This window comes from Schistocerca americana, chromosome 7, assembly GCF_021461395.2.
Source record: "Schistocerca americana isolate TAMUIC-IGC-003095 chromosome 7, iqSchAmer2.1, whole genome shotgun sequence".
NCBI classification, from domain to species: domain Eukaryota; kingdom Metazoa; phylum Arthropoda; class Insecta; order Orthoptera; family Acrididae; genus Schistocerca; species Schistocerca americana.
The window spans coordinates 438,910,704-439,199,061 of NC_060125.1; the positions used below are offsets into that span (position 1 = coordinate 438,910,704).

Consider the following 288,358-nt stretch of genomic DNA (forward strand, 5'->3'; position numbering starts at 1 on the left):
ACGAAACAGATCTGTAAGTCCACGGTATTGGTGATAAGTTGAGAAAACCGTCCCGAAACACATGGCTACTAAACCCCACTGTTTCCTGCGCACGTACCCCGACATCAGTATGGAATATGATCACCACACACACGTACACACGGGTTGGCATACTCTGGATCAGGTGGTCGAGCAGCTGTTGGGGTATAGCCTCCTATTCTTGCACCAGTGCCTGTCGGAGCTCCTCAAGTGTCCCAGGGGTTTGAAGACGTGCAGCGATACGTCGACCGAGAGTACCCGAGACGTGGTCGATGGGGTTTAGGTCTGAAGAACAGGCAGACCACTCCATTCGCCTGCTATCTTCTGTTTCAAGGTATACATCCACGATGGCAACTCGGTGGGGCCGTGCGTTATCATCCATCAGGAGGAAAGTGGGACCCACCACACCTCTGAAAAGGCGGACATAATGGTGCATAATGGCGCAAAAATGACGTCCCGATATACCTGATCTGTTACAGTTCCTCTGTCAAAGACATGCAGGGGTTGAAACGGTACAGTAGTTTCCGCTCTAGAAGCAGCAGGTTTCGCTGCTCGCTCGCACCGGGAAATAGAAACAGAGGCGGCTCCGCAGCCAATTTCATTACACGACGCTGCCGGCCGCGGGTACAACAGAGTCCATGTGGACGGGTGGAAAGAAATGTGACAGGCTTCATAAGACGTATTTATATGTGTCATGTATTATGCATTTCTTGTACGTGAATTTGAATCTGCACATGAACTTTCCTAATCCTCCTCACACCTTTCCGTAAAGCGTGGCCAAATCTTTGTTGGGGAAGTAGTTCTGTAGTATAGTAGTGCCAACCTTACTCCTGGGTAGGGGATCAGAGAGACAGCACAGGCAGGTAAAAGTCAAGGACTTTCCAGTGTCACAAGATTTGGGGTGGAGAAGTTAGTCACGGCCAAGTGGTTCGACCACCCCCTCCATCGGGGCTCAGGAAGACCTCCGGGTGCCCGCCATATTCGAGGAGTGTTACAGAAGACGGTAAGTGAGCAGACATGCCCTCAGTGCGTCTGTCTCAATGTTCACGCATGGAAGAGAGGTATTTGAATATTTGTACTAATTCTTTTATTTCCAGCTTCGGATTGTGTAAGGAAATGAATGATCTCGTATATTTAGGAAATTTGACCCCCGCTGTGTTAATGTATCTGGTCCCCAGTTTGCCCGTTATCCTCCTCACATAGTGGATGTCCTATGTAAAATAGTGGGAGACGTTGGTGGCATACATTTGGCCAACGCAATCCCGTCTTGCCCGTAGAAATGTGCGTGCAGATTAGTATATAATATACCCGAGCTATAAGTTGTAAAATTGTAATATCTGTAAACCGAATCAATTGCTGCAATCGCTGTAAAGTCGAGTGATAATGTTTAAAATAAATAGGTAATCAACTGTCATCAATCTTTAACATACCTTAAAAAATCGCAAAAAAGTTAAGTTAAAGGAATTCACTTAAAATAAAAGATATACAATGCAGGGCCCCACACATCAGCGTGTGAGCCCACCAGCCCCTTGCCTAGTATCGTACAGAAAGGGCACGCTCTCTAGGTAGCGCTCTCAAGCTCCCCTCCCCAGTTATCCGTTGCGTAATTTTGATTCAGGGCTTGACGACATCAACTTTCATCTGGCGTCCCTAGGCAAGGAGGTAGACGGTAAACGTTCAGGGTGTACGTGCACCAATCATAATCCCACCACACACCATCAAACCACGACCTCCATAAAGGCCCCTTTCAAGGACATTAAGGGATTGGTATCTGGTTCCTGATTCACACCAGATGAAAACTCGGCAAGAATCACTGTTCAGACTATACCAGGACTCGTCCATGAATATAACCTGGGACCACTGTTCCAATGACCATGTACTGTGTTCTTGACAACAGGCTTTACAGGCTCTCCTGTGGCCAGGGGTCAGTGGAACGAGCCTTGCAGGTCTCCGGTCGAATAAACCATGTCTGTTCAGTCGTCTGTAGACCGTGTGTCTGGAGACAACTGTTCCAGTGGCTGCGGTAAGGTCCCGACCAAGGCTACCTGCAGTACTCCCTGCCGTCTGCAGGTGAGATACCGGTAGTCTTGTGGTGACGTACACTGTGGACGTCCAATACTGTAGCGCCTGAACACGTTTCCTGTCTGTTGGAATCTTTGCCACAATCTTGGGATCACACTTTGTGGCACACGGAGGGCTCGTGCAACGACCTGCTGTGTTTGACCAGCCTCCAGTATTTTACCCCTCATAACGTCATCAGTATGTGTTCTTTGAGCCATTTTCAGCACGCAGTCACCATTAGCACGCCTGAAAACGTCTGCACACTTAACTTGCTGCACCGTACTCTGACATGCACCAACACACCTCTGCGTATGTGGGCTGCTGCCCGTGCCACTGTGCGACGACCGCAGGTCAGATGCACCGCATGGTCATACCCCGAGGTGATTTAAACCCGCAAACCGCCCACCAGAGCGTTGTTTCACCATGTACCAGCATTATCCTCATTATGAACATGAGCGTAATTAGGGCACTGTGCCGTAAACTGTAAAAACGAAACCCTTATAAAATCTTTTTGTTGTCCGTCTGTCTCTCTGTCGGTCTGTCTGCCCGACTGTTAAGACGCCCTTTTTCTCCGGGTCGGGTAGATGTAGATCAAATTTAACTCACATATTAAGGTCTGTGGTCCCTTGGTAGCGTAAAAACGTTAAGCTTCCAAGTCAATTGAGTCAAAAGATACGGTCATTTATGTCACATATTTTGATAATCGAGAACTCACTCATCAAAACATATAGGACCGTTGATCTAGAATCACGAAATTTGGTAAGAAGCAAGGTTACACAGTACAAGTAAAGAAAAAAATCCGAAATTGTTTCTTCGTTATTACAAACCACGAAAAAATATTTATTATCATTTTTTATCCATCTGGCTATCTGTTACGACCCCTTTTTCTCTGGAGCGGGTTGTCATAACATGTTCAAATTTATGTAATATACTGAAGTCTATGATCCCTTAGTGGTGTCAAATATTTAACCTTCTAAGTCAACTCAGTCAAAAAATATATGTCACATATTTTGAAATTCGCTAACCCACTCATGCGTTGTTCTTGTAGATTTCGAATCATGAAATTCGGCAAGAAGTCAGGTTTCACAGTAGAGGTAAAGGAAAAAAATCAGGAAATTGTTAAACGGCAATTACAACACATAAAAATATCGAAAACAGGCAAAAAATGGTTGAGCTTCTCTATTTGCGGGATGGATGAACCACACAGGGTGTTAAAAAAGTGTCCAATAGTTTGAGAGGTGGAAGTACTCACAAAACAAGAAAGGAAATCTAGTAAACATGGACTCTAAAATGCACACTTTAAAAGCTATGGGCTCTTGTTCATTTTCGATATCATGAAAGAGTTCTCGTCTACTGCAAGCTCTTTCCTTTCAATATTTTGAGGGAAGGTAGTGTAGACCAAAACAAATAAAACAAGCTCCTGTAAACGAGGGCTCTAAATTTATAACTTAAGAGCTATGAATACTTGTTGCTCTTCGATACTGTGAAATATATCTATTCTGCTGAACAAATGTTCAAAGTTCTTAATGTATGCATTTTAGAGCCCATGTTTACTGGTCTTTCTTTCTTGTTTTGGTGAGTACTACCACCTCTCAAACTGTCGGACGCTTTTTTTAAGCATCCTGTATACGAGGGTTGGAACTTTAATAGTGGCAACTACTTATTCTATCTCTGTGCTGTTCATTTTGAAACACAACCTACGACCAGCTTAGAGCCAGAACGGATGGCACTTCCTGTAGCACCTGACCATCATTTTGCAAGACAATGCTCAAGCACATACAGTGCAAGCTGTTACTGATTTGTTGACTGATGGGGCTGCTAAGTGCTATACCACCTACTGCACTCCCCTGACTTCAGCCCTCGTGAGTTCACCTCGATTTCTAAATTGAAGGAAACACTTCACGGCATTCGCTTCAGAACTGCTACAAATTCGTCGGGCAATAGATCGAGCCGCTCGAACTGTTAATACAACTGGCACTGCTAAGAGTATCCTACGACTTCCACATCGCTGGCAAAGTGTTATACACAATGCTGGTGACTACTCTGAAGGTCAGTAAAACTTCGAAACACGTATATATTTTGTACGAGCTGTAAATAAATAATTGCCACTATTAAAGTTCCAACCCTCGTAATTAAGTTTGCACAGAAACCTCAGTGCGCGAGTCCTACTGGCACTTGGCCAGTTTTTGTTTTTTTTTTGTTTTTTTTTAATATATATATATATATATATATATATATATATATATATATATATATATATATATATTAATGGCAGTGAAGACATCTGGGTTATGGGCCTACTGTGGTAGTAGTGATGCTGGATGTGTTAGGTCAGGGTGTCTTGCAATTCAACAATGGTGCTGTAGCGGTGTGGTCGCAGGTGTAGGACCACGATTCGTAATGGAAACTGTACTCCACAACAATTACAGCAGCGAAGGTGGTACTGGGGAGGCGGTCAGTGCCTTCTGTGGTGTAGGTGGCCTTGGCTGGCAGCGTACTGGTGTCAGCTGCGGTTTGTCGGAAGGACAGAAGAACAGCGCGCTGTGTCTTCCCTCAGGCGATAGAGGAGGCCAGCGAGGTGGTGCTGTCAGCGCGCCTGCAGCGATGCTGAATCAGGAACGTAGCTGGGAGACGTTAGTCGGATGGACAGCGCACGGTCCGAGGCAGCTGCCCAGACCCGTTGCTCAGCACAAAGAGTAGCGGGCAGACGTGAACATACCACAGTCCCCAGTACCCACTAAAAAGACAGCCCACATTACACTTGTCTCTGCTGGAATATTGCTGAGCGGTATGGGATCCTTACCAGGTAGGATTGACGGAAGATATCGAAAAAGTGCAAAGAAGGGCAGCTCGTTTCGTATTATCGCGCAATAGGGACGAGTGTGTCACTGATAAGATACGCGAGTTGGGGTGGCAGTCACTGAAACAAAGACGGTTTTCTTTGCGGCGAGATCTATTGACGAAATTTCAATCATCAACTTTCTCTTCCGAATGCGTAAATATTTTGTTGACACCCACCTACGTAGGGAGAAATGATCGTCATAATAAAATAGGAGAAATCAGAGCTGGAACGGAAAGATTTAGGTGTTCCTTTTTCCCACGCGCCATTCGAGAGTGGAATGGTAGAGAAGTAGTACCGTTCAAATGGCTCTGAGCACTATGGGACTTAACTTCTGAAGTCATCAGTCCCCTAGAACTTAGAACTACTTAAAAATAACTAAACCTAAGGACATCACACACATTCATGCCCGAGGCAGGATTCGAACCTGCGGCCGTAGCAGGCACGCGGTTCCAGACTGGAGGTCCACAGCGGCCGGCTGCCTCTTAACCCATAACAGGCTGGAGGTGCTTGGTGTAATTGTTGGGCAATCGTGACATCATTTGCCCCCGATTTCTCGTCATGTCAGCATCCAGCAGCCCTGTTGGTGGTGTAATGTGAACTTCCCCCTTGAGAAGCTCCAGGTGACGACTTCTGCAGTATCAGCACCCTGAATGCGTGTTCTTGAGTACTGAATACGTCTTCTCGTGCAATTGCTCCTACTTACTTAGGTAACTCGCTAGACCCTCCTTATGAAGCCATTTCGCTGAGTCTGTCACAAGAGCCATTCGCATCACCAGATGGAATTGTGTTACAAGATCAGTAAGAGATTTATAAACTTTTACCAACTGCTACAGGCCAGGTGTGAATCGCATCAAATGATTGTATGCTAACTGCTGAGTGCAAGTCGACACAGATTTGTCTAAATAGGAAACTGACTGGCAAGGGGAAAACTGACTCGAAAGAATAACTGAATGTAAACTCATACACTTGACATCAGAAAAGCAATTAAATCACAGCAGCACGTGTAATATTAATGCTTAGAAAACACATAGCAAATAAATACAACACGCAATAAAATCATAAAAGTAAGATAAATACTTGTTACAAATCATTGATGAATGTTAACTGACTAAATTAATGTTCTGCCACTCGGATGAACTCATACCAAACATAATCTCTACCAAGCCCCGAAACATACTCTCCTCACAAAGACACAAAGACTGGATTTCCACATATAAAACACACGTCAAAATCGTAAAAGATTCAGTAACTTCGCGATGTGAATCGAAAAGATAAACACGCATGAACCATACGTTCGCTGTGAATGATTAACGACAACGTATTTCAAGTGTGCTCTTTCTGCACATCTTGCCGGCCATTGTGGACGAGCGGTTCTAGGCGCTTCAGTCCGAGACCCCGCTGCTACTACGGTCGCAGGTTCGAATCCTGCCTCGGGCATTGATGTGTGTGATGTCCTTAGGTTAGTTAGGTTTACGTAGTTCTAAGTCTAGGGGGCTGATGACCTCAGATATTAAGTCCCATAGTGCTCAGAACCATTTGCCATGACACCGCACAGCAAACATCAAACCACGCCGAAGACACCAAAACAAGCACGCGAGGACCCAAAGTGCTTATTGTAACTCAACTCGTGATCCAGTATTCCCAACGGGGGTTGGCGGTGGGAGGGGGGGGGGGGGGCTGTGACCCGATTGGTCGCTGTAGTCCGAACTCAAAGAATGCTTTCTGAGCGCCTCACGGACTGACCCAAAGATAACTTAGTTGTTTTGAATCGATAAACTAGGTACACAACTGCAGCTTTGCGCTAAACCTACAACTAAAACGTGAAAATATTGAACAGTGAAAGAAACAATCTAAATAATCAAAATTGCAAATATAACAGCCAGTTTTCCAAGCTGAATGAGTTGAATGTCCGAATGCGTCTGTGTGGTGTACGCCAATGGGACACAGCAGAACTTCCCATGCTTATAAACCTTTCTTGTCGTAAAGTGGCAATCCGTGCATGGTTCAAGCCTTAAATGGTGGTTCGAGACATGTTGACAGGCTCAACAGTGTGCGCAATCCGCATTGTCTCGTTCGAGGTTGAACACATAGTGTCTTCTACTGTACTGCGCTGAGAAGGGAGGTTTACATTTATCACGACTACACTGCTGTCCATACGCAGATACTTCCTGTGGCAGAAAGAGCTTTGAGAAAGAGGTTTCCTATCAAAAATGCACCAACCATGAAAGTCATAGGGATGGAGCAAAACATTTTTTGAGCAGTTTACTTCGTGAGAACGTGCATGACGCACTTTTAACACGAAACTATGTTGTTCACGTGAAGCAGTCATTCGAATAAGCCTTTTACAGGGTCACCATAATTATTTTTAAATCATAAAAAGCCCACTAGGCACTTTAGTGATTATTTTGCATTTAGTTCAGAGTGTAAATTTGTAGTGTGGGGATTCTCACAGCCAATCCAATCACGTCTTCCACGGCATCTAAAGCTTTTCAGAGACCACTATACAGGGAGGTTACGCGAGAATGCTTCAGATTCAAAAATGGTTCAAGTGGCTCTGAGCACTATGGGACTTAACATCCGAGGTCATCAGTCCCCTAGAACTTAAAACTACTTAAACCTAACTAACCTAAGGACACCACTCACATCCATGCCCGAGGCAGGATTCGAACCTGCGACCGTAGCAGTCGCGCGGCTCCAGACTGTAGCGCCTAGAACCGCTCGGCCACCCGCTCGGCAATGCTACAGACTTTCAGGGATGATGGAGAAGGGTAAATGTATCAATTTGATGTAAGGGACTCAGGTCTGGAAACCACCGCGTCGAAAGTCATCAGCGAAAATCGTTCCGATGCCTCTGAACCTCTGACTGTGGAAAACATGTGCCGGTACTGTTGTTGCTAAGATTGTAGGCTAGGCGACATTCAGAGGTGGTAATATGGACCAAACCAGTTTGGGAATCTTATGGGAATTAGGAGTGAGTTGCATGCTAAAAAGAGCGCGTATACATTCGCAAGCCAAAGTTTTTGAGAAATTTTTTAAAGGTGCTGCGGAAGGTAGAATGAGGCAGTTGGTACGCCACTTTTCAGTCAGTCTTTTACTAGGCAAGAGCACATTCGCCTCTTTTGTACTCAGATAGGAGCATTTTTCTGCTGGTGTTGAATACCAGACTCTTGAGATATTCCGGAAGACGGATCCTACATACGTTAAAGATAGGATTCATGTAATGAGTAACCCGCTGCTAGACTGCATGGCATTTCAATAACATATGTTATATGAATATTTGTAGGTGCACATACTTATGAGAAAAGAATCTAATCAAAATTTCACTAAAGCAAAGAAATATATGCATGTAATACGAACGTGCTGCTAATGGTAGCTAAAAATAGCGATGCATTCTATGCATGTTATAACAACGCCTTTTTCAATGTAATAGTTTTGGAGCGAATGTAAGGGCACACCGAAGCTGGCGGACCACACTGAAGCGAGCGCAACGAAGTGTAGTGCTAACACTTTTCAGAGTTTTTAAGACTACACACCACTATACCTCAATAGCTTTCAGAAAATGGTACTTCTGAACGGTGGTGATGGTCCTTCCAAGCAATGTATATTTTTAGTCCACGTATGGCAGACATTAGGGGGCAAGTTGCTTCAGATGATTTGTATAACCTTCTAAGAGTTCCAGTATTGTTGCCATCACTGAACACAACATCCGCCTACTTAGCTTTGTGGTGGCGCTGAACTTGAAGGTAAGCCGGTTCGAATCCTTGTGATGGATAAAATCTACGCTGCCAGTATTTGGTTGGCAAGGTGACGAGGGGTGGTGATGTAAAGTTCCTGATCATCAGACTTTTTGCAAAAGTCATGGATTAAATTCCAAATCTCTCCACAATGTCTCGTGAACCGAGGACTTGTGATAATGTTTTGGGGGTCATATAGCTCAGTGGACACTTTGGTGCTATTTGATAGCAGTAGACTATGTACCGACATCGAGTTTCAGCCTCTCCCTTTTCTCATCACTATCATACAATACAAACATTCCACCACAATATACACACATTCACACACTCACCCCATACAACAAATACACATAGGACACAACTCTTACTTATTCGCAAGGGAACTGACCTGTGTGCTCAGAGGCAGAAAATCCTTTCGGACTAGGTGGCTGAAACTACCTCTTGGGGTAACCAAGCTAACAATGCTATACAACTTCATTTTGTTTTTTACTGGACACAACAGCACGCAGACCGTCAAAAATAGAACTTCGTAAGTTCCTTACCTGACCTCTCGCCTGTGATATGCGCTAGTTTATAATCACATGTTATCAGTATGTTTGTCATTTCGGCAAAGGGGGAGAGGTGGTGGCACGAAGTTCTTGATCACTAGACTTTCCGTCAATATCCTGATTAAATGCCAAACCTCTCCGCAGTGTCTCGTGATCGGAGAAAGCAGATTTTTTTTCGTCAGTCTTCTGACTGGTTTGAGGTAGCACACCACAAGTTCGTCTCTTATACAAATCTCTTCATCTCAGAGTAGCACTTGGACCCAATATCCTCAATTATTTGTTGGATGTACTCCAATCTCTGTCTTCCTCTGCAGTTATTACCCCTGCGGCCCCATCTAGTGCCACGGAAGTTTTTTCTCTATGTCTTTACACATGTCCTATTATCCTGTCTCTTCTTCTTGCCAGTATTTTCCATATGCAATTTATTACTGCATAATAACCGTGTATGATGATACTAAAAATATACATTTCAGGGAAGGATAATGGCCACTGATCAGAAGTACCATGTCTTGAATTGGGTTAAAGTATTGTAGCGTGTAGTCCTGAAAGCTGTAAAGAGTGTTACGACTACATTGCGTTGTGCTCGCTTCAGTATGGTCCACTAGCTTCGACGTGCCCATCCACTGGCTCCTAAGCTTACTATCACATTAAAAAAGACGGTATGACACACATGAATAGAACTGATCAGTTTTTATAGCTAAAAATGCCAGCACGGTTTCATCATGTTATCAGTATGTATACAGTGTTATTACAAAAGTGTTAACATACAATGTTATTCTACAGCAATAAATAGCAAATGGGTAACACTGACGAAGAGAAAGGACAGGATGATAGGATATGTTTAAAGACATAGGAAAATGTTTCCATGGCACTAGAGGGGGCCATAGAGGGTAACAACTGTAGGGGAAGACAGAGATTGGAATACATCCAACAAATAATTGAGAACATTGGGTCCAAGTGCTACTCTGAGACGAAGAGGTTGGCACAGGAGAGGAATTCGTGGCTGGCCGCATCAAACCAGTCACAAGACTGATTTGGAAAAAAAATCACTTGGTGAGTAAAGCGTCTCGGACATATAGAGGCTTAAACGCTGCCGAGACATGTAACAGACGGAAGGTACGTAGTTCAGGTATGACGATGATGGACTTGCAAGACTGTAAATCTTTCTGAAACGGCTATGAAACCCTGAACGTGTGTAGAACGGAAATAATATAGTAATACACAAATTGGATTTGATTTCCCATCTTTAGCTACTTAAAAGTTTTCTTTTGCTACAAAGAACTCAAGTTTAAAGGCCTCCAACTCCTTTGTTTGCACCTGAGTACAAAACTGGTATGATTATGGTGAAAATGCCCTGAAAATATTCTACTATTCACAAAAAAATTTCGCTATGAATGAATAATAAAGCAATCTGACTGCTTTTTGACTAATATACCCAGAAAAAGGAAAGACTTTCATAGCACAATGAGTAATTTAAGAAGAGCCTGAACATGTATTTTAAGTGAAAGCAGCATTACGATCAACACAAAAAAAGGTTCAAATGGCTCTAAGCACTATGGGACTTAACGTCTGAGGTCATTAGTCCCCTAGAACTTAGAACTACTTAAACCTAACCAACCTAAGGACATCACACACATCCATGCTCGAGGCAGGATTCGAAGCTGCGACCGTAGCAGCAGCGCGGTTCCAGACTAAAGCGCCTAGAACCGCTCGGCCACAGCGGCCGCCACGATCAACACACTGTAACCTCCAAATACGATCTGAAAGTATATTTGTATGCTGCAGTGAGGATGTAAAAACTCGCTCTGTATGGTCTAACACCATTCATAATGAACGTGATTCACAAGAATCACTCTGAACACGACAGGATCAGCAGGATCTCAGCAGCACAAACCTACCTCATACACCCTGAAAATGTATATAAAGAATTGAAAATATTTTTGCTGATGGTAATGTATCTGAAAAACGATTCTGCTGAGGACAGAACGTGCCTATTAAGTTACGCTCGGATCAACTACTGATTTAAGTAAGAATACACGAGCGCACGGGAACAACCCAAAGATACATAATAGTTTCCAGAAATGGTTGTGGGTTCAAAATAATTGAAGAAGAATTAAAATAACTTCGCATTATTATTGAATAACTACGTGAGAAATTGTAGCAGGAAGGTTAGGTATGTCCTCTAACGGACCATGTGCAGTACAGTTCCACGAAGCATTTGAATCAGGACAAAAATGAACTCCACATAATCTTGAATTCACTGAGTAATATTAAATAAATGGGATTGTAATGTATGTCATGGCCTACATCAGAGATGCGATATTGATCCTTGAACGTGGAACAAAGTCTCTCGTTTTCAACAACGGATTAGCCTTGGGCACAAAGTCGTTACATCTATAAAGCTCAAAATCCTGCCAATGAAATATTACGCCGATGCACACTCGCAGGTAACGATCTCACCATAAATTCCTGTATGTTTCAGTATAGAAATGGCCATCGAAATGAAACATCAGACGACGTCGCCAAATTAGAGTGGGCAGGGCCCTCGTGAGGCATCTGGTCCCAACGACCCTGGAAACACGAGTGTGCTTTCCTGCCAGTCTAACGGGCACACTGCAAAGCTGTAGTGCACTCACGCCGAATTGCTCACTCAGTTACTCCTCCTCTGCTACTCCATACAGGTACACCTTCTCTATACAGCCAAATACTGTGGCATTCACAGCAGACGAATACTGTGCATAGCTTGTCTTTGCACCCCGCCAGCGACTGATCACTCGCGTAAAGATAAATGATCTGACAGATTTCTCTAACGGACGGCTTTCAAGCTTGACATTTGAACTGTATTAGATTCTAACTGGTGTCTTATGTAACTGCAGTAGACATTTTTAGAGCAGGTCTTGATGGAACAGCATTAAATTACATATATAAAAAAAAGTGCACGTGGGAGCAGGACTCGCGTTCTGAGGGTTTCGTACGAACTTAATTATGTTTGTAGATAATAATAATTTCTCATGGCTCAATGTCCTGGTGCAAATCTTTCTAAGGGACGCCACTTCGGCAACTTGCGTGTTCCTAACCTACCCCAGTTATCCAACCGGGGAAAGGCGACCTACAGTTTAACCGTGTTAAGGTGCTTTCTGCGTCTGTTTCCATGAAAATATCTGTAAAGCATTCGTTTCGGAACGATTGTGGCATGTAAGTTCTAAGAGGGGAAGAGAGAGCACTTTACCTCGAGGCGTCCTATGACGCTTATCCAACGTCAGCCCAGCGTTACTGAAATAACTCATCGATCGATTTATTCTTAAACTTGCTGACCCAAATGCAAACCTACGTTTAGATTCGGATTCCACGTTTAGATGGCTAGCAGGATACTCTACCGATTAAAACGAGAAGCTAGTAGAGACAGCATTTCTTGACTTCCGAAACACTTTTGACCACAATGTACTATAATATGGGGGTATCATACGTAATTCGTTTCTGGCGACTCTTCACATCGTTCAGAAATTCGTTTCTGGCGACTCTTCACATCGTTCAGAAGTGAAGGCCAGGTTAAAACTAAAACTGAAAAGTCTATGAATCGACCGAATTTCGATCCCACGACCTCTCACTTTCCACGCACGCGCTTTACAGCTTTTTTCTCGTCATTATTCTCGGGATTTGATCTAGGTAGTCGTCACATGATACCCCTTCAAACTGATCTTTGAATACTTCACTCAGACAAGTTTGTTTGCGTGGCCATCCTCTGCAGCAAGGATATAAATACTTGTTTTGTAGCAGCGCGGGATTAGCCGAGCGGTGTAAGGCGCTGCAGTCATGCACTGTGCGGCTGGTCCCGGCGGAGGTTCGAGTCCTCCCTCGGTGTGTGTGTTTGTCTTTGGGATAATTTAGGTTAAGTAGTGTGTAAGCTTAGGGACTGATGACATTAGCAGTTAAATCCCATAAGATTTCACACACATTTTTTTGGAACTTGTTTTGTAAATAAAACTGCCTTTTCCTGCTCCTACTTAATTTATCTATCCCAAACGCTTTTCGCCTTATCTTGTTCTGAGGCATCATCAGTGGGATATATAAGGATACAGTTTTGTTAGTTTTAGATTATGAAACAGTTCACGTCGCGATTTTTTTTTAAACTAATTACTTATGATTTTACTGAACTGCGCTTGCTCACATCTGGTCTGGAGGTCGCACTACTACTTTTATTAATGCTATATAAGCACAACTTTGCTTTCTGACCTTCTTCACACTGTTCATGTTTCTCATTTTTTCCTGTGGTGTACTATGTTCTTTTGCCAGTCGATATAACTACTTCTCCGGACAATGTTTTTCACAACGTAAACATTGCAACTCAATTACGTGTTTCCTCCTCTTTGGCATGTTTACCTACTTGTTGCCAACCTAACAAAGTACGAAGTATATGTTGAAGACTAACTTCTATTCATGATGTTTATACCATGTGTGTGTGTGTGTGTGTGTGTGTGTGTGTGTGTGTATGAGAGATAGAGATTTTTCTTTTTATTACAGAGGACACGCTGAGCTTCCGTGCCGGCGCTTCTAGACCATCTGGCCCGATAGATACATGTATTTCTATTTCATCTATGCGATTTGCTGAGCGAGTTTGGGACTATCAACATACGTGATGTACATGGTCGTACCTTTTGATTGCATCGACTTAGAAGCTTAAATTATTTACGCCGCCATGGAACCGTTCATCTTAATACAGGAGATAGGCAAAATTATGTGAACATGGTGGTAATGGGATAGTTGTGTTTGACGGTCAACAACACAGGTAAGGCACGTGCCGCGCTAGGCTGTGCGTGCTCAGCACGGTCTAGCCATCAGTGCAGGTTGCTTACGAGTAGTGCACACATTGTATTTGCATTCAGAAGCCGAGGCTGACGTTCAATGAAAGCCCTAACAGAGTTCCAAAGAGGGCAGATTGTGGGGGCCCGATTAGCTGGAGCATCAGTATCCAACACAGCCAAGTTATTGAATGTTTCAAGAGCAACTGTTCCAACAGTCTGGCAGCCTACACAAAACATGGAAAGATATCATCGTGTAAACGTAATGCTGGGCGCAAATCAAAACTAATGGCAGAGATCGTCATACGCTAATACGAATTGTCTCAAAACAACACAAAACTACGACGGCTAAAGTGACTGTAGAGCCCATATCTATCGACACCGTCCGCCGAGAACTCCATAAAGCGAATATTCGTGGACGAGCTGCTATAGCAGAACCATTAGTGACGACAACCAACGTAAAGAACCGTAAAACATGATGTCATTAGCATAAATCCTGGGCGGCTGATCAGTTGAAACACGTCAAATGGCCCAACGAGTCAACATTTTTGTTATTTCCAACATCGGGACAGTCCTGATTGCTTGATTCAAATGTTAAGCATGGAGGTGGAAGTGTGATGGTGTAGACAGCCACATCATGATATTCTGCTGGTCCCACCATTATTCTTAAAGGCGGTCTTACAGCCAATGATTATGTGAAAATTTTAGATGATCAGGTGCACCCAGTGATTCGAATGTTGTTCCCAACAATGATGCTATATTTGGGGACGATAATGCACCCATTCACAAAGCCAGGACAGTACAATCGTGGTATGAGGAGCATGGAACTGAACTGCAGCGTCTTCCCTGGCCAGCACAGGCCCTGGACTTGAACATTATCGAACCGTTGTGGACGGTATTGGAGCGCAGATTTTCGCCTCCCTCGTCACTACAGGTGTTAGAAGAGGTTCTGATCGAAGAGTGGCATAATATTCCACTGGAGACTATAAAATCATTATATGCCACTTTCCCAAGAAGAATCGCAGCTGTATTACAGGCAAATGGGGATCTAGCCCCTTATTAATAAACCATTTCCAAGTAAGTACAGGTCTTCATATTATTTTGTCTATTCCCTGTATGTGACCTAAATTTCAACTTGATACCTCTAGGGCCTTAACTGTCGGGCAGACAGACAGATAGACAACAGAGTGATCCCATAAGGGTTCTGTTTTTACCGACTGACGTACGGAGCCCTAAAAACAGCCGATTTTGATTGCATAATATTTTTATTTTTTTGAAAAACCTTTTCATACAGAACACTCTGGCAGTTTAAAACTGTGTACAGAACGATGACATGGACTCAGCGCCATGCCCATCTTGGGGAATGTTCTTACCACCCCAGCTATGCTCGCATCGACTCACGATCTGCCCTCACAGCTTCGATTCAGCCAGTACCTCTCCAAATTTCACAACTGTAAGACCATTGACCTACACACTATGGGATTTAACATCTGCGGTCATCAGTCCCCTAGAACTAAGAACTACTTAAACCTAACTAACCCAAGGACATCACACTCATCCATGTCCGAGGCAGGATTCGAACCTGCGGCCGTATCGGTAGCGCGGTTCCAGACTGAAGCGCCTAGAACCGCTCGGCCACACCGGCCGGCACTGACGTACACAGTGTGAACTTATGTGCCCATAGGTGAGGCCGATAATGCATGGCTGAGAGGTGGCATTCGATTCGAAACTAGTTATTTCGAATCCTAATGGTCGAAGAAGTTGTCATCGGAAAGAAATGACGAGTTGGAGGTCTGCTATCTGGTCAGAAGTATCCGAACAGCTAGTAATGAATACTGTTGCCACCTGTGATCGAAATTCGACCAACTAAGTCAGTGGACCTTATCTGTGATATAAAAAAAAAAGTGCCGTCTATCTTAAAGTGATAGTCTCCATGCAAAACTCTGAAATTTTAGCATCAGAAATGACCCATAGCAAATGCTGCATTGCATCTACGAGTACTCTTGGAATAATTCTTTGATTTCTCTGGAATTTTTTGATCTTTTAAGTGAAAAATTCATTTTGTGCAACTGGTGGCAAAATAACTTATGACAGCACAATGTGACTGCCGTTGTATCGCGTAAAGCAACATCAGATGCGAAATGATGGACTGTAAATTCATCAAACTGCAATTATAACTCTGAAAATTGTTTGAAATTACGTTCAGTGCACATTTAATTGTATCTTTAAAAACAAAGGATTACCATTATCAACGTTCCCATTATTCCTATTATTTTGTCCAAGCAAAAATTGTGTCTATCTCTTCGTCTTTCAGTTTGACTCGTTAGTGCTCTTCTTCGAGGCATAGCCTAAAACAAAATAGTTTCCGTGTAATAAGGACATACGTAGCTATTCAAAATGATGAAATTGAACATTAGGAACATTTCAGATTTTGTGTTCATGGTGGCAGCCAAACACAACGTTAGTTCTGTTTAGCGTTGGACAAAAGTAAGGAAGAAAACGACACTAAATAACGTTTGTTGTCCCCGACGACTTCTTTATGTTTCTCACCGCTGACAACATCAACTAAGTAGCAGTTGTGGCATTGTAGCTGCTCACTGTGAGTGTGTTACTGCAAATGAACCATCTGCAACATTTAAACGTGAGCGTCCCTAGAACGTGATTTCACGAAACGTTGTTGCTATCGTGTGATTTGTACCATAACAACTGATCGTTACTATGGTGAGTAGCAATGTAAGAACAGAAGAAAACTTATCTCTTTTCTCATGCGTGTATGTCTACTTCCTTTTACCTCTCTTAATGGCAACGTACACACATAGTTTTTATGCATATCTATGGCAAGGTACCTTTCGAATTTCATAAGTTTCACTGGCCTCCTTGTATAATTAATTTGAAAAATCAGTACTTCATTTTTTGATATTCACGTGTTAATATTCTGATCGTTAAATAAACCAGACACATTATCATTATAAATATCCACAAAAGTTGTCTGTCTAGCTCTGCGCTTTTCACGCCGACCTGTTAGCGTTCTTCTTCTAGTCATAGCATAAAGAAGAATAGTTTCCGTTTAATAAGTTATTCAAAATGAATTTAATAGTTATTCAAAATGAAGAAATTAAAAATTATGGACTTACGCAAAATTTTCTGGAAACGGCGGAAACGACCACAGGAAAGTAAGCGAAATAACGACGCCAATATACAACGTTATTTACAGACTTCGTTACTATGCTATCTTGATTTCCACTGCTGACAACATCATCGACCTAGAAGTTGTCACGTTGTAGCTGTCCGCACTGGTTGTGTTACCGCGAATGACCCAAATAGACATGACAGTCCCTAGAATGCGATTCCACGAAACGTTGTTACTTCCCTGTGACATTTCTACCATAGAACGCCAATATACAACGTTATTTACAGACTTCGTTACTATGCTATCTTGATTTCCACTGCTGACAACATCATCGACCTAGAAGTTGTCACGTTGTAGCTGTCCGCATTGGTTGTGTTACAGCGAATGACCCAAATAGACATGACAGTCCCTAGAATGCGATTCCACGAAACGTTGTTACTTCCCTGTGACATTTCTACCATAGAACCTGACTGGTACGCAGGCAGAAGTTAGCTGCACTCCATTTGTCGATATGCATTTGTTGGGGATTTTAACGCGTGATAGAGAAGGTATCATCACAGTTACGAATATAGAAACCTCTACTTGCTTTTACCACTCTTAACTATTACTTAAACGCATGATTTTGTCTTTTGGCGAAGTATCTTTCGCATTATGTAACACTCATTGGCCTCCGGGTACAATTAATATTCAAAATCGATATTTAAATTTTCGTGTTCACGTATTAATATTACGATTATCATGCTGAAGATGAAGAGAGAGAGAAAGTATATGAGGGTACTGAAAGTGTAATACAGTACGTAAAGGGAGATGAAAATCTAATAGTCATGGGGGACTGGCATGCAGTTTTGGGGGAAGGAGTAGAAGAAAAGGTTATTGGAGAATATGGGCTTGGGGCGAGAAATGAGAGAGGAGAAAGATTAATTGAGTTCTGTAATAAATGCCAGCTAGTAATAGCGAATACTCTGTTCAAGAATCACAAGTGGAGGAGGTATACCTGGAAAAGGCCGGGTGATGCGGGGAGATCTCAGTTAAATTACATCAGCGATTCGGAAATCAGATGCTGGATTGTAAGGCATACTCAGGGGCAGATATAGACACTGATTTCAATATAGTAAGCGAAGAGTAGACCGAAGCTTAAGAGATTAGTCAGGAAAAATCAATACCCAAAGAAGTGGGATACGGAAGTACTCAGGAATGACGAGGTACGCTTGAAGTTCTCTAAAGCTATAGATACAGTAATAAGGAATAGCTCAATACGCAGTACAGTTGATGAGGAATAGACAAATCTAAAAAGGGCAAACACAGAAGTTTGGGAAGAAAAACATAGGTACAAAGAAGGTAACCGCGAAGAAATCATAGGCAAAAGAAGAAATATTCCAGCTGATCGCTGAAAGAAAGAAGTACAAAAGTGTGCAGGTAAATTCAGGAATACAGAAATACAAGTCGCTGAGGAAGTGCAGTAAAGCTAAGACGAAATAACTGCATGAAAAATGTGAAGAAATCGAAAAAGAAATGATGGTCGGAAGGACTGACTCAGCATATTGGAAAGTCAAAATAACCTTCGGTGAAATTAAAAGCAAGGTGGTAACATTAAGAGTGTAACGGGAATTCCACTGTTGGATGGAAAGGAGAGATCGGAAAGGTGGAAAGGGTACATTGAAGGCGTCTATGATGGGTAGTGTTTGTCTGATGTGATAGAAGACGGAACAGGAGTCAATTTAGAAGAGATGGAGGATCCAGCGTTAGAATCAGAATTTAAGACAGCTTTGGAGGACTTAAGATCAAATAAGGTAGAAGGCATAGATAACATTCCATCAGAACTTCTAAAATCATTGAGGAAGTGAAACGAAAAGACTATTCAAGTTGGTGGGTAGAACATATGGGTCTGACGACATACCATCGGACTTTCGGGAAGACTGCAAGAGCCGACAAGCGCGAGAACTATCGCACAATCAGCTTAACAGCGCATACATCCAAGTTTCTGACGAGAATAATATATAGAGGAATGGAAAAGAAACCCGAGGATGTGTTAGATGAAGATCAGTTTGGCTTTGGGAAAGGTAAAGGCACTAGAGAGGCGATTCTGACGTTGCGAATGATAATGGAAGATAATGGAAGCAAGACTCAAGAACAATCAAGACATATTCATGGAATTTTTCGACCTGGAAAAGGCGTTAAGCAGTGTAAAATGGTGAAGGATGTTCGAAATTCTGAGAAAAATCGGGGTAAGCTATAGGGAGAGACGGGTAATACACGATAAGTACAAGAGCGAAGAGGGAGTAATAAGAGCGGACGACCAAGAACGAAGTGCTCGGATTAAAAAGAGTGTAAGACAGGGATGTAGTCCTTCGCCCCTACTGATCAATCTGTACATCGAAGAAACAATGATGGAAATAAACGAAAGGCTCAGGAGCGGAATTAAAATTCAAGGTGAAAGGATATCAGTGATACGATTCGCCTGATGTCACTGCTGTCCTGAATGAAAGTGAAGAAGAATTAAATGATCTGCTGGACGGAATGAACAGTCTAATGAGTACACAGTATGGTTTGAGAGTAAATAGAAGAAAGACGAAAGTAATGAGAAGTAGTAGAAATGAGAACAACAAGAAACTTAACATTAGGATTGATGGTTACGTAGTAGATGAAGTTAAGGAATTCTACTACCTAGGCAGCAGAGTAACCAATGACGGACGGAGCACGGAGAACATCAAAGCAGACTAGCACTGGCAAAAAAGGCATTCCTGGTCAAGGGAAGTCTGCTAGTATCAAACATAGGCCTTAATTTGAGGAAGAAATTTCTGAGAATGTACGTTTGGAGCACAGCACTGTATACTAGAGAAACATGGACTGTGGGAAAACCAGAACAGAAGAGAATCGAATCATTTGAGATGTGGTGCTACAGACGAATGTTGAAAATTAGGTGGACTGCTAAGATAAGGAATGAGGAGGTTCTGCGCAAAATCGAAGAGGAAAGGGATGTGTGGAAAACACTGACAATCAGAAGGGACAGGATGATAGGACAACTGCTAAGCCTTCATGGAATAACTTCCATGGTGCTAGAGGGAGTTGTAGGGGACAAAAACTGTAGAGGAAGACAGAAATTGGAATACATCCAGCAAATAACTGAGGACGTAGGTTGCAAGTGCTGCTCTGAGATTAAGGGGTTGGCCGCCCAGAACAGCTCGGCCACACCGGCCGGCGAAAATATTTGGAAGGCATTCGTTTCTAAACGACCGCCTTATGTAGATTCCAATTGGTGAAGACATAGCACTGAACCTTGTGGCGTCCTATGACGTTTACCCTACGTCAGCTCAGCCTTGCAGAAATAACTTATCGATTTATTCATAAAGTCGCCGACCCAAGCGACCATTTACGTTTCGACAGAGGCAGAATGCCATACCGGTTGAAACAGGAAACAAGTAGATAGAGTATTTCTTGATTTCCGAAAAGCATTTGACCACACAAACCCTTATTAACGGAAGTAAAATACCATAGCAAGCGACCACCTGGGAGTTAAATGGAGCCAGGTAAAAAAAAAAAAAAAAAAAAAAAAAAAAAAAAAAAAAAAAAAAAAAATTAAAATTAAAAAAAAACCTCAAGCAGAAAACTATTTTACAAGAGGTATTTCAAATAGTTATTATGTATTTCTTTCATAAGTAAGGTCTGAGTTCAAGCAAATCGAGAATACAAATGTTGCGCAATAATATACTGAGTTGACAGAAGTCATAGCATAGCGATATGCACATACGTAGATGGCAGTAGTATCGCGTCACAACGTATAAAAAGGCAGTGCATTGGCGGAGCTGTCATTGTACTCAAATGATTCATCTCAAAACGGTTCCGACGTGGTTATAGCCGCACTACCGGAATTAACAGACAGAGCGCGAAATGGTAGTTGGAGTTTGACGCATGGGACATTCCGTTCCGGAAATCGTTATGGAATTCAATATTCACAGTGTCAATAGTGTCCCAAGGATATCAGAGTCAGGCGTCATCTCTGACCACGGACAACGCAGTGGCCGACAGTCTTCACTTGACGACCGAGAGCAGCAGCTTCTGCATAGAGTTGTCAGTGCTGACAGACAAGCAACACTGTGTGAAATAACCGCATAAATCAGTGTGGGGCGTATGACGAACATATCTCTTAGGACAGTGCGGCGAAATCTGGCGTTAATGGGCAATGGCAGCAGACGACTGAAGCGAGTGCCTTTGCTAACACCACGACATCGCTTGCAGCGCCTCTCCTGGGCTTGTGACCCTGTGGGTTGGATCCTAGACGACTGGAAAACCGTGGCCTTGTCAGATGGGTCCCGATTTCAGTTGGTAAGAGCTGATGGTAGACCCCACGAAACACGGACCCAAGCTGTCAACAGCACACTGTGAAGCTGGTGGTGGCTCCATAATGGTGTGAACTGTGTTTCGATGGAATGGAATGGGTCCTCTGATCCAGCAGAACCGATTATTGGTTGGCATGGTTAGGTCTGGTTATTTGGAGACCATTTGCGTCCATTCATGAACTTCATGTTCCCAAATAACGATGGATTTTTTTATGGATGACAATGTGTCATATTACCAGGCCTCAGTTGTTTGGGACTGGTTTGAGGAACATTGTGGGTGAACCGAACGAATGATTTGGCCAACCAGATTGCTCAAAATAAATCCCATCGTACATTTATGGGACATAATCGAGAGGTCAGTTCGTGCACAAAATCCCTCGGCGGCAAGACTTCAGCAATTATGAACGGATATAGAGGCACTGTGGCTTTATATTTCTGCATGGGACTTCCAACGACTTGTTAAGTCCTTACCACGTCGAGTTGCCGCATTACGCAGGGCAAAAGGAGTCCGACACGAAATTAGGAGGTATCCTATGACTTTTGTCATCTCAGTGTAAAGTCAGTATCAATAAAACGTTATTTTTAAGGTCAGAACAGGTAGTGAGTCACTATGAAAAAACAGAATGGAATAAATGGGCTCATATAACTACGTAGAATATTTTCAGTCAATATGTAACACATGAATTATAGGTTAAAAATAGAAATGGGGAAATTATGTAAGCCTTGAGCTCACTCAGGTGGTTCCGGAAATTTTTGAAATTTGTGGTAAGGTCTTATGGGACCAAACAGCTGAGGTCATCGGTCCCTAAGCGTACACACTACTTAATCTAGCTTAAACTAACTTACGCTATGGACAACACGCACACCCATGCCCGAGGGAGGACTCGAACCTCCGACGGGGAGAGCCGCACGGACCGTGACAAGACGCCTGAGACCGCGCGGCTCAGGTGGCTATGCCACTACATAGATCAAGTAAAGCGTAGTATAACTTCAGTTAGTGAGAGAACAGACGAAACATTTTTATTAGTACATTTTCGCTTTAATATACATAAAGCATCTAAAGACTTAGCTGGCAGTTCAGTTAACTCTGTAAAGGCAGCAAATCAGAAGAGACAACAAATGACTGTAAATAAAATGAAATATGTTATTTCGTCCCTGCTAAATAATCAAGTAAAATACGAATCTGAGCCAAAGAAAAAGGCAGCAATGTATATAGTTTGATATTTAAATTGAGATTACTCAGGCTAGTTCCTAAAATAATGTATAAATAAAATTTAAACAAAACCACTCTCAAGGCTTAACTTAAAACAGAAAACAGCCAAATTATTGCTGAGCTGGTCAGCTAGGTGACCCAGGCTCGAACCTCGGTCCACCAGGAAGGCGACCAGCAGCAGATGACTGTCAGACAGCGGTTGACCCACATGTGGGAAAGCGCCAAGTCAGCAGCCTCCACACTTAGTACAGGCAGTGGCCTGCAGCTATTGAAGACATAATCAGGTGGAGGCAGTCTGCAATATCTCAGCCCGATGACTGACATGGGCCTCCTCTCAGTTAGCAGCTGCGATGACTGTTTAACGCCTGTCTGAATTAAGCAGTATATGAAAGCCTGGTCGACTAGCTTTTCTGGAACGGCATTGCTCCCGGCCTCTAACTTAAAAATGGTTCAAATGGTTCTAAGCACTATGAGGCTTAACATCTGAGGTCATCAGTCCCCTAGACTTAGAACTACTTAAACCTAACTAAGGACATCACACACATCCATGCCCGAGGTAGGATTCGAGCCTGCGATCGTAGCAGCAGCGTGGTTCCGGACTGAAGCGCCTAGAACCGCTCGGTCACAGCGGCCGGCTATATGTGAAACATCTTCCGGAAGAAAAATCCGAATTTCAGAAAACGTGTTTCGCTGTCCTCTTTATATGTTAAGGCCCGAAGCGGATTTGCTGATCTAGTAAGATGTGGCATCTGGAAAACAGTTTTCCAGTTTCTGATTGAATCAGTACAAGCGCTATTTCTCTTTAATCAAGTATTAGAGTTGTACAGCTTCATGCCCAGTCTCATATTTCCATGTATCATTCACTGTACAATTAAATCTCTCCGGCCATTTCAATCAAAAAATATTCATTACGAAACGTAACCTGAGAACCAAAGCACGTTTTGAAAAAGCTTGTGCGTTTACGTGGGAGCGAAAATCGATTGTGGAACTGAAAAACCAGCAGTTACAATGGGATTTCGAGATTCAATTTTGGAGTGTATACATGACCAACGAGAAGCGATATTGGGAAATCGGTTTACAGATTCAGGTTTTGGGAGCCTAATGTAAGTAGAGGTGAGTGTAAAGAACCCTTTGGTACAGCGAATAGCTCCGAATGTTCTTGCAGTTTACGCACTACGGCGCTGACCAAGCAAATCCAAGGGCTCAGCCATTTCACTTTACCCGTGATGTTTGCAGATATCCAGCAGCAGACGTAATACTAAGGCCGTATCCACCAAATCCGAGCGACGTGTTTCTCTGGCATGTAAATTGACAGATTAACACACTCTTCCGCTCAAAGTGATACTCAGTTCCGGCAGTTGTCTATAATGTCCATGTCCCACATGACTACAAGCACTGGCCCTTGGATTGCCATCCTCCAACTATCGATGGTAAATGACTGAGACCGAGTTCACGCGCACCGTCGTTAAATCGGCTCGGTAGGGACGCCACGCGCCCCCTGGTGGGACGCGAAGGAATCGTTGGCTTGGCTGCAGTGGCACAGAGGTAAAAACACGCTTTCGATACACACCGAAGCGACTCACGGCTCACGAAGTACTATCATACGAACCATCAAAAGCAATGTCCATGTCCCACATGACTACAAGCACTGGCCCTTGGATTGCCATCCTCCAACTATCGATGGTAAATGACTGAGACCGAGTTCACGCGCACCGTCGTTAAATCGGCTCGGTAGGGACGCCACGCGCCCCCTGGTGGGACGCGAAGGAATCGTTGGCTTGGCTGCAGTGGCACAGAGGTAAAAACACGCTTTCGATACACACCGAAGCGACTCACGGCTCACGAAGTACTATCATACGAACCATCAAAAGCAATTTCCGACTGGATTGAGGATTGCTTGGTAGGGATAGTAGTACCTCAGGTAGTGTGTCATCGACAGATACGTATCACAGGAGAAGCGTATTGGGACCCTTCATGTTTATGATGTACATCGATGGATTGGAGGGCAATATTAATAGTAAACTCTGAATTTTCGAAGATTATGCAGTTATCTGTAATGAAGTAATGTCTGAAAAAATTTACACATTATCCAGTCACTCTTTATAAGATCACAAATCGATGTAAGGACTGATAACTTAGTTTCAATATTCAGAAAATATTCCGAATGTTCATACAGTCTACCCATTACTGCGTATCACAATATCGATAAAACAGAAATGGAATGTTAACTCACACAAATACTGGCAGTACTGCCTGATTTATGATGGTACGCACCAGTATCCCGTGCCGATACCTGTGACGAAAAAAAAAAAACCAGAACCGGAGATTTTGAGATGTGGCGCGATAAAACATTTGCTGCACTTGAAGTAACGTAAAACTATGCCTACTTAGTGCACTTCGTTTTAAGCTGAACAAACGAGACACGGTAAAAACATATCCTGAGTATGTTTTTGACAATTATGAGAAGTTTGGTGGAAACAGTAAAAACAAAACAAAGTATCCCATTATTTTGTTTCCATTGACAACTATCATCAAGAGGACTCCAGTGTCATCTAGTGAATGTGAAAGAGATATAATTGCGTAGGCCTCCGCGGCCAGAGTCAGTCGACATAAAAGTTTTCTGAGTTTGGTACCGCGTTCTAGCTATGCAGTGTCCTTTATATTTTGTTGTTAGTGTTCACTGCGCATGCCATTACGTCATAATTTTAAAAAGGTAGTTAGTATATTGGTCACTTAAGGAAGAAGGAGAGGGAACTTTATTTTAATAGGTTATTGCGGTGGAAGGAGAACGTGACCTCTGTTGTCCATTGGCTCTTGTGTTATGTACCATGATTGGTGGCCACCGTCGAATGAGAAGTTGGCTGCTGTTTACCAACTGCTCGACGTCGGCCGCGCGGCGGCAGTTACTCGCCGGTAGTGCTCGTGCCTCGTGTTGACAGTGCGGTCTGTTGGGCTCTGATTGCTGGCAGCCAAGATGGGGCAAGCCTGAGTCCATCCTCCCTGTTCATGTTGTTAGGGTGTTTAAGTATTTCGGTAGCCTCTCTGATTTTGCGTTTCGTCATAATTGGCTGCTTGGCCAACACACAGGCTTCGCTGAATTTTTTTTCCGCAGTCGTGGTGATGTTCTGCCACTGCGGATTTGTTGTGTTGCCCTAGACGAATGTAACGCTCGTGCTCCGGAATGAGCGTTGCTATTGGCCTACTAGTCTCGCCGATGTATGCCTCTCCACATTCGCATTCCACCTTGTAAACGCCTGCAGTGTGTAATGCATCCAATTTGTCCTTGGTGGAGCCTAGCACGTCCTGGATCCTACGACCACTATAGAAGACAGGCTGCACCCCAACGCGGCGAAGGTGTTTGCCTATTCGGTCAGTAACGTTTTTCACATAGGGTAAGTGTACTGTTGGCTGCAGTTTGTCTATTTCCTGCTTTTCTTTCTTACTTGTGTTCGTCGACAGGGCTGTGTTTATCGACTTATGGCTGTAGCCATTGGCTAAAAACGTTGTGCGTAACCTTTTAAGCTCAGGTGCCATGTTTTGAGCATCACTAAGGCGCTGCGCACGGATTGCCAAAGAGCGGATGACAGAGTTCTTCTGCGCTGGGTGGTGGTAGGATTGGGCGTGCAGGTACCTGTCAGTATGTGTAGGCTTACGATATACTCTGTGTCCCAGTGTGCCTTCCGTTCTCCTGTACACTTCGACGTCTAGAAATGGGATAGCACCATTCTTTTCTACTTCCAGTGTGAACTGTATCTTCCCGTGCATACTGTTCAAATATTCGTGGAACTTGTGTAGCTCCGTTTCACCATGAGGCCATATAGCGAACGTGTCGTCCACGTATCTAAACCAGCAACGTGGTCGTAAAGGAGCTGAACCGAGGGCCGTTGCCTCAAAGGCTTCCATGAATATGTCGGCTGCCAGCGGAGATAGGGGAGACCCCATTGCTACGCCGTCTGTCTGCTCGTAGTATTTTCCTTGCCATTTGAAGTACGTTGAAGTCAGGCACAACTCAACCAGGTCGCATATGTCTGGCGGGACATGATCCTGAAGGATGTGGATAATCTACTAGCACGTTCGTAAATAGTGATTTCACGTCAATGCTGACCATGATGTCCGTAGGTAAAATTGTTTCTCCCTTTAGGCGTTCTATAAAGTGTGTCCAGTTCTTCACATAAGAGTCCGTCTTGCCAACTAGACGTCTTAGTTTGCAGGCTAGGTACTTTGCCAAATTGTAAGTAGGCGAATTGATCCCATTCACTATTGGCCTCAAAGGACAACTTTCCTTATTTATCTATGGAACACCGTAAATTCTAGGAGAGACTGGTACTCTGGGAATAAGACTTACGGACATCATGGTCAGCTTAAGTGACCAATAAACTAACTACCTTTTTAAAATTATGACATAATGGCATGCGCAGTGAACACTAACAACAAAATATAAAGCTAGAAATATATAGCTAGAACGCACCATTAGACCCAGAAGAAGGCCGCTGCAATCGTGGTCGAAACTTTGGCTTTTCTATAGCAGCAGTAGTTTTTTACATTATGACGCGGTACCAAACCCAGAAAACTTTTATGTCGAATGTGAAAGAGAGTCTTCTCTAATGAATCTGATCATTACTGACGTAGGGCCTCTCTGTTAACACAACTGTTCCTTCACTACGTTTTCTGAAATAGAATGGCAAGCAACTGACTCGTTTTGATCCTTCAAGGTAAGTAGAATCTTGCCTGCTTCTTGGACGGGACTCCGCTATGGCATGATCTCCAAAAATGTGATTCGTGGAAGTGTTAAGTGCTTCGCGAAAAACTATTATTTTTTTAAATTTTATTATGATTTTGTGTTACGATTTTAAAATTGAAGTTATTGCTGAATAAAATAAGTTCCTCTCTTTTTTTAAATTTTATTAACCTTCAAAATAAACAAGGTGTTCTATCAAAGTACCAGAATTCTCAAAGCGTTCCGTTGTAGGAAAAGTATGACACGAACAGCATGGAAAGAGAGAGAGGTGGGACGTACAACAATAATCTTTCAAAGCTTTAGACAGTTTTATAAACTTCATATATATCTCTTTTTCAGTACCTTATATACCAATTTTACGTGAGTTCACCTTTTTCGTAACAAACCGTAAACTAAGGAATACTATTTAATTTAAAAAAAAGTGTAATAAAAGGAAGTTGGTCCACATAGTAGTATTATTTTTTAACCAGTACAAATGTTGTATTCACACTTTTAAAATGTCCAGAAAAGCGTTGAAATAACGTTTCAAGAAGTTGAAATTTTAAAAACTCCCCCAGGAAGGTCGCAGTATCGGAATCTCTTTTTTTGCAAATCAATCACTGACTGAACGTAACAGATTGAAGGAACATAAACTGGATCCAACACGTAGGCTCAGTTGCAGGTAAAGCAAGCGTCAGACTTCGGTTCATTGGCAGAATATTGGGAAACGCAGTCCATCTGCAAAAGAGACTGTTTACAAAACACTCCTACGATTAATCCTTAAATTCTGCCCGAGCGTCCGGGAGCCATACCAAATAGGGCTATAGGGGATATTGAACGCATACAAAGAAGGGCAACAGGTTTGTTTGATTCATTCGAAAGCGTTATGGTGATGCTGAAAAACTTGATCTCGTAGACAAGCATTTATCCCGTGAAAACCAACTTACCAGTATTAGCTGAAGAATCTAGAAGTAACCTTGATCCCCTTTGATATCACTCCCGAAGGGAGTAGTCAAGATTGGACTAAGTGCCAGGCACAGAGGTATAGCCAGACATTCTTCCCGCACAACATGCCATGCACTCCACAGTGGTTTGCAGTGTGTGCCCACTGCCTAACAACGAAGTGAAGGATCCAGAAGGGAAAGAGGAAACGAAATGAAACTTGAGATTGAGAGCGTATGTCATATTGTTCCAGTGATTACAAACTCGAGTCGAAGTTACAAAGAACTTGGCAGCATCAGACCACTTATGAGTATGAGATTGCACCCCATCTGGTCTGGCTGCATGACTGATCCTGTTCAGAAGGCTGTGATAAAACCGTTGTATCCTCTCCTGAGGCAAGCTGGCCCACAGCTGTTGTAACTGGTCCTTAATATCCTGGATACTGGTTCTGGGATGGAGATGATGCCCGAGCTGATCCCACATATCTATCCAGGACATATCTGGGGATCTTAATGTCCAAGGGTATACACCGTTGACACAGGGACGCTTCATAGAGACAAGTGCCATGTGTGAGTGACCACTGTCTTTTTGACAAATGGCACCATGGAATTGTCACATGAGAGGTAACACATGAGGACGAAGGATGTCCATTACATACCACTGTGTAGTCTGTTAAACGCCAAGCTAATCCCGCAGGACAGGACAGATAGTATAAATTGTGGAAAGGGGCCAAAATAAGGGCGGTCAGCTACACTCCAACATACAACTTTTTTATTATTTGATCAAACATTACAAATCCCAATCTTTTTAAAAAAAAATAAAAAAAATAAAGATGCACAGCTTTAATCCTTGAGACTTAATTATCAGCTGAAGGCCACTTTAATTTAAAAACGGCTAAAGGCCAATAACTAAAAAGCAAGCGTTATCAGAAATTTAACAGGCAAGCCTTATCTTAAAACAGTTCTTTAGTAAGGCTGAAGTAAAAAAGTTAAATTCAAATCGGCTGAAGGCCTAACACTTAAAACGCCATAACATTAATTATTTTTTAATACCAAAGGCCTTACGTGAAACAGTTATTTAATTTAGGCTGATGGCCTTAAGAGCAAAAGAACTCTGATTTTTTTTAAAAAATCGGTTAGAAGCCATACAAGTACAAACAACAACAACAAATTTTTTAAAAATAGGGTAGTGCACCCAAGGGTGCTCAGATGTTCGAGGGTCGGTCTGTAATTCAAACACTAACGCTCGCTTAGGTGAGACAGGCAGTCGGGCCTACCATTCACGATCCGACGACAACCCAACCGACCGACAGTCAACGGACCCACCGACAGGATAACTTCCACTTCACCCGAACAGGGCACAACAGGGAGTTCAACGGAAACAACTTAGAAGACACTGGCGCCCACACCCAATCACACATTGAGCTGCCAAACTACACACCGTGCTGGACAGCAACAACAGGATGAGGAAACTACACTGCCTAAAATTTACGTCAACGGCCAGAGCAGGTAACCGGAACGTTAACGGCCACAAGGCAGAAGATTCCACTGGTGCACTTTAATTCAAATAACCAAATACAGTGAAATTCCACTGGAGGGTGGCTAGAATTTTCCAACTTGAAAACCATTTGTCGCTCGCAGGAATAGCCCAATAGCCGACAATGTACTCCAAACGACACACTGTGAACAGTCTTGACTTACTGGTAGGTTAATCAAAACTCAACTTTCGTGTCCAGGGTCGGTGAGCCACGGACCTCGTAGCAATGGGAACAGCGCCACACGCACCGACACCACGTAGAGACCACCAATGGGCCCAGCCAAACTACGCCCCACCGAGAATTCCTAGCTGGTCCACGCTAAACGACCGACTGCCCAGGCAGGAAACGGTGAAAGGATCAGGTACACGTCGGCCGATGAGACGACCAACCGAACGACCAACCAACGGTCGTCCCGCTCCAATCTCCCTCCATCAGACATTTCATGTGTGTCGCCAGCGGGCGGCGAGCACTGGCTGTCGGCGCCTCACCGGCGCTCCGTCCCCGACTTCACTGCTGCTGCGTCCCGACTGAACTTGCGCCGCGTGCCAACTCAAACACTGCCAGGTCCAAACTGCACTGCTGGCGCGTTCCAACTCTTTCGCCGACACACGACAAGCAGGAAGTAATAGCAATCCAGCAAAGATAACACAGCACGGCCTATATCGATAAGCACTGCTGCTTCCACTCACGGGCAGGCAAGGCAGCAACTCAGTGATACCAGTAATTGAAAATTAACATAACGAGGTAGCAGTATGGTAAAAACAGGGTGTTAAATAAGAGATGGCACAAACACGAGCCACGCACGGCTCAGTTCTCACAATCACGACCTGGAGCTATACCCAACAGGTCCCCAGATCGTGATGCAAGTAGTAACACAGCTCTGCCTTTCCAAAACACTGGAAAAAGTGGGACGTCTACCAAGGTCGCTACCATATTCGCCAAAGATGGCTATCTGGGCAGTTCAGAATCCTAGTCCATCGCTGAACACGGACGCAATTCGTCAGCAGTCCATGCTTCCCGATCACAACACCACTTCAAAAGCAACCGTTTGTGTTGTCGTGTTATGGCAAACCACGCAGGGGCAGTGCGAGGTGTATCGAGAAAGTAAGTTCCGATCGGTCGCGAAACGGAAACTACAGTGAAAATTCGATGTGTGGAGCAGTGTTTCTCGTATGTCGCTCAATCGCTTTAAGTTGTACTTTGCTGTTCTGAACGTACAGTGAGCACGTAGTCCGCAGCTCGTGGCCTTGCGGTAGCGTTCTCGCTTCCCGCGCACGAGGTCCTGGGTTCGATTCCCGGCAGGGCCAGGGATTTTCTCTGCCTCGTGATGACTGGGTGTTGCGTGTTCTTCATCATCATTGACTCGAAAGTCGCCGAAGTGGCGTCAACTAAAAAGGACTTGCAATACGGCAGCCGAACTTCCCCGCACGGGGCCTCCCGGCCAACAATGCCATAAGATCATTTCAGTGAGCGCGTAAAGATGCCCGAAAAATAATGTCTCTCGCCAAGTATGGGTGCCTGGCTAGAGATTTCGCTTAATTGTATGCAACCCCACAAAACGTAACTGTCACGCATTTCCTTCCTCACGACTATTTTCAGCCGCACAGAGCAGGGCAATGAAGAGGCTGCTGCGGCGTCTTCGTTGGGAAGTATTTGATCACCCACAATACAGTCCGGACGTAGGTCCTCTGATTTCGTCCCTGCTCACATGAACCACTGGCTCTAACAACGAGCTGCAGACCAGCGTAGAGAATTGCAGGCAGCTACCGTCTACAACGAGGGTACTGGAAAGTTGGCACAACGCTACGACAGATGTTTAAGCCGGAACGTCGACTATGCATGCATGTCCGAAGGAACATTGCAGTGTAATTCGGAATAACACAGGCACTGCAATGTCGTATTCATCCGCCGGCACCAGGCAAGCAGATTTCAAATAAAATTTCTCCCTGTAAGGGAATACACATAATGGATGTACAAGCACAGGTTCTAGGCACATGGTTGAGACATATGGAAGTTTGGATCTGACTGTGAGTCGTGCTTTGACAGACGCTTGAAAAGGCGATAAGTGAGAAATCCGTGTTCGAGTCCCGGTCGGTCCCAAATTTTCATTGTTGTCATTCTACAGTTGTCGATATTCGCAACTGCGAATACATTTCATGTATGTAGAGAAAGCTCTCAAAGGTGTAGCTAACTGTGAAACTTCCCCTTTGTATGTAAAGAATTACAGGGCTGGAAAAACTCTTACGTTATTCGATTTTCAAACAGCTGAGCAAAACTGAACGTACTCAGACAGTTCCCTCTTTACTTATTCTGATCATCACTAAACTGACACACAATATTTTTAGCGCAACGCAATCTTACTTTCAGTATTCCCTACAAAAGAATGGCCCTGACTAACAATAACCTATACCTTTTATGAATCACTTACCTCACTTCGTTACTCGAAAAACTGCAATACAGCGAGCGCCAATACTGCCAGCTAAATAAAAGATTCTAACTACTGAAGGCACTAACTACTGATAGGCATAGTTAGCAAATGAAAGAATTTGATAGAGAACAAACAACGAATTTACCTTAATAGTGTTCAAAAGTCATTATATACATCTACCACTGCTGGCATCTCACCTCCAACTCCTCAACGCTATGCGCTATTCACATCCAACTGCCCAACACTACACAAGCGAATATTCCAACAATGATTCCAATCAGCCACAGATTGCACACAGCGCAGTCAGCGATTTTCATGCAGAGAATTAAGTGACGTTTCCAACATTAAAACCTAAACAGCCTACTTACATAGCCCCCATGCTCCCCACAAATATTTTTACAAATTATTTTGGGCAATGGACAATACTGATATGATAAAATTTTTCATAATTACAATAACAAAGATATCAAATGCACACACTTATTGATACAATGTTGGTCAAAAGCAACAATCGTCCTCACGGTCCATAAAGACAGTCCTGATCATTCATCACAGTAAGAATGATAGTTTTATGCACAAGCCTGAGCAGTAAAGGAAAGTGACATGGAAGTAGTTGATTTCCATGCAGTTTTGAAGAAGTAGTGTTGTCCATTCAACGGAAAGACAGTGCTGACTCTTGACATGCAGACAGGTAATGGGCCACAACAGAGCAAACCCACATCAGAGTCAGTAGTGGTTTTGAAGAATATTGGTAGGTAGGTAATCGCAGAGCAGACCCACAGTATTTCTTGAAGAGATGATGGTATTAGTGCGCCACCGCAGATGCAGACACACTGTAGTCCTTGTAGAGATGGCTAGCAGCCATCCGTTGCGACTGTGCGTGTGCACAATCACCATCGAAGAGTCTTGTGGATAATATAGCAAGCCCATGAACCAGCACTTATGCACTCACAAAAAAAAAAAAAAATTTAAATGTATTTAGAACTAGCATTGCTATTAACCAGTCCCTTGCTGGAATATCGACACACATGCGAGCACTAACAGTCCCTTTCTTTTAACTTCTTACATATTGTGCATATACTATGACCAACAGAAATGTGTGCAGCGAAATGAAACCCTACTATATACTTAATTTGAAGACCTGGTGTTTAATTTTATAACATGAGAATACAATTACAAAGGTACAAAAAAATCGTTAAAATATATAATGATAACATTAGTGGTAATCCAGTTGTTACAAAAGAATAGAAATAAACATATACATCAGTGTTACAGGAATTATGACATAAGTAAATAAATACAAAATGAGAATATCTTTCGAAACATTAACTTCACACCTGATCATTAAAAACAGAACAGACTAAATAATGTCTAAACATCATTACAAAGTAAAGCGCAAATTATATTTGAGGGTAACGGTACACCACATCATAGTGAATGTAGCTTAGTATCGGAAAAATTCTACAACATAACTCTTATCAGATAAACACACAAAGACAGGAAGAACACAAATACACAAGAGTACACATACACATAGCGGAATAACACAAAAGGAAAGGACAGGGTTTGTTTTCATTGTGACATTTGGTACTGCAGTCCAACCTAAAACTTCATTCCATAGATCTTTCCTCTTATTTCAACCTTTTTTTCCGCAAAAGGTCCTATTTAAGCATGCTTTCTTTATTTTCCAGTATCTTATCTCATCATTTGTTTCCAAGAAAATTCTACCTAAACCTGTTGTCCCTAAACCCTACTTTTTTGCTCATATCCTCTTTCAAAATAATTATTCTTCATTGTACACTCCTTTTTTTGCCAAATCTTTTTCTCATAGCTCCTCAATGCATTTCTTCCAATTCATCACAACTCATTCTGTTATATAGCCTACCCCCTCTTAACTTAAATCTACTGAGCTTAGATGCATTAACTAAGGGATGAGGCAATGCAGCAGCACGAACATTAACAAACAAGAATGAGGAAAAAATGAGAAGTGGCAAAGCAAGCAGCAACAAATACAAATTAGCAAGTCAAATGCAACATTACAACTAATATGAGCCAATGTGCAGCAACAAGAAAAATAAATCAGTAGTAAAACTGGCTTAACAAAACGTAAAATTCAGTAGGACAACGCCTGACAAACAGCAGCAGCAAAAGCAACACTAGAGTGATGCATCACAATAACTTACTCTACCAAACAAGCTACCAAGTCGTTAAAAAAACTTATGAATGCAATTCATGTGAAGGGAAAAGTCTGTTTGTGCTCTTTTTTTTAAAGGAAGTAGATCATAAAATTAGTATTTAATGGATCTGTAGACAGAAAAGAGTTCCATTAGTACATCTATTAAATTTTATTCTAACCAATGCTGCAGCATAGCTCGCAGGAAGATATCAAACAAAATAGGCAAATATATATAAAGCAAGGTATGAAACATCATTCACTAGCCATATACATTTTATAAGGCAATAAAAGAATCTCTCAACTAGAAAGACAATAGTCATCATCTGGTGTGTAGAGGTAAAATACTTATCATGATTTCATAGGCATTTTAGTAAATATCAAAAATTACGAGCTCTAAAGTGTAATCATATGTTTTTGTGCATGAGCGTGCTGTATTTGCGATGCTTTCTACAAAGAAATGTCAATAACGAGGTTAATGGCCTCTTTTTTTGAACACATGTGCTTCTGAAAGGCACACACTAATGGCTTTTTTCCAGGCGACTTACACGCAGCTGGGTGCCCACAGCGCATTACATCAAGGTCACTTACCTTCTTTACTGAAATATTTATGACAGCAGTTTCCGCTACAGTGACAGTCTCATACAAAATAAAAACAATTTCACAGGTTGAAAATTTACACTAGAAGTGTGTAAAAACAAAATCTCATATAAAACAGTGTCGAAAAATTTCCGCCGGCATTGTGATACATTCACGCATGTACACATATTTCATAACTCTTAAAGTGTGATTCTTGGTTTCCAACAGCCTTTTCACAAATCAGAGCCCCTAACCCCTATTCATTATTCATATACATATAAACGCAATCACATTTCCCATATAGCATCATCTTATTGATCATAAACATATCTCAACACCATAATACACTTCATCGTCATAATAATCTCATCATACCACATCAATGACATCTCAAAATCGTCACAGCTTCTTTCAATAATTTCAAAACTTAAAAAAAACTCTGCTCGTTTCAATAGTGTCATATACCGCAAACATACTTCAAAAATCATGATCCCATGCCAAATACATCATTCAAAGCTCTCGTAGTATCACAGTGGTTCCGAAAAAATATGAACAGTTCAAAATGGCTCTGAGCACTACGGGACTTAACATCTGAGGTCATCAGTCCCCTAGAACTTGGAACTACTTAAACCTAACTAACCTAAGGACATCACACACATCCATGCCCGAGGCAGGATTCGAACCTGCGACCATAGCAGTCGAGCGGCTCTGGACTGCAGTGCCTAGAACCGCGTGGCCACCACGGTCGGCTATGAATAGTTCACAAAGTACAGACAAAATACAGTTTTGTAAGTGTGAATTCACTGATGTAGTAAAAAAAATGTTTGTCTCTCTTAAATGATCAGAGTTGTGTAATTCTGTGTTAGAGAAATATGGTACTGATGTGTAAAACTGAATAAGCAAATACCATATTAGCTAGGGCTCCTAGCATGTGCCACATGCTTAGTACACAAAGTAGGCATGTACCCCCTGAGGATTAATGTAATTATATCCTCAGGTGTTATAGATCACAACAACATAATGAAATTTCTCACCGAAAACCTTCTCTGTATCTCTATAATTCAAGAATCTTTCTAAAAACGTTCAAAGTACAAAGATTAATCACTCAAATGCGTTCCCTGTAGGGCTAAACTCGTGCATCTTGCTGTAAGATAATTTCTGTCATCACTTAATGGTAAAAATGTGCCAAGTGTCGTAATTATCGTCGTCCGTAAGCAAAGTTCTGTAGAAGTCAATGTACTTACCTCGTCGTAAACAAAAGTGAAATGCTATGTGTGTAGATATCGTAGTTATTACGCTGATTGCCATGATCGAGAAAGTACTGTACTGTAACGTATTGTTGTGCTACGGAAAACCGAGTGAGGTGGCGCAGTGGTTAGCACACTGGACTCGCATTCGGGAGGACGACGATTCAATCCCGCGTTTGACCATCCTGATTTAGGTTTTCCGTGATTTCCCTAGATCACTCCAGACAAATGCCGGGATGGTTCCTTTCAAAGGGCACGGCCGACTTCCTTCCCCATCCTTCCCTAATCCGAGCTTGTGCTCCGTCTCTAATGACCTCGTTGTCGACGGGACGTTAAACACCAATATCCTCCTCCTCCTCCTCCTCCTGCTACGGAAAAGGCTGTCTCATTGTAGCTATACCACAAACGTTACTACTAAAACATGTTTTACTTTCCAGAAGAATACAGAAAAACTGTGCACATATAAAACAGATACAGCGCAAAAGTCATAATATAAACTGTGTCAATCATTAATAGCGTCGTGGTATAATCGTGTAGCTGCCATACAAACCAAATACTACGTCATCTGTACTCTCTCAGAAAGTACAGGGTTATTACAAATGATTGAAGCGATTTCACAGCTCTACAATAACTTTATTATTTGAGATATTTTCACAATGCTTTGCACACACATACAAAAACACAAAAAGTTTTTTTAGGTATTCACAAATGTTTGATATGTGCCCCTTTAGTGATTCGGCAGACATCAAGCCGATAATCAAGTTCCTCCCACACTCGGCGCAGCATGTCCCCATCAATGAGTTCGAAAGCATCGTTGACGCGAGCTCGCAGTTCTGGCACGTTTCTTGGTAGAGGAGGTTTAAACACTGAATCTTTCACATAACCCCACAGAAAGAAATCGCATGGGGTTAAGTCGGGAGAGCGTGGAGGCCATGACATGATCATGATCTCCACCACGACCGATCCATCGGTTTTCCAATCTCCTGTTTAAGAAATGCCGAACATCATGATGGAAGTGCGGTGGAGCACCATCCTGTTGAAAGATGAAGTCGGCGCTGTCGGCCTCCAGTTGTGGCATGAACCAATTTTCCAGAATGTCCAGATACACGTGTCCTGTAACGTTTTTTTCGCAGAACTTTAAACCGTGAGATTGCACAAAACACGTTAACTTTTGGTGAATTGCGAATTTGCTGCACGAATGCGTGAGGATTCTCTACCGCCCAGATTCGCACATTGTGTCTGTTCACTTCACCATTAAGAAAAAATGTTGCTTCATCACTGAAAACAAGTTTTGCACTGAACGCATCCTCTTCCATGAGCTGTTGCAACCGCGCCGAAAATTCAAAGCGTTTGATTTTGTCATCGGGTGTCAGGGCTTCTAGCAATTGTAAACGGTAAGGCTTCTGCTTTAGCCTTTTCCGTAAGATTTTCCAAACCGTCGGCTGTGGTACGTTTAGCTCCCTGCTTGCTTTATTCGTCGACTTCCGCGGGCTACGCGTGAAACTTGCCCGCACGCGTTCAACCGTTTCTTCGCTCATAGCAGGCCGACCCGTTAATTTCCCCTTACAGAGGCATCCGGAAGCTTTAAACTGCGCATACCATCGCCGAATGGAGTTAGCAGTTGGTGGATCTTTGTTGAACTTCGTCCTGAAGTGTCGTTGCACTGTTATGACTGACTGATGTGAGTGCATTTCAAGCACGACATACGCTTTCTCGGCTCCTGTCGCCATTTTGTCTCACTGCGCTCTCGAGCGCTCTGGCGGCAGAAACCTGAAGTGCGGCTTCAGCCGAACAAAACTTTATGAGTTTTTCTACGTATCTGTAGTGTGTCGTGACCATTTGTCAATGAATGGAGCTACAGTGAATTTATGAAATCGCTTCAATCATTTGTAATAGCCCTGTATTTCAAATAAAGAATGTCTTTTCAAGTGAACCAAAATGTTGCATTAAAGTCTCATTAGCAGTAAATGTTTTAAGCAACTGAGGCTTACATGCTTAAAACATGTAAGCCTTATACTCGTTACATAATCGTGCAACTAACAAGCAAGATGTACACACAATAACACTGTGTCGTCTGTTCACTATAACAATGCAGTCGTAACTACTGTCTAGATATGTTCCCTAGGTTCTTGACTGGATAGTTAACTTCAAACACTGTTGCGTATTAACAGTTTCTAAGTGTGACAAAGTGTACTCGTAACGTGAAGTAGAAATCTTATAGCAACGACTAATTCAGAAAGCAAATTATCTCTTAATAAATGGTTTTACATGTGAAATGTGGTGTAATCCGTAAGTCTTCCTAGTACACAGAGTTTCAATTTCAACGCAATTATCATGTGGTATACGTTGGTAAAAAATACTGGAATTTTTCTCAAGGTTAGCTTATGCTATTTTTCTCAAGCCCAGTTGGCGCACGTGGCTGCCTGCTGTGCAAGTCATTGTCTGTTACCTCTTTGTTGTTGCACGTCGTTATTGGGATTTGGAGATCTAAATTCTACAATTTCGACTTGTCGAGAGGGTCCTGCTCTGTTTGAATCACGCCAGTTTTGGTTAAATTCTGGTCTGTTGTTAACATTATATTGTCTGTCGTCATGTCGGTAATTTCTGTAATTTCTTTCTTGTCGGTCCCGTGGTGGAGAATTTCTCCCTGAGTCGTAACTGCGCGGTGGGCTCTTGCGTCTGAAGTTATTCTGTCACCCTTGATAATGATAGTTCTGGTTCCCATATTATCTGTTTCTATGATTGTCATAGTCATTACCATGGAGAGGTGACCTTTCCCTGTAATTATTATTACTCTGCCAATGGTTGTCAAACGGGTGGTGTCTGTTTTGGTCATAATTTGCGTTGTAAGAATAGCCTTGTTATGTCCAGTTATTATTTCTATCATCACGAAATTGTAACGGATTGTTGTTTTCCGAGTTTCGCGTCCTGTGATTGTCAGTGTCAATTTCCAATTCTTGTAAGAGTCCCTGGAAAGCTTCAATGTCGTCTTTGCAACGTGCTGCCAAAATAATATGTCGTAAATGTTCAGGAAATTTAATGAATCAAATGTGAATAAGTTCTGATGGGCTGTACGGATTTGTCAAATACTGATTTTTGTGCAACATGCCTCCAAAATATTTTGCCAGACTGGGAAATTCAGTTTGTTCGAAGTGTTTCATCATTATGATGCAATGTTTTAGTCGATCTTGCGTAACTTGAGACAATTATGCTGAGAGGAAGGTATGATAAAATTCTCCTTCACTGTGACAATCGCGAATGATCGAAGGCATTCTTACAGCAGGTTCATTTTCCTATTAGCCACACATAAATTCCAATCTGTGCTCTAATGACCTGTTGGGAGGAAAACAATGAGAGAATTGATGAAGCCATGGTTGTGGAGGAATGTTGTTGCCAGAATTCTTAAATGTTTTGAATTTACATGTAGTAATGAACAGTTTATAGTCAAAATCACCATGTCGGCGAGTCGCATATCGGCCATTGTTTCGTCGTGTCGGTGGTTCCATCTCAAAATTTGGTGCACCTTGCCAATTTCTTACATAATTTCCAAAATTCCTTGTGTTATTATTTTGTGGCTTTTCCGTATTTCTAAGTTCCTCTTCCCATGTTGTAGCGCAAGTCTCCTCAGAAATATGTAATTCTTGTGTTACCTGTGTCAACTGATCTTGTACCTTCCGCATTTCTCTTTTGTACTGTGTATTAATTTTATTCAGATTTTGTTTCAGTTTCTTAATTTGTTCATACTCTTCTGTGTTAGTGAAGGCTACCGGTCTTGTGTCATTCAGATCATCATCTACCTTCGTAGATAAGTTAGTGAACTGATCCGAAAGATCGGCTACTTTCCCCGATAATGAACTCATTTCCTCCGTATGTTTTTCTGAACCAAGTTTTAGAGTATCTGCTATGTCCTTTAAGTTTTCCTGAGTTTTTGCAAGTTGCGTAACCGAATCAGTAGATGCAACTGAGTCAGTTTTAGCCCACAAGGTGCCGTGATTTTCATGAACAATAGTTTGCTGTTCTTTTATAGCTGCTTCGTGATTCTGCAATGCATTTTCATGACGCAAAAAAATAGTTTGAAAATGGTCACAAATCTGTGTTTTTACTTCATTACAAACTTTTTGACATTTCGATTCGATTTTAAGAAATTCAGCATTTAAACCTTCACCTGTTTGTTCAAGCGTGGCGTCTAACTTTTGGAGATTATGTTCCATTGTGTCTAATTTTTGAATATTTTGTTCCATTGTGTCTAACTTTTGAAGCCTTTGTTCCATTTGCTTTTGATTTTGTTTCATTTGTTGCAATAACTGCAATAACAATGTATTAGAGTCTGGAATGTGTTCCTCTGTGCCTTTCGGCAGTGCATTTGCACCGGGAACATTCACATTTTCAAAAACGGAAAAATGTATCTTGACTTGATTGAGAAAAGTGTTTTGATGCAAAACCTGAATCTAAAGTATTTCCAAGATTTTGTCCCGTCATTTTCTATTCCTGAGGTGAGCTATTGCCGACCGATCGATCGACAATACTACCCGTTCACTAGCCGTTTCACTGTCTACGCCAATATTTACCGCCTGGCCAATTTCCCTGTGCACAATTACGAAATTACTACTTTCAATGTCTACACTCCTGGAAATTGAAATAAGAACACCGTGAATTCATTGTCCCAGGAAGGGGAAACTTTATTGACACATTCCTGGGGTCAGATACATCACATGATCACACTGACAGAACCACAGGCACAGACACAGGCAACAGAGCATGCACAATGATGGCACTAGTACAGTGTATATCCACCTTTCGCAGCAATGCAGGCTGCTATTCTCCCATGGAGACGATCGTAGAGATGCTGGATGTAGTCCTGTGGAACGGCTTGCCATGCCATTTCCACCTGGCGCCTCAGTTGGACCAGCGTTCGTGCTGGACGTGCAGACCACGTGAGACGACGCTTCATCCAGTCCCAAACATGCTCAATGGGGGACAGATCCGGAGATCTTGCTGGCCAGGGTAGTTGACTTACACCTTCTAGAGCACGTTGGGTGGCACGGGATACATGCGGACGTGCATTGTCCTGTTGGAACAGCAAGTTCCCTTGCCGGTCTAGGAATGGTAGAACGATGGGTTCGATGACGGTTTGGATGTACCGTGCACTATTCAGTGTCCCCTCGACGATCACCAGTGGTGTACGGCCAGTGTAGGAGATCGCTCCCCACACCATTATGCCGGGTGTTGGCCCTGTGTGCCTCGGTCGTATGCAGTCCTGATTGTGGCGCTCACCTGCACGGCGCCAAACACGCATACGACCATCATTGGCACCAAGGCAGAAGCGACTCTCATCGCTGAAGACGACACGTCTCCATTCGTCCCTCCATTCACGCCTGTCGCGACACCACTGGAGGCGGGCTGCACGATGTTGGGGCGTGAGCGGAAGACGGCCTAACGGTGTGCGGGACCGTAGCCCAGCTTCATGGAGACGGTTGCGAATGGTCCTCGCCGATACCCCAGGAGCAACAGTGTCCCTAATTTGCTGGGAAGTGGCGGTGCGGTCCCCTACGGCACTGCGTAGGATCCTACGGTCTTGGCGTGCATCCGTGCGTCGCTGCGGTCCGGTCCCAGGTCGACGGGCACGTGCACCTTCCGCCGACCACTGGCGACAACATCGATGTACTGTGGAGACCTCACGCCCCACGTGTTGAGCAATTCGGCGGTACGTCCACCCGGCCTCCCGCATGCCCACTATACGCCCTCGCTCAAAGTCCGTCAACTGCACATACGGTTCACGTCCACGCTGTCGCGGCATGCTACCAGTGTTAAAGACAGCAATGGAGCTCCGTATGCCACGGCAAACTGGCTGACACTGACGGCGGCGGTGCACAAATGCTGCGCAGCTAGCGCCATTCGACGGGCAACACCGCGGTTCCTGGTGTGTCCGCTGTGCCGTGCGTGTGATCATTGCTTGTACAGCCCTCTCGCAGTGTCCGGAGCAAGTATGGTGGGTCTGACACACCGGTGTCAATGTGTTCTTTTTTCCATTTCCAGGAGTATATTAATTCATTACAGTGCTAATAAGAGTCGTGTGAAGTTAGCACCCCTTTTTCGAGAAATGTACATTTTTTTCAGAGTTCTTGATAGATATGGCATAGTTCTAGAGTTCTTTGTACAAAATTTCAATAGTTCTGCAGAATTTAGCGAAGAGAACAACAATATTCGAAAAAATTTTCGTATCGAAAACGTTCATTGGCAATTTCCGCAAAATGTAAATAAGTACAAGAGTTCTGAGCACAGTTCTGAATAGAGCTCCAAGAGTTCTTTCGAAAATCCAAGTAACATTTTTTTGTGCAGCTAATAGTTTACGAGATAATTGCATTTTAATGAGAAAATCTTTTCACTTACTGTGAAGTTGGCACCCTTTTTTTCAGAAATATATATTTTTTTCAGAGTTCTTGATAGATATGGCATAGTTCTAGAGTTCTTTGTACAAAATTTCAATAGTTCTGCAGAATTTAGGGAAGAAAACAACAAAATTCGAAAAAATTTTCGTATCGAAAACATTTTTTGTCAATTTTCGTAAAAATTAAACTTGTACAACAGTTCTGAGGACAGTTCTGAACAGAACCCCAAGAGCTCTATCGAAAATCCCAACAACATTTTTCTATGGCGATAATGGTTTGAGATAAATTGATTTAATATGGGGGACACTTTCTTTACGGAAAATATAAATATATTCGTACAACAGTTCTGATGACAGTTCTGGACACCACGTGAAGAGTTCTATCGAAAATCCTAGTGAAATTTTTTTGTGCAGGTAATAGTTTAAGAGGTAATTGCAACTTAATTAAGAATTCCATAAGAGCTCCTACTGTGAAGCTGGCACCCTTTTTTTCACAAATGTATACTTTTTTCAGATTTCTTGATAGATATGCCATAGTTCTAGAGTTCTTTGTACAAATTTTCAATAGTTCTGCAGAATTTAGCGACGAAAACAATATTCGAAAAAATTTTCGTATCGAAAATATTCTTCGTCAATTTTCGCAAATTGTAAATAAGTACAACAGTTCTGAGCACAGTTCTGAACAGAACTCCAAGAGTTCTATCGAAAACCAAGTAACATTTTTTTGCGCAGCTAATAGTTTACGAGATAATTGCAATTTAAAGAGAAAATCTTTTCACTTACTGTGAAGTTGGCACCCTTTTTTTCACAAATGTATACTTTTTTCAGATTTCTTGATAGATATGCCGTAGTTCTAGAGTTCTTTGTACAAAATTTCAATAGTTCTGCAGAATTTAACGAAGAAAGCAACAATACTCGAAAAAAATTTCGTATAGCAAACATTCGTTATTAATTTTCGCAAAAAGTAAATTCGGACAACAGTTCTGAGGGCAGTTCTGAACAGAACCCCAATAGTTCTATAGAATATCATAATTACAATTTTTTGTGCAGCTAACACGTTACGATATAATTGCAATTTAATTAGGGAACCTCTTCACTTACTGTGAAGTTGGAATCCTTTTCTTCAGAAATATATATATATTTTCAGAGTTCTTGATAGAAATGTCATAGTTCTAGAGTTATTTGTACAAAATTTGAATAGTCCTGCATAATTTAGCGAAAAAAACAACAATACTCGAAAAATTTTTCGTATCGAATACATTCTTTGTCAATTTTCGCAAAAAGTAAATTCGTACAACAGTTCTGAACAGAACACCAAGAGCTCTATCGAAAATCCTAATAACATCTTTTTGTGGCGATGATAGTTTATACGGTAACTGCTTTGATGTTAGACTCACTTTCTCCACAGAAAAAGTAAATTCGTTCAACAGTTTTGATGAACAGTTCTGGTTAACACGTCAAGACTTCTATCTATAATCATAATAACATTTTTTGTGGTTGTAATAGTTTGTATGGCAATTGATTAATTGTGGGGCACTCTTACTCAAAAAAAAAAATTATGTCTGTTCGTATGCTCTGATGCCAGCTCTGGATAGCATTGTAAGAGTTCTATCGAAAAAACTAGTAACATATTCTGTGCAGGTAATTGTTTACGTAGTAACTGCCATTATTAAGGAATGCTTATGAGCATTTCCCGTGAAGTTTGAACCCCTTTTACGATAAATATAAATTTTTTTCACAGTTCTTGATATATATGCAATAGTTCTATATTTCCCTGCTCAAAACACGAATAGTTCTACAGAATTTCGGGAAGAAAACAATAACACGGCAAAATTTTGGTATGGTAAAAAATTATTTGTCAGTTTGGAAAAAATAAATTTGTATAACAGTTCTGTTGGCAGTTCTGGATAGCACCGGAAGAGTTGCATTGAAAATGATAAGAACATTTTTGTGGCGATAATAGTTTATACAATAATTGTTTTAATCTGATACTCACATTATCTAATATAGCAAAATTCGTAGAATAGTTCTGATGACAGTTCTGAATATCACCCACAGAGTTCTACCAAAAACTATAATAACATTATTTGTGACGATGACATTATATGAGATAATTAATGTGGGACTCACTTTTGTCATGTAAAAGTAATAAATTCGTACAAAAGATCTGATGGCATTTCTTAATACGACCCTAAGAGTTCTACCGACAACTGTAATAACATTTTTTGTGGGGATAACAGTTAATGAGATAATAGCATTTTCGAGAGACCCACTTGGTCTACATTATAATAAATTGGCACAACCCTTTTGCTGCCAGTTCTGGATAGCACCGAAAGAGTTCTTTTAAAAACCCTCATAACATTTTTATGGTGCCAGTAGATTATGAAATAGATTGTGTGTTCACTCTGCAGTGGGTGTGCGCCGATGTGAAACTTACTGGCAGATAAAAACTGTGTCCCGGACCGGGTCTCTAACCCCAGGCTGTGACCAAAGAATATCGTCACAATATCCTTTCGTCCAGGAGTGCTTCTTCTGCAATTTTCGTAGGACAACTTCTACGAAATTGGGAACGCAGGAGATGAAGTACTGCTGGAAGTACAGCTATGAGTACGATCGTAAATTCTCACTTTTATTTTGGAAAACCGAAAATCGAAAACCGGATGTATATTCTACTAAATACAAAAAGTCTAAATGTTCAGCACTATACAAATGCCAGTACACCTTCTTAAGACTGACTGTAGTAACTGTAGGTGGAAGAGTGGGATGTGCACGCTTAGATGATTCAAGGAGAGAAGGCTCGTCAGTGCAAAACAAACAGATGGCTGAGAGAGCAGATACATTCACACGCGCCACTAACCAGATGGTGTCACACCTGTCGAGAATCGCACCAGAGGTACAATGAGCTGTGGTGGAGTGCTGTTGGCGTGGTTACTATGCAACTTACTTGATGGGCATCAATACACCGTTATATTAATGTACAATACTTGAGAAACAATGTCATTCACACACTCCGAGTTCCTTATCACTCAGTACTAGACTAAATTACCGGCCTGGTGATAAGCAGCCTATGTACCTCACCGACTACACATCTTCGTGTTATAAGAAAAAAAAGAGAAAAATACCAAGGGACACAAAATATGAATCCGGATAAACCGGAAATCCGGATTATTGAGGACCAAATAAACGAGGTTCTTATTTACAAATTTCGAACTTCTTATTAACTTCAATACTGTATCCCCTCAACATTATAACACCTCTATCAGTCATGTATTGAATTAGGATTTAAACATACTACTTAGTTCGTTTGTACGATATATTCAGTAAATATACTTACATTTCTATACATTGTAAAGACTTTTAACTCTCGCTGTAGTGTAACTCATCAAACTTCCACACTTCCTTTCTAACTAGAACAAATGTTTGCAACAATATTAACGACATCAATTTCAAATTTATTCGTTACACACAGCACATGTTTTTATGTATCCTAGCGGCTGGTGATGTTGCAATATAACTTTCATCCATGAGGGTCCTGGGCATATTTTTAGCTATTAGTGGGTCCTGGATGTCATGAGAGTTCAAAACAATTACTGTTTTACGTGATAAAATTCATCTGGTTCTTCCTGATTCTAAAAATATACACTTCATGTGTGCCTTTCATTGTTGTATGTATGATTCAGTATCGACGCTAATGCTCTCTTGATGAGATATGAGCCGATTGCTCGTTTTTATCCACTGTGCCCTTTCGTATTTCATTTCAGCGATTAGTTTATTTGTTTATCAACGTAGTAAGTAGTACAAAGCTAATCCAGAATGTAAACTGCACTTAAATTCTGTTTGAACAGTTTAATAGTCAGTGTCCGCTGTCTGAACGTCAAATATCAGATTAATACACTGCGCCTGGTTGCGTTATTTTATAGGAATTTTATTATTTTAAGTGGGAAGTACTAGATAATGTTGAAGAAATTCGAAGCATATTGTTCGAAGAGCATAATATTATTCGAAATTTACCTGTAGCAATAGGTGCAGCCAAAGCAGCATTTGTGATGCTGTAATTACCTCATAGATAACGATATTTGTCTATTGTAGTTTTGTATTCCAATGAGAATTTTGAGAGCATCAAAGCCTCATTTCAGCGTGAGAGAGGGGTAAAATCAATAGATGATATTGAATTGAAAGCCTTCATCAGTCTCTTGTTTTTACTTGTTGTTAACAAAAGTAACAGATAAAGCCTGGAAGATCTGTGTGGAGCTGATGGTGATGGCATTGAAAAATTTCACCTCGCAAACGAACATAAAACGTTTCAAGTTTATTCTGGAGAGACTTAGATTTTACAGTCGCGCTATTCGTGATGAAATTAGACAAGCTAACAGCTATTCGGGAAATATTTATTGTGTTTGTACGCAACTACCACAAATCTTACACCCTTGGAGAAAATGTTACAGTAGGCAAGAAGCTGGAAGGATTCTGTGGAAGGTACAGTTTTCGCCAATATGTATCAATCAAAACAAACGAGTATGGATTCTTAAGTGTGGATTCTTAAGTATTTTACCTGTACAATTTGGAAATATACGCTGTGTTGCAACCAGAAGGATTTACCAACTGAGCAATAAACAATTTGATGTTGTTCTGTGACTGTGTAAACCTATATATCAGTCAGGTCGAAATGTGAAAGCGGACAACTGGTTTACTAGTACTGGAATGATAATAGAGCTATGAAGGGAGAGTTTTTCTTTTGTTGGCATGATGAAGAAAAACAAGTGTGGAGATTTCTCTAGAGTTTGCTATCAGTAAAAGAAGGGCTGCCCACATTTCCTTTTTTGACTTCCACAAGACTGAACTCTAGTTTCCTCCGTACCTAAAAGGGGAAGTGAGTGATCCAGGCATCACGTTTGCATGAAGATAATTCGATAGATGCTGACATTGTAGATAAACGGAAGCCATCCACCGTAAATTTTAAAATAGCGTTAAGTGTGGTATTTTCACAGCGGATAAGCCGAATGCTTTGTACAACGCTGCAAGAAATGTGCGCCGCTGGTCAATGGTTGTATTTTTGTAATGATCAGTACAGTTGGAATCTATGAACAAGTGATTTATTGTAGCAACAGGAAGAATTGTATCAAAAGGAAAGGGTTCCTGAATCAGCTTTGTTATACAATTTGTTTTCTTCGCTAAATTCTGCATAACTATTGAAATTTTGTACCGAGAACTCTATAACTATGACTTATCTATCAAGAACTCTGAAAAAAATATATATTTCTGAAAAAAAGGGTGCCAGCTTCACAGTAGGAGCTCTTATGGGGTTCTTAATTAAGTTGCGATTACCTCTTAAACTATTACCTGCACTAAAAAATTCTACTAGGAATTTCGCTAGAACTCTTCACGTGGTGTCCAGAACTGTCATCAGAACTGTTGTACGAATATATTTATATTTTCTGTAGAGAAAGTGTGTCCCACATTAAATCAATTTATCACAAACTATTATCGCCATAGAAAAATGTTATTAGGATTTTCGATAGAGCTCTTGGCGTTCTGTTCAGAACTGTCCTCAGAACTGTTGTACCAGTTTAATTTTTGCGAAAATTGACAAAAAATGATTTCGATAGAAAAATTTTGTCGAGTATTGTTGTTTTCTTCCCTAAATTCTGCAGAACTATTGAAATTTTGTACAAAGAACTCTAGAACTATGGCATACCTGTCAAGAACTGTGAAAGAAATAAACATTTCTGAAGAAAAGGGTGCCAACTTCACAGTAAATGAAAAGACTTTCTCCTTAAATTGCAATTATTTCGTAAACTATTAGCTGCACAAAAAAATGTTAATTGGGTTTTCGATAGAACTTTTGGAGTTCTGTTCAGAACTGTGCTCAGAACTGTTGTACTTATTTACAATTTGCGAAAATAGACGAAGAATGTTTTCGATACGAAAATTTTTTCGGATATTGTTTACGTCGCTAAATTTTGCAGAACTATTGAAATTTTGTACAAAGAACTCTAGAACTATGACATATCTATCAAGAAATCTGAAAAAAGTATACATTTGTGAAAAAAATGGTGCCAATTTCACAGTAAGTGAAAAGATTTTCTCCTTAAATTGCAATTATCTCGCAAACTATTAGCTGCACAAAAAAATGTTAATAGGGTTTTCGATAGAACTCTTGGAGTTCTGTTCAGAACTGTGCTCAGAACTGTTGTACTTATTTACAATTTGCGAAAATTGACGAAGAATGTCTTCGATACGAAATTTTTTTCGAATATTGTTTTCGTCGCTAAATTTTGCAGAACTATTGAAATTTTGTACAAAGAACTCTAGAACTATGGCATATCTATCAAGAAATCTGAAAAAAGTATACATTTGTGAAAAAAAGGGTGCCAACTTCACAGTAAGTGAAAAGTTTTTCCCATTAAAATGCAATTATCTCGTAAACCATTAGCTGCACAAAAAAATGTTACTTGGATTTTCGAAAGAACTCTTGGGGCTCTGTTCTGAACTGTGTTCTGAACTCTTGTACTTATTTACATTTTGCGGAAATTGCCAAAGAACGTTTTCGATACGAAAATTTTTTCGAATTTTGTTGTTTTCTTCGCTAAATTCTGCAGAACTATTGAAATTTTGTACAAAGAACTCTAGAACTATGCCATATCTATCAAGAACTCTGAAAAAAATATATATTTCTGAAAAAAAGGGTGCCAACTTCACAGTAAGTGAAAAGATTTTCTCATTAAAATGCAATTATCTCGTAAACTATTAGCTGCACAAAAAAATGTTACTTGGATTTTCGAAAGAACTCTTGGAGCTCTATTCAGAACAGTGCTCAGAACTCTTGTACTTATTTACATTTTGCGGAAATTGCCAAAGAACGTTTTCGATACGAAAATTTTTTCGAATATTGTTGTTTTCTTCGCTAAATTCTGCAGAACTATTGAAATTTTGTACAAAGAACTCTAGAACTATGCCATATCTATCAAGAACTCTGAAAAAAATGTATATTTCTCGAAATAGGGGTGCTAACTTCACACGACTGCTAATAAGCTACGCTCGTCGTGACTATCATTTCTTAATTTACTTTGGAACCTAGTGATACGTTTTTCACACACCATAATTAACACGTATTTCACACGATAACACAGAAAAGCACAATTTGAAGAGCAAAAATAAGAAAACACATTAACATAGCACTGAAAATAATATCTAATTAATAGCAAGCACAGCTGCGAAATATTTGGTGCAAATCTACATGCGTGACACAACTGTTTTCTGTACAACAATGAAAAGCTACAACTACAATGGAAATTCTCTCTACAGTTATGTGCTAGCAATAAACAATAACTACAGTAATTACTCAAACTACAAGAAAAAATCAGAAGATTCTGGGCGGTATCCTTGGCTAAGGGTCGACATATGAAACTTCCCCTTTGTATGTAAAGAATGACAGTGCTGGAAAAACTCTCACATTATTTGATTTTTCAAACAGCTGAGCAAAACTGAACGTACTCAGACAGTTCTCTCTTTACTTATTCTGATCATCACTAAACTGACACACAATATTTTTAACGCAACGCAATCTTACTTTCAATAACCCCTACACAATAATGGCCCTGACTAACAATAACCTATACCTTTTATGAATCACTTACCTCACTTCATTACTCGAACTACTGCATTACAGCGAGCGTCAATACTGCCAGCTAAATAAAAGATTCTAACTACTGAAGGCAGTAACTACTGATACGCATAGTTAGCAAATGAAAGAATTTGATAGAGAACAAACAATGAATTTACCTTAATTCTAACACCACTTGTAATAGGATGACCGGAGCGGGTGACGTGGTCGGGGTTGTAGGGCTTGGCTGGGTAGAAGAAGGTGGCTGTTTTTAGCAGTCTTCCTCTTTATTGTTGGTTCTTCCAATACATTTTCCGGTAGCTCAGCCCCACCGCTTGTGTCGTGGTGGAGACGTGCTGATGCACGCAGCCCGGCGAATGTGACGCCATGCTCAGTCAACGGCTGTGCAGGCGGAAGGAGGTTAGCAGCATGAGGTCCAGCCTACCTCGCCTCCTGCAGACACTGCAGCTAGTGACGACGCCGGGAGTCGCCGGTGCAGCAGCGGGCAACGCCCTCCGCCGGCTGGTCCTCGGGGACAGCATCACTGATGACGACGACGTAACAGCTACCGATCGCCCAATCGTTCAAACTGATGCCAACACCACCTCTAAATAGCGCAGACCACTGCTGAAGCCGCCTATTATGCGGCGCCATGTTTATTAGAATGTTCTCGATGAGTTGGCTAACACAACCGCACCAAACTCAGCCCGCGCCTGCATAATTCTGCTAATGCTGCGTTCTGGCTGTTGATGGCTGCCGCGCACGTACACACATACTGACGCATGTTGCAAAACAGTGTCACCTGCATAACGCGCCGGCCAGCCTTCATCCGCTGTCTGCTGTGTAGCAGGCGCATCCGGCACTGAAACATACTAAATCACAATTTCCAAACAGATTTCATAAAAATAACCCCTTGTCCTCTCCAGCTCATTGTAACCTCTCAAAACTCTGGCATCTCTCTCCCCACATCCACCACTGCTGCCGGCTCACCTCTAACTGCCCAACGCTGCATGCTGTTCACATCCAACTGCCCAACACTACACAAGCGAATATTCCAACAATGAATCCAACCAGCCACAGACTGCAAACAGCGCAGTCAGCGTTTTTCATACCGGGGACTACGTGGCGTTACCAACATAAAAACCTAAACAGCCTACTTACAATTGTTGCAAATGAAACATTTCTGATTTTCACTGTGGTTTCCATGTCATGACCGATCGCAACATACTTTCTGGACAACTCTCATAACTCACTAGTCCGGCTGTCACTTGTCTCCAACTACATGTGCGTGATGACACAAAACGTTGCGAGGTGCCGGGGCTAGCAGTGTATTTAACACTAAATTCTTCTAGAATCTACATATGTAAATGATGCTCTAAGCCCCCCCTATTCTAACTCCAACTTTTGCTGTTGCACAAGGATTAAAAAAAATACGCGAACTGACTGTAATCAACCCTGCCAGTGGAGTAGAAGAGTTTGGCACCTGCAATAATTTAATTTGATAAATAAGTTAAATAAACGAAGGTTTCATTAACATAGTGAGGAATGATAGGGTTGCTCTATCGATTAACAAAATGAAAGTTCTGTCCAAAATAACAATATGATTTATTAAGACTAAACACAAAATAATAAACAAAAACACATGAAACATTTACAATACATCGAATTGGCTCAAATTGGATACTCAAACAAATGCTGTGAATGTGAAGTTGTCCCTAAACTAGATTGTGTGGATTATGACGAAGTGGTATGTGGAGCCAATTCCTTGCAACTCAAATCTTAAGAGAAAACACGTAGCCAACCCAACATTAATTGCTGCTACCCAAGACAGAACAAAGTTAGAAAAAGACGAACAGGCGCGCTCTGCTGAGCTCTGATTATCACCTAGGAAAATCCCTGTCTGCCGGTGCTGCGGACATACCTTACCAATCTGTCTTCTTAACTGCAAGAACACGATTTCGCGTACCGGAGGCGATGACTGGTTGCTTCTACGTCCTCGACCGAAAGGCGAGAGCCGACTACCTAGAGCACCCGTACAGGCCAAACACACAACATTCCCGCCCCCACGACAGTGGCCGTGGTTAAACGTTCCAATCAGCAACTCGAAAACCGGTGGAAAATTCCACTCTATTGCCAGAGCACTACCTTTCCACCAATGAAGATTCTTGGCGCCAATTTCTGCGCTGATTTTGCTATATCACGGAGCGATATGCACTGAGCAAGCCAATCACAGTTACTATTTTGCAGGAAGCACGGGAATTTTCCCGCCACAACTGCCTGGGTACACAAGTCATTCCCATGCCTCGCTGGTAGCCCATCAGAAAGTGTTTTCGCTAAGTTTCTGCGAAGTAACGGAACCTCTAGCCCAGCCCCTACTTCAGACCCCTCCGGGCGTGTCTTTTGACAATGTCGGCGTCTGCAAAGCATTTACTCGACTTCCTCACACCCGTCAGCTTAACCCTTTCCAGATCAGCAGAGCCCGCCTGTCACCGGACCACCCGGGTGACGAGAGACGCTGCGTGGGAAGTCCGCGTGTGAAGAAATAGCGACTTTTCACTGCATGCAATTAGAGACGAAAATCGTAAGATAGAAATATGAGAGGGGGCTCATGCCACCTCTCATAGCCCCTACGCCATTTTAGATTGTAATTGGTGAGCGGTTGGCTCACTTAGGAGCAAGGTAGTGAGTCAATCGCCCAAGAACAATCTCGCAAACTGGCTGCACATGCCGCACTCTATAAAGAAAATCACTGCAACTGAAAAATGCAGCTCATAGAGGGAGGATTATTTATGATGTAGCCAACTTCACCTTCTTAATATGGAACATTAACACTCACATCACACATTCATACCCAGGGAGCCCCTTCCAAACACCGATTCACACAGACATTCACTCTCTAAATATGGCCCGGGCATGTGAGCCAAATATGGAGCAATTTATTCTTTACAATCAGAGTTGGAGTGCTCCGCAATTAAATGCCCAAGATGTTACAACAATTTTAATCATTAAACTAACCTGAACCCACTCACACATGATACTATTTAAGTTAACAATCTCTTTGTGAGCTTTCAGAATCTAATTACAACCTCCGATTCATTCTGTCTCCCTGCAGCAAGAATAACCTTTACAAAATGTTCCCTGAACTGATGGTCCATTCACAATGACAGTGGTGGTATCTGCTTCAGTTTATGGGGACTTCAGGCACACTGTTTGCATACACACAACAATAAATACAAAATACAAAGAAAACATGGTGTGGAGAACAATACAGTAATTTGTAATAAGAATTACAGTGTAAAACACAAACACATACAAGGTATAACATATATTACAAAAACAACACTAGAGAAAGAAATTTAAGAAAAAAAACAAGGTTCATGGGGCATCAAGTTGTGCGTGCACATTGCACAAAGTTCACGACTCTGCGAGAATGAGGCACTAAATCACATTGTTAGAAATATTCGAAGCACTTCACAAATTCCACAGTACTGACATCACATAGGGCTAAACGTTGGGTGTTGTTGCTACGTTGTTGCAACGGCAATAGGGTGTGCTGGAGCATCTGCAGTACTCTCTTGAGATTGCACCAAGACCCACGCATATCATCTCGGCAGTACGGTAGGAAGACACAGTGATAGGCTCTCCTCACGTCGATTAATTGTCTCTGAGGTCTACTTGTTGGGATACATCACTAGTCTAGGTCTCTTCTCTCGCTGGACAGTACTTTACGTTTCCCAATATTGCAGTCCGACGAGGGATGATGGCATGTGGAGTGACTCCACAAGTGTGTGAGGTCATCCATACAGGATCGAACCAGGAGCGACGATTGCTACAACTGCTCTCTAATAGAGAGGAGAAGTTAGAAATGAGACCATTCATTTGTTAGTGTGGCACGATACTGCTTTGTGTATGCAGATCGGCCAATGCTAGTGAGTTGTAAAAACCCAAACAGGTGAGTATATAGTGTCCCTTTCTGTCCTGAGGCACATGAGGCGCAGGCTCTGACACGATATGTGATCTTCTTCGTGTACTCACGACAACGTGGTCTGCCTCAGGGAATCCCTCCAAACGGCTGCCGCGTCCGGAGAGCTAGCAGGCTGTCGCGTATGGGTCACGTGTCAGTGTCAACGGCCAGCCTCACTTTCGCTTGTGGCCCGGCGAGGGCTGTCTGCCGCCTAATCCCTCAGGTATACGGCCCAGTGACTGTCAGCTTGTAGGACCGGATGCTCTCGCGCCCTTCACGTCAGGTGGCGCGCTGACGCTCTCTTCTTGCAGGTAGCCGATGACCTCTTGTTTTTGCTCCGGCTGGCCTCTGCATTGCCACGATCCCCGTCATCTGCACAATTCTTACAAAAATCTTATGCCTAACTTTTCCCCATGACCTTCTATGTTATAATAAATTTACATAACGATACATTGATGGTTTGTCATTTCAGACACTCTAATTTTAATTTTATAGTTATTTATCTGTAGCTATCATTATAACAAAATCTTGGTGTATCTAATCTAGACATGGAAATAATTTATTTTGATATTTGTGTAGAGACCGATCTCAGTATTGTACATGGTGTGTGATAACTGATGCTATGTAATGGATGAACAACTAAATGTGCGGGCCCGCACCAATATTACTATTACTTATATAGGTCGACAGTAGACATGCTCAAGAATTAACTACCATATGCCAACGACCTACATTCTATGTCTTCTGAATAAATTAGGTTATTACGCAGGCTGAAGTTTTACTGAGCTATAAAGAACATGCAACTATTCTACGTTCGCTCGCCGGTCGTCCCTCCATCTCGGGTCTGTGATTTGATGACCTGAAAAATAACATCCCAACAGGCGCGCGCCAAACATTCCTACTTGTGGTAGAAAACCCCAATAATATTAATCTAGTTATTGTTAAATCCTGCAGTTTAACTTATCCTAGTATATCGTACCATTTATTTATTTATTTATTTATTTATTTTTGTTCACCTTATACGATACTCTTACATAATTCCTGTTGCGCTGAGATGTCTCGCTGCTCGCCACTATTGACGACGACAGAGATGTGCGCGCCGTACGACATGGCCTCTGAGTTCTCACTACGCCTCACTGAATCTCCAGAGACTGGGTTAGCCATGGCTATACAAGACAATAAATTTATAGTTGCAACTTCCTTCTCTATGTGATGCGGTTTTCGCGATCAAAGCACACCTTTCCAGAGGCAATGTAATATGACCAAGCCAGGACTGGTTCCTGTTGCGGACTCAGTCGCCCAACACACGCCAGCTACACAGTATGTCACGAATATCCAAGTATAAGTCCCTGGTTATTCATCTGTGACAGTCACGAGCAGCACGCTAAATCCCCAACCAGCACATTGGCATGGTAGGCTTTATGCCCGCATTTCTATCGTCTAGGGCACCATTGGAGTCAAACGCTCACAGGTTCACCTCGACTTGCAAGACAACGATGCTGGCGCAGCTCTGCAAAAACTATACTGCCCATATTCATCCTCGAAATCACGCAATATACCACAATCTTGCAGTGCACTGACGCGTGCCTGCAAGCATTGGTACGAACGTCTCACGAACTGGTTGTGGCCGCTATGGAGCGTATCACGACTTCTCAGAACGCTTCTAAGAGCACGTTCTTGTATGCGCCCGTTTGTGCGACATCTCGTCACTCATCTTTATCCCTTTACATGGACACCAGATAGGAAAGGACAAAAACATTGCTCATGGAAAGGTAGTGCCTCTTATCGCAACGACAGAGGAGATCGCGAACATAAACAAAAAAAAGTTAACAGCAGTAAATTCTTATGCGAGAAAACGCAGCGTGTTAATACTTTAACAATCTTAATCTATTAATGCAACGATTATTGTTCCCCGAAGAAAGGTTCATATATTTGCCTATTCTACTATGTACACCACTTAAACTACTATTATTCCACGAACTTCTTTGTGTGAGAGAATTGGTGGAGTCCTATGGACTAGCGTCAATCCGTTCTTAGACTCCCCCTCCTCTGACGTGCATTAGGATTTGGAGGTCTAATTTCAATCTCCTGGTTCTCCTGTTGTCCTTGATTTCGCTCTCTCCAATTACGGTCGCTTTGCCGTTCGTCATTCCTCCTGTCCCAGATTGCTTGTCTAGATTGACCCTGTTCCCTGACGTTCTGGTTTCCGTGTCTCTGGTTTCCATAACCTTGAATAGCGTAACCTTGATTTCCGTAACCCTGGTTTCCTAACTGACCAGTGCGATTATGCGATCTTTTGTCGTCTTCCCTTGCTGGCCCGTGGTATTTGTTACTTTGCCTCTTCTTCCTGTCCTTTGCGTCTTGTTTATCAAAGACTACTTCGAGTTCGCGCAGTAGACTCTTAAATGCATCTATGTCAGATCCACACTTCCCGACAAGTGTCTGTTGATACCTAACTGGCAATTTGGAAAAGCAAAATTTTATGATTTCTCCGTTGCTATATGGACTATCTAAAAACTGATTCTTCTTGAGTAAATCATCAAAAAATTTGGTTGCGCTCCTATGCCCGGACACTTTCAGTTCAGGACAAAATATTATTTCCTCTTTAATCCTGTCTTGCGTTTCCTTTGACCAGTAGGTCCGCAGGAATGCACCAACAAATTCCTGATAAGTCCGACACGTCGCTGCCACGCCCCGCATCTTTTCCGCGGCTTGGCCTTCGATGTGTCCACACATGAATTCTAATTTGGCCTGGGTTGGCCATGACGACGGTAATGAATTTGTAAATTGCATCACCCAGCTCTTCGGATGCATCGACCCTCCATTATCTTTGAATTTCTGGAGTTTTAGTATCGACAGGAAGTGATTGTGATCAAAATTCTGTCCGATCCTCGCACTGGTGTTGTCACTCGTTTCCGATACTTGCACGTCTGCTGAGTGTCCTGATCTATCTTGCTGATAACTGTGATGTGCTACGTCTGTATCACAGTGGAAGTGGCATTCAGCATTCACTCTTCTAAGTGGGCTGCAGTTATTGGAGCTATTACTCGCTGTTTCTGCGTGTGCATTGTTCGTTCCGCACGCTGTCACTGGGCTAGAGCACGGCGGGCTTTTCCTCTGAGACACAATCCTGTGTACTCCATCATTAGTATCCGAACGCACAGTGCTCGTGTGCCCGTTTCGCTCTAGTTTTGCTATCCGACTCTCTACTTCTTTCATTCGTTTCGTGATGTTCGTAACCGCAATATTACCTTAAGTCTTTAAGGCCGCTAGGGATTATGAGTGGACTTGTGCCGCACGTCGCAAGCGCCCTGCGAGTTGAGAAGTTACTCTTGCGATTTTCATTGCCCCTGTTGCTGCAGTTTTGGCTAGGCCTGCTACTTTTTGTGCTACCATTGACATTTGTTTTGCTTCTCCACATTCTTTCTTGATTGTTAATAATTCCCCACGAATTTCCCCTATATGCGAAATTATTGCCTCCGTGTCCTTCTTACGCTGTTCGTCAGCTTCTTCTTTCTCCTTCTTGCGTTGTTCGTCAGCTTCTTCTTTCATTGAACGTAGGAAGCTCAGTATTCGGTTTATGTCATCTTTTTGATCCTCGTCACCTATGGGCGATGTAACTCTGGACACCAGGGCGCTAGAGCTCTGACGTGACCGAGCTGGCCCCTGTCTGCTCTCGTTCGTTTGATTATAAACTTCTGCTACCGTCTCGACCTGTGTGCCTGTCTCTGTTTCATCCTCTACCTCACTATCATAATCACGGCGGCGACGTTCCTCTAAGATCGCGTCCAAATCACCTTCCTTCCTCATCAACGACCCTGTCGTCCTGTCCTGCTAAAAATGTGCCCATCTCATTTCCAAACCTATCCCCGACAGTAAACTGCCCCTTATTCATTATGCAATCCTCTTTTGTTTTAACTTCGCTCGATAATAGTCGTGCCTTACTTCTCGTGATCATTCATGAAAAACAATTTTATCTAAAATGCACAATAAAAATAATCTACTCCATATATTCTTCGACATAGACACAAAATTTCAACAACGCCGTTCCAACGCTGTCATTACATGCACAGAAACTGCACACAAACCCGACAAAGTGTGAAGTGGTACGGACACCACATCAAAGAAACATATAAAACAATGAACAAACAAACAAATATATATACTGAAAACAACATGCGCCGCTACTTAAAACTAATCACGGAACTACAAGAAAAACAAGTTGGGTATTACTCACTAAAAAAAATAGAGAAAAAAAATTGAATGTTCCTACTAAGAATCCTGTTAGCTTATCAGTGATTCACAGGAAAGATCCGAGGCTAAGGATCGCCATTTTATGCGAGGTGCCGGGGCTAGCAGTGTATTTAACACTAAATTCTTCTAGAATCTACATATGTAAATGATGCTCTAAGCCCCCCCTATTCTAACTCCGACTTTTGCTGTTGCACAAGGATTAAAAAAATACGCGAACTGACTCTAATCAACCCTGCCAGTGGAGTAGAAGAGAGTTTGGCACCTGCAATAATTTAATTTGATAAATAAGTTAAATAAAGGAAGGTTTCATTAACATAGTGAGGAATGATAGGGTTGCTCTACCGATTAACAAAATGAAAGTTCTGTCCAAAATAACAATATGATTTATTAAGACTAAACACAAAATAATAAACAAAAACACATGAAACATTTACAATACATCGAATTGGCTCAAATTGGATACTCAAACAAATGCTGTGAATGTGAAGTTGTCCCTAAACTAGATTGTGAGGATTATGACGAAGTGGTATGTGGAGCCAATTCCTTGCAACTCAAATCTTAAGAGAAAACACATAGCCAACCCAACATTAATTGCTGCTACCCAAGACAGAACAAAGTTAGAAAAAGACGAACAGGCGCGCTCTGCTGAGCTCTGATTATCACCTAGGAAAATCCCTATCTGCCGGTGCTGCGGACATACCTTACCAATCTGTCTTCTTAACTGCAAGAACACGATTTCGCATACCGGAGGCGATGGCTGGTTGCTTCGACGTCCTCGACCGAAAGGCGAGAGCCGACTACCTACAGCACCCGTACAGGCCAAACACACAACATTCCTGCCCCCACGACAGTGGCCGTGGTTAAACGTTCCAATCAGCAACTCGAAAACCGGCGGAAAATTCCACTCTATTGCTGGAGCACTACCATTCCACCAATGGAGATTCTTGGCGCCAATTTCTGCGCTGATTTTGCTACGTCACGGAGCTATGCCCTGAGCAAGCCAATCACAGTTACTATTTTGCAGAAAGCACGGGAATTTTCCCGCCACAACTGCCTGGGTACACAAGTCATTCCCACGCCTCACTGGTAGCCCGCCAGAAAGTGTTTTCGCTAAGTTTCTGCGAAGTAACGGAACCTCTAGCCCAGCTGCTACTTCAGACCCTTCCGGGCGTGTCTTTTGACAATGTCGGCGTCTGCAAAGCATTGACTCGACTTCCTCACACCCGTCGGCTTAACCCTTTCCAGATCAGCGAGCCCGCATGTCACCGGACCACCCGGGTGACGAGAGATGCTGCGTGGGAAGTCCGCGTGTGAAGAAATAGCGACTTTTCAGTGCATGCAATTAGAGAGGAAAATCGTAAGATAGAAATATGACAGGGGGCTCATGCCACCTCTCAACGTTGCGTGCAGTCCACTACTTGTTCTCGGATGGTGGACGCGGATGTAAAGGTCGCTACGATGTGCTTGGTGCACAATGTGACCGGGTCAACTGAATATATGAAAACTGCACCCACTGAAATGTGTACCCAGCCAGAAATGTGGGAAATTTGCACCCAGTATATGTGGAAACTACCTGCTCACTATGACACAACCCACATGCACCCAGAATCCTCACTCACCCCCTTCCTACGCCCGCAATGGGGCGCTGTGCAGTCCTGTCCCAGCCTAGTCGACACCGCCATGCAAATGATCAGCAATGTAAACATAACATCCGACTGCCGGAAGAAGACCTAGAGTGCCACAAATCGCCTACACAACTGTAGCAGCACCACCGTTTAGGATAGGGAAAGTTAGTTTTGTGCAATATTCTGAGCACAAGTTTCAGCCAGTTGCAGGCTGCATTCCAGTGAGTTACACATACCAACATTGTGAACTAGAATAGAGGCCACAGGGCCGTCAAATTGCTGAAAAAGTATAGGTAGCGGTTGTATGTCGCAAATCACAGGCATAATGGGCCCACTGGCCGACCTAGCATGTTATGAGTACATGATGCGAAGCAGTGAGTATGGCAAAACAGAGGTGCACAGCCATGTATAAATAGGTGTGGGTTTCTAACGACATTATTTTCAAGTGTGGCAGCTCTCCTTGACAGCGGGGCATGTCATACCACCAGCTACACTCAGCAGCAGCAGCAGTGTTCTAGTCCACTGTGGGTGGATGGTTCGACCCTCTGAGGCCAATGCAGGGTCTGTAGCCAGCCAGTGGGGGCCCACTCCACAGCTCGCTACCGCAGGCAATCATCCTGGCTTCCAACACACGACAGAGGCACCCTGGGGTGAGGGCCGCAGATTTGGGCTCCGAATCGCAGGCAGTTGTTGTCGCCGCGATCTTAGCCACACTAAGCACACAGCTGGCTGCCTGCGGCTCACACCAAGCAGCACTGAGTCATCAGGGTCACAGACTGCTGAGTCAACTGCTGGCACCCTGACGATGCCGCAACTCCACTGCCGGACAAGGCCAACTGACAGCAGTGCTTGCACAGGTTGCTGAGGCAGCCATTCTGCACCAAGCCGTTTAGCAGGCAACAAAGAGGTGTCCTCAGCATTGCAGGGCCCAGTGACACAGATCGAAAGGAACGGGGTCACTGTAGTTGGAAACAACAAATCACTTGGAAAGCTGGGACGAGTCTTAATACACTGCCTTCAACCTCTTACTGCTACATTTGGTGTTGCTGTTACATTTGGTGGCAGAAGTTGCCACTACACAACGTTATATGATATTCTCTCTTAAATACACATATGACACTTGTTCTACTTGTTTAACGTTTTTATCCTGCTTTTCCTTCTTCTATAATGCATATTGTGTCCTAATGCGAAAAATCGTTAACCATTATCACCTTAAAATTTTGTTTCTTTTTCTGTTACGTAAGTTACGATGTTACATAAGTTGTTGTGAGTACTCTGTTCTGTTGAAGTGTATCTTCTTAAAATATAAATTTGTAATGCTCATGCATGTTCCACTTCGCAATAACTATTATAATATGCAGATTTATTATCCTTGGGAGCCTATGTTGTTGATGTGGTGGTGGTGGTGCTCTTCAGTCCGAAGACTGGTTTGCTGAAGCTGTCTATGCTACTCTATTCTTTGCAAGCCTCTTCATCTCAGCTGCAGCCTACATCGCTTAGGATCTGGTAACTGTATTCGTCTCTTGTTCTCCCTCTGCGATTTTTTATTCCCCATGCTGCCCTTCAGTACAAAACTGATGATCTCTTGATGTGTCTGAATGTGTCCTGTCGACAAATCCTTTCTTTTAGTCAAGTTGTGCTGCAAATTTCTTTTATGTTCAGTTGTATTCAGCTGTTAACGTCCTCCTCATAAGTTATGCGATTCACCCATTTAATCTTCAGTAGTCTTCTGTAGCACCACATTTCGGAAACTTCTATTGTCTTCTTATCTAAACTGTTTGTCATCTATGTTTCACTTCCTTCATGACTACATTCCAGACAAACACCTTCAGAAAATATTTGCTAACTTTTAAACCTATATTCGATGGCAACAAATTTCTCTTCTTCGGAAATGGTTTCCTTGCCATTGCCAGTCTACATTTCATGTCCTCTCTACTTCGGTCGTCATTAATTGTTACAGCCCAAACATAAAAACTCATTTACTACTTTAAGTATCTCATTTCCTAATCTAATTCCCTCAGTATCACATGATTTAATTCGACTACATTCCATTATTCTCGTTTTGCTTTTTCTGACGTACATCTTATATCCTCTTTTCAAAACACTGCACATTCCGTTCAACTGTTCTTCCAAATCCTTTGCTGTTTCTGACAGAGTTACGACGTCTTTGGCAAACTCCAAATTTTTTATTCCTTCTCCTTGAACTGTTCAGAGCTCCTTGGTATAGATTCATAACTACTGTTACATGCTTGCCATCGCCGCAGGAACAGCTGACCATGTCGTTTTTCCGCAATTTTCCACTGCATCAGTGAACCCGTAGAAGAGATGCATATCGGCCGATTCTTCATCATTAAACATAGAAATGCTGTTTATATCACTGTTAACGTACAACTACCACTGCCCGAAAGAGAAACTCGAGACTGGGCCGAGCAGTAGTGAATGCATGTTAGAGGGACAAAAGTAGACCTTACTCTTGTCAACACCAAATACAGTGAGTCAATGGAACAAGTTTGTTTCGAAAGGCGACACAGGCAGCAACGCATGTTATGTACATGACATCTACATCTAGATATATACTCCGCTAGCCACCAAGCGGTATGTGACGGAGGGCACAATACCCGCCAAAGTCATATTTCCCCACCTCCGTTCCACTCGCGGATCGCGCGAGGGAAAAACGATTGTCTGAACGCCTCAGTACGAGCTCTAATTTCCCTTATCTTTGAATGATGATCATTACGCGATCTGAAAGTTGGTGGTAATAATAGATGCTCTACATCCTTGGTGAAGATTGGATTTCGGAATTTAGTGAGCAGCTCCTTCTGTTTAGCGCGTCGTCTATCTGCAAGTGTGTCCCACTTCAAACTTTCTATGAGATTTGTAACGCTCTCGCGATGGGTAAGTGTACCAGTCACGAATCTTGTCGCTCTTCTTTGGACCTTCTCAATCTCTTGAATCAGACCCAACTGGTAAGGGTCCCATACAGACGAACGATAAGACTGGACGAACTAACGTATTGTAAGCTATTTCCTTTGTTGAAGGACGGCATCGCTTCAGGATTCTACCAATAAACCGCAATCTAGAGTTCGCCTTACCCGTTACTTGTGTAATCTGATCATTCCATTTGAGATCATTTAGAATAGTCACACCCAGATACTTGACTGATGTTACCGCTTCCAAAGACTGATCACTTATTTTGGACTCATACATTAATGGGGATTTTCGCCTCGTTATATGCAGTAGGTTACACATACTAATATTGAGAGATAACTACCAGTCATTACACCACGCATTTATTTTCTGCAAATCCTCATTGATTTGTTCACAACTTTCTTGTGATACTACTTTCCTGTAGACTACAGCATCATCAGCAAACAGTCTAAGGCCACTGTCAATACCATCAACCAGATCGTTTATGTAAATCGTAAAAAGCAGAGAACCTATTAAGCTGCCCTGTGGCACACCTGAAGTTACTCTTGATTCTGTTGAAGTTACCCTGTTCAGGGCGACATACTGCTCCCTGTCTGTTAGAAAACTTTCTATCCAACCGCATATGTCGTTGGATAGACCGTAAGCGCGCACTTTCTGTAGCAAGCGACCGTGTGGAACTGAGTCGAACGCCTTTCGAAAGTCGAGAAATATGGCATCAACCTGGGAGCCAGTATCTAGAGCCTGTTGTATATCATGCACAAAGAGGGCCAGCTGTGTCTCGCATGACCGCTGTTTCCTAAAACCGTGCTGGTTTCTGGAGATGAGCTTCTCATAGTCTAGAAATGTCGTTATGTCTGAACACAAAATATGTTCCATGATTCTACAACAAATCGATGTTAGTGAAATTGGCCGGTAATTATGTGCATCCGATTTTCTACCCTTTTTATAGATTGCTATGACCTGGGCCTTCTTCCAGTCCCGTGGAACTTTCCGCCGTTCCAATGATCTCTGATAGACGATGGATAAGAATGATGCTATATTTGTAGCGTAGTCAACATAAAATCTTACGGGGATACCGTCTTGGCCAGATGCCTTTCTGGCGTCTAAGGATCTTAACTGTTTTACAATCCCAGATACACTAAACACTATGTCAGCCATCCTTTCGTTTGTTCGATAATTGAAATGGGGAATGGTGCTGCAGTCCTCTATCGTAAACGAGTTTTTGAAAGCTAGGTTTAGAATTTCGGCCTTCTGTTTATCATCATCAGTTACATTACCGGTACTGTCGCCAAGAGAAGGTATTGATTTATTTGTAGTGTTCATAGATTTTACTTACGACCAAAATCTTTTGGGGTTATTTTTAGAATCTGCAGATAAAATATTGCTTTCAAATTCGTTAAAAGAGTCTCTCATTCTCCTTCTGACAGCTGCTTTCACTTCGCATAATTTCTGTTTGTCAGCGGGCCAGTGACTACGTTTAAAACATGTACCATATGCATGTAAGGCGTCCGGGTTTAATAATTATATTATATCAACAAAAGGCAATTGCTGTTAATCTCTTGAACTGAAAACTAACAAAACGATCTGTACCAATATGGACAATGGCCTGGAACAAACAAATTAAAGTGAAACACATTTTGGAGACGAAACGAGCAGGTGGTTAATCATATCGTAAAAACCCCATTTAGCAAGAGAACGGCGAGCTTCAGCGCAGAAAGGGATAAGGCCGGAACAATACATTATTCCTTTTAACGTAAATACGGCCGGGACCGAGGGTAAGTGGCTGCACGTCATTAAAAGGGGCAGGCTGTGACCCAGCCATACTTGGCGACACAGACGCGACACGGGGGGAAGATCCCCATTACATAAAAGCGTTTTGAGACCTTAAGGCTCTACTGTCTCTCTCATATCGCGGCGAACCACAAAAGTGTGTGGAAATAAGCCGAGGGTGTTGAAAGCTTTGCTTTCTGCAAAGGGAGGACGATATGCGTAACGTATGGTGGCGACAGATAGCAAAGCGGTAGTTAATTATTCCTACGGGAATTTTTCGGGCAAAGAAATTGTGCACATTGCACTAACCCATAGCGAATGTGGAATAGCCATTATTTCGACTAGGGGAAGATTAACGTTCTACAGAAGCAGGAAAGTTGCGACTGAGTGAATTTAGTCAAGGCCAGAGTAGAGAATTAGCGTTTCAGATCCAGCATGGACACAACGCCATTGCAGATGCCGCTTGGTAAAGCACCATTGCGCATTAGGCGACGGTAAACGTTGAGTCTAGATTTTGCTCATTCAAACTTGCGTACGCTTTGACCATTTGATATCAAAAGCTACCTACCTCCCATTGAGTACATGAGAGTTTTTTCATTGGTTCAAAAAGCAAATTTATTCTTTCCTGTGATAAAAATTTTCATGTGTAGAGATAACAATTTTAATAATCGTCATTTCAATACGTCTAAGAATTAATTATTTTGTTACTGAGTGTCAAAAGTAATTGAACACGATTGTTGCTGATCACTTGACCCCTGAAAGCAACAGTTGTAAGTTATATGTAGAATAAAAAAGGGAATAGCTGAGTTGTCTTTCTAGATTAGACCCCAAACTTTCACTTTTATTAATTCATGCATCCTAGGTACATGACAGCATCATTTCAAATGATTTTTGTTACGATCTGCACCTGATATTAGCTGCCTTAGACGGCCAGGGTCATAGTCATTTAGAATGTCTGTTTGACACCCTGGGCTTGAGAAGACAGTTCAAATGTTTTGTCCGTTTGTGCGCTAAGTGGTAAGCTAAGTTTGCACACATCAGTACACTCACTGTGCAGATACAAAGGTCGGAAGTATGAGACATGCTGTTCAATGGGTATAGACCACATTTTATTTTAAAGTATGCTTTGTTGAAGGAAGACATACAATTTTTAAAATCCGTATTTGTAATACCGTTTTAATGTGTCCCATTGTGTTTTTGTAACTGCTCATGGGTAAAAACTTATTGTTGTGTCCGACAGAGAATAAAAGAAATTATAATCACTAGCTATTGTGAAAATTTAGGCATTACAGTTCTTGTTCGAGTACCTCCAGTCCTCTTCAGCAGCATACCACGTATGGGACCTTGGCTTTGGCTTTTCTATCTGCTAGGCAAGTCGCTTAGTTGGGAAGGTGGAGATTATTGTACCCTTCCTCACCCTATTGTGCGTGCAAATTTCGATGGGTTCAGTCTAGAGGACACCGGTCGACTGGGGCCTTGACGTGTTTAAAAGTAGTGAAAAAAAATCTAGATCGTGATGGTTATTTTATTTAAAGTGGTCGTTTTCGGCCTAGTCGTAGGCTATCTTCAGGGTAGCACCATCAGCTTAAGCTGACATCCAGAACAGAAACCGCTCACTTTCAGCGACAGAGCTCTGCTGGCTGTTCAGCACGTCAGCTTCAGCTGATGGTGCTACACTGAAGATGGTCTAAGAATTGGTCGAAAACGGCAACTTTAAATAAAATAACCGTCGCTATCTAGACTGTTTCTTCACCAATTTTATATAGCTTTCAAGTTCGCTGTTTCTCAAAAGTTTTACCAGAAATCTTGACGTGTATGTCTGCTCTCAAGTTCTTATGCACTCCAACAACGGGCTACTGTCGCCTCCAAATGCTGCAGAGATCTGGATATTGTACGATTCAACCAGCCGACCAAATAAGGATACACAATGTGGTCCCTTTCAAACTCTGACACGTCCTGATAACGCTGCCTCACACGAGTTCGCGACGCTACCGTGTTCTTCACAGATATCACTCGACTTCTGACACTGTTCATCCCCAACTGATATTCTACCAGGCCTTGTAACAACACTAAACAATAGGAATGCACTCTGGGGGCCGTTCTATCTGCCACAGAGAATTGTAAGACTAATCATTTTCATACCGGTCGATGATGTGCATCTGAACGAAGCTACATTGACGTCCCACTATGTTTTCTGAGTGCAGGCAGTGTATACCGAAGCAGCTGCAGGAAATAGAGACTTACAGACATCTTTCCTTCGCTGGCTACGCGAATGGGATACGACAGAAAATCACTAGCGTTGTTACGTAATGCCCTCAGCCAGGCATTTTACAGTGGCTTTCGTCGCATACACCATACGTCAGAGGTAAAGTGGCATAAATGCAGATCCCGCTGTTCCGACTTACACTGAAGCGCCAGAGAAACTGGTATAGGTATGCGTATTCAAACACTGTTCAGAGATATGTAAACAGATGGAATACGGCGCTGCTGTCGACAACGCCTATACAGACAACAAGTGTCTGGGGCAGCTGTTAGATAGGTTACCGCTGGTACAATGGCAAGTTATCAAGATTTAAGCGAGGCTGAACGTGGTGTTACAGGCGGCCCACGAGCGATGGAACGCAACATCTCCGAGGAAGCGATGAAATGGGGATTTTCCCGTCCGAAAATTTCACGAGTGTGCCGTGAATGTCAGGAATCCGGTAAAACATCAAATCTCCGACATCGCTAAGGCCGGAAAAATATCCTGCAAGAACGGGACCAACGACGACTGAAGAGAATCGTCCAACGTGACAGAAGCGCAACCCTCCCGCAGATTGCTCCAGATTTCGGTGCTGGGCCATCAACAACTGCCAGCGTCTGAACATTCAAAGAAAAATCGGCGGTATGGGCTTTCGTAGCTGAAAGCCCACTCGTGTACCCTTGATGGGTTCGCGACACAAAGCTTGACGCCTCACCTGGCCCATCAACACCGATGTTGGACTGTTGATGGCTGGAAACATGTTGCCTGGTCGGACGAGTCTCGTTTTTCAAATTGTATCGAGCGGATGGACGTGTGTATGGAGACAACCTCCTGAATCCATGGACCCTGCATGTCAGTGGGGACTGTTCAGGCTGGTAGAGGCTCTGTAAAGGTGTGGGGCGTGTGCAGTTGGAGTGATATGGGACCCCTGCTACGTCTAGATACGACTCTGACAAGTAACACATACGTAAGCATTCGGTCTGATCACCTGCATCCATTCATGTCCATTGTGCATTCTGACGGACTTGCGAAATTCCAGCTGGACAATGTGACGCCCCACACGTCCATAATTGCTACAGAGTGGCTCCAGGAACACTTTTCTGAGTTTAAATAGTTCCACTGGCCACCAAACTCACCAGACATGAACATTATTTACCATATCTGGGATGCCTTGCAACGTGCTTTTGAGAAGAGATCTCCATCCCCTCGTACTCTTATGGATTTATGGACAGCCCTGCAGAATTCATGGTGTCAGTTCCCTCCAGCACTAGTTCAGACATTAGTCGAGTCCATGCCACGTCGTGTTGCGGCACTTCCGCGTGCTCGCGGGTGCCCTACACGACGTTTAGGGAAGTGTACCAGCTTCTTTATCTTTACTTATGAAATAAGGATGGCAGCCGGTGGCCTCTCCCATCGCTGATGTAGGCAGTTTTAAATGGGCATACGCCCTTTTAACGTTTGATAAAGCTGGAGTGTCAGCGTTCTTCTTCCTCAACTGAAGCACGGTCTTCAGTTAAAACTTGCGGAAATTAGCCTCTCAGGTAGAGATACGAGGTGTGATCAAAGGTAACGGGAATTTTTTAATTTCGTTGGCTTTATACATCTGATTTTCAAAACTATTTTATCTTGTCGGCAAACATGTTCCGAAGGTATGTTTGCATTTTCAGCTGTTTCCAAGATTTAATTTCTTGTTGACAGCCGAAAAGGTTATACGTGTTTTTTTACTTTCGAAAAAAATGGATCAAAGGACTTGCATTGAATTTGTTTGAAAAGTGGTATAAAGTGCAGCATCACATTCGAAATGTTGATGTGGCTTTTAGCGAATCTACTATTAGTAGGACAAGAGTTTACGAGTAGTGTAACGTTTCAAAGCGGGTCGTCAAGACGTTCAAGACGACGACCATCGTGGATGCCCTAGCACATTAGTTGCTGAACACATTGAGGAAGAGGTAAAGAAAATTGTTGTGGAAAATCGCCGGATCACCATCAGAATGGTTGCTGATGATATCTGCATATCCGTGGCCCACGCCAAGCAGAATCTGGAATGCTTTGGGCATGAAACGTGTAGCAGCAAAGTTTGTTCCGAAATTGTTGAATTTTGACCAGATAAAACGTCGATTAGACATCGTTCATGAATTGCGGAACGAACACGACAACGATCCAGAAGCTCTAAAGAAAGTTGTAAGAGGTGACGAAACATGGGTATGACGTCGAAATTAATGTTGCCCCAGCCACTGTATTCACCGGACATGGCCCCCTGCGACTTCTTTCTGTTCCCGAGGTTAAAGAGAACAATGAGAGGACGTCGTTTTGCCACCATTTTTGAGAAGCACAGAATCACTCAGTGAGCGAACACTGTAACGAGAACAGAATTCCAGAATTGCTTCCAGGATTGGAAAAAGCGCCGGCACAAATGTATTACATCTGAGGGGGATTACTTAAAAAGGACAAAGTTAATGTTGATGAATAAAGAAAGAGTCTTTAAGAAAAATAAAATTTCTCGTTACCTTTTGATCACAATTCGTATGTAGATGCTACCTGGCGGGGAGAGAGCAATGAACCTTACGGCGTTCTGGGACGATTACCCAACCTCAGCTCCGCCTTGCTGAAATAACCTGTGGATTTCTGTGTAATTCCCGAGTGCACATTTAACGTTCAGATGGAGGCAGGGTACAATGCCGGTTGAAACCCGGAGGCAGCGAGCGTGCAGTAGTGGCGCGGTCCGCCGGTGGTTGGTGCGTGCCCTTCGGCGTGGGTGCCGTTTCCAGCGTTGCGCAGTCCCCGGCCGCCGGCTCCCCCTGTCTCACGGTCGCACCCTCCGCGTGTTCGCGGCCCGCGCCAGTCGATACAGCCGCCGTCGGCGTCCTCTGCGCAGCGTCACTGCGCAGCGCGGTCACGTGGGCTGCCCCCACCGCCTGCCGTCCGGGCTCTGCCCTGCTCCCGCCGAGGCGCGGCGTCTCCGTGCCCGCCAGTTATGTTCTGGCGTAAGGTCTGAGAGGTGGTGAGTGAATGTTGATGGGACTGGCTGGTGGGCCGGAGTATCCTTTGTGTTGAAGAGGGAGTGCACACTCGCTGGCGAGAGAACTGACACGGTTTCTGATCGGGCCACAAGTCTTACCAACAGCTGCTGTCTCACTCTCGGGATCTGTTGGATGGCGTCTTTGAGGTAAGTCCCAACCGGTGTCGCATCTGTCAGGTACCCTTACAGTCTACAGAGGCGAGTTTGACGGTGCGTTGCCGGCTCGCGGCGGAGCAGTTGGACTTATGGCGGGACCGACGAACAAAGGAGCCTGCCAGGATGTAGCAGTATATCTCGTTATCGAATCCTCCTACCGGTACCTGTGAAGCCGGCAATTAGTGCGACCGGCGGTGAGCCTCGGGGGTGTTAAGCGCGTCCGCGGGAACCTTCTGGAGGCCCAGCTTCCTTTGTTCTGGCGGCGTGGCGGCGCGTCGGCAGACAAAGAACGCGTTGGGCCCGCCCAAAGCTGGCGGGCGGGAAAAGCGGCCAGCGGCAGTCCTAGACACCACCGGCGGGTCGGCCGGTCTGCCTGCCTTTGTTTACAGGTTGCTCTCTTTTTTTTTTTTTTCCTTCCCCGGTCTTGATAGATAAGTCGCCGCTTATCACACTGCGCGCGTTCCCCGGTATTGTTGCGTAGTATCGATTATTTACTCCGTTCATTTAACATTTGCTCTGTCGATCTGCACACATCGAACGAGTGCTTTCGTAAAGAGTAATATTGATGAACATCTCAAAATGAGAAGTGAAAGATTTTTCTCCTCTGCTGTATTGGACGTGTTAAATAATCACACAGGTTAGTTTTGTGATGATATTTGACATTTGTATAAATCACGAGAGCCGGTTTTTGAAATCACACGTAGCTGTATAAACTCACATTTGCTTTGACTAAAAGCGAAATAATGTTTTTCGGGATAAAGTACATCTGCATATCTGTTCGGATCCTCATTCACAGTACTTTCCGTGTGTCTACTTCAGGTAGCTACCCCGTCTATAACGGTATATAGTAAGTCTGTTGAACATACTGTTTAGAGGCAAGGGCGCATTAAATGTCTGTAAAAAGCGCGTAGTTCGTGGTACAGTCGGAATCGAGATAAGTAAAAGTATTCCTCCACCTTAATTAGTGACGAAAGACTGACAATTTCTCTACTCTGATTCATGCTGTGCCCTCATCGCGCATGCTTGCGCAATAACTTTCATCGTTGTGTATCTGCTGTTCAACACACTTGTCATATAGATGCTGTAGTGTTGATAGTCATTAAGACTGCATTTGCTTCTGCTTCCATGTGTAGAATAGGAAATATGTATCAATGTTTTGACCTTTTTACGTACGTAGTAAGGGTTGAACGAAGGACTTGTACAACAGGTGGCCTGCGAAAGCAGGCAGAGAACCCCGTCTTCGGTTATTTTGAACAGCTCATAGTTATCAGAATGGTTTTCACATTAATCTAGTGACGTAATTTTGAAGCAAGATCAAAAATTCCCCTCAGATGTTCTTGATATTCCAGTACGTTTATATTTGAAAAAGCTGTTACCAAGCTCCCAGTAAATATGTTACAAACACGCCTGGTAGAAAAACTGAACGTTCCTTCGTGAATAGCCGTTTAGCAGTTTATTCCCGACGGGCTTAAGTGTTCTTTGACCGGACTTACATGTGCCATTTTTTCGTTTATTTAGCGGGTACGCAACGTCATGCTGCCCAATGTTGCCCGTGAATTTTTTCCAAACACCTGGCATAGCAGACCCGCTTGTTCGTGCGATCGAGCGTTTGTTTACTCGTGTGATGGTTGTTCCTCAAATGGCCAGTTCGCGAGGAGTATTTTGGTAATGGTAGGTGATGTTACAGCATTTTCAATGTTACTGAAGTGTGTTGTGGAACTGTCACCGTGCCGAGAGGGGTGGAGGGGGTTTCTAGAATAGTCACACTGGTCGGATAGTAGCCGGAGAGAGATTCAGCAGCTGATTTAGTTATAAAATGCCCTGTACTAACTTTATTTTGTGAGCAAACTGAGGACGCAGCCATTTTCTTGATTCTGCTTACACGCCGGAGTAAAAAATAGAAAAGCACCAGTAATTTATGTTAAAATAGTACAGGCACTCGTACCAGCGGTCTTAATTTTGCATGGCCCAAGTGTAATGCATCAAATGGATGATCCCCGGACCACATCGCACAGATTTTGCGCTGACTTTTTTTTATTAGTCTAGTTGTCAACATTAATTTAAGTGTTTACGTATAATATCACTATGGGTGACCACTAGTGGCAGTCCCGGGAGCAATCAACTACAAAGAGCTGCGTAGTGGCAAACTTATGCCTACATAGTTAATGTAAGAGAGGTGTACATGACGTACAGCAAAGTATCGTCACTCTGTTTGTTTGAGTGTGTGTGTGTGTGTGTGTGTGTGTGTGTGTGTGTAGATTTTCTGAATCTACCATTCAGTAACGGGTAGTGCATTACGTATGGAGGCGGCCATAGAGCGGGCTACGCTGTAGATATGTCATCACAGGTGTTTTATTTCGTGTTCACTCTTTGACTACAGTTGCGGTAATTCACAGGTAAATTAGTGCCTTATTACCTGATACAACCATCGGACTGCACCACATACATCGTACCGCAACCAATATTTCGAATGTGGTACTGTTATTCAAAGTCTGTTACCTATCGAAACAAGATTTTCCTATTTTCTTTAAAATCACCATGGTCTGAAAACTCGTTTAGGTTTTTAAGGAAGCCAGAAACTGCCTCTAGGCAGTTGCTGTATGCTCATTTCTGCTTCTACTTCTTTGTATTGTAAACAAAGGAAGTTAAGAGAAGTCCCAGGAGTAAACATAAACAGTGCAGCTAATGGGATGAAAGTTTGGAGTATGCAACCATGAGCCAACATTTTGTGTAATGTGTACGTGGTAATACAACAAATGCAAGATAGGCAAATTCAATGCAGGTGATTGCGAAATGCAGAAGACAGAAACGTCTTGATGTTGAGAGGATTAAAATTAGAGAATTAACCAAACAAATGCTTTTCGTCAGTGTAGCTCATTTCGCGGTTTCCTTTGATAAGTGACTAAATTACATGGCAGCTTTTGATGGTGTGGGTGCACAAATTTGAGTGCATCTTCAGCCGAACACTGTTGCCAAGTTCTTTTAATCGTGAAAGCGTTCTGTGCAGCGTCTTCATATCGCTCGAATGTGTGCCGAGCCAAGGTTACACACTTGAATGAGTATGGAAGATGCGGTTCGGTTGAAGGGAAAGACAACTGATGTAAGTAGGTATTGGAACGTTAATAAAATTAGGGGGCAAGCCTTAGGTCGTCGTAGAACTCTTGAATTGTTAATCTGAACAAATTAGTGCGTTACCACTGTCTGCGCGCAAATTTCCGCCATGCAACCACAAAGGAACGCTGATTGTGAGTAGAATCCACAGATTGCGTTCTTACCCACTGGCGTTCTGCGGCGTAGTTTCACGCCTTCGTTTGTGACGTTTTCTCCTTCCTTCCGGTCGCATCGTGTTTCAGTATTGCGCAACAACTAACAAGGGCCTCTCAACGCGCCCTTAAGAAACGGAGTCGCAAGTGCTGTTCGTAGCTGTCAGACTACTTTACTGTTAAGTTTGCTCTGTGGAAAACACGCTACGTAGTGTGACCTTCAGTTTGTTATAGAGTTGAGTGTTTTTATTTGTACTGATAGTCGCAGTTTCACCACCTGATCTTTGTGATCCTTCTAGCTTACAGTGAAAGTTCATTACTATTTTCTAAAAATTTGACGTACTTTGTTGCAGATAGTTCACGTATTTATGTGCGGTTTGGTATTTTCCAGAAAATAACATCCATTCCTCCTGTGAACATTTGGCAGTGTAATGTCATGCTACTGGTAATTTGCTGCGATAAGGGTTGTCATCAAAGAATGTCACGGGAGGGTTCGCTAATGTTTTTGGTTATTAAGATGTAAAATTTACGTCGCTGATACATACGATTTTGGAGTGCTTGTACTTCTAGGAACACAATGTTTATTAACAGGGTTCCAGAATGCATATTTTTAAACACGTCATACTGAGTAAAGAGTAACAAAGAATTTAGAGATATCATTCGCCAGTCTTATTTTGTTGTTGCTAATAGTCATGGTTGTCGCCGGGAAGAGAAGCTTCAGTATCGTTGGCAGCCAGGATGCGGACAGCACTGCTTCTGATGTGTAACTTCCGTCGACGTTCTTTGGTTACATTGCTGCAGCAACTGTTAATTGTTGACACATGGTGACGCTACCAGTCAATTTGTTCGTTGGCATGTGATTCATATGAAGAGTTTGGTTAAATGTCTTTAGTTCATCTCGCAGTGAAACGCACAATTAACCTACGTACGTTTGATACCACCACTTTGGTAAGGATGTGTTGTAGGTGCAACGTAATCTTCTCGCCATATATCTAAAGGTATTAAATTACTCTACATTTACTTTCTAGCAAGTTATACTAAACATGTATCAGAAAAGTCAAAGACCGTTGTAAAATTACTCCCCTTTGAAAGTCTCAGGTTTACTGACTGTTTAAACATGTCTGTCCTGGATATTTATTTGATGTCGTGAAGACTGTCGCACGTGGTGGTTGTAATGCTCGAAAACATTATGTGGTAAGAGATTGGATGATAATTACTGATTAACCTGTATAGAGCATTCAAGAGCCTAGTTTGGAATGTTTGGCACTGCGTTGTAGGCAATTCAGTATAAATTGTTTAAAGGTGCGGTGTGGAAAGTTTTTAATCATTAAAGTCGGTTTGCAGGATATACTAGAAATATTTATTCTGATACTGAACATTAATATTATCCTCAGTTCAGTATTTTATTAACATCGATTTATTTCTGTGTAAAATTTCAAAAGTTTGATAGGAGTTAACGTCTTCATTTAACAGAAGTTGGGTATTTTCTTCCAGAATAGTTGAAGATTGCTTTTATCAGATTTATTCCATAGTTTACATATACACCATGATTTAACAATATCGTGTTGTGATTTCGTTGGGAGACTCGCATCGTCATGATAATTATGTAATGAAACATTTCCTATGAATTTTAAATCGAAAGTTTAATTTTGAAGAGTATATGTGGAATGATACGAACTGAGATGTCATTGCGAAGATGCATCTGTTGCAACTGGGTAGCTTCTCTTCAGTAATGTCAAGCGTCGCCGTTTTATGTGATAAAGCAGTGTTTGTCTACTTTGAAAGCGAAGCGTGTGAAAGCAGCAATGCAAACCATCATCCGTATCACCATGTTGTAGAATGGTAATGTCTCACTTTTTGTGATTTAAATTTACGTATGTCCATACATTTAGTTGTCAAAGGTAAAGGAACCAATAATGCTATGTGAACAGTGGTATTTCTAATTAAATTGTTCTAATTTTTTCTGCTCGTAACTTTAAAAAAAAAATAGCCACACAGACGGCATAACGATAACATGAGCCGAGGTGGAGCTCCACACTTTTCGTGATTGTGTAGCAAATACACAGATGGAAATTAGCTTCTGCCGAGGAACTCGTTAGGTTTGTCAGCGATTGAACCCTAAAACTGACTTTGTAGGTAATGGAAATAACACCTGCAGTGAAGCGTTCGTATCTTTCGTTATTTTGTTTGTATTAAATCCGAATACTTTTCCAGCGCCGTTGTCTTTATTTACATTGGCCTTAGTGATGTGTGAATAGAGAATTGAAGCTATGTCAGGATTATATATAATTCTCGGACGAGGAGGATGCGTTTGTCTAGTGAGACAAAGGAAAAACGCTGGTTTGGGATCGTGTTGCATAATTTTTCGCTGGGTTTTCAATATCTATCTTCTCGTGTCGTGTGCGCATATTTAAGCCAAATCGAATAGGCTAATGACAGTAGTTGTTCAGAGCCCAATGACTATAGCTGTTTACAGGGCAGTTACCATAGCAACAGCCAATGTAAGAACGAATTTGGTCATACTGCCCTATACTGTTCATTATTGCCTATCTGTCTGCACTGCTCCTGGTACAAATCTGTTGCAGACGATGATAGCCAGTAACATCTGATTGTTGTGATTCGCTTTCGTTGTTTCTCTGCGCAGCATGTTTTGAGTGACAGAATATGTAAAAACTGTGTGCGATACCGCAGAGAAGGCTATTGTGACCTTTCGAAGGGGATTCAGTAGTCTACGTTAATAGAGAATCATGTGAATGAATTTGGTGAGAAACCAATACAGCTGTAGCTATCTCAGCCATATTCCGCGCGCAAGAAATAGTGAACTGACATCACTTTTTTACTTATTCAACTGTACTCGGCCAGTCACTTTTTCAGTCGAGCTTGACTCCTGAATCCCTCGTACTTCTTCAGTTTACTTTTGTAAAAAAACATACCTGGGGTCAGTGGCCATTTCGTGACAGATGAAAAATGACACTGAGCTTGCGACAAGGCAGGAGTTAAACTTGCTTTGTGACAATGTTTCCTCCTAAAATTTCCTACACTATATAGAAACAATGTTCTACCATGGGGTATGCGGGAATAGCATCGGATCTCGGTCTGGCGCGAATGTTTAAAGTCTCTGAACGGTTGTAGATTCGTTTCACATTGATACATTCATGTAGTATAAATTTAATTAAATTTCTCTCGAAGTTGATGGCTGCAGGGGTCTGTGCTTGTGGTCTAGTAATGAGGCATCAAAGATAGCAGTCCAAAGTTTGCTAGAGAAGTAGCTACTTTTATGTGAAAATATAGTTCATGGAGAGACTATCAACGAAATATAATCGTAGAAAAAGAATTAATCACTCTTAGCCAGGAGGGAGTTTACAAATAAGTAATAGGGTCCTTGCTACGAAGAAATAACAGAACTTATTTGTGACATCACTCTAGGCCAAGGGTTTTCCACTAACAGAACACTTTAAGAATCCCTGTACTTTCTAGAACACTATGTTTGTTGAAGGTTAATATAGTTTTTAAAAAGTGAGACATCCCTTATTCAAGAATTACTTCAATTTTAAACCTTAACCAATAACACAGATATCAGAACAAATGTTTAAAAAAACATCGGGAAAAGCCATGTTGTTAAGTTTTACTCGGAGCATGTAACCCCGTATTAGGCAAATGTCAAGGAAGGGTTGCGGCAGGAAATGACTAAACCAAATATTGGAGATATTGTTGATATAGACCTAACTGTGCTGTGGTGTTAACAGTGGATCGCTGCAGCCACCGATAACGGGAATGATCTGACGTGACAGGCTGCTTCAACAAACCAAATAGACTTCCTCTGCAAGTCTTATTTCGCTGGCTGTATCTAGGTACCTGTTTTCTGTAATTTTTATCGCGAGACCCCTGATCGTGCAAGGCAAACTTTCTCCCGCTTTCGTGCTGTTTGTCATTATCTATAAAATGACATTTTCTGACAATGTTGTCCAGTAATAACCTCTTACTTTCATAGTTACTTTTTGTGGAGAGTTTACTCAAACAAACGTGGTAAAATCTCTGTATGTCCATCTTTCAGAGATGGTTGCGGGACTCGGCTGTTGGCTACAGATGTCAAATCAAACACATTAGAGTCGTCTAATTTGCAAACTTATTTTATTTGGCTATCAGTTTCGACGGATTACTACGCCAGGGTCAGGGGCCTGAAGATGGAGTAGTCAAACGCCGAAACTGGTAACCAAATAAAATAAGTTTGGAAATTAGACGGCTGAAAGGTGTTTGATTTGACATCCTGAAACGTGTCAGTCTGTCGTGTGGTCGATTTGGGGAAGGGACCAGACAGCGAGGTCATCGGTCCCATCGTATTAGGGAAGGATGGGGAAGGAAGTCGGCCGTGCCCTTTCAAAGGAACCATCCCGGCATTTGGCTGAAGCGATTTAGGGAAATCAGGGAAAACCCAAATCAGGATGGCTGGACGCGAATTTGAATTATCGTCCTCCCGAATGCTAGTCCAGTGTGAGCCACCTCGCTCTGTGGGAAGTCTGTGAACCCCTGTGGAATTGCGTAAGTTCGCTCTTAAGAGAAATTTTTTTTTTCTTCCTTTGGCTAAAATGCCTCATACAGCATATTAGGTTAATGTTCATATTATGCATCCAACCTCTGTAAATTACCTGTAAGTGAATTACATATATACAGCCGCGCAAGTGGCACAATAGTAGCGAAGTACGACCATCACACCTAGATTGTAAGATGAAATTTCAGGTAGTAATACGTAGTAAAAGGAAATGTTAGACGACACCCTTCTGTCAATATGTAACCACGATATAAAATGTCAGGAGTTAAATTTGAAGATAAACAAATTTTGTCATTGAAACATTTCCTTTGTTACGTAAAATTTATCTTTATGGTGGTAGATAGGAATTGCAAAATTGTGCCAGTAAAATAAAAATAAACTTGTAAATGGCCAACCTGTAGCCCTATTTACATATGAATGTAAGATGAGTTGTTCCATAGCATTAAGATTAATCATGAAAATGATATCTACATGAAACTAATCACAAGTTAATTCCCGAGTTACCTCTATGGAATATGCTTAAGTAATGATGGTTAGTGTGAATAAGGCAATACGAAATTGAGATAAGTAAACAAAATTTTCTTTCTTAGCTGTATAGAAACAAGTAATTTAGAGCTTGTAAGCAAAGCAAAATTCGTAGAACATAGTTACGAATGACTTCAGTTGGAACCATCACATAAATAATGCAGGGAAGATAACATTTCATTGACAGAACGCGTAGGTGCAAAAAATCGGGGTCGTTTTAAGACATCGTAAAAATTCCAAAAAAGGGCGGCTCCGTTTTTATCACGAAATAGTGCGTATACGATTAGTGTTGGCAGAGCAGTAATCAAAATTTTTTATTGTGACAACATTTTCACGAAATTCAGTCTGCTTTCTTCTGTAAACGCCAAGGTATTTCGTTGCTTCCTAATTGCGTTGAAACGACGACAGTGATTAATCACAGGTCGCCTGGAAAGATTTGTATATTAATTATTCCCACGTGCTATTAGTGGAGCGGTAGGGATAATTTGAAAAATGTGGTCTTGAACGCTCTGCCAAGTACAAAAGTGTCAAATGCGTAGTAATCATGTGCCAGACGTAATTCTGAAGACAGAGGGTGATTATCCAGCTGGCTTTGTCTAACATGTTAATATGAAAAAATAGGTTGCTTAAAATATAATCTTGCCTCCTAATATACCCAGATGACTGTATGTTCAATAGGGAAACAAAATAAAACAATGAAATAGTGCCACTGACAGGATTATAATAACGGTGATGAATTGTTCCATAAATTGCGAGTAGAGCAATTTCATATTCAGCCATGAAAAGCAAACTATCTGCGTTCTGGTCCTCTAATATTGACTACAAGACCATTTTTATATCAGTGTAAGGTAATAACTGACCAGTGTCCAGAAGTCATTGAAGGAAGGAGACTGTACTTTGAGAACTGAAGATGTTAGCAGTGCACAGAATACGGTCATGACATTCGGCACAAAATATCAGTGCTCATCACGTCGGTCATAAGTATCAAACATTTTAAAATTGTAAATTAGGTACAGTACTTTTGGTTGGCCTACAGTTAACCCTTTGGTGGATTGGATTTACCTTTTCTCCCGGAACTGCTTCACTCTTTGCCTTCTCTTCAGCTCATTTGAAATAGTACCATCTTCTCGTGTATGCTCCACAAGTTACTGTCGTTATTTTCTGTCCTGTCAGAATTCCTGGCTAATTGGTCGATGTGTACTTCTGTTTCCCATCCACTTAACTCCTTTCGGTCTCTTCGAACCCATCTTCCACCTCTTTTAGGGCGCAGTATTTCTTTCTCCAGTTTGGAACCATGTGTGCATAGTGTTAGGTCTCAGTCGCATTTAGTTCGCATTGCTCACTGTAACTATTTAGTATCTATAGGCTTTGCTTCCGTTGACTTATTTTTGTGATAACAAGGAAGACCAAACTTCATCTTCACCTTCTCTATTACCGACCGACTGCTTTCGTTTGTTCGAGTTATCTCGCGGGTATTTAAATTTGGCCACATTTTGCACGTTGCTATCTTGTGTGTTCTAGTCCTCAGTGGTATTCAGTTTTTTGTATTGAAGGTGATCCTTAGTTTTACTGTTCTGGATATCTTACTCAAATATATTTCATGATTTAAACATATATTACGTGTGTTTATACACATATTTTACCCCTATGTCGAGCGAATTTCACCCTGCAGTTTTTCATGTTGCATCCTCTGAACCGAGGGTAGTGCGATGACATTTTACTGTTACATTTAGTGGCGCACGTAAATACTGTCCGAAACTAGGCGCGAGTGCAGTTACTAGTAAAGAAGCATGAAAACGACGTGAAGCAACGCTAAAAAGTATTAAGCGATAAACTTAACTTTCATCATTTTATTGGGGGACTGTCCGCTAGAAACTTTCGTAGAGGTTTCGAGTTTAGTAAAGGTTTTGCCAGTCGCTAAGTGCTCATATTGCCCAATAGTGCAAGAATTTAAAGTACGGGTATGTGTGCGTCCTGGGCTACTCTGCTTTTTCATCCTTAACTCAGATCTTTTCGTAAGTAAGTAGTTGTTATCGTCACAACGAATCTTTTCAGTGGGCGAGTGATGTATGAAGTTGAATTGAAGTCGGTCCAGTGACTTAGGAGAAGATATGGGACTTACATGCATACTAGGTGTGAGGAAAAATAACGAATTTTTTTCTTAAACGATCTATCGTTATTGAACATCAACTTTGCCACTTTCACTGTAATCCCCCTCAGGTATACACTAGTCAGCGCTTTTTCCAATCGTGGAAGCATTTCTGGAATTCACCTTCCATTGTGGTGTTCGGCTCGTTCAGTGATTGTTTCTCAAAAATGTGGCAAAACGACGCCCTTTCATGGTCCTCCAGCCTCGGGAATAGAAAGTCACACGGCGAATATGGTGGCAGAGGCAACATAACGGTTTAATATTTTTTTTTTTTTTGCTTAAAAATCACGAACAAGCATTGAGTGTGAGACCTTTATCGGGGTGCAATTTCCACGAGTCGTTTTTCCACAATCCTGATAGGGTTCGGACTGCTTCACGGAAACGGCACAAATCTTCCAGATAGTATTCCTTATTGACTCTACGACCATAAGGGAGGAACTCAAGATGCACTATCCCATTGTAATTTAAGGAAAGACTGAGAAGAACCTTCACATGTGATCGAACTTGCCTAGTTTTTTCGTTGTTGGCTCATCAGGTAGTTCACATTGGGACGATTGGGCCTTAGTTTAGACGTCATACCCGTACAACCATGTTCAGTCACGTGTTATAATCTTTAGAAGTTCTGAATCGTTGTCGACTTCATTTAGCAATTCCGAAGGAAAGTCTACGCGACGAAATCCAACAATTTCGGAACAAACCTTGCCGGTACACGTTTCATGCTCAAAATATCTGAAAAAAATTGCTCGGCGTGAGCCAAAGGATATGCCGACATCATCGGCATCCTCTGATAGTGATTCGGCGATTTTCCATAGTCATTATCTTCACTTCTTCCACATTGTTGTCAGTAACTGATGTTCTGTAATCCGTTCATCATAAGAATAAGCCTAATGTAAACACTGCGCTACGTATTCTTCCGGGTTTGCTGGCACCTCATTGGATTTCTGTTTCGCGTGGGACTGCAGCCAGGCTGTCTAGAGTACTGTCAAGTACGATAATAAGGGTGCGTTTTGAGCTGTGCGTTACGCGCACATCGACTTTGCGATAATACGGGACGCCTACACACGTAAGAAGACTATGGGAGGAGCAATACAGGTTCGAATGTCATTTAATTTTTAAGCAGAATGAAATAATACACTGCAAATCTGCCACAATACGCTCCTTAGACGAAAACCGCAACACGTCATCGTTTTTAGCTAATATACCATTGTAACTGAAATTAAGAACGATGAAAATTCCTGACTCAAGCACAGGGTAATTTTCCTGCATGAGCTGTGTGTAACGTAAGAGTATTGAAGGATTTAAGCATATAGTTAAATATTGAAGCCAGTGAAGGTATTACTTAGTCAGTCGTCTGGTAATCGCTTAGCTGCTTCCTTTTCCGAATCCGAGAAATACATTTCAGTTCTGGGAGTGTTACCTGCCACGTAGATAACGAACCTTTCAACAACATAATCCACGAAGCTAACCAGGCGCAGCATTCTCTTTTATGACGAGCCATCCCGCCAGCGTTCTGCAGTGACGCGTGAAAAAGCTGCGTGCTTTAGTTCCAGTACGACTCGCAGCTTAACTTTAACCGTTTTGTTGCTACTCGGGCCAAATCCCGCAGCTTGGCTCCAGATGGAGGCGATTCTAGAAGTCGATTGGGGGGGGGGGGGGGGGGGGGACCGGAATATCTCTTAACAGAAAGGAAAGTAGGAGTCTTCCATCGACTTCTGGTTCACATGCCAATACGCTACCGACTGCACTACACATTAGACGTGAGTTTGTTAATATCCGCATTGCGTACAACTCGGGAAAACTTCGAAGCCCATTATCTCCATAAATTAATGAAAAACCTTAAGAACAGCGTATTTATCGGCACTTTTTAACCATGTTCCACGCGTGTGTTTGACTACAGAACAGAAAGCATCCTCAACCATTTTCATAATACGCATTAACAGCGCGACAATCAAGAGCACAACGCTGCAGAGGCTGTGACTACACGATTTTTGAAATAAAAACTACATAGCTAAAGCGTGATTAAGAAAAACGTTGATGGCTATACATTTGAATATCTTAGTTTCATTTAACGTAACTTAGTAATACGATATATCAAAAGTCGGACCTACTTCCAGGAGCGTAAAAACACGTGTATACTTGTGCTACGGCTTTTGTGACCAATCACGGAGTTTTGGTTGTTTACATTGGGTTTATTCTTATGAACGGATATAGGACGTCCAGAACGGTGTTGTCAACGCCTTATTGACCCTCTCTGAAACGTACTTGTTGTTATCACTCGTAAACTCTTGTCTTACTCATAGTAGTTCCGTCAAGTCAGTCAACATTACGAATGTGGTGCTGCTCCTTATTCCATTTTTCAGGCAAAATGTAATGAAAGTTCTTGGATACATATTTTTCGGAAGTAAAAATTCATCGATCGCTGGAAAACACGTATAACGTTTTTGCCTATCAACAATAAATATTCAAAACAGCTGATAATGCAAACATACGTCAGGAACGTGTGTACAAAAAAGGTAAAAAAATTGAAAATCGGCTGTATAAATTCCTGTTACTTTTTGATCACACGCCGTGTATGTACTTATATGCATGCATACATCCATATACATACATATTTTTACAGTCTACATCTACATTCTGCAAACCGGCGCGAGGTGCAGGTCAAAGGTTACGTCCCATTGTACCTGTTATTAGGATTTCTTCCTGTTCCATTCGCTTATGGGGCGCGACAAGAATGATTGTTAGAATACCTCTGTACGTGAAGTAATTAGTCTTATCCTCACGATCCCTAAGTGAGCGATACGTAAAAGGTTGTAATATATTCCTAAAGTAATCATTTAAAGCTCATCTTGAAATTTATTTAATGGTCTTTCTCCGGATAGTTTACCACGTCTTTCTTAGAGTCCCAGTTCAGTTCCTTCAGTATCTATGACACTGGCACGGATTGAACAAACCTGTGACCATTTGTGCTGCCCTTCTCTGTATACGTTAAATACCCCCGTTTGTCCTATCTGTACGGATGCCAAACAATATAACAGTATTCTAGGATCCCACGATGGATTTGTAAGCGCTTGTTTTGTAAACTGATTGCACTTCCTCAGTATTCTACCAACAAACCTAAGTTTATCACCTGCTTTACCCACGACTGTGAGAGTTGGCAGATTCCAACAGTAACTCATTGAATTATAGTAATAGGATATTACGGTATTTCGTTTTGTAAAGTTTAAAATGAAGTACCGATTTTTTATAGGCCACGCCCAAGGTAGGTGGTGAAAACACTGGCAATTAATATGGTACGGACAAGAATCCTTCATCGGCCAGCATAGCAACCAGCTTTTAAGCGGAAAAAAATGCTGCCCTGGTCGGGCGGGCGGAGAAACTAGACATGCCGTGGCGTGGCGTGCGTTGCGGCGGTGTCGTGTGGAGGGGGCACGGCCCAGTTGCTGCAGAGGAGCCGTGGGCAGCCGCCGCCTGAAAGTGAAAGCGGCGGGACCGGTTTGGCGGGCAGGCCGCGCGAAAGGCCAGCCCGCATCCCACAGGCATCTGTGTGTCTGCTCCGCTCCACCCCGGCCTGCACGCGCGCAGACTCTCAGCTGTCTCTCTATGCAGCTGCTCGCTGCTCTGCAGGCGCGCGGTCCGCCACCGAACCGTAGTTTTCCGTGGAGCGAATGAGAGCGAACACAAGAGGACGAGCACTCAGGTGACAGTTTGCTACGAGTTGCCCGTACCTATGAACGAGCGTCCTCCCTAGACCGAACAGAAGCGAGCACAGGAATCGACGCATGCAAACATTAAGAACACCTCTGAACTAAATCTTCTGGTAATACCGATGTGACTACCGTCTGCACTAGACTCAACGTGCAATAACCACTCAGGCGGCAGAACTAGCAGTGGAGGGCTAATGGAGCGTGTGGGAGGGGAAGCTGCAGAAACATTTCAGGCTTTGTCGTAATGCAGAAAGTGATTTATCTGACATCCAGAACATCGTGATTACTGGCTTTCGAATAAAGAGTGGATGCATTTCCGAAAGTTGGTGAACTGTTAGTGTGCCGCCCTGGTTAAAGTACCGGTTGATTCAAAAAAGATTATTTCAGTTGTTCATTACAAACTAAAAAAATAATTAAATTGCGCATCTCACTGGATGGAGGAAAGCTCAAAGGTTTGATATAACTTGGCTGTTTGTAACAAGCCGACTACAGGATAAGAAGAATCAAAATATTTGTTGGAATTTGCGCGAAGCAGTTCGCTGTGAAAGTGCAAGGTGCATCGCTCTGTCTACCCCGCATGAATCCGCCACTCTACAGGCAGAGCATATGACTGGTGTACAAAATTTTTGGAAATGTGCAAAGGGAAGAGACTTGGACGGCCACGCACGTCTGATGAAAATGTCGAGCGTTCAGAGAGGAGTCGACACGGAGCTCTCGGAAGCCCACAGGACGGGCTGGCCAGGAACTTAAACTTTCTAAACAGTGATGTTACGTATGTAAAGTTGGGATAAATTCAATATTTTTGATACTCCCTTACACACAAAGGTATTCTCTCATTATGTGTGGCCCAAAAATGCTCTTTCTCCAAAGTGGCCCATGTAAGCTAAAAGGTTGTGGACCCATGATTAATCACATAAAGGAAATGCCTGAATGAATGTAAGATTTTGGGGGGGTCACAGAATCTTGGCGTCGTCGAACATGATTCACCGAAACTGAAAGTGTTCCGTAATGTTACTGTTTACAAAATTTGTAAACCTTTAGTTTTTATGGGAAAACGGACAGGAATGTCATTCATGGACAGGTCGCAAACTTGATTGTTTCCTCAACGAAGATTCCAGTGATTTCATATTTATCATGACTGTGCCCCGTCTTTCTCCTTGATGTGCGACGTTATCTTACCACCAACCATTCCACAACGTTTGATTGGAAGAGTTGGACAAGCTCTTGTGCATTTTTCTTGGCCTCAAAGGTCACCAGCCTTCATACCTTGAGATTTTTTCTATGAGAGTACATAAGACAGAACTTTGTCCTTCCTATGGCAGCTGCTCATAAAGAGCTGAGAAATCGAATAGTTGAAGCAAGCTAGTTCATAAAAAGGGATCTGTTGATACGTGTGGAATAAAATGGATTAACGTTTCGATGTTTACCGAGCAACGTATGCTGCTCTCTTTGAGTGCACTGTAAAAAGTGTCTATGCGAACATAAAACTCCGAACCTTCTGCTGTCTAGTTGCATGCCCAGTGTTTAAATTTTTCACAGCTTGTCTTTAATACACAACTGAAACGTTCCGTCTTTCTGAATCACCGTGTATACCACGCATGGCAAAATGGCGCTACCCATAACTGACGCAGAGGCATCTGTGGTGCACCACGGGCCATAGGTGACTTGGGTAAACGACGGCTGTGGAAATGTGTATAAGCGAATAAAGTAAATCTGTTGAGCAGCCGACCGCTCAAATGAACCAAGGGGCTACCAACGCTGTGCTCCGTTCGACGAACGTTGCTGCGTATGAGCCCCCGCAACAGGCGCCCGGTTGTTGCATCCATGTGACTCCAGTTCATCGGCAACTAAGGCTGCAATTTGCACCCCGGAACCACAACTGGAAGTTCACTGAGTGGCAATATAGGCGATCTCGGATGAATCACGCTTTGATGTTCCGTCGTACGGATGACACAACCAGCAACAGTCGTCGAAAAGGTCAAAGCTGGGGAGGGAGCGTTATGGTCTGGATAATATTTTCGTGACACCCCCTGGGTGATACTGTCATTCTGGAAGGCACAGTGGATTAACGTATGCATTTATCCTTAGGGTGGCCATGTTTCATCCCTACTTGCAGATTGTTTTCCGCACGGTACCAGCAGGGCAGTGCAACGTGTCCCACAGCTCGCAGTATACGTGCGTAGTTTGAAGAGCAAGAGGATGACATTACCATACACTCCTGGCCACCAAACTCCCCGGATTCAAACCCAGTCGAGCATCTGTGGGACCACCCCCATTGGGCTGTTCGCACCATGACTCCACATATCGGTCTGTACCTCCCAGAACACCATGGACTCTTCCTACACATCTCGTACCGGTCCGTGCTGAAAGATACTTTTCATGTGTGGTCGCATTGATGTGACTAGACGGTCTAACGTTAGTTGGCCGTCTTACAAGGGAACCTCCCCATCGCACCCCCCTCAGATTTAGTTATAAGTTGGCACAGTGGATAGACCTTGAAAAAATGAACACAGATCAATCGAGAAAACAGGAAGAAGTTGTGTGGAACTATGAAAAAAATAAGCAAAATATACAAACTAAGTAGTCTATGCGCAAGATAGGCAACATAAAGGATAATGTGAGCTCAGGAGCGCCGTGGTCCCGTAGTTAGCGTGAGCAGCCGCGGAACGAGAGGTCCTTTGTTCAAGTCTTCCCTCAAGTGAAAAGTTTAATTTTTTATTCTCAGACAATTATCTGTCCGTCCGTCCGATGCGAGATAACTGCGCCGTAGTATGGAGACGCTACACCTAAACAAACATCGAAACACATGTCAGTCGACTACAGCGCACAAACTCTTATGTTTTCATCACTTTTTTGGGAGTGATCATCACATCCACTAGAAAACCTAAATCGGGCAAGGTAGAGGAATCATTTTACCCATTCGCCAAATGTACAAGTTAGGTGGGTCGAGAAAATATTCCTGTCATGTGACGCACATGCCGTCACCAGTGTCGTATAGAATATATCAGACGTGTTTTCCTGTGAAGGAATCGGTTGACCTATGACCTTGCGATCAAATCTTTTCGGTTCCCATTGGAGTGGCACGTCCTTCCGTCTACTAATCGCACGGTTTTGCGGTGCGGTCGCAAAACACACACTAAACTTATTACAGTGAACAGAGGCGTCAATGAACGAACGGACAGATCATAAATTTGCGAAAATAAAGTAAATTTTTCATTTGAGGGAAGACTTGAATCAAGGACCTCTCGTACCGCAGCTGCTCACCTTAAACACATGCCCACGGCGCTCCTGAGCTCGCATTATCCTGGATGTTGCCTATCTTACGCACGGACTACTCAGTTTGTATATTTTGCTTATTTTTTTCATAGTCCCAAACAACTTCTTCCTGTTTTCTCGATTGATCTGTGTTCAGTTTTTCAAGGCCTATCCACTGTGCCAACATATAACTAAATGTGAGGGGGGTGCGATGGGGAGGTTCGCTTGTTAGAACCAGCGTTTCCAACCAGTGTGACTGTCCTCAGTATTTTGTTTTTTAATCAGTTGTTTCTCGTACATACACTGGATAGCGCAGCGTTCATCTGAGCAGTTAATACCAGTTACTGGTTGTCACATCTCTGATTCTGACGTCGCCACCGGTGTTGTGAAGATCACTCAAGTTTTAGTAGTCTTCCAATTGGATACCCATTTCCTGTAAATCGTCTATGACGTAGACGTTTTCGGTTTTGAGTCAAAGAAATTGCAAGTGCGTATCCCACTGGGTATCACCAACCTTCTTTTTGACGTGGTAGTCTTCCAACAAAGAATGGTTTGGCGCTAGTATATCTGTACAAGCCTCGTGTCCGAAGAGCTGTTTCGTTGCAACGTACAGCCATTTCAACTTCCTTACTGTGTTAATCCTGCAATCTCCCTCTATAATTTATATCCCCTACATTTCCCTCCATTACGAAACAGAAGATTCCTCGAAGCCTGAGGATGTGTCCTATCGACCGAATCCTTTCGCTAAAGTAGCGCCATGATTTTTTTCCTCCCCAGTTTGATTCGGTTTAGTACATTATCGCTAGTTACTCGTTCTACTCACCTAGTCTCACGCATTCTTCTGTAGCATCACGTTTCAAAAGCTTCTGTTTTCTTTCCCGAATTGCTTAAATTTATATTTGGTGCAATAAATTCGTCCTTTTCATAAATGCTATTCGTGCTATGACCAGTCTGCGTTTTATATCCTCCACTTCGTCTATGACCTACTCTTTTGCTGCGCAAATCTACTTTTAGTGTTTTATTTCCTAATCAAATATTTAGCTTCATCTGTTTTACTCGGAATCATTCTTTACCCTTGTCTTAATTTTGTTGATCGTCCTATGACCTATTTGCAAGACACCGTCCATTCCATTCAACTGCCCTTTAAATTACGTTAGTATCTGACTGAATTATTCATCAGCAGACCGCGATTTTTCCCCCCACTGAAGAATTCCTTCTAAAATTCCCCATTTTCCCTTTACATATCCGTAAAATTGATACACTGAAATGAATGTGAGACATGTGTGTACTGCCTTTACAATACGGTATCCACCATTAACAAAAACTACGTATGCTGTTCGTTGCACGACTTCGCAAATCTCAGTTAAGAAGGCACTGTAACTTCACACAGTTAAGTTTTTGGCATGTTGATATCGCGATGAAGGTCTTTGATAAACAATTAAAGCGAGGTAATTTTAACTAGACTCCAGATAGGGCACTGTCCTTTTAACCACCGACATCTTTTAAGTGGCGATCCTCCACACTGCTCCCAGCCGTGGACGGTGAGACTCCTTTTACTTCAGTGCCCCTATTTTAATCCGCTACGCGCTCGTTAACAGCTGTCGCCTGATACATCTTCCCTTCTAGCAGATGACACGCGCTCAGCCGATCGCGTCCTAGAGTTTGTGTCAGTGAGATGGCATTGGTCATTTGAACCTCTTTTGGGTACCACAACCGCCCCCCCCCCCCTTCAATAGTAGTTTTTTAAGATTTCCTTCCGTTTTTAGTTTCCCTCCTTTTTGAATTTAACTCCCATTGCTGGTGATTTAACATACGGTTTCTTACCCTTCCCTGAGCCACAGAATGGGCGCGTATGGCTGTAGCAGTTTTGCGCCCTAAAACCATAAAAAAAGCCCGTGTTGCAGATCTGTGCTTCACAAATTTAATATTTCGAAGTAAATAACGTATTGAAATCACAGTAGACGAACTTATTGAGTTGGTTGCTCGCCCGGGTGTGAACCAGGCTTAATGCGCTCCGTTCGTTCAGGGAATAAGCTGTTTAAATTCTGCACCATACGGAACAGCTGAAAGTTTCCCGTAGTTTTTATACCCAGAAACGTTCAGGGCGCCTGTTCTAGTCGTAACTGCTGCAGGAGTAGCAATCACATCTACATAATTACCAAACAGTCCACTTTATAGCACATAGCGAAGGGTGCCTCGCACTGTTACGACCTTACTTTACTGGCCCCTTTCGCAAATGGCACGCGAGAGAAGTTTGTATATCTCTGTACTCACCTTAATCTCTCATCTTATTCGCCTGGCCCTTGCACTAGATTTTAATAATCGCGGTAGTATCATTTGTGTTCGGCAATAGTGTTTCTTCTGAAAATCCCCCGAACGTCTCCGCAGTACTGTCGTAGTGACTAAGCCTGTCAAATCTATGAATATGCCTCATAATTTTTCTGTAAGCTGGGCCGTGAGGATAATCAGCAATCCAACGGTGCTAAAGTCGTCAGTCTCACGTGGTATAAATAATCTTAGTCCCGAACGTACAGCTTTCATTCGAATCGTTCATGTTAGTTGGAAACCTTTTCTTAGTAACGGTTACGTTGAATGTCAGTTAATGCTAACTGGTTGAAGCATTTGTAATACTTTCGAATAACAGAAAAGTCACTTGCAGTTTTTCTTCAGTATCCTATCCCATAACATGAAAAACGAAGGGAACATACGGCATAACGCTTTTACCGGTGAACCCGAGCCACTAATTTCAAAGGGTCAGATTTGACGTTTGTTTTGAGAAGCATCTGGCTAAACTGTTAAAGCTTCATTAAGGTTTTGTTACTTCACCTCTGTGGATTTCATTCATTATCAAAATGGGCGCCATTGTCGTACAACTTGGTAGCAACTCCTAGCGCACTGCCGTACACTGGCAAAGTTTCCCAGGCGGATGTTGCGTCGCACTGGTGATAAAAATACGTCGTAATCCTTAACGTCATTTAGGTGTCACTCCTTACTCTTGAATAACTCATAGCGATTGAAGTTTTAGTGTTGTGTATGGAGCTATATAAAAAGTTGTTGAATTGTCAAGTTACTAGTCAGCTTTAATTTTTTTAGTTTAAAACTCGATGCACATACTAGTGGTTAGTGTTATCATTCATTTTGTAGGCCTGTTTTGTCACTTACCAGTGGTGACCGTTAGGTATCGTCGTGTAGTCAAACAACGAACGAAGTCTGGCAACAAGGCTCGCTCCCCGCTGAGGACCCCCAATGGCTTGCCACAAATTTTTCTCTGTCCCGTTAGCCCCCGCGGGAATGCTTTAACCTTGGCGTTCACAGCCGCCCTATTATTGAAAACGTCCCTTCTACCATCTCCTATAGATTTCCACGCGCCTTGAGGACGCGAAGTCAGTTGATTTCGAGCGGGCGCACTTGGTCTGTTTCGTTACGTGTGAGTGACGGTTCTAATGAGGCCGGTAAATATTTTCATTTTCTCATATTGTCACTCACTCTTCCTCCACCCAACGCATACACGCGCGACTCCTGCGTATTCACTATTCAGTAATAAAGTTTTCACTTGTTCATCTTACAGGTGCTATGATGGAGTATTTCGTATCTTTGTAGAGTTACGAAATGCAGCAGGTGGTTTTGTGCGTTTGTCGTTTCTGCCTCGGCTAGCTTAGATATTGTTTGTCGTGTACTAACTTTTGTGCACTGGATCAGATTAAACTGCAATTCTAGCTGTGTGAAGCACAGATGATTGTGTTCATTTCATTGTAGTGGGAGTGTAGTTACTGAAACCTGTTTAATGTACACTTACAAACGATTAGAGGTGATTAATGTATTGCTGATTTGAGTGAAGTTACTTGATTTTTTGTTTATGGTTGCCGAATATAAACAGAAGTTTGTCGACAGTTTTGACTAATTGTTAGTCATTAAGGAAGTAATATGCGAAAATGGATTCAGCTATGGAAGTGTTTAAAATTCAGCAGATATTTATACTCCTTTCACGTTTTTCTTCGTTCCTATGCTCTGCTACACACTAAACAGTGGTGATTGTGTCTGGTAGCTGCCGGTAACAAGCTAATTCGATCTATGTGACAAGGCCTAGAGGTTATTAGTTACTCCCTAACAGGATTGAAAAAGACGCTAGGCGGAGTTATTCATACTTTTAAAAAAACTTTGCCGTAGCACATAAATTTTTGTGTACTGTTTTAAAAATTAGATATTCATTGTATCTCCAGCAAATTAATAAACATTAATGATAAACCCCAGATTTTCAATCTCTCTAATTGCTTCCTTGTGGAACATTCATTCTGTCACAATTCCTCGCATAACTAGAACCTGTCTATTCTAATTATATGGGAATATTATTGCAAACATCACGACTGGTTCTTACGGCATAATGCACGTGTGGAACCAAGAAAAATTCTAAAAGATAGCGAGACATTGTCGTAGCAGCGGGGGAGGGGGGACGACACGTAGTTTTATCTCTCTCTCTCTCTCTCTCTCTCTGTGTCTGTGTCTGTGTCTGTGTGTGTGTGTGTGTGTGTGTGTGTGTGTGTGTGTGTGTGTGTGTGTGAGGGGGAGGCTATAAGCAAACTTAATACTGAATCAGTGCATGGTGTACTAACCTCAAGGTCAACATGTTGGTTTCTGCCATTCGTGCTTTTATAATTTTTTGCTGCATAGTGCTTTACCACAGGGAATAGATAACTGAATACTGTTTTAATGGAATTTACGTACATGTTTCCTTCGTCGATGGGGTTGAACGTTATCTGTCGTTTTCAAAGCTCCTAACAAGTCTTTTGATGGGTTCCGCGGTTGATTGAACAAAGCGTGACTTCATAGTTCAAATTTTGCCTCTTGCGGCTGGGTTTCTCTCGACGCGTAGCTGAGTAGTAAACAAAATCTGCTACGGTCCATTTCAGCGAGAAATGACGCGTGGTGTTGGCGATAGCAGGCGCCGCTGTAGGAGCTAAGTATTAGGTGCCAGCGATTAACGGCCTGGTCTGTCCCACAGACTGAAATATGTAGTGCTGCGCCAAGGAAGTACTTAGTTCAGTCACATAAGCATGGATGTTAACTGATATTGGTGAGTGTTGAAATACTCCCCCCGCAGTGAAATTGGCGCATTTGTCTGCAACGGGACGCAGCCTTCCCCTGCGAGGCGAACATCATTCAGGATAGAGTTAAAAGCCTCCGAAAAATCTGTTAAGTCTGGCTGTAAGTATTCGTGCTTGGTTTGTAAGATAATGGTCGTTGAGCTTTTTCGTAGCGCATGGAATGTCAGTATAATTCATTGGTCATTGCAGGTAACCTCAACTGGCAAAGAACTAATCCGGTAACAGTGTTAAAACATTCGTGGATTATGTTTTCAGTTGTAGTTAATTCGGTAGGATATTCACTATCGAATACGAATACTTTTCCTTGCATTTCTGTGTAACTTGCACATTAAGTGTGAATCACCAACTAAAATATCTTTATCGACTGTCTACATAACATGGAAATTAATAGTTCTCCTTTGAACCGACATAATAGTAATCACTCTTACTTAGAGGTGTTACATTGTTTGGAGGTAGTAAAAAGTGTTTAACTTTTTGAGAATCTGTATACATTGTTAGTCTAGCTTTTTATTGTCAGTAGTATTGGAAGGAGTTAATTATTGTCTTAAGTAGCCAGTTGAAAACAATAATTAAAACAGAATTGATCTATTCATTAAGAACAATTATTCGTGTTAGTTATTTGGCTGACAAATTTGTTACAGTGGAAAGTCAAACCGTTGTGTTGTAAGCAATGATTGCCCCGAATTTGGTATTTATGTTGACACAGTACACTGCGAATTACTGAGCCATTTCAATCGCATTGTATTGCTTTGGCGAAATTTCAATATACCGCATAGCCGATTGTCGCGAGAACTAAGCTTGTTTGGATTGCTGTCACTTCAGTACCAAGCACTGTCTCTACTGTGCAATTCTGTTTCAGCAATCATTATACACTAGCTTCCATTCGGTATCTACAACGTTCTAATGCATACGCTTTGTTCTTGTTTCTGATATTATGTAGCTTGCGTTCATTCGTGCGCACTGGAACCACCGCCGTAGAAGATATGAGGCGCCGCACATACATTCATAGCGACATATTTCTCGGCTGTCTGGCATTTGCTTAAATAACTGAAAACGTAATTGCGGTAATTATATTGCTACCTGAAATCATTTTCTTTGAAGCACTAATATCTTAAAAGATAAAAATAGCAAGACACGAATTGTGCACAACGAAGCATTCGAAAAAAGAATAAAGCTTTTGGTGTGCATCCCAGGCTCAACCAGCATTGTAACACCTTTGGAAAATGTTTCTAAATATGGTTTCTTTCAGCACAGATTGGGTATCTTTATGCTGAGAATGTGTAAATATAGTAAGCTAATTAGATATTGAGTGCTGCGGAAGAAATAAGTTGTTTAGAGCAAAATACGAGCGATTCGTATACAAAGTTTGGAAAGTAGGCAAAGGAATGTGGTGTCCTAGAAGGTAAAATGCCTCATTGATAAACCTGCTTAGCGCTCGATTCTGCGATGGCGTTTGCCTCGAGGGTATCTGATTTGTAACCTGGTGCAGAGAGGAATTTTCATCGTGACTTTGGCCAGCAAAGATGAGATACGGTTGCATACAGCGTCCTAGGTTAATTTACAAGCGTCTCTGCAGTGTTAAACCATGAGGGTTTACAGCAAAGTTAATGGTTAAACATACTCGTACTACGCAAGAGCTGTGTCCAGTACTGGGGAACAGGCATGGGCGTCTGGGTGTTCTATAGAGTTGTTTCAATTTTATGCACAATATTTCCACGACCGACCCAGCTGCGCCCTCTTCTTCGGGTGCTGAGAGTTTAGCTACTGTGCACCCGCTGCCTGCAATCCAACAAGACATTGAAACTATTGTTGGTCTCACGCAGCTGTTTGTAGTACAGTGTTTTATTCCAGACTCTCAGTACGCCCCTTGACGCTCTTTCGTTTTTCAGAGCCGGGACTGATATTCCGTGAAACGCAAATTCTCCCGTCTTGCAACTCTGGTAGATGTGATGGCCCGCGGGATTTTAATAAATTGAAAGCCGGCCCCCAGACATTATTTTAAACAGAAACCGCCGATCATCTGTATTAGATCTTTTAAATCTTTATTTCGATGGATTTCTTAATTATGCTGTCCCAGAAACTGTTTGCACCATAGTACTGCTGTCGTCGTATTTCATTTCACGATTACATTCGAGGCAGTGTTCGGCGGCAGCTGATTTGCTTGGTTGTTTTAGTCGGCTATGTGTCTGATGTTTACTTCAATCTCTCCTCGATTGTTCTGAAAGTGTGCCCCTCACAAGCCAAGCTATATTCGCACGCTGTGTGATACACACCTGGCATTCGGATACTTAGATTAACATTGTAAAGAATACTTTTGGTCTTAGTTGAAGAGAGCGAAATACACTGGATGTTTCCTTATTAGTCCACCCATCGCCCCGCGTATTGGGTCAGCATCAGGTAGATAGCCATTATTGGCTCCTCTTCCGCGGTCCGTTTAAAACGTCTTTCTTAGGCCTTCTTAATTTTGATTGCGTCGCCCTTTCAGTTTTATGATCGTAACACTGTTCATAAGTGTTGTAATACTTCGGCGAGACTGTCTGAAAATGGACCAGAGTCTGTGGCACCAAATTTCTTTGTGATAGGTGATGACGGCGACTTGAGCCTTCCAGACATTGGCAAACGTGCGTCGATTTTCTAAATCAGCCGTGCCCAATTACACCTAAGACTAGTGTTGCGTAGGACTGCACATTCAAATAATCAAATCGAATGGGCGATGCAATCAAAGTAACATTTGAGAAAGAGGTTGAGATTGGGACCGAGGAAGAGAAGCCAAAACAGCGTATTCAACCATATGCTGGCTCAGTTCCCGGAGAGATCGGTAGACTCCTAAGTAAACATGGCACCCAGTGTATTTTGCTCCCTTTAACTAAAATTGAAGTATTATTTGTAATTTTAAAGATAATACAGAACTCCGAAGATCGTGTGTATCGCGTTCCGTGCGAATTGTAGCATGCCTTTTGTGGGACACTTCATAACAATCGAAGGAGGATGCAAAACTTTGGCGACATACCCAGTGAAAACAACCAAGCAAATCTGCCTTGAATATAATCATGAAATAAAATACAAGGGTCCAGTATGTTGGTGCAAACGCAGTTCTGGGACAATATGATTAAGGACTCTCTCGAAATAAATATCAGAAAACTAATTGACTAGGACGGCTATTTCAATTTTTATAACGCGTGTGGTAGAGCGACTGGTTGTAAAATTCCTGAGCATTTATAAGTTGGGACAAATGCCCTGGATAAATCCATGGGCAAATGGCCAAAATTCATAAATATCCTTACATTTGTGCATTTTAAGATAAATTTACAAGCAGCGCTTACAAAAAATATAAAGCTGATATTTTGCTACCGTGTGTTGGAAAAGGATTCTGCAACTCGATTCTTTATTAAATCTTTGTTAGTGTTGTCATTTTATTATCACACCAGTGCTGTCACGCGAAAGCACATACAGAAAGAAGAAGAATAGAAATTAGTCTCTCAAATGCCGTTACAACTGACAACAAAGCATTTTTGTTTTTTCTTAAAACAGTTGTAACATTTGAAGAATAAGATTTTCATCAAGAAACACAAGTAAGCTGCTTAATGCATTCAGTAATAATTTTGCCATCAGTAATGAATCTTCAATAATACTCAGATTTGACACGGAATATAAAGTGTGTTACATTACAAAACAAATTTTTATACCAGCGCATCACTGACCATCTGTTCAAAGTGGCGCAGCGCGCGCGATTTTGTGTGCGTGTAAGAGAGGGAGAGAGAGGGGGGGGGGGGATGAGTAGTAAAAAGAAATAAATAAGACATATAATATAAGCAGCTGTTAGCAACACCTAGCATTCCTTGGTACCGGAAGTTGGAATACTAGTAAAAGAAAAAGCTTCTGTTCTTTCCTTTTAATAAGGTAGTTAATGTTTCAGCCCACATTTTGGACATTTTCAGCTGATTCGGCCAGGTTTCTTGGAAAATGCCAGTTTATAAATGTCCTTCCCAAATCACTAGGTGAGGCATTCATTTACCAATCTCGCTGGCCCTCATATTCACCATAGTTGGAAAACTGAGGGAATTTGCGTTTCACGGAGTATCAGTGCCGGCTCTGAAAAACAGGACGACATCAAAAGGACGTAGTGGGCGCCGGAAATCGAACTGGCTTTATAAATAGCGGCTTGCGACCAACAATAGTTACTTGTCTGCTTAAAGTCCAGAAAGCGAGTACGCTTACCACAGAACTAGCAGCACCTGAAGATGACGACAGTGTCTGTCGTTGAAATATTATGCTTAAAATAGAAACAACTCGGCAGGACACCCGGGAGCACATCGTTAATCACGCTGAGAAAACGTGATCCCTCACACGCGGCTTGTTGTTCGAAAACGTTATGTTCATGGTATACGCAGGAGGTAAATATAATTGCTGTCTTCACACATCCATATAGGACTGCCTTATGTCATAATCTTTTAGCGTCGGTGTGTCATGGGTTGTCAGGTCCTCCTACAGCGACCGAAAAAATCTTTCACATGAAAATATCTGGATTCTTTCACCAGCTGTCGCAGAATAGCACAGCAGGTATTACAGGCTCAGATAAAAAAGTGTAATTCACTTATTTTCTCCCACGACGCGTTTGGAGAGTTTATATTCTCATTTTCAAGTGGAAAACAGCGATATGTTGTTACATGGGTACCAGCTGAATGAAGTTAGTTATTTATGGTTTAATTTTGCTACAAAAATTATAACGGGCACATGCCACTAAGATTATACATTTGAAATGGTGATGGAGTTACTTACAACCTGTTCCAGTGTACAGAACCGTGCAGTTAGTAATAAATATTTTTGGCCTCATTTTTCACACAAACACGATCCACTAGTATAAACACACCAAAGAGCATGAATTAAAGATACGGTAATTTGCCTCAAATCATTCATAGCCAGTGTAATGACACATTCCGACACAGAGACATACAATTACCTTAAAGGCTGCGCCAAAGATTAAATTGAGAGGCATGTAGATTATAATCTTTGCAATGTTCACATTGGATTCTCTTTTGTTTCATACTCCGAGGAGGAGCTAAGAGACACTTTAGATTGTTGCCTTGTGGAGGATGGACGTAATTTTTGGTGTGTGCGGAAAGGTAGCCATATTGCTAGTAATTATGGTTTGTGCGACGAGCAGAGCAAGTCTTATTGTGCTGTGAATAAAAAATAGTGAGAAGTATCGAAGTGTTACGAAAATTATTTAAAGCAACGTAGCATTGCATTCCTTGGTTTCCACCGTCTTCGTGAAGTGAACCGATGCCGACTTAGGAAGATACACACGGTCAACAAAGAGAAGAACATCGATGGCGACTAATGAATTAATATTGTGGCAGAAGGACTAATTCTACGTCTAAGGTGAGAACTCTGATTAAATCAACAATGACGTAGAATTCAAAATGTAATTAATCGAAATGGTAAATTATATTACAGCCATATTTCACGCAGCACTGAATTTGTCCGCATTCAAGCCGGTCAATACAATCCGTAAAAAAAGCCTTTCAAAAATTCTGAAGTTCCATATCCGTAATTTTTCCTCTTTTAAAAAAAAATAAATTTAATTTTTTTTATTTATTTCGCCACACTGGCGACCGTGACAGGACACATTGTTAGGTGTCGCCACACCAGTTTACATTGTGAATCAGCTATACAAACAGCAATTATAAAACTATTTCTCTCCTTACAACATCTTGTTAAAGTATTAAATTACAAACTACCTGGCAGTGATTTTTGTGAAGTAACATTTTTTTGTTATCAGAGGAATGTCATGTGTCCTGAACGTGTGTAACCATGGAAGATTTATTGGGTGTGTTGTATCTAACTGGATTGTGTTCTTTGAATCTAGTTAAAGTTTCATGTGGTATGACCTATACATTGTACAGGGCTTTGATTGCATTTTATCTTGTATACACCTGAGATGGAGGATTTATCTTACTGATTTTTGTTTTGAGGCAGTCTGTCACCTGATTTATCGTTTGTGGAGAAAGTAACTCACACTTTGTGTGGTCTCAATACATTAACAATTTTTTCTTTTGGGACAGTGTCAAAGTAGGAAAGACATACTGTCCTGGTGTCAGTTGTTTTTCTTTGTTTCTGTATATTCCTTTCTTAACTTCGAAATTTTCTCCGTGTGTAAGTTGAAAACAATAGGTACTTCTGACAACAAACGAAGACCAGGAGTAATGGGTACAGGTCGCATGACATCTGCAGTATTGCTTGGTAGTCGTGTCGTTTGCCCCAAGAGCAAAGACTTCCCATTAAATAGTATTTTGCCAGTCGTTCGTGTGCAAATTTTGTGGGAACCATCCAGATGATGCAGTGCAGAACAGTAAAACAATAACGAGGTTAATCGGTCGTTTCGTGGAATGTGGATCAGTTGCAGACAAGATCCGGGAGATGGGCGATTTTGACATACACCAAACTTGTTAAAATTAGGAATGTGATACTGCATCCGCCTTCAAAATATCCGGCGGTCCAGCCGCCTATTTCATATGGTGGTGCTCGCACAAATACACAGTCTAAATTTCTTCCATTTATTTTTGTAATGTGCAGAAATTGAAGGTGTTGGATAAAGAAAAACGTCCAGCGTACCGCACAGTTTGAGTCATTTGTTCACTTGAATGGAATCGCAGAACTGGATCGTGTTTTCTTCACTGAAGTGGGGGTTCACTTTAGTAGACACATGAATAGTAAAAATACAGTAATTCGGTCGACCGAAAATCGAATTTCTTCGAGAAAATACCTTGCAGTCGCGGAAAAATGGAGTGTGATTTACAGTATTGTATCTTCGAATACTGAGCCCTACTTTAAGAATTTAGAGAACAGTATTGTGTACAAAGATATAATTATACTGCACGTTTCGCATCTTGAGGCAGATGAAAGTTGTTGCTTGTAGCAGGGCTGTGCCACGTGTTGTACATATAAAGAAACAGTTCATTTCGTAAGCGATTTTTTTAATCGAATCAGTGGCGGCGCCCCCCTCAGTTCTCCCGTCTTTTTTTGGCGCTACCTTAAGAGGATATATGAAAACACACACACACACAAACACACACACACACACACACACACACACACAACTAAAGATTAGCGTAACGAAGAGTAAAGTCGGTATCAACGAGTGTCGCAGATTGGCCTCTAACACGGTAAAACAAGTTCATGCATGTGTTAATGAATAGGGCAACATTTTTGACCGTCTGTTACAAGGTGTCAGTTTACGAAATCTTAATGCAGTTGATTACGTTTGATTTGTGCGTTATTCCGATCGCCCTGTAGAACTTTCTCCTCTAGAGCGGTGGGTTGTCCTAACTGCGACACTGAAAGAGCATTTCTTGGCGTAAGTCGAGGCTTTTTTTCGCGTCTTCTGGCCGCCAGCGTTGCAGGCTGTTGGGCTTGAGTAACGCGGGCGTTACAACAGCGGATCGGATCGGCGGGTTTTTTCTTCGGAAACGCGACGCCCGTGTCGGCCTAATTACCCAATAGCGCCGGCATTGGGGCAGACCGCCAGCCAGCAGGGGCAATTCTTCGCGTCGCTTGCTCAACGCCGTCATATCGGCTAGCTAGACTCCACGCTCAGCGGAGCCCGCACTCGATCGGTTTGAGAACGCGTTGTCTGGTTACTATAGGTGTTGGAAGCTGCCAGGCAACCTGTTGAGGCAGCATCCTGCATCGGGCTGGGCCACTGGAGGTATTGTGCTACATTGGCTGATGTACTTCACTACCATTCGTAAGTAGCGCGGCACAAATCCTCGTCGGACATAGACATTTAGGCTACGGCCGCACGAATGATTTCGACAAAAGAAGAAATAGAATACCGCCTAAGCGAGGGTGGTTATCCAGCTTCGGAATTCACACTGCTGGTGCACAGACATCTTAAAGATAGCAAGCAGCAGAATGCGCCCCGATCTATTTATTATCGGCAATTCCAGTTTATGACGCGGCGTCAGTGTTTCGCGCACTTATCAGACATTTGAGTGTTGAGAAGTGCGACATGGATTCTGTCGACGTACACATCTGTGTATTTACGATGTAAGATCCCGAGACAAAAAAAGGTACATGAAGAGTGAGTCGTGGCTAGCAATAACCATACCACGTTTCGGGAAGAGTGTGAACAAGTGAAACTGCAAGAATGAAATAGTGTTGATATGTAGGAAAAAGTTTTTACTTTATACTTCCGTACAAGAAAGTTCATATTCTCTTTCTGACAGTCATTTGTGATATAGCCCTTACAGTAAGATTGCCAAGGCACTGCTACGTGATAACTCTCTGCAAATTGATCTCACAAACTTTCCACTTGGTGCCTCCAGTTCCAAACGCAGTCATATTTCTCACGGACTCGACAGTGTGTCCTCAAAGTTGTAAGTCGGCATTAATTATAAGATTTTGAACTAAACCTGTTGAAACTGTCAATAAATTCAACATACGTTTCTAAGAAACTAATACTGAACTCCACCAGAACAGGCCATGAAAGCCCAACTGCCCAGACAGGCCGCCGTATCATCCTCAGACCAAAGGCGTCGCTAGATACGGATGTGGAAGTGCATACGGATGTGGAAGCGCATTTGGTCAGCACACCGCTCTCCCGGCCGTACGTCAGTTCTCGAGATTATATATATATATATATATATATATATATATATATATATATATATATATATATATATATATAGGCCGGTGAAAAATTCACAATTTACTTGCTAAAATGCCAAAATGAACACTCAACAAAAAGTCCAGTTCTTGATAATCTGTCGCTGAAAAAAAAGTTAAGGTGTACTGTTTTTCTGCAAAAGGTTCTCTGAGGTCTGTGTATGGGCCAGTTCCCCCGTAAGCCACAAATGCAAATGAAAGGACAGTTTGCAAGTGGCAATTTAATGTCTGTGCGCAAATTGTTATCTATATCAGTTGCTTTGAACAGTTCTGAGTCTTTTTGATGGCCGTAGCCTCGCACCTCAGTGTATGTGAAATAGTTGTTGCTATCGCTACAGGTACTAGAACAGTTGAAAAGATAAATCCCTGATCAATGTATTTGATTAGAAATCAGTTTTCGCAATAGATGTCTTGGTAATAAATTGAGATAGATAACACTCTAAAAAATATACAGCGTATTCTGGCAGAAGAAACTTTCTCTTTATTAACTTCGATGAGTGACTAATAAGATTGCGAAAGGTGAATTGCTGTCAAAGGAAACACTGTATGTTATTCTTTCGAAGTTTCCTCAGTGCCCTGCCCTTCTGACTTCCAACTCTTGGCAGCTTGTCCTAACGTGTGTGATCGGCACACTTGCTAAGATTCCCGCCACTTTTACCACTGGAAAATTTAGCACGTGGCCATAGCCTTAAGTTTTAATGTAGCTCACTTAAATCTGTTACGGCAAAAACCACGATGGTAGCGATAAAAAGAACACTGCCAGATTTGCTTTCCCCGCTTACTGGCCCAGGAAGAAATGTGACTACTCCTAAGCTGCTTCACTAATTTTTCTTGGCTGTTAAGATTACAGGTTGGTCGCATTTTCGCTGTCTGTCAGCTTATTCTCATCATTTGGCAGTGCTGTATTTTTGTGGTCTGAAATATTAAGTGGATATAAAATTACGTGTTACAGGTTGGTATTTTGTGTAATAAAAATATCGATCAACGCAGTGTAAGCTAAATATTTCAATCCTGCTGAACTAATATGGGATATTAGGCTCATGTTCAGCGACATCATTAAAAATACTCATACACTCATACAGAAAAGACGCATTACACATGTTTTATCATAGTAAGCAAAGCTGTCATTCAGTCACGGCCCAGTAAGAAAACCCGAAACTTGAATAGAATGTCACTAAGAACAAACTGTTCGTGATGCAAGGAAATAACCATCGAACACACACGTTTAATGCTTCTTACGCAGTATGGGTTTTAATCATGTCGCTGAAGACGGCCGTAATTTCAGAAACTACTTCTACAAAAATTGTAAATATTCATTTTGCGTAGCTATAATCAATATATCAGAAATGAGATGATCAAGCTGATGAGCACCAGTGATTTAAGTTTCTTTAATATTACTTCTCGTTTGACAGTTGAGGCTTATGACAGCACATTTACATCCATACAGTTGCTGGTGCTTCCGCCTGTCTTCAAAGAAATAGTGGTCGAAGTGGCTGGTGTAACTTCAGTACTTAAGCATAGCTATGTTGACGGTGCCTCTACCGAAAAAGAGGTGAACCGTGCGACAGTGGAAGGGAACTGCGAAGCTGATAAACACGTATCAGCTTAACGTTGAACTTCACCAAGGTGAAGTCAATAGCGTGTGCGCCGTTTGTTTTCATAGTATCAGTAATTAGAACCTTTATTCTTGCGGTAACAAGTACTATGCAGCCAAGATACCATCATTACGCTCACGTGTTGAGTGCTTAATCCCTGTATACGAAAATAAATTTCTGAAACGTTTCTAACACTTCCCTGACGATGGGTCACATCGACGTTCTGGCTAACTTGATGGCTACGGGAGGAAGAGAAATAATTTAGAAGCTTACGTCAGGGAGCTGTGTGAAATACTTCACGCGGTCGATCTTGTTTGTGCTGTTGTCAGCTATGGTCAACCGCTGCGGTTTACTGGAACTATGAGCACACGCTTCACAAATGGACATTGTCTGTGATTTGTTTGTACGTCAACATGTCGTGTTCACCAGACACAATGCAGCTCTTGTAAAGCCCTGTGAATATCAGCTAACAATAGCTGTTACATCAACCCTTGCACCGTCCAGGAGATTTTCATGAAAGAGCATTAGTGCAGGCAGCTTTGTTGAACAAAAGTATTTAATGCACTGTAGCTATGAATAGGATAAAGCTATTTACACTGAAGTATCTTCATTTTTCTAAGTGGCATTTTCACCAGATTCCTTGCGTCAATGGAAACAAGTTGTGTACCTGATCACCTAGTTACGACTGTTACCGTTGAAAGGGTGGTACAATGCGGAGTAAGCAGAACAGTCACCTTTCACTAACTGATTGCTGCTGCTTTGTAGTTGTCATCTCGGCAGCTAATGTGTAACATATCACCTGGTAGAGTTGACGACTGCATGTAGTGATAGCAATACTTGTGGTGAAATATGTGGTGCATAATATGTAGAGTAGCATAGGGTGCTTGTCACTAACTTGTCTGGAAGTGTCATTCAGGCATGACACATGTTTTCAGATGGTGAAGTAGATCCAGATACTCAGCCGCGTTTGTTGCAAACCTAACGTATCGTAGTCTCTCTTAAAGAGTGGAATGTACAAGCACCGTTTCAGCGTGTTTGTTCGAAATAGGGTGCGGTGCAAGGATACTGTTACAGTGTCTCATTGCATTTGCAGTCACGTGCTCCACTGTAACATACTTCCACGCTAGTTTATATTTTAAAGGTCGTAAGGGCGTAGCAATGTAAAGGTGAAGCGAAAATAACCATGGCGAAAGCCTGTGGGTAAGACTTGAATTTCGTATTACCTTCAGCAACATAGCTAGGTGAATGGTGGTTAGCAAGCTTGACTCCTTTTCAGAAAAAGCTGTGTTCTAATCCCTGTCGAGCTACAGAGATGTATGTTTACCATAGTTTACCTAAATAGCGTTAACTCCTACCTTGAAAATGGGACTGTCTATATCTTTTACCAGAGTTTGTGCTGTCTCCAGTGACCTTGTTGCGGCGGAATATGAAATCTCTCTCTTCCATCGGCCAGGTTATGGGAAGATCAAAAGTAAAGACGTCTCCCCAGATTTCCATTTCTTAACAAGCAGTCACTGATAACTGTAGTTAATAGTGGCCTTGTACATAAGTAGTGGGTACTTTAATCAGTAATGGGAGATAAGCGATTTGCAATTCCGGGAAAATGGAGAAATTCACAAATTTCCAAATTCTAAATCGTGTCATAGGTCAGTATCCATATTAAACGGCGTATGATACATTTCGTTGAGGTAGTCGTCACGGTTTCTTCTCTAAAGCGTTGAAATCTTGATCGACAAGAGGGACGGTTCCATTCCCCTTCCACCTATCATGGTGAATCTTTTGCCATATCGATCTTACCGGATGCTGGAATGACTCCATGAACTCGGTGTGACAACCTGGCAATGCCCTTCAACGCTCTCGCTCCAGTGTAAGTGGAAAGGTCAGTTTACAGTAGACTGCCTATCAGCAATAAAAACCTGTAGCTTTCGTCATCGTTGTGCATCGAAAGGACAATTTCTAGACTCAATCTAGATTCGCGGAGATATTAAGAAAAATAAAACAGCTTTTGGACTATGATAAATTCTTAATTTACTTACTAAATCGACTGTTTTTCTTTCAACTCCTCTAATACAGAGTGACAATTATTGAACTATATTAAATAAAATCTTCAGAACTTCTGAAAGGTTTGCGTTAGGACGTTCAAACTGCACGATTGGCCGCGGGGCGTGATGGGAATTAGTATGTACATGTTCGGTACGGTGTAGCTAAGAAGCCCACTTTCATTTGGATGGGTACAGTCAGTAAGAAAAATTGGCGCATTAGGGGGACTGAGAATCCGCATTTTTGTCAAGTATCTTCACCCTCAACGGGTGACTATGCGATGTGCAATGTCGTGTCACGGAATAATCGGTGCGATATTCGTTGATGACATGACTACCGAACGGTACGTGAATGTTTTTGAAAATGATTTCTTCCCCATTATCGAAAGTCACCGTGATTTCGAGAAGATGTGGCTCATGCAAGATGAAGTTCGACCCCATCGAAGCAGGAGTGTGTTTGATGTCCTGGAGGAGCACTTCAGGACCGCATTCTGTCTCTGGGGTCGTCATATTCTCCGGATCTGAACACATGCGACCCTTTCTTGTGGGACCATATTAAAGAAAAGATGTACAGCAATAATTCCAAAACCATTGGTGAGCCGAAAAGTTATTGAGGAAGTTATCGGCAGCATCGATGTTCCGACACTTCAGATTTTCCGACAGTTCAGCGGGTCGTGCAGAATTTCACTGGACGCCTGCGTCATATCATCGTCAATGATGGCAGGAATATTGAACATGTCATACCCTAAATCTGAATATCTGTAGTGGCGTTTACCTGTTGAATAAAGTATGTGCACGCCGTAGTTCGTAACTAATTCGCGTTTTTCTCATATGGTTCAATAATTGTCACCCTGTATATTTCAGAACTTTGAGATCTTTATCAGATGCCCCAAATTTATTCCAAAACTATACCAACTGGCTGTTTATTAAAATTTGCCAGTTGACAATGCGTTGGAACTGGTTTCCAAGAATCAGTGCTCAACGTCACACTTAAAATGCCCACGACTTAAGACTTCAAATTCCTTGTCGCGCGCGCGCGTGCATGCGCGCACGCACGCATGCACGTTTCATACACAGAGCTAGCCAGACACTACTCATCACAGGGATCAGCTTAAAACAGGCAACTTGCATAAGACATTGGACGAGAACGAAATTTTTTGAGGCAGTAAGTCATCGTACCTCTAGCAAAATAAATATCACGCAGAAACTGTATGTGGTGCTGCAACATAATGGATGAGTTCTTACGCGCAGATAATCTTCGGTTCGAGTCTCGGAAAGTTAAAGTTTGTTTTTAATTTTTTTTTTTTCAAAATGACAATTACTCTTTCAGGTATTTGGTTTGTCATATTTAATTCTTTGTCACGTCATTTTGACAATCGTGTAACTTTATTTGCCCTTGTTTTGTACTAGTCATTCTTTGTTTGTAGTCTGCCTGTGTTGACTGTAACCTGTAAGAGAGTGTCAAAAAGTACTGCTCATCGGTTGGTATCGCAACAGCTCGCGTAAAAAGTGAGGATAGTTTCAGATAACCAGTGAATGTGTGAAAATACATTTCTCTTTTAGTGCTGTACCGAAACTTTTCTGATTAACAGTTCTGCCGCAGATTGACAGCCGTTTTCATGCATACATTGCGAGTCAGAAGGTTTTGTTAAGGTTAGAATAAGAGTGTAAATTGAGACCTGCAGAACGCATCGTCTGGTGCAGTTCTGTCATTGGTCACTTAAAATCAGCTCTCTACGGTCTCTCATTTCCGTCATACCTCGTGGCGGTCGCTTCGCACATTGTTCCGCGTTACACATTAATCAGTATTTGTGAAGTGACCCGCCGTGGTTTTGTGACGTATGTAACCGATCGGTAGCCGGCAGGGGATGTGGCAGCTCAGTAACGGGAAGTGACAGACGCCTAACTATAAAGCAATATTAGAGTATAGCAAGTAATTTTAATCAACTATAGGTCATTCGTCAAGGCCATGTATTCGAGCGGGAGATAGTGATCTGTCGATACGACGGGAAAACTTGAGAATCAGCTAAATCGATCTAGGCAAATGTTAAGATGGTTTCTTTGAAAGAGCATGTGCTTTCCTTGCCCGCCCCCGAAACAGAGCTTCTGCCGCGTCACTAATGACCTGGCTGTCGACGGGATACTAAACCCTAATCTTCCTCCCACCTTCCTTCCTAGAGAATGACGAAACAGTTTCTTTGCGTTTTTCAGATATGCAGAAGTTATCTCTAGTTGCACGATGCTAGCGCAGTACAAACCTCGGCGGAGCGCAACGTGAGGCGACTTTGCTGACTGCTCCTGTGTCGGCGTTCTGGGAAAGGCAGGCAGGCGAGCCGCTCTTCTCGCCGTGCCGGCCGGGAAGTGGCTTGTGTGAGATAAGCGCGCTGGCTGCATGTCTCCCAGCCCTTCCGTCCCACACCACTCGCGCCGGCGTCGCTTGCTCTGGCAGATAATGTTAGCCACAACACTCTAATTTGAAGAGCTAAGATTTTTTAAAAACTGATGTTTTGGCCGCAATGAAATACAGTGGTTAGCGGTTTCGGTCAAAATGTGGGCATCTTCAGGCTATTTTTACCAGGTGTCTCCGACCCGTCGCCAGCATGCGGCCCAAAGAAATTATTAACGTGGCCTAAGAAGTGCGCACCTCACACAGTAGATAAAAAATTCCATAAATTCAGTTTATCTAAAGTTATAATAAATCCTAAAGACCGGATGAAATACGCAACCACACATTCAGATTTTATGCAGAGATTTGAAAAAATTTCAGGATTTTCATAATAATAACGAAAATTGTTGCATTTATGCGACAACTTTTACAAACAATACAGATGCATTCCATAAGATTTTCAGATGGAATGCATATAGTTGCAATCTGACTCCCAACTGAAATAAAAATTTGATTATGTGGTCTTTACAAATCATACCTACCCAGAGACGAATCACTTGCAGCACAGACGTGTTATATGTCGTCCTTGTGTGGAAGCACGTACGTTTGTGAACAGTTATTTTCGTGCAGAGTAAAGATAAAATCAAAATCTCAGATGAACACCCTTAAAATTGCAGCCATTCAGATCGAAATTTAAAGTCATAAATTAATTTCCCAAATTCAAAGTCAAATCTCACATAATTCACATTCTTGCTTTTTCAGAGTGAAGAATCTCAAAATTTAACTACCTCCGACCGCTCTCTCTCTCTCTCTCTCTCTCTCTCTCTCTCTCTCTCTCTCTCTCTCTCTCTCTCTCTCTGTCTGTGTGTGTGTGTGTGTGTGTGTGTGTGTGTGTGTGTGTGTGTGTGTGTGTTCTTCTAATGTGGTGTGGGTAAGTAAAAAGGTTGGACACAGTTGATTTCTACCATGATGGATGGTAGGCGGTGACGGACGGAGCAGGTAATGTTATTCCAACAACTACTGCTCATCCATTTTTAAAGTATTTTAGCCAGACAGCTGTTTCTCTCCTCGAGAAATGTTCTCAGAGTAAGATTGTTTTGTCATAGTTCAGGCAAAACTGATACAACCAGATAAAATTACATCACCCAATGATACAAACGAGCACTGAAATATTTAAGTTCAAACGTGAAAAAACGTATTTCACTTGCTATGCAAAATGTATGGGACAGGCGTAATTCCTACAGACATTCAGGGAGATCGTTTCAAAGAAGAGAGGTCTCGACACGTGTGAAGCATCAGTCATTGTCACAGAATACTGACTCGAATTATTTACAGACGAATGGAAACACTGGTAGCAGTACACTGTGGCAAAGATCAGCTGGGCTCCTGAGAAATGTAGGTATACGCGATGTAATACTGGCCATTCAACTTAACTTGGAATATCGTATACATTGAGAGATGCAAACCTACGAGGGGCGTTCAATAAGTAATAAAAACACAATTTCTTTTCTGAAACCAGGTTTTACTCAGGATTCCAATACACCACATTGTTTCCCACTCTTTTGGCTACAGAATCCTATTTATCTACATTATCTCCGTACAAAGCGCCGGCCTTAAGCTACTTTACTTCGGAGGCCTATATGCCCGCATGACTTCGGAGGCCTATATGCCCGCATGTTACCATTCCACTGGTACGTAGAAGGCAACGTCTTTCTGCATCAATAAGTCATCCAAGTACTGCTCCCAGCGGAGTGCACCCGTCGTTGGGCACAGTCTTTGTTGCTATGATGACGCCAGGGCCAAAGACTTCTTGTTCAGTGCTATTTCTTCATAGATATTCTACGAGCGCCTATGAATATCTGCAATGGTCAGGTTTCTCGCCAGAGACCCACTGACAGCTCGCCGCTGGAACGCACTTTCGTTACGACGCCATTTTGAAGGCTGTGTGTGTAGCGCCCCACTCTCACATTTATGGAACTATAGGGGCCGAAACGAGAATATTCCACGATGTCCCAAAACATATTCCACATTTTTCAAGCGGAATTGGCCAGGGAAAAAAATTTGGATTACTTATAGAATGGTCCTCGTAGATTTCTTGGATTTGTAGATTAAAATGTTGCTTGGACGTGCCTGTTCGAAATTCTGAAGTTAACTGAGAGAAAATGCAGAGAGAGGAAGGTTTTTCACAACGTATTCAGAAGCCAGACAGCATTTTTGAGTTGTAAGACATCAAAGGGAAGCAGCGGTTGAAAAGGGAATGAGATGGAATTGTAGCCTATCTCCGATGTTATTCATTATGAACGTACTTTGAGCAACTGACGAAAAATATGGAAAGAGAATTAAGCTTTAAGGGAGTGGGAATGAAAACTTAAAGATTTGTCGTCTAAATTATATTTCTCTGAGAAGACGAAAGGCGCAGAAGAGCAGTAGCACGAAGTTGGTAGTGTCCAGAAAAGACGTAGTGTGAACACAAAAATCAAAGTAAGGGTAATGGAGTGTAGTCGAATTAAATCAGGCGATGCTGAGGAATTAGATTAGTAAATTAGATGCTAAAAGTAGAAGAGTTCTGACAGTGCACGTAACCAGCCCCACCCCCCTCTCGCAGAACTGAAACGTTGCCGTAGACATTGCCGATCTTTTCTGGTGTCTTTCTAGTCGCTCTCGAAATCTGTGATGCAGCCAAGATTAATATTTTCACCCATTTCAAAATTATTATTGTAAGATTAATATAAAGCTCAGTTAATAACATTTTGCTGTATCTATCTTCTGCGAAGTGTCTCTGTTCCAGGCATTGTTGCGTACATCGCCATGGTCCGTTACTTCATTGTTCTGTTCTTTCGAAGAACGTCGGGGCTTGCTGCGTTGGCGTCTGTCAGTTGGTTTGCATTAAAAAAATTTTGACTGCCGACCGTATGGAATTTTCAACACGTGCATAGACTAACATTGATAATTTTTATTTCAATTCTCTCTCTCAGCTTCATTTTAGCTCTTACTCAATTCCTTTTTCTGATTCTTAATATTGTGGCGCCCCTTCGTAAACAGTTTCCACAGTCAGCCCACTGCGGGTCTGGGGGTTTAGAATAGGCTCAAGGTATTCCTGCCTGTCGTAAGAGGCGACTAAAAGGAGTCTCACACGTTTTGGCTTCTATGTAATAATGCCCTGTAGGGTTTGACCTCCATTTTTCAAAATTTTCCCGAAGAGCGAGCCAATTGGGGAAGGGCGCCTTACATGGTGCGTAGTGTCGATCATGCGCCCAGACCTCTCGCATCCTACATAGACGTGGATCTGCACTTCCGCCCATTGTCCAGTTGTTGGGTGAGGTCACACTCGGGTGGGGCTGCCATGTACCCTGTTGGTTGTAGCCCCCTGACCACAAAGGGATCGCTCTGCTGATGCCTGCGCCGTTAATTCCCCCCGAGTATGCCAAGGAGTAGATGCCCTTCACTCTGGGACATCGGGACTCGCGGCGATGACCATCCTGCCAGATGGCCTTTGCTACGGCTGGGTGGCGCCCGTGGGAAAGGCCCCTGGTCGGAGTGGATGGCATCAGGGCGGATGACACGCGTAGTACGTTATCTTTTGCTGGTGGTCAAACACCAGCAGTTGTAAGAGATCAAGGTCTAACTTCAATGCTAAGAAATAAGACCCCCAAATCGCCCCCCCCCCCCCCCTCCTGGCCACATCATGGGACGAACACCATGCTAACGATGGCAGCGAGGCTTATTCACGCCGGTACCCCATGTACGAGAGTTAATTGGGAGTCTTTGTTGTCATGCGGACCAATAATTATAGCTATTGCGCGTACTATAGTTTAAGATTGGTTAGTCCAGTTACCAACCGTGTACACACAAGTACTGACAGGAATATTCGAAACTGATTCGCTCAAACGCAGGCAGTGTTTGTTGGCGTAATTTCAGTAAGTTTTTGAGACCAAGTGTGCGTTTCATTTCGTTTGGAGTCCACGGCCGGCTGTGACGTAGAGCAGAGCGAGGCTGCTGACGCCTCCATGCTCTGGAACGCCTGACTTGGCACATGTTGTGGGAACCTGTGCGCACGACACCGCCAGGTACTCACGGATGCAGTGTTGGCGTGTGGACGCCTGAAGCTAATGAAGGAAGCCAACTTTCTAAATATGTTCTCTCCTTAATGCACCAACCAGCTACTCTTGGTTTTGAGTGGACAGGCTTTTCTTCATGCACAACCGAGAAAGATTTAGTGCACTCAGAACTAATAAGTCTTAAATGTTCGTGAGTTTTGACCGTGTGAAATTATTTTGGTAATTGGTCTTAAGCCAGATTTGTTGCTAATATATTCATCTCCACATAAATACCATTTTCTTGCGAAGTAAAGAATACCATAGACGGTGGATATCAAGTTGTTTCCGAGCTGCGTTATTTCGAGGGGGCTTTTGACGCGATTCCTCAAAACGGCTTACTAATCAAATCCTGTGCCTATGGAATACCGTCTGTGCTGCAGTTGGATTTCTGATAATCTATCAGAAGATAATAGTTCGTAACAACTGACGGGGACTCAACTAATGAAACAGAAGTAACATCAGGGGTTTCTTAAAGAACTGTTGTATGCCCTACACTGCTCTTAGACTATATTAACAATATGGGACACAATCTTAGCATCACTTATTGATTATTGGCTTATAGCACCCTTGTTTACCGTCTAGTAAAGTCACCAAATGATCAAAACTAATTGCAAACAGATTCAGACAAGATATCTGCGTGGTGCGAAAATTTGTGACTGCCCCTAAACGAGAAAATACGTGAGGTCTCTACAGGTGCTCTAAAAAGATCATAAATTTTGGTTACATGATAAATCACACAAATTGAAAGATAATCTTTTCAGTTACATACTTCAGGATTACATTTACGACAACTGTTTAAATTTGAAACAACATAGAAAAAGTTTGGGGGGGGGGGGAGGGAGGAAGAGAACCAGATACTTTTATTGACACAGCGTTTAGAATATGCAACAAATATAGTAGAGACTGCTTACACTACGCTTCTCGGCCCACTTTTGGAGTATTGTTGCGCGTATGAAATCTTTACCGGGTACGATTAACGGAAGAGATCTAAAAAGATCGAAGTACAGCTCGCATTGTATCATAGAACGTTAGGAGGTTAGGGTGGCAATCATAGAAACATAAGCGTTTTTCGTTGCGGCGAGATTTGTTAGAGATGTTTTAATCACGAATTTTTGAATGCCAAAATATTTTGACTCCCATCTACGTAGAGATCATGGCCATCGTAATAAGAGAGAAATCTGAGCTTACATTGGAAGATTCAGGTGTTCTTTTTTTCCCACATGCTTTTAGAGCATAGTCTGAAATGTGTTCCTGGAACCCTCTGGCAAAAACATTAGTATGTAAGACTTCTAATGTTTTACATATTATTCTGACATTAGTAAGCAACTGTTTCCTAGTCGTCTAGCTCCCCTGACAGAACAAAGTGAATTTCTGCACGTCGTACATGCCCTGCCAGTGTCAATCTTTCAGGCAAAGGTGTTCCATCGATTTCCTCCTGTAACCGCTTCGTACTTAATTTGTTCACTTAATTTTCTCCCGTACCCGATTCGTACTTAATTTGTTCACTTAATTTTTTACTTTCTTAGGTAGCATCACAAATGCTTTGTTCTCCATGTTTTCGAGGGTCTAATTTACTCTAGCATAAAATATTGCTCTCAAGACGCATAGTTCCAGGAGTTTTCCAGATAAATACCTAATACGAGTAGGGGAGGGGGAGAAAAAAATTGTCAAGTTTCCAGCGGGGTTTGCACTGATAGGAAACTTCTTGGCAAATTAAAACTTCGTACCGTACCGAGACTCAAACTCGGGACCTTTGCCTTCGCGGGCAAGTGTTCTATCGACTGAACTGCACAAGCACGAGTCACGTGAGTCATACTTCTATAACTTAGTCGTAGAGCACTTGCGCGCGAAAGGTAAAAGTACCGTGTTAAATTCTCAGTTAGAGACACAATTTTAATCTGGCAGGAAGTTTAATTCCATGCAGTTTTTTTACTACCACTTCTGTGTCCATAAATTATTTTGCATAACGAGCCATTATAGTGTGTAGCCACCCCTACTCAGTCTGCAGCTGTGGCATCGATCGACGGTCAGTGTTGCTGTCAAACTATGCAAGCGGGATCGAACCGAAGCCCTTTAATACAGGGCATTCGTATTTAGTGTTGGGCGCGACTACTGTTTCAAAGCACTCGTAGAGATAGATTGTTGATGGTATTTTACGCAATTATTTCGTCTAGCCATATAAAGACGCAGTCGGTGTCATCGATAATGAATTGATGTGAGCTGGAGAGAGAGAGAGAGAGAGAGAGAGAGAGAGAGAGAGAGAGAGAGAGAGAGAGAGAGGTGGGGGGTTGGGGAAGGGGCAGCAGTAGTGAAACCAGTGGCGTCGCAGTTAGGGCGAAAATATTCCATGGTGTGTGTGTGTGTGTGTGTGTGTGTGTGTGTGTGTGTGTGTGTGTGTGTGTAAACTTTATCCTAGGCCCACGCAGGATGCGTCAGCCACGAGTGGTTTTTGGCTGCAGTGTTGGCCGCGCGGAGAGGGACGGCGGGCTCGTTACTTCCCCTCTGCGCCGTGGCGCGGCGCTGGAGAGGCTGCTGGCTCTCCACATGGCGTGCACCTGCCGTGCCGTGGAGGAGATGGGAGGCAGTGGCAGAGTGCTCCAGTGCTCCCGCACTGCTAGAGCGGGCCTGCAGCGCGCTGTTTAGGCACTCTGTACCGCGGGTAGCGAAGCCCTCCAACTGGCAGGCCTCTACTTCACGGGGGCGTCCTTCAAGCCGCCTGGCTGACGTTTTTGGGCTAAACGTTCAAAGAATGCAAAGCGTTTTCCGCTCCTTATGAACCGCTTTGGACACGAAGACGAAATAATTCCCAGTGTTTCTCTTTTGGAGCCTGTCTGCTATAAGCAATCTAACAGTAGCGGATTACACGCCCCCTTTCGTCGACCTATTCACACCCATGACCCGACAGTAGCGATGAAATGTCATTGGAAATGTGATGTAATTTCGTAATCTATCATCGAAGCTAAGTCGATGGTGACAACTAAACACTTCCAAACAAACTGTAACTTACATAAAGTGAATTTCATTTTTCTGTATTTAAGGTGTTTGACAGCAGCAGAGTATTTTCTGGTGCTGAGTCCATTGATACCATACAATACTGACGAAAGTTCAGGATTCCTGTAAGAAATTCGTATTTCGAATGTTGAAAAAAATGTCACCCCATATTTTATTACTAACGAACTGACGATAGTTACAGGTAAAGACTGTAGTAGGATAATAGATTCCATGGGGTACCAACTTGTTTGGCTAGTTCCATAATTGTACCTCACATAAACAAAGGTAGCCGTAGCGTAATAGTAGAATTAAAGCAAAACTGTTTAGGAAAGTAACCATTATTTAGCAGATCTGCAAGATACAAGATGTTCTACATCTTGTATGTTGACCTAACGCATCAGCTGAATTAATATTAAAATATAAATCAGATTATTAAATCCTCCGCCGCTCTGAAAGATTACAATCTCGGAAAATCCAAGCCGTGTTGGAATCACCAAAAAAACTTTACTTAAGAGGAGACATTTTACAGATATATTATCAGTTGTTTCAAAGGCAGCAAAGGTTTCTCTTTTAGACGGTAGACAGGTTTCTGGAAATCAGTGGAGTCAAGCAGTACTGCTGTCACATAAATTTAGTCTCACAGATTTAATGTGAACATAATACTTCTAACTTAATCAATCCATCCATCCACCCACCCATCCATACTAATGAAAAATGTATGTTGCATGTTTCACATCTCATCCTAAGCTACTGGTTAGATTCCTACAAAACTTGGTATGCACATCCCTGACAGCCGGGCAACAGTCGCCATGTAAGAACCACCTACCTACTATAGTTCAGGAGATATGACATCATAATGACACCTGAAAATCCGCATCATGCATGAAGTGTTAATAAAGTTAGGTTTCACTACTGTCACACTCCCAGCACAATTGAGGAAATCCCCGACACCTGGCAGCGCTTTTGGAAGCTTTAAACTGCGAAATGCAAACGGCTGTAGGCAAAAACAGTCGCCCTCTGTAGATGCGTGGAGAGACGTTGCTACAGAAACGCTACGTAAACAGGCGAAGTAGTGCGTCCAGCGTACACACTAGATTTCTTGTTTCCGTTTCCAATAGAAAACTAGCTGCTAGTACTAATATAAATCAATTAATCAGACGGCTAAATTATATTACAGGATACATTTTTATACTTTGTTTTGAGACATCACTTACCTTAACATGTGTGCAGGAGGATTTTTTAAATGTAATATAATGATAAAATGACCATCACTTGTGAGTTAACGTTGTAGATCACGCAAAACTGCGATACTTTTAATTTTTATGAATGTTAATCAAAGAAATGGAATCATATGGTGTTATTGGGCATATGATCCCATATGGGGTTATTCGGCCACCTAGTGCAAGTCTCTCTATTTGACGAGACCGGCGACTTGCGTGACAACGATGACAATGGAATAACACAACACCGTAGTCCAGATCCAACGAAGAGCGGCGCGTTTCGTCACAGTATCGTTTAGCCGGCGTGAGAACGTCACGGAGTTGCTCAACAAACCCCCTTGGCAGGCGCTACAATAGAGGCCTTGTGCACCACAGAGATAATATTCCTGAAATTTCGAGAGACTAATTTCCGGGAAGAGTCGGATATTACCTCCCCGCACATACGATCTCACGTAATGACCACGAGGAGAAAATTGGAGAAATTAGAGCCAATACAGAGGTTCGGAGACGATCATTCTTTCCACTTGAGTGGAACAGCGTTGGAGGGACACAGTGGTTTAAAAAGTACCCTCTGCCACACACCATTAGGCGGCTTCAGGATATAGATGTAGATGAACATGGCGAAACGTCTGCTCCGTGTAGCGGCGTTTGCCGGTGACAAATTCGCGAGAGTCGTGAAAATTGGCACATTTCGCTGTTGCTGCGATGAAGCGTGATTATGAAATTTGCAAGCAGTGTCTGTAGTGGGAGCCTGGCCCTGTTGTGTGGCCGCTGCCTGTCGACTCGGCTGGTCGATACAGCGCCGCAGGTGGTTCCGTTTCGTCATCGTCCGGCGAGCAGGCCATTAATCCCGCCCCGCCCCTTCCCTTCCCACGGCGCCGCTATCGGACGAGCCCGACGCACACCGGAGAAGTAAATGCGAAACTCCCGCGCCGGGGCCGTAAACAAGTGCGGCACGCTCTTTCCGACCAAAAACTGCCCGTCGGCCGCGCACGACGCGACGCTAAACAACTCGTTCGCGAGGAACAATGGCACCGCCTGATCGCAGCCCCCTCTTTACGGTCCACTAAACAAAACGAGGAGTGCCGTTGCATAAATCTTCCACCTATCTGCGAACTGAGATAGCGTAAAACTTCACCCTGCAGGTTGATGTGTTTCCAGACGTCGACAAAGCTCTAGGCATAGGCGAGCAACGTTGTCAAGGAAATCTTAGGACGTTCTCTTTGAACTATTTGTCGATAAGGTAGTCTCGTACGGAAGAGAAATGTGGACGATGAACAACGTAAGGATAAAGTTATGATACTGCTACGATTTATCGAATGTTACTGTTAGTCATTAGTTGCAGGGCTGAAGATCGCAAGTGGCACTGGAATGGCTAGTCATTTAGGGAGTGGATGAACTAAGCTACGGAAAAGGCGAGTACGCAGTTCGTCTGCGGAATCGATTCACGGGGTGACTAAATAAGAACATAGGCACAGGTCCATTGCCGCGAAGTAGCTATTCTATGGTTTCTTGTTGTTCAATAAGAAACTGTTCAATTATTTGACGACTACCGAAGGGAATAAAGGACAGTAGCGTGCGTGTTTAGGTTGTGCGTGTGTTTAGGTTGTGCGTGTGTTTGGGTTGCGCGTGTGTTTGGGTTGTGCGTGTACTCGGAGTGAACTCACGATCGAGGTAGGAACATTTCATAGACTCAAAATGTAATAAACCAATTGTTATTCGAAAACTTCAATTTAAAAATCCCTTCTCATCATTGTGTATTTTTAGATAAGTTGAGATGCTGAGTTGAGTTGGGAGAAGAGATTCGTGAGAACTTCTCGAAAAGAAGAGAGGTTGCAGGACCCACCCGGGGACGTCAAGGATGAGTCAGTTCGCAGTTCACAGAAGTGTAAGATGGGTTAGAAGACTTAACTGTAAGAGACGAAGGTTAAACTACTGCAGGCATGTTCAAATATGTACTGGATACAGAGGGTTTGACTATTACATGTACAGCCGCATTGGGCGAATAGAGAACAATGAAATAAACTAATAATTCTAATACACATTTAATCGGAAACCAATGGTTGCCTTGATACGATGTAATACGACAGACTACTTTGCAACATTCTTCCTAGGGTCCAAACTGCAGGTACGCACGTCGAGGACATTGTTCAACAACTGCCCCGCTAGACTCCAGTTCCCGTGAAGGAGGCTTCAGCACGACTCTTCATTCAAAAATCCTGGCGTGTTCCGAGTGCATAAACCACCACCCATAATGCTCTCCCAGAGTTTCTCTATGAACAGAGTTGTAATACACACAAACTTTTTAATATCCTGTCACAAAAAATCCAAAGGGGTTAGTCTGAGAACCTCCGTAACCATCATATTGGCGAGCTACGACCTAGACATTCCTCAAAACGCTGTTTATCAGTATCCAGAATAATTATAAAATCAAACGGGGGCGTATTTCACTTTGTAATATACATCCCACTTCGGTGTTTCGAAATGAACTACGCGTAGATATAAAGAGTATTGTACGATTGGCGCACGCGTCATACATGGGAAACCATTGGTTTCCAGACCTGTGCTTGTTACAAGCATTTACTTATTACAAGCATTTGCTTGTTTCATTGTCCTCTGCACGTCCCGTATCGTTTGTACACGTATTTCTCAAACACGGTAATGTGCTCTCTCTCTCTCTCTCTCTCTCTCTCTCTCTCTCTCTCTCTCTCTCTCTCTGCGAAGTGTGGTGAGTAGTAATGAGGTAATCTCAGAACTGTTCTGGATGGAAGAGATTCGCGAGTGTTGCTTGGTAGCTCGCTAAAGAGAACTGGCGCGAAAGGCAGGGTTAGTCCTGTCCTAGCGTTTAATCTATCAGGGAAGTTCATAACAGCGCGTTAAGCTGCAAAACCCGATTTCATTCGGGTAATTAATATAGGTGAGTCCCCACTGTTTCTCATAAATGTTTGTGCTTTTATATCTTAAACAACTCTACAGTGATTTATATCCTTAAATTTTTGACGGAACTCTTCCTCTATATGCCAGCGAGGAAGACAGTAGTTTGATGTAGTACTTCGGCGGGACAGTCACTGTGTATACTTTCCGTGTTCGCACACTGTTTTGTTTCTTGTATAGGCAATCCTTAATGAGATTCGATTGATACTATTTTCTTTCTGTTAGTTTTCTTTAACCTCCAAGAACAAGCAACCAGCAAAACATGAACATTTTGAAAGTTGGCACCTCCCCATGTCTTGTTTGTTTGGCTACATACAGTGGTTTTCAGCCCATTTTTAGCTTCAGTTACACTGTTCTCCCGAAGAAGCAAGGGCATCAATATCTAGTTCACAAAATCATGTCATTTTATCCATAATACACCGTCGTGACTTACATGGCTTAACTAGATTGTTTAGGGAGATACCAGCGCGGTGTAATTGGTTAAAGAATAGATTCTGGGCCATTATATTAGTCTTCTATAGCTACACTTAACAAGAAATCGTCTTATGCTCCTGTAATGTATTCCATTAAATGCTGATGCCAATAATGACGTGTGTGTGTGTGTGTGTGTGTGTGTGTGTGTGTGTGTGTGTGTGTGTGTGCGCACTTCAGTGGCCAAGCACCTCATTGGACGTGTGTAATTGTACAGAGAGCCGTGCTGTAAGAGAATGGTTCTCTTTGCGCATCGCGCTGATCCGGGTTTCGTGCCCACGCGGCGGCTGGATTATTTTTACAGGCCTCAAAGGAAAAGGGGCCTGCGAGAGCTGCTTTAACAGGCCGCGTGAGTTATAAACACTGGCGCCGTAGTCGCCTTGCTGGGTTCACGCATCGCCTTACTTTCACAGAAATCTGAGAACTGACTTAACAAGAATCATCTGACTGCGTAGTGGGTTTCGTCGTAGCACTGAGCTCCTACAGAAGCTAATCGGGAACTCTGAGCTGCCACACCGCCTCGACAATGTCTGAGCCCGAGAGAGACGTTTACTGTTCAAATTTCCCATATATCAAAGTACAGAGTGGGCGAGAAGTCCCCGTCACTCAGTATGGCATGGTAGTTGATTTTCTTTAGCGCAAGCACTTACGTAAGTGGTAATTAAGTGTCCATTATATCGGTATATACCCCCTGGCGTTGTAAACGCATTTCCATACGCGTCCGTGTTCTTGACATTCTTGAGCATATCCTGTGTTACTTGAGGGAAATGCATCCTTAAACAGAATTGCACAGTTCGTGGTTTGTATTGTAGCGACTTGCAGATAAATGCACCGTAATGACGCCTCTTAATTAGTTCTCTTATGTGGTGGGGTCAGAATCTTTTGATGGCCGTTTCAATGGAGGTGGGGTTGCTGTTGAACCACGTCGTATCTACCGTCCTGGAAAGTATTTCATTTAGGAACTCGTGCATTGCAAGGGCATAGTGAGTAGGCGCTTTTGCTGCGACCATATGCGTTCTGTGAGAAAAGAGTACGGTCAAAGCAGACGTTTTGATGTCATCGCTGCATATACCACTCCCTGAGGCGGGTCCCTTATAACTCAACTGTGTACGAAGGTTCTTTTTGACCCAAACAAAATACTTCATGTACGCGAGCTGCGATAAAAAGCAGTCACCTTAAAACATAATCTTGGTACGTTTTACTGCATTTGGAAATGCGGCATGCGAAAACGAGCTCTTTCCGATCTGTATCTGCTAACTCTTCTACGAACGACGGTCGAAAATGTCTGACCTTAAGTAGTCTTTTCATGTGATCTCGCATTGTTATCTTCGGTGTACAGTGTTCCGAAGTTTACATTTCGACTTCATGGAAGATTGTTCAATCGCACCAGTGAAACTAGCACGTATCTCTTCTCGCGTCCTCTTCCTTTCACTCCGCGGCAGCCGTGCACACTGCCAAATGCAAAAGTACGCCCTTGGCAGTGCAGAAGTGTTGCCTTTCGCGGTGGAGCCCCGCAATTCGTCCGTAACGTACCTCATCTGCCCTGATCCCGTTCGTGCACCCACACACTTGCCTCTAAGCGCTCCTCAATGGTGCAGCTATGGCCACTCACATCTGCCATGGCTACAAACCAAAACTCGTCTGCAATTGTTATATCAAAAATATGTAAACATGAATTCCAATAATTGAGTAGTAGTAACATAGCTGACTGTCCCACATTTGATATTAAACCGGGGATGCGGGGACTTTCCACTAATCACGCTTGTAACCACTGGTGCAGCTTATTGAACCACTTAGAACCGCTCTGTAGGCACAGTTAGCCGCGTAGTGGAGTCTGTGGTGCCCACGAATTGTTCCTTTCACTTTCGGAGAAAAAACTGTCCGCGAATGTGATATCTGGGCAGTGTGGTGGATCAACTTAAGAATTCAGAAAAGCTTGTTTCGGCTGAAGTGTAAGCAGCGTATCTTCTAGTGTACATGTGGTGAAATATCTATACGCTCTGAAGAAACAGGACATAATTCCTCCATACACTCTTTGTTTCCATTTCTGTTGGACGAGCATCATGAGTGGTGGTTTAGACATTGCACTGTAAAACAATTTGATCTATGTAAACTTTTAACAAATAGTACACTGAAGACAGAAATGGTTTTTGAGGTGACAGAAATTATTGGATACCTCCTAATATCGTGTCAGACCTCGTTTTGCCGGCGTTGTGCAGCAACTCGACGTGGTTTGGACGCAACATGTCGTTGGAAGTCCCTACAGATATATTGTGCCATGTTGCCCCCATAGTCATCCATAATTGCGAAACTGTTGCCGGCGTAGGATTTTGTGCGCGAACTGCTCTCTATTGTCTCCCATAAATGTTCCATGGGATTCATGTCAGGTGATGTGGATGCCCAATCATTCACTCGAATTGTCCAGAATATTCTGACATTGCGCAGTGTCGTCCGCAAAAGTTCCATCGTTGTTTCGGAACAAGACTTTCGTGAACGGCTGCAGGTGGTCTCCAAGTAACCGAACATAACGATTTCCAGTATATGATCGGTTCAGTTCGAACAAAGACTCAGCCCATTCCATGTAAACACAACCCTCACCATTATAGAGCCGCCACCAGCTTTCACAATGCCATTTAGATAGCCTCGTGAGGTCTGCGCCATCTCGAACCCCACCATCAGCTCTTACTAACCAAAATCGGGGCTCATCTGACCAGGGGACGGTTTTGCAGTCCAGGGTCAAACTGACACGCTCACTAACCCAGCAGAGGCGCTGCAGGCGATGTGCTGCTGGCGGAGTGACTCCCGTCCGTCTTCCGCTGCCGTAGCCGAATTTCGCTGCGCTGTCTTAGAGGGTACGTTCATCTTACGCCCCACACTGATTTCTGCGGTTATTACACGCAGTATTACTTGTCTGTTAGCACTGACAAGTCTCCGCAAACGCAGCTGCTCTCGGTCATCTAATGAAGGCCATTGGCCACTGCGTTGTCCGACAAGAGGTAATGCTGATTGGGTAATCTCGTCACACTCTTGACACTATGGATATCGGAATACTGAATTCCGTTAATATTTCGAAATTGAATGTGCATGCGTCTAGCTCCAACTACTGTTCCGCGTTTAAATTCCCGTCGTCCAGCCATAATGAAGTCGGAAACATTTTTATATTAATCGCTTAGGTACAGACGACAGCTTCACCAATGCATTGCCCTTTTGTATCTCGTGTACGTGATACTACGGCTGTCTGTATGTGTACATATCGCTATCCCATGACTTTCGTCACATTGTGGGATCACTGTAGTTGTATTACGCAACGCGTCAGAGAATTCTCAGTCAAAGAATGAGACCGGTTTGACTTACAAAGGATAGGATCTGCTGATACGATAGCGTAAAATCAGTTTTTCATTAAATCTAATATGCCACTGTAAGAACGTTGTGAAGTCTTTTCAACGAAGGCTGACACGCGGGCAAACCTGCGCCTGGCAGTGCTGCAAGCCTTCGAGCCGTACTGCTCCCAGCGGCGCTCACACGCATTCGGCTGTGACGTCACCCCGCTGAGTAATTGCTACGAATACACGGGTTCAAACAGATAAGTAAAACAAGAGCCGGGCGGTGTGTGCTTGTGGGCGCCGGCTGCTGGTCATTGTGGGACACTCTTGGGCGGGCATCGTGGGTGGCTTCTATCTTAAAAACTCCACACCACACAGCGATAGGATGTGTTGGCATTGGCACAGAACAACAAAAACATTTAAATATTATTTGTCAAATTCTTATGGACTGGAATCAAATTGGAAAAAAAAAAAAATTGTTTCCATATCCAAGCCGTTATTTCTAATGCGGCATATGCAAAGACAACATATGATTATTTTTTTCTTCTACAGTAGAGGAAATCAGGGTAGAAGCATTAATATTTGCAGGAAAATTAAAATTATCGGTTGGAACAATGGTGCACAGTGCAAATGCAGTAATGCGAAGTCTTGTGTAGAAAGAATTACTTCTGTGCAAAACAAGGGCCGCAAACAGTTGTGCTTTCCAGCTTGTTGCTGATTTACTGTTGCCAATAACTGCCAGACTTGTACAACAAAATTTGTCAAATTACAATCATCCTACAGTCAAGGAAAGACTGCAGAAACCCGCTCTATCACACAAACATAAACAGGCTAGATTGGAGTTCACTGAAAAAATGTCATGGACTTCAGACTGGAATAAAGTGATCTTCAGTGATTAAAAGTTTAATTTAGATGCGCTGGATAAGTTTCGATAGTATTGACATGATCTGAGAACAGAGCAGGTAAGAATGAGCAGAAATTTTGATAGTGGAAGTGTTAAAATTTGTTCAGCCTTCCGTGCTGAAAGTCAGTCACGCATTGTGTAGCGGAGCATTAGAATGAACAGAAAACATCAACGCTAAGATGGTAGAGATATAACTGATCAGAATGTACGATGACCTAGAGGGCGAAGGTCTGATGTTCCAACAAGGTAGTGTGTGTGTGTGTGTGTGTGTGTGTGTGTGTGTGTGTGTGTGTGTGTGTGTGTTTCCGCTGCAACTAAAAAGTGGTTTGAATATAAAAATATCTACCTTTTGCTGAGGTTTGCAGCCTGTATTTGCACCCCGTGGAAAAAACTTTGGGGATATCTTAAGGCTTGTTTGTCAATGGAAGAAAATTTGAGGCCGTGTGTGAGCTGAAAAAAGCGACAGGAGAAGAGAGGGCGACGGTTTCACTGAAAGAGATACCAACTCTAACAAAATCAATGCCAAAGAGCATTTTTGAGGTAATTTGGAAGAACTTAGGTTGAACGAAGTACTAACACAATAATTCAACCTCACAATGAATGCCTTCGCATCAATTCCATCCAAGAAATGCAAAAGCCTGATTTTTGTCCCTCGTGTTACGAAAGAAACACTGTAATTAAGTCAAGATGGTGCCGGTCTTACGTGAATCTGTTAAAACCCGCGTCCAGCCATCCTGCTTTAGGTTTTCCATGATTTCCCTAAATCGCTTCAGGCAGGATGGTTCCTTAGAAAGGGCAACGGCAGACTTATTTCCCCATTCTTCCCTAATCCGATGGGACCGATGACCTCGCTGTTGTTTGGTCCCCTACCCAAATCAGCCAACCAACAAATACGTGTTTTTACACAGTTAAAAAGCTGTATGTTAGAAAGCAGCATAACGTACAGCTCGCAAATTTACTCCGTCGCAAGAGACCTCGGAAGGCCCAGTGGCTCCGACCAACATCTGAGCCACCCTCAGCCGGAAGGCGTCACCAAATGTGAATATGGAGCAGCATCGAGTCGGCCCACTGCTCTTCGAGCGGTTTCAGCTTTAGTGATGTGAGCCGCTACTTCTCAATCAACTCTCAATTGGCCTCACAAGGGCTGAGGGCACCCCACTTGTCAACAACAGTGCTTGGCAGACCCGGACGGTCACCCATCCAAATGCTAATCTAACCCGACATTGCTTAACTACACTGATCTGGCAGGAACATGTGTTACCACTGTGACAAGGCCGTTGGCACAGCCCACATATTACCCAGACTATATTCATGCATTATTCGAGAATGAGAGCACTCCGCGACTTCTAAATAACTTTACACACACTTGCAATTTTTCTCTCGCTCACAGCCCCGTTCCCTTCCCGCAAAACTTTATCATTGACTCCATTTGCAATAAATTTTGCAGACAGTGTGTACGTGTACCATTGAATGTACCTGCAAAACATCATGGTACAATACATAGTTCGCGAGATAAGTTTTCTATAGGGAGTTATATTATGCAAAGAATCGGGTGAAAGGGTCTACTGCTACTCATCTGAACACCGCACGTCAACTAGGAACTGTCAGATCGTTATACTCTCCGTACACTCAGTGCTTCGGAATGTGCTTTCACTTTCTCACTAATTTGGCATAGCAGAAAAACCGTGCACTACACCATTCATGGACCCGGGCAGATTTAAAGTATTGCATTTATCATAGAAGTCACTATGAAATTGGGTCACTTCAGGCAGCAAAAGCCTGAACTAAGCAGCCGGACGTGCCTGAGCGTCGCATAGCGGTCCAGGCGCTATCACGCTAGCGCTGGCCACTGCGCGCGCCGTGTTTTTGCCGTGCGTTGCCTTGCCTTGTAGGCCGTGACGCAACTCTGCAGGCGCGGACGGCGGCTTGAGAGTTACCACGCCTTCCAGATGGCGGCCAGATGCCCTCAGCTCCAAACAAGGCTTCCGCCTCCTGCGCCGACTAACGACTGTTTCGCGAACGCTGCGGACTTGTCACAACGGCCACGACTTACACTTAAGACTTAACACTACTGTTCGTTCGTATAATTTGTTTGCATTTGGGTTCGTAAATTACACAATGGGTGATTCTAAAGAATTTAGTCCTGAAGTTCATTGTCAGTGTTGCGTACGACTTCGTACACAACGGTACGGATAGGTGGGCTACAGATTGGAGCAGCAACTGTCGTCGTAAGAAAGTTGGACAGGAGCAGAAGTGAGCAGCGAACAAATACACAGCAAAAGGAAGATTTACATAACTTTAATTTCTCCAATCGTTCAAAGACTCATTACAAATGATGTGGAAAGAAATAGTTCAGCTATCACAACATAAACTGGGAATAGCCTCTGTGTACTTAAGCACCAATGCGTAGCATAATGTGGCGAAGTTTCTCAGAGACCGAGTGAGGCCGATTCGCTGCCGCAGGCCGTACTCTACTGCGACGGCAGAGGGCGCTCGAACTATACCGCCGCTGGAGGTATCGCTCAGCGGGCGAGCTCTACTGGGTCCACCGGATCCCGCACGTCCACTGTGGGCGCTCGATGGAATTTTGGCGTTCGGTTATCAATATCTATACGCCTGTCGAGTGGTATCGATACGTGCTACCATTGTTGCTACCATTGTCAGCATTAGTTGCGTATGATCTTCAATAGTTTTTCTCAGGGACTGAAAGCTCATCTGTAGTGTGTTAGACGTATCAATAGGCTGATGTTTCCATCTGGGATCCACCAGTTTCCATCGGTGCAATGATACTGATTTAACCTGTTGTATTCTTAAACTGCAAATACAATCTTACATTGATAGAGTACTGCCAGTACCAACCCCTTCCTATTCCCGCCATCGCAACCTCAAACATTTGATTACAAATGAGTTAATGTGTTAAATATTTGATGCTAACCCATTAAAACGGTTGAAGACGCAGAATCACAATTACGTTGGTTTTATTAGCTTTGGAAATTTTTTACGTTGTTGAAGCAGCAATGGTATGATGAAATTTTCTTGAAGAAATAAACAGCCAGTCAGTTGCAAAAGGGAAGAAAGATTTGCAATTCCTTGACCATGGTTTCAAAAGTCTTCTTCACAAGGAAATTAGTGACAACCTAAACAGGTCAACAGTGAAAACTGTTTCGGATTGTGGGGGCGCTCAACCGCGCCGTTATCAGCGCCCGTACAAACTCCCAACCTTTACACAGTCCAATCTCGCCACGTACATGAATAATGATGAAACGTTGAGGACAACACACACTGTCGTGTCCAGGCAGGTGAAAATCCCTGACCCCGCCGGCAATCGAACCCGGGACCCCGTGCTCGGGAAGCGAGAACGCGACCACGAGCTGCGGACGAAAACATGTTAAAAATACTATAAACACATGTATAATATCTTGTTACGAATACAAGTACTTACACAAACTTATTGCGTTACGTGTTGTGTTGGAGGTACGTTGAAATATAGGCAAACGGTGAGAGTAAAACATAAAATTGTACCGCTGTAGCAGTTACAACAGGCACATCCTGGTGGCTGTCATTTAGTACCACCTCGCAGGTGTAGAGCTAGTGCAATAGCGTTGCAGGCGCAACTCTTGGGGCAAGTTAAGCTCCCGGGAAGAGAGGGCGCTGTCGGTATGTGTGAGGAGGGTGCATGATAGTGAAAGAACATTATTATGCTACACATGCTTTAAACGTTAAAATTGCAACGTATCAAGTTGTTGCCATATCGTTAATTTTAAATGTGATCAAAGCTAAATATGATAGTTCATAATTTCGAAACTTAAAATTTAACATTTAAAGTAAGTATAGCATAATAATGCTCATCCACTGCCATGCACCCTCCTCGCACATACTTAAAAAGCGCCCTCTCTTACCGGAAGCTTACATTAGCCCAAAAGTTGAGTATGCTACGCTAGCGCTGTACATATACATTGATGGGGTAATACTAAATGACAGTCGCCATGATGTGCGTGTTTTAACTGTTATAGAGGTAAAATTTTGTCTTTTACTGTCGCCTTTCGGCTGTATTTTAACGTACCTCTGCCACAACATGTAACCCAGTCAACTTGAATATTTTTGGGTATTCGTAACAAGATACTAGCATTTTGGAAATGGAATGCCCCTTGCATCTAGCTCCAACTGCTATTCCGCGTTCACCCTGTTAATTCCCGACGTGCGGCCATAATAACGTAGAAAGCCTCACAAGAATCACCTGAGTGCAAATAACTGCACTTCTACACCTTGTTTACGCGGTAGTACCCCCCCCCCCCACTGATATGTGTCCATATCTCTATGCCGTCAATTTTGTCACCTCGAGTATGTTCAGCTGTAACACATGTCCTAACGAATGCCCACAATCCGGGTTTGAAGCGAAGGACACTTCAAATGGTATGGCAGGACGTTGCTCGTTAGTTACCGGGGTCCAACCGTTTGTGAACTGTTGCAGAAAAAAAATCGCTTGCAATAATTTTCGTGATTTATGCAGCTTCCACCATACCGTAATATCAGAGAAGAAAACAAACGGCTCTGAGCACTATGGGACTGAACTTCTGAGGTCCTCAGTCCCCTAGAACTTACAACTACTAAAACCTAACTAATCTAAGGACATTACACACATCAATGCTCGAGGCAGGATTCGAACCTGCGACCGTAGCGGTCGCGCGGTTCCAGACTAGCACCTAGAACCGCTCGGCCACCCCGGATGGCTCATAGGGAAGATGTTTAACCCTTTCCCACCTTCAGAAAACTAAAACGGATGAACGAACGTCTTCGAAAGGCTTCGAGCGGGGTCACCATCTTTAAAAGCTATGTTAAAGTTGTTTTGTTTACAATTTTTATCCGTTAGCTGTTCTTTAGCTCATCCCAGTGATGCAACCAGAAGTCATGAATGCATAAAAATCCTCTGCAAACTTCCATTTGTACATAAATTTCTCTTATTATTGAATGACTTTCGTAGTAAGAGATTGAGGCTTGCGCATACAAATTAGCGTGGAGAGTTACACCAGACAAGTCATCGAAATGGACTAAAATCTCTGAACGCTGACAAGTCAGCCTTTCGCTGTCAGTCGCGTCAGTAAGGTAGAAGGTTCTGGAGACGGCTTCACTCTCCTTGCCGGTCGGATTGCGTGTGTTGTGCGGCGGTCGGCGCTTGGCATTTGCGCTGTGGCCTTCTGCAGAACTGCTCATTGCGGAGGCGCGGCGCGCCAGTTTTGTAACGCCACTCTACTCTCCTCTCGGCTCCGCTCCTTTCCATTTGATTGAGACCGTTAACCTTGCAGTTCACGCCACCCGCCTGAAATCACCGGGGCGTTAACCCTAGTTACAGCCGTCTGGCTGAGAATAGATGGGCGTGAAAATGGCAGGAAACGCGCAATTCGGCCGCGTTTCTGCGCCACCTAATATCTCGTTCCCGGGAAGAAAGTCCCACAGGCGTTTCCCAGGCGGTCTGTTCGTTTGTACTTCCTCAGGTGACAGCGTTAAGTGGCGTTTCAGATACCGTAGAGCAATGCAGACCTTATTGAGAGCTTATTTCTTGTAAAGCAGTTGATGGGAGAAATTTGCGCAAATTTAGGGAAAACCTTTCTTCGTTTGCTGTCGCCAGAATTTGTTTTCGAAATTTAAAACAATTTAAATTCCCATATTCAGATTTTTGAGGTAGAATCATCAGAGGCACGGAAAGTGGAACACTGTGGCGGATGCCTACACACGTTACTTCTTGATGTGCTAAGTGATTACAAACTGTTTTCCGTTTGGAGCACAGTCGGATGCGAAGCTTTCTGCTGTATATTGCGTGTAATTTGTTGTAGTGCCTTGTTGAAGATGTAAGAGGGAGTATATGAACTCCGATTTCGCCATATAGTACTCTCGCGATACCGGGAATTGTAAAAGGCTGCTGTAGCACTGACTGAAAGGCATAGCTGCCTAGAGGTACAGCGCCGCTAGGCATTGCTATAGGAATTTAAACAAAATTATTAGCCGCGCGGTCTTAGGCGTCTTGTCACGGTCGGCGCGCCTCGCCCCGTCTGAGGTTAGTCCTCCCACGTGTGTGTGTGTGTGTGTGTGTGTGTGTGTGTGTGTGTGTGTGTGTGGTCCTTAGCGTAAGTTAGGTTAAGTAGTGCGTAAGCTTAGGAACCGATGACTTCACTTTGGTCGCATAAGACCTTACCACGCATTTCCAAAATTATGTAGCGTGAAAAGTCGAGACAGAAGCAAAGATCTTCAGAGGCCGAGCGGATAACATGGCTCAAAGCTTGAAACCACTGTCAGACAGCGACTGAAGTGCTGACAGCTTGTATATTTTACGTACACCATTGATGTACTACCAGTTGACGTCGAACTATTCCGAATCACTTTTCATCATTCCCTGTGCTTTCCTCCCCCCCCCCCTCTCTCTCTCTCTCTCTCTCTCTCTCTCTCTCTCTCTCTCTCGCATGATAAGAATACGATCTTAGCCACGAATAACACATCCGCGCGAAGCCATTAGCGGAACACTGACTGCGATCTAACACGCAGTTGCTGCCCGAATAACACTGACAGCGGTGAGCTCTTTGCGTAATGGGTTGAGAGATGGAATTAGAGGCTAGAATATTAGTGATCTGCCTTACATTACTGAAATTTTAACTGCAATGATAAAAGTATTGTAATCAAACTGTATATTTGTCACATGACTAGTAACTACTTTTTTTCTGTTGGCAAATCCTATCTTGCTAAAAATTTGTTTCAAGCAATGTCTGGGAGCAAAGTTTTCTGCTGTACATTGCGGAGTGCGGCGGCAGTTCTCTCAGGTTGGGAATCACTGCTAGAGAATATCCGTAATTTTGATCCGAAATTTGATTATGGTACTTTATCTTTCTCTGTAGGCGTACGTGTGAACGTGCTGCTGCGCGCGCTCACGCACAGAGTAAGATGTTTAGCTTTTGGATCAGTGACGAAATCTGTGAAGTTCTTACTGCCTTTCACTTTCACAGGCGTTTTATGTATATCTTTAAATTGCAGTATTTTCTTGATCTAAAAATTTAAACGAAAGCACTGAGCGAACCGCAAGTAGTCGATGCGTAGATCGCTAGCGGTATGACTAAGTTGTCTGCTTTAGCGGGAAAAAAGACAGGTTTTCGTTGTACGTTAGAGCAGAAGTCAGAAAGCAGATGTACTAGTGTACAAATTCTCTCACGTATTTTTCTACAACGCGCGGAAGACTACTTGTCCCACTCAAGACCGTTAAAAGAAGGTACGGGCATATAGAGTAGATTCACAGACATGGGAGTGCCTCGAAGACTTTTAAGTTACAGAACACAGTATGTTGTTCTCGACGGTGAGTACTCCTGCTGTGGCGTACTATACGGTGTCTAAGTTCAGTGACTGTAGCAGGATTCAAGATGACTTAGAATCTCTACGAGGGTCGTTCAGTAAAAGTAATGCCCCACTTTTTTTAAAAAAAAAAGCTATAAATAAACATACACATGCCCTTGTTGGTGCTTCACATTTGATTTTCGTTCTGAGCGCCAGTTTCGAACCGTTTTCGCAGATGGCAGAGCCGTAGTATAGCGTCAGAGGCGTACATATGACTCACGTTGCAAGCAGCGTGCAGTAATTGAATTCTTGTATGCAGAAAAAGAAAACATTGTGTGCAGTGTATGGCGATGATGCAGTTGATACTTATGCAGTTGGGCGATGGGTGAAGAAAACTAGAGCCTCAGGAAATGCAGAAACAGAGCTCCATGATTAGCCGCGCTCGGGACATCCCGGGTTGGACATCATTGCCTCATCCACCCTACAGTCGAGACCTGGCACCCTCTGATTTCAATCTCTTTGGGCCGCTTAAAGATCGTCTACAGGGAACATGGTTTGAAGATGATGAATGTCGGTCATGCAGTAAAAACTCGGCTATGCCAAGAGGACAAGATGTTTCACCTGCAGGGAATACATGCTTTTCCACAACGTTGGCGTACGGCCATAGAACGTGATGGAGACTACGTTGAAAAGCAAGACATGTTGTCTGTTGTCACCAAATTCTGATACTTAACAACAAATATGTTCTGAGATAGAAAAAAGTGGGGCATTACTTTTTGAACGACCCTCGTACTTGGTCTGATGAATGGCAGCTAGTTCAGAATGTAGAAAAATGTAAGTTAAAGCGGAAGAGTGGGAGAAACGAACCCGTAATGTTCGGATACAGCATTAGTAGAGTCCTGCTTGAGACAGTCACGTCGTTTTAATATCAGGGCGTAACGCTCCAAAGCGATATGAAATCGAACTTACATGTGAGTATTGTTGTAGGAAAGGCGATTGATAGACTACAGTTTATTGCAGAATTCTAAAAAATGTGTGGTTCATTTGTAAAGGAGACCGCATTTAGGACATTACTGCGACCCGTTTCTGAATGCTGTTACGAGTTTGGGATCGTATTAAAGGAAGACACCGAAACAGTTCAGATGGAGGCTGCTAGATGTGTTACTGGTAGATTCGAACTAAACGTGTTACGGTGGCGCATCGGGAGCTCAAAAACAAGAATTCCAGAACGAAGGCGAGGTTCTTTTCGAGAAACACTAGTTTAGAGAACAGCAATTTGAAGCTGACTGCAGAACGTTTCTGCTGCCACAAGCATACATTTCGCGCAGGGACCACGAAGATAAGGTCAGTGCCCATACGGAAGCATAGACAGTTGTTTTTCCCTAGTTCCGTTTGCGAGTGGAACAGGAAAGGAAACGGCTGGTAATAGTACGGAGTACCCTCCGCCACACGGCGTCAGATGGGTTGCCGAATATTGATATAGATGTAGTAAAGCACTGTGGTGTTCAAACAAATCTAAAGGTTGACGGCAACCTCAGCCCCTTCTTACGGCTTCATACAGTATTTCTAAGAGCACTAATAACTGTTGTGCTGCCAAAATAAGCAGTTTCGGTGTTAAACACTGCCAGACTCACAGCACTTTGGGTATGCACCACGATTTTCCCCGGAAGTTCACCCAACGTTCTACATAATGCGCACACTAAGGAGCTGGCGCAGCGGGCTGGCTACCTGATAGTTGACGGGCTTCTTAGCGAAAGCTGAGCGCCGGCGTCGAGATACTGCATGTTTACAGCGTCACGCAGGAAACTCAATGCGTCCGCTGCCTCCGGAGAAGTCGGACGGACACAACGGTGTCAAGGCGCAGCAGGTTATACATTGCTATGCAGCCGCTGCGTGCAGCATGAAGTCACCCGTGCACGAGGGCATTCAAGGCCGCCGCCGTCGCAATCGGGAGACGCGTGCCAGACTCCCGTCTTGTTTGTCTGCGAGCCTTTCGTGTTCATGTCGACAGCAATCTGCGGAGTACAAAATCTCCGCGTAATTGGCTGATGTCGACGTCCATGCAACTGCAATTTACAAGCCAGCCTATCGTTCGTGCGAACAAAGCCGGATTATACCGGTACGTTTTCTTTTCTGTCTCGTTAGTAACCAGGTGTGACACCGCTAAGGGTGTATAATACATGAAAATGTCTATTGTGGTCTTGACAGATTTCTCTCCTAGCACATCAAGCTTGTAATGTAGATCAAACCCGCCCATACAGCTCGGCAGACTTCCTCTCGACCATCTCGCCGCGAGTTTAATTATAGTCCGATTAAAATTACTTAATAGTTGACAATTGGCGGGTTGGAGCTGGTTTGCTCAAATCGGAGAGCTCGACGTCACGTCCGAACTGTTAGCCGTTAGCAAACTGCCACAACAATTGGTCAGTCATTGTAATCAGAGATCCGCTTACATTAGAGAAACTTCGCTCGACCTTGCGTGTAGCGGAATCTTTGAAGGATGCTAGTCTTCGTTGCGACTGGGCCACCAGAGGCCTAAATATAACCACCTAACGCAGTGAAGTGTTGTTCAGTGGTTAGCGTATGAACTTGCTGCGTAGAACTCCATAGATTCGAGGCTCGTCAAATGAAGTCGAAATTTTTCTAACTATAGCTAATCAAGACTATTACTTCTATTCCGTTAATGGGTTAAATTTTATTTTTTATTTATAGTTCTTTGCCAACTCATTTCCGTTCCCGTATTGACTTTATTTGCTCTTATTCTTCCTGCATTTTTTCGTTTGGAATTGTCGCTTGTAATCAGCAAACCAGTGCCGATTAGGAATGCTTATCGGTTGGTAGCGCGGAAGCTCGTGTAGCCAATGAAGCGAGAAACTGCAGTTTGCTTTTAGCGCTAAAACTGATACGGAGATTCAAATTCTTTGCCGTCAATGCAGATCTATGTTTTTCGTCGTTTCACGTAAGTCGCTTAAGGGAAATGCCGGGTGGTACTTTGAAAAAGTACACGGCAGTTTTCTCACCCCAATTCTACTAGACTCTGTCGTAGATGTGCATTAAATCCTGGTCTTCCTTACTGTCTCCGCTTCCCCGCTCGCTCCTTAGGCTGCTGTATCTTTACAAAGTTTTACAGCAGTGGTCGTCAGATTGCGGCCCTCGGGACGAATGGGGCCCGTATAAAGTATTCGTGCGGTCCGCGGGTCTTGACCGTATTTTATACTAATATGCATGTAACAATCTAATCAAAAATTGTCAAGGGAAGACCACCTTACGAGGGAAGATAATGATAAGATAGCCTAGTCGATAGACCGTCAAAAACTGAACACAGATAAAACAGAAAAAGGTCTACTGAATTGTGAAAAAAGAAGCAAAATAGAAACAATAAAGTCAAAACTTCAAGATGTACAACATAAAGCGAATTTCAATAGCATCGATGTACTGGTTGTGGGGGTCACGGTATTGGACTGCGAACACACACACACACACACACACACACACACACACACACACACACACACACACCCATGAACTGTCGGTCGGGTCATTTAGGCGTCTGTTTGTTGTATTCAGTTTTGTGTCTGTCTTCTTGTAAGGCAGTTTGCTAAAACGAGGTGCAAGAAAAGGATCTCCAAACGTACGCAACTCGTGTTTGTTACACATGTCACGTCTTCAGTCTTGCGTTCAATTTTGGAAGTTTAGTCACTTGAATATCTTTGTCTATGCGGCATCTCACCTGCTCTGAATGTTAATGACCTTTACGGGTGACGGTAATATGACTAATCCAGTGCGTAGTATGACAATTGCCAAGACTACAGAAGAACAGACACGTCAATGACCCAGCTTGATCAGTTACCTGTTTTTACAGTTCAGTACACCTTCCTGTTTTCATGTTTGATCTGTGTTCAGTTTTTTGTCGGTCTATCCACTGGGCCATCTTACCACTAAATCTGAGGGAGGGGTGCGATGGGGAGTTTCCCATGTCAGGAGTGTAAGTTTTCTTCTCAGTAACCAAAAAATATTGGAGAGACAGTAATATTTTAAGGTCGACTAATTTTTTGTTAACGTTTGTGAATTTGGTTTGGCCGCTGACCTCAGGAGCAGAGGGGTAAGCACCGTGGTCACTGCGGGGTTAGTGGTTGTCGGGGAGGGGGACGGGATGTTTCACTGCCTGTCTTTAAATATCGACAACTCACGGGCTTGCGCGAGTGACACTGACCAGCTGCTGTGGTATAAATTTTAACACAGAAATAGCAGGGATTCATTTTAGAAGCCGGTATATCTTCAAATCCGTTACTTTTTTGTAGCAAGTAATATGAAATTAAATTAATTGTATTAGTTGTAATACAATGTAGCGAGTATAAGGAAGAGACATTCAAAACATTTAGTAAGCAACATTCAAAACATTTAGTGAACATTTATGATCGTGCTTTACATTGCATTTTGCAATTACTGTTCTTAATCACTTAACCATACGCCCACACAGTCAGCACAATAAAATGTTAGATAGGCAATCACAATCCACAATTTTGTGGTCGCGGAACTGGGCAGCAATTTGAAACAGAACAACCGACACGAGGTCTTCCGAAAGTGCCGACTCCTAACGATCAGTGCTAGGGGGTTCGGCTGCCAACTTATCGCGCTCTCAGTACAAATTGCCTATTTGGGGCTCATAACATAGTATTTATGTAGGTTACCACTAATAAGCAGTTCGATACATGTGCGGCCCGAGGTGCTGTCCTACAATGTCGGTATTGGTTCCCGAGCAAAAAGTTTCACTACCAGAGTGGAACTATTACCCTTGGAAAGCGCAATAGAACTAATCACCGCCGTTTTAACTTCAACAACAAAAATTGTTCCTTGCATCGCGTAATCCGCCAAAATTCTCTTCTCATTCGTAGTAATTGCCATGTTAATTTCCTTTCATCTGTTCGTAAATATATGAAACGCCAGGCGGAAATCAGAGAGACCTGAAAATTTAAGTTTTTTAGTTTTGCGTAAATTCTGAGTCATGGAACTGGAGTTACAACACTCCAAACTCGTAATATATGTACGTGTTTGCTACCGTTGAGAGGCACTGGTTTTGTTTTGGAAACCTGCATGCAAATAGCACACTTAGCACAGCCCGAAGGCTGTACGTAAAAGGCTGGTACCGGATATTGCTAGTGTACAATGAGATGATTGTTGCAGTTCAGATTCCTGCACATTTATTAGAATTCTTCTGTGTTAAAGATGAATACTTGAATTTCATGTCTCGTTCGGTTTGTGACCTCACAAAGCCCGCTATTAGTATCTCGAAGGCCCCCATAAATAAATCTGTCCTGAAGCCTGAGATCGCTTTGACTATCAAATTGTTACAGTTCTGTAGGATAGGAGAGGTTCTCTTACCTTCTCTTTTCTTTCTCTCCCCCCTCTCCCCCCTCTCCCCCCTCTCCCCCCCCCCTCCCCCCCCCCCCCCCCTTCCCTCGCAAATACAACGTTCCCTACTTTTAATGTGCCACAGATTTCTAGTGCTTTCATGACAGTTACTTAAATGTAGCTCTGATGTGTGAAATGCTGCATGTGTAAAACACTGGTCCGATGTAAGAGAGGGCCTGATGGCCCTAATCTGATCCGGTTAAATAAATAAAACAATAAATACGTAACGTATTGCAACGTAATACTAGTATTGCCGCGAACTGTTCTTCATGGAGTGTGAAATAGTGGTTAGTGTCGATGGCTGGCCTGCTGCTCATCGCCAGTTCAAATCCAGTTACTAATCAGACAATTTTTATTTAGTATATATCATTTCTAGAAGGTTCTCGAAATTTCTTGAGTTCGTAATGTTTTCTTATTCTGAATACCAGTAAACATCTACCCCTAATCTTCAAAGAATTGGACTCCCATATACGAAACGTCGTATTTTCCGAACTATATGTCGTACAATTATGTAATTTTGCAGGTATATCCTTTGGTATATTTGGACAGTCTGCAAAATGTATTGCGAACAGTTAGCATTAACGAAAATAATGAATTAAAATATGCATGATGCTGCAGTTACACTGCATGAAAAGCGAAAATGTAGTAATCGATCTTTTTTTTTCTTCTTTAGTCGTTCGGTGAGTGGCGTCAACGAACAAGTGTTTCGTAAAAGCTTCAGGTTTTGTGTGAAGTCAGTTGGAAGTCGCTAAGTGCTGTCATTATTAAACACGGGATGAAAATAGCGGGAGTAATTTGCTCGTCGTCCTTGTTGCAGCTCTTAACGAGTATATAGTGACATTTTAAATACATGTATGAAATCTTGAAATTAAAGTTTTTGTTGCCACTAGAACCCATTAAACAGGCAATCTGCAACTAGGCTTTACCCGATTACCGATTGGTAATAAATATTCCATGTTCTTTATTATTTGTTTATGACTTTTGGTCGTTACGCTTCCAGTTCGCGTTAAAATTGTTTTAAACTTTTGTAACAATCTGAACCATTAAACAACAATCATCAGATGCTTCCATTTAACATAAAACTAATGTTCCAAGAAACAAGATACATTCATTTACTGTATTGCAAATGAAAGGTGGTATAAAGAGCAGCGGTGGCTCTAGACGTCAGTTCTGGTCTCTCCGTAAGTTCATTTGCATTATATAGTCTCAGGTGACAAGTCATGGGACACCACCTAATATCGTGTTGGACCTCTTTTGGCCGGGCGTAGTGCAGCAACTCGATGTAGCGGGTTGGAGTTAATGTTCAAAATGACCTCTGTTACGTCCCGTAAATGTTCTTTGGAGTTCATGCCGGGCCATCTGGTTGACCAGATCATTCGCCCGAACTGTCCAGAACGTTCTCCAAACCAATCGCGAACAATTATGGCCCAGTCACTTGGCGTATTTTCATCCATAAAAAAAAAATCTACAGTTGTTGATCATCAGGCGTCTAAGAATGGCTGCAAATGGTCTCAAAGGAGCCGAACAGCTATTTTCAGTCAAAGATCGGTTCAGTCGGACCAGGAAACAGTCAATTCCGTGTAAACACAGCCCACACCGTCATGGAGCCACCACCAGCTTGCACAGTACCTTGTTGACAACTTGGGTCCATGGTTTCGAGGGGTCCGCACCACACTCTAACCCCACCATCAGCTCTCACCAACTGAAATCGGGAGTCATCTGACCAGGTCACTGTTTCCCAGTCGCCTAGCCCACGACGTCGTACTACTAGCAAAAGCACTAGGTCGGTCGTCTGCTGCCATATCCCATTCACGTCAGTTTTCGATGTAACGTCCTAAAAGATATGTTCGTCGAACGCCCCGCATTGAATTTTGCAGTTACTTCCTGCTGTATTCTTTGTTAGAATCGACAACTGTACGCAAACGCCTCTGCTCTCTGTCGTTAAGTGAAGGCCGTGACCCAATCTGTTGTCCGTGGTGAGAGGTAATGCCTAAAATTTGGCATTCTCGGCACACTCATGACAATGTGGATCCCGGAATGTGGTATTCCCTAAAGATTTTCGAAATGGAACCCCTTGTGTCCAGCTGCAAGTGGCAGAGCGGTTCTAGGCGCTACAGTCTCGAGCCGCGCGACCGCGACGGTCGCAGGTTCGAATCCTGCCTCGTGCGTGGATGTGTGTGATGTCCTTAGGTTAGTTAGGTTTAAATAGTTCTAAGTTCTAGGGGACTGATGACCTCAGAAGTTAAGTCCCATAGTGCTCAGAGCCTTTTGAACCATCTAGCGTCAACTAACATTCCGCGTTCCCGTCATGCGGCCATAATAACTTAAGAAACCTTTTCACGTGAAACACCCGAGTGCAAATGACTACTCCACTAATGCATTTTGTAAACCCTCGCCCCCAGTTCTGTACACGCCTCGTCGCTACTACTGTGGAGGCAACGTGTGAGAGTTCGTGAAAAGGATTCTGGAGCAGTACACCGCTAAGACAACTCCCGTTGCCACCATTACAGAGCTATGCTCAAAGGGCAGATAACAGGATAGGAGAACGAAGGTTCTACAACACTCCAGCAAAGTCACACAAGGTAGTTTTAAGGCTTACTTATCTTTGTGACTTGTTGAATGATTGTCGGGAACTCTGCATGTAGTTAATACAAAAAAGACCAATGGCTAAATGTAAATAATCGGTCAACTTCACAGTACATAGCAAATGCAATTTTACAACAGTCTGTTCACTTCTAAGAGTTCACTAAACGACGTCCCCTTTCTAAGTCTGCTCTGGACGATGATGTATAACCAAGTGGGTGAGAGCTGCTCTTCTATCTTCAGAGCAGGCTTCTGTCGGTTGTCCTGTCATTAGAGGATTGTACTCGACCGGCAGTTGGCTGATGCGAAGTCGATATCTTCATCCTCAGCGCCACTTCCTGACGCTGGTGGAACTCGCGCGAGTGGCTAGTCTCAATGGCACTGGCACCATCTCACATCTTTGTGCCTGTGGTGCTTTCCCCTTTTATATCTTGTATACGCGATACTTTCGCCGTCCGTGTTTGCATGTCGCATGACTTCTGTCAATTCAGTCTAAATAAGAGCACTGATCACCTATGAGTCAGTTGTGCTCAAAGTTCGTGTCCATAATATACGTAGTTTCTGTGCTAAGTGTTGTGCTCCATTGTTTCGGGATTTGGACTGATTGTGGGTAAGATGTGGTATTGGTTTACATCAGTGAATGGTACGGTGTCGGATGTTTTTCATTGTTTCGCTGTTTCAGAAAGATTCTTCATACACGATTGTGGCTGCTTATGACCCTTAGCGCGCGTATGTGAGTTTGATAAAGATATGGTAATCAAATGGTTCAAATGGCTCTGAGCACTATGGGACTTAACATCTATGGTCATCAGTCCCCTAGAACTTAGAACTACTTAAACCTAATTAACCTAAGGACATCACACAACACCCAGTCATCAAAAGGCAGAGAAAATCCCTGACCCCGCCGGGAATCGAACCCGGGCGTGGGAAGCGAGAACGCTACCGCACGACCACGAGCTGCGGACATATGGTAATCCTCCACGAACACCATATAATGGAATGTCCCTTTGAGATCAGGCGACAGTGGAGGCCGTAGGCCCAATGGTAGGTACACCAGTAGACGGTACATACACCAAATGCTTCTGTCTTAACCTAGATGATGTGCTCTTGTGAAATCGGGTAAATCTTTTGAGACGCTCTGTACTACAGTGTGAGATCGCTTTGCCAAGTACGACGTCATTCTTGTTTGTTGTGACGGGTGTGTATGGTATCGGGAAGGGACATGGGGTCCATGGCGGTGGTTGCCGGGCCACGTGGTCCATGGCGGTGGTTGCCGGGCCACGTGCACCCGGCGACGCCGAACAAAAGGCGTGGGAGCGCCGGCCCTGGCCGGACTGGTTCTCTGCTGAGCCGAGGCGCTGGGCGCTGCCCTCCCTTTGTTCAGGTTGCCTGCTTGCCGGTTGCTAGCTCCGTGCCCAGCCACACATCACGCACACCCGTACCGTTTCTCACCAGCCTACTAGCGCTCTCTCTCTCTCTCTCTCTCTCTCTCTCTCTCTCTCTCTGTTGTGTACGCCTTGCCTGTTGGCATTTACAATTAAATTACCACCACACACGACTTTACTCTCCAGCAGCATCGAAACAGAACTTCGAGTCCATTCGTAAACTGGCGTAGGCTTCCGAATGTCACACTGACAAGACAACCCATATCACGGTGCTCATCTGCTCCTGTCGATAGCTCCCGAAACATGAATAACACCCGTTTCTTATTGTAGCAGTACTCACTTTTTGAATTCATATTACGTAGTTCCCAACTGTGTCTTAAGACGGGACAGGAGGCAAAGGCTTTCACTTGTTAAACAAAGAATATTATATGGAAATATGTGTTGATTAATTACTTAGATTTTAGACGTCATAACTTCGACCAGTAACGAAAGATAGCCAGTTAACTATCAAGTGGCTATGTGTGGTAATAAGCAAAATATTTAACTTATTAGTTTCCTCAAAACCTCTTCAGAAAGCTGCGCATAGCAAAACACACCGATTTATTTCATACAAAAAGTTATATATTCTAGGAAGTAACTTAACAAACATATGTACGTTTGCTTGATGTAAACAGAACTGGTTCTTAGTAGATGCCCAAAAGACGCGAAATATTACATAATGACACCAGCCATGGTAGGATAAACATCGTAAACGCTTACAAAACATCTGCTCCGTGGCGGAAACGAACAGTGGCCCCTGACAGCTAGGCTGTACTGCGTTCTTTGTTTTTCTTTCCGTTGTAGAGAACAGTTCTCGATTCTGTTCACCACCAAGACAGACGCAATGGAAGTGCCCCTAAGGGCGGTATGGCAGATCACTAGCAAACCATATCTAAATTGAGATCAGCGAAGTAGTGAATGAATGTTCAGTTGCAACGACTGAATTATCGAGGATCCGTCGCACATTTGTGTATTTTGCCAGACCTCATTCTGCGAATTTTACGCGGTGTATTATTGACAATTTACCACAGTGATGTAAAGGTGGTCGAGACGACTAATTTTGTACTAGACAGTTGTGGACTATGAAGTCTACGAACCACCTCAAACTGGCCAACAAAAGCCACCTAACATTGCGTGTCGCTCGAGATTTTCAGTATTCTCTCGCTCCTTTCGTGCAAATTGTTAGCCCTACAGAAAAAATATGGCCTTCATTCTAGAAAATTAAGTGTAGTTTAACTTTGTATTGGGGTAAGCTTTCTCACTAGGGGCCGTGGTTTTGAACTTGCTCATGAAAAACGAAAAAATGACGTTCAAACGACCCCCGCTTAGGAGTTCTCGTATGTCGTTCATGGCGCTTCCTCCTACTGCTGTACAAAAATGTGAGTACACGAATAATTTACAATAAAAGACCCTTTCTGGTCTTCATTGACTGGGCAGTTAAGCCACCGGCTTAATAGACTATTCCATTATTATTATTATTATTATTATTATTATTATTATTATTGAAAAGACTAAGATGTATACAGAAACTCATTGCGTTTAAAATTAGATCAAAACTTAACCCTGACAGAGTAGTATCCTAGTGAGGCCAGCCAAACAAAGATTTGGTACTTGGATGCAGTTAAAATTGAAAAAACTGTCTTAATATTGACAGAAAGGTAAATTTTAAAATTTGTAAGTGCACGATTAAGCCGGTGGTGTAATAGCCCAGTCAGTGAAGATTAGAGTCCAGTATGGAAAATAATTCGTGTAGTCAAAAATATTTGTACGTTGTTAGGAGGGAGTTACATTAGCAAAGTACTAACAATCCTCACCGGGTTTGCGGGGAAGCAGCATTTGAAGGTCGCTTTTATACGTGTTTCTTGAATACCTCTAAAACCATCGCCTCTTGCGAAAACATATCCCAGTCTACAATAGAATTAAAATGCCTGCATTATACGTCAGTTATTCTTTTCTGTAGGAGTAATAGTTTGCGCGAAGACAGGGAGAGACTATATAAAATACCGCGCTACCCGCATGCGCTGTAGCTTACGTAGTATTCATAGGCCAATTAGAGGTAGTTAATCGACATGATCGACCGTAAGTTTTGTATGTCATGTGGTTCGTCCCGACTTTCGTAAAACACTATGGTACGTTGTAAACAGTTGTCTTTACATTATTAATACAATGCTAGGTTGAATCTGTTAATTTAAAGAAAAAGGTAAACATTTTATTTACGTAGATTGTGACACTACCCATGATGACGAGGAAGATTTTGCATAAAAGGTCGGCTTAGTTACTTTAAATGTCCACGTTTGGCGCTTCTACAGAATTTCACATCGGACGCAAAGTACGTCGTCAGGCGAGTACAGCGACAAGTGGTAGGTGACTGGGCCGACATCTCGCGTGGTCGGCAGCCCTTACTATTAAATTCCAGGTCTCCTTCCCGTTCAACATGTATAGAACGCGGTAAAATGTTTGAATCCCTCTGTGCACGCTGTAATTAATCTAACCTTGTCCTCAGGATCCCTACGGGAGCGATACGTAGGGAATTGTAGTGTGTTCATAGATTCAACATTTAAAGCTGGCTCTTGAGGCTTTATAAATGGGCTTCATCGGGATAGACGGGAACTGTCTTCAGCATTCCTATGACACTCATGGCTCATACAAACCTGAGACAATTTGTGCTGCCTCCCTGTACTCCAATGTCGCCTGTTAGTGCTATTTAGTATAGGTTCCACACAATAGAACTCTGTTACATGATAGATCAGTGATTGCTTAAAAATCTCCTTCATAGATAGGGCATTTCTATAGCGTTCTACCAATGAACCGAAGTTTACCACCAGACTTATTCAAGACTGATCTTATGTGATCGTCCCCTATCACACCTCTACAAATTGTTGCACCCAGGTTATTGTTGTTGTTGTTGTGGTCTTCAGTCCTGAGACTGGTTTGATGCAGCTCTCCATGCTACTCTATCCTGTGCAAGCTTCATCTCCCAGTACCTACTGCAACCTACATCCTTCTGAATCTGCTTAGTGTATTGATCTCTTGGTCTCCCTCTACGATTTTTACCCTCCACGCTGCCCTCCAATGCTAAATTTGTGATCCCTTGATGCCTCAAAACATGTCCTACCAACCGATCCCTTGTCCAAACTGGTTATCGTCCATGTTTCACTTCCATAAATGGCTACACTCCATACAAATACGTTCAGAAATGACTTCCTGACACTTAAATCTATACTCGATGTTATCAAATTTCTCTTCTTCAGAAACGATTTCCTTGCCATTGCCAGTCTACATTTTATATCCTCTCTACTTCGACAATCATCAGTTATTTTACTCCCTAAATAGCAAAACTCCTTTACTACTTTTAAGTGTCTCATTTCCTAATCTAATCCCCTCAGCATCACCCGATTTAATTTGACTACATTCCATTATCCTCGTTTTGCTTTTGTTGATCATCTTATATCTTCCTTTCAAGACACTGTCAATTCCGTTCAACTGCTCTTCCAAGCCCTTTGCTGTCTCTGACAGGTATTTGCATGAATTGGCCAATTTCAACTTTGATTTGTTGATACTATAGTAACAGCATTATTATTTTTGTGTGTGGAGTGCGTAGTTTAACATTTCTGAACATATAAAGCAAGTTGCCAATCCTAGCAACACTTGGAAACCGTATCAAGATCTTCTACATATTTGTGCAGCATTTTTCAGGCGTTAGTAAATCCTATCTCCTGTTATATTCTTTCCTAGAATTCAGTTTGTGTCTCCGCGAATCCACCGCCTGCTTGTTCGACGAGATTTTCCCTGCATCTCGATATTGCTCTTCTGTTGTTCAGGTTGGTTCCCCCAGCTGTAAGACCAGGCAGGAAATGAAGCAGCCGACAAAGAACCATGTAGTGGCGGCTTTAGTTCGGTGTGCCGTCCACCCACATGCTATCTTGTTGTCCGACAAGAGGATTATGAAACTAGCGTCAATCAACTGAATGACGCAGTATTAGCGAACCTCATGCCAGCCAGCTACACTTAAGGCGCGAAACCTACTCTGACGGAATGATCCACCAATTTGTAAAGATTGTGAAATCTTTCATCCCACCATATTCGACTACATCTGTTTGTGAAAAAGTTTACAGGGACGCTGAGAGTTGTCCTTAACGTCAACACAATCACAGCAGATAATGGGAAGTGTCACATTTCGAAATTTTGCGAAAAGTCGGGTCTGCTACCTAAAGGGTTGGAGAGAGGATGTCGGTGAGCTCAGAGTGAATGGCGTTTCCACGGTAATGAGTGACCAACATATTTTTTTAGAGTAATTGATTGAATGTCGGTGATGGATGACATTTTGGGTCATTACGCGACTTTCGGAGGGAAATTGCTATTCAAGAAACTGTCTTTTCTGACATTAGAGCTTCATATCATGACCTTTAATTTGTCGACTAATTACTACTTCGTTAAGACTGTTCTCCAATTCCGTAAAACTTGACATTTTAATTACAGTGTCTTTGGTAGTACGTTCAACACTATATCCCCCTCTTCTCTTCCGTACGTGAAGCGCCTGTTACTCGTTTGGTCGGCTATAGCGTGTTTATAAAGCACGTTTCTATTGCTTGTTAATAAATGTCGACAGTAATTGCACCCGCCAAGAATTCACATCTGCAACCAATCGAGCCAACAACATAAACGAGAGGTTCCTCCAAGGTGTGCCGTTCCTGCCGAGTCAGTGTGTCTTATGCGTCGTCCACATAAAACACGTGCAGTGTCTTCCATCCTGGCATTGTTAGAACACCCTTCTGAGAGGACACAGTTTTCTTGCTGAAGGACGTTAGCTTGTTACACGATTGTATGCAGTAAACGATAAATGGAAATTACCTCCGGCTATATTTTTAGGATTAGGCGTAACAGTAAAGTAGTCATGGCACAGAAGTGCGTGTTTATTATCTGTACGCATGGATTCGGTCATTCCAACTGGGAGGGGGTCAAACAAAATTTTGGTGGCTAGTTAAAAAATAATTTGGGTAGAGACGGGGAGAAAGAAGCCGTTTTACTGTAGCACAGAACACAAATTATTATTATTTTAACTTCTTCGTTTTAGAAGTTGACTGCATAGTCTGCAAAAGTGAAGAAAAATTTAATTTGATGTTATGAAATTGCAACATGCATTTCGCAAAATTTTGGAAACCTCCTTCAGCTAAGTTTATTAATTTTTATTTTTGTTGGTCTTGCTGCAAATTTCACCAAAATTTATCAACCCCCGTTTTAGGATGTGTCTTCCTTCGTCGCCTCCGCGTAGTAAATTGTAGATACCAATCTATACTTTTCTCTCTTATGGTTCCAAAACATTGTTCTTAAGTGTTGATGCTATGGCACATTCAATATTCCCCTCTTTCGGCAGTAGCGGCTGGGACTCCGTTATCGTAAGAGGTGTTCGTGACTGCGTCCCTACCGAGTTAGGTGGCGCTGTGGTAAAGACTGCCGACTCATTTTTGTAAGAATTTAGTTTCATTTCCTGTTCGGCTACCCAGATTTAGGTCGTCCCTGGTTTCCATAAATTACTTAGCTTATACCCTTTCAAAAGGATACGACTGATTTTCTTCGCCGATCCGATGTTGTATTCCATCTCAATGAGTTCGTCGTCGGGAACTTACATAATGTTATCGATAGGTTCAGCCCACCTTTAATTTCGTCTCTCCTATGAAATTACGCTAAGAACAACTTCTTAACACAGCTGTTTGACATATCATTTGCCACTTTCGAAACTTAAAGGTGGATCTTATTTATGTCTATATCTATGTATGTATTAAACCGGGGACCTAGAAACGACGGAGACGTCCCGCCGTTGCCCGCAGTGGTTCACAACCCCACAGCAGTCCACCCCCACCCCCCCACCGCCGCCGCCACACCTATCCCAGGGTTATTATGCGGTTACGCCCCAGTGGACACCCCCGGGAACGTCTCACACCAGAAGAGTGTAACCCCAATGTTTGTATGGTAGAGTAATTGTGGTGCACACGTACGTGGAGAAAGTGTTCGCGCAGCAATTGCCGACAGTGTAACTGAGGCCGAATAAGGGGAACCAGCCCGTAATCGCTGAGGCAGATGGAAAACCGCGTTGAAAACCATCCACAGACTGGCCGGCACACCGGACCTCGACACTAATCCGACGGGCGGATTCGTGCCGGGGACCGGCACGTCTTCCCGCTCGGGAAACAGCGTATTAGACCGAGCGGCTAGTATTAGACCGCGCGGCTAGCCGGTCGGGCTAAAATAGGCTTAGGTGAAAGTGAACAAAATTATCTTGCCAGTAAAGTATTTTAGTGCACTAAAGTGAGAAAAGTTTCACTATAAAGAAAAATTAAAAATTCACACCTTTATTTGGTTAGGCAGCACTGGACTTCCAGAGAAACTAATATACACTCTACGGCCTCCGATAGGTCATAAATAAGTGCTCATAAATTATTTTATTATTAAAAGTTAAGTGCACCTATGATTAATTTCCAACGTAGTTGCTAATATAATTAAGGCATTTTGTAGTATATGTGGACAAGCTTTCCAGTAATACTCGCTTCATAAGTGTTTCTACCAGTGAATTGCGCCAATTTGAGACTTGGGTATGATACGACCAATCTGAAACAAAAGGCACAGCAGTGGATGCACACACGTTCATCTAACAAATTAAACCTTCAACATCCGAAAGGTTGTGGCTGCTGTGTTAGGGAACCGAAAATGTGTATTGCTTGCTGAGTTCATGTAAACGGGGGCCACAATTAATACAACTGTTTATCTTGAAACTTTAAGCGGAGAACCACTCAAAACAAGAGACATGCTGACTTCTGGATTTGTTCTGACCAATAACGATGCCCATCCACACAATCCTGATGCAAACCAACGACTCTTTGAGTAACTTCAGTGGGAAATTTTCGATTGTCCGCCGTACAGTACCTATCTAGCACTGAGGGAGACCCTTCAATTCATTGAGGGCAACATTTTATGTAGAGGATATTGGACATCTTATGCACATGTACAGAAAATGCGTCTATCGTTATCGTGATTAAGTCGAAAAGAGATCATTAACGTACGAAACTTCCAGTAATAAATTCATTTATGGCTAACCAAAGGTTGAGAAAAAGAAAACGCGCGGTTTCTTTGCCTCGCTGATCACTTGCGTAAGTCAGAACTGCTTGTACGAAAAGCAACAGAAGGGGACCCCTCAAAACTCTGTGCCCAGTTCGCCCGTCAAGTAGCCACGCGGAATCTGGTGGAGAAATTTTAGTGGAGAGGCAGCCGAGCGGAGCCTTTCCTGCTCTTTCTGCGCTGTTTGCTTTGTGCCTACGGGCCCCTCCGGCGGCTTTCGGACCACGGGAGGCGGACAATACGCTAGAAGTGCATTAGGCTTCCCTCGTGTGCCGGCTCGCTCGCGGGCTTCGTTGCTCGTGGAAAATCTCACGTTTCACAGCAGCTCGCTTACGTAAGCGCGATATTGCCCCGCGTATTTTAATGGTATCTCAGCGCCATGACAGCGGCCGAATAATGTGTGTGTGTGTGTGTGTGTGTGTGTGTGTGTGTGTGTGTGTGTGTGTGTGTGTGTGAACAGTACTAACGAGCGCGCACGTGCCAGAAGATTATAGTATTACATTCAGATGTGGACACTGAGCCACAGAGCTGCAGTGTTAAGTACCAGACTACGGATCCAAAAGAACTTCTAGTTCGATGGACGGTGAGTCCGAAGGTTTTTGTCACTTCTTTTTCACGACTGCTGTAGTCAGATTAAAATTACTTGACAGTTGACACATCGCGCATTGGAGCTGGTTTCCTCCAATCAGAGCACTCAGCGTCATGCCCGAACCGCTTGCCGTTGCCAAACTGCCGCAATAATTGGTCAGTTCATTTTCACTTGCAGTTCCTTGTGCGGCTTTTCATAGGTCTGGTACTTATCTCATATACAGTTGTCTTCAGAGGTCGGCTTACATTAGATAAGCTTCGCACAACATTGCGTGAAGATGAAATTTTGAAGACTGCAATCATCGTTGCGACTGGGTTCTCACAGTTACAAATGCAATATTAAACTCAGTCATGGTATAGCGCAATGTACAGGAGGTCGTAAGTTCGAATCACGTAAGATATAGTGGAACTTTATTTCTAAATCTATTTGAGTTTATAACTTTCATTCAGTTAATTTGTTTAAATGTAATGAATTTCCAATACTGTGTCGCATTATTTTCTTCATCGCATTGACTATTTTTATTTGCTCTTATTCTTCCTATCCTTCTTTCGTTTTGAATTTGCTTGTGCCACCTATAATCTGCAAGAAAGTACCAACCAGGGCTGGTCATCGGTTGGTAACGCGGCAGCTCGTGCAGCCAGTGTGAGGATGGATAGTTCCAGATGACCAATGATACCGAGGGATTTACAGTTTGCTTTTAGCACTGAAACAGAATTTTGTACGTCTTGAGTTTGCTTGTAGAGGTTAGCTTCAATCGCTGTGAGCAGTGCGATCGCGGTTTTAGTTCTGCCGCAGATTCTTGATCGCCGTTTTCTAGGATACATTGCACATCACGAGCGTCTGGTTAGCTTAGAACAATAGTTTAAGTTCATTGCTCTAAAACGCGTCGTTTGCCGCACTTCACTCATTGCTCACCTAAAACAAGTTGTCGACAGAGCATCTCACATTTCCGTTATATCTCGGGGCGGCCAATTACAACATTGCTCTGTGTCCCACGTTAATCAGTATTTGTGAAGTGACCCGCCGTGTTCGTGTCACCTATAACAGAGCGGTACCCGACAGTCGATGAGGCAACGCTTTTGCGACAAGTGACAGACGTCAACTATAAAGTAATTTTAATCGGACTGTATACTCAAAATTAATTGTAGGTTCCGCTAAAACTGGCGGGGTGTGTTAATGAAAAGATTAGAGCAAGGCATACGACGTCCAACAGGACCATGCCTATTACAGCACTATGGTGTTAAAGCCTACCGTTGGATTGATCGCGGCTTTCGCTAATAATGTTACACTAATAAACTTCCTAACACGGGAAGTGTTTATCACGAAGCACGCCAGACATTGTCCGTTGTGGTTGTGGCACGCTCTGGAACGACCTGCATCTCACGGAGCGTGCTTCTCATAGAGCTTTGCTACCTCAGCGCTCTCCAGCGGCAGTTTCCGGATGCATCTGACGCGCTAATCTGTTTCTTTACGAAAATGGACGCGCGTAAAATAGCTGCGTTCTCTCTGTTAGCTATTGTCAAAGAACAGCTGAGAAAACCGCGAAGAAGATTCTGGACTCGATAATGCTGTACAGCGACCTGACAATACATATTAGAAGTTGCTACCGAACTCGGTTAAACCTTCATCCTATTTTATATTAAAAGTGAATATAGTTAGTACGTCAGTTTGCGTCCGCGATGTTGCATTGACTACCATGACTCTGAAGTAGCGTACGCGTATATGCAAAATAGCTTCATAACGGGAATAATAAGAGCGGAAGATAAAGTAGTAGTCCTCGGATTAAATAGGGTGCAGTCTTTTTCGCCCCCACTGTTCAGTCGTCACATCGAAGACGCAATGATGGAAATAAAAGAAAGGTTTTAGAGTAGAATTAAAATCCAAGGTGAAAGGATATTAAGACTCGCTGATGACATTGCGATCCTCAGTGAAAGCGAGAAAGAAGTACAGAATTCGTGGAGTGGACCGAACAGCCTAATGAGTACAGAATATGGGTTGACGAGTAAGTCGAAGAAAGACGACAGTAATGAGAAGTATCAGAAATAAGAACAGCGAGAAACTTACCAGCATTGATGATCACAAAGTAGACGAAATTAGAATTCAGCTACCTAGACAGCAAAATAACCAAAAACGGAAGGAGCAAGGACGACATAAAAAGCAGACTGGCATTGGCGATAAGCTCATTCCTGACATTCTGTTTGCAAGTACCTTTTTGTGTTCACACCACTTCAACTGACAAGGGAACCTCCCCATCGCACTCCCCTCAGATTTAGTTATAAGTTGGCACAGTGGATAGGCCTTGAAAAACTGAACACAGATCAATCGAGAAAACAAGAAGTTGTGTGGAACTATGAAAAAAATAAGCAAAATATACAAACTGAGTAGTCCATGCGCAAGATAGGCAACATCAAGGATAGTGTGAACTCAGGCGCGCCGTGGTCCCGTGGTTAGCGTGAGCAGCTGCGGGAAGTGAGGTCCTTGGTTCAAGTCTTCCCTCGACTGAAAAATTTTAATTTATTTTCAGTTTATGTGACAAACACTGTTTTCATCAGTTTTTTGGGAGTGATTATCAGATGCACAAGAAAACCTTAATCGGGCAAGGTAGAAGAATGATTTTACCCATTCGCCAAGTGTACAAGTCTTCCCTCGAGTAAATAGTCCACTTTCTTTATTTTCGCAAAGTTACGATCTGTCCGTTCGTTCATTGACGTCTCTGTTCACTGAAATATGTTTATTGTCTGTTTTGAGACCGCACCGCAAAACCCTGCCATTAGTAGATGAAAGGACGTGCCTCTCCAATGGGAACCGAAAACATTTGATCGAAAGGCCATAGGTCAACCGATTCCTCCACAGGAAAACACGTCTGATATATTCTATACGACACTGGTAACGGCATGTGCGTCACATGACAGGAATATGTTGTCCACCCACACTTGTACACTTGGCGAATGGGTAAAATGATTCTTCTACCTTGCCCGATTTAGGTTTTCTTGTGGATGTGATAATCACTCCCAAAAAACTGATGAAAACATTAGTGTTTGTCACATAAACTGAAAATAAAAAATTGAAATTTTTCAGTCGAGGGAAGACTTGAAACAAGGATCTGTCGCTCCACAACAGCTCACGCTAACCACGGGACCACGGCGCGCCTGAGCTTACGCTCTCCTTGATGTTACCTATGTTGGCCATGGACTACTCGGTCTGTATATTTTGCTTATTTTTTTCATAGTTCCACACAACTTCTTCCTGTTTCCTCGATTGATCTGTGTTCATTTTCTTCAAGGTCTATCCACTGTGCCAACTTATAAATAAATCTGAGGGGGGTGCGATGGGGAGGTTCCCTTGTGAGCAAGAGAAGTATACTAGTATCAAACATACGCCCTAATTTGAGGAAGAAATTTTGAGTATGTACTTTTGAAGCACAGCATTGTGTGGTAGTGAAACGTGGACTGTGGGAAAACAGGAAGTTGAAAGAATTGAAGCTTTAAGATGTAGTGCTGCAGACGAATGTTGAAAATTAGGTGGAATGATGTGACACTCTGCAGGAGCGGCAATGAAAGGAAAAGAGGGGAAACATGGACAATAAGAAGGGAAATGATTATAGGACATCTGTTAAGACATCAGGGAGTAACTTCCATGGTACCAGAGGAAGCTGTAGAGGGCAGAAACCGTAGAGGAAGAGAATGTGCAATACATCCAGCAAATAATTGACGACGTAGGTTGCAAGTGCTATTCTGATAGAGAGAGGCTGGCACAGGAGAGGAGTTTGTGGCTGGGTGCATCAAACCAGTCAGAAGACGATAATCAGACATAGAGGGAAGGGAAATGCGGAAACCAATATGGCAACGTTATTACCAAATGCGTCCGAACAGGACTAGCGTGCTGACGCGCTGTTGTTTTCGTGGCTGCCGGAGGACATACACCGGAGACAGAACAATGTTGTAATGTTGCTGCTTTAATTTGTTCTTAAAGTAGTGCTGATATTCAACACCATAAAAGTGGGTTAAAAGCTGTGAGCTATCTGAGGAAGTTAACCTTGCATTACTGCGCAACTGTTTCACCAGCTATCCAGTCTAGCTTACCAGACTAACATTAATTATAACATTTATTTTAACATTGATCATTGTTCCGTTAAAATTTCAGCATATCAAACTTGATTCAATACTAAACTGGTGCCTTATTTAGGATTGTGAAAATGTGAGTTTGTAATCTTACGGAACACATCAAATAGGGAGCCAAGATTGGGAGACTACATACAACACTGCATTCATAAAATAACACACGAAGAACGTTGAAACATATCCTAGAGGAAATTAACCATAACCAACCGATTTTTCACCCAAAGAAGTTACGTTCGTAGCGCAATCCTGGCCGTCATGAAATTACCACACAGTGGCATGCTAAATTCATACTAACTCTCTGTGAAATCTTCCCGAAAAGAATAGCTGAGGACTACTTCGATGTTTACACCAAATGCTTCACGTGGTCAACTTGGTTTACACAAAGAGTGTAACTCCACAATAATTTTGATAATTAAAAAAAAATTACATCGATCGCAATTTACAAAAGAAAAACCTCGAACTGGTTACTATCGTCTTACCATTAACCTGATGGGTCAAACAATTGTATAAGCACGTGGTACTGGTCTCACAAAGTACACCCTACGTGGGTGGAACATAAAGAAAAGTTGCTATATTGAAAAATATTGTCAAGACGAGACATTATAATGTCACGCACGTTCGCATTTAAGATTGATGATCTTAGAGTTACTGATCAAAACGTGGTTCCTCTTTACTCACATAGTAGTGACAAAGCAACTACTGGAAGATACTCTGAACTTCACACTCGAAATACACTGCGTTGCAATTTAAGATAACATTAGATATTTTAGATCCAAACCTGAAACAAAGGTGATTAAATTTTCAGTTAGGCTGAACTTGAGAAATCCATTGTCCTAAGGACTTAGCAGACACGCTCTTAACCGGAGATCTTACCACTTCACACGCTCGCTGCGACAGACTGACCTGGGCCCCTACCGACCGTGCTTAACAGATACAAACGGAAGTGACCAGAGAGGCAGCTTCCTATACCAACATGACAAGGGACAGACAGGACCATACTAAGAATAGAAACCTCTCTGCTCTTAGAAAGCGTAGCTACCTGTTCCGACGTTGGTCTTACTGTTCTCTAGCAGACAGGCTTGTCTGCTACCATCAAGCATGCAACTAGAAATACATTTGCTCATTCATCCTCTCACACAAAGGGAAGGGGGATGACAGTATCTTATCATATACAGTATATAAAAGAAAGCGGAAGCGCAGTTGAGCGCCCCACAAACCAATCATCAATCACCTTATGAATTCTGAGAAAATCCTAACTAAATGACGTTCAGTCAGTTTCCATAGCTACGTTTATTAAAGATAACGATATCCTCTTTGCTTTGTCAAATGGCGCTACAGTAATTTCTTCCGTATGTGTCGTAGTTCTAAGAAGTAGTTCTACTCTTCAAATTGCGATTGCTAGTTTCAGAGAAATTACTGCATTTAGAAGTTTGTTTCCAACATGAAACAGATTGCTGCCCTATGCGAAAGTTCGTGATTTCACACTTCCCTTCGGATAAGAACGGAACAGTGTTCTGCACCGTCAGGATCCACATATAAAAAGGGCACAAACGTTTACTTATTAAGAACGTGACATCGCCTTTTCGATGTTGCTTGTATTAAATATGTGCATTACATGCGAAACGAGAAACGATGCTAAATTTCTGTTCTTTTGTTACAGGTTAGTATGCTGAAAAGACTATGGGTGAGTAACAGTCCTTACTATACCAGTTGTTCTTGAAAGTAAATTCTTCTTAATGTTTTGAAAACAACCTACCGCCCACTTGGTATAAAGTTCCTTTCCTAACCATCACTCATGACTTGAAATGTTATCTACTAATCAGACGACGTGAAGAATAAAATTGGAAACATATGGGTTTGTACGATATTTACTGCAGATGCAAATAGAGAAATGCTGTCGGTTAATTAGTGTTGTTGTGATAAGTTCTGCAGTCGCCTTACAGAGCTACAGTTTATTCATGTTAATAACTCACTAACTTACGGAAAAAAAGGAAAGAGAATAAAAGAATCGTAGTAAAAACTTTTATTATTGGTTCGTCTGCTCTACATTCAACAACAAGGTTGAGACGAGATGTTGAGGGTGTAATAGTTAGATTGTGGCTGAAACAATTTTAATTGAATACTTCAAAGTGACTCAGTTGGTAATGCTTGGTATGCGTAAAATCATGTCATGCTACCTCGTAGTTAACATTCCTCGCTACTCTCGATATTCGTGTATCCTAGTTCTACCGTCGGAAGAGGGCAAATTAAATACATAGAGTGCGACGTTACGACAAACTGCTCTTGAAGTTGTCGAAATCGATTTTTACCAAGGTAGGTTTCTTTGCACAATTAGATTGTTGAACAAAAGAATTATACTTCGTATTCGTTAGGTAAAACGGCGGTTAAAAAGTTTGTTTCGTGTTACTTCGTCCTTTCATATGTCTAACATGACATGTCGCCGTATTGTGCATCCAGTCATACTGTGCAAACCACAGTGAAACGATATTCGCGGTGTACAACGTATCCCTGTCAAACCCAATTTTTTTCTGTAGGAGGGAAAATTTTTCTGTGGTAATGCTGTTAGGTGGTCTTCTAAAGGTTTTAGACGCAAGATTTATAAAGTATCCGTTTTCAAAATATGCATCGTACACTTTGCTTCATTTTATGGACTAAAATATTTACGAACTATTCCCTATTGTAGTGAGTAGTGAAATGTTCATTCAATAATTACCATACAAAATAACAAAAATATCCAATTATACAGTGGAATATAACGAAACAACCGGGTATTTTGGTTGTGGGCTGCTGCGCACTGCCACGAGCTGCTGAACACTGCATCAGACTTGCTAACATTTTTATAGTGATGCCCACAGTCGGCAGCACTTGCGCATAAGGTTGAACATTCGCAAATGTGTACTTCAGATTTGTATTGGGGAAAAAAATACTTCAGTTGCAACTAAGGCACAGTAAAAGTTAACGTACACAGCTGTAATCAGAAGGCCTGTGTCTTTAAGGTCAGAGCGCGGGAAGATAAATTATTCAGTGTATCTGTGCCAGCAGTAATTAACCTGAGGTTCACGGACTACTAAGAGAGAGCTATACATCAAGATCTGCAGTAGATTCCTGGATATGTCACTGTAATACTGGTTCTTGAACTCAGTCGTAGGTAAAGCAAGTGGCACAGTTCGGATTGGCGACCCGCTGTAGAATACTGCTGAGGTGTGTGGGACCCGTACCAGATACGACCAGCAGGGGATATTGAATGGTGACAGGTTTGTTTGACGCTTGGAGTATCATGGTGACGCTGAGTGCCGACTCTTGGAGATAAACGTGAATACTCGTAAAAAAAAAAATACAACCACCCTTACGTGTCGCTCACGTAGAAATCGTGAGGACAAGATTCAATTAATTGCAGCGCGCACGGAGGCATTTAAACATTCTTCCCGCGCTCCCTATGTGAATGGAACGCGAAGAAACCCTAATAGCGTACAATGTGACTTGGCGTCTGCCACGTAGTTAAGTGGTTTGCAGAGTATAGATCAGATTTTTCAGGAATTCCTGGACGCTGTTATGTGAGTGAAAAAATTGACAATTCGTGCATTTGTTTGCCTACGTTAAATATCGCCATTAAAGACTACTTCTAGGTAAGCCCAATAGATTAGTCTTCTGTGGCCAGTCAGCCTCCCAAAGAGACGCGAAAAAAAAAAATTATATAGGTCCCACAGTACTTCAGGGATTGGTCGCACGGGTGTTGTGTAAACTGTGTCCATTTTAGACAGAATGCATTTTCCTATTATCCTACCAATGAACGAACATACGTGTGCCATCCGCATTACCTGCGACAGAGCTTGTCCAACCATTCCATTTCACATCCCCAAAAATTACGTCTCGATTATTTGTTACAGCTTTGGCTCTCTTATTTTCTGTTTTCGTTTTGTAAAGTGCGCAGTTGTTCATTTCGGAGCTTTTTAAAACACGTCGTCTATCTTTTCACCACCACCTTGAAATCTTACGACCTAAATATTTGTGTAGCTTCTACAGATAGTTACTTATATATTATTGCACCGTCTGCAAAAAGTCTGAGGTTACTATTATTGTCTGCCACATCACGAAAATAACGTGGTAGGGAGGATGAACACACTTTTTCGAGGCACACCAGAAGTTGCTTACTGTCCAGTGAAGGCTGCGTCCTCCATACCAAGAAATATAGTCTAATCAAAAATTTTTGTTCTAAAACGTGTCCATGTATAAAAACCCATACAGTCGAGCGGTGACCGAAGTAACGATCACTTTTCAGAAAGGAAAGTGAAAAGGCTTAATTTGCGGCCAGTCGTGAAAGGCGTGAATTCTCTCGATTACACCTTGGAGAGCAATCACGCTGTTACGCAGTTGGGAATATTTCCTGGGATATGTAATTTGCTGAGAATGTAATACAGTTCTGTCCCGGCAGCGCCCCCAAAGTTGCGTAGCCACCACCTCTCCCTGCCAGAGGGGTGCGGACGCTGGGACGGCAACGCCGCCGGGGCGTCGGCCGCACTCGGAGCACCCCGGCGCCCGCCGAGGCTGGCCGAAGCGCTGGCCCCACTGCGCAGGCGCGAGTGCGTGCGTTGCGCCGTGTTTACACTCGGCTCCCCCCTCCACGGGGCCGGCGCGTCGTGGTATCTCAAGGTTGCGTCGTGCGTTGGGCACGCAGCGCACGTCCCGCTGCGTCTCTCTATGTAGCTGCGGCGTCTGCGCCCACGCGACAAGAGCCTCAGTTGGGCGCATCAGTCACGTTGCGTTCCAACAGCACATCACTTGGAAGAAGTGAAGCTGCACAGTGGTTACAGAGCTGACAAGTTGCTATGTAACGTATTCAGATTATCTGATGACGAATTGGTAGTAAGATACAGCTAATAAGATTTACTGTTATCCGAGGCTGAAATACAATAAAAAAATTAATCATGTGAAAAATTACTTAGAACAACAGTTGCCAGATACGAGAAGAGCCGAAAGAAAACATCCGACAAGTTAGAACAATAGTTGCCAGATACGAGAAGAGCCGAAAGAAAACATCCGACAAGTTTTTGCTAGCAGCCCAGTCGTTCAAAGCTGTAAAAGACCTGCCAAAAAGAATTGAAATACTAATCCTGTAATTTGGCCTTTTTTAATAACTACTATGCAGTTCATATCAAACTATTTGGATTTCATTTTTCCAACCGTTCCACTCTAGAATAGCAAGAGGTAAATGAATGTGGAAACCTTTTTGCGAGCTCTTCTTTGTGTTGCTTTATTACGTTGGTCATTTGGCCCTATGTAGAAGGGAACCAGCAAAATATTGTCGCATTAGGATGATTTTGATGGCCGCAACGACAGCTACCCCAGCCCGTCTGTCATATCCGTGGCTTTCTCTCCTTCATTTCACGAGATTAGGAAAGGAGCTGCCCTCCTTTGAATTTTCTCGGCGTCCTCCGTCAACAAAATGGTTCAAATGGCTCTGAGCACTATGGGACTTAACTTCTGAGGTTATCAGTCTCCTAGAACTTAGAACTAATTAAACCTAACTAACCTAAGGACATCACACACATCCATGCCCGAGGCAGGATTCGAACCTGCGACCTTAGCGGTCGCTCGGCTCCAGACTGTAGCGCCTAGAACCGCACGGCCACTCCGGCCTGCCCTCCGTCAACCTACCTGGTAAGGTTCCCACGCCGCGGCAGGAAGACGAAGTTTACGGACAAGCATAGTGTTAACGAAATCTCTTTAGTAAAATTGTTAAATTTTCGAAGTGATTTCCCAGTAAAACGGTCTTCGGTTCACCTTCCCCCCAACTTTCACTGTGTGATGGTTCCAGTTCAGTTCTTCGTAATTGTAATCTGTGTATTTCATATAATCGACACTCTGTTAGTGGGAAATGCATAATTAAAGAAAAGTAAAATTTACCTGGCTTTGAATGACTGCTGTTAGGTACACACTATTTTTGTCGTAGTTCGCTGTTAAACTTCGTCCAGTGTTCTTTTTTTTTTAGTTGGCAGTGTGAGCTGCCATTTTGTACTAAATAATTTTTAGTAACACAGTCCGATCTGAAGATAATTAAGTAAAATTTGTAATGACATAAAATCGTCGCTGTCAACACCTGACAAAGATTCTACGTATCGCTATCCATCGAAGACCACTCTACCACAAATCGCACAAATTGCGCGACAGAGCCTGCAAAATAACGGATCGTTTGAAGACCTCGGTCTCTGTATTTATTGGAACCAAAAAAAGACAGAATGACTAATTTCAAAAGCTGTATAAACACACACTTGACTGATAAGTACATGGTAGAATTAAGTTATTCTGAGACATGTACATTAAAAAAAGTGTAGCAACAAATTTTGTCTTTGCTGTATTAGATGAAAATTTGCTCAGTATCGCCTTGCTTATTGTTTCGGTAAATAATAGATGATACACACTTCTGCAGATGACGGGTCTTAGTCGTAAATTTACTGGCTCATTCGCCTGTACACATTTTAATGTTAGCTTGATCACCACCACCCAGTTGGTAGAAATCCAGATCTTTAAATCGTTTTATTCATTTGTCAAAATAACTATATTCTTAAAACTGGTGCTTGAGAATTCCACTTCACAGGTTAGCATCGCGACGGAGCCCTTCGCAGATCGTACACTGCTGCACTAAGCTTAACCACCAAATTAAACTTAACTGTAATGTAACTGACAAGTAACGTAGCCCGATAAAACTTCATCTATATATAGAGCTGCTGCATTGTAGTACAGATGATAACTGAAAGAAATAACCTGTGTGACGAACAGAAATGACTTCTTTATTCGAAACAATAATTACATCGAAGTCGCCGCGTTTTATGATGGTCCCCTGAATGTTACAGAAGGCGGGTCATTGTTTCTAACAGTGTGTGTGATCACCATGAACGGCAGCTCGCAACGAAGCTGGTTTTTTAAAAGCACATTTCATTTCTTCTTCTGAGAGGAGAAGACGAGCCTTTCTAGGGCTTATCTGTTTGTCCTTTATCAGCCAGGGATTACAATTATTTTCTTTATTTCCAATTTTTCATATGTTTGATTACATGCTACCACTTTATATTGAACATTTTTGGTTTTACATTACTTTTTTGCGTGTTTAACAAGATAATTTCATTTCTCTTGGTAATTCATTTAACAAGTAGAAATTGCAAAAGATAACTGGAAGTGACAAGTGAACCCAATGGGAGATTCTTATAGTATATACATTTGTTTCTCCTATGCTATTACTCAAAGGGGTAAATTGTCTCGTTCCAAGAGTTGCTCCACCAGCGCTGTTCTATGCGGTCGCACATTCAGACATAGAAAAGAAGTCGGACCGAATGCACCCCTGAGAAGACGCACATGGGGAAGGGAGTAGGCACGCAGTCCACCGCTGATTGTATCGTATTAAAAGATTCGGAGTCACTGCGCCGATGCAACATTATGCCTCCCCCACACAATGTTCCTATCTCAAAAACGGCCTTGCTCTACAACGCTGGGCGTACCCTCGTATGGCGAGAGTTGGAACACTTAATGCATCCACGAACGTTGGTGATCCAGGTATTACGGAAAGGGAAGGCGTGATGTTGCATGGGCTTACTGACCTCCAACTCTTTGAACACGGTACACTCGCATATCAACGTTATTGTGAAACTGTACTCCATCCTCGTGTGGGTCTTCTCAACGATGCGTTCGGACCTGACTGCATTTTTATGGATGAAAAAATTCGCAATCGCATCGAACAACGCCGGGAGAGGAGCTTTGAAACGAAAGTACGTCTCCAGAGTGGACTGGCCTGTCCGTTTCCCCGTCGTAAAAGCAGTCCAGCACGGGTGGGACGCGTTGGGGAGTCGTACTCCGGCACATTCACGTGCACCAGCGACGATCCAACAATCGTCAGCCGCGCTGGTGGAGAAAATGCAGAAATGCGATGTCCTGCCTTACCAACCATGTGCCATCCGTGGTGATCACACGCGCCTTGCCTTGCCACCATAAATCGCGTTGACGACAGTGCCATTACTGTCTTTATCAAGTCATTTCTGTTGTTGCACTTTTCTTCGCTACCTTCTATAATTTATTGTAGCAGTCGTTTCGTATATGGTCAAAATTTCATCAAGATATGTTTGTTTGGCAGTGTCACACAATGCGAAAGTTCTTTTCGTCCTTTCGGCCCATCATTGTAATAAGAGTTTTGTTAGGAAACTATCCTTAGATTTCACGAAGCGTGGGAAGTACTAGGGGAAAGGAATAGTCGGTGTATACTCTGGCCTAGTTAGGTCTACATACTTAAGACTGCAGTGGCGAGGAAGTAACAACTTTTTGTGGACCTTAAGTGGTCTTTCAGAATGAGTGTTGCAGTTGATCCTGTCAAGTGTGAAACACGTTCGTTGAACATCTTAAAGCTATTAACATTAATGAAATTTGTGCCGTATACGGGCCGGACGCTGAGAGAAGGGACTGTTCGTCCATGGTGTCGATAAGAGCGTAAGGACCAATATAGTTGACAGAAGCGGCCATCTGTCTGTAGTTCGCAAGGGGAATGGACACACGAAAATTGTATCAGAATAATTTTCTGCAGTAAAGATTGCCTCAGTCCTCCCGATGTTTCGCATGCGATCGTGACTAAACAAGTAGTTAGGGCACCCCAAGTTGTGCGTTCTTGAGGTTCAAAGCTCATTTCTGAGAATCAGAAATCTCATTGGATTTTGAACTTCGTTTTCCATTACTATGCGAAAGTAGCGCCGCTCGACAATATCGTGACCGGTGACGAGAAAGAAACTTCCTACGCCAGCGCGGATACAAAAGAAGAGTGCATGATGTCGGTTAAAATACGCTCGTTAACCATACCAGAAAGTACAAAAACTAGCCAGATATGCTACGGCTAATGGTTTTGCGACGCCAATGGAATGTTACGTATTTTTGGAACAAGCAAGGCCATTGGTCGAAAAGCTTATGAGACTGTGAGAAAACAGAAGTATTAGAAACGCCGCCTGCCGCTCGATGACCCGTGTCATGCTTCTGCAAGGTGCTTGGCCCACACACAGCGCGACAAACAAAGTATTGTCGACTCAGTTCAGACAGGACCGTAAGATGAATGGTTAATGCTTAGAAATAGTCCTCGGGTAAGAGAAGTTACAGAATAGTGTAGCTGTAAGATTCTTGTGATAATTTGATTAGTCCGGTACTTCGTTTACAGCCTGACGAAGACTGAGGTTTGGGTAGTCATCGAATATTGCGGAATAAGAAGTTTCTCTTTCCATAGAGAGAAGTAACAGCTGTTACATTATTATGCTGGTTGGCGCGCGAGTCTCGAACTCGGGGCCTTTGTGTAAGAGTTGTTGTGTGAGCAGTAGAGTTGGGGAGGAGGGCGACAGGTATGTTGGTGTTGCTGCCCTGCGGCGTTGCCAGACGCACGGGCGCAGCTGCTAGGGCAGAGCCTTCACCAAACTTTAACGGAGAATGCTATGTGAATGCGCCAGAGTTAATGTTCTACAGCGATATTACTGTTAGGTGCAAGTGTCAGTACTTTCCTTTGGATGCGTATTATACCCCTATATCGATAATTTCGTAGCGTTCTAAAAAAATGTCAGAATATCTACGTGGGAAACGTAGAGTGGGAGGAAAAACGCTCACTATTTTTCTAGAATTAAAATTGATGTAGAAAACAAAAATACTGTAATGAAAACTACATACCATTCACTATCTGTTTTCAGTCAGAACACTGGGTCAATCTTCTAAGACACACATCCCCGCACAGCTACAACAACGAACATACACGAGAACTCTATAACCGTAGTAAGTCTTGGTTTCCCTGCGAACCGCAGTCCGATTCAGTGCCTCTTAATTACTTACCCGTTGCGCCTATCAAATCTTCTAACATTCTGCTGTGGTACCAAATTCCAAAAGAGTCTCTTGTTTCTGAACTCCTTTATCATCCACATTTCACGCATACTATTCTACATTAGACTCTCAGAAAAGACTAGCTAACACTTAAATTTCCATATTCATTGTTACCAAATATAAATTCTTCGCCTGCCGGAGCGCCCGAGCGGTTCTAGGCGCCTCAGTTTGGAACCGCGCGACCGCTACGGTCACGGGTTCGAATCCTGCCTCGGGAAGTGTTCCTTACTTAATCCTTCATTTTAACATATGCTAAATTCAATAACATCAGAGACTATGAAGGTAAGATTTTTTCCTAACCTGCCTCAATTGATATGGGCTATGCCGTGTTAAACTGCGAAAGTGTTGCGGTGCAGGATTTTGTATACGTACTGGCCTCAGTTTTGTCCCACAAATGTTACATGGGATTTATGTCAGGGGATCTGGGTGGCCAGATCATTTGCACAAATTGTAAGAATGTTCTTCTCCAACACGCGAACAATTCTGGTCCAGGGACATGACATGAGAGTTTGGGAACATGAAGTCCATGAATGGGTGCGGATGGTCCCAAAGTAGCCGAACATAACCATTTCAATCAGTAATAGGTTCAGTTGGATCAGAGGACCCAGTCCATTCCGTGTAAATACAGCCCACAGCATTATAGAGCTACCACCAGCTTGCACAGTAACTTGTTGACAGTTTGGGTCCATGGCTTCGTAGGGTCAGTGCCATACTCCAACCCTATCATCAACTCTTTTCAACTGAAATTAGGACTCATGTGTCTAGACGACGGTTTTTCAGTCGTCTAGGGTCCAACCGATACGGTCTCGAGTCCAGGGGAGGCAATGTGCTGTTAACAAAAGCACTCGCGTCGGTCTGCTGCTACCATAGCCCATTAACGCCAAATTTCGCCGCGTTTTTCTAACGGATACATCCGTTGTAAGCCCCACATTGATTTCTGCGGTTATTTCACACTTGTTGTACGTAAACACTGACACCCTTTCACAAACGCCACTGCTGTCGTCAACTGTATTGTCCGTGGTGAGAGGTAATGCCTGAAATGTGGTGTTCTCAGCACACACTTTGACACTATGGCTCGGAACATTGTATTCCCAACAATTAGCGAAGTGGAATGTCCCGTGCGTCTAGCTCCAACTACCACTCCGCTTTCGAAGTCTGTTAACTCCCGTTCTGCGACCATAATCATGTTGGAGACTTTTTCATATGAGTATGATAGCTCTGCCAATTCACTTCTCTTATACCTTGTGTACGCGAGACTACTGCCATATGTATGTGTGCATATCGCTATCCCATGTCTTGTCACCTCAGTGTACACATTAAGTGTACTTCCAGCAGGTAGGGTGTTTGTTTCAAAGACGGCACTTTCTTGCCCCGCTGCTATCCCGGGCAGTCAAGGTAGCAACTATTTCCGTTGTGGGCAAACCTAACCATTAAAGGAGCGTGAGCGGGCCTGTTGCCGGTCGGTGTTGCGTGTGTAGCTGCCGCTCGCGCCCTGCCGGTGTTCCGTGGTCAGGGCGGTGCGTGACCTTGGCCGCGCCGAGACACCGCCGGGCCCCGCGGCAGCAGCCAGTGGTGCTGTCTGGCAGCTGGGCCGTAAAACTGGCGGTCCGTCCCAGTCACACCGGCTTATACGGTGCACCTGGAACACATGCCTGCCATCACGTCTCATCGAATATTCCCAACATGTGTAGGGTTCCCACTATGTTGCTGTTGAACAGTTCAGTTAGATATACTCACTCCTGAGCGCTGCCTTGCCACGGCCCTTATCGATATGATTTGTAATTGCCTTCCGTCCCTAGTTCTAGCATGACCAGTCACTACTTTTACTTCTGATGATTATGTTGGAGACAGCTGCTGAAAGCGCGAGGACTTTAATTGGAAGCGACGCAGCTTGAAAACGAATGCTTGTTTAGCATACTTCATTGATCACGTCGATGGTCAGGTCTGCGAACATCGAAAAATCTTGGACTTACGCCCCGCGTGAAAGCTCAACTCTGCGAAAACCAGCAGCTTAATTTTTTTTTTCCTGTTAATACAACGGAGTGTGTCCTGAAAAACGGTTATAAGATGGACTCCAGCAAAAGTAAAATAGGGTGAAGGAATGTAGACGAATTGTATTGTCCAATCACATTGTGATCACTTACCTAGAGCCTAGATACCCGCGTTTTGCAGCGCGGACGTCTGCGAGGCGTGCAGGAAGTCATTGAGGTTGTGGAAGGTATCAACAGGGTTGTGGATCCATGGGAACGAAGTTTTTCGCGACGGCACTTATGTATAAAACATTCTCGGTATTCTTGTCGCGTCAGTTCTAGATAAAACCTCGAGCTTTCGACGATTACCTCCATAGTCATCGTCAGGAGCTGTCTGTCTTCACTGCTGCTATGGTAACCTCTATATAGCCCGAAGACGGCTTCTGATTGGTCGGCGATTACGTATTGCTGTCTCAGACGGTGTCACTGAAGAACTGGAGAAATCGGCAATTGCGGAACACAGCCTCACGAAGAAACATAATATTGTTCGATGAAACTGAAATTCTGTCCCATGCCTCCACGTACTGGGATTCTGTTACTAAGGAGGCTGTTCAAATAAGAATGAGCCAAAAGAACTTTAACCGCGATAGCGGATACCGTCTGAGCTGTGCGTGGAAACGATCGCTTGATGCAGAGAAGCAGCAGAGATGTTCCTTCCAAGGTCTACGTTCAAACGGAAGCGGTGGCGCCACCGGCGCACACAGTGACACCGTCTGAGACAGCAGTACGTAATCGCCGACCAGTCAGAAGCCGTTTTCGGGCTATATAGAGGCTACCATAGCAGCAGTGAAGACAGGAAGCTCCTGACGATGACTATGGAGGTAATCGTCGAAAGCTCGAGATGTTATCTAGAACTGACGCGGCAAGAATACCGAGAATGTTTTATACGTGTGGAGCCATGCCGACTCCAGTGCCTTGGTGAGCTGCGCTATTTTTCTCGGTTGAGGATCCATGGCTCGAACAGCCCTAGCGACGTGATCCCACAGATTCTTGACTGGGTTAAAGTTCGGGGAGTTTGGTGGCCATGGGAGTAGGATAAACCGATCCTGGTGTTCGTCGAACCACGCACGCACAGTGCGAGCTGTGTGACCATTCCACTGTTCTGCTGGCAGATGCCATCGTGCCGAGCAAACACTGATGTAATGGTTGACATGATCCCCAAGGACAGCTGATCTCTCTTCATTAATTGTGCCCTCTGGAATTTCGTAATCACCTAGGAAGTGCCACTAAAAGGTTTCTCAGACCGTAGTGCTCCATCCTCCACTCTGGAGGCCATTTGTCCAATCGCGTATGAAACTTGATTCATCTGAAAAGGCAACCCGTCGCCTGTCAGTGGACGCCCACTTGTGGTGTTGGGGCTCAAATTCCAGCCTTCATCACCGATGAACAGCAGGCACTATTGGTAGCCCCCTTGGTTCATCTGTGCGGTCAGCTACTGGACAGTTGCAGGCCTATTCGCCCGTACATCTCTCTCCAGTCGTCCACGACCGCTGTCATCTATGGCCCGTGGTGCACCACCGTTTCCTCAGGAATTAGAGGTCGAGTTCCGGTCCAGCATAAAGTTTTAACCTTCAAATTATAACTACATTTGTGTTTAGCGTAACAAATTAATTTGCACGGCTTTTTACATCCCAGATTTTAGTGACATTTGCCCAATAACTGTAACCCGGCAAAGCGATTTGGAAGACATAGGGTGGCAGCACTAAATGTTAACGCCGGAGATACACTTTGGAGAGGTAGTAACAGCGTAAGCTCCAGTACTCTTTACAAATGGAGCGCTGTCGTATTCATACGTCCTGCACGGCAGGGAAATTAAACACTGACCGGTGCTGTACTTTGAAAATGTTCGTCGCACACTAACACCGTGAGAGCATTGTCACAGTGCATTGTGCCTGAATAAACCACTGCCCCATGTCATGAAGATATAGGGTGTCCCAGGAGGAATTGTCAGTATCCATTGATACGACAGGAACGATAATTGGAAACAAAAGTCTGGCAAATATGGGCTCTAAAATACCTACTTAAAGAGCTATTAGCACTTCTTCAGTAGAACATAAATGCAGTTTGTGGATCCCTTTATACGTGTGGTGTCCCTCATAAGAGTTGTCAGGCGTGTTTTTTGTGGTGTTTTTGTAGATGTTTGCAGTTCCGTTTTTGCAATGTGGGCTGCCGCACCGGCCCGCGCTAACTGCTACCGCCATGGATCACGATGTTCAGTTGCTGCTGTAAACATCATTTGTAACAGGTAAAGAAATAGCTTTCCGTCGACGCTGGGCGTCGCTTGAAAGCAAGGGTTAGCAGTATTTGTTGGGACAGAGCCTGAAAGCTACCTCAGCTTGGCGTACATTAGCTACAGCGCATGCGTGTTGCGCGAGATTTTCAGTATTCACGCGCTCTCAACGCACAAACTATTACTACTTGAGAAAAATTAATAGGACTTTTTAGTGCAGTTAAACTGTGTAAAGAGACAAGTTTTCGGTGGAGGGTGTGGTTTGAGTTATTGAAGAAAAATTGGCAAAAGTTAAACATGTTCTAACTTGGAAATCATTCGGAATAGACATTCGCTCATATAAAGATTCGTTTCTTCAGAATGGCTAATGCTGTCCCTCTCAAAGCATGTGTTATATACATGATGATCAAATCCCGTAGCAAAATCGTTATATTATTTGTAATACCCAGAAGTTGCTGCCTACTAACACATGTATTCCTTTCGAAGACGGGTATTTATTGTGAATACTTTATTGCGTCTTATTTGGGATAGATACTTCAATCTCACTTCCCTCAGCATAGGGTACCTCCTGTCGCAATTTATCCATCTCGGAATTAACTCTCGGTAAATTTTGCTTGCTTCTTCCGTCACTTTTTCCTTCAGCACTCCTGTTTTTCTTTCTCATCAGTAATTTGCGGGGGCAGTTTCCCCTCTCTCTTCCCCTGCTTGCCTGGCGAAGTAACACTGCGTGCCACTTCACACTGGTACGTGGCTGCATGCATCTAGTGACGCAACCAAATTTAGTTTCCGCTAAGGCGTTGTGTACGGTACACTTCGTTGAGTGATAGCTAATTAGCTCTGTGTACAGCAGGTTTGGGTGATGAGAGCCTTCTCTGGTAAGGTACCAGGGCGTTCAAACAATTAAAACCTTTTTTACTTCACCGGCGAAGAACAGCTCATATTGCGTGGAGGCGATTCAGACCTGGGAACTGCGGGAAGCCGCCGTTGGTAGTGTGGTTACGAGTAGGGCTGTTGATAAAATATAGACGTCGATATTTTTCCAAAAAACCATGAACACGTGACAGTCAGATTGCACTGACGGTGGCAGTGTGAATGGAGTAAAAAGATTTCTGATATGAAGAAATAGCACATCAGTCTCGTTAACTAGTTTTAACGCAATTAGTGTGCTATTTGTTCACATTGGCGTTCCTCAGAAACAGTTCCTGGAAATAAACAAAAATCTAAACAAGATTGGTCTTCGTGGTGGCGGGTACGTGGGAGGGTAAATGCTGCCTTAATAGGCGCGTTTGCAGAAATGAAAAAACCGGGAGGTAGACATAAAGTGTTCCGGACAAATCAGATAAGACGAAATTAAACGACTGACCCATCGGACATTTTTATTATGCCACTTCCATGGAGTTAACAAAGTGGTTATCGCCAAGCGTCAACGTGCATTGTTTTCCTTTTAGTTCTTGCTAGAAGGGAGATAATAAGGCTGCTAGCTTGTTGATGTACGGAATATCTAATAATAAATCAATACTTAAATGTACAGCTCTAAACTGGCAGCGTATTTACGACGTGCAGCCGATACTTTCATAGGCCAGTGAATCAATATTGTTTCCGTCGACGTATCAGTACCTTGCCTCGATATATGGAGGGCCGCAAATGATTTTGTAAATATCGACATATCGAATTACCAATATTTTGCAAAATATCAGCAGTCCTAGTTACGAGACGGCTCGGAGCGCTGTAAGGAGGCCACGCGCACCCTATCTACTTCCGGAGCTCCAACTAGCCAGGCCTTTCCGCAGCGCACGAGGGACAAGATTGTCGTAACAGTTGGAGCGACATCACAACCATACATACATACTCGTACATGTGCCAGCGTAGGCGCCGCACAAAGGAAGTTCCTGGTTCCCGGCATTTAACGAATTCTTGGAGTTCCTTGCTCGTCATGATTTCCATTTGTTTTGTAATTCTGTCGTGGAGATTGTCTTGTTTGAACAATCCTAAATAATCTTTTCGTATATTAGCCTCTAAGAAATTGTAACTTAACTCCCATCGTCGCTCTGTCAGTGTAAGATATGTTTAGTCAATAATTCAGTCAAAATATCGAGTGCCATGTAACAACCTTATTTGTCATGGGTCCTATGGTACTGATTTTAGATTGTCGGGTATGTCTGCAGTATGTAAAAAGCTGTTACATCTAAAATCGTGATTGTTGTTTTCCAATCACTTCACTCGCGCGACGTATTATTCGAACCTCCTTTCCACAGATTTGGAACACATCGAGTGCTGATTTCAGCTTGCGAAAACTGGTTTGCCGTAAGTAGCAGAGCTACTGTGTAACTAAGATGTTTTCAGATAAACTGCATAAGTAAACAGTTTGGCCTTCCTGTCTATAGTTCTGCTGTTTATGTTGTAATTTTGTATCTGTGTGTCTAGTAATGCTGAAAATCTTGGCAGTCACGTTGGGATACGCTTTTGTGCTGCCTTTCCTGCAGTTCACGCTGTGAAATACGTTACCTGAAATACGAATAACGGTGAGACTGGAAATTTCTAAAATAGCAAGTCTATACCGAAGATGAGAGTAGCGACCAGTTATAATTCTGCTTAGAGCACTCGGCACCATGTCATGTAAACAGTTTTCGTACTACCTGATATGGAGTTGACGTTTAAAAATTCGACTTAGAATGGAAACATTATTGGAACCGACTGAAGCTAGTTCTAATTACGTATATTTTGGTTAGCTATTTAACAATATAGACGACTTCAACGAGGTCTTTCGCCATATAGAACTAGAGTAGAGAGCTGTCGGAAGAAACACAGTTGTCAAATGTAAAAGTCTGTAAACCTCATAAAAGAAACTCTTCGACCGAGGTGTACTTAACATTTTTAATGTACGCCTGCGAAAGTTAAGATTCTAAACGAATTTGCGATAGTCAGAGAACTACGTAGAGAGATACAGAAAGAGAAGGGGCTAGGCTAGAGTTGGAGCGGCCATAAGCGCAAACGATTTCCATGCAGTGACCAAAGTCAGTAAAGTATACGAAGGTCCAAGCCAGGGATGAAATATACTCCAGATACATGATGAAAACAATGGAACAAGCGGATCCAGTGACACTTATAACTCGAACATTAACCTTGTTTTATGAGACTAGTGTCTTACTACAGTGCCGTGGACAAATGGCGTTTACATTGTTGTTATAACTCGTGTATTCAAGTGAGCAACTTCTACATCGAGAGAGTAATAGCAAAACTGTATCTATGGAGAAAACAAAATTTCCACAGCGATGTTTGTGGTTTTTGTTAGATTTACCCATCTTCCAGTATAATTAAACTTTCGTAAATGACTAGCCAGACAAAACGAATATTTGTGCTGTAAACAACGAAAAAGTTTTGGCCTAATTTTCAGTCGTCGTCGTATTTTTGATACCGTTTTTACCCGTTCTCATAATGAATTGTTTACCGACACAGCATCCGAACTTTTGAGTTTAGATCTTGCGAACCCTTAACACAACTAAAATAGTCAAAATTCTAGATAGAAAACTGTGCAATCATTTCTATTGGACCACTAGTAGCAGGGAGCATGTCAGAAAATAAGGTTTATCGGCCTAAAGCAGGGTCATTGCAGTACTGCTAGGATTAACCTTTTCATTAACGAGCCTTATTGCCAGTTCGATTATGCATACTTTCGGGTTGTGTGCTCACGGAAATGCAGCGTACGTCTTCCAGGAGACGGCAGTCTGTGGGCTATTGACTGAACAGAGCGGAAGCCACTTCCATCGCCTTCAAAGGAAACGCCTGGTTGCAGAACACAGTTGTAGGCCACCAAAATGTCATGGCATTTGCAATCATACATCTGTTTTCACTTTTCTGTTTTTACTTGTTTTCATTATTTCGTGCATCAGGGGTCAGCTCGTTCTTGTAGGTCACTGGGCGTTGCCCCAGGCTAGTTAAACCCGCGGTCTAAGCACTAAAATGGAAATAGGCGGGGCATGTGGCAAGAAGGTAGTCGTTTTCCCGAAAGGTCTCCAAAATTGGAAAAAAACTAATTTGGAGTCGCTGACAACAGCACTTTGCACACAGTCGCCGAATCTCTTCAGGAACGTCGTAGTTCACAAAAGTTCTATTAGTGAACAGAGACGCGGCTTCAAAGAATGGTGAGAGCAGTTGTACAATTCTAGCACTTGCATTAATTTCAAAGTTTGTCAACGGAATTGCAGAAATGCGACTACAGGCATACAGGTGGCTAGCTACTGTAAAGTAGCGGCCTTCTATTTGAGATCTGAAGTTGTTGGGCAAGAGTCTAAATTGGTCCTCTTCTATATCGATGGAGGCTCTGTAGGAAGGTGAGTTGTTAGAACTTTTCGCTTGAAGTAACAAGACCGGATCGTGCAATAGCAGCTTTTGCGTCTGTGAGCCCTCATTTAGAATGGAAAATTAAGTGTAACGTTACGCGTAAGTAGGCGATCTAATCGGCCGCGCAGAATTGGTGCAAGGTAAGGTGAATTTGTTTGCGAAGCTGTGCGGCGCCAGGGCCAAGAGCGGGCCGCGGCCTGGCAGGCGAGCCAGCTGCGTCAGCGAAGGACCGGATGTGGGTAAATCCCAATACGGGGTTTTGGCGACGGACAGTCTCTTAGGTGGACAAGAAATGACGGAGTGTCATACAAGCTTAGCGATAGCGATTTAGAGCTCTCTGAACTTGGACAACAAATCCGGTACATGTGAAGGGGAGTCTGAATACACCTGCGGTCTCGGAAAAATGAGGCGCATCCAATGACACGACGACGTTTCAAAGTCTTTAAAATTACATAAGTTAATATTTCACAGCGAATAAACAATTGAAGAAATGGGCGGAGAAACGGGCTAACCATCAAATGTAAAAACTTGGTGTTGCCATGTGTTGCTGGGTATGGGAACTATAAAAACTGACATTGGTCTGACCCCTAAATGATATTTTGGGGTGAGACTGTCAGTTTTATAGTTCCCATAACCAGCAACAGATGGCAACACTCTCAAGATTTTACATTTGAGGGCTAGCCCGTTTTTCCGCGCACGTCTTCAATTGCACAGTGAACCTCTGAATTAAAAACTTTTAAACCTTCATGGGTCATTCCATGCCAAGTGGTCTAAACCTTCCCACCATCATGTCTCCAATTTTCTTCAAATTTTATCTGTAGCACTAGTCAAGTGCTAAATTAAGTTTCTCAAGATTTCAAGCCTCTAGCTGCAATACTTGCTGATCTACACCCCCTTGTCTGAAGGGTAGTAAGTTCGCATGCGCGCGACATCAGACAAAATGCCATTTTTGGGGTCTCATAAAATTGAAACCAATTCATAAGAATGGTTAGTAAGATGAGACCCTGTACAGTTTTTTGTGCTGATTCAAACGAAATTAATTATAAGATTACTGATGCAAAATCCGGTCAAACAAGTCGACTCAAAGTGTACCCCTAATTCTGTCGTGACTTAATGCGACAAATTTTGACCAATATTCAGACTGCAATAATTTCCTTGCAGATAAAGATATGGACTTGAACTTTTTACCAAGTCTTATCTTTGTGCTGGACATAATACAGCTGGATTTCCAACTACCCAGGCTTTATAGTCGCCTTGCAAAATCTCTTCAAATTTGGCAGTGTCAGCGCAAATGGCTTTATTTACCAAAGTTCAAAGCCCATTACTACAAAATAGTCAGCCTGGATTTAATTGTGAATAGTATCATCTGAAAGAGAAACTCTTGCTCTACGAGATGGATATATTTTTCTTTTGCAACGCTTCCATTAAGTGCTTATTTACTCAGGTCAAAGTATCTTATATTTTGTGTGCGCAGTGCCCTGCGTTGGTCCATGATGGCTGAGCCATTACTGGTTATCACAATAAAACCAGCATCCCCATCGCCATAGGGGCCACGCCCGATAGCCATGCAGTAACAGCCACGGGTGGGTATCTTTACTGCAGGTTCCCAAGCCTGATTACAGGGTGTCTTTACCACAGGATCCCAAGCCTGATTGTGGGTTTCTTTATGCAGGTTCCCAAGCCTGTCTTCCTCAGTTACTTCATCATTCTGGAAGCATCGTTGATTTGCAAGAGAATGCTTTCAGGAAAACTGTATTGCCGACCAGATGATGTCACTGATGGAGCTGGAATAACACCAATGATAAGTTGTTCTGGAATCCAGCAAGTATCACGTCTTAAGGGCCAATAAAATGAACTTGCAGGACCATGAGGATGCATAAAGCTTATGAAAGCATCTTTCTGTTCGACTGAGATTTCAACGATGTTTCCAATCCACCATTTCTTTTCATAAATGCAAGCAACATACTGCCCAGGCTGAAGATCCATGAGTTGAACTACTACTTCAGCAGCACTAATTTTGGCCAAAAAAGATGTCGCATCATTAGAAACTCTACTGACCTTAATTGTCGTCATATCAATGGGCAAAAAATGGTGGTTTTCTCTTGTGCCAGCTAGAGTGTGCCCTTGCAGGAATCTTTCTTCTTGAGAAGCTTTTTCTTCTTCAACTTCCTCTTTGCTGATGAAAAAGAATTTGATTCCATTGATATTATCATTGCAGAAGTTGAAAAGATCTTTGGGTGTTAGAATCTGGTTTTCATATGGACGTTGCAAACTTGCTCTTGCTGCCAACCGTTTTGTTGTGCCTCCAATGCCATCACAAGGCGACTTTCCATGGCTTGTTCCAAAGAAATTCCATTCTGCTGTTATTTCAAAATCTTCTTTGTGATAGCATAAGTTGAGAAAATTCTTGAAATTCTTATATTGTGCAGCTGAACCATCACTGAAGTAGTGGATGTGGCTTATTTTGGAAAATTGCATCTTCAGGTAATTGATTACTTTTCCAATGTAAACATGGACAGTAATCGTATCGTGTCGAAGGCAGTCACTAATAACACAAAGATTCACACATTGCACCTCTTCGTTTTCACAGTAGTAGACTACAAATGGATGAACTGTTGCTTGACTGTTTTCCCAGTGAAAGCCTTGCACTGCATCTTGAACAATAAATGAATAGTTTTCAGCAAAATCCATTAGTATTATGAATTCGCCTTCTTTCAAATCAGTTTTGAGAGCTTTCAGGTGCTGGCTTTGATGCTTGGCAATGTAGTGATGACAAGACAGGTTCCAAATTTTTGCTGCAATATCTTCAACATACTCTTCTGTTGAAAGCTGCTTTGTTTCTAAAGTATCCCTGTCGGTATGAATCCATTGTTTGTACTCAATCAGTTCTTCAGGGTCATTATCTTCAAAATATGTTGCAATAACTGCTTCTACACCTTCTGGACCAGGGCAGTTTTCACAACGATGAAGCATACAATCCTTGTTTTCCAAGCTGCAAACAGCTTTGCTAAGAATTTCCTTGTAGTCTTCATTGATTGATGCACCAGTGAGCATAAGCTTGACATTTTGGTGTATTGTACAGACACAAACTGAGTGCATTCCAGCAGAGCCAACTGTAACACACCATTTTGGTCTAAGCTCGCAAAACTTTGAGAAGCCAATTTCTGGTCCATTTTGCTTCTGATAAGACACGTACATTTCCTTCAAATTGCAAAGCAACAACCGCTTTTGCTTGTACACCTTTGTTCCTGAAATTCTCACAGGCACACAGTCTTTCTTCCCTGGACAAAGTCTGCTGAATTCGTCATCTTGAAAAAAGTCATGTACTTTCTGAACAACTTCATCTGAAAGCTTCCTTCCTTGCCGATTTGCTGGAAAAGCTAGAACACCTTGCTCATTCTTCAGTTTTCTCGCTTGCTTTACCATTCTTTCTGATACATTAAATGCTGTTGTCGTATCTTTAATTGTCCAGCTTCTTGGAACCAAGGTCAATATTTGAACTTTTGTCCTACGATTTGACACTTTACATTTTTCTTTCAACTCTTCTATAAGATTATCAAGATCTGCACAATTATTGCATGGGCGACTTTTACTTGAACTTGGCTGTTCATCGTAATTGATTCCTACAGCAGCAGCAATTTGATTCCCAATTAAACTTTGTGCATCCAAGATCTTTCTTTTTGCATAGCTTTGCTTATCTCTTTTACTTAGTTGTCTTCTTTTCAATGGTGAAGCACCAATAAATGATAAACTTTTGTTGATGGCTGGTTCAGTTTCATCCGTTGTGAAATCTTGTTCAGATTGGGTTGATAGTGATGATGAATCTTCTAGCTTTTGGTTCAGTGCCGACATGCAGCGAGGGCAAAGCTTCTGACCAGGTTTTATATCAATCACTTCTTTTTTCTTTAACAGGCAAAGTTTGGCAGCTGTTTCATTATCAAGCAGTCTAAGTCCAGCTTTTACATTGTGATTCCTCTTCTTGAATGGATTGCAACATTTCTTTTGCATCGCTTGATATTCATGTAGGAAGAGGGCTTCATGGTGGAAGCAAATGATGGAATTTTCGTCAAGTTTGGCTTCTGAACGCGAAACAAGCAATTTCTGGTCACATTCTGTGAAATCACTAAACGCTTTGAATCCAGTCTTCTTAGCATAGAAGATAACATGGCACTTCGATGCAGCAGCATCTTTTCCAATTGAACAGGGGGCCAACGATTCTTCTTCTTCATTAACTTCTGACATCTCTCACTGGCCAATCACTGAATAAAACACGAATGAAATATCCAATTATATCAGTAATTCTAAGCGACTATTAAGATTCAAATTCCTAGAAATGAAGAAAAATTAGTGCATCGCGCATACAAAATATAACAACTTTGATGTGAGTTAATGAGTACTTAATGGTCGCGTTGCAAAAAAAACAAATGTCAGTCTTGTAGAGCAAGAGTTTCTCTTTTAGGTGATACTATTCACAAGCAGATTCAGGCCAACTATTTTTTAGTAATTGGCTTGAAACTTTGGTAAATTTTACCGTTTGTGCTGACACTGCCTAATTTGAAGAGATACTGCAGGGCGACCATATGGCCTGGATCATTGCAAATCCGGCTGCATTATGTCTAGCACAAGCATGAAGCTTGGCCAAAAGTTCAAGTCCATATCTTCAACTGCAAGGAAATCATTGCAGTCTTAATATTGGTCAAAATTTGTCGCGTTGTGTCACGACAAATTTTGAAGTATACTTTGAGTCGAGTTATTTGACCGGGGTTTGCATGAGTAATGTTATACATAATTTCGTTGGAATCAGCAAAAAAAACTGTACAGGGTCGCATCTTACTAACCATTCTTATGAATTAGTTTCGATTTTATTAGACTCCAAATATGACATTTTTTTTATGTTGCATGCACACGGACTAAGTACACTTCAGACAAGGGGGTCTAGATCAGCAGCTATTGCAGCTAGAGGCCTGAAATCTTGGGAAACTTACTTCAACACTTGACTAAAGCTACAGTTAAAATTTGACGAAAATTGGAGACCATGATGGTGGGAACTTTTTTCAGTTTTAGACCACTTGGTGTGGAATGACCCTCATACAATTTCAGCATGCGATATCCCAGATGACAGCATAGCATTGTAGTAGCTATATCAGTGAAAGCTACGTATTTGTATCTATTTTATTTCTTAATTTATTAATTTAATCTTTTCATTATGCAAATTTTTGTCATAACATCGTATCCATAATTACACAGAAAATGAATGCTTTATGAATACCTCAAATTTAGTGATACTTGTTATTTAATGAACAGTTAACGATTTTGCCAGTAACCTTATTTAAATGTTGACTGAAAGTGCTATTAAAAAAGTGCTTGAAACTTTCTGGCAGATTAACTGTGTGCCGGACCGAGACTCGAACTCTGGACCTTTGCCTTTCGCGAGCAAGTGCTCTAGAAACAACCCCCAGGCTGCGGCTAAGCCATGTCTCCGCAATATCCTTTCTCCCAGGAGTGCTAGTTCTGCAAGGTTCGCAGGAGAGCTTCTGCGAAGTTTGGAACGTAGGAGAAGGGGTACTGGCGGTATTAAAGCTGTGAGGACGGGGCGTGAGTCATGCTTGGGTAGCTCAGTTGGTAGAGCACTTGCCCGCGAAAGGCAAAGGTCCCGAGTTCGAGTCTCGGTCCGGCACACAGTTTTAATCTGCTCGAAAGTTTCATATCAGCGCACACTCCGCTGTAGAGTGAGAATTTCATTCTAGAAAAAAGTGCTTGTTTGAAAGTGGTCAGTCGCATGTATTAGCGGACACCACACTTCAAAAAGGGAAACAAAAATCCTTCATTTTAGAAGGAATAAATAATTGCTTAAAAAAATTTAAGGACGATCTGTTGTCATTCATCATGAGCACACTTCAGCAAGAACGCTGGCTTATTTATGAACCAACTATTACTTAAATTTAAAGTAAATTATGACTTCAACATATTAGTTTAGTACGGGAAGCGGCAAAGTTGAATCAGATCATGTCTGTGCAACGTAAGACGGATGTAATTTCGTAGGGACGGCCTTCAGTCAGTGGAAAAGCAAACAGTAGTGGAACACTGCGGGAGCTAAGCGGAGACGGAGTTCTGGAGTGAATCGCTCAAGGGTGCGATCCTGGACACTTCATGTCGAGTGCTGGAAGGAGGCAGACTTGTAGTAACGAGATATCGATCGTGTAGGTGTTTCAGTCTGGGATGGGGAATGGTCACTACCATACATTCACTTCTGAAGGGACTTAATGTATTTCGACAAGTCTGAACGTGCTCCAGAATCAGAGTCCTAAATATTTTCCCTTGATTTACGGCACTGAGAATAGTCAGCGTATAAGTTACTGTTTTCTGTACTGCGTGTGTTAATTTGCGGATCATCATATTGAGCTCTGAACTGTTTTGTGCTGGTGGATATTTCGTGTATTAGGATTGCGAAATGGGCTTAGTTTTCATGTATATTTGATGACTATTTAGTCTGGGGAATTTGCAACCAGTCTCTTAACACACTCAACGTAACTATAATGCATTTGGAAAAGGTATTTTGTGTCTGGATTTTAACTGAATATTGTAGTAGGATCTTCCTGTTTTGAGATTTTCTGTCTTGGATAATCATTATTCAACATAATTCTGCCGTCTGCATCAATTACAGACGTTATAATAGAACCCTTGTTACAAAATTACCTACTTAATTTTTATTTTGTATTTCTGTGTATGTTACTAACTCGTAATTCTAGCCAGTGCATAGACAATTTGATTGCAGGATCCAGAGCTACAGGTTGTTGTTTGCAGCGAATTAGCTGCGGGGCGGGAGAGCATAAGTTTGCATCTCGACTCTATGACTAGGTCGAGTTATTCTTTTCAGAGCCGTACATAGCCAAAGTACCGAAAGTACGGAGAACCACTGATAAATATGCAGCCGGTTTTCTCGTATGAGATACTGTTTTGAAGAGCTGCTGTTCAAGCAGTAAGTATTAGGTACCATCACAATATCACTTGACGCTGCGAGAAGGCGAGTTGTTAACTTCTCGCTTGAAGTAACAAGAACTGATCGTGAAATAGTAGCGTTTGCGTCTGCGAGCCCGCATTTAGAACGGAGAACTGCGTGCGCGAGATGAGTAGCCGGATGTAGCTACGTCGGCCTCTTCCTGTTTTCTGGCCAGGCGCCAGCTGCGTAGCTGTGATAAGCCAAGAGTCCGTGCACCTCTTATGAACCGCTATAAGCTAAACTGCTGTGACTTACTTTTTGTCATCAACAGCTATTTCCGGTGTGTCGCCCTCCGCACTTTTCTACAACTTCTGGGTGTATTTGTTCATGCTCTCCTGGCGTATTGTCCTTCATCTTACTTAAGCATTTACGCACCAGCTACTCTCTCTCTCTCTCTCTCTCTCTCTCTCTCTCTCTCTCTCTCTCTCTCTCTCTAGCACTATTGTTGCTCCGTTTTGGTGGCTACTGTTATCGCTACTCACAATTGATATGCAGCAGTTCTTCGCATGTGCAGTATTCACGTAAATTCGACATTGCTCTGGCTGTCGGTTGTCATTTAACCTTCAGCTCCTTCCCCCCCCCCCCCCCCCCCTTTTTTTTCCCCTCCTCTCTCCAGTGGTCTGTCACACTGTTAATCGGCGTGAGAAAGCCTAAGTGGTGCACAAAATAGGAAACGAGCTAGTGAAAGAGGAAATGAACGTGCTGTTAACACTAAAAGTTGAACTGCTCTATCGGTAGTAGAAATTGTGAAATCTCAACACCATTTGATGAAATCGGAAACTACATTGAATGTGTGGAGACAGTTGTGGTGGAGCAAGGAGTGTGACACTGTTGATGTTGATGGGGCAGTAAAGACGTGGCTAGTGCTTATAGCGTGACGATGAAATGAGGAAAGATCAGATAGGAAGAAAACTCACGAAGACCTTGTGCACGAAGAACAACAAATGACGTGTTTTGGTGTAAGTGTTAATGTTGTGTTAAGGGTGCGAACAGTGAAAACAAAACTTAAAGTAACCCGGCGAATTGGGGCAGTACTGATGCTGTCAAATAGTTCATTGCTGTTCACGGCGTTCGGCAAAAGATAGAGCGTGACCACCGTCAATGTTAAATGTTAATGAATTTGCAGATACGCCCTAGTTGCAATCTTTTTCACGATTTACATATTCTCAACAACAAAAAGTATAGTTGAACAACTTTGAAAATATCGATTCTGATAATACTTTTTTTTAGTGAATACTGTGTATGGAGATCGTTCGGGGTTGCGCAACGAGCAGTTTTATTAATTGGCAGATGCAAACTTACGTAAAATATACGAACGGATTAGTACGAGTGAACTCCCAATCAAACGAAAATGCTTGTAGATTACTTTATATGTATGTAGGTACATTAGAAGAAAAGCAGCTACTTGAAGACCGTTGCTCCAGCCTCCCCGCCATTCAGCTGTTAACTCTCGTCGACATAATAATTATAATTATAATTATCATTTATTGCACTACATTGATTTCAACCACTACTCAAGCTAGCTGTGTTGTGGAAAAGTTAATAAAAGATGTTGATGAGTCGTTATATATGACAGACCAAATGCATAACTTATAGGAGCTACGCTCAGACTCGCTCTTTAACATTTACGACTGTTTCTGCAGAGCAGTAGGATTATGCTATATCGTAAAATAAGATAACAGAAAATTTGCAGTTGGTTAAAAATATGTGGAAGTTAAAACTACGTTATTGTTTTGGAGGCTGAATTGAGTGTGTATTTAGAGCAACGTGGAAACCTGCTTCAGTGTACTCAGCTGCTCTCTTAAATTTCGGCAGTGTAGAAAATATTCCTTGTCTTCTGGAGTACGTTAGTACTAAGCGCATTCAAACACTAAAGTCAGTCTTAACATTGTTAATCATAGTGGATCCTATTCGTTTTTTTATCATCCCATCTTTGTCAACGCCCAAGTCGCCGAAGTGGAGTCATGTAGAGACTTCCACCAGGTGGCCAAACACCACCAGATGCGATCTCCCAGCCAGGAATGCCGTATGATAAATTCTCTGTTAAGCATTTTTTCTTGTTGAGATATTGATCGCGCTGATATCACTTGTAATCTTAGAGCGATAGCGAAAATAAGCAGGTCTTCGAAATCCAGAATTCGTAAAATACGAACCGTAACAAACTTTTAGTCTCGTGACATCACATTCGTTGACTTTGGGAAGGTAGCAAGGTGTCACCTTGCAGCATAACCTAGACTTCGGGCGACGTAGCATATAGTTTGTTTCCACAAGTTACAGTCGAGAAGATATAGAAGCAAGATATATATTGTCAGTGTTGTTATATCTCCGTCTGCACACATGTCACACTCGAAATCGTCACACGTCGAAACTGACATTTGATAAGGGTCGTCTTGCACAAAGTTCCAGAGCCTCGCTTTTGTCAATGTTTAGACCCGTACAGAACACTGCTTCACAGCCTTTAGTGAATCTTTCAGCGGTTACGGAAAGAAACTGCAACACAATAAATTAATGTAGGGTGATGAAATTTAGAGAACACTTTTGATTAATATTGCAAGATCACAGGTTTATGTAAGCGCGAGATTAGCCATTGCAAATGGGAAATCCTGGTACAGTACTAACCGGCGTAACTGCTACTGTTGAATGCAAGCATGCAGATGGGCATGCATTGTTTTTCACAGGTGCCGGATGTTAGTTTGTGTTATGTTAACCGGGGACCTAGAAACGACTGAGAGGCTCCATCCCCGCCGCAGCCGCAGTGGTCCACAATCCCACGACTACTACCGCAGTCCACTGCACCCCTCCGCCACCCCACACCGAACCGAGGGTTATTGTGCGGTTCGGCCCCGGTGGACCATCCCAGGGAAGGTCTGACACCAGACGCGTGTAACCTCTATGTTTACGTGGTAGAGTAATGGTGGTGTACGTGGAGAACTTGTTTGCGCAGCAATCACCGACATAGTGTAGCCTAGGCGGAATAAGGGGAACCAGCTCGCATTAGCCGAGGCAGATGGGAAACCGCCTAAAAGGCATCCACAGACTGGCCGGCTCACCAGACCTCGACCGGCGCTCCTTCCCGCTCGGAAAGCCGCGCGTTAGACCGCACGGCCAACCGGGTGGGCTAGTTTGTGGGATAGAGTACCATGCCTGTTGCACTTGGTCGGTCAATACAGGGACGGTTAATGTTGATTGTGAAGACGCTGGAGGCGTCAGATGATGCCCCATGTCTACTCGGTCGATGGTGATGGAGCAGGTCAAGGCAAAGTGTTGACACACTATGGAGAATGTTGGGATACAACAGCGGTATGTCGGCGACCGTTCTCCTGTTGGAAAACATCTCCTGGAATGCTGTTCGTGAATGGCAGCACAACAGGTCGAGTCACCAGACTGACGTACAAATTTGTAGTTAGGGTGGGTGGGATAACGACGGGAGTGCTTCTGCTGTAGCACGAAATCGCACCTCAGAACATAACTCCAGGTGTAGGTCCAGTGTATCGAACGCGCAGACGGGTCGGTTGCAGGCCTTCAACTGACGTCCTAACCAACGGTCTTCCGTGGCACCGAAACAGAACCAGCTTTCATAGGAAAACACAGCAGACCTACACCCAGCTCTCCAGTGAAAGCTCTCGCTTGACCCCACTGAAGTCGCAAATGGCAGTGGCTTGGGGTCAGTGGAATATACGCTACAGAGCATCTTGCTAGGAGCTGACGTTGAAGTAACAGATTTGTAACAGTTTGTTGTCTCTGAGGTGCCAGTTACTGTTCAAATTGCTGCTGCAGATGCAGTGCGACGCGCCAGAGCCATACTCCGAACACGATGGTCTTCTCTCTCGGTAGTGCCACGTGGCCGCCCGGAGCCTGGTGTTCTTGCGACCTTACATTCCCGTCGCCAGCATTCATGTGCAGTGGCTACATTCCTGTAAAGTCTCTCTACAGTAATCTAGCCGGATAACGCGACCTCGTTCAAACTCAGAGGTGCTGAGTGGCGTCTTCATCGCCTTAAAGGCATTCTTGACTAACATCAACTCACCAAGTCCAATCCAGTAGGTAACTAATGCTCACGACCGTGAGTGTGTATTTACAGCAAATCTGATTTTCATCCTTACTCTGGCGCTACTAGCGCCTCTATTGTGCAACTAGTGCACAGTTCGACTAGATATCCGTCAGATGTGGAAACGCCCCCACCGACTTAAGTTTACTACGTCGTACAACTCGTGCTTAGTGTTGAGATATTTTTTCCGACAAAATATTTTTGGACTTTCATGCCGCTGTCACCGTAAATGTAGCACAACCGCTGGCTGTACACCGTGGCCAAAATCCGCCGAGCAGGTGGCTGTGCAGTGGCAGCGTGTAATGAGAGGGCTGCGCAAGTGTGCGCAAAGCGTCGGTTCCACGTGAGCCGCTTAACCGGCCTTGGCGCGCGCGCAATCCCGCCATGTCAAACCGCGCGTGGCCTTTGATGTCGGGCAGCGCGTCACTGCCGGCCCACCATTTGTGGCCAGTCGCGTAGCGGGATTACAGGGCCGCGCCCCTATTGCCTCGCCGTCGAGAGACCGCCGTTGACGCCGCATGTGGCCCGACAGCCAACTACAGCGTCCACGGCGCTCCTGAGACCGTGTCACACTCTGAAGTGACTTGATCACTGATCTCTTATAAAAGACGTTTCATAAAGTAGTGTACTGCTGTCGTTCTGTATTGTCTATATAAAGCTATGGTTTCATTTAAATTACTTGATAGTTGGCACTTCACGGGCTGCAGATGGTTTCGTTCCAGAGTGCTTAACGTTACGTCCGAAACGTTCGCCGTTACCAAGCTCCAACAACAATCACTCAGTTCACATTGTTCATTCTTGCTGTTTGGATCCCGCATCCTGGAACTGGCCCTTTAATTTCGTATCTCATGACACACCTACGCAAATGCTAACGACATACCTAGTAAGAGTAGTAACCAAACTCTACTGGATCCTTCCGCTTTACATGAGATTCAACATCAGGTGTACGGTTGTTATCACAAAGATCGCCTTACATTAGAAAAGTTTCCTAATAGTGTAGTGGGTAGCGCATTAATAAGTGATGCAGAACGTCGTAGGTTCGAAACTCGTGAAAGATTTTTAATTTTTAAACCTACATAAAAAAACGTATTTAGGTAATTGACTTAAATATTTTTTAAATTCTAATATTTTGCCGCGTCATTTTCACTATCGTATTGGTTTTTCTGTCTTCAGTTTTCTTCATATCATCCTTTATTCAGTTGGAATCTGTCAGTATCGTTTATAATCTACTACTGCTCATCGGTTGGTAAAGCGCAGATTTTTCTATCTTGAGTTTGCTCGTAGATGCTTTCATCGCCGTGAATAAAGTGATGGTTACTCAGGTTTGCCACAGATGGTTATCCGCCTTTTTCTCGGATACGCTGCATGTATGGAGGTTGGAGTTAGGTTGGGACAAGAGTTTAAATTCAATGTTACAGGACGAATTCGTTCATTCGTCAGTTAAAATCAGCTCTCGACAAAGCATCTTGCATTTCGGTCATACCTTCCAACATTGCTCTGCGTTACACGTTAAGCATTAAGAAATCACTCGCGGTGTTAGTGTGTCACCTATAAATGAGCGGTAGCCGGTAGCCGATATGGTAACACTGTAGCAGAAAGTGACAGACCCCAACTATTAAGTAAATTAATCTGACAATAGGCTCACACTAACTTCTTCTAGGGTTGCCCAGAAAGTAACACCCCGCATTTTTTTCTCAGCTGAAAACAATGCTACGAATGCGAAACGTTAGTATTATTTAAAGTCTCCTGTGTGAGCGCGCCAAGTTTGTCACTTCAGACAGATGAGTAGCTTCAGGAGAGTTTCAAAATGGCGTCTTTAGGTGATTTACGTTACAAACAACGTGCCGTCATTGAAGTTCTTACTGCAGCGAAAGAAACTGTGGACAATATTGACAAACGCTTGTGCAAAGTCTATGGAGCATCTGCTGTCGACAGAAGTACAGTTAGTAGCTGTACACGGAGGGTGAGGTCAGCAGAAGGCGGTTCGGCGGAGCTCGGAAGATTTGCGGCGGTCGGGGAGACCATCCACGGCGGCCACACCTGACAAGTTGCAGTGAGCTGACTTCATTCGTGGAAGACATTTTGAGAAAGATGAGGTGATTCACACAGTGAAGCACTCTCTCCGTCACCAGGACAAGGTCTCGTACGACAGGACATACATACCCATGTTTCGCACTGGAGGAAGGCCTTAGAGCGGGATGGAGATTACGTGGAAAAATAGGATGTGTAGATGAAACCCCATTCTTTCGTGTGTGTAGTTCTCTTTATGTTCAATGCAGAATTGTTGAAGAGAAAATGCGGTGCATTACTTTCTGGTCAACGCTCCTATAAAAGATAGGGAGGTATTAAAATGTCGAAAGTCTTCCTAAGTAAAAATACCGTCACGTCAACAGGGAAATATTTCCGTGAAATTAATCATATGACGAAAATGTAACAGTTTTCATTACCTTAGAAAACACGTGGCGGCGGCGGCGGCGGCTTTTCGTATTTACCTGAACGTTGCACTCAACGACCATTTGAACTCTCTGTACACAAGCGCTTGCACGAGAAAGCAAATAGAATATCCCGCGGCGTGAAGTAATAGTCAATTATTGATACCCCCATGCTTTAATGTTACGTTGTGCCATAAATTTTTTCTCTTCGGCGTTCTTTTGTAACACCACATTTCAAAATCTTCTCACCTAAAGTGTTCGTACGTTAACAAATTTCTTTGAAAATGCTTGTCTTGCTTTTGCCACTCCGTGATCGAAGCAAATAAGATATAAAAAGTAGTTATTTTGCTGCCCGTCTATCATGTCCAGCGTTACATTTCGTAATGTAAATCGCTCATGACCTGATGTAATTAGAGTGTATTATTCTTCATTGAAGTTCATTGAAGTTCGTTGATATTCTCCTTGTAACCTCTTTACACTGTATTCTGTTCAGCAGTAGTGTGTTGGGAGGGGCCAAGGGAGGGGATGCAGGGAGTAGTTAAGCCAGGATGTCTCAAACTTTCTCCGTCGCGCCCACCTACATGAAAAATTTGCCCCCCCCCCCCCCCCCCTGCCACGTTTTCTGGTTTCCTTTCCTTCCTAAGTAATTGCCACGCTTGGCACAATAACGGCCCAAGATATCTATTTACTTATTATTGCTACTATGTTACTATAATAATAATAATAATAATAATAATAATAAAAACAACTCAACCAATTACTAAAGATAACAGAAACATTCAGCAATGATATAAATATGGCTTTTCGAACAGACAAATGTAACAAAAATAGCATTGTCAAGGGAAAACACACTAAACAAGAAGATTACATATTGGCTAACCACAGCAACTGCATTGAAGCGATGGAATAAAACAAATGCCTATAAATATCTAGGATACAGACAAAAAATCGGAATAGATAATACAAATATTAATGAAGAACTAAAAGAAAAATATAGACAAAGACTAACAAAAATACTGAAAACAGAATTGACAGCAAGAAACAAGACAAAAGCTATAAATACTTATGCTATACCAATATTGACCTACTCATTTGGAGTAGTGAAATGGAGTAACACAGACCTAGAAGCACTCAATACACTTACACGATCATAATGCCACAAATATAGAATACATTACATACATTCAGCAACAGAAAGATTCACATTAAGCAGAAAGGAAGGAGGAAGGGGATTTATCTATATAAAAAACCTACATTATTGGACAGGTAGACAATTTAAGAAAATTCTTTCTAGGACGAGCAGAAACTAGCAAAATACACAAAGCAATCACTCATATAAATACATCGGCTACACCACTGCAATTTCATAACCACTTCTACAACCCTTTAGATCACATAGCATCAACAGATACGAAGAAAGTAAATTGGAAAAAGAAAACACTACATGGCAAGCACCCGTATCATCTAACACAGCCACACATTGATCAAGATGCATCCAACACATGGCTAAGAAAAGGCAATATATACAGTGAGACGGAAGGATTCATAATTGCATTACAGGATCAAACAATAAACACCAGATATTACAGCAAGCATATTATTAAAGATCCCAATACCACAACAGATAAATGCAGACTTTGCAAACAACAAATAGAAACAGTAGATCACATCACAAGCGGATGTACAATACTAGCAAATACAGAATGCCCCAGAAGACATGACAATGTAGCAAAAATAATACATCAACAGCTTGCCTTACAGCATAAACTTATAAAACAACACGTTCCCACATACAAGTATGCACCACAAAGTGTACTGGAGAATGATGAATTCAAATTATACTGGACCAGAACCATTATAACAGATAAAACACCACATAACAAACCTGACACCATACTCACCAATAAAAAGAAGAAATTAACACAACTAATCGAAATATCCATGCCCAATAAAACAAATATACAAAAGAAAACAGGAGGAAAAAATTGAAAACTGGCTGAGGAAGTCAAGGACATATGGCATCAGGATAAAGTTGACATTATACCAATTATACTATCAACCACAGGAGTCATACCACACAATATCCACCAGTACATCAATGCAATACAGCTACATCCAAACTTATATATACAACTACAGAAATCTGTAATTATTGATACATGTTCAATTACCCGAAAGTTCCTAAATGAAATATAACACATACCATACAGTTAAAATGAAGTGACGCTTGATCAAGGTCCGCGTCACTTTCCATTTTTAACCAGACTTAGTCTGAGAAAGTAAAGAAAGAATGAATGAATAATAATAATAATAATAATAATCCTTCGAGGACATCAGTTACTTTTTTATGATTATCATGCATTTGTCTTAATCAAAGCTGTTAGAGGTTAACAGATAAAACTAGTAGTTCATAAATAACCGCGGCTGCGTGTTCAGTTTATTGGAACTGTGCAAATATGTGTAAGACACTACAATCTTTTTTTTTTTTTTTACAAAAAAAGTTTTGTTTCCATCCGCATCGCTTTCAATTCATTTATAATGGTTTTTATATTGGAAAGATCACGACATACTAATGACGATAGGACAATGGTCAACATTTAAATGCGAGTTTAAAACTTTCATGTATCAAGAAAGAAAATAAACAGAACAAAACTGTACCTAGTTCAAAACTGGGAAATTTTCAGAAATTTGCACATTTAGTTAGAGTGCTTGAACTCGCCAAGAAAGCAGTTCCAGTCTTTGTCGAATCTTTCAAACAGCAGTTCGTAGATCTCCCCCCCCCCCCCTCCCCCCCCCCCCCCACTCCCTCCAGCTGTAGCAGAGACCGATGTTTCGTCGTGATTAATGCCATTGCGGAAAATGTCTCATATAATTAAGTTGAAGGGAAGGATAACATGTCCACTGCCCTTCTTGCTAAATTTGGTTATTCAGAGTCTGTACTCTAAAAATTTCTAGAGACTTAGATTTAAATTTATTTCGAAGCATTCTATTATCAATTGAGTTCTATTAGCTCCTCATGTTTTGCTTTAGACAAGTGGTATTGGACGGATTGTGGATCCAGTCATACTCAGATTGAGGCTCTCGAAATTTATCCTCGGACCGTTCACGAAGGGGCTGTGTAATGAATCATTACTCGCGACTTTCCTCAGCATTCCTACTGACAGGATCTACTACTCAATTCTTGTGAAATAAGGCAGCAAATTAACGATGAGGGAGCTTCCGAACGTGCTTCATGGAGGTGAGAATCAGACGCTGGCAGTATTTATCGGAAATCTTTTTCTTACGTAATGTGAAATACAAATATTTCAACGAAACTATAGCTCCACTTTATTACTATCTGCACCGCCCTCCCAAGGTTTAAAGCAAGGTGCCGGATCACAACCTGCTCCCTTCCAATAACACCGCAGAGGGAGGTGAGGTCACAGAGATTAACGTCAGCATTCGACAGATGGTTCTTTCCACACTCTGATGCCATTACTGCGTGAGCCACTGTGGACAGATCTGAAATGTAACCAGGGACATTGACGCATAATTAATCGGGAAATATGCACCACTGCTTCTCATCCCTATGCTGGCCATATACTAGTGAACTTGCTTCCCTTATGATTCGAACTATCTACCACATCCGAATACACTTCCGTGTTCTGTTGTAGCTTCACACAATCACTGCCACTGTTTGTCCTCGGGTCTGTTCTCAGTTTGTGACGATTGACGTAGTATCACGCTGAATTCATTTCAGCGCTTAATGTGACTACCCGGAGAGAATTTTTCACAAAACAGCCTTCCTTGCCTAGGCAATGCAGCACATCACAAAAACATTCTACCTCCTACTAATGAAAGGATGTGACAGTCAAATCGTGCTGCACGTTAGAATTTAGTATAGACGCTGGTAGATTTTGGACGCTCGTACATTTTATTATACGTTCACTAGAAAGGAAGAACGTGCTTCTCGTTACTGGACTGGTTGTTGTAGAATGGGTGAGAGAAGAAATCTAATTTTCCCATTCAGTTAATAACGCTATGTTATGTGACAGTTAAAATACGGTTCGTTTAATAGCTCTATAATCTGAGGCGTCAGAATCCTCTTGTGGCTTTTTGTTAAGGTGTGTTTACACTGCACGATACTTGCTCAGTGAAAATGTTGCATGAAGCTGTTCAGCGTTGTGTAAACGCTTTTAGATATATTTTTGCACCTACGGAATGATGTTACGTATGTGGATGCTAAGGGCGGCTACAATATCCCTAATACACGTTGTCGACATCCATCTGTATGAAATTAGGGTTTCCTCAGACGGATACACACAACCGCGCGATTTAGGACGAGCCACCTAGCTCCGCGCGCAAGAATGTCCATATGGCGCAGTCTTATCAAGTAGGCAGGTGTTGGGTTAAGCTGCGGTCAGATGCTTCCCGTACATATCAGCCAGCGCGTGTGGCATGCGTCGTTCTCGCGCATGCTATTGTGCGATCTTCCGCGGATTTCTTCTCGTAAACCACAATACGCGACGCGATTATCGCGGACTCCCGATTCAGGACTAAGGACTTGAAGTTTGTGTGTCCAAAGAGCGACGGTGCTTCTCCAAAGTGAGCTCCGTAGGCTATATAAAAGCTATCGCTGACGCTGAGGATAACGTGGAATTCACCAAGAGGACAGTTACGAAACAGCAACGTGAAACCTGTAGCAAAGAATCTTGTATCTGTGTAGCTAAAGAGGACAGTAACTACTGTATTTCGTGACAATAAAACGTTGGACTAGTCTCGCATAATAAACACGTTAGGCGCTTAAGAATGTAGCATGGCTTCCTGCCAGGGTACCCGGAGGTACAAATCTTAGATTAGTCGTAAGAATTTTCTCCAAAGAAATGCTTTCCCTCATTGTGTCGCTACGGCTGATAACTGTCCTTGACAAAGCCCAATAATATATTAGACTAACTGTACCTGGCCACGTGTTGCTATGGCTCAGTCTGGTTAAATGGAAAATTGCCCATGGCCACTCCCCCGGGCAAAGACTGCTATTTTAAACATGTTTTTCCAGTTTTTAGATTTGAGATACCTTTTTTATGCCTTACTTTGTTTTTAGTTTCCTCGCTTTATAATTCGACCCCTCAGACTGGATCCACCACGTCGTAAGCAGACACGTGTATCTTAAACGCACGTAACTTCTGATTCGCGGGACTGATGATCTCGGAGTTTAGTCCCATAACCCCGTCAGTCAGTCAGTCAGTCAGTCAATCGGGTTTTTATTTTATTTTTTTACACGTAGAACATGACTGGAACTAATGTACTAACCGCGCACATGCCACTCCGTCGCTAGTCCTCGAGTACGGGTTTCACTGTCCACACGCAGGCTGTTGCATGTTGCACTCCTGAACGCGGAGTCCCTTGACTTCTCTCAGAGCACCTTGAGAGCCCTCGCGTTCAGCCATGTGCTCCGATCCGCCTCAGTCGTTCTCGCGCTGTTAAAACCACAGGAGTGAGGGCGTTTATTACCCTAATGAGAGTTATTGCTTGTCTTCAAGAACGCATGTCGGGAGAGCGCATCAGTGGAAGTCCGGAGACTGTGGCCTCTAAAAGTTACGCCGCCGATGGAGAGACGGGTTACCTAACGCAGCGCCTGGCCAGTAATAAAAGCGAGAGGAGAGGAGGAGAGAGGAAGCGACTTTCACCGTCGCTTTCCGGCCGGCGTAACGCGTCTGCGTAACGGAACGCAGAGCTGCCGCGCAGCCTCGGGTTTCAGCTTTCACTGCGCGGCCGAGGCCGCTTCCCGTTGGTAAGCTCCCCGACCGCGGCAGTGGCGCCCGCTAGTTAGCCATCTCGATCCTCCTCGCAGCCTACAGGTTCCCCTTTCACCCTGCATTATTCTATACTCAAACGAATCTAAACAGCTCACGTTTATATCTGCGACGTGCGAGGGCCTAAGCCGTCGTCACACGGACCGTGCCTTCGAACACAAACGTTGAGCGTGCCCCGTTCAACCTGCTGCTGAACACTCAGAAGTTGAGATTTTTGCATATGAGAGTGATACAGTATACTCGATCGCAGCGGGCTGCAGCTATAGTTGTCAGCTATATCTCGCTCGCAGATCACATAGCAAGAAATGGATGGCCGTAAAATTCCTACGTTAGCCCTGCTAAAACGGACGTTTCCTCCCTTGTCCATATTCTAGTCACTTGTTACGCCTGTAGTATGCCTTGTGAACATGTTGTAAGGCAAAAAGGAAAGTACCATGTCCAGTCAGTAACGTCATCGGCTTTAAAAAGTTCCATTACAAATAGTGCAGTACAAATTTACAGAGTTCTCCACACGAGATAAAAAATTATTTCATTATTCTCAATTTTTAGTAAAACTCTTTGTCACCCTTACTTTCATTACTGTAACTATTCAGTAGCAGAATCTTTAAGGCACATGATTACAGAAATTGAAATAAGAATACGCAAAAAATTTTACTGCAAGCAGCGCAAGCTGTCTTGTACATAAAAACAATCAAAAAACTCAAACCTCCTAAAGAGTGCGCTTAAATTTACATGACAATTAAAATTACATTAAATCGAATATTATAGAATACATGTCCATTAAACTGATACAGTATCAGAAGCTATTAGAAAACGCGAAGGTCAGTAAAAAAATATTTGGATCCAATGAGACCCAAACCAGCAACACGGCACCTGTTGAATAATGTACGACCATACTTTGCTTCTGATCATCTCCTCAAAGCTTTAATCATAGGTATGTTAAAGTGGCATTTTTGTATAACAAATTCTACCAAGAACAATGGATTTTTGGTGGCTGTAGAACCTCAACATGCCATTGCTGTGAAACGGCTTACTTTCATAATACGCAAGTCAAAATAATTCTTTAACCACCTGCATGACGTTCTCGTCATTTCATTACATACACAAGAGCTTAAACAGAAAGCCAATATGGCGTCTCGCGACTCTGTGCTGAGGAGAGATAGCGTCATGTGACGTGTTATCGTTCTTCCATCTCTCTGGTCTACATTCAGACACACTTTCAGAAAATCTGACACGGTAGTTACTGCTTTGCACGTTCGGAAAGACCTCTCCAACGTACTTGTCCCACGCTATGACGTCAGAAACTCTGCGAGCTCGATGTTTGAATGCACTGTCCTTGCGCCGACCCCTTTAGTCAAGGGGAACAGGGAGTTAAACATACTGCCAAGAGAAAGAAAAATAACTATTGAATAAAAATAAAACGCTGACGTAACACGTTTTTGGAAAACGATAACTCCCCTACAAAAATAGGCAAAAGTTTCGCAAACATACCTTGCAAAACCTAGTTCGCCTCGTTCCTTCATATACACAGCGCTGTACATCGGCGGTCAGGTTTGATGTATTTCTTGACTTCAGAAATGCATTTGACACAGTTCCACTGTTGTTTAGTGAAGGGAAAAAAAAGTATAATAGAGTACTGGATTCGAGATTTCCTTGCACGTGAAACTCATCACGTCTGTTAACGGAACAAAATCGACAGATGTAAAGGCCATTTCAGGAGTATTCCAACGAAATGTGATAGAATTGTTACCACTTAAAATACATGCAGTTGATGTATTTAACATAAGGTGCGTGAGGTTTGAGGCGGATGGTGTTGCGTGTGAAAAGGAGTCAGAAGATCATATCGAACTGGCAGTTTACCCTGGGCATAAATAAATTTAACACAATGCGCATTCACAAGAGAAGAAATCCACCGCTGTACAATTACACTGTTAGTGACAAATTGCGAACCAGTAACTACCGTAAAATACCTAGAAGCGACATAGTGACCACTGTAATGTATCCCATTCAAAATAAACGAAGAGATGAGATTGAAATGAAATGTGTTGGACATGACATGAAATGAAATGTATAACACAAGAAATTTAGACCGCAAGGTTAGACTTACGAAAACTGCAAATATGTATGTAATGAAGCGAAAGCGTGCAATCGACACACCAGACCAGCCGCTTCCCGATGTAATTGAAAGGTGAAACAGTCAAATATGAAGACGTAATTAGTCGCAGGATTTCTGCTGTATTGCTATGAAATGAAAGTATGAATTCATGTGAAATTATAAATAAGAAAATGCGACCTTATACGAGGGCGGAAGAAGAAAGGCTATACGTGTCTCGGCTATTTTTTAAGATCAAGAACGAAAATGTCGGTGGTGGCTATAGGGTAAATACAATGTACAATTTTGTCTTTGAAGTGTAAGAAAAGATTAATTTATTACTCCGCGTAAAAACGAATAGTAAGGAAAGCCGATGTAGGAAGAATCTGAAGGAAATATAATTCATCTACAAAGCAGGTGGCTTACCAACACATGTTCGACCGATTCTTTTCTCGTCAGTCTCGGATTCTTACCAGGGTGGATTAGTACGGGGGAGGGGGGGGGGACGTTTCGTCACGGTGTCGTTTTGTGGGCACGAAAGATTTACGGCGCCCACACTAGGCCAACAAATAACCCACCGCTTCGTTGAAACATACATGCTTAGTGTCTGCGGGCGGCAAATCTGAGCCAACGAAGCTGTTGGCGTTGGTTGGGCTTCGGTCTGCTTCGGTAACACCAAATCGTTGGCGGTGGTTTGGCCCCGAAAATCCTCTCCGAGTAGACAAGTAGTGGGTTCGTTCGTTCGGTAGCGATTTGTTATGTCTTTTGAACGGATGTGTATTTATTGTGTTTGAAATATACTTGAGTTAGGAGTGAAATTCGGAGACTATTAATAATAATAATAATAATAATAATAATAATGATAATAACAATAGAGCAATCTAGACCAGTTATCAGAGCCAACTGCGATTCCATATGGCCGAATATCTTCATTTTTATCCGCCAGTTCCTGTTCCATCGGTCATCCAGGGTTCGGGTTGGTACTGTTTTTAGTTCTCCACGGACCCAGGAGACGGGCATCCCACAGGGTTCTGTCTTGAGTGTCCTGTTCCTCATTGCTATCGATGGACTTGTGGCCTCTGTCGGTCCTTTGGTCACCCCTGCCCTGTATGTGGATGATTTCTGCATTTGGGTTAGTTCCCCTTCGATGGCCTCTGCAGAGCGGCAGCTCCAGGTAGCTATACGGCGTGCCTCTGCATGGACTCTCTCACACGGGTTTCAATTCTCTCCTTTAAAATCGCGGGTGGTCCACTTCTGTCGCCGTACTACGATCCACCCTCATCCAGAGCTCTATCTCATTGCACAAAGATTGCCTGTGGTCGCACAGTTTCGTTTCCTGGGTCTTCTTTTCGACAACAAGCTCACTTGGCTGCCCCATATCAGACTCCTAAAGGTAGGATGTTTCCGTAAACTCAGTGTCCTTCGCTTCCTTGCCCACTCCTCTTGGGGTGCGGACCGTTCCCTCCTTCTCAGCGTTTATCGTGCTCTAGTTCTGTCTCGCTTGGACTATGGTTGTCAAGTTTATGGTTCAGCTGCTCCTTCCACACTGCACGTGCTGGATCCAGTCCACCATCGTGGTATCTGCTTGGCCACCGGTGCCTTCCCTACTAGCCCTGTTGATAGTCTCCTGGTTGAAGCTGGGATCCCCCCCCCCCCCTTTCTGTTCAGTGATCGCAGCTTCTGGTGTCTTATGCCCTCACTATCCGTTCTTCTCCCACTCATCCTTCCTATTCTATCCTGTTCCCATACCATGAACGTCGCCCACCCGATTCCCGCCCTCGGGCGGGTTTACCGGTTGGGCTCCGCCTTGGGTCTCTTTGCCGTGATTTTCAGCTTCCTTCTTTGTCCTGTCTTCCTCGCTCCACCCCTCCACCCCCCCCCCCCCCCCCCCCCCTGGTTAGTTCCTCGGCCTCGAGTTCGGATGGATCTCCGAAGAGGTCCGAAAGATTCCATCCCCCCGATGGTGTTCCGTTCCTTTTTCCGCAGAATTTTATGGGAATTTCGGGATGCTGTTGTTTTACACTGATGGCTCTAAATCTGCTGATCATGTGGGGGTATGCCTTCACGTCCTCTGGAACAGAAAATCATCTGCTGCCACCTACATGTGGGGTGTTTACTGCGGAATTGATGGCAATTTTCCAGGCCCTTACCTTTATTAAACAGTCCCAACACAACCGCGTTTCGTGATGTACGGACTCAATGAGTGGCCTTCTGGCCATTTTTCGCGCCATCCCTTCGTCTCTGTCATCCATGACCATCTCGCTGATATTTACCGTGCTGGTTGTTTCGTTGACTTCCTTTGGGTCCCTGGCCATGTGGGTATCCCGGGTAATGAGCTCGCTGATCGTTTGGCTGGGGGAGCAGTCACTTACTCCCCGTTTTCTGTAACCCCTCCTGCAGCGGATTTACGGCTTCACATCAAATCCCAATTCGCACAGTCATGGGCCAACTCTTGGGAGGCTACTCCCCTGTCTAATAAACTTCGTGCGATTAAGGTGACACCAGGTTCGTGGCGTTCTTCCTTTCGCCTCTCCCGAAAGGACTCTACCACACTGTGTCGTCTCCGCATTGGCCATATCAGGCTGACCCATGGTTTTCTTTTGCGTGATGAGCCACCCCCACTTTGTGGTTGTGGAGCCTTCCAGTCAGTAGCCCACATTTTGGTTGATTGCCCCCTTCTTTTGGCTCTGCGTGCTAAGTACAGACCCCTCAAACTTTACCTTTGATGTTGGCTGACGATTCCCGGATGGTATCCCTGGTTCTCGGTTTCCTCCGGGAAAGTGGTTTTTATTCTCAGTTTTAAGGTTTTGATCTCTCTGGTGTTGGGGCAGGGCGGTGAGTGTTGAGGTATCTCCCACTGTAAGCCGTGTTTGGAGATTCCCGACTCGCGTCCGTGACCGAGATCCTCTTTTCTTACCCTTTTACTCTGTTTATTTTTTTTTAAGGGTTGGTTAGTCTCCTTTTCCCATACGCACTTCTCTATTCTCGCGGTTGCACCTTTTAAGTCGCAGGTGGTCTTGCCTCTGCTGCTTCAGCATAGCGTTGGGTTAGTTCTCTTGCTGACTTCCCTCATTTTGTTTTTACCATTGACAACATGGCTGCCCTTTTACATTTTTAGCCTTTTCCCTTTTATTGTTCTGACTTTCCTGAGATGTCACACTAGCCGAATGGACCACATTTGAAACAAGGGACTGATGACCTTGCTGTTTGGTCCCTTAAACCCCAAACAACCAACCGAATCTCTTCGTCCCCCCAACTCCTTGGTTTGGTGAGGATAAGAGCCCGAACGCAAGTGCGTTGGCGACCCACGTTCGGCCGAATCTTTTTCCTGCCCTTCGTTGGCCTACCGTGCGCGCGCCTTTACGGAGAAGCGTGAGAAACTTAAGTAGCAGACGGCACGATAGGCGCTCCGCATAACGATGTGGTCCCGAGAGAGCTTATTCCGGGAAGTCGAGCTACACTTAACTTCTCTCCACAAACGTCTCGCGAAACAACCACGAGAAAACCCAAGAAATTAAAGATAATAAGGAGTGTTGACGGCAATCATTGTCCCCGCGTTCGCGGATGTAATGGGCAAGAGGGGAAGAGATTATGGTAGCAGATGTAGCCTCCGCCACTCACCGTCAGGTGGCTGGCGTAGTATAGGCGGAAATCTGTGATATCTCAACATGTTGCTGGATAATATTGTGATGGTTTTGATCCGTAACATGCAGTGTAACCTATTGGGGTCCTTCAGAGGTCATCCAGTGTGAGAGTTGCGACGACACATTAAAAGTTCCATCTGGTCCCAAGCATACTTAGTGGGGTTAGTATCAGCAGATAACTGTGCTTTGACCCACTTGAGGAAGATGCTAACGAAGTGGGCGTGGTGGACTAGAGTGTGTCATGAACGAAATTTTGAGTGTAGGTCTGCAAAATAGAGAACACTGTCTCGATACTGCGCCTTACACTGTTTACGCCTAGAGGCCAAATTGATGGGGTGTGAACTGTTGCGCACTGTCTACGTCGACATGGCCTTGACAGTTCCTTCGAAAACTCCGCCCACAGTTCTGATGCATTATCGTCCAGGTATCTAAGTTTCAGTTTTTATGCGTCCGCTGGTGTTGACGGTGGGCAACCACTGATAGATATATTCAATTTTTAGTGGCTCACAATAGCGGTTCAGTACTCGATTGATGTCGCCGTTGTGTATGCCTATACAGCGGTACGCATCCTGTTCTGACAACTCTTCTCGCCTTCATGACAATGAGAGTGCTGTTTCAGCTTGAAGTTGAAGAGCAATATCGACAGAGCGAACAGTGTACGCGACTCGCATTGTCCGGTTATGTATTGGAAACAGCACGATTTAATTATCTGCACTAAGAATACAGGATATTGAACTAGGTAATTTCTCCAACGTACTTCGAAACTTGGGCATTTCCATCTACTTGACTCACCTGAAATCTGGGTATAGGCCTTTTTACTCATTACAAAATTCTCTCAGATCGCTACCAGTGATTGTCTGCGACTCAACTGAAGTGCAGCTCTAGGATTGCAGACCTCGACGGGAAATACTGATTGCTGGTTCATATATTCACCAGAAATTAAACCTATTCCTTGGTGCGGGCGGTCGTTTCGGCTCTGTTTCGCTATGCAGATGGATGTGAAACTCCATAAAACCGTGCCCAAATAGTACCTTCCATCTTTTCAATCCTCGTAGAGCCCTTATCGATCTGCAGAAAGAGAAGAGTTCAACGCCATGATGCGCGTTCCCTTGCAGATTACATTTTCTTCTTCTTCGCGGCAACGCTATATAGTACCGCGAAAAGCAATACGTTCAATCACAAGAGTTCTGCAACCTGCTGAACATGGCTGCACAGTAACATGACAAACTGGTGGGATGACTGTCTTAGTTCAGTACTAGGCTGTTACGTCTTTTCTAGCGGCCAATTTGAGGGTATTTTCGGAAACATTCCACGAGGACGTACTAAGAAGTAATGTCTCCGAATTTTTATGTTTGAACTTCTATTTTGTAAACTCTTAAAGCTTTTTAAATAAAGCAAACGTAAGATTTTACGTGTGTATTCTTCTGGTCTACACCTTTCTTTTCAACGTAGTCACTTGGCGATGCACACATTTCTCCCAACGAGAGCCAGATTTGTTGATACCGTCACAGTAGAATCTTAGACTTAGTTGAGGCAGCCACGACCTTACCTCTGCTTCCCCCGCTTCATCACTATCAAAGTGAAGTCCTCGAAGATTCCCTTTAAAGTTTTGGAACCAAATGAAAATCAAATCTGACCAAGTCTGAACTGTACGGATGATGGACGATGACAGTCATCCCAAGGCGTCGGATTGTTGCAGATGTCTCAGCGCTCGTGCATCGTCTGACATTGTGATGCTGAAGGCGAGGGTGCCCCCATGTGTAGACGAACCCTTAAAATTCGTGCTTGGAGTTTCCTGAGGGTCTCGCAGTACTTGCAGATTTTACGGTAGTGCCTTCAGGCGTGAATTCAAAGTGCACCAGAGCTTGAACATCCCATAACTCTAAGCTTGTGCCGGAATTCCATTGATGCTATCTTAGTTTAGGGGTCAAAATGGTGAACCCAGCTTTCACCAACTGTCATAGTGTTACGGAACCAATCTCCCTTAATTGACTCATGTTTGATCTCTCTTGTTGCATCTCTTAGCGTGCATTAGAGGCACCCACCGTGCTCAGTTTTCTGTACCGCTCTTCTGCAATAATGGCCTGTACACGCTCTAATGATGCGCCACACCTGCCTGAGAGTTGTTACCCGACGATTCTCAATGTCATCAACCCTGTTTCTGGTGAGTCCCGTCGGTTACTGTAAGCGGTCGTCCACCCAGAGCACTGTAACACACGTTGAGCATAGCGCCACCGTTTCCTTAATTATGAGCATGGACAACTCACCGTCGCTCATTACTGATGCCGATACAACTATAATCGTGCAGTTTTCATTTCTCTATGGATTTCAATTGGAGGCATCTTTCCTGCGGTTGGAAACTCTATTACAACACTCTCTCTCACTCTCACACTCTCTCACACTCACACACACACACACACACACACACACACACACACACACACACACACACACACACACACAGTTTCGTTAACACCGCCATATCCATATTACATGTTACAATTGGGAGCCCTCTAGCGGCAGAGCGTTGCAGCTTGCGTCAGCAAAGCGGGAAACTAGACCGCGTAAAACGCACGACATGAGTACTTCAACCGGTATTGAGAACCGAATAAAAGTTTCAGATGCGTTACTTTTCAGCAAGCCCTCGTAGTAATATCTGGCCTTGGACTGCACTTCACGGAACCAACCCAAAACTTTTAATTCCCAAAACGTATTTTGTTACTCAGTTATGCCAATCAACAATAAAAAATGAAAAGCATGAAAACCTCGATCTAGTAACTCGATCTGATGAACTTCTGTAAGAAAACTATTGTTGATGGCATCAACAAAGTTCATTTCCCAATTCTTCCAGTTTGATGAGTTTATTTTGTTGGTTATTTTTAATTCCCAAAAATCTTTTCTCAGTCGTCCCGATTTCTTTTATGTCAGATGTCTGACAAGAGGACCCTCCACACTGTAAATCACGGGTTTTGATGCGCTTCAAATATGTTGTAAAGGCACTTACCCTGATGACCTGGCTATATTTTGAAGTTCATTGCGCACTTCTTATACCCGTAACATTACATATATTCCGAGCAAGTCAGCGTAGCGCAGCTGTAAAGATTCACGGCTACCGCGCAGGAAGTACCGTGTTCGAATCCTGCTTCCGTGTTTTTTTATGTATACAAGAACCGTCTGGAAAATTTTGTCCTAACGTTCAAAAAAGAGTTCACGAATTGACTGGGAAATATAGAAATGTAGTCGTGTCCTGCACAAAATCCTGGGAGTTCACGAAACTGGTGTACGAAGAATTTTTGCGTTCTGTAATTCTTCCGTACGTGTGATAGAATTTTTTTTTTTTTCATTATAGATTCGTGGGGAGGGCAAACAGTTTCAGCTTTATACTATCGTCAATTCACTGATGAAAGGAAAGCGAGCATCTGCACCCTAAAAGTGGTCCCACCAAAGCGCACTCCTTATTGCCAGCCCTGCGATGTTTATTTTTGCCGACTGGTGAAAATCTTCACGAGAATTATTCAGAAGCCTCCCGACTTGATGAAAGACAATAGAGAAATCGCTTCTAGGGAAGATTCGATAAAATTAAATTCACTAATAATACATCAATTAAGCGGTCCTGATTAGATACGTATGGTTCGTATCGAAATTAGCGGATGAAAGAGATGTTTTCGAATGCAAAAGAATTGTTTCCCGGTATCGCTCATGAAGAAACCGTGCGCCTGCAAGACTGTTACTTTCATAAAATGCGCGTGGTGCTGCGAAAATTTGCGCTTCGGTTGTTTCTATGTATCACCCACAATATTTTTCTGGCACATCCAACAATGTGGATGATGAAAAATTAGATTTTGTAATATTGTATGATAGAAAAAATTAATAACTGAATATATCTTTAAAATTTCGCACACCTTGCACTGTGTTGACACTCTTTGAAATAAAACTAAAAAATTACGTAGATTTTGAAAAAAAGTACACGAGCAGGATTCAAACACGGTACCTCGAGCACGGCAGCCGTGAACCTTCACCGCTGCGCTACGCTACGCGGACTTGCTCGGAATACATGTAATGTTATGGGTAAACAAATCTCGCAAAGAACTTCAAAATCGATTTTCTCAAAAACAAAGACAAGTCGCTAAAAAACATCAGGGTAAGTGCCTCTGCAACATATTTGAAGCGCAAGCGAGTTTTTTGTCATGGAATACGAAAAGAGTTTGAACATGTTACCTTTATTTCGTAACTTCAGGGACACTTCGGATTTATTCATGAGGGTATTATTATTTTTATTTATTTTTTAGAGTATGGCTAATACAGTCGTATAAAATTAAATTACATATGCATATGTACATATGAAACTTAAGTTTGGCTTTACAATTGAATATTTAGTCTTTCAATCCAGCGCACTGCATCGGGAGTTGCTAGCAGGAAGTCCTCTTCAGCACCGTGATAGGCTCGAATCTTGCATTCACTGACAATGTGGTGAACAGTCCGGTATGGAGCCCCGCAAGCACAGGCTGGATTAGGCAGCTTCTTCTGCTTAGAGAGCATCCCTGCATCGGCCGTGGCCGGCACGGACTCTGTTGAGGGTAGTCCATATCTTGCGTGCTAGCTCGAATCCACTTGGAAGTTTAGCTCCTGAGAAGGTGTTATACAGGCGCACATCTGTCACTGCTTTCCACCAACCTTTCCATTCTTCGAGGGGTTTGAAATTCGTAGCAACCATGTCGGGAGCATCGCACGGAGTTGGATGGCGTGATTTCAGTCTCTACGGATTTAAAAGTGGCAGGTCGCTATGCACGGATAGGTTAGAATTCCTGAAGATCTTGTGAAATTCTCTCCTAAGGGCAGTACATCTACGTAGATCAGGCGGCATTATATCGGTTAACAGTAGTAGCCAATAAACTGGAGTAGATCTGATTGCGCCAGATATTACGCGCATTGTCGTATTCAGCTCGGTGTCAACAAGCCTTGTGTGATGATTGTTCTTCCAAACAGGTGCACAATACTCGGCACCTGAGTACACCAAATCCAGAGCTAAAGATCCCCAGGTAGTTCCGCATAGCTTATGGAGGATCTGTTAGCAATGACATATCAACTAAACAACAGAAACTGTTCTTTTCACAGCTCATTAACAAGAAACATTGGACCAACTATCAGACTCCTTCAACAGAATATGAGGGTATAATTCAGATAATTGAATCGAAAAGCTGACATCCATATTCATAGCAATAAAATAGCATGTACATTGTATAGACTAAATATCTCCGTTTCGGCATCAGAGTAATGTATCTTAAAAGTATTATGTGCATAACAAACAACCGCTTGACATAGGCCTTCCATACGTTCAGTGGACCTTGGCACGATACTACTTCGAACTCACATCAGTTCTGTCAAGTTGGCAGTTTAAACTCCTTTCTGTCGAGAATTTCTGCGTGCGCACATGGCACGCATCTCATTGATTGTTCTGATTTATGATGATGTTTCGTCGGCGTAAAAATACTTTCGGAATTTGAGAAGTCAGCAGATTTTTTTTTTTCTCTCTGTACGCACGTCAGTGTAATTTCGGCCGACGGTACTGAAATTTATTTGAAGGAGCCACGTGTCAAATTAATGTTGCTCGCTTTGCAGCGTGACACTATCATCAGTTACAATTACAAGCGATTAGTTCAGAAAACGAACAGCACAAGGGGCTGGAGAGCTACCTCGATGCGTTGTTCTGAACATGATACGTACTCTCTGAAAAGGGCCACTAATTTCCTAATATTTGCTTTTATAACGGTTTTCTTGTATACACCACGGGAGCTGGAGAGGTGCCAGGTGCTGTTTATTTGTAAAATGCGATTAGAGGAGGAATCGGCGGTTTTTCTGATAATCTTATCGGGAATGTAAGGGTTCTTTGTCATCACTCCCAACTCATATGATTCTGTCCTCCATTCCTTCCGTCCCCTGCTGATAAAAGATGCCTCCAACGTTTAGGATGGAAGTTACACTGACGGTAGAGAATCCTTAACGCAGTAATTTGCGATAGTGTAAGATTGCTTACAGGGTTGAAGATTATCATCCTGGTAGCATGTTTGAAATCATTGTGAGTTGCTGCAAACTGTTCACGCTGCTTAACTGCACTGATAAATAACAGAACCAAAACAGCGGGTTTTAAGTTCAGTTAGCGCCATATTAATTTTTATTAGGACGCACCAGAGCGAAGACCAGTTCTTTATGCAGTCCTTCATAAAGTTGAAAGTTCAGAGTTCATTATTAATTCAGCCAAGCAAGAACCCTACTCATCGAAGTCAGGCAGTAGTTAAAAAATTTAGTGGTAGCTCTGGGTTCACTTGCAAGTCCGTACAAATATTCACCTATAGCAGTTAACGGTTCCAGAATGAGACTTCCACTCTGTAGCGTAGGGTGTGCTGATATGAAGCTTCCTGGCTGATTAATACTGTGCCATATTTACAAAAAACACGATAAGGAATTCTACCAAGTAGATATCCCATTATTCTCAATCCGCAGCTCGTGGTCCAGTAGCTAGCGTTGCTGCCTCTGGCTCACGGGGTCCAGGGTTAGGTTCCCGGCCGGTTTGTGGATTTTCTCTGGCCGGGGACAGGGTGTTAGTGTTATGCTCATCCTTTCGTCGTCACAATCATCATTCGTGACAGTGGCTAGATTATAATGTATAATAATAATAATAATAATAATAATATAATAATAATAATAATAATAATAGGACTGTGTGAAAATCGGGACTGCGTATGGGCTTTTGACCGCGCGGTTGAGCACCAAAGATCGTTATTAACAATGTTGGTCTACCCGCGAGTCGAGCACGGATAGCCAAATCGGTTAAGGCGACCGCTCACGTAAAGCGGGAAATCCGGTTTGGAATCCCGTTCCGGAACAAATTTTCGTTGTCATTCTTTTTTACAGCTGATTGTTATGTTAGCAACTGCGAATGCACTTCGTGTATTTCTAGACGGCTGTAGTTTCCAACGGGTAGGAGCCATGGACAGCAAGGAAATACGCCATTCCACAGGTCGACTGGAAAAATTCTGAATTTTAATCTGTATCGATTTTAATTTCTTCAAACAAGGAGCATAAGTAGTCCGGTAGTTTCGTGGCAACAGCGTGAACTAAAGTTGAGAGACAGTATATGGAGAAAATGTATAAAATTGCCACATAAAGGCGAGGCACTATGGTGAAGCGGACTTCCAGCGTGGTCAGGTGATTCACTTGTCATACGTCTGTAAACGAGATTTCCACACTCCTAAACATCCCTAGCTCCACTGTTTCCGATGTGATAGTGAAGTGGAAACGTGAAGGGACACGTACAGCAAAAAAAGCGTACAGGCCGACCTCGTCTGTTGACTGACAAGTGCTATGATAGTTAGGCGGATGTGAGAAAACTTGGGTTTTATGGTCGAACGGCTGCTCATACGCCACACATCACGTTGGTAAATCCCAAACGACGCCTTGCTTGGTGTAAGGAGCGTAAACATTGGACGATTGAACAGCGGAAAAACGTTGTGTGGAGTGACGATCCGATAGCCGTGTGTGGGTGTGGCGAATGACCGGTGAACGTCATCTGCCAGCGTGTGTAGTGCCAACAGTAAAATTCGGAGGCGGTGGTGTTATGGTGTGTTCGTGTTTTTCATGGGTGGGGCTTGCGCCCTTTGTTCTTTAGCGTGGCTCTATCACAGCACAGGCGTACATTGATCTTTTAAGCACCTTCTTGCTTCCCGCTTTTGGAGAGCAAATTGGGGGATTGCGATTGCATCTTGCAACACGATCGAGCACCTGCTCATAATGCACGGTCTGTACATCACACGACAATAACATCCCTATAATGGACTGGCCTGCACAGTGTCCTGACCTGAATTCCTATAGAACTCCTTTGGGATGTTTTGGAACGCCGACTTCGTGCCAGGCCTCACCGATCGACATCGATACATCTCTTCAGTGCAGCACTCCGTGAAGAATGGGATGCCGTTTCCCAAGAAACCTTCCAACGCCTGGTTGAACGTATGCCTGCAGTGGAAGCTGCCATCAAAGCTAAGGGTGGGCGAACACGATATTGAATTCCAGCATTACCTATGGAAGGCGCCACGAGCTTGTAATTCATTTTCAGCCAGATGTCCGGATACTTTTGATCACATAGTGTATGTGTTAACGGTCCGGCACGCCCGTAAGTTATTTGCTGTTGAATAAAACAGAAAGCCTGTTAGGTACTGTGCACAGCGTCGTTTGTTGCTACTGGACCTAGACAAAACGCGGAAATGAGATACGAAGTGGAATTGACACCTCCACTTGCGAAGAGGGCAAGCAGGCCACGTGGATATTTTTTTTTTTTTTTTCGGGGGGGGGGGGGGGGGGGAGATTCTGAAATTTAGAGAGCGTACAATACTTTTAGGCTATCTTCCTCAGATTCTCACAAGTCAGGGGAGAGATGAGTATGAAGTATTTTAGCCGCGGTTCTAGGTCCGTAACGCTCTTTCAGTAAACAGAACCAGCCGATGTCAAAGATGCTATGAGATCTTGAAGACAGAACGAGCTCTTCTCGAAAAGCAGTCTTAAGTAACTAATCTTAGAGGATGATGATTTCTATTGCTTATTATAATGCGATAGTAGTATTACAATGCACAGCAGTACCCAGTTATCTTCAGGCTCACTTATCGCGTGAAAATGTGAAAAGTAACTCAATACGATAGAGCCTCGGCAGCAGGGGGTAGTTCACAGAGAACTCACTGTGAAAAAGTCGGACTAGTGTGTGCTAGTGTGCAGTTACAGGTAAAAGTTTTACACTCTCGGAACAATTAAGTTTACCTAACCATATGGAGCGTACCCATTGCTGAATTAAGGCCCTGCATCCCGTGAAATGGTGCTGCAAGTTGAAGTTTCTGCGGCTTCAGCGTTGCACCTGATATCTGGACACCGAACAGCTGTACAGGGCGATCCAAGGAACTGACGCGGCGGCAGTGTTGAACATCTCGGCTGCTTCGCAGCGCCGCAGCTGCCCCGGCGCACTGCTCCTTGGAGGCCGAACCGGATGTCCCTGCGGAGGTTCAAGGACTCCGCCATTAAGGATATCCGGCGTCCACCTCCGCAACCCGTGCCGACGAAATTCCGCAGACCAGCGTATTGCCTACGCCAGGTTCACTAGTTGAAACGCATGTAAATGTTCCCGTCCATCCTTACTGTTTTACGCTGGGATGAAAAATTCATGGGATACCTCCTAATATATGCTCGGACCTCCTTTTGCCCGGCGTAGTGCAGCAGTGCAGTGACATGGACGCAACAAGTCTTTGGAACAAACAATCCTGTTGGCAGAACATCCGCAACTGAGTATTATAGCAGAGGTTGAAAATACTGCTACAGTTGTAAATTACTTTTTCACACGACCGGCTTCGGACAGTTAAAAGCCCATCCTCAGGTGTCGTACTGGAAATAGTAAAAGACGGGAGATAATTTACACACACAAAAACAAAATCAAATTTAAATTTTTGCAAAAAGTTAATCTTTTTAAAAACATTTCGAAACCGCTGGTCGGGCAAGGTGCTACGAAACATATGCCACTGCGCAAGTGACACCAAACAGTACTACGGACAACTGCCTGGGTAAGGAATGTATACAAATGATATGACGACAGTTAAGCTGAGCTGTGGTCCCCGAGCGCCGCGTGTACCAGGCGCGGTGTGCAGCCTATGAACGCAGAACAGGGAGTAGCGGACGCGAGCGAGGCGGCAAATTGGTAAGCCAGTGGTAAAAGTGCTGCCATCTATTGACGGAGAGAACAGCACGGGGCCACTAACCCGGCTGTTCACATTTTTAATTTAGTTGTTTACATTTAAAATGAAGAAAAAACGAAAAATTACATACAAAAGTCATGTTCTTTTAACTGATGACTGTGGCGCGTAGTTCCACGTTGCCACTTATATATAAGCACAAAGTTTAAAACTTGTTTGCCACTCGTGTAAAAGGAAAGTTCCATTGCGCTTCACGGTTTATATAATAATTTTATATCGCACCTTCCGCTCAGTTTTACCACAGTTCTGGATCGACCTGTTCAGTACGCTACTTTACTAAGCATAATGCACTTTTAACTTATATCGTGTGTTTTTTGTATGTAATTTTTGGTTCATTCTTCATTTTAAATGTAAACCACAAAATTCAAATTTTGAACAGCCGGGCTAGTGGCGACGTGTTGCCGGTGCAAGATTTTGTGCACAAACTGAGCTCTTCATTATGTCCGTGTCGGGGGATCTGGGTGGGCAGATCATTCGCTCGAATTGTTCAGAATGTTCTTCTAACTAATCGCGAACAATTGTGGCCCGGTGGCAGGGCACATTGTCATCCATAGAAATTCCATCGTTGTTTGGAAACAGGAAGTTTACGAATGGCTGCAAATGGTCACTAAGTAGACGAACATAAAAAATTTTTGTCACTGATCCGTTCGATTGGACTAGAGGACCCAGTCCAGTCCATTCCATATAAACACAGCCCACACCATTATGGAACAACCAGTGTCCTGTTGAAAACTGGGCTCCACGGCTCCGTGGGGTCTGCGCCGCACTCGAACCCTACTATCAGCTCTCAGCAACTGAGATTCGGACTCATCTGACCAGGCCACGGTTTTCCAGTCGTAGAGGGTCGAGCCGATATGTTCGCTAGCCGAGGAGAGGCGCTGCAGGCGAGGTCGTGCTGTTAGCAAAGGCCACTCGTGCCGGTCATCTGCTGCCACAGACCATTAACACCAAATGTTGCCGCACTATCCCAACGGATAAGTTTGTCGTACCTCCCACATTGATACCTGCGATTATTTCACGCAGTGTTGCTTGTCTGTTATCACTGACAACTTCCGCAAACTTCAGGGCCACTGCGATGTCCATGGTAGGAGGAATTGCTTGAAATTTGGTATTCTCGGCATGCTCTTGACACTTTGGATCTCGGATTATTGTATTCCCTAACGATTCCTGAAAGGGAATATCCCTTGTGTCTAGCTCCAGCTACCATTCCGCTTTCTGTTTAATTCCCATCATGCGGTCATAATGACGCCGGAAACCTTTTCAGACGAATCACCGGAATACAAATGGCAGCTCCGCCAATGCAGTGCCCTGTCATTCCTTGTGTTAGCGATACTACTGCCACCTGTAAGTGTGCATCTCGCTATCCCATGACTTCAGTGCAGATGCTAAAAAGAGTGTATAAAGTTCCTGTTACCGAAAAATAGTGTGTGTGTATGTGTGTGTGTGTGTGTGTGTGTGTGTGTGTGTGCCTTTAGTCATATGTACGTAACGAGCGTTACTGTGGTTGCTCTCCTTTTAAAGATATCCTTGGCTTTCTCGAAGGCATGGATAGATGGGTCTGCAGTTCGTGGTCTAGTGGTTAGCGCTGCTGCCTCTGGATCACGGGGTCCCGGGTTAGATTCCCGGCCGAGTTGGGGACTTTCTGTTCCTGGGGACCGGGTGCTTGTGTTGTCCTCGTCATTTCATCATCATTTGTGTCAGTGGCTAAATTTGAATGTGTGAAAACTTGGACTGTGTAAAAATTGGGGCTTTGTGGGGACGCTGATGACCGCGCAGTTGAGCGCCCCGCAAGCCATACATCATCACATTCCTGTGACATAAGAGGAGTTGGGTTTTATGGGGTGCATGCGAGCATATTTACTGTGATGCATTTTTATTTAAGCAACAAAAAAGTTTGTCTCAGCAACGTAAATTCCTCCTTAATGAAATCAGCAAGTTTGTTCCGTGGATCTATTCTTGGACCCTTCTTCATTGCAGTAATCAGTGATTTGCCTTAGAACATACCTTACCAAATTTTTCAACAAATTAAAAGTCTGTGTTCGGTCTATTCATCTAATAATTTTTAAAATTAAATGGTACGTCTGGCTATAAGATCTTCCCATTCTACCATGTTTAAGAATTCTTTGAGATGTAAATTTTCCTGTAGTCTACTGCATCATTATGTGCTCTGTTTGTGTATAATTATGCTTCTATGTTCTATATTTATGTCCTTTATACTCTCCCATTATTATTGCACAGTGTTTGTACCGTAGTACTTCATAGTGTAACACCAGCTCTTCAAAAACCCTACGCTATCGCATTTTATTATTGTGTTGTTTAATATGTATGGTACAGTTGACATTAGTTTAAAAGATATACCCGTATGTATTACTGCATCCTGTATTATACAATGACGAAGCCTATTTCATTGCAAAATGATCATTGGTGAATAAAAGTTAGATTCTTCTTGACGAAATCCAATATGGTCTCACCCAGGTGCTTCGGCCAGTGTTAAGTTTTTAAAAGGAGCTCAACCACAGTACCTCTCGCAACATACATGTAAATAAAAGCGCGTGCCTGCGTGCGTGCTCCAGGCGCCAGTGTAAAGTTACGTCGCTTTGATACATAGGAAATACAGCTCTGTTGTAGGGCGTAACCGTTTACTGCCCAAGCTTTGAAATACTATCCCAAAAAAAATTAAAATTGAGGGAGAATATTACCAAAGCAACTACAAACTGTGCATTCAGATTTTTCTTTAAATTCTTATGCGAAACAAAGGAAGTAATCGTGGTATCATCAGGTGAATTAGTTAGCTTTTCTGGAAATAGGCATGAAAACTTAAGAGTAGATTATAAACATCAAAACCATCACTTTCACGTCAACAGGCTCCCTAGTCTTAAGACGTAAGGAGTAACACAATGTGCGACAGTCTTTTACTGCCATCTGTGAATAGAGATTCCGACGATCACTGCCACGGTGTATCTTGTGCTGCAGCAGACGTCCGACAGGACCCAGATGCGTGAATTCAACTCCATGACGCCAGAAACAGGATGATGGAATCCTCTCGGGTGCAGTAGTCCCGATTCGGATGGTAGGCGTGGTGTACTCTGGAGGATTTAGGCATCATGGATGAGTGTCTTGGGCAGATATTGTAAAAAATATTAACAAACGAAGGGTAAGAGTAATTTAATGTTGTCGAATCTAATCGGGAGATGGTAATGGAATTAGAAAATAAGACACGAAAAGTAGTGCACTAATTTACTATTTGGGCGTCAGCAGTAGCAAGGAAGACGTTTCTGAAAGAGGTATCTATCTCATCTATTAGATATCTAATCTAAATTTAATGTCCACGGAATAACAGCCGCCTGTTGCATCATGATGCTCTCATGTAGTAGTCGCCAGAGTTCAGAAGTATTTGTCTGAAAGCATTTGTGCAGAGTAAAGTTCGTACGGAAGTTAAAGGTGAAGTACAGGAAGAGAATACATTCTTTTAAAATGTGATGCTACAGAATAAAGCTGAAGATGCGAATATCGGATGACTAATGGATAGGTTCTGATTCTGATCAAAGAGAAAAGTACACCATGATTTTACTAGAATAAAGGATTGGTTGACAGGACACATTGAGATATAGATATAGGTGTGTGTGTGTGTGTGTGTGTGTGTGTGTGTGTGTGTGTGTGTGTGTGTGTGTGTGTGTGTGTGTGTGTGTTGCAGAGAGAGATACAGACTTAAATACAGTAAGCACATTGAAACGGATGTACGTTGCAGTATTGTTCAGAGACATAGGCATGCACTAACATGGTGAGCTCCATGAAACTGGATTTCGACCAGATACCACAACACGTTACCGGACCATCAGAACAACCATTTTTTTTTTTCAGACCACACGCAAATCGTCCCAGGGATGCAAATACAGTCGCAGACTACGCTGGTAAAGAGGCATATTCCAGCGGAAAACACACAACTCAATGCATCGTAGCATACTGGGTCAGGCTCACAGTTTCTTCGCTCGGGTGGCTAAAAACAGCTGTCCTGTTGGGGACAATTCGTTCCACGCAGTTACGTCAAGCAGAGGGTGCAGTTTGAAGCGGCCAACGTGCTCGTGGCCAGATTGTAGGAAATAACGCTTCCAGCGAATGCCTCGCGTACCGTGGGGAATTTTGTTCGCACCTCTCGAGGTGTAAGGCCGGATGGGCGTGAGTGGAACATGGGAGACTACCTCCGCGGTGTCACGTGACGTGGCGGCTGAGTCACCAGTTTCCGCGCGGCCTTGGAAATGCTAATGTTCTCCTTCGCCGCCGACAGAGGAGCACTGCCCTTCGTTGTGTGAGCCGCTGTGGCCACATTGGGAGTGTTCCACTATAATCTAATGATTAAAGTATTACCTCACAAGCGCAGAAATATTTCCTTCACAGAATGGGGTGCCACAAGGTTCGGTCTTGGGTCCTCTGCTGTTCTTAATAATATATTAATGACTTGCCATTCTGTATTCACGAAGATGCAAAGCTGGTACTTTTTGCCGATGATACAAGTATAGCTATCACACCCAACAGACAACAATTAACTGGTGAAATTGTAAACGATGTTTTTCAGAAAATCATTAAGTGGTTCTCTGCAAATTGGCTCTCATTAAACTTCGGCAAAACACAGTACATACAGTCCCACACACTAAATGGAATGACATCATTAATAAATATAGACTTCGATCAGAAATCGGTAGCTAAGGTAGAATATTCAAAATTTCTAGGTGTATGCATTGATGAGGGGTTGAACAGGAAAAAACACACTGAGGATCTGCTGAAACATTTGAGTTCAGCTACTTATTCCTATTAGTCATTGCATATTTTGGAGATATACATCTGAGTAAATTAGATTACTATGCCTATTTTCATTCTCTGCTTTCGTATGGCATCATATTCTGGGGTAACGCATTGAGTAAAAGAGTATTCATTGCACAAAAGCGTGCAATCAGAATAATTGCTGGAGCTCATCCAAAATCATCCTGCAGGCACTTACTTAAAGAACTAGGGATCTTCACTGTAGCCTCACAATATATATATTCACTTACGAAATTTGTTATTAACAATCCGAACGAATTCAAAAGGAATAGCAGTGTACATGGCTACAACGCTAGGAGAAAGGATGATCTTCACAACTCAAGGTTAAATCTAATTTTGGCTCAGAATGGGGTAAATTATGCTGCCACAAGTCTTTGGTCACTTAACTAATAGCATCAAAAGTCTGACAGTAGCCATATAGCATTTCAAAGGAAATTAAAAGAATTTCTTAATGGCAACTCCTTCTATTCATTGGATGAATTTTTGGATATAGTAAGTGGGTAATTTCCCCAACCCCCACAAAAAAAATTAAAAGTATTGAGTGTCATGTAATGTTTTGTGTTATTACATATCTTGTATACACTTTTTATTAACCTGGCACGTTCCACATCATTACGAAGTGTCTTATTCATGATCTATGGAACAAGTACTAATCTAATCTAACCTATCGTGCAGACGCTGTTAATCACTCGAAGTAATCGAATTTTAGAACATTTTCAAATATAAATACAAACCGCCCTCTCCCCCGGGGGACTCGGAGCTCCTTTCTGAGTACGTGCTCGGCTACCAAGGGGCCCCAGCCTTTGCAGTATTACTTCCTTTCCGTGGTGCAGCCTTACACTGCCACTATCTCTTTCCCTCACTGCCTCTCCATCGGATAATTTTCTTGGTGCAGACCCTGCTTGAATCTGGTTTATGATTGGGAATGGAGTCTCCACTTCCAGCGTTTCCTACAACTTTCCATTACATAAGCACATGATTCCCATTGTTGAGTTTTCCTGCCACCAATTTTCAAAATCCTCCAGAAGATCGTACAGGGCAGGTCGTCCAATGCGATGTACGCTCCACCGTTGTACCCGAGCACTTTTTCATCCTTACATTTAATAAGGTAATATACCCAAACCCCATCACGGTAGTTATTCCTGTGTGTGTGTGTGTGTGTGTGTGTGTGTGTGTGTGTGTGTGTGTGTGTGTGTGTGCGCGCGATACTACCTGCGGTGTCGTAGCCCCCTGACTGCAACCCTTGCTGCGTGAGCTGAAAACTCCCCATCCGTGCCAAGGAGTATGTGCCTGTCGTGACTGGGGCCGGGTAGCCGTTGCAGAGGATGGGTGACGCCATGGAGAGCCCTCGTTTGGAGTGGGTGGCACCATGCCGTACGAGCCGCAAATGAAGATGATGAAGTTATCTCCTGCTTGTGGTTATACAGCCCCAGCAATTTCTATCAAAGGACAGTTCTCGTTTAATGCAGAGAGATATGACACTAGAGTTTCGTTCCCTGGTTACACCGTGGGAGCAATCTAGGGTTAACCGGCAGGCCGAAAAATACTTCCCCCCTCCCCCAAATATTTCGTTTGCCTGAGGACTGATGGGGATTTCGTCTTCGCCACAAAGCCTGTAGTCTTCGTAGAAACTATAGAGGACAAGTTTGAGAAAGTTGCAGCCATCTCGAAAATGAGTGGGCAATGTTGATCAAAACAGCATCTCCTTCTCAGTGACTGGCACTACTCGTTTGTAATAAGCTGTGTGACAACGGTGATTGTCTCTCCCCATAACAGCCTAAATTTGATTCAGGGCATTGTTAGCCACAGAGACCTACTCTTGCAATCTGATGACGAGCTACGTGCCAGCTTGGAGCGACGTGGTAGACACCTCGTTTCTTATGTACATAGGGGGCCAAAGGACAACAGGATCGCCACCGGTGCCTTCATCTTGGCCCTTGAGGGCGATTCATTGCTTGAAAATGTAAAGGTGGTGGTAATACCGATGCGATGAGAAACCATGTTCTCTCCCTCCTCCCCCTTTCTCCGCATGCGGTGCTTCGTGTTCGGAATTTGGGCACATGTCTTCGCGTTGTAGCGCTATGTCCATGTGTAGGACTGTGGACGACTGCTGCATGCAAACGCAACTTGTGCCTTCATCCCCAATCTGTTTGGGGAAAGCACCATTCTTCCTGCTCCGGACAAACTACCTTACCACGAGGCCAGGAAGTAATACGAGCAGTTGCGTGTACAACAATGTCATATGATACGGTTAGGACGACGTCGCCCCATTTTGGCGACTGTACTCCCGCCCGTTACCTCATACAGTGGGACATCAGGGACGCTCACCCATGCCTGCCATTCTGATAGTTCAGGGCTCCCCTCTTGCTGCTTCCCCCACACTTGCCTTGGGATCAATGGTTTCCCATCCAAAAGGGACATTGGTCCCCACCTCTCTGCCAAAGACGAATCGCCTTCTAGGAAGGACTGCCTCGGAATATCTCTTTCCATGGTTTTAGCCGGTCTGCAACTGGATACCAGCCAGTGGCTGAAGAAACAGGGCTTCACGATCATCATATTTACCTGAAACTGATTCGGAGGAGCCCTCACCATCATCGAAATCCTCTAAGAAGAAAAAAGGCAAGAAAAAGTTGTCAAAGGAGGACACTTGGGCAACCTCCACGCAACTACATCCCACCTGTTTCAATCCTGTGGCCTAGGCGGAGAATATGGCGGCCCCAGTGGCCCCAGTTTGCACCACACAACGGATCCTGAAACCTGTCTGTTGCTGCTATAACCCCCCTGAACCAGTGGTAGCAGGTGACTCAGGACACAACCTGCCCCTTTGGTCCTTTCATGGCCTCACTGTACAGCGTCAACATTATTCTCCAATGGAATTGTAGTGGTTTCTTCCACCACCTGGCTGAGCTACGACATCTTTGAAATACTTATCCTGCCTTCTGCATTGCCCCACCAGCAACCTGGACCGCGGCTCTTCGTGGATACCAGGGATACTACGAGAATCGTGCTACCTATGACAGGGTGTCGGGCAGAGTTGGCACGTATGTTCTGGATGCTATAATAAATCTTCAGAGGCTGTTGCTGTTCGGGTAAGGGTATTTCACAGTACTACCATCTGCAGTGTTTATCTCCCTCCCCGATTGTGAAGATTGTTTGTATTGGCTTCTGAGCTCCCCCCACCTTTCCTAACCATAGGTGTTTTCAACGCCCATAACTCTTTGTGAGGAGGAGGGGAGGGCAACTTCAATCACTGCCCGTGGTAAAACCTCGATAAATTCCTGGCACAACATGACCTTTCCCTCTGGAATACTGGTATCCCCACACACTTAAAGTATGGTGCACAGAACTTTCTCGGCCATTGACCTATCCATTTAGAGTCCTTGTCTTCTCTCATTCATCGACTGACGACCTGTTGTGAGCACTTCCCCATCTTCCTGTACCTTCCTCAGCATCACTCATGTGGACAGTTCCCGCCACATGGAGATACTGATATGGAAGTCCAGAATACGATTACAGCCAATTTTTCGGCAGCTGATACAGCGATCTCTCGTTTCTCGGGCCTGCCCCGCCTCCCTCCGCCCCCCCCCCCCTTGGAAGATAGTACTTAAGTGATCATCAGAGATAGCAGGCGCCAAGAGAGATCGTAGGTGGGCTCCCCAATGCAATAAGGAACACCCATCGCTGGAGCACCTCATTGCCTTCCAAGTGACTCCGTGTCAAGTTCCCCACCTGATAAAACGATGGAAGCGAGAATGCTGGGAATGGTATTTTTCTACCATCGAACCACAGGTTTGGGCTAAGATCAGACGGTTCTGTGGCAGCCAGACATCTACAGGTGTACCGAGTATTAACGTGAATGGCACTGTCTACACAGATCTAGATGCCGTTGCTGAACATTTTGATCTGCACTGTGCTCAGGCGTCAGCGTCTGAGAATTATCCTGTCTTTTGTGTTCTAAAACAACAGGATCGAAAGCAATTCTTTCATTACAAGCCCCCCTGGAGCCATACAACGTTCCATTTAGCAAGTGGGAATTCGCCAGTGTTGTGGCCTACTGCCCAGATACCCCGAGGCGCACTGTATCCACAGCCAAATGGTGAAGCACCTACTGGTGAATTGAGAGCGAGTTCCCATAGAAATGGCGAGAAAGCATCATTGCCCCAGTTCTAAAACAGGGTAACCTCCACCTAGATATGGACAGTTATTGCACAGTAAATCTCACCAATGTTATCTGTAATTCTTTGGATGCATGATGAGCCGGTGGCTGTGTGTGCTTCTTGAGTCTTGGCGTCTTCTGGTTCCATCCTGGGGTGGTTTTCGCCCAGGCTGTTCCTCCACTGATTACCTAGTTTCTCTGCAGTCTTCCATCCGAACAGCTGCGCTACATCAACACCTCATAGCCGTAGTCTTTGATCTGCAAAAGGCTTAAGACACCACATGGTGACACCACATCCATGCTGTCATACTCGGAGGTCTCTGGGGTCCGCTCCCGATTTTTATCCAGAAGTGTCTCACTGTATATTCTGGGTTAGAGTTGGTTGTTCCCACAGTACCCCACTTATTCAAGATAAAGGGGTCCCACAGGGCTCTGTAATTTCTTGTAGTCATCAATGATCTGACAGCACCTGTGAGGTCATCAGTATCAACCCTTTTATATGCTGATAACTTCTGCATCTACTATTGCTCCTAAAGTGTGGGTGTCGCAGTGAGAAAGGCGATGCATGGGTCCTCACCCATAGCTTTCGGTTTTCAGCTACCAACTCTCGTGTCCTGCACTTCACATGACGACGTACCGTTCATCCAAAACCTGAATTTTACCTCGACAATCGACTAATCAATGTGGTAGAGACTTACTGCTCTCTAGGACTAGTGTTCGATTCTCGATTGACGTGGATTTCCCATCCCCAGCATCGGCAGCCTGAGTAACACCAGCTGGGGTACTGATTTCACTATCCTGCAATTTTTACAAAGCCCTGATATGATCTCGTCTGGGAGCCTGGCATACAGTTTGGCACCGCCCTCAGCATTGCGGATACTGAATCAGATACACCACTGTGTGTTAATACGTCTGACTGAATGCTTTTGGACTAGCCTTGTGCACAGTTTACTTGGGGAGGCAGGGGTCCCTCCCTTGCGGATCAGGCACCAACAACAGCTTGTCAATTATGCTGTCCACATCCACATCTCCTCTAAGCATTGGAACTACCATCTTTTTTTCCAAACACGGGAATCCATCTCCTACGATGGTGGCACGGATCAGGGATTACAGTGTCAATCCGTATCCTGTCGTAGTCTCTGAACTTCAGCTGTTTTCTCTTCCCACCTCTCCTCCGGACCCACTCACGTTCATATCCGTGATGCATCCCTCGGCTACAGCTTCGTCTGGACCTATTAGACTTGATCCCTTCTGGGGACCTCTGCGACCAATTTTTCTCCATCCTGGGGTTTAGTAGTAGTAGTAGTAGTAGTAGTAGTAGTAGCAGGTGGTGGTGGTGGTGGTGGTGGTGGTGGTGGTGGTGGTGGCGGCTCGAGGCTTGCCAGTCGCATGATCTTTGCTTGTACTCGCAAGGCATATATTCGACTGTGTTCCTTGCTAGATGAGATGGATGTAGTTTTCTCATTATTGAATTGGTAGCCAACTCTCTTGCTCTTGAGTATATCTGTTCCTGCGTCGATTGGTTCTTTCTCGTCTGTGACGACTCCTTGAGCAGTTTGCAAGCTCTCGACCAGTGTTGACCCTCGCCATCCCTTGGTCATTGGTATCCAGGATTCCCTGCATGACCTTGAGCAATGTGGATGCTCATTGTCCTTCGTCTGGACCTAAGGCGACGTCGGGATCTTGGTGAATGAACTAGCTGGTAGCCTAGTCAAACTAGCTACCAGTAAAGTCTCTTCAGATTGGTATTCCGGAAACACTTCAGATTTGTGTTAAGCTTTTCAAGTTTTATTACGACTCTCGGAATACAGAATGATTCACTCTTACTTCACCAGACAAACCACAGGTGATAATGAGACTACGAATCTGTGGGGCTCCTCCACGCAGACCTCTCAGGACTCTGCCGTCCTTTGCCGGCTCCGCATCGGCCATACGTGGCTGGCTCATGTTCATCTCCTCCGTCACTAGTACAAACCCCCACTGTCGTTATGGTTCCCGTTTCTCGGTGGTCAGCATTTTGCTGGACTGTCCCAACACAGCCGCACTGCGGTGGAAATTTATAATGTCCCTGACTAGCTATCCATAGCGTTAGGAGACGACGCCTCAGCGGCTGACTCAGTTTTAAGTTCTATTCGTGAAGGGGCTCTTTCACCACCCTCTTTATGGGAGGGCCACTTAATATTAACAGCCCATTAAGGGGTTGGCAGAGCACTCCGTTGCCTCCTGTGCCCAGACTGGACTGCGGCTGTCTGGGATTGGTGGTCCAGACTAGTACTCACCTTGCCTTTTCCTTTACTCTCCTTCCCCCTCTTGCGTGGTCTATTAAAGTAGTTCATGTTCTCTCTCTCTCTCTCTCTCTCTCTCTCTCTCTCTCTCTCTCTCTCTCTCTCTCTCTCTCTGCACTTCTTTCCCTGTCCGTGTTGCTAGACTTTCCTAGGCAATTTCTGAATGGAGTACCTCTGGTAAGTGGCAGGAGCTGGGGATGTTGTCCCCCCTCAATGCATTCCGCTTTCAGGGGCTTCTTGCTGTTCGGAAGATGGGGCACCTTGCCTGCCTTTATTCCTCTGTCTCCTTTTCTTCTTGTCCGTTGTCACGCCTTCGTTGGCCTTTCGTATACCTTAGTCCCCCCCCTCCTCCCCCCGCCCACGGGTTTGCGCGGAGGCTCTTTCTGATTTCCAATCGTGTAGGCCTGTATGTTAGAGGAGAAGGGATTTGATGATATCTAATAGTTTGATCTCTTTAATCATCCAGCCAACAGATCACTGTTGCGACTAGTCACTTATGTACCAGATGATTTCTATTAACAAGTTTTCTAGACTTTTCAGATGAGGCACACAGTAGTTGCGTATTAATGTTTATAGCATGACGCTTGGTACTGGAGGTACCATATTGCAGCACAATGGGCAGTTTAAAGAATCGAAGTGCTATGCATAAAACAGCTTCAAAATTCGTAGTCGTTTTACGAATGAGTTAATGTTTTATTTCATTTTCATCACCTGAAAAGTCTGCTGGAAGTCGGTAAATGCTCTCATTCTCAAATATTGGATGAATATTGTGTGTGTGTGTGTGTGTGTGTGTGTGTGTGTGTGTGTGTGTGTGTGTGTGTGTAGACTAAAGCTACGAATGGAAATTTGTAAAGTCTGGGATTCGAACCCCCGGGACTCCTGCTCTCCAGGCAGAGGCGCTAACCGCTAAGCCACCCTGGCACAGTGGCACGGACTAGCCTAGCCCACTTGGTATTCCCCATGAAGTCGAACAGCATTGCTGAGGTGCGAATGGGACTTTGGATTGATGACGGAGGCGTGCTAGGGTAGTTCGTCCACTTGGGCAAAGCCACTAGTGCCAAGGTGGCTTAATGGTTCACATAGCTGCCTAGTGAGCAGGAGACCTGAGTTCGAATCCCAGCCTTCATACAAATTGTCACTTCTCGCTTCTGCCTGCACATATCCATCACAGATGTTTGAGAATTAATTTGGATGAATAACGTGTGAGTAATTTGCGTAGAGTGTGTTCGCTACTTCAAGGCACACAGTTCGTAACTGTAATACTTGCCACAATGTTAACCTTCAGTATAAAGTTGTACTTCCTAACGAGTAGATTATGACAATTTAAATTTAATCAAAGGAAATAATGGAAAATTAAATTTGTGTTGGTCTTGGAAACCGCTATAGGGGAACCTGCAACTGCGTCGTGCCCAGGACTAGTCATTTAGTAATAAGGATGTCTACCTTAGTAGCAAAGATGTCTGTCAGTTCCCATTTTCATTGCCTATCGGCCACAGAATTAAGCACTGTTCACTACAAACACTTGAGTGTCACTGTACAATTGAACACATTCGATGTCTGTAGACGGCCGACATGGTCATTGTGATGTAATGCAGAAGTTGCAAATGCCACCAGATAATTGTCTGACACGGAACGTTAGTAGATTTCTGACTCCCAGGGAGTAGTGTCCCAGTTAGCGAGTGCTGTTGGCTGAAACATCGAACTCATCCTTGCGTGAGGAGAATAGTTAAGTCCCACTAGGCGATATAAGTTCCAGTTTCCGGTGGGTTTACCTATATGGCTCAAAACGAATGCTGGAATGGTTCTTTTGGAAAGAACACGACTCGTATATCTCTACAGTTAGAGCTTGTGCCCTGTCTCCAACGACCTGGTCGTTGATTGTTCGTTAAGCCGTCGTCACAGAAGCAAGGTAACTAATATTATCTGATGTGGACGCGGGCGAGAAAGCTAACTTCACGAGATATAGCTCCGTCAGCACTCGGCGCATGGGACGGACTAGTTCACATTATTTTGCACTCTTTAAGTGCTCCCCATTGGCAGTTGTAGCTTTAATTTAGCTCGCAAACCACACAGTTTAAGAAATCAGACGCGCGTAACATCCCTACGTTAGCTGTAATATAACACGCATTTCCTCCCTTGTCCACATGCTGATAAATAATAGCTTCAGTGCACATAAACAGTAATGACATAAAGGAAAGATACGTGTCCAGCCAGTAAGATGATCAGCTGGTAAGTTACAAAATCGAACAAACTCAATGCTGACAGAGAGCGCATATATATATATATATATATATACAATGTGATCAGAAGTATCCGGACAAGTTTTTCATATTAGATGCATTATGCTGCCACCTGCTGCCAGGTACTCTGTATCAGCTACGTCAGAACTCATTGGGCATCGTCAGAGAGCAGAATGGTGCGCTCTGCGGAACTCAGGGACTTCGAACGTGGTCAGGTGATTGGGTGTCACTTGTCATACGTCTGCAAGCGAGATTTCCACACTCCTAAACATCGCTAGGTCCACTGTTTCCTATGTGATAGTGAAGTGGTAACATGAAGGGACACGTACAGCACAAAAGCGTACATGCCGATCTCGTCTGTTGACTGACAAGAGACCGCCTACTGTTCAATAGGGTCGTAATGTGTGATAGGTAGACATCTATCCAGACCATCCCACAGGAATTCCAAACTGCATCAGTATCCACCGCAAGTACTACGACAGTTACGCCGGAAGTGAGAAAACTTTAATTTTATTTTCAAGCGGCTGCTCATAAGCCACATATCACGCCAGTAAATGTCAAAGCACACCTCTCTTGGTGTTTAGGAGTGTAAACACTGGACGATTGAACAGTGGAAAGACGTTGTGTGGAGTGACTAATCACCGATCCCTTGGGTCACTCCCTTCCAGGTTTCTGCTAGTGGGAAAGACGACACCCACCAGTGGCTTAAGAGCCCGAAAGCAGCTGTTTTTAGGGCTTCACGCCCATCCGCTGTTCCGGAGACTGAACCACGGAAATCCTCCCAGCTAGGGAAACCCAACGAGCAGCGCGAGAAATACAAAAAGAAAACCCCATAAGACTAGAAGTTGCGGTGGCACCCACACAACTGCTACCTACAAGCTCTGCGTCTGAGGGTGGGGTGCAGATTTTGGCGTCCACTGAGGACCTAGATCTCGCTAGACCCTCAGACACAATGGATATAGACTGCTCAGGGGATAAGTCGGTGGCAGCAGGTGACTCTGAGGCATAAACTACCTCATTGAGTGCTCCATGTCTTCCCACTGTCACGATGACGTCATCCTCCAGTGGAATTGCGGCGGTTTTTTCCACCGCCTGGCTGAGCTGCGGCAGCTGTTAAGCTCCACATCTGCTATCTGCATTGCCCTCCAGGAAACCTGGTTCCCAGCAATGCGGACCCCTGCCCTCCGCTGCTATAAGGGATTTTACAGGAACCGTGGCGACTATAATGGAGTGTCAGGTGAAGTTTGCGTTTATGTCCTAAACTCGATCTGTAGTGAACATCTGCCCCTTCAAAGCCATCTTAAGGTTGTGGGCTGTCAGAATAAAGACGACGCAGGAAATAACTGTCTGCAATGTATATCTTCCTCCATTTGGTGCACTACACCTAAATGTATTAGCTGCACTGGCTGATCACATCCTAAACCTTTCCTACTTTTGGGAGATTCTAACACCCATAACCTCTTGTGGGGTGGCACCGTGCTTACTGTCTCAGTTCGACCTTTGCCTCTTAAATACTGGGGCCGCCACACATATCAACGTGGCTCATGGTAGTTACTCGGCCATTGATTTATCAATTTGCAGCCCAGGACTTCACCCATCTATCAACTGGAGAGCACATGACGACCTGTGGGGTAGTGACCACATCCCCATCTTCCTGTCACTGCCCCAGCGGCAGGCCCATGGACGCTTGCGCTGATGGGCTTTAAACAAGGCGGACTGGGAAACTTTCACCCCTGCTGTCACCGTTGACTCTCCTCCACACGGTAACCTCGACGTGATAGTTGAGCAGGTGACTAGCACAATTGTGTCTGCGGCAGTAAACGCGATCCTTCGCTACTTAAAGGTGCCCCCGGCGTAAGGCAGTCCCTTGGTGGTCGCCGGAAGTCGCTGAAGCAATTACGGAGCGTCGGCAAGCTCTACAGCGGCATAAGCGGCACCCTTCCTTAGAGCTCCGTGCTCGGGTTCGCCAACTTATGAAACGACGGAAGCAGGAATGTTGAGAGAGAGATACATCTCGACCATTGGGTGCCATACGTCATCTTCCCAAGTCTGGGTAAAGATAAAACGTGTTTTCGGGTACGAGACCCCCACAGGTGTTCCCGGTGTGACTATAAATGGTGTTATACCGACGCAACCACGATTGCCAACGGAGGCTGGAAGGGATCGTCCTCTCATTCAGTACATGCTACCATGAATCCTATAACGCCCCATTTACAGAGTGGAAGCTCCACAGTGCCCTTGCACATTCCCCCGACATAACTCCTGGGCCTGGTCGCATCCACAGCCAAATAATTAAACATCTCTCATGTGAGTACAGGCGAAATCTTGTGGTTATCTTCAACCGGATCTGGTGCGATGGCATCTTTCCATCGCAATGGCGGGAGAGCACCATCATTCTGGTGCTCAAACCCGGTAAAAACCCACTTGATGTGGATAGCTATTTGCCCATCAGCCTCACCTATGTTCTTTGTAAGCTGCTGGAACGTATGGTATGTCGGCGGTTGGGTTGGGCCCTGGAATCACGTGGCCTACTGGCTCCATGTCTGAGCAACTTCCGCCAGGGTCGCTCTACCACTGATAATCTTGTGTCCCTCGAGTCTGCCATCCGAACAGCCTTTTCCAGACGGCATAACTTGGTTGCCGTGTTTTTTGACTTACGTAAAGCATATGAAACGACCTAGCGTCATCATTTCCTTGCCACATTGAGTGGGGTCTCCAGTGCCCACACCCGATTTTTATCCAAAACTTCCTGTCCCTCCGTACTTTCTGTGTCTGAGTTCGTGGCTCCCATAGTTCCATCCATATCCAGGAGACTGAAATCCCGCAGGGCTCTGTATTGTCTATTTTTAGTGGGCATTAACGGTCTAGCAGCCGCTGTCGCGCCGTCCGTCTCACCTTCTCTGTAAGCAGACGATTTCTACATTTCATACTGCTGCTCCAGTACTGGTGTTGCTGGGCGTCGCCTACAGGGAACCATCCACAAGGCGCAGTCTTGGGCTCTAGCCCACAGCCTCCAATTTTCAGCCGCAAAGTTGTGTCTCACGCACTTACGCCGGCGTTGTACCATTCATGCGGACCCAGAATTTTACCTTCATGACAATCCACTCACTGTAGTGGAGACACATCGATTCTTAGGACTGGTTTTCGACGCACGATTGACTTGGCTACCTCACATTCGTCAGCTTAAGCGGAAGTGCTGGTAGCTCTTCGGAGCCCTTGTCCAATCCCGAGTTGACTTTCGGAGTGTGGTTTATGGTTCGGCAGCGCCCTCAGCATTGCCTTTACTCGTCCCTGTACACCACTGCGGGGTTCGACCTGCGACAGGAGCTATAAGGACAAGTCCGGTGACCAGCGTATTGGTGGGGGCTGGGGTCTCCATTGCATATCAGAGGTGTAAAACTGCTTGCCAGTTACGCAGCACACATTCATAGTTCTGAGCATCCGAACTAGTCTCCTTTTCCCGCCCGCGGCAGTCCATCTCTCGCATCGGTGGCCCAGGTCCTAGCTAACGATTGCGGTTCTCGTGCGGTCCCTTCTCTCCGAACTGGAGTCCTTCCCTTTCCCACCTTTACTTGCGGTCCGTTCACATATGCCTCCATGGTGTACGCCTCGGCCGCAGCTTCGTCTGGACCTGTCACGTGGCACTAAGGACTCCGTTAACCCTGCGGCTCTCCACTGTCACTTCCTCTCGATTCTTGACGTGTTCCGGGACTCTGAAGTGGTTTACACCGACGGCTCGGTGGCTGATGGTCGCGCAGGCTGTGCCTACGTTCATGGCGTCCGTGTTGAAACAGCATTCCTTACCTGATGGCTGCAGTGTATTCACTACAGAGCTGGTGGCCATTTCTCGTGCGTTTCAGTGTCGCCGTTCATGCCATGGGGAGTCTTTTCTTTTATGTACTGACTCCTTAAGCAGCATGAAAACTATCGACCAGTGCTATCCTAGTCATCCTTTGGTAGCGTCCATCCAGGAGTCCCTCTACACCCTGAAACGATCCAGTCATTCAGCGGTGTTCATCCGGACCCCTGGTCATGTCGAAAGCAAAGGAAATGAACTTGCTGGCAGGTTGACCGAACGGGCTACACGGAAACCACTTCTGGAGATGGGCATCCCTGCAACTGACCTGCGTTCGTCATTACGCCGCAAGGTTTTTCAGCTTTGGGAGACAGAATGGCTAAATACCAGTACGTACAACAAACTAAGATCAATTAAGGGGACCACGAATGTGTGGAAGTCCTCGATAAGAGGGCCTCTCGCAGGGACTCCGTGGTTCTCTGCCGGCTCCGCGTTGGTCATGCCTGGGCGACCCACGGCTACCTCAGTGTCTGTGCGGCGCCCGGTTGACAGTGGCCCATATTACTCTGCTCTGTCCTCCTTTGGTTGCCCTGCGACTTAATCTTCGGTTGCTGGACTCGTTATCATTGATTTCAGCAGACAACGCCTCATCGGCTGATTTGGTTTTAAGTTTAATCCGTGTATGGATGAAATCTTAAAATCTTTCTTCATAATAGTGCACACGGATTCACGACTTCAGCTGAACTCAACGTGCGTGTCTTAGAGCAGTCAGCGCGTCTCACCATTGGTTTTCCGTTGTCCTTGTCTCCTTCGTAGGACCGGTGGCTTTTTTACAATACTTCCTTTCTTTCACGGATAGGTAAACCACCTGAGAATCGTACTCCTGCTGCTGCTGCTGGAAATATACCACGGCGTCCACTGTTGAAATAAAAACGAAAAAGTCTCTGCAGTGGCGTGACACTCAGCATTTCGCAAATACGCGTCATACGCAAATATGCGGTGCTCTTCCTGCCGCAGCGTCATCGCTGCTGAAACAGCGTCCGATAGCGAGAGCGCTGTTGGAGGTTCCGCCATTCCACCACGAGGGTCATGGTACTAATCATTTAGAAAACGTCTGGTTCTCTTCAGTCGCTTGGTGTTTATCATAGCAAGAACTTTCTTTTCGAAAGCCATTTTGCTGCTCACCCACGATGGGTTCGTAGTGTCTGTACAATTTATTTTTGGTGATATTGGTAAAAATTTACATGTAGAGTTCAGTAAGCTTACTATCTGGTGATCACAATTTTTAAAATGTCCATATTTTTGAAGATAGGTATGACAGTTGACTTACTGCAGCTTTCAGGTATACTATCTTCTGCCGAGATATTTAACATGTGATGATAATGATTCTGTGTTCAGCGTCACGGAGAACTACGTAGAGAACCATAACAGGGTGGTAAAGACAAAACGAAAAAGTTGCTTGAAACATCCGTTCACATGAATCCCTGCTAGTAAGTGTATAGAATCTGTTTTCCAGGAGATGGTAAAGTTCAACTGTTACCATCGGTTTTTTTGTTCTTTCCCGAAATAAGTTAGGGCACTTAAGGAGAGAAAGTAAAACTCACGAAATAGTGAAGGAATGGCTGGCTGATACTTGTTTAGATTATTGCACTCCCTCCGTGTACTGCAGAGTGCGTTGTGTGTAGATTTTATTATTATTATTGAACTCGGAAATATTCTCTTGTTTTCAGCTTCGATCAGCTAGAAAAGCAGTCCGTGGCTGTGCGCCTCACGTCTTTATTTGTTCCAGACTTATCGTCCTAGTAAATTCAATCAATAATAATTTTTGAATGTGTGATAGCAGTTTTCTGATGCTGGTGGGTACAAAATACGTTTAGAATGTCTGAGCAGCATGTAGGTAGTAGCTTCTCTCGTCAGCATAGGTTTTTGAATAGCAACAAAAATCTGTGCTCGGCACCCCTTCTGTGAAGACATAGCACAAAAACAAATACATGTGTTAAAAATAAAAGCTTTCTAACTGGCGTCGTGATGCGTTCTTAGGGACACCACATTTATTGATGTACATAATGGTGTTGAGTACCACGCAGTAAAAATAGGGCTACGTGGCGCCGTCAGCTCGTGCAGTTTTGGTGTCTAAGCGTGGCGTCACCCCGCCCCAACAGATGGGCTGTTTACCACTAGAGGATCCGTGGCGCCGTGGGCGGGGTTATGCAAACAGGCTGTAGGCTGGCGTCGAGTGGTCGGCGGGCAGTGGTCGGAAGCGTCGACGTATCGATCGCTAGGCCAGTCCGGAATGGCGCCCACTGGTGGTTATGTCTCCTCGAAGCAGTGTGGAGAGTCGATTTGCATATAAAGCAACCTGGTTCTAACACACACACACACACACACACACACACACACACACTGCACCTTCAGTTTACTCCTTCCGCGTTCGACTTCATATTTCGAAAGCGAAGTTCCATTTTCGCGAAGGCTTGTTTCAGTGGCCTTTAAAATTCAGTAGCCCACTGCCGTATCCCGTAATAAACTTAAGAGGTAAACGCAATAGTTAAACATTTTAAGTATGACTCGTCGCATAATTAAACATCGTTTCGATGTATAAATGCGCTAAGATTTCAGAGCTGTGTGTTGGTGAACATCAGCGACTGAGTTGGCTGAAGTGACATTGAAAGAAAATCTCTCCACGGGTTTATTCTATTACATAACATGGTTTTGGCATACAGCCCTTAATACTGATCGCTGGGAAGTGCATACTCTAAATTCGTCTAGCAAACCGCAAGCCTTGCATTCTCAAGATATGACGCCGACTAAGAGACTGTGGCGCCTCGTATCGTCCACCTACTTCGTCGAAGTACTTAACTGCAGCGACTTGATTCGAGTAAAAAAGTAGCTTTGTCTGAGTACTGGTAATCAAATTAACCTACTGTTTCTGCTTACGTATAGTCATCTGCAGCTACGAAACAAATTCCTCGGGAAATATCTCGAGGCCATTAACACAATCTTCGCTCGAGATCGAAGTTTATAGCCCAGAACAGCAGTGCTTCCGCAATGTTTTTCAAATTGACTCTGCGCAGTTGGTGTTTTTAAGTCTAGAAACAATACGCGATTACGATTTTTCTCCTAAAAATATTAAATCTTAAAACGACCATGAAATGAGGTCGTTAGACGTGACGCGTGACGGTGGCACATAAACACAAGCAGGACTAACTCAGTCTTGGTCTCTTCCCATTTTATTTTAACGGTTAACCAGTTAAGAGTTAATAACCATTATCAGAACGATAAAGGAAAAATTATTTAAATAAAAATAAATTTTTAACGTACCACATTTTTAAATTGGACTAAAAAAATATAAAAGTTCTCTTAGCCCCATACAGATTCCTAATCCCCAGACATAGTCCTGGAAATTTGTGATTGTGAGTTTTTAACAGCTACGGAAGTACTTGCAGGATATGAAACGAAAAACGTGGGGTGCATGCAGTAGATAATAAGCGGTGACCTATTCATGCATTAATTATACTGTGTGTTCTAGAAGGAATGATCAGTATTCAGGGATGTGATAGGAACCATCATTCAAAGCAAAAAAAGTAAGCAAGGCCTCTAAAATGCATATCGTAAGAGCAATTAGCATATCTTAAAGATTATGTCGTAATAGATCTTACAGTACGCACTTCAGAGCCCTTCGAATGACCGTTCCTGTTACGTCCTGGAATAATGACCATTCCATCCGGGACACAGTGATTGCATGCGCCCTACGTTTTTCGGTTTAAATCTTGAGAGTATTTTCATAGTTGAAAATAGATTCGACCTCTCACTGACGAGGCTTACCAGCAGTCGTTCTTCCCGCAAACTGTTAGCGACTGGTGCTGGAAAAGGGGAAATGGCCTTGGTAAACAAAATACTCTTCACCACACGCCAGACGAAAGATTTGCATTTTATTGTCGTCCAGTTCTGATCAATTTTTAACTTTCGAAGCATGTGGCCAATAAGCAGGTTAGTGTAAAATTGGAAAAAATTGTATATAACAGGTGGCCAAGAAAGTGACCTAATAAAAAAAAAAGTTAAGGACAGGTATTGCAGAATTTGTGGAACATAAATCAGCTAAAAGTGGCAAAGGCAATCTATTTACCTTACAAAACGCAGTTACACACAGGGCGTGTATCCACTAACTGATTCTCAGTGTGCAGGATATTTTTAAAAAAAAAAAAAGGTAAAAGTTTATATTCTTGGCGCCAGTGGCATTGGTGGGAGGTGCGGTTACAGTTATTAAATAACCAAATATCCAGGGATTTGAAACTGCCCCAACCACTAGCACCAATAATTGTTAGCATCCAACCATTATTTAAGCATCACATACATTGTTAATCAGCTAAGTTCACGACTACGCGGTCTGTATCAATCCATATTTAAGGTAATTAGCTTACTTGTTTATTGTGACGATGCAACAGGTTCATGTTCAGGTTTCAGAATCCTGCAGCGTCTTTATTTTTATGCTCCTCATGTGGATAAGGCGATGGCTGTGAATCTGAAACCAATTATTTGTCCAAGTAAATTAGAATGTGATATAAAGACATAGTTCTACAGTTTATCAGAAGAAAGCGGCTAACAGCTTGTTTTAAACATTCTTTTCATCAACATGAAGGAACTTCTTGGTAATTCGAAGTGCAGGGTATCACAGAAAAACTCCGAATAAACGAGTTCACTGTAACACAAGAAAATTTCAAAAAAAGTGGCATAAGTACCACAATTCTTTGTAAAGAGAAGCAGAAAATGGAACTAAAACTAAAAATATTGATTTTATATGCCTTATTTGTTTTAATATTTCTCATGAAAGGCACATACAAATTTGTGAAAAATATAACGAGTTGAATTTGCAAATAGATCCGGCATATTTTCTGCTTACTGTCTTTGAGTGTGTCCTCCTCCCCCTCCTGCTGCATCAGAATCCATTTAGTCATCATCTTTGTTCTTGTTGCACATAACAGGCAAAATTTCAGCGTCAGTGTAATAGTCAAAACGTACGAAGTCATAAAATGGTAGATTTTTCTTCAAATTTAGTATGCAGGGTGGAAACTGAAACCTGTGGGGGAAAAAAGTTCCTGAATTAATAGATGCGGATCCTGTTACTTGTGCCCATGCTACAGAATTTTGCACAGCATACAAAATAGCATAAATGAAAATCAGGAGGCAGTGCCCATGGTACATTCTCTTATCAGACTTGATGCCAAATTTTGGCGTGACAAACCTTCATATTTCAACAAGGGATAGATTGTAAAAAACGCTTGGAATGAGATAATTTGTCAGAGCATTTTGTCTGCCCATCAGAAAATTAGTGAACCATTAATTTATCTACAAATAGATAAGCTATACTATCAGCCTCGAAAATTACCAATTTTTTTCCTGGCTTTAACTTCATGTATTTTAAAATTGACATGTGATTTAATTATTAGCACCACTGAAAAGAGTGCATTTGAAGATATAAGGACCTATTTTCATTCCAGTGCTCCTACATTTAATGTGCAAAACCTTTGGCTTAAATATTTGGGTTTTATCAATATTTAAATAGTGTTTCAACATCAGGTTTTTGAGTGTAGTTGGCTGTACCAGAATTGCTCAAAAGATAGCTCATTACACCTCCAGCAGTTTTCGGTTCCTGGTGTTAACTCATAAACTGCAGTGATTCTGTTTACTAAGTCGCCAGTTTAAAGTGTAAAAATCCTGATATTAAATGTAAATAGGATAGTTAGCACACACAGAGAACTGGCCAACAACTGACAAAGAGAAAGTTTACTTGACTGGAACCCATAAGGAAATTGGTATCAGTCTTACCTTTGTTTCTATAATCTCTGTTAACAGAAGGAAAATACATTAGTTTGCCTCTTAAACAGGATTATTAGTTAAACCACTTGCTCACTTGTAGAAGTATGCAGGTAAAAAAAATTAAGTTATTCAAGGATTTGTCCCACTGGAGGTCTTCTGGAAAGCCACATAAACCTAAAGATAACTGAAAAGGATTTTAGACTGCGCGTTGATAACAAAATGGTCTAGAAAAACATTTTTTTTGTGGTTCCACTATATGGAAACAGCTATATAACTAGAAGAATTTGGCAAAATTGAACACAACTTGGTGGCTGGCTGTAGGAGAGGAGAAACCCAGCCCGGGAAGAAAGGCAGTGGCACATGGGATAACCCACCTAGAATTATTTGAAAACTAGCTCATTTTGGCAGAATAATTAAACATTATTAGTGTTCTATTCCTACCGAAACCCAGTTCACGAATCTTGATCGCCAGATTTGACAAACCTGAAACAAAAATGTAAATTACAATAATTATCCAAAATTTGTGTTTTTTATTCCCATCAGAACGAGAGCTCAGGTTTTCGTGCAAATCCAGTGGAACCATCTTCAATTAAGCATTGCTGTGATCAAGAAAATAGATCTTTCTTTGGACGACAACAGATTGTTACACATTAGAATCTCTGCATTCATATTGCTATTGTTCGAATGACAGCTCACTTCCCTTCTGCTTTCCTCCAAACACCAAATTTGCAAGGTGCTATAACTGCTTAGCATTCTCACTGCTTGGCATTTGCCCAGAAAATGCATTGTTCATAAATCCATTACTACCCTTTCCGTGTTAGAGGAAAAACTCTTACCTCACTATTAGATAAGTAACATTACTGTGTTTTTTTGTCATTATTATGTAAGAGGGTTTTATAGACTTAAATTTTCACATATAAATTTCTCGTGGAAAAACTGTGGTTTGTATTAGCATAGTTCATTGCCGGCAGGGATGAGTGGTGACTGAAGATGGCGACCCCGCCGCCTGCTGCCTCTGCTGTGGACGTTGCGCCTGGAGCCATCCCAAGCCCCGACGCCGTCAACGCCATATCTGAAACTCCAGACGCAGAACGCCTGAGCCTCAGCAGCAGCTGTTCCTCCTCTAGTTCCAGCTCACCTTGTGTGCTCTGCTCGGACACCCATCCGCTTGAAGTGAGTGTTCTTTACTGATGATGTAGAATATGGAGAGCTTCTAGGGAAGACATTTACTTGAAAACTAAATTTTATCTCACTGTACATTCTTTGATAGTGATAGTCACAGGAGAAATGCAATTCTGCATTAAATAATTATCTTAGATTTCATTATATTTTGCAGCAGATCTAGAGCAGTTTGTAGTCGTATTTAACACATTAGGTTTTGTAGTAACTTCTTTCCACTATACCTTCTTCGTAGTTTATCCACTCCATACTTTACAAAATCATCAGCTGATTGTGGAAGTAGTAATCATCAGTTCTGTATGGGAAAATGCAAAATTGTTAGTAAAACTTTTTCATGGTAATATAGCTGCATTTAGAGCCAATATAAATTCTTCAGGGCTGTATCATTAGTGCCACTTCAAAGCAAATGCTCCAATTAACAAATCTTAAGCGTACAAATTTGTCTGCTTTTATGCAGAATTAAATACATAGCTTTCCATTTTGCAGTATTTGTACTGTTGTTAGAGGTTTTGTTAATGAATTCTTTTCTCATACCTTCCCTAGCTTCTTTTGTATTTGTTTTCATTATTATTTCTGTAACAGAAATGAAAGTTTCTCTAATGATAATATTCCTCACTGTATTATTGCACCTGGTAATTCTTACGTTTAATATCTTGCCTTTCTCCTTGAAGTGTACAGCATACCTTTAATTTTACACAAATTTGTGCAGGTTTACACTAAATAATTTGTTGAAATATTTGCTGCAGTGTTTCCATTCTTCTGGTTAGATTTTTTGTTGAAGTATTGAATTGTTTGAATTTTAACCTTTGCACTGTCTGTTCCGTGATGTTTCCTGCTACACTGGACGTTGCTTGGCTGATTAAACTGTGCTATCTTCTCTACCTGGGTCCTTACTTTTGTGCGATTTGTGTACGCGCTGTGCAGAAGAAACATATATGAACATTTTGCAATGCTGTGTTCATCAAATTAATGTGCTTGTTACAAAGCATACTCCTTACTACCTACCTGTTTCATCTTACTGTCTTGGCTAAACTTCAACACCAAATTCTGTCTCTCATTAGTGTATGTACTTAACAGCTGTTCGTTATAAATACAATGCTACAATTCGTAAATAGACAGAACTAAATTGTAATTCCAGTGCCAGATAGGGGATCATAGGTTTCCTATTGTGCTAGATTTCAGGGTGCAGTTTTTTATGGATTTGCACTTATGTGGAAGTTTCAATTTTCACTTTATGAGGCTGTTTAAGAACCAGATGTTTTCTGATCTTGTTGCTGTAGATATTTAGCGATCCTGATACAGAAATCCAACAGTTTCAGCACATTTGTGAAGACTGTATACAAGTCTTGTTCACCTTGCCTAGATAGGTCCATTAGATCACAAGAGCCACTCAGGTCCACTAAAAATTAGTTAGTGCATGCATTTAACTCATCTCATTTTGCCAAAAGTGCTTCTGTGATACGGCTACCTGTAAGTTTCTAAGGATTCATTAATTCATGCTTACCTCTAAACATGGTTAAAATTTCTAGAAGAAAGTGCATGTAGCATTTATCCATACAAGAACATGGGAAACCTCTAGAGCATGTACAAAAATACATTTTAATTTTGTCTGCAGCCACATCTTTCACAGCCCTGCACTGGCTGTAGATCAAGAGACACAGGCGCAGTAGCACGTTGCTTTGACTGTAACCATTTCCTGTGCACTGCCTGCATGATGGCCCACCAGTTCATGCACTGCTTTGAGGGCCACACAGTCCATTCACTTGAGAAAGAAGAGATAATGCAAGTGACAATTGGTGCCAACCCTAACAACAAAGCTGGTTCCCCTGTATTGTCACCAGGCATTCAGTTACAGGTATTAAGTGATTCTTAAGGAAGACAGTGGTGCATGTGTGTGCTTAGGGGAGGGCTGTAGTCTCTGTAAAAATTACAGGTGAGTTAGTTTTGAAGTGTTTCTTGTGAGCCTTTGTGGGGAACTTATAGTGGGGTTGCTGTTGTTACCAGTGAATGGCACTATTGTTTTCTGTAAAATTAAGAACAACTTGAAGTGTTGTGGTATTGTTGCTGTAGGAGTCTTCATTAGTTTCAAATTGCTTTCTACTGTTTCTACCACAGTGTAATATAATTTGATATCCTTATCAGGTAAAAGTAAATAGCCTGTTTAGTAACACTTGTCTTTCTCTCTTGTAGTTGCATTAATTAAACAGATAAAAACAAATTCTGTTATGTAGGCAGTGGTTTTTAGTAATTGCTATCCATGCATGTCGACATGTGATGTGAAAGTGCTGAAAAATAATTTTTTTCTTTATAAATCTTGTATTAGAATTCTTCACTCCTGTTTGAAACAAGAACTTGCGTGTTGTTCAACGAAATGTTACACTTTCCTCTATAATAGCTCTTTTACACTTAAGCACAAAAACCAATAATGATGCTGAAGCATCCATACCCTGTGCAGCACAGTTCATGCATGTAGTTACTGCATTGCAGATGTTTGTTTCGTAACTTCTTTGCAATGATTTTCCTGATGACATTTGTGTTTTAATGGATATATGAAACATTGTTTGTTTTTTGTAAAATTTATCAACAAAATAATCTAGCAATTTGGGAGTGGAAATAGGTACATTTACATTCCTATTTGTAATGTATATGTACAGTAGAATTGTGGTGGTTCTAGTGATAGTTAGTTAACCAGTGGTGTATGCAAAGTTCTGTACTTTGTGGCCTGTTTATTGGCTGTACCGCAGTAATCATAATGATTATTGTAACTAAACCATTTCCAGTAATTAAATATCTTGACATATCATTTGTCACAAATATGTCTATGATCGGTTAGTGATAAAACTGCCACTTCCTCTATAGCAATCACGTTGTCACCATTATTCAGTGATAGATCACGGAAACAATCATGTGCATGTCTTCATTGTCTGAGCAGACTAAATGTTCTACACTTTTAGGCGAATTACTGGTTCTCCCCCCCCCCCCCCCCCCCTTCAATCCTCAGTTTGTGACTGTAGCACAAAGTATGCTCTGCCATACATTTCATGCCTTGTTGAGCATACTTCTTGGTGGCCAGAAGCCATAGGAAGGAAATGTATGTGATGTTGGTAGAAAGTCTGTCCTCCAATACTGAAGCCTTTGTGGTGTATTTGTCTCCATAGTCCTGTTTGAAATGAGTTTGGGCAATCTACATTCAAATCAATGGTGGTCTGACGTGGTGTAGACCTTCAGTTACCTCATACGGTTCTGTGGCGGTAATGTAGTCTCCTGTGCAGCAGTTTATGCATGTGGAAGACATTATCTGCAATACTGAAATTCCTGGAAACCCAACTTCTTCTGTAAACACAGATAAGCCTCAAGTCTTCTGGCTTCCTTTATGCACCCCATCAATTACTCTCATGTGCACACCACTTCACAACGGTACAGCAATTATGCCCATTGTTTCCAATCTGTCTTCCCACTTCAGTTTTGCCCTCTGACTCCCTGTAGTACCATGGGTGTTATTCCATTATGTCTAATAACAAATGTCTTCTCATTCTTCCTGTCATTGTTCCTCATATATTTGTTTTCTTGCCAATTACACAGACAACCACCTGATTGCATATCAGAACAGTGCACTTGAGTGCTCGGTATCTTTCTGTAACACATCATCTTGAGTACTTCAGTCCTTTTTTTATTTTACTTTTTTCTTATTTTACCATAGTATTTGATTCGCTTCAGTACAACGCATTGTTCCATGTATATATTCTCAGAATATTCCTGCTCAAATTAAGACCTACATTTGATACTAGTAGATGGCTATAAATGAAGAATGCTCTTTGTGCCTGTTGGAGTTCAATCCTTATATCCCCCTTGCTTCGGACATCTTGCGTTATTTTGCTACTGAGGTAATGGTATTCCTTCACCTCGTCTACTGTGCGGTTAACAATTTTGGTAAGTTTGTATCTAATCGTGTTTCTGCTTTTTCTCGTTACTTTCTGAAGTTTAATCTCAATCGATAGTGTGAATTCAGTAGACTATTCATTCTATTTCAATAGTCCAGTAATTCTTTAATTTTCATTGACAGTAGTAATGTCATTTGTGAATCTTGTGATTGATATTGTAAGGTTACGGTTGCAAGATAACAACTATCTGTGTTGAGGTAATTGGATTATGTTCGAGTGAGGCTGAAGCTAAAATCTTTAGTGGAGTAATAGCTGAAGTCGGAAGGGTATCAAGAGTACTAAGCAATAGAGAAGAAGAGAAGAAGATGTGTTTATTCGTTTGTCATCATAAGTGTTCCAATAAAATAAACAATTTTTATTTAACTGGTAAAGTAATAAGATTTTACTTCTATAGTAATAACGAGTGACATAGTACATGGCTATTCATTTCTTTGTAGCGTAGGTGGTGCACCTTATCCAACAAGGCCATCACAAGCTAGAGCATCAGAATGTAATAAGGTACATTTTATGTTTGCACCAAATTTTGTTGTATAAATTAATGTACAGGGTGTACTGTTCATCTAATGACTGCAAGCACAGGGTGGTTTGTCGGTTGCTGAAACCACACAGGCTGGTGAAATGGGCTCTTGCCTTGTAGGTTTCTTGCTCATCAGAGCTCGTGGCTCTGTGGCATAGTTAGAGCAGATGAAATAGATTTCTTTTTTCCTGCAGACCTACAGGTTCTTGCACCCACTTCGGCTGTTCGGTTTCAGACGTGAAGCTGTAGACATGGGTCTCCTTCACAGTAACAAATTGGCTTACAAAATTAGTTTACTTTTTTGCCAAATATTCCAACCTTAACAAATCCAAAACTGTTTGCTTTTGATCAAAACACAGCAAATGCAGTAGACAGAAACAGAAGTCCCCACGTAAGAACAAAGACACCTCACTGAAGCTTGTATGCCTATGCGCTGATAGTTTTCCTATTCTCCGAAAAAATTGTTTCGGCATAATGCAGTATATAAATCTGTGACAGTGTTTTGCTTTTGCCAAAGCCTTATTAGAAATGCAAGAAGTGTGATTTGTATTTGCATGTACAAAAGTTGCCTGTGATTTGAAGACGGATGTTACACTACTAGGTTGCCACTCAACTGTGAAGTTTCTGCAGTGGATTGAAATAACAAATTATTATTTATCTTGAAAATTATTTGACTGCAGGCCTGTTGTGTGTAAACAAAATTTCATTGTTGTACCTATAGTGACAAACATCCCACCTGTTTCAAAATGAATCCTGTGTCATGACTCTTGACCCAGACTTTTTTCCCCGAAAACTGAGGAGTTAACACAAAACTTCTTAAGAGTTACCTTGTGTGTGGCCCCATATTAATATGCTGTAGATTATTGAAATCAGTGAATTACAAGTAATATGTTAGTCTTAAAATTGAGGATGCCATGTTTAGATGGAGAAAGAGATGTGGCTGTAAGTGTTGAAAAATTTATCTGTATAGCTGGAAGTTGATCTTTCGCTGAGCACCTCCAACAAATTTTTGCTGATATTTCTGATTGTATTTCTTTCTTGTTGTAAAAGTACCCAGTATGGCAAATAAGTATTAAAGTTAACATTTGACTACTATTATTGCTCACTTCGTACTTCAAAATCACTGTTTCCTGCCACACGCCCCCTAATTTCTGAACAACCTGTGTAGTACCAACATAAAAAATTGTCCGTCTGACATCCACTATCTGTGCCAAGCCAAGAACATTCACCTTCCTCCATACGGAACAAATGAAAATGTTCCTCTTTGCAGCTTCAAAAAGACCGCTTACCAGATGATGGCTTTTATTCTGGCACATAATGGGTTTTCTTTGTTTCGTGAGAATGCTTTCAATACATTCATTATTTTGTTGTTTATACCTGACGTAGAGAGTGATGCCTTCAAAAAATTTGATCCCAGTACATTGGCTCAGAGATCAGTGGCTGCCTTGGCAAGTGCTGCATAGAGTATTTACACACATTGGTAAAGTAGTAAATGGACTTTCTTTTAACAGTATTTGTTTTCTTTCTCTCTTCAAATCAGCAACCAACAACACTTCTTGGTGAAAAGGGAACAAACAGTTCAGCTGCCTGGTGTGCTCGTCACAAGTCAGAAGCTGTGTCACTTTTCTGTCGCACGTGTCTTGTTGTGGCGTGTGCAGAGTGTGTACGTGTGGATCACAGTGGAGGTTCACATGAAATAGAGCGTGTTTCGGAAGCGGGTCCTAGACAACAAGAAATGGTGGCACGTACTGTTCTAGAAGGGTGTAGCAAAGCTGCAGACATAAGAGCTACTGTCAAAAATATAGAGCTAGCTGCCAGTCGACTACAGGTAATTGCTGAAAATCATCTCTGTCTAGTTCTTTATGGTTTCAGATACCATATGCATGATATAACATAAAGACTGCAATTTTTATTATAAATTCTGCTTAGTTTAGTCTGCAATGCTGAATGTAAACTTCTGTTTGTCAAGCTGTGGCTGATGATTATAAAGCTTCAAAGAATTGTTAAAGTCAATAACTGTTGAGAGAGAGATGTTCCTAGATGTGGATGTGGATAGTGTAAACTGCCATAGGAGTTTCCAGCATCTTCTCTGATTTGATCTGTTAAACCAAAAATCATTGGTGAGCGGGGGATATAACAAAGTTTATATTCATACTTATTATATTTGCCCAGATTGTTACTATTCTTCTATGCTTATGTCTCACGAAAGTAGTAGCAGAGACTTGATTTCCCCCCCCCCCCCCCCCCCCCCCTAAAGTAAAGCAGCTTATATATTGAAAGTTGCATTTTCTTTAGGCATGCTTGCTTTTAAAAAATCTCTTAATACTTTATTAATAATCGTATGATGATTACGGTAAATTAGTACGAAAGTATTGTCCTTTAAAGTTTGCCATTTGTAGTACCAGACCTCCAAACAGCTTGTAAGAGATTAAGTAAGGCAACAAGCACAATCCAGACCCCAGTACACACCAGTGGTTATGATAAGCAAATTTTGTATGTGTTGTAGAAAAGTACTTTAGCTTATGGCACACACTAGCTGTGGGAAATGCTTTTTTGCCGATTACTAAATACTTCAGATTCTGATGTAAGAAAAGTTATTTCTATTGGATTTGGTTTTTTATTTTATTTTAAATGTCAGTTTTAATCTTACAGGTGCAGTACCATAAGGCTCAAAATGAGATACACGAAACATTCCAATTTTATCGCTCAATGATAGAAGAACGGAAGCAGGAACTTCTGAAGGAATTGGAGAGTATTTTCTCAGCTCGGCACATGTCTCTTGGAGCACTTGGGCAGCGTGCCCAAGAAGCTGCTGACAGAATTATCAACACTTGCGAATTTGCTGAGAGGTTAGCTAAACATGCATCTTTGCCAGAAACATTGATGCTTAGAAAGGTTCTTGATTCTCGGTTTGCCACATTCTCAAGCTATGGACAGGACGCTACTACAACACCAGTCATGACCAACTGTGACTTGGAGTTTGTCTCAAATTACCAGGCAATACAGGTGAGTTCTCAGATTATTTTTCACTCGTGGTATTAGACTTAACCTTAAAGACAAGGCTCCTACTAGCAGTTACCACACACTCAGTTACTCAATAAGTCATTCATTCATAATGAGTTCCTCTTGTCTTCCTTCTCAACACACAATTTGCAAGTCAAAGTGAATGGCATACTTACAGAAATGGTAGACTGGAACTGAACTAATAATGAAGAATATTTAAAATTAAAGATGTTAACGTGTGTGATATTTCCTGAGTAGTGCCAAAGACTAATGTTAGTAAATGTGAGCCAGTGTATTACTTAGTATCGTGTAAACGGTTATCGTGTAACCACACCCAACAAGCAAATTGTGTACATGCTTCTTGCAAATGGAGTCATTCCACATCATTCCAATAAAAAAACCTTGGAAATACTGTACAGAATTTGTAACAAAACTAAAGTATTGGAGTAACACTGATCTTGGATATTTATCAAATGTTGGTTCAATAGATCACACACAAAAAATTGGAACTCAGGAGTTACCTAGTGTAGACATTTTTCATTAATGTAATACTTAATTTAGGTAAAATATTTTCACTTAGTTTAGCTTAAGAATTTCAGTTGTGGTTTTGCTTATGTCTTGCATGTAAAAACAATTTGTTCATTGTTATAGGTTGGTGTTCGTAACACATTTGGATATGTGCGATCCAGTGCAGGGTCTGAGTTACCTGCAGTAGGCCCTACTAAACAACCACCTATAGCTCGTCCAGTGAATGGAACTACAGTTGGAAGTCTCACAAATGGTGGCATAAATGGGCTTCATCATGCTCCTCAACAACCTACCAACGGAGTATTAGAGAGGCCGTATTCGAATGGGCTGGCACCATCACCGTCACCATTTGAGTCAAACATAATTTCAAAACGTTTCAGCAGTGCCAACAGTCTTGGGCCTTTTGGGGCAACTGTAAGTGGTGACATTAATGGATTAAATGGAAGCAATCCATACGAGAAATGGTCAAATGGTGGTTCGGAAGGAGGGAGTCCATTTCAGAATGGTTGTGGAAGTGGAGATGCATATGGCTTAACATCACACGACAGTGTACTTGAGCTCACATCCAAATTGGTTTCAGCTGCAGCATTTCCACCAAAGTCACAAATAAAGCGACAGAAGATGATATATCATTGTAAGTTTGGTGAATTTGGTGTAATGGAAGGCCAGTTTACAGAACCGAGTGGAGTTGCAGTAAATGCACAGAATGACATAATCGTAGCAGATACCAACAACCACCGCATACAGATATTTGACAGAGAAGGCCGATTCAAGTTCCAATTTGGTGAATGTGGAAAAAGAGACGGGCAGCTGTTGTATCCAAATCGTGTAGCTGTCGTTCGCACATCAGGTGATATTATCGTCACGGAGCGTTCACCAACTCATCAGATCCAAATCTACAACCAGTATGGCCAGTTTGTGCGCAAATTTGGTGCCAACATTTTGCAGCACCCACGTGGTGTTACTGTTGATGGGAAAGGGCGTATTGTAGTTGTGGAATGCAAAGTTATGCGTGTTATCATCTTTGACCAGTCGGGCAACGTACTGCAGAAATTTGGTTGTTCTAAGCACTTGGAATTTCCAAATGGTGTTGTTGTTAATGATCGCCAGGAGATTTTTATAAGCGACAATCGTGCTCATTGTGTTAAAGTGTTCAATTATGAAGGTGCATACCTCAGGCAAATTGGTGGCGAAGGAATCACAAACTATCCCATTGGAGTTGGTATAAATTCTGCTGGTGAAATACTCATTGCAGACAATCATAATAATTTCAATTTAACAATCTTTACACAAGATGGACAGCTTGTATCTGCATTAGAGTCAAAAGTCAAACATGCGCAATGCTTTGATGTTGCCCTCATGGATGATGGCTCTGTTGTCCTTGCAAGTAAGGATTACAGACTGTATATTTACCGTTATGTCCAAGTCCCTCCTATCGGCTTATGAATGCAGTATCACAAATTCAGTAAAAGTCTGAGGGACAATCTGTGCAAGAACAACTCTTTTTAATGTGGAATTGTGTATAAATCCAGCTTTTAGCATTGTGCATTTCTTTGTTATCTTGTCCTTGTCCTTTCTTACACAAATATTAGTTTCCAGTACTTAACATCTCAAAATGAGAAACTTTTGTATTGACCATTCCTTTGTGCCATCGGATAAGTTTCTCTGTAGAGAACTTTCTCATAAATCCTGGCAGAAACATATCCTTTTTTTATACACACATTGCTGTGAATTGCTCCATTCTGATGTTTAGATTGCATTCCATAATGGAATGTAACAGATTCAGAATGACTGACTGAAGGAATGAAGTACTGGCTACAGAAAAGTTTGAAAGTGGAGTAACCATTCCTAATGCTGTTAACTGTTTATGCATTTTTAAATGAGACAGGAGTGCAGATGAGCTTGTGTTCATGCAGATGTGTATTCTTTGAATCATATATACATAGTCTCCTCTCTTCATAATTATGAACAGTAGTGTTAGTTTTGTACTATGCTACAGTGTTAACTCTCACAGCTGCATGAAATACATTCTAAAGTCCCAGTTCTACCAATTGACCACTGAATAATTTATGTGCTTTTATGTATACCATTTCTGTGTTTCTCCCAGCTAACAGAAATGGGCGAAACATTTTGTTTTTTATATATTGTAACAATCTTCTGAGCAGTGTACCATTTAAAAGAAAAAGCAATGGTGCCTGGGCCATGTTGTATAGTTCTGGAAATCTTGCACCTGTTTCATAATAAGCTCTATTTTACTATAAGTGTTTTTGTGCCGTTTTGTGACATAGGAGTAGAATAGCTTAGAAATGACATTTATAAATTCACAAACAGAATGCTGTTATATATTTGATGAAGGGAGTCCAAAGATTTCTACAAAAAGGCAACACTGTTAACATAACAGCTTCCTGTTAAATTTTTATTTAAAAGAAAATTTTGAAGTGTTTGCTGTTTGAATGGCAGTGTTGGCTTTCCTTTGTTATACTGTTCTCATTTTATTATTTGTTATGTTCTTTGAAGTGCAACATTTCAAGATCAGTTATGTCCTAGTCACTCTGCGTAACATTGCCTACACCACTGTGACATAGCTACAGTCTTTGTCGGTGGCGAAGCACAAGAACATGACCAATTTATATTATTGTTTTGTATTTTCCGTTTGTTGTTGTTACTTTTTTCTGTAAGAAAATGCATTGAGTGGGATGTCATCAGTGACCTCCAGAACTGTGTTTTGATACAAGGTACTGCCACTAATAAGATATACTGAAGTTGATTATTGTGTGCGTGTATATATCTTTTTATACTTTCTGATTTCACTTTGAGGTAATTGTATGATCTGGAGATAGATTATAAATTCTTTCCATTACACCCTCAACAATATTTTAGTGCTTACATTTTGACGTGTCCTTGAAATAGAGCTGTAGTTTTTACTTGCGATAAACAGAAGGTTCCTGAGTTTTAAAAAAATATATTGTTTTTGAAGTTCTCATTTGTTAGTTTCTTCTTTCAGATGAAATATTATGCCTATTGAGTTCTGAGAAATTCTGTTGTTTTTGGTAGTGACCCCTTGCTATTCATTTATATTAGTGTCTTATGTTTAGTGAATTGCAACAGTCATCCAGTAGATACTTTTCTGAATTGTGTTGAAGGTTTTTTTTAACAATGATTAATAAAAACCATTGTCTGTTTCTTTGTTAGTACAACTAAGTTCTCTTGTTTCTGAAATCTTTTGAACAAAGGAAAGTTAACAACTTTTAAAACTTGTTTTTTATATATAGGGAAAATTTTAAGTATTTTGCAATAGGACTTAGAAGTTCAGCAGTCTGTAGATGGTGCTTCATCTGCAAATGCTCTTATACTTGCAGCCTTATATATGAGAGATTTTTGTTAAAAATTTTGCAGCCTTTCATATAAAGAAATAAGAAACAAAAAATTTTATTTTTTCTATGTAATCTTCCAGAAAAACATTCTTTCACACAATAAATTTAATATTTCCTTCTGGTAGGTGTGTGCGTGACACTGATCTGCTGTAGGTTTTTGTTTAGAATAGAAACTTGGATTTAGGGTAATACTCAACTTCTATACTTTAAATCTGCAGGACATCAGCATGTCAGGTTCCATTGTAATTAAGTACAAAATTTTGTAAAATAGTGAATTGGAATGTTATGTATGAGAAGTGTAAAGTAATGGGTAAGACTGACAGGTTGAGTTTTTTAAAAAAACATCTTGTACGCCTCTTTTTATAGTGAAGTTTCTACTCAGTTATTGAAAAAAAAATTGACTGTTCTTTAGGTTGGATAAGCTAAGCTGAAAGCAGTCCACTGGTTGAATGCTTTCAAATATTGTCTAATAATTATCTATTTTGATAGCATGTGTTGATACTTTAAAACTGTATGTTGTGGCTATTGTTAATTTCTGTAGGTCTGACAAATCTGTGATGGGTTGTGTGCTCCACAGAAAAACTGTGTTGGTAACCTCAATTGTGGTGCAATTGAAGTGAAATATGCAATTCAATTTAAAGGGGGTATCATGCATGTCCTTCATTGCTGCAAGCAGTTTTATCAAATACTTGTTAAACAAGTCAATTACTCTTGGGAACATTTATCCACTGGGTGTTTGAGATAGTATTTAAAAAAAATGTAGCGTTTTCCTGCTTTTTGTAACTGCGATACAATGCTCTAAACATAAAGTATCTCATCTAGTTTGTTACAATATTGTGGATTGCTTCTGTAAAGTTTTTTGCCTTCCATCGAGGACTAATCATTGCAGTTTCCTCATATAAGGTTAGTGGAGAACTGTGAAGTATCTGAAACTGTTCCTTAAGTTACCCCTGTGAAACACACAAGGAGGACTTGATATTAGTTGTTAAATTTGTGAAAAAAATAATATAATTTTTGTCATTGAATTACTGTTAAACTCAGTGTTGTAGTACTAGAATGAATATTTGGAGTCTTGACATTTAAACAATTCTGCAGCTGTTCGAAGAAATAGTGAATAAGGGGCAGGAGTGGTTATGAAAACTAGTTTGTACAGTATTCATTACAAACAAGATGTTACAGAAGTGAGCACACAGATTTTTTTTTTTTAATAAAGTGATGGCAAATATTAAGATACATAGTAATTGAAATAGTCACTGATGATCCTTGGGCAGAGCAGACCCATGTTTTTCAAGGTACATGGAATAATGCAAGAAGACGGCAACAGACATTGTATCCGAGTGCACATTGTGTTTGTTTTTGTTTATTGTTCTTAATAGTGTATATTATCCTACATTCAACATAAACTGCTCTTACAGAAACAAAAAAAAAAACAAGTTTAGTACAATTAGGTTTCAACAGCATATTAGGTTTCCCATACCTGGACAGTTCAGAAAGTGCTCACTTCTGATGACTAAAGAATAATTCAAATTACTCCTGTCAGAGCACCCAGTGACACCAGGTTTATAATCAGTTTTAGGAAGTGGCAGTTCCAGACTATTGTTAAGAAATATCATATAACACCAATAAACATTCTTAGCCTAATGTAGTTCGAAATTTTAAGATAAAAATGTGAGCACGTTTTCATTTTGTCAGAGCTTTAATTTTATAGCAAACATTTATTTGATAATGTGTAATTGATTACTATTCAAACTTCGCTTCTTATCGCACAAAAGTATTTTTTATAAAAGAAAAGCATTTGCAGGTGTCATTTTTAAAAGTCCACAGGGACTTTTATGATGTTTTTAGCCCTTCTTGTTCTAGCTCGATTTTAATCTGACTGATCTATCTGCAGCAGTTATCTTATTTGTCCATCCAGTTAAAGTCGCACAGACCAATTCTTGACAAATGGTCCAATTTTTCAGAGCTGCTTTTATATAATCTTTTCACTAATAATTTGCTTCACTATTTTTTAAATGTGACCAGTTATTGGTTGCCCCTTGAACGTATTTTCTGTGAGCACATAGATTATTGAAGCTCACAGACTGTTTCCAAGATATATGCCAATGTAAGTGTATTTTTATGGTATAATAAAACTTGCAAAATAATATTGCCATGTTGTATTGTTCGTCATCTATATTTATGGAATCCTAAATAAGTGGGTAAACCTCTTTATAGTAAAAAATGTTGTGGTATTTACATTTTTGTAGTTTAGTCTTATTACCAGTTGAATATTGTTGACAAAACCGAAAAGTGTGCGGTGTATAATATCGTCAAAACACATGTAACATGTAGTATTGCTTCTTTTTTATCATGCTGTAGATAATTGGCTCAAATGAGAGCTGTTTTTAACTGTGAACTTTCATGATACTTTGACAGATGACCAGAGTGTACTTAACACTTAGTACTTACAGTTCTGTGGATGTTTCATGAAATTGAAGTCATGTTTGGGTAACTGAGAGGGGGCTCCAGAAATGAGAAGCTTGATGTTGTAGGCCTATTACTGCCACTTTTTGTTAGTTTATAAGGAAAGAATACAGTGTGTACTAAGTTATAGGACCAACAGGTTGTACTTGTGTGTATTGTAAATGTTATAATTTATTTAATAGAAATAATAGAATAATAGCACTTGAATTGGATTACCTTCTAAGGCAGGTGTTCTTACATTTCTTCGTTTAGTCAGATACTCATTTTATTGGAAATGTTGCTGCTATAAATCACTTTATTAAAACTAACAATTAAAATGATAAATGTTGTTGGAACATAACATATTTGTAAGGTTATTTGACCTGCATTGCAGTTCTATTTCATAGACTCAATGAGTCAGTTTACAAATTTAATTTAATATATTAAAATTAATTTGAGTTATTGCTGAAATTTTATATTTATTAATTTTTATCAGAAATGTATTCATCACAGAAATGTAAGAATAATCGCAATCTTGCATATTAAGTCCATTAGAAACAACATTTTTAATGTAATGTGTTGCTTGGTAGATCTGTAGGTAAAGTACTATTGTGTGTGTGTGCGTGTGCATGTATATATACTTATCTTTCATTCATAATGTCACTCTTGAATGATTGATTGACTGATTCAAATCCAAAAGATCTGTAAGGTCGTTGGTCCAATAATGGTGGTCCATTTTGTTACTCATATCTAAGGGTTTTTGGTACAAAATGAAGACTTTCCTTTCTTTTTAAGTATGATGTGCCAAGAGTTGATGGTACAGATGTTATCAAACTTAAGATTTGTGCATTGGTTACTTTGCTAGTCCTTTTTTGTGTGCAGACTGCAGTTCTGCCACAGTTCACTTAATGAGTTAAAAATATATGTTTGAAAAGTAAAAGTATCACAGGTATTGTTTTCAATGTATACATTTCTTTGAACCATGTTATTATACTGTTTTTATTGATGACATTAAGTTTGTTAGCATTCTGTTGTAGTTCATAAGAAACTGTCACTTCATTGCTTAAGCATGTTTGTTATTTCATCAAGTTTCTGCGAACTTGTTTTACTTAAGTTTGTGTTGTATTTATCACCAAGTATTTGTTGTTCATTTTATCTGTTTCATTTTAATATTTTGGTTTATGTAACAATAATGTAGATTTTATAATTTGATATTTGCTTTCATTTTTATCTTTCATTGTTTTTTTTTTTTTTTTTTGTGATTTGTTTTTGATGTTACATTACTTGAATATTTGTGAGCAGGCGACACACCTTTTTTCCCAATTACGTTTGAACCTATGCTCAAATTTAAAAAGAAAATCTAAATAGGACACAACTGTCAAATTACTTGTTGATCTTAATGTTGTATGATACAGTCAGAATTTAAGAGCCCTTTTCTACCAATAATCCTTTTGGATTGTTGCAAGACTTTAGACAAAAAGTTGTTCAATCAAATATTTTGTACTGGAAATCTCTAAACGATGGATTTGTAATGTTGATATTTGTAATATTGTAGGTGTTTGGTATAGAGAGATCTGTCAGTGACATATCCTAATATATTTGTAAGCAAGGATTAAAAAAAAGTAGGATTTGTACCTGTAGTTTGACTGGCTTCATTTTTCTATATTAGATGCTTCGTAGTGTGAGGCTTCACTTTCATACGCATATTTGATTTTTGTAATTACCTTATTAATGCCAGACATAACAAGTCTTGGTACTTGCCTTCACTGTTTACAATTCAGTGACTGTATAGATGCAGGGGGGATGGCAAAATAAAATTGTTGCCTAGTTTGTTAAAATTTGAATTTTGTCCTATACCTGCAACTCAAGGCGCAGACAAGGCCTATTTAACTCAACCTTTGAAGACTGAAATAAATGAATAATATTAAAAAAGAAAGAAAGCAGGCTTTTAAGTTTTTTAATGGAAGTTGTGGTATTGGTGTGTCATTTGATCTGCTTGTTACCAGTCAATTCTGTTAATATGGTTCACATATTAAGAAAAGGTACTGAATATTTAAAAGTTAACTTTATTTATTTTAAAATTGTCTATATTAAGAATATTTTACTGAAATATAACAAGAGGACACTTGTTTCTTTAATTTTGGCTTAAAGGTGATATACTCAAGGCTTAAAACTCAGTAGTTTGCTTCTGATCTCTGGCACTGTAATTTGTCATTTTACAGGCTGCTACTGTTTACCTGTTCCTAGCAATGTCAGTTTACTCAGTCTGTACTTTCTGTAGAATCAAATTCTGATTATAGATATTCGATAGTCTCTGTAAAATTGCTCCACAGGAAATATCAGGTACGAATTTGCGTAACATATTGAGTTCAAAAGCTGGCCACTTTGCCCATGTTGGCTATTTTTGCTTGGGAGGACTCTCTTTTTTTTTTTTTTTTTTTTTTTTTAACAATTCACTGTTCATAGTATTATAACAGTGGACAATAATCTGTTGGTTTTAGTATGTTGCGAAGGAATTTTTCAGTATGTTGTTGCTCTGTTGTACCAAGTGTTGTTCGACAAAAAAAAATAATAACTTTACAAGCCTGAGCCTTAAACTGTTATTCATGTGTATCTGAAATGTAATGAACCAAATAACTAAATTGTTAAATTGTTCTGGGGTACTTTTATTTTATTGACAAACTTATTTGAAAATATCCATCATATACATTGGGGAGGGGGGGGGGGGAGGGAGGGATGGATGGATTTTTCACTCCTGTAGCCTCATGACAATTGGGTGTAATTGAAATTCATCCATACTTCACACTGTACTGATGCATCTTTGATTATGTTTCTGAACGTCTTGTTTTATATGTCAGTAAATGCAATTAAACCAGCAGTATTTCTAACAACTGTTGTTCTGTCTGAATACCACAGGAACTGTGTATTAAACAGAACTCAGTTGTTTTGGTAACTGTCAAGTAAGTATACATTCACCATGAAGAATAAAAGCAATACTGTACTTTTTGTGATTTAAACACACATTTTTAGTGGTCATTTGAAAAATCTGTAATGATTAGTTCAAGATTTCCAATGTACAGATTAATAATGTGTTACATGCAACATTCCAAAGACAAATATTTGACCATGTTATGCTCCCATATTATATCAGAAGCTCTGTATTTATATGTTATGTGGAGTACGTATTTGAAAGATGCCACAGAGTGTTGTGAGAATATTGAGGATATGTTTAGTTTTGTAATTCAGTAAGGAGCAGTTAAAAAAATATATGGTTCATTGTAGTTGAGCAGATATTTCATGATCTTGAATTTTTTGTTTCATTATTTTGTCAGAAGTTTCTATTTTTCCATAGAACATTTTTTCTTGTTAAAATGTGTGCCTAGTCATAGAGTTCAGGTCAGTTTTATGAAATAATACATAAAATTAAAAAAAAAGACTGTTGTGGTGTTCCATGGATATAATTAAGATTGTTACACATTTACCACATGTTAATTGACAGAAGACAGAGCACAAGCTGTGAAATATCAAGTAGAATCATTCATTATGATACGTCAGTGGAGACAAAAGTTGAAATTCGAAAAGGCAGCATCTTGTTATTTTTGTGTATGGGAGGTGGGAATCCGTTTCAGCAATGTTCTGTTAGTACATACATTACAGAACAAAAATTACCATTGCTTTGAACTTTGCAGTGTCTGAAGTATCAATTCTACTTGAAAAGGGCTTAAACTTTTTCTTGTGAAAAGTTAATAAGACATGATTATAATGATCTTACAGCATTCAGGAAAAGAAATGGTGATCTGTAATGTTCTTCCTCATTATCCGGTACACTGAAAACAATTATTTGTTTCAAAATGTCATCTTATGTTAATGTCATATATTCATTATCACTTTTCCTTTTTGTTGAAAGGTTCTTGTAACTAGACAGTTAAGTCTTTCGTGTCATTTTGTTGTCTATGTATTACAATGGTATTCAATAAAATATTTTGTTTGCTTGAATGTCGACTTCTCTTAAATACCTTGATGGCATTGTAGTTAGCTGAATGTTACATGAAGAAATACAGTACATTGAAGACAACAAATTTGACTGTACAGTATGACTTACGTCTGCAGTAAATTGAAATGTTTCACTCTTCTTATGACAACACAGTTGGTCAGTATATTAGACAGTCTAGAACAACAAGTATGCTTCCTTTCTTACCTACATGTAGCTGCACTATTCTACCATGTTGTGTGAAACATTTGCTGTAGTAAAAGCCATTTTCCATGGTAACTGGCGACAGCAGTTGGTCTTCTGTTGAATATTTTACTTTCTTACAATAGTGTAGCAAAATACAGATTGCTACTTACCGTAAAGAAGACATGTCAAGTTGCAGACAGGCACAATTAAGACACACTAAGTATTTGTTTTGTAAATAAAAAATGCCTTCTCTACTGTGTTTTGCATATCTTTTTTCATTTTAAGGCATTAACAATGGGATCTATAATGATATACTTTTGTTTTGATATGTATTATTTGTAGATCTTAAAACAGTTCAAGTCTTGCTTTTTATGTAAATAAGTGGTTACTTAATGTTCTTCGTGTCTTTAGTTGGCATTTGTTTTTCCTCTCATCTGCTCACATGCTGGAGGTCACAGTATCGCTCAATTTACGAAACATAAGCATGCTTTTTAGGTCTCAAACATTTTTCTTCCCACTTTTCGTTTGTCGTTGTTATGCACTATCAGTTTTCTACCAACATATACATTTGATCGAAAATGATTAAGTTAGAACTACTTATAGTTTTATTTATAACACAAATTTTTCTGTGCTTGTTGTAGATGGTGGCCATGTAAACAGACGCGTTACATACACAACTTTTGGGCACAGCCTTTGTCAGTATGAGACATACACCATCCATACACACAAGCAAGCACACCTCACACACATGTGACCAACTTCCCAGTTACTTTCTTAAACGTATCTTTGTGGGCATCTTAATAGAAATAATAAACATCTCCCTCTGCTAAAATGTTGGGCATAAGCTTCAGTGAGGAGAAGCTTGTTTGATTGTCTCAAGGGTTTTTAGTCAAGTTATTGATTTAGACAAATCCCGATGGGGATTACTGTAGACTTGTGCCACTTGTCTGTTAGCACTTCATTATATTGTGAAAATAACCACTCTGAGTATGAAAGTGCAACCTAAACTGCCTTCAGTCAAACTGCAGCAAATTAGGGGTTATTGAGTTTTGTTGCCGGCAAGCATTTAATGATGTCCGCAGTGCCTGCTGAAAGCTACTGTTGAATCAAATTGTGAAGAGATTTGTATTGCTTCAGAATATCTATGCTGCTAAGGGCTGCCATTCAAAGTACACACCAGAGACTCTTGGCCATGTCAACAGTAGTTTGTGATTACTATCATGGGCTCGAAAAACAGTGCTAGGAATGAGAACAGAGACTTATGTGGATGTGTAGCAATAAGCTTTGCCACCTTTGATTGGAGATGCAGTCCGGTATGCGTAAGGGTTTCTCTCATTTCCGCCTAAAGAGTCTCTCTCTTCACCTTATTCACAAGCTTGCTGGTTTCCTCATCAAAAATTCCATCTGCCACAGTAGCAAAGTCATTTTCCAGCTGTTTTGAATGAATGTTACTCATTTGAGGTAGGATGATTTGAAGACTCCTAAGTAGACACTGATGTCCATCAGTGTTTGCATGTTCCTTAATGAACATGGTCTCCACAAGAATTGAACTTACCTCATCACAAGATGGTGAATTAACGTAATCAATTTCACTAGGTCTTCAAAATTTTCTGCCACATAACTGGCTGTGGGAAAACAATTCGGATCCATCTTAAAAACTACAGATATAAATGTTTTCTGTTCCCGGTACTCGGGAAAGCACTCTTTATGTTGGTTATAGCGGAGTTCATTTTCATTCAAAAGATGCTTGGAAAAAACATTTGCAGCCAGATTCAGCTTGTATGCCCAACATTGAACATGGCGCAAACGGTCTCATATGATTGTTTTCGACGAATTTACACACCTTTTCATCTACGTAGCACTGTCAGTTACAGTAGCCTTAACTGTGTACACTGAATATTACAGTCTTGCAAAAAGACCCAGTATTGTACGAACACAATGAGCAGAGTTTGCTGTCTCAGAAAACTTACACACTTGCAACAAAAAGTTTGTTCTCTACACACCTCAACAGTTTTTACTATCACGTCAAAAACATGATGACCTCTTTTGTCAGTGGTCTCATATGCTAAAACTAAAACATCCTTGCTAGCTAGTTGCTGCATCACCTCATCCTTTCATCATTTTGAAGGTACAACAGTTTGCCTCCATGCCTTGACACATGGAATGTCACCAGCTCCTCAAACGAAAGTAACTCCACTGTAACCATTCAATTTAAAAATAATTTATATCTGTGCTAACAAAATTTATTACTTAATTGAATATACAGTAGCAAGCTGAACACTTCAATTTGATTATCATGTTATTTACTATTAGTAACCACAGCTTAGCTTCAATTAATTAATTCCTCCACTGCCGAAAATCATCAGTTTCCAGTTTATGAAGTGGAATGTTCGCTTTTGTGTTTAAACAGTCCTTCGAGCCAGATATTCAGTAGTTTTCAGTTTTCTTGGCAACTTCAGAGGTGCAGCTGATCGAAGCTTGGTGCTTCATTTGCATATTGGAATTTACTTTATTTCCTTTGTGCTTCTTGCTCTGCACATTTAGTATATTATCTTCTCTGTCTCAAAATATTATGCTGTTGCGGTATTTACAGAATATCAGAAGCTACAGACGATCAGTTTCAAACTCCTGTGCTCTTTTGTTGGCATTACTGTGTGCTTCGACATTTTTTACAATTACGAAAACTGCTTCTGTGAATGAGATTTAAGTAAACAGCGAGAAAGCACAACAAAAAGTGGACAGTACTTTGCTCTTTGGACAAAGGCGTGAAGAATAACAACCACTTTGTATGGCCAAAGAATTCACACTCACACTCACACACACTCACACTCACACACACACACACTCTCTCTCTCTCTCTCTCTCTCTCTCTCTCTCTCTCTCTCTCTCTCTCTCTCTCTCTCTCCCTCCCTCTCCCCCCCCCCCCCCTTAAAACTCACATCCTTTCGTCTTTCCCTCTCCTTCCCTCTTTCCTGATGAAGCAACTGTGGCTTGCGAAAGCTTGAAATTTGTGTGTTTTTTATTGTATCTATCTACCAGCGCTTTCTCGTTCGGTAAGTCACAGAATCTTTGTTTTTTAATATAACTATACAGTTATATGTATTGACATCAAAGACCCAATTTATTTGCAGTACTAGAAAAGAAACTTGGCAACCATTCACCACTGAAAGTTTTTCAAAAGAAAACACTTAAGTTACGACAAAATTCTCTTCTAAGACTTGACAATATATCACTGTAGTGGGAAAACAAGTGCCCGGAGTCTAAATTTGAACATGGAAGACTCGCACTTCAGCACGCCACCAGCCATTTGACAATGTCAACATATTCTGTTGGCATTGAGAGTTGCTTTTGCACTAAAGTGTGAAGGGATCTGTATCTCTTCAGAATATTGTACAGAGTTGAGACTTGCCCTTCGAGGTGTCCATAAGACACACTGCCGTGTTGTCATTTAGTTCATCATCTATAAAATTTGGCTCTGGGAACAGACATGATACATAAGTCTGTGATCATAAAAATTATCAGCCTAATTTGAAAGTGCAACGCAGTGTGTTTTGTGTTTCATTCACTTCTGCCTGAAGTGATGGTCACTTCATGTTCCTCAAAAGATTAATGGATTACTCATGGAAAAATTAATTTTTCCACAAGCAATATTTATTTTTAACTTGGAATACAGGTACTGTTTGATCCAGCAATGTCGGATGTTCTGATATTTTTGTGCAACAAATCGTACCAAAAATGATTCAGTGTGGAGAGAGCATTAGCATGTTGTCAGTTTTCTAGTACATCTGTGTAAATATGTAAATAAAAAATTGGTCAGAAACAGGCAAATCAACATTGCGCCCACTCAGTTTGCTTCCATTAGCCAATCAACGCACAGGACATGTGACCTAATGCAAACTTGTCCCATAAAACAGAATACAGTGGAATCTCAATAGCACGTTTTTGAAAGAACCACAGATTTTGAACATAAGTGGAAAAACCTCCTACGGAAAATCACAATTTGATAATGTGTAGATGTTTCCATTGTGGGGTAATGTAGTCTTCCTGACACCCTATTTCTATAAGTTATACATCAAAATGTGTCTTTTTAAAGATCATGTTTGGAATATCAAACCCAGAAGCCCTAAGAATTTTATGTTAACAGGTGTACGGCTTTGCTTCCAACGTTTTTTTTCCCCAACATTTGAGGCTTCAATGGAACAGATTGGTTACACCTGTATCATTCAAAGTATTTTCCATCTCTGGCCACTACTTTCTCTCATCTTTCGGGCAGTGTGTGAATCCCGCATCGAAAAAATTGTTCATCTTTTGAAGCGATCCACAAATCGATCCAAGATGTGACTTCTTCATGAGATTGGAACTGTTGGTCAGCCAGGCCATGCACCAATGATATAAATAGGTGATGATCAGAGGGAGCAATGACAGGAGAATACAGCGGGTGGGGTAGGACTTCCCATTTTAACTTTCTGACCTCTTTTGCAACATGGGTTTGAGTGTTGTAATGCTACAAAATCACTTTATCATGCCTCTCGCTGTATTGCGACCGTTTGTCTATTAATGCTCAGCTCAAATGCATTAATTGCATTCAATAATAAGCACCTGTGATTGTTTCACTTGGTTTTAACACCTCGTAGTACACGACGCCAAGCTGGTCTCACCAAATGTAGAGCATTATCTTGGAGCTGTGAATATTCGGTTTGACCGTCGATATGGAAGCAGGCCCGGGATATCCCCACGATTTTTTGCATTTAGGGTTATCGTAATGAACCCATTTTCCGTCCCTGGTCACAATGCGATGCAGAAATCCCTTCCATTTTTGCCTCTGAAGCAACTGTTCACACACACACTCACTCTGTTCAACGTCTCTTGGTTTCAGCCCACACGGGATCCAAGTCCCTTCTTTCTGAATCATGCCCATAGCCTCAAGACGTTTTGAAATGCTTGCTGTGTCACTCTGACTAATCGTGCCAATTCTTCTTGAGTCCGACAAGAGTCTTCACTCAGCAATGTCTCCAATTGAGAGAGACTCAGCTGCTGTTTCCTTCATATTCAAACAAAACAGTAACACCTCCAGCAAATGACGAGAATTAGCTTCGTAAACTGACATTCTCAATCAAGAACAACTTTGATGCTGACACAAATCGACTAATGTTTGAATAAGGTTATGTTGATTGAGGTCCAAGCTAACTGCCTGACGTCTGTGATCTGTTTCTTCCGACCTATCGGCAAACGGCGGAAGCGAAGTTGTACACCTTGTAGTATACAAGGAAAAAAAAGTGTTAAATAGGGCAACATAGGCTAAATACGATATCAGACATGTACACTTCTATCAGCCAATTTGAAAAATCATGTGACGTGAATGTAATCTCTAGTGTCAAAATATGCACCTGGCATTTGATGTAAAAAATATATAATTACACTAAAATTGCAATTTTTATTACACTTCTCAAAACAAACTAAAGTCATTCATATCTCACCTCCATAAGTGAATCACTACTGGTAATTGAATAGTAGTTGTCATTTTGACAAACTGTACACTAACTATAGCACAATAATGTATAGTGCATCGTCCTGACTTCACAAAAGGTTACTGTATTGCCTATCTTAGTTATCGTGTTCACCTCATCTTCAACTCCAAAACTCAAAACCTAATGTTTAACTATGTGAAGCGCATCAATAGTTTTTGGTTTAGTAGGAACCAGAAAAGCTTCCAGGTCATTCTCTTCTTCACTTTAATCGTGTTTCTCTGCTATCTGTTCCTAAAAGACTTCATCAGTTGTCATGGACTGACAGACTGCAACACCTTTGTCAAATTCAAAATATTCATCAAAGCTAAGGTAGTCGGCATTTTCTTCTTGCCTCTTCATTTGCAGCCATTGTTAAGCTGCAAGTACTTCATTTTATAGTGTGATGTTCTGTAAGTATCCGCTGAAACCCAGGTGTCTTGAAGCAGTCTGAGATTGTGGTTTCTTACAAAATGCATAGCGTAAAAGATGGTAATGTTCCTCACTGTGGTATCAAGACAGGCCAGCCTCTTCCATACAAGAGTCTTCCTGTACATTTGTTTCTGGAATTTTATAATGCTTGGGTCAAGTGGCTGAAAGCAGTTTGTACAATTGGGAGGTCTAGTTAAAGATGCCTGTGTACCATGATGGAAGTTTTTAATTAAGGTTTCTAGTGCCATTGTAGCGGCAACTATCATCCTATGTTACTAGAGAAACAGGAATTATTGCTACTGGCATTGCCTCTGCCACTGCCTGTATCATACTTGAAGCATACTGGAAGCTTTTCTGGTTCCTACTAAACCAAAAACTATTGATGCGCTTCACATAGTTAAGCATTAGGTTTTGAGTTTTGGAGTTGAAGATGAGGCTACTTTGAAGGCAATGGGATTTTGATAATTACTGGCAATAGTTGATATTTGTGACATTCATTTGATCGCAAGTTTCACTTTTTGTAATGTAAATGTACCTTTTACTTCATTTAATATTCTTTACTAAAATGAAGTGATTTTACACTGTTGCTGTTTTGAGGTATTTGCTATCAGTTATGTTGTTGAAATTTCATCTTTTCAGTTCTGGAGGCAATTTGTTAATGTTATTTTTGGAATTTTGCTTTTTAAAAAAATAAATTCATTAGCATTTTTAGAAACATTGATAAATCCATTATAGCTCAGTACCTTTCCACTCGACACCACCTCCCTGCTGCATTTCAATTTTCATTACTGGAAGTTAGCACCAAGGTAATACGATCATTAGGTGTACTCATCCCACTACATGCCAGAGGGTCTTTGACTGTGAGAACGGTGTGTCTAGTGGAAGCTGTTATCATGCTGGAACATAAGAGGGATAGCAGAGATTTTTCTGAGACACTGGATGCCAACAGTGTATCTTTTATTATTTAGATTTACTGTTTAAATGTTAATTTACACCTCCGTCCATGCTCCTGATGTTACTTGCACTGAGAACTTGTTACCAATAATTTCTGTAACTTCATTTCACATTCAGAGCAATTACAAATTTCAGTAACTATAGATAGTCACTAGTGGATAAGAAGAACCAATCAAAAGTATGCCCTGGGCAGGTCCCACAAAGGTAACATAGCTCACTGCTAGTGTAAGATCGGATTCTGGAGAGATAATACATGAATTCAAGTATGACGTCTGATCGTGTGTAAAACAGAACAATTTGTTGGAAACTGTCTCAGATGACGTTCATGTGCAATACCAAGTTGACCTTAAAATCGTGCTTGGTTTCTGGGGAGGATATGTGACAAAATGGCTAAAAGTTGCCCCATAAAACATACATGTGTGATCTCTAGAAATATAATATCACATGAAGCATTTTTTGTAACTTTTTACAGTGCTCTAGAAATAAAAGTATACAGAAACTTTGCTACGAGTATTAATCATAGACTGGCTCTAGGAACCATTTTCTTCATTTTGTGATTCTATGTATAAAGTCACTAAATCAAGTGTGTTCCCAATATTTCTTAATTACATTTTTTTTTTTTTTTTTTTTTTTTTTTTTTTTTTCTCCACACTGAGATTTTTTCCATTTGTCACTTCATTACGCACTGTTTACTTGTGTGTGGCAGAATCAGTGGCCAGCAGAGAAGAAACCGATTGGGACTACCAACTAAGTAATCTTTAGAAGACAAAAAGATGTATGCAAGTTACATGCAGTTTTACTAGGGAAAGTGGGCACAGCTGTTACATTCAAAAATTCACTATGTCTGTTACACCTGGGATCTTTTTCATGGACTGCCTTACATTCAGCAACCCGCCATGTAGTTTATGAAGTTACAGCTTGCATCTTTTGGGAATTGTACGAATATTGTACTTTTAAGCTTGCCCTTGTGCAGGAAAAATACTGTTAAGCAGCAGATAATTTGAATAGGATGTTTTAACCCTCATTACACATTACACTCTTATGTCCTGGATAAAAAGACCTGATACAGTTAACGAAGAGAAGCGCATTTTTTAGGAAGTGGGCAAAAATTTACACGAGCTCTGCTGCTATTGCACAGACTGAACATTCCTCCATGAACATTATATGCAACAGTGAGAAAATGAAGGATATTCAAGCAGTATGTTTACAAAAAGAAAGCAGCAAACAAATACAAGTATGCGACGGTCAGTTTCCAGAACTGGAACCTTCCTACTAAAGTGGATAAAAAAAAATCGTAAAAAAGTTATATATATATATATATATATATATATATATATAATGGAAGGAAACATTCCACGTGGGAAAAATTATATATAAAAACAAAGATGAGGTGACTTACCGAACAAAAGCGCTGGCAGGTCGATAGACACACAAACATACACACAAAATTCAAGCTTTCGCAACAAACTGTTGCCTCATCAGGAAAGAGGGAAGGAGAGGGGAAGACAAAAGGAAGTGGGTTTTAAAGGAGAGGGTAAGGAGTCATTCCAATCCCGGGAGCGGAAAGACTTACCTTAGGGGGAAAAAAAGGACAGGTATACACTCGCACACACGCACATATCCATCCACACATACAGACACAAGCAGACATATTTAAAGACAAAGAGTTTGGGCAGAGATGTCAGTCGAGGCAGAAGTGTAGAGGCAAAGAAGTTGTTGAAAGACAGGTGAGGTATGAGTTGCGGCAACTTGAAATTAGCGGAGATTGAGGCCTGGCGGATGACGAGAAGAGAGGATATACTGAAGGGCAAGTTCCCATCTCCGGAGTTCGGATAGGTTGGTGTTGGTGGGAAGTATCCAGATAACCCGGACGGTGTAACACTGTGCCAAGATGTGCTGGCCGTGCACCAAGGCATGTTTAGCCACAGGGTGATCCTCATTACCAACAAACACTGTCTGCCTGTGTCCATTCATGCGAATGGACAGTTTGTTGCTGGTCATTCCCACATAGAACGCGTCACAGTGTAGGCAGGTCAGTTGGTAAATCACGTGGGTGCTTTCACACGTGGCTCTGCCTTTGATCGTGTACACCTTCCGGGTTACAGGACTGGAGTAGGTGGTGGTGGGAGGGTGCATGGGACAGGTTTTGCATCGGGGGCGGTTACAAGGATAGGAGCCAGAGGGTAGGGAAGGTGGTTTGGGGATTTCATAGGGATGAACTAACAGGTTACGAAGGTTAGGTGGATGACGGAACGACACTCTTGGCGGAGTGGGGAGGATTTCATGAAGGATGGATCTCATTTCAGGGCAGGATTTGAGGAAGTCGTATCCCTGCTGGAGAGCCACATTCAGAGTCTGGGCCAGTCCCGGAAAGTATCCTGTCACAAGTGGGGCACTTTTGTGGTTCTTCTGTGGGGGATTCTGGGTTTGAGGGGACGAGGAAGTGGCTCTGGTTATTTGCTTCTGTACCAGGTCGGGAGGGTAGTTGCGGGATGCGAAAGCTGTTTTCAGGTTGTTGGTGTAATGATTCAGGGATTCCGGACTGGAGCAGATTCGTTTGCCACGAAGACCTAGGCTGTAGGGAAGGGACCGTTTGATGTGGAATGGGTGGCAGCTGTCATAATGGAGGTACTGTTGCTTGTTGGTGGGTTTGATGTGGACGGACGTGTGAAGTTGGCCATTGGACAGGTGGAGGTCAACGTCAAGGAAAGTGGCATGGGATTTGGAGTAGGACCAGGTGAAACTGATGGAACCAAAGGAGTTGAGGTTGGAGAGGAAATTCTGGAGTTCTTCTTCACTGTGAGTCCAGATCATGAAGATGTCATCAATAAATCTGTACCAAACTTTGGGTTGGCAGACTTGGGTAACCAAGAAGGCTTCCTCTAAGCGACCCATGAATAGGTTGGCGTATGAGGGGGCCATCCTGGTACCCATGGCTGTTCCCTTTAATTGTTGGTATGTCTGGCCTTCAAAAGTGAAGAAGTTGTGGGTCAGGATGAAGCTGGCTAAGGTGATGAGGAAAGAGGTTTTAGGTAGGGTGGCAGGTGATCGGCGTGAAAGGAAATGCTCCATCGCAGCGAGGCCCTGGACGTGCGGAATATTTGTGTATAAGGACGTGGCATCAATGGTTACAAGGATGGTTTCCGGGGGTAACAGATTGGGTAAGGATTCCAGGCGTTCAAGGAAGTGGTTGGTGTCCTTGATGAAGGATGGGAGACTGCATGTAATGGGTTGAAGGTGTTGATCTACGTAGGCAGAGATACGTTCTGTGGGGGCTTGGTAACCAGCTACAATGGGGCGGCCGGGATGATTGGGTTTGTGGATTTTAGGAAGAAGGTAGAAGGTAGGGGTGCGGGGTGTCGGTGGGGTCAGGAGGTTGATGGAGTCAGGTGAAAGGTTTTGCAGGGGGCCTAAGGTTCTGAGGATTCCTTGAAGCTCCGCCTGGACATCGAGAATGGGGTTACCTTGGCAAACTTTGTATGTGGTGTTGTCTGAAAGCTGACGCAGTCCCTCAGCCACATACTCCCAACGATCAAGTACCACGGTCGTGGAACCCTTGTCCGCCGGAAGAATGACGATGGATCGGTCAGCCTTCAGATCACGGATAGCCTGGGCTTCAGCAGTGGTGATGTTGGGTGTAGGATTAAGGTTTTTTTAAGAAGGATTGAGATGCAAGGCTGGAAGTCAGAAGTTCCTGGAAGGTTTGGAGAGGGTGATTTTGAGGAAGAGGAGGTGGGTCCCGCTGTGACGGAGGACGGAACTGTTCCAGGCAGGGTTCAATTTGGATGGTGTCTTGAGGAGTCGGATCATTAGGAGTAGGATTAGGATCATTTTTCTTCGTGGCAAAGTGATACTTCCAGCAGAGAGTACGAGTGTAGGACAGTAAATCTTTGACGAGGGCTGTTTGGTTGAATCTGGGAGTGGGGCTGAAGGTGAGGCCTTTGGATAGGACAGAGGTTTCGGATTGGGAGAGAGGTTTGGAGGAAAGGTTGACTACTGAATTAGGGTGTTGTGGTTCCAGATTGTGTTGATCGGAATTTTGAGGTTTTGGAGGGAGTGGAGCTGGAAGTGGGAGATTGAGTAGATGGGAGAGACTGGGTTTGTGTGCAATGAGAGGAGGTTGAGGTTTGCTGGAAAGGTTGTGAAGGGTGAGTGAGTTGCCTTTCCGGAGGTGGGAAACCAGGAGATTGGATAGTTTTTTGAGGTGGAGGGTGGCACGCTGTTCTAATTTACGGTTGGCCTGTAGGAGGATGCTCTGAACAGCCGGTGTGGATGTGGGAGAGGAAAGATTAAGGACTTTTATTAAGGATAGGAGTTGACGGGTGTGTTCATTGGCTGAGTTGATGTGTAGGTGAAGGATTAGGTGGGTGAGGGCAATGGATTGTTCAGTTTGGAACTGGTATAGGGACTGATGGAAGGAAGGGTTGCAGCCAGAGATGGGAACTTTAAGTGTGAGGCCTTTGGGGGTGATGCCAAATGTCAGACAAGCCTGAGAAAATAGGATATGGGAGTGTAATCTGGCTAGGGCGAAGGCATGTTTGCGGAGGGAATGTAAATAAAACTTAATGGGGTCATTGTGGGGGTGTTGTGAGGGTGACATGGTATTAGAAGGTGGACAGTGTAACATGAGGTGAAATGAAAATGAAAATAAAAATATATGGGGAGAGATAAAGGTGAACCGGAAAGAAACTGGAGATCTGGAATGAAAAAAGGCGAAAAGGTGTTGGTTACAGCTGGGCTATGTTGGACATGGGTTGGTAGACAACGATGTGCATAAAGGTTAGGAGGTTGTGTTGCCGCCAAAACACGTTAAAGGACGGAGAAATTCGGGAAAATTTCGAAAAAACTGCGTGTAGTATATTAAAAGGAGTGGTGGCAGATTATGAAAATGAGGCTAACAATTGTCTGACGAAGAAATAATAGCGTTAAAACCTGTGGGAAGCGGCTAAAAATGGTCAGTGGTGTGGTAAAAACGGAAATGGAAATAAAGCGAAAGTTATTAGAACTGGCCGAAATGGTTGTTTAAAAGGTGAAAGGAGCTGTTTGTGAACTAGAAACGGTGGATATTATAGCGGCGGTAGTGCTGAAAGCGGCAAAAAAATTTTTTTGGTTATGGTTTGGAAGTGGGTTACGTATTATTGAGTATATACACTTCTGGATATTGAAATAAGAACACCGTGAATTCATTGTCCCAGGAAGGGGAAACTTTATTGACACATTCCTGGGGTCAGATACATCACATGATCACACTGACAGAACCACAGGCACATAGACACAGGCAACAGAGCATGCACAATGTCGGCACTAGTACAGTGTATATCCACCTTTCGCAGCAATGCAGGCTGCTATTCTCCCATGGAGACGATCGTAGAGATGCTGGATGTAGTCCTGTGGAACGGCTTGCCATGCCATTTCCACCTGGCGCCTCAGTTGGACCAGCGTTCGTGCTGGACGTGCAGACCGCGTGAGACGACGCTTCATCCAGTCCCAAACATGCTCAATGGGGGACAGATCCGGAGATCTTGCTGGCCAGGGTAGTTGACTTACACCTTCTAGAGCACGTTGGGTGGCACGGGATACATGCGGACATGCATTGTCCTGTTGGAACAGCAAGTTCCCTTGCCGGTCTAGGAATGGTACAACGATGGGTTCGATGACGGTTTGGATGTACCGTGCACTATTCAGTGTCCCCTCGACGATCACCAGTGGTGTACGGCCAGTGTAGGAGATCGCTCCCCACACCATGATGCCGAGTGTTAGCCCTGTGTGCCTCGGTCCTGATTGTGGCGCTCACCTGCACGGTGACAAACACGCATACGACCATCATTGGCACCAAGGCAGAAGCGACTCTCATCGCTGAAGACGACACGTCTCCATTCGTCCCTCCATTCACGCCTGTCGCGACACCACTGGAGGCGGGCTGCACGATGTTGGGGCGTGAGCGGAAGACGGCCTAACGGTGTGCGGGGCCGTAGCCCAGCTTCATGGAGACGGTTGCGAATGGTCCTCGCCGATACCCCAGGAGCAACAGTGTCCCTAATTTGCTGGGAAGTGGCGGTGCGGTCCCCTACGGCACTGCGTAGGATCCTACGGTCTTGGCGTGCATCCGTGCGTCACTGCGGTCCGGTCCCAGGTCGACGGGCACGTGCACCTTCCACCGACCACTGGCGACAACATCGATGTACTGTGGAGACCTCACGCCCCACGTGTTGAGCAATTCGGCGGTACGTCCACCCGGCCTCCCGCATGCCCACTATACGCCCTCGCTCAAAGTCCGTCAACTGCACATACGGTTCACGTCCACGCTGTCGCGGCATGCTACCAGTGTTAAAGACTGCGATGGAGCTCCGTATGCCACGGCAAACTGGCTGACACTGACGGCGGCGGTGCACAAATGCTGCGCAGCTAGCGCCATTCGACGGCCAACACCGCGGTTCCTGGTGTGTCCGCTCTGCCGTGCGTGTGATCATTGCTTGTACAGCCCTCTCGCAGTGTCCGGAGCAAGTATGGTGGGTCTGACACACCGGTGTCAATGTGTTCTTTTTTCCATTTCCAGGAGTGTATATAGGCGGGATAAAATAGTATAGCAGATTACGGTAAAAAGGAGAAGGTGAATACAAAGTGAAACTACTGGCAAAACCAGAAAGAGGAAAATAAGACGACAGAAAAGATTTCGAAATGCAACAGTGACAATAGCAAACGTAATTGTTGGATTCAAATTAATGATATCAATATAATGGAAGGAAACATTCCACGTGGGAAAAATTATATATAAAAACAAAGATGAGGTGACTTACCGAACAAAAGCGCTGGCAGGTCGATAGACACACAAACAAGCACAAACATACACACAAAATTCAAGCTTTCGCAACAAACTGTTGCCTCATCAGGAAAGAGGGAAGGAGAGGGGAAGACGAAAGGAAGTGGGTTTTAAAGGAGAGGGTAAGGAGTCATTCCAATCCCGGGAGCGGAAAGACTTACCTTAGGGGGAAAAAAAGGACAGGTATACACTCGCACACACGCACATATCCATCCACACATACAGACACAAGCAGACATATTTAAAGACAAAGAGTTTGGGCAGAGATGTCAGTCGAGGCAGAAGTGTAGAGGCAAAGAAGTTGTTGAAAGACAGGTGAGGTATGAGTGGCGGCAACTTGAAATTAGCGGAGATTGAGGCCTGGCGGATGACGAGAAGAGAGGATATACTGAAGGGCAAGTTCCCATCTCCGGAGTTCGGATAGGTTGGTGTTGGTGGGAAGTATCCAGATAACCCGGACGGTGTAACACTGTGCCAAGATGTGCTGGCCGTGCACCAAGGCATGTTTAGCTACAGGGTGATCCTCATTACCAACAAACACTGTCTGCCTGTGTCCATTCATGCGAATGGACAGTTTGTTGCTGGTCATTCCCACATAGAACGCGTCACAGTGTAGGCAGGTCAGTTGGTAAATCACGTGGGTGCTTTCACACGTGGCTCTGCCTTTGATCGTGTACACCTTCCGGGTTACAGGACTGGAGTAGGTGGTGGTGGGAGGGTGCATGGGACAGGTTTTGCATCGGTGGCGGTTACAAGGATAGGAGCCAGAGGGTAGGGAAGGTGGTTTGGGGATTTCATAGGGATGAACTAACAGGTTACGAAGGTTAGGTGGACGACGGAACGACACTCTTGGCGGAGTGGGGAGGATTTCATGAAGGATGGATCTCATTTCAGGGCAGGATTTGAGGAAGTCGTATCCCTGCTGGAGAGCCACATTCAGAGTCTGGGCCAGTCCCGGAAAGTATCCTGTCACAAGTGGGGCACTTTTGTGGTTCTTCTGTGGGGGATTCTGGGTTTGAGGGGACGAGGAAGTGGCTCTGGTTATTTGCTTCTGTACCAGGTCGGGAGGGTAGTTGCGGGATGCGAAAGCTGTTTTCAGGTTGTTGGTGTAATGATTCAGGGATTCCGGACTGGAGCAGATTCGTTTGCCACGAAGACCTAGGCTGTAGGGAAGGGACCGTTTGATGTGGAATGGGTGGCAGCTGTCATAATGGAGGTACTGTTGCTTGTTGGTGGGTTTGATGTGGACGGACGTGTGAAGTTGGCCATTGGACAGGTGGAGGTCAACGTCAAGGAAAGTGGCATGGGATTTGGAGTAGGACCAGGTGAAACTGATGGAACCAAAGGAGTTGAGGTTGGAGAGGAAATTCTGGAGTTCTTCTTCACTGTGAGTCCAGATCATGAAGATGTCTTCAATAAATCTGTACCAAACTTTGGGTTGGCAGACTTGGGTAACCAAGAAGGCTTCCTCTAAGCGACCCATGAATAGGTTGGCGTATGAGGGGGCCATCCTGGTACCCATGGCTGTTCCCTTTAATTGTTGGTATGTCTGGCCTTCAAAAGTGAAGAAGTTGTGGGTCAGGATGAAGCTGGCTAAGGTGATGAGGAAAGAGGTTTTAGGTAGGGTGGCAGGTGATCGGCGTGAAAGGAAATGCTCCATCGCAGCGAGGCCCTGGACGTGCGGAATATTTGTGTATAAGGACGTGGCATCAATGGTTACAAGGATGGTTTCCGGGGGTAACAGATTGGGTAAGGATTCCAGGCGTTCAAGGAAGTGGTTGGTGTCCTTGATGAAGGATGGGAGACTGCATGTAATGGGTTGAAGGTGTTGATCTACGTAGGCAGAGATACGTTCTGTGGGGGCTTGGTAACCAGCTACAATGGGGCGGCCGGGATGATTGGGTTTGTGGATTTTAGGAAGAAGGTAGAAGGTAGGGGTGCGGGGTGTCGGTGGGGTCAGGAGGTTGATGGAGTCAGGTGAAAGGTTTTGCAGGGGGCCTAAGGTTCTGAGGATTCCTTGAAGCTCCGCCTGGACATCGGGAATGGGGTTACCTTGGCAAACTTTGTATGTGGTGTTGTCTGAAAGCTGACACAGTCCCTCAGCCACATACTCCCGACGATCAAGTACCACGGTCGTGGAACCCTTGTCCGCCGGAAGAATGACGATGGATCGGTCAGCCTTCAGATCACGGATAGCCTGGGCTTCAGCAGTGGTGATGTTGGGTGTAGGATTAAGGTTTTTTAAGAAGGATTGAGATGCAAGGCTGGAAGTCAGAAGTTCCTGGAAGGTTTGGAGAGGGTGATTTTGAGGAAGAGGAGGTGGGTCCCGCTGTGACGGAGGACAGAACTGTTCCAGGCAGGGTTCAATTTGGATGGTGTCTTGAGGAGTCGGATCATTAGGAGTAGGATTAGGATCATTTTTCTTCGTGGCAAAGTGATACTTCCAGCAGAGAGTACGAGTGTAGGACAGTAAATCTTTGACGAGGGCTGTTTGGTTGAATCTGGGAGTGGGGCTGAAGGTGAGGCCTTTGGATAGGACAGAGGTTTCGGATTGGGAGAGAGGTTTGGAGGAAAGGTTAACTACTGAATTAGGGTGTTGTGGTTCCAGATTGTGTTGATCGGAATTTTGAGGTTTTGGAGGGAGTGGAGCTGGAAGTGGGAGATTGAGTAGATGGGAGAGACTGGGTTTGTGTGCAATGAGAGGAGGTTGAGGTTTGCTGGAAAGGTTGTGAAGGGTGAGTGAGTTGCCTTTCCGGAGGTGGGAAACCAGGAGATTGGATAGTTTTTTGAGGTGGAGGGTGGCATGCTGTTCTAATTTACGGTTGGCCTGTAGGAGGATGCTCTGAACAGCCGGTGTGGATGTGGGAGAGGAAAGATTAAGGACTTTTATTAAGGATAGGAGTTGACGGGTGTGTTCATTGGCTGAGTTGATGTGTAGGTGAAGGATTAGGTGGGTGAGGGCAATGGATTGTTCAGTTTGGAACTGGTATAGGGACTGATGGAAGGAAGGGTTGCAGCCAGAGATGGGAACTTTAAGTGTGAGGCCTTTGGGGGTGATGCCAAATGTCAGACAAGCCTGAGAAAATAGGATATGGGAGTGTAATCTGGCTAGGGCGAAGGCATGTTTGCGGAGGGAATGTAAATAAAACTTAATGGGGTCATTGTGGGGGTGTTGTGAGGGTGACATGGTATTAGAAGGTGGACAGTGTAACATGAGGTGAAATGAAAATGAAAATAAAAATATATGGGGAGAGATAAAGGTGAACCGGAAAGAAACTGGAGATCTGGAATGAAAAAAGGCGAAAAGGTGTTGGTTACAGCTGGGCTATGTTGGACATGGGTTGGTAGACAACGATGTGCATAAAGGTTAGGTGGTTGTGTTGCCGCCAAAACACGTTAAAGGACGGAGAAATTCGGGAAAATTTCGAAAAAACTGCGTGTAGTATATTAAAAGGAGTGGTGGCAGATTATGAAAATGAGGCTAACAATTGTCTGACGAAGAAATAATCGCGTTAAAACCTGTGGGAAGCGGCTAAAAATGGTCAGTGGTGTGGGAAAAACGGTTCCTCTCCCACATCCACACCGGCTGTTCAGAGCATCCTCCTACAGGCCAACCGTAAATTAGAACAGCATGCCACCCTCCACCTCAAAAAACTATCCAATCTCCTGGTTTCCCACCTCCGGAAAGGCAGCTCACTCACCCTTCACAACCTTTCCAGCAAACCTCAACCTCCTCTCATTGCACACAAACCCAGTCTCTCCCATCTACTCAATCTCCCACTTCCAGCTCCACTCCCTCCAAAACCTCAAAATTCCGATCAACACAATCTGGAACCACAACACCCTAATTCAGTAGTTAACCTTTCCTCCAAACCTCTCTCCCAATCCGAAACCTCTGTCCTATCCAAAGGCCTCACCTTCAGCCCCACTCCCAGATTCAACCAAACAGCCCTCGTCAAAGATTTACTGTCCTACACTCGTACTCTCTGCTGGAAGTATCACTTTGCCACGAAGAAAAATGATCCTAATCCTACTCCTAATGATCCGACTCCTCAAGACACCATCCAAATTGAACCCTGCCTGAAACAGTTCCGTCCTCCGTCACAGCGGGACCCACCTCCTCTTCCTCAAAATCACCCTCTCCAAACCTTCCAGGAACTTCTGACTTCCAGCCTTGCATCTCAATCCTTCTTAAAAAACCTTAATCCTACGCCCAACATCACCACTGCTGAAGCCCAGGCTATCCGTGATCTGAAGGCTGACCGATCCATCGTCATTCTTCCGGCGGACAAGGGTTCCACGACCGTGGTACTTGATCGTCGGGAGTATGTGGCTGAGGGACTGCGTCAGCTTTCAGACAACACCACATACAAAGTTTGCCAAGGTAACCCCATTCCCGATGTCCAGGCGGAGCTTCAAGGAATCCTCAGAACCTTAGGCCCCCTGCAAAACCTTTCACCTGACTCCATCAATCTCCTGACCCCACCGACACCCCGCACCCCTACCTTCTACCTTCTTCCTAAAATCCACAAACCCAATCATCCCGGCCGCCCCATTGTAGCTGGTTACCAAGCCCCCACAGAACGTATCTCTGCCTACGTAGATCAACACCTTCAACCCATTACATGCAGTCTCCCATCCTTCATCAAGGCCACCAACCACTTCCTTGAACGCCTGGAATCCTTACCCAATCTGTTACCCCCGGAAACCATCCTTGTAACCATTGATGCCACGTCCTTATACACAAATATTCCGCACGTCCAGGGCCTCGCTGCGATGGAGCATTTCCTTTCACGCCGATCACCTGCCACCCTACCTAAAACCTCTTTCCTCATCACCTTAGCCAGCTTCATCCTGACCCACAACTTCTTCACTTTTGAAGGCCAGACATACCAACAATTAAAGGGAACAGCCATGGGTACCAGGATGGCCCCCTCGTACGCCAACCTATTCATGGGTCGCTTAGAGGTAGCCTTCTTGGTTACCCAAGTCTGCCAACCCAAAGTTTGGTACAGATTTATTGATGACATCTTCATGATCTGGACTCACAGTGAAGAAGAACTCCAGAATTTCCTCTCCAACCTCAACTCCTTTGGTTCCATCAGTTTCACCTGGTCCTACTCCAAATCCGATGCCACTTTCCTTGACGTTGACCTCCACCTGTCCAATGGCCAACTTCACACGTCCGTCCACATCAAACCCACCAACAAGCAACAGTACCTCCATTATGACAGCTGCCACCCATTCCACATCAAACGGTCCCTTCCCTACAGCCTAGGTCTTCGTGGCAAACGAATCTGCTCCAGTCCGGAATCCCTGAATCATTACACCAACAACCTGAAAACAGCTTTCGCATCCCGCAACTACCCTCCCGACCTGGTACAGAAGCAAATAACCAGAGCCACTTCCTCGTCCCCTCAAACCCAGAATCCCCCACAGAAGAACCACAAAAGTGCCCCACTTGTGACAGGATACTTTCCGGGACTGGCCCAGACTCTGAATGTGGCTCTCCAGCAGGGATACGACTTCCTCAAATCCTGCCCTGAAATGAGATCCATCCTTCATGAAATCCTCCCCACTCCGCCAAGAGTGTCTTTCCGTCGTCCACCTAACCTTCGTAACCTGTTAGTTCATCCCTATGAAATCCCCAAACCACCTTCCCTACCCTCTGGCTCCTATCCTTGTAACCGCCCCCGATGCAAAACCTGTCCCATGCACCCTCCCACCACCACCTACTCCAGTCCTGTAACCCGGAAGGTGTACACGATCAAAGGCAGAGCCACGTGTGAAAGCACCCACGTGATTTACCAACTGACCTGCCTGCACTGTGACGCGTTCTATGTGGGAATGACCAGCAACAAACTGTCCATTCGCATGAATGGACACAGGCAGACAGTGTTTGTTGGTAATGAGGATCACCCTGTGGCTAAACATGCCTTGGTGCACGGCCAGCGCATCTTGGCACAGTGTTACACCGTCCGGGTTATCTGGATACTTCCCACCAACACCAACCTATCCGAACTCCGGAGATGGGAACTTGCCCTTCAGTATATCCTCTCTTCTCGTCATCCGCCAGGCCTCAATCTCCGCTAATTTCAAGTTGCCGCCACTCATACCTCACCTGTCTTTCAACAACTTCTTTGCCTCTACACTTCTGCCTTGACTGACATCTCTGCCCAAACTCTTTGTCTTTAAATATGTCTGCTTGTGTCTGTATGTGTGGATGGATATGTGCGTGTGTGCGAGTGTATACCTGTCCTTTTTTCCCCCTAAGATAAGTCTTTCCGCTCCCGGGATTGGAATGACTCCTTACCCTCTCCTTTAAAACCCACTTCCTTTCGTCTTCCCCTCTCCTTCCCTCTTTCCTGATGAGGCAACAGTTTGTTGCGAAAGCTTGAATTTTGTGTGTATGTTTGTGTTTGTTTGTGTGTCTATCGACCTGCCAGCGCTTTTGTTCGGTAAGTCACCTCATCTTTGTTTTTATATATAATTTTTCCCACGTGGAATGTTTCCTTCCATTTTATATATATATATATTACTTTTTTACGAGTTTCTTTTATCCACTTTAGTAGGAAGGTTCCAGTTCTGGAAACTGACCGTCGCATACTTGTTTTTGTTTGCTGCTTTCTTTTTGTAAACATACTGCTTGAATATCCTTCATTTTCTCACTGTTGCATATAATGTTCATGGAGGAATGTTCAGTCTGTGCAATAGGAGCAGAGCTCGTGTAAATTTTTGCCCACTTCCTAAAAATGCGCTTCTCTTCGTTAACTGTATCAGGTCTTTTTATCCAGGACATAAGAGTGTAATGTGTAATGAGGGTTAAAACATCCTATTCAAATTATCTGCTGCTTAACAGTATTTTTCCTGCACAAGGGCAAGCTTAAAAGTACAATATTCGTACAATTCCCAAAAGATGCAAGCTGTAACTTCATAAACTACATGGCGGGTTGCTGAATGTAAGGCAGTCCATGAAAAAGATCCCAGGTGTAACAGACATAGTGAATTTTTGAATGTAACAGCTGTGCCCACTTTCCCTAGTAAAACTGCATGTAACTTGCATACATCTTTTTGTCTTCTAAAGATTACTTAGTTGGTAGTCCCAATCGGTTTCTTCTCTGCTGGCCACTGATTCTGCCACACACAAGTAAACAGTGCGTAATGAAGTGACAAATGGAAAAAATCTCAGTGTGAAAAAAAAAAAAAAAAAAAAAAAATGTAATTAAGAAATATTGGTAACACACTTGATTTAGTGACTTTATACATAGAATCACAAAATGAAGAAAATGGTTCCTAGAGCCAGTCTACGATTAATACTCGTAGCAAAGTTTCTGTATACTTTTATTTCCAGAGCACTGTAAAAAGTTACAAAAAATGCTTCATGTGATATTAGATTTCTAGAGATCACACATGTATGTTTTATGGGGCAACTTTTAGCCATTTTGTCACATATCCTCCCCAGAAACCTAGCATGATTTTAAGGTCAACTTGGTATTGCACATGAACGTCATCTGAGACAGTTTCCAACAAATTGTTCTGTTTTACACACGATCAGACGTCATACTTGAATTCATGTATTATCTCTCCAGAATCCGATCTTACACTAGCAGTGAGCTATGTTACCTTTGTGGGACCTGCCCAGGGCATACTTTTGATTGGTTCTTCTTATCCACTAGTGACTATCTATAGTTACTGAAATTTGTAATTGCTCTGAATGTGAAATGAAGTTACAGAAATTATTGGTAACAAGTTCTCAGTGCAAGTAACATCAGGAGCATGGACGGAGGTGTAAATTAACATTTAAACAGTAAATCTAAATAATAAAAGATACACTGTTGGCATCCAGTGTCTCAGAAAAATCTCTGCTATCCCTCTTATGTTCCAGCATGATAACAGCTTCCACTAGACACACTGTTCTCACAGTCAAAGACCCTCTGGCATGTAGTGGGATGAGTACACCTAATGATCGTATTACCTTGGTGCTAACTTCCAGTAATGAAAATTGAAATGCAGCAGGGAGGTGGTGTCGAGTGGAAAGGTACTGAGCTATAATGGATTTATCAATGTTTCTAAAAATGCTAATGAATTTATTTTTTTAAAAAGCAAAATTCCAAAAATAACATTAACAAATTGCCTCCAGAACTGAAAAGATGAAATTTCAACAACATAACTGATAGCAAATACCTCAAAACAGCAACAGTGTAAAATCACTTCATTTTAGTAAAGAATATTAAATGAAGTAAAAGGTACATTTACATTACAAAAAGTGAAACCTGCGATCAAATGAATGTCACAAATATCAACTATTGCCAGTAATTATCAAAATGCCATTGCCTTCAAAGTAGCCTCATCTTCAACTCCAAAACTCAAAACCTAATGCTTAACTATGTGAAGCGCATCAATAGTTTTTGGTTTAGTAGGAACCAGAAAAGCTTCCAGTATGCTTCAAGTATGATACAGGCAGTGGCAGAGGCAATGCCAGTAGCAATAATTCCTGTTTCTCTAGTAACGTAGGATGATAGTTGCCGCTACAATGGCACTAGAAACCTTAATTAAAAACTTCCATCATGGTACACAGGCATCTTTAACTAGACCACAGTTAACAAGAGATACAGTCACATATCTTGTAACAGACAGACAACTCATTAATTATTTAGTAAAAATTAAACATACTACAAATGCAGGAAACTTATAAAATTTTCCTTAATTTTGTGTTTAGTAGATGCAAACAGTTCAGTAACCAGCTCAAGCTCCTGATACAAGCCAACAGGTAACTATAGACATGCCTCAGAAATAAGGTAGCTAGATTAAACAATTTTCACTGACTATAAAGTACAGTTCGTATATATAACGACGGGCAACCAGGATACGGAGTCAAAATAGCCACTGCACGACACCAAGTGACGTGCACACTAATTGGATGTTCACCGTGATTCATGTAAAATCCAGTGCCCATTGACAAATGCTTGCTTAGAGAGCACCGAGAGAAGGGTGTAACTAAGATCACTCGTAGTCAGAAACCCATGGGTATCATCCGACAGATGCCCCCGCATCCAGTACTTGCAAAGGTCAGACCGGACCCCAATGCGGCACCACAATGCACACAAACTGCTTGCAATTTCAACAGCAGAGGACATACGAGTACTCTGCATCCAGCCGAAGTAGGTTTTAATGAGCAATGTTCACTGTTGCGACCAGCAATCGGCCCCACCAAACCTACAGTGAGCAAAGACACCACACTAGCCAACGGGCCACGGCAGACGCTTGGCCACAACAACATGCTGCCTCACTTGCGCTCCTCGCTGCCCGTGTCACACTCACCATTCTCCAGATTGCTGCAGCCCTTAACTACCTTCTCTTCCGACCTGCCCTCTAGCGGCAACAGTAACGTTCCATAAGTTCTTGTGCCCAGAGGGATTCCAAATCCATATGAATTAGGGAAATGAAACACGGGCACCCGGCACAATTCTGCTTGAAAAGGTGTGTGGGGGGGTGGGGGGTCCATTGGATCCTGCCCCAGCATCCTCGTTACCCTTGACCACTAGTTGGCTTTTATGGGCTCTTTTAAGTTTCTGGGAAAATGGATCTTGGATCAGAAAACTGACTGGGGAATAGCTGTTTCGACCGTATAAGGCCCAACAAATCTAGGAAGTATTGTAGCAGTGATCTTCTGAGCACCTTTACTTTGTGCCCAGAAATTCTTCAAAAATACTGTACTGCCCACCGGTAATGAGACCGGAGGCCTTCCCTGAGTGTAGCGAGCAGCCTCCCTTCTATGCGCCAGCTGAATATTTTCTTAGTAGCCTCCCAATTTTTTTCCTTATGGTTTCATGCTCACTATCCTCTGGGAACAAATTGTTGATCCCCCATATGTTAGAAAGTGGAGAACTGACAGTATAAGAAAACATCAACTTGGCAGGAGTCATCTTGTGGGCCTCATGTCAAAGCAAAGTTTAGCCACCCAACAGATTGATCCCACTTGGTCTGCGAGTGTGAGTGAAAGATGGTAAGAGCTGACTTCAAATTCCAGTTCACTCTCTTTGCAAACGATGGCTGGGGGTATCGTGGTTATGTGGCCTGAGCTCGCAGTTGGTGCACATTGACAGCACAGAAAGAAACGTATATAGCTTCTTTTCTATATTTACTTCGTAGATTCTTACTTAAATTGCATGTGAGTTTCGTATAGGAGGTGTAATTTTGAGTTTTTGTTACTGTAATCGTAAATTCTGGCAGATTGTAGCACAGTCGTTAGGCATTTGTACAGGTTAGTTCATACATTCTTTGCGTGTTTCCCTTGCATTGTCTAGGCTATGGACTCGTGTTTCAGTAACTGTTGTTCAACATTGATTAGAATGGACAGGGACCGTGATTGCTGTGTTCGGATGAGGGCTGAGTTGGCATCCCTTCGCTCACAGCTGCAAACGGCGCTGACTTCGGTCGCGCAGCTTGAGGCTGTTGCCAATGGGCACCACTGTGGGGAGCCAGACTTGGGTCACGGAGATGTCAACCTCGTCCCGTCTGTTCCCAGATCGGTCTGCCACTGTGGTTGCCCCGATTGCTGCCCGCAGTGGGGCTGAGCCCTCGCCTGTGGTTGATTGGGAGGTCGTTCCAAGGCGTGGCAGGCAGCGAAAGATGTTCCCGGAGGCTGATCAGAAAGCCTCCTCAGTGCGTCTGACAAACAGGTTTCAGGTACTGTCTCTGGCTGAGCCAGATGCAGCTGCCTGCCCTGTTTCAGAGGATGATTCTCAGCCTTGAAGGTCCGGGCAATCACAGAGGGTGGGCGTATTGGTAGTTCGGAGCTCCAATGTTAGGCGCATAATGTGGCCCCTTAGGGATATGGCGGCTAAAGAGGGGAAGAAATCCAGTGTGCACTCCGTGTGCATTCCAGGTGGAGTCATTCCTGTTGTGGAAAGGGTCCTTCCGGATGCCATGAAGAGCACAGGGTGCAGCCAGCTGCAGGTGGTGGCACATGTCGGCACTAATGACGTGTGTCGCTTTGGATCTGAGGAAATTCTCTCTGGATTCCAGTGGCTATCTGATTTGGTGAAGGCTGCCGGTCTTGCTTACGAGATGAAGGTAAAGCTCACCATCTGCAGCATCGTTGACAGAACTGACTGCGGACCTTTGGTGCAGAGCCAGGTGGAGGGTCTGAATCAGAGGCTCAGACAGTTTTGCGACCGTGTTGGCTGCAGATTCCTTGACTTGCGCCATAGGGTGGTGGGGTTTCGGGTTCCGCTGAATTGGTCAGGAGTTCACTACACTCAGCTGGCGGCTACACGGGTAGCGGAGGGTGTGTGGCGTGGACTGGATGGTTTTTTAGGTTAGAAGGCCTCGGGGAAAGTACAGGGTGGGCTGCAATCTCAAAGGGTGCATGGCAAATACAGGACGTGCTTGGATCAAGGAACAGTCGGAATTGTAGTTGTAAATTGTTGTAGCTGTGCTGGGAAAGTCCCCGAGCGTCAAGCGCTAATAGAAAGCACGTAAGCTGAAATCATTACAGGTACAGAAAGCTGGCTAAAGCCTGAAATAAGTTCTGCAGAAATTTTTACGAAGTCTCAGATGGTGTTCAGGAAAGATAGATTAGGCAGAATTGGTGGTGGAGTGTTTGTGTCTGTCAGTAGTGGTTTATCTTGTAGTGAAGTCAAAGTAGATACTCCGTGCAAATTGGTATGGGTGTAGGTTATACTGAACAGACGAACTAAGTTAATAATTGGCTCCTTCTACCAACCCCCAGACTCCAATAATATAGTTGCTGAACAGTTCAGAGAAAATTTGAGTCTCGTAAAAAATAAATACCTCACTCATACGGTTATAGTTGGTGGGGACTTCAACCTTCCCTCGATATGTTAGCAAAAATACTTGTTCAAAACCGGTGGTAGGCAGAAAACATCTTCCAAGATTGTCCTAAATGCTTTCTCCGAAAATTATTTTGAGCAGTTAGTCCACGAACCCACGCGAATTATAAATGGTTGCGAAAACACACTTGACCTCTTAGCCACAAACAATCCAGAGCTAATAGAGAGCATCTTCACTGATACCGGGATTAGTGATCACAAGGTCGTTGTAGCTAGGCTCAATACTGTTTCTTCCAAATCCACCAGAATCAAACGCAAAATAATTTTATTTAAAAAAGCGGATAAAGTGTCACTAAAAACCTTCCTAAGAGACAATCTCTCTTCCTTCCGAACTGACTATGCAAAAGGAGATGAGATGTGGCTCAAATTCAAAGATATAGTAGCAACAGCAATTGAGAGATTCATACCTCATAAATTGGTAAGAGATGGAACTGATCCCCAATGGTACACAAAACAGGTCCGAACGCTGTTGCATAGGCAATAGAAAAAGCATGCGTTCAGAAGAACGCGAAATCCCGAAGATTGGCTAAAATTTACAGATGCGCGAAATTTGGCACTGATTTCAATGCGAGATGCCTTTAATAGGTTCCACAACAAAACATTATCTCGAAATTTGGTAGAAAAAACGAAGAAATTCTGGTCGTATGTAAAGTACACAAGCGGCAAGACGCAGTCATCTTCGCTGCGCAGTGCTGATGGTGCTGTTACCGACGACTGTACCGCTAAAGTGGAGTTATTGAATGCAGTTTTCCGAAATTCCTTCACCAGGGAAGACGAATGGAATATTCCAGAGTTTGAAACACAAACAGCTGCTAGCATGAGTTTCTTAGAAGCAGATGCCTTAGGGGTTGCGAAGCAACTCAAATCGCTTGATACGGGCAAGTCTTCAGGTCCAGATTGTATACCAATTAGGTTCCTTTCAGATTATGCACCAATCATATACAGGGTTATTACAAATGATTGAAGCGATTTCACAGCTCTAAAATAACTTTATTATTTGAGATATTTTCACAATGCTTTGCACACACATGCAAAAACTCAAAAAGTTTTTTTAGGCGTTCACAAATGTTAGATATGTGCCCCTTTAGTGATTCGGCAGACATCAAGCCGATAATCAAGTTCCTCCCAGACTCGGCGCAGCATGTCCCCATCAATGAGTTCGAAAGCATCGTTGATGCGAGCTCGCAGTTCTGGCACGTTTCTTGGTAGAGGAGGTTTAAACACTGAATCTTTCACATAACCCCACAGAAAGAAATTGCACGGGGTTAAGTCGGGAGAGCGTGGAGGCCATGACATGAATTGTTGATCATGATCTCCACCACGACCGATCCATCGGTTTTCCAATCTCCTGTTTAAGAAATACTTCTGCTTTAGCCTTTTCCGTAAGAATTTCCAAACCTTCGGCTGTGGTACGTTTAGCTCCCTGCTTGCTTTATTCATCGACTTCCACGGCTACGCGTGAAACTTGCCCGCACGCGTTCAACCGTTTCTTCGTTCACTGCAGGCTGACCCGTTGATTTCCCCTTACAGAGGCATCCAGAAGCTTTAAACTGCGCATACCATCGCCGAATGGAGTTAGCAGTTGGTGGATCTTTGTTGAACTTCGTCCTGAAGTGTCGTTGCACTGTTATGACTGACTGATCTGAGTGCATTTCAAGCACGACATACGCTTTCTCGGCTCCTGTCGCCATTTTGTCTCACTGCGCTCTCGAGCGCTCTGGCGGCAGAAACCTGAAGTGCGGCTTCAGCCGAACAAAACTTTATGAGTTTTTCTACGTATCTGTAGTGTGTCGTGACCATATGTCAATGAATGGAGCTACAGTGAATTTATGAAAATGCTTCAATCATTTGTAATAGCCCTGTACAACCGCTCGCTCACCGATAGATCTGTACCTACAGATTGGAAAATTGCGCAGGTCGCACCAGTGTTTAAGAAGAGTAGTAGGAGTAATCCATCGAACTACAGACCTATATCATTGACATCGGATTGCAGTAGGGTTTTGGAGCATATATTGTATTCAGACATTATGAATCACCTCGAAGGGAACAATATATTGATGGTTTCAGACAACATCGTTCTTGTGCAACACAGGCTAGCTCTTTATTCGCACGAAGTAATGGCCGCTATCCACACGTGATCTCAAGTTGATTTCGTATTTCTAGATTTCCGGAAAGCTTTTGACACCTTTCCTCACAAGTGACTTCTAATCAAGCTGCGGGCCTATGGGGTATCGTCTCAGTTGTGCGACTGGATTCGTGATTTCCTGTCAGGAAGGTCGCAGTTCGTAGTAATAGACGGCAAATCATCGAGTAAAATTGAAGTGATATCAGGTATTCCCCAGGGAAGTGTCCTGGGACCTCTGCTGTTCCTGATCTATATAAATGACCTGGGTGACAATCTGAGCAGTTCTCTTAGGTTGTTCGCAGATGACGCTGTAATTTACCGTCTAGTAAGGTCATCCGAAGACCAGTATCAGTTGCAAAGCGATTTAGAAAAGATTGCTGTATGGTGTGGCAGGTGGCAGTTGACGCTAAATAACGAAAAGTGTGAGGTGATCCACATGAGTACCAAAAGAAATCCGTTGGAATTTGATTACTCGATAAATAGTACAATTCTCAAGGCTGTCAATTCAACTAAGTACCTGGGTGTTAAAATCACGAACAACTTCAGTTGGAAAGACCACATAGATAATATTGTGGGGAAGGCGAGCCAAAGGTTGCGTTTCACTAGCAGGACACTTAGAAGATGCAACAAGTCCACTAAAGAGACAGCTTACACTACACTCGTTCGTCCTCTGTTAGAATATTGCTGCGCGGTGTGGGATCCTTACCAGGTGGGATTGACGGAGGACATCGAAAGGGTGCAAAAAAGGGCAGCTCGTTTTGTATTATCACGTAATAGGGGAGACAGTGTGGCAGATATGATACGCGAGTTGGGATGGAAGTCATTAAAGCAAAGACGTTTTTCATCGTGGCGAGATCTATTTACGAATTTCAGTCACCAACTTTCTCTTCCGAATGCGAAAATATTTTGTTGAGCCCAACCTACATAGGTAGGAATGATCATCAAAATAAAATAAGAGAAATCAGAGATCGAACAGAAAGGTTTAGGTGTTCGTTTTTCCCGCGCGCTGTTCGGGAGTGGAATGGTAGAGAGATAGTATGATTGTGGTTCGATGAACCCTCTGCCAAGCACTTAAATGTGAATTGCAGAGTAATCATGTAGATGTAGATGTAGATATCCCACTACCAAAACAGAAACTTTTAAATTGTTTTGAGACAAATGCCGGCGCATTATCACTCACTAATACGCTGGGAGGACTATACAAGGCAAACAGCTGACCCAAAAGTTCAATACTGGTTCCAGACGTTCCTGACTTGCTTGGCATTAACCACACAAATCTAGAGAACGCATCAACCATGATGAAGAGACACCTATTTCCAGGCCAGGTGCGTGGCAAGGGTCCAAGATAATCGACATAGATTTTGTTCATGGGGTTTTCCTCCCTGGTCGAAGTTAGTTCCCCTTTACACATATGCTGAACGAGTTTTGCTTTACAGACTCTTGGCATCAGCCCACTAACTATTGAACGTCCCCGTTTAAGGTGGGCCAGGTAAGGTGTTGCTATATTTTCATGATGGTCTTATAAACACCCAAATGACCCGCATATAAGGACTTATGCAAATACTGAAACACACCCAGCACCAACCCCTTGGGGAGACACAACTTCTCTTTGCAGTCATAACGAATCCCAAAACACAGAATTCACCTTTAAATGGAATATCACGGAACCTCTACCCCTCTAACTGAGGATCCTCATCCTGCTGCTGACTCAGATCACCAAACCAGCCCAGAATCTCGGCTAAAACTGCTGCCACACAAACATACTCCTGGTCACACTCACTGGATTGGCCATAATCGTCTTCAGGAAACATTTGATGTAGGGCATCAGCCACTTTATTATCCATGCCCTTGATATGACGCACCTGAAAACGGAATACAGAAACTCTCACTGCCCATCTGGCTATGCGTCCTGTTTTCCACGGCCAAGCTAGAAGCCATGATAATGCTTGGTTGTTGGTTTCTAACAGGAAATATTTATGTTCAAGATAGATCTTGAAACACTCCTAGCCAAATAACACCACCAACGCTTCTAACTCATATACCAAATGGTGGACTAAGATCTCGAGGCATAGCCAACTGGCTGTAGTTCACCCTCGTTTTCTTGTAAGAGGACCATGGCAATCCTAGAATTAGAAGCATTGGTTTGGGGAACAAAATCCTTCTCAAAATAAGATAAGGCCAAAACCGGAGCATTAGATAAAGTGACTTTCAGAGTGTCGAAGAATGCTTGCTGAGATTCGCCCCAAACAAGTTTCTCCCCCTTCCGCCTCAGTTGATTAGGAGGGGCCACTAGATGTGCAAACTTTGGCACAAATTTTTGAAAAAAATTTGTCATCCTGACGAATCTTGCAATATCCTTCTTATTCTGGGGCACCGGAAACTGATGGATGGCTTTAGTATGTTCTTGATCAGTTCTTACCCCACTGCCCGAAACTACGTGATCCCAGAAAGAAATTTCCTTCCTAGTCAGGCTAACTTTTCATGCCTTAACCATTAACCCCGCATTCTGCAGCCAGCATAACACCTGACCTAAATGACTTAAGATTTCTTTAAAGTTCTCGCTATAAATCATGACATCATCTAGGTAAATATATACACACTTTAAGTCCCTTAACACAGAATCTGAAAGATGGGACAACACAGCAGCTCCCATAGCCAAACGAAAAGGGACAAGATTATATTCAAATATATTCCAGTCAATACAAAATGCAGTCAAGGGCTTTGACTCCTCCGCTAACAGTATCTGATGATACGCTTGATTCAGATTCAGGATAGAAAAATACCACGCACCTACCTGAAAACCAGGTAAAACAATCATGTAGATCCGAAAGCGGGACTGAGTCTAAAGTCACCTTCTGGTTCAACTGGCAATAATCAACCACTGCCTGGAACCCTTGATCCCCGGCCTCTGCCACTAAAAATACTGGAAAAGCATAGGAAGAGGTGGTTGGATGAATAACCCCATCGGCCAATTGATGAACGATTATCTTGTGAAGTTCTTTCATTTTAGGGGGTGATAATCACTAAGGGGATTGCCGAGCTGGCACCTCGCCTGTTAGCTGAATGGTGTATTTAATCTTATTAGTGGCGTCCAGGTACTGATTTAACACATGTAATATAGCTTTGACCCGCTCAGTTCCAAATACGAAAAATTAAAGGAAGACCCATCTTCCACCACAGCACATATTCGTCATGATCGCTTATGATCACAACAGGTACTTTCTTCCAGGACAAAATTTATTTAATTCAACATGCAACCAGTGTGTTCAAAGAAATCACACCCTAACAATACATCGGTACTCAAACCATGTACCGCCATAAACTCAAATGGCTGTGGCCACTGTTCAATCTTCAGATACAAAACCACATTTCCTATGACTGAAATTATCCCGCCATTAACACTCTGACACTTAACTTGGGACTTTTGGAGCTTAGGAAATTTACAAATTCGAGAAAACCTACGATACCAAGATTCACTAAGTAGCGGAAGGTTGCTGCCAGAATCTAACAATGCACAAACTGGCTCATGGCCTAAAGTGGCATGCATAAAAGGCAGATTCCCTGGAGCGGACGCTCTGATTTTACAGGTCCTGCTAATTAATTTACGCAGGCTTCCACAGAAACCTGCAGCCTTCTGGCGTCAGCTCTGTTTCCCTTTCTCTCAGGGTGCCGAACATTCATGCACAAAATGTCCAGGCTGATTACAATGATAACAAGCACCCGACTTTATGGGTCTATGCTCTAACAAACTTTCTCTGCCAACAGATCTCTCACCTATTAAGCTAGAATCATCTGGAATAGCGCCTCGCCTCTTATCCCTAAAACGAAATTCCTCAATCTCTGTAACTAACCCATCAAGGTCCAAAATACTTTGTGGCCTCTCAACAAAAAGCACTCGCGACCAATCCATAGGATGCATTCCTTCGATAATATTGTTCACAACTTCCAGTTCAGGAACATTAAGAGACAACGCTGTAACTGCCATTCTAATTTCCTCAATATACCGGGCCAAATTCTCCTCAGGACCCTGGACACAATAAACATACCGATTATTGAGTCCTTAACGAAACCTGCTAGACAAACCATTTTCTAACAACTTTTGCCTAAACCTGGTGAGTGACATCCCCCCTCCAATAGCGTCAGCAATTACTATGCTAAGTTTGCCTTGGGCTAACGGATACATAGCCTGAAAAATGACAATATCGGCAAGTTGTAAAACTCTGCCCTTATTCTGCAGACAAACTGTTAACCCTAACAAGTCAACAGTTTGATCATTCGTGTCCATACCCAACTTTGAAATGCCCTGAATTACAGTCAGAAGTGGATTAGGCAACTTACTAAATAAATTCCAGTTATGACAATTATCCCCCTCTACAGTACCAACTTTAGAACTGTAACCTTCCCTGGGATCAGAACACTCTTCCTTCACCGCATTTGCTTGCCAGTTCGCGAGACTCCTATCAATCTGAAGCTTAATTACTTTATCCTTCAATCTTTCAATGACTGTCTTCTGCTTAGGATCTGAATTAATTACACTAAGGTTGCCAACGTGATTAACAAGGTGATTCATTTGTGCTGAAATGTGAAACAATCGTGCACGCGTAGGCACACTGCCCTGCAATAACTGAAGGTTGGCCTGCAAGCTGTGCAGGAGGCTGTCGCAAACAGAACAAGTGTTGCATACCTCACCTACGGTGTCCGTGTTGACAACAATCGCATGACTCAGCGACCCGTGCAGGCGCTGCACCTTTTCACCCATGCTACCTTACTGATTTTCCCCATGTACAGCCAGCTCATACTTAATTTATTGTTTTGTCAAATAAGAAATTCCAACCACCGATCTTGGATCCATGTTCCACCATCGGTAACAAATACACCTGAAACCAAAAATATTCAAACAGTAATTTGGTTCACACAAATGTAATCATAAAATTTTACCCCTACCACTAGACAGGATCAGAATCCTGCCACTCGTTTACAAGCTCGCTCTGCTACCAGTGAAATGCGGTAGGTAGCTGGTGTTGAATGGAAAGGTATTGAGCCATAATGGATTTATTAATGTTTCTTACTAATGAATTTATTTTTAAAAAAGCAAAATTCCAAGAATAACATTAACAAATTGCCTCCAGAACTGAAAAGATTAAATTTCAATAACACGACTGATAGCAAACACCACAAAACGGCATCAGTACAAAATCACTTCCTTTTAGTAAAGAATATTAAATGAAGTAAAAATACCTTTACATTACAAACAGCAAAACATACGATCAAATGAATATGTCACAAATATCAACCATCAGCTATTGGCAGTAATTATCAAAATGCCATTGCCTTCGAGTAGCCAGAATGACTGACAAATTCGGTTCAAATTTATGATGATAGAAGCGGTGGCAGAGGCAACGCCAGTAGCAATAATTCCTCCTTCTCTAGTAACATAGGACGGCAACTGCCACTACCACAGTACTTGAAACCTTCATTAAAAACTTCCACATGGTACACAGGCATCTTTAAGCAGACCATACTTAACAAGAGATACAATCACCTATCCTGTAACACATAGACAACTCATTAATTATTTAGTAAAAATTAAACATACTACAAATGCAGAAAAGCACAAACGTTATGCAGGAAACTTTGACTTGACTACTGAGGCATCAAATTTTCCTTAATTTTGTTTTTAGTAGATGCAAACAGTTTAGTAAACAGCTCAAGCTCATGATACAAGCCAACAGGTAACTAGACATGCCTCAGAAATAAGGTAGCTAGATTAAACAGTTTTCACTGACTATAAAGTACAATTCATATATATAACAATGGGCAACCAGGTTACGGAGTCAAAACAGCCACCTCGCGACACCAAGTGACATGCACATTAAAGATGAGTGTGTCACAGGCATATTTTTGGATCCTTCTAAGGCCTTTGATGCAGTTGACCACAAGATTCTGTTAAATTAGAGGCATTAGGAGTAAGAGGGGTAGCTAATGACTGGTTTCGATCATACCTAGCAGATAGGGTACAAAGAGCAGAGATAACACATACTTTAAATAGATCTAAACATTTAGTAAAACACTTATCAGAGCCAAAATACATTAATATAGGGGTTCTGCAAGGTAGCATATTAGGACCAATCTATTGCTGATATACATCAATGATTTTCCCAGTGGTGAAAAAATTCTCTTTGCTCATGACAGCAATATTGTAGTCACTGAGAAAACAAGAGAACTCCTTGCAAAGAATGCTCTCAAGGAAGTTTACAACTGGTCAATAAGCAATAAAGTGACATTGAACATAAAGAAAACTAATGCCATGAATTTCAGTTTGAAGAGAGAAAATGACAATGTTAAATTAAATGTAGATGGCACCTCTACATACTGTGTAACAAATGCAAAATTTCTAGGAGTGAATATTGATTCCCACAAGGGAACCTCCCCATCGCACCTCCCTCAGATTTAGGTATAAGTTGGCACAGTTGATAGGCCTTGAAAAACTGAACACAGATCAATCGAGAAAACAGTAAGAAGTTGTGTGGAACTGTGAAAAAAATAAGCAAAATACACAAACTGAGTAGTCCATGTGCAAGATAAGCAACATCAAGGAGCGTATCATCTCAGGAGCGCTGTGGTCCCGTGGCTAGTGTGAGCAGCTGCGGAACGAGAGGCCCTTGGTTCAAGTCTGCCCTAGAGTGAAAAGTTTACTTTCTTTATTTTCGCAAAGTTATGATCTGTCCTTTCGTTCATTGACGTCCCTGTTTACTGTAATAAGTTTAGTGTCTGTGTTTTGCGACCGCACCGCAGTACCATGCGATTAATAGACGAAAGGACGTGCCTCTCCAATGGGAACCGAAAACATTTGATCGCAAAGTCAACCGATTCCTTCACAGGAAAACACGTCTGATATATTCTATATGACACTGGTGACGGCATGTGCGTCACATGACAGAAATATGTTGTCGACCCATCTAACTTGTGTACTTGGCGAATGGGTAAAAAGAGTCTTCTACCTTGCCAGATTTAGGTTTTCTTGTGGATGTGATAGTCACTCCCAAAAAAGTGATCACATCAGACGGACGGACGGACAGATAATAATTGTCTGAAAATAAAAAAATTAAACTTTTCACTCGAGGGAAGACTAGAACCAACGACCTCTCGTTCTGCAGCTGCTCACGGTAACCACGGGACCTCGGCGCTCCAGAACTCACATTCTCCTTGATGTTGCTTATCTTGCGCATGAACTACTCAGTTTGTATATTTTGCTTATTTTTTTCATAGTTCCACACAACTTCTTCCTGTTTTCTTGATTGATCTGTGTTCAGTTTTTCAAGGCCTATCCACTGTTCCAACTTATAACTAAATCCGAGAGGGTGCGATGGGGAGGTTCCCTTGTCAGTTGAAGTGGTGTGAACACAAAAAGGTACTTGCAAACAGAATGTCTTTTTTTAGGAAAAATGCACAAAATATGGACATAATTTTCAAACTCCAGAAAAGAGCCATAAGAATTGTAACCAAAAATGGTAGTTGAGGTCATTGTAAAGATCTGTTCAAAACACTGGGGACTTTTTTAACTGCTCCATGTGAATACATTTACCAGTCAGTTTTACACATCAAAAATAACATTGATAATTACTGCACAAACAGTTCTGTCCATGACCAAGGAACAAGAGCTAGACTCAATTTACATTTGCCAAGAAAAAATAAACATAAAACTCAAAACAGTATTTTCTATCAGGGAATAAAACTGTACAATAGATTACCAAAACAGATAAAAGAAATTGCAAAAATACACGTATTTAAAAAGGCAGCTGAAAAGTACCTGTTAGGCAATACATTTTATACATTTAAGGATTACTTAGATAAAATAGAGTAGGGGTTTGGTTAAAAAAAGTTATTCAAATAAATAATAATAATAATGATTATAAAACATCCAACATTCCACATAACACCTTCACACAATGTTTTTTTCCTTCTTTTTTCCTTTTCTAGAAAAAATTACCCCCAAGCTATGCATTGCACAATACTAACGCCTCTTCCTCTTTCTGAGCTCAACATCTCACTCATAAAAGAGGGATGCTGAGTCAGTTTTTCAGGATAGCAAATGGGAAGTTGTGGTACAGAAAATGGCCCAGAGATCACCAGTGTGTGTGTGTGTGTGTGTGTGTGTGTGTGTGTGTGTGTGTGTGTAGTGAGTGAAGTGTTATGAAACAATGTCTGTATAGTTTGTGCAGTGACTGATAGTGAGATATGAGTAAACAGTGTGGCATTACATTATTTATTAAGTTATTTGTAAAAAAAAAAGTATTGTATACCAGAAGTAAATCTAATGATTGTATCTAACCAGAAGTCTGTAAATGTATGTGTATATGAATTAGCTGATTTTAAATGGGTCTAAACTTGTAAATACTTTGAGCTGTCCTATATCCTAAAGCTACTACTGCTACTACTACTACTAATCGGATGCTCATCGTGATTTCTCATAAAATCCAGCACCCATTGCCAGATGCTTGCTTAGAGAGTGCCAAGAGAAGGATGTAACTAAGATTACTCGTAGTCTGAAACCCACGGATCTCAACTGGCAGACATCACCACGTCCAGTACTTGCAAAGGTCGGACCGGACTCCAACCTGGCACCACAATGGGCACAAATTGCTTACAACTTCAATAGCAGAGGACACACCGAGTACTCTGCATCCAGCCGAAGTAGCTTTTAATGAGCAATGTTCATGGCTGCGACCGACACTCGGTCCCACAAAACCCGCAGTGAGCAAAGGCACCACTCTTGCCAACGGGCCAAGGCAGATGCTTGGTCACAACAACACACCACCTCACTTTGTGCACCTTGCCGCCTGTGTTACACTCACCATTCTCCAGGTTGCTGCAGCCCTTAACTACCTTCTCCTCCGACCTGCCCTCTACTGGAAACAGTAACACTCCCTGCACTTTTGAGGCCATAGGGATTCCAAATCCATGGGAATTACATTAAATTAAACATGGGCACATGACACAAAAGCCTTTCTACATTGTATGTTAAAATGTAACAGAAAATGTAGGCAGAGATGTGGCATAAACTCTACACCAGCACACAGTTTGACAAGTTGATGAAATGCTAAACATCAACAAACAACACCAGTGACTGAATTACACATTATTCTGTACATTGTTTGCCCGCTACAGAAGTTGGCAGTCATCGGAGCTACTGCCAACCTATACAAACTACTTTTGCACATCATTCTACCATAGCAAACAATCTGTATGACTTGCCAAGGTACCTGCACAGAATAGCACTCTCTCTCTGCACCACACTCCTTCTCGACAGCAAAAGTCGCACCATCCAAACAGTACTAATACCACCAAATTTGAAAGCGCTAAGTGAGGAGGGAGACCACACAAATGAATCATTTTAACACACATTTAATGCAATTGGGAGAGGTATTTCAAAAATGGACATAGTATGTGGAGAGAACATTGTAATGAAGGACACACTAGTAATATTACACTGTAAAGAATATTTATTTCTATATTTACTCAATATTATTTTTATTGTTTTACGAATGAAGTTTGTGGTGACAACACGATCTCTTGCACGGGCTGGTGACTAAGTCAGATTGTAAGCTGCAACTCTATCTTGTTTATGGTGTTAGAAAACAAAAGTGCGTTATTTGATGTTTTTCATATTTATGCTTGCATATCATAAAAATATCTAGTTTATTTGATACATCACATTAAAAATCTTTCAAAAATGTGCCATGTTCATATGTCCGATGTTGCATCTAGAGCCATAGTCCTTTAGATTACACTTTTTTGTTTTGGTCATCAGTTTACTGACTGGTTTGATGCGGCCCGCCACGAATTCCTTTCCTGTGCTAACCTCTGTTCTCAGTATTGAGAAAATAGACAAAATCCAATATTTTGGTGTCTATTAGTTACCAATATTAGTAAACTTCTGGCGTCACTTACATTATTTTTTCACAGGAATGGGGAAAATGCCAAGTTTTGCGAAAGTTAGTAAAAACCAGTGATTATGCATTGTCGCAAAAATTTGCAGATCTCGCATTATTTTTGCTCTGCATCATTTATGCAAAAGTTTTCTATTCCACATTATGGCTTCTAACAGCTAAGGCATTTTGGTAGGAAGAAACATTGGAAATTGTTTATACACAAGTCTGTGGGCAAATACCTGTTTAGGAATCTACTCAAATTTGTTAATATTATTAATAGACTGCACAAAATATGAGACTTGGCAGTTAATGCCATAAATGTTGTCCTAGTAACATTGTGGTACTGAGCCAACAAACACTAGAAAAATTGACACGGGTTGCTCCTACCACAAACGCTGCTCCTCTCCAGGTGTCAAATAAAATACCACTATACAGGCTAAACTTATAACTATAATGAATGCACAACAGTTCCTCACTTTGTAAATCATTCCGTGCTCAGTGCTTGTAGTAACTCTCCCTTTGCCAGAGGCAGTGGTCTGTGGCACATCACTACCTTAAAATAGCTCAGAGGTCACCAAACACTTTGCACAGCAGGCCGGATAACTATCAAAATCGTGGGTGTGGGTAGCGTCAACATTTTGTACGACACTTGCAAACAACTCCGAAGAAAAAGATGGAAAACTAAGTTCAACATTCTGTGTTAATTGTAGGTGAGTGGCAAGCAATGCCCAAAATCAACGACAACCAACATAGATTGACAGAAAAAAAATCACAATACCAAAAAATAATTAATATGGAGTAACGAAATTTTGGGAATACATTTGTCTACATAAAGTGATTGCAAGATCATGCATTAATGTAAGTGCCAGTGAAAATGTGAACTGCTGGTACATAACTGGCAGAATATTGAATGCAAGCATTCAAACATTGAATGTACTGTGTTGTATGTGTGCCAGATGTTAGTTTATGGGATGGAGTTGCACTCGGTCAGTCAATACGAGGACACTTAATGCCGATTGTGGATGACGCTGGAGTTGTTGTCCGATGACATCCCACATGTGCTCGATTGGAAACAGATCTGATGATCTCGCTGGAAAACATCCCCTGGAATGCTGTTCATGAATGCAAGCACAACAGGTCAGTCAAATCACCAGTTTGATGAACAAATTTGCAGTCAGGGTGCACGAGATAACCACAATAGCGCTCCTGCTGTCATACAAAATCTCAGACCGTAACTCCAGGTGTAGGTCCAGTGTGTCTAGCACGCAGACAGATTGGTTGCACACCCTCAACTGGCCTCCTCCTAACCAACACATGGGGATCAGTGGCACTGAGACAAAACCAGCTTTCATCAGAAAACACAAGAGATCTCCACCCTGCCCTGCAATGAGATCTTGATTGACACTATTGAAGTTGCAGGTGGCGGTGGTTTATTGTTGGTGGCGTCTGGCTCGGAGCTGTCCTTGAAGTAACCAGTTTGTAACAGTTTGTCATGTCACTGTGGTGCCAAATGCTGCTCAGATTGGTGCTGCAGAAACAGTGCAAAGCACCAGAAGCATATGCCGAACGTGATGGTCTTCCCTCAGTAGTGCCACGTGGCCATCCGGAGCCCATTCTTCTGCAGCCTGTGACCACCGCTGCCTGCAATCGTCTATAGTGGCTACGTTTCTGCCAAGCCTCTCTGTAATATTGCAAAAGGATCATCCAGCTTCTCGTAGCCCTATTACGTGACCTTATTCAAACTCAGCAAGGTACTGATAATGGCGTCTTTGTAGCCTTAAAGGCATTTGTAGCTGACGTCAACGCACCACATCCAATCTTGAAGGTAACTAAAGCTCATGGCAGTTACAGCATGTATTAAAGGCAAACCTGATTTGCGTTGTCGTAGTGGCACTACTAACACCTCTCTTATGCGACTGGTGTGAACTTTGAACAGACAACATATTTTTGAAACACGCCTACCGAATTCCGTTTGTCACACAACTTGTTGGCTATGCGATTTTTTTTGTCATTGTATTTATTTACAAAAAAGTTATCAAAGGAGGCAATGGTAGTGAAAGGTAGTAACATCAGACCTAGTGTGCACATACTCGAATCTCACAAACTAAGCAACAAAATACATTAGCGAGATTTGTTAAACTGTTCAAGATATCATCAGTGTTTGGTTTGGTATTGCTGCACTCAATAAAGAGAATTGCTTTCAAATGTTCTTCAGTCAATCTCATTTGGTGTGTGGATTTCACATGCTTCCTTTTTGAAAATGTTTGCCATACCAGCGTCAAATTTTGGAAACTCAACATCAGATAAGCAGCGGTCAAATTCAAGAAGTTTTTCTTCTCCGTGATTCTATTTCAACAGTATTGGTTAAAAACAGTCTTGGTTCCAATTCTATTTTTCAACGACACATTTCACCTTATTTAGGCATCTTCAGGTTATCTTTTCTAGATGGACGCAAGAGGCACCAAGATCTGCATAATGCGTTCCCATGCGCTCCTGTGAACGGGAACGCATTATGCAGATCTTGGTGCCTCTTGTGTCCATCTAGAAACGATTACCTGAAGATGTTTAAATAAGGTGAAATGCATCGTTGACAAATAAAAAAACTAAAATTGCAACCAAGACTGTTTTTAACCAATACTGTTAAGCACTGGTTTGCTGTATGCCACATATGGATTGGAAGAATTTCTATTTCAACAATTCATTTGTTTGCAGATCATTGGCTCCAACTGTATCGTCATGGTTACAATGAAACAGATTCTGGAACAGAAGAATCTCCCTCTCAGCTCTGTCGTGATCTGAAAATCTCTCCAAAAAATGCTTCAAATCACCAATCAAACAAATGGAAAATCCAGCATGGAATGTAACAGTATAAGAGAAAGGAAGTTGCTACTCACCATATAGCAGAGATGCCGAGTCACAGATAGGCACAAAAAAAGGCTCTCACGATTAAAGCTTTCGGCCATTAAGGCCTTCGTTAACAATAGACACAAATACATGCAGGCGTGCGCGCACACGGTGGACAGTGAAGTGCTGCAGATTAGACGGAGGGCAGGGGAGAGGTGGGAGGGGGGAGAAAGTAGCAGAAAAGGAGAGAAATAAAAAGACTGGGTGTGGTGGTGGAATGACGGCTGTGTAGTGCTGGAATGGGAACAGGGTAGGGGCTGAATGGACAAGGACAGTAATAATGAAGGTTGAGGCCA

General features: G+C 42.7%; 1 protein-coding gene across 1 annotated transcript; it reads left to right on the forward strand.

Moving 5' to 3' along the window:
• Window positions 1-70,074: 70,074 nt before the first annotated feature.
• LOC124621821 (brain tumor protein) lies at window positions 70,075-240,598 on the forward strand. Its single transcript, XM_047147259.1, has 5 exons — window positions 70,075-70,245; window positions 229,347-229,548; window positions 235,553-235,840; window positions 236,665-237,018; window positions 237,667-240,598. The coding sequence occupies exons 2-5, from the start codon at window positions 229,366-229,368 to the stop codon at window positions 238,987-238,989; spliced, it is 2,148 nt and encodes a 715-aa protein (XP_047003215.1). The 5' UTR covers window positions 70,075-70,245; window positions 229,347-229,365; the 3' UTR covers window positions 238,990-240,598.
• The last annotated feature ends 47,760 nt before the right edge of the window (window positions 240,599-288,358 follow it).

Bases quoted from the DNA above. Each gene is read 5' to 3' on its own strand.
- LOC124621821 (XM_047147259.1), top strand. From the start codon at position 229,366: ATGGCGACCCCGCCGCCTGCTGCCTCTGCTGTGGACGTTGCGCCTGGA. The intron at 229,549-235,552 runs GTGAGTGTTCTT...TCTTCAAATCAG, and splicing joins CGGACACCCATCCGCTTGAA to CAACCAACAACACTTCTTGG. The intron at 235,841-236,664 runs GTAATTGCTGAA...TTAATCTTACAG, and splicing joins TAGCTGCCAGTCGACTACAG to GTGCAGTACCATAAGGCTCA.